Below are 288,358 nucleotides of genomic sequence, written 5' to 3'. Positions count from 1 at the left end.
ACACTAGTAAAAACAAAGCTGGAGTCCATATTAATACAAATAAAAGAGAGTTTAAAGCAGAGAATACTGCTGGGTTAAAAGAAGTCATTTTTTTTTTTTTAAGATTTTATTTATTTATTTAAAAGACAGATCACAAGTAGGCAGAGAGGCAGGCAGAGAGAGAGAGAGGGAAGAAGACTCCTTGCTGAGCAGAGATTCCCAGGACCCCGGGATCATGACTTGTGCTGAAGGCAGAGGCTTTAACCCACTGAGCCAGCCAGGCACCCCTAAAGGAAGTCATCTAATAAAGATAAAGTGGTCAGTTCATGAAGAAGATGCAACATAATCCTAAAGTTTATGCTCCTAAAATAGAGCTTTAAAATATATGAAGAAACAGCTAATAGAACTACAATAAATAAAAGATAAATCCATAATAATTGTTGGATATTTTAATATCCCTCCTAAATTAGCAAGGATGTAGAAAACTTGAATAACACCATCAACCAGCTTGACTTAATTGATATTTATAAAGCACTTTACCTGATAACAACAGAAAACACATTTTCTGTGAACAAGGGATTCTTACCAAGATAGACCACATTTGGTATATAAAACAATTCTTGATAAATACAAGAATATTAAGATGATACAAAGTATGTTCTCTGACCATGGTGGAATTAAATTAGAAATAAATTAGAATAAATTAAATTGGAAAGAATTCGGGAATATTCCCAAATGTGAGGAAATTAAAATATCATACTTTTAAATAATCACTGTGTCACAAAAATGGAAAAAAACTAGAAATTATTTTTAACTAAAAAATGAAAACATAAACTGATTAGAAATCTTTTTTAAAAATTTATTTGAGAGTGAGAGAGAGCATGAATAGGAGGAGACAGAGGTGGGAAGAAGAGAGAGAGAATCTCAAGCAGACTCTGTGACCCTGAGTTGATGACCTGAGACATGACATGGGGCAAAATTGAGAGTAAGATGCTTAACTGACTTTGCCACCCAGGTACGCCAGAATATATATAACTATGAAAACTGAAAACATAAGATGTGAACATTTATGGAATACTACTACAAAATGGAAAGCAATACAAAAAGGAAATTTATGGCACTAAAGTTCTCAAATTAATGACCTCAGTTTTCATCTTAAGATACAAACAAATACAAGAAAGGAAATAAATACTGCAGGCAGCATCAATGTAGTAGAAAACAAAACAATAGCGTAAATCAGGGAAACCATAAACTTGTTTGAGAATATCAAATATTTGAGAATATCATTTTAATTGTTAAACTTCCAGCCAGGTTAATCAGAAGAGAGAGAGAACATAAATTACACTCAATCTCTGGAATGGAGAGGTAACACACTAGAGATTCTATAGAAATTGAAGGAGTAGTAAAGGTATATTACGAATGACTTTACATCAATGGATTTGTCAAATTAGATGAACTAGGCAATTGTTCAGATGACATAATATACAAATGCTGACTCAAGAAAAGATGGATCACTTGAATAGTACCATGTCTTTTAAACATTTATTTTTTTTTAAGATTTTATTAAGTTATTTGACAGAAAGTGAGTGAGAGAAAGCACAAGCAGGGGAAGCAGGAGGAAGAGGGCAGGGGAGAAGAAGCAGACTCCCCATTGATCAGGGAGCCTGACATGAGGTTTAATGCCAGGACCCTGGGATTATGATTTGAGCCAAAGGCAGATGATTAACCAATTGAGGCACCCAGGTATCCCCAGTACTGTTTTTTAAAGAAATTAATTTCCAGGAAATTTTCAAAGCCATATGGCTTTAGAGGAGAATTCTACCAAACATTTAAGGACAAAATAATACCAACTATACATAGACTTTTCAAGATCCTTAATTCATTTAAGAAGGCCAGCATAAGCCCAATATCAACACAATGGAATACTATGCAGCCATCAAAAGAAATGAAATCTTGCCATTTGCGACAACATGGATGGAACTAGAGCGTATCATGCTTAGCGAAATAAGTCAAGCAGAGAAAGACAACTATCATATGATCTCCCTGATATGAGGAAGTGGTGATGTAACATGGGGGCTTAAGTGGGTAGGAGAAGAATAAATGAAACAAGATGGGATTGGGAGGGAGACAAACCATAAGTGACTCTTAATCTCACAAAACAAACTGAGGGTTGCTGGGGGGAGGGGGTTTGGGAGAAGGGGGTGGGATTATGGACACTGGGGAGGGTATGTGCTTTGGTGAGTGCTGTGAAGTGTGTAAACCTGGTGATTCACAGACCTGTACCCCTGGGGATAAAAACATATGTTTATAAAAAATAAAAAATTAAAAACAAAACAAAACAAAAATAGTTAAAGCAAAATCTGTAAACTGAACACCGCAAAACATCGTAGAGAGAAATTTAAATTTAATAATGGAAATGTAAACCTTGTTCATGGCTTGGAAGACTTGACATTGTTAAAATGTCAGTTTTTCCCAAATTGTTATATAGATTCAATTGCAAGCCCTATTCAAATCTTTGTAGAAATTATGATAGAATTTGATGATAGGAATGGAAATTGACAAGCTGATTGTAAAATTCATATAAGGAGTAAAATAAAATAAGGAGTAAATAAAATAAGGAGTAAAATTTTTAAAAACTCTGAAAAATAAAAAAGTTTGAGGGTTTACATTTTCTGATTTCACAACTTATAAGCTATAGAAATCATACATGTGGTGTTGACATCAAAATAGGCAATTGGATCAAAAGAACAGAATACAATCCAGAAATAGATCCATACATATCCAGATAACTGATTTTGGGCAATCTATAAGAAATTTGGTGAAGAACCAATAATATTTCCAGCAAATGAACAACTGTTTACTCATATGTAAAAGAATTCATTGTATAATAAATAAAAACCTAAAATAATATGACATTATTAGACAGAAGTCTTCATGACCTTGAGTTTGGCAATTATTTCTTAAATATGACACCAAGAGTTTGATCCATAAAAGAAAAAAAGATTCTAAGTTGTACTTTATCAAAATTAAAAACTTTTGTCCTGGCAAAGGCACTATTCCAACGTATAAAAAGACTTGCTGTAAACTGAGAGAAAATATTAATAAAGGACTCAGGCCCAGATATAAAAGATCAATAATAAGAAAACAAAAAATCTAATAAAGTAATGGGCAAAAGATCTGAAGTGACACTTTACCAAAGAAGACATATGGATGGCAACTAAGCATATGAAAAGATGGTCAACATCGTTAGCCATTAGATAAATGTAAATTAAAACCAAAATTAGTTACTACTACATCCCTGTTAGAATCAATAAAATTTAAAATTTGATCTGTACCTCCTGTTGGCAATGGCGTAGAACTACTGAATCTCTCATATAGAGAGATTTCCAGCATGCTGGTGGAAATACAAAATGGATATAAGTGCTTTGGAAAACAGTTGGACAATTTGTCACTGTGTTACACATATACTTACAAATATGCAAATACTCTAGGACATAGTCATTCCACTCTTAGTTATCTACTGAAGAATTTAAAAAGCATGCAAAGACTTATACATGGATGTTCATAGAAGCTTTGCTGGTAATGGGCAAAAAATTGGAAATAATTCAAACATCCATCAGCAGATACCTGGGTGAACACATTGTGGCATATCATATAATATGATACTACTAGCAATAAAAAGTAATAAAGAGCTGGATTATTCATGCCACAATAACAATGAACCTCAAAATAATTATACTGAATGAAGGAATCCAGACAGAAAACACAGTATATCACTAAATTGATATCAAATTCTACAACATTCAAACTAACCTAAACTAACATAAAACAGACCAGTGATTGCTCAGACATTGGTGGGAGGCCCTGGTGGGAGTGATTACAAAGGGGGAGAAGAAATTCAGGGGATGATGGATATGTTCATGATTTTGATGGTCATGTGCAGTTTATTATATGTCAGTCATATCTTTTTTTTTTAAAGATTTTATTTGTTTATTTGACAGAGATTACAAGTAGACAGAGAGGCAGGCAGAGAGAGAGAGAGGGAAGCAGGCTCCCTGCTGAGCAGAGAGCCCGACGTGGGGACTCGATCCCAGGACCCTGGGATCATGACCTGAGCCGAAGGCAGCGGCTTAACCCACTGAGCCACCCAGGCGCCCCAGTATGTCAGTCATATCTTAAGCTATTTTAAAAAACTAAGAATTCCATATTGAGATACCACTGTACACACAAAGAAATGCATGTGCACTTGCACAGACATGCACACATATCAAATTGTACACTTTGAATACGTGCAGTAGGTAGTAGTTCAGTTACCTCTTGATAAAGCTGTTAAAAAATCCATAGCTAAATGCAAACAAGGAAAGAAGATAAATCTCTGCATGTCAAAAGTATAGAGAAATTAATCCTGTCAGAATGCAATAGCCCCTCAGGGTTTCAAATCTGATAAGGCCATTGGGATGAAGGTTCTGGTAGTCATTCCACTATAGGAGACTCACTCTGGGTCTTTCTGTGGTGAGGAATTTTGGCCACCCACTAGAAAAAATTAGGAAAGCATATTGGAACTTTGGTAGTGGAAGTGTCATCTGTAAGAAATCAGTATTACAGACTTGTGTTATATGAAACTGTGGAATGACATTGTTCAACTATATGAAATCAAAACTATAAGAATTTACTATAAAATCTCTTTCTACTCCATAGAAATTCTTAAGGCTTTTGGTAAAACAAGACCCAAGTGATTTTGTAGTGATACTTTCAAGGTCCAGAGCACAATATTATTATATCTTTATACTTAAAAGAGGGAGAAAAATTGGAAACAGAAGTCTATGCCTAGTTAAGCTATCATTTAAGAGTGAGTATGATCCTCTCTAATAACACAGAAAAAGCCATTTGACAAAGTATAGCATCCTTTCTGATTAAAACTCTTCACAGTGTAGGGTTAGTGGGAACATACCTCAATATCATAAAAGCCATAAACAAAAGGTCACAGAGAATATTCTCAATGGGGAAAAAATGAGAGCTTTTCTCCTAAGGTCAGGAACATGATGTGGATGGCCATTCTCACCACTGATATTCAACATAGTACTGGAAGTCCCAGCCTCAGCAATCAGACAAAAAAAAAAAAAAAAAAAAAAAAAATTGCAAGGCATCTGAATTGGCAAAGAAGTTGTCAAACTCTTGCTCTTAGCAGATGACATGATACTCTACGTGGAAAACCCAAAAAACTCCATCCAAAAATCTTTAGAATTCATACAGGAAATCAGCAACATGGCAGGATACCAAATCAATGCACAGAAGTCAGTTGCGTTTCTCTACATTAAGAGTGAGACAGAAGAAAGAGAAATTAAGGAGTCGATCCCATTTATAATTGCACCAAAAAACCTATCCAAAGAGATAAAGGATTGGTACTCTGAAAACTGTAGAACACTCATGAAAGAAATTGAGGAAGACACAAAGAAATGGAAAAAAATTCATGCTCACAGATTGTCAGAACAAATATTGTTAAAATGTCTATGCTACCTAAAGCAGTCTATACATTCAATGCAATGTATATCAAAATACCATCAACATTTTTCACAGAGCTGGAACAAACAATTCTAAAATTTGTATGGACCCAGAAAAAACCCTGAATAGCGAAAAGAATGTTGAAAAGAAAACCAAAGCTGGAGGCATCACAATTCTGGACTTCAAGCTATATTACAAAGCCATAATCATCACAACAGTATGGTACTGGCACAAAAACAGACACATAGATCAATGGAATGGAATAGAGAGTCCAGAAGTGGACCCTTAACTCTATGGTCAAAAAATCTTTGACAAAGCAAGAAAAAATCTCCAATGGAAAACAATCTCTTCAGGTGCACCTCAGTGGCTCAAATCGGTTAAGTATCTGCCTTCAACTCAGATCACGATCTCCAGGTCCTGGTGTTGAGCCCTGCATCTGGCTCTGCTCGTGGGGAGTCTGCTTTCTCTCTATGTCCCTCCTCACTGCTTGTTTTCTCTCTCTCTTTCTCCCAAAAAACACCAGTGGTAAGAGTGGCCATCCCTGTCATGTTCCTGACCTTAGGTGAAAATCTCTCTGAGTAGGATATTTACTGTGGGTTTTTCATATATGACTTTTATGATATTGAGGTATGTTCCCTCTTTCCCTTCATAGCAAATAGTTTTTATCAAGAAAGGATGCTGTATTTTGTCAAATGCTTTTCTGAATTTATTGAGAGGATCATATGGTTCTTGTCTGTCCTTTTATCTATGTAGTATATCACGTTGATTGATTTGTGGGTATTGAACCACCCTTGCAGCCCAGGAGTAAATATCACTTGGTCATGGTGAATAATCTTCTGTTGGAGCCTATTGGCTAATATCTTGGTGAGAATTTTGGCTTCCATGTTCATCAGGGATTTTGGTCTGTAATATCCTTTTTGGTGCAGTCTTTGTCTAGTTTTGGAATCAAGGTAATGCTGGCCTCATAGAATGAGTTTGGAAGTTTTCTTTTCATTTCTATTTTTTGAAATGGTTCTGGAAGAATAGGTATCATTTCTTTAAAGTTTGGTAGAATTCTGATGGAAGGACATCTGGCCCTGGACTTCTCTTTGTTTTTAGATTTTTGATTTGTGCTTCAGTTTCTTTGCTGGTTGTGAGTCTGTTCAGTCTTTCTTTCTGTATCAGTTTCGGTAGTTTATATGTTTCTAGCAATGCATCCATTTCTTCCAGAGTGCCTAATTTGTTGGTGTATCATTGCCCATAATATGTTCTTATAATTGTATATCTTCAGTGTTGGTTGTGATCTCTCCTCTTTCATTTATGATTTTATTTATTTGTGTCCTTTCTCTTTTCTTTATGTGAAATCTAGCTACAGGTTTATTGATCTTATTAATTCTTTCAAAGAACTGCTCCTAGTCTTATTGGTCTGTTCTACTGTTTTGATTTCTGTATCACTGATTTCTACTCTAATCTTTATTAGTTTACTTCTCATGCTGGATATAAGCTTTATTTGCTGTTTTTGTTTTGTTGTTGTTGTTGTTGTTTTCCCCAGCTCCTTTAAGTGTAAACTTAGGTTGTATATTTAAGAATTTACTTGTTTCTTGAAAAAGGCCTGTATTGCTATGTACTTCCCTCTTAGGACTGGCTTTGCTACATCCCAAATGATTTTAACTGTCATGTTTTCATTTACATTTGTTTCTATGTATTTTTTAATTCTTTAATTTCCTGGTTTACCCAGTCATTCTTTAGTAGAATGCTCTTTAACCTCCATGTATTTGTGCCCCTTCCTTCCAAATTTTCTTTTATGGTTGAGGTCAAGTTTTAAAGCATTGTGGTCTGAAAATATGCCTGGTATAATCTCAGTCTTTTGATCTGGGTTGAGAAATGATTTGTGATCCAGTATGTGATCTATTCTGAAGAATATTCCATGTGTACTTGAGAAGAATGTGTATACCTTTGCTTTAAGGATGAAATACTCTGAATATATCTGTGAAGTCCATCCGGTCCAGTATGTCATACAAAGCCCTTGTTTCCTTGTTGATCTTCTGCTGAAATGACGTGTCCATTGCTGTGAGTGGGGTGGTTCTATTTGTAGAATTTGTAGAATTGCAGCAATTCTTTTCTCAGATCTCCGATTGATTTTGCAGGTGTCAGAATGATTGGATAACTCCCTAGCTGAATTCCAGGGACCAGATGAAATTAGGATCCTGTACTCCTCTGCCATCTTAACTCCTCCCTAACCCATTGTTGATATTAGTTGGAACTCAGTGTTAATGAAGATTAATTAATTATATTAGTCTCATTATTTTTGTATGTGGTTGAAATTTCCCAAAATAAAAGCATAAAAGAATTTAAAAGATCCTTTTATAATATTTTGCCTTGAATTTTTAAAATTCAAAAAACATAAACAGTAAATACAATGGTTCATAAAAAAATTCTTGTTATTTATTTATTTATTTATTTACAGAGGCACCTCCAGAAGGCACTTTACAGGTTGTTTGTAAGTAAGGAGTAAGTAAGTGGTGGGAAAATTAATTTTTGAGAAAAAAATTTTTTTTTTAGATTTTATTTATTTATTTGTCAGAGAGAGAGAGAGAGAGTGAGCGCAAGTGGAGTAAAGGCAGGCAGAGGGAGAAGCAGGCTCTCTGTTGAGCAAAGAGCCCAATGTGGGACTCAGTCCCAGGACCCTGGTATCATGACCAAAGCTGAAGGCAGTTGCTTAACTGACTGAGCTGACTGAGCTACGTTTAAAATAGACATAAAAGTAGTTGCTACTTAACAAGTAACATACAATTCAAAAAGAAAATAAATTTTATTAGTGAAATTACCTCATAGCAATGTTTTTACTTAAAAGAAAATGAAATTCTTAAAGGCATGAAATCTGCATTTTTATGATCAAAATAATTTAAGAGTAATAGGAATTTCATTAATTCCTTCATATTCATGGTTACTTGAACAATTATTGATCCTATAGATGAGAGAAAATTAAGACAACATTAGTAACTAAGCTCAGATAACAGTTATAGGTGATAAGTTTCCTTTGGTTTTTAGAGGACATAAGACATTATCTTGGTAGAGGCACTAAAGAGACTGGAGTTCAAAATGAAGGAGGCAGAGTGTCACTCTGTTGATGTTTTCTGTTTCTGTTATTTAAAGATTCCAATAGAGTGAGACAGCAATTTGACATGGTGGTTGACAGCTGTGTAGTAGGACAGACCTGGGTTTGCATTCTGAGTGCATTTGATACTGTGGCATTGTGACCTTGGACATGTTACTTAACTTCACTGACCCATAGTTTTCTTCTTTGTAAAATGGGGATAATAAATCTGCCTTACCAAATTGTGGCAACTAAATAAGAAAATAGAATATTTAGCTTTAATATTAAAATTACAATATTGTGCTGGACAAAATGAGTCTGAAAAAGTAGAAATATGAGCGTTGCTCCAAGAAGTGGTAAAACTGAATGATAAGTTTTTGTTTGTTCCTGTCAATTTTTTATTTAAAATTATTTTGGGAACAATTATGTTTACTTTGAGCTGTTTAAAGTCATGTTTTTTTTAATAGTCATGATTTTTTGAAAAAAAAAACATAAATTTCCCAAAATTGGAGAATTAACTATATAAATATGACAAATGCAGTGGGATAATCTTCAGCTTCTTTAAACCTCAGTTGTTTTATCTGAAAAATGGAGATAATACCTACTCCTTGGAGTTATTGTGAGGGTTATATAGGTTTATATAAGTAAAATATTTAGCATAGTGCCTGGGGCAAAGCAGCCCTCCATTTTGTAAGTTCACATGTATATGTATAGAAATATATTTGGAAGTATATAATACAAGTGGGTATACATTATGATTCACTTTGTAAGATCAGCTTTATAACTTATTATTTTGCTTATACATTTGCCAATTTTCTTATAATAGAACCATGATATTTTATTTATTTTTTATTTTTGTAATTGCAATGATAAGAGTAATTGAATGGAATCAATAAAAAATAAGATTAGCAAAAGGGGTCTGTTTAGGATTGTCTTATACAACACTTCCCTCATCTTCCACAATTTTTTTTCAACCTATTGTACATGTTTCAGTAATATGTTAATGTTTTTTAAATTTATAAATTTTTGTTCTACTTTATTACTATGAGTTTTTTATAATTCTTGCATATAACAAAATATTTATAAGCTAACAATATGACTAATATAAATATGGAAAGCAATATTTGAATAAAGATGAAGCTGAAAAAATCAAGCAAGTATAAAATCCATAAAAAATCTGAACTAAAAAGATAGCAGAGATTATAAAACTCCTCAATGATGGTTTGAAGTAACTAGGTTATGAGAAAAAAGTGACTTAAGATTTCTTTCTTACCAAATAATCATTTCGACAAAAACCTTATTTAACTAGTTTCTTCTAAATCTTTCAACCTAATTGTAGATCCATATTTTGTACTTGGAGAACTTAAAGAGATTTGTATCACAGAGAAAATTAGGATATGTACTTAATTTCAAATCCTGAATGCTGTCTTCATAAAAATACTGTTTTCTAAAGCAGTAGAAAGCCCTTAAGGTTTTAGTGGGCAAGAGGGTAATAGCAGAAATGTGATTTTTTACACAGAAGTACTATTGGCAATGTGGTCAGTGGGTTAGAAAAGACAGTTAATTGAGCTGAAAACCAGTATTGATGAACAAAGTCTCAATTTGTGGTTTGCTTGTTGTGTGAGGTTTGGTTTAAGGCGACAGGACATTTCTCCAGGAAAAGCTGTTTTTGTACCAGAGGGCTTTCCCAGAGGTACTTCCAGGGTCCCCAGCATCATTACAAATGGAATGATTTCCATTTGTTTGAGGAAAGGGGTTCTCTTTCCCACTGAATTGCTTCACGTATTTGGCTTTTGGCTATAGAGAGGGATAAGAGGTTTCACTTGCAAACTGGTTACTGCTGAAACTCCTTTGAAAATTTGGCACTTCCATAGACCTGCAGTGTGCCAGGAGAAAGCCTTCAGTCCCCTGATTCCATCACTTCCTTTTTTTTTTTTTTTTAAAGATTTTATTTATTTATTTGACAGAGAGATCACAAGTAGGCAGAGAGGCAGGCAGAGAGAGAGGGAGGAAGCAGGCTCCCCGCTGAGCAGAGAGCCTGACGCCAGGCTCCATCCCAGGACCCTGGGATCATGGCCTGAGCCGAAGGCAGGCTCAATCCACTGAGCCACCCGGGCATCCCTCATCACTTTTGTTCAAAGAGTCCATTATGAAGGAGCCTTTCATTCTGCTTCACATCTATCTTGGAGACACCCCAGGGACACAGCTCGTTATGGTGAGGATTCTTTTTCGCATAAGTCATTTTGATATTATCTGCTTAGATTGGGGATCTTACTCTTTGAGAATGTAAGCCCCCCTTAGAAGTTTAATGAGGGAAAGTATCTAACCTATTCATTATAATCTATTGTGAGAAAGGAAGAAAGGTGTAGTAAAATTTTGGTAAAGTTGACAGAGATCCCCCAAGCAGTACCACTCAGCATGGTCCCTTATTCAGCAGTGTGGGCAGTTCTTGGCAGTCCAGACATTCTGCCTCTGAACCTTCATGTTAACATGCTGCCCACATGATCATGTGCCCATGACCTGGTCTGATCAGCATCTTTCTAGAGAACACATGGGCACCTGAGTCCAGGGTGTAAGATTTATGGCCATGCGCAGCATTTTGGTATCAATAGGAGAAACTACACACAGCTTATTGGTGGGAAATGCCAATAAATATTGAATAATGCTTCTGTGCTGGGGAATCTGTCTGCACTCATCCTTAAGCACGAGTGCAGACACTTAAATTACTTTATCCTCCTTCCTGTCTTTTAACTGGTTAATAAAGGTAATTCTGTTAAAAGCTTGTTTCTTTTCTCAGGCTATATCTAATGACAGTAAAAAATTGGAATGTCAGTAGATTATTGTTTTTCTAAATGATATAAAATTAATTTTTTCTTTTTTTAAAAGATTCTATTTATCTGTTTGATAGAGAGAGAGAGAGAGAATGAGCAGGCAGGAGGAGCAGAGGGAGAGACAGAGAGAGAAACAGACAACTTGCTGAGCAAGGAGCCCCACGCAGGTCTCAATCCCAGGACTCTGAGGTGATAACCTAAGCCAAAGGTTGCTTAACCAACTGAGCCATCCAGGTGCCCCTAGTTTCTTCTTTTTTTAGCAAAACCACTGAGTTAGTGTGATATCATAGTATATAAACAGCTACCTTCTCTTCATGGCTTCTCTTCTTTCTCGCTGGAGAGCACTAGCTGTATCAGATTTCATAGGCCCTGTACCTGACGACCTAAGTGCCATTTTATTATTACATCCCTTCCTGTCATTGCACATAGGTTGGCCCCCTTAAGATCATAAATCAGATTTATTAGTACTTTATTTTTTATTTGTTCTCCCTATTTCCTTTCATTCCATTTCCTGGTTATTTTGGTTGTAGGGAAATAGGCACTGAGACTCTAAAGTTTATGCTATTGACCTTTCCCTATCCTTAGTAAATTCAGTCTTGGCTACTATGTCACCATTTCTTTATTATTATTTCTTAAGATTTTATTTATTTATTTGACAGACAGAGATCACAAGTAGGCAGAGAGGCAGGCAGAAGAGAGAGGGTGGGCGGGGGGGGGGGATCAGGCTCCCTGCCAAGCAGAGAGCCCGATGCAGGGCTCGATCCCAGGACCCCAGGATCATGACCTGAGCCGAAGGCAGAGGCTTTAACGCACTGAGCCACCCAGGTGCCCCTATATCTCCATTTTTTAAAGATTTATTAATTTATCTGAAAGGTAGAGCACATGTGCATGGGGGGAAGGTGGAGAAAAAAGTCTGCTTGAGGATGCTCAGCATAGCTGGGCACTGTGCTTGATGCAGGGCTTGATCTCACGACCCCAACAGAATGACCTGTGCTGAAATCAAGAGTCTGACACTTAAATTACTGAGCCACCCGGGTGACTCTCTGTATCTCCATATTTTAATTCAAATAAGAAGTGATGGTAAAGAATTTGGATGAGAAAGGCAAAGATGGACTTGGAATAGTCTTTTGTCATTTTGGACATGTCAAGTGTTTCAATCCCTACTTAATATGACCTCTCTGCTATAGCTCTGGTTTCTCAGAATATGAGTCATCCATGAGCCAACACCCTGGCCCAGAGTGCATAATAATTTTCACATGGTAACTTTCTGGCTACTGACATACCCTGTAGGTGTATTCCGTATTCTATCATGGGAAAAGTCTGAAGGCCAAGGTATGTCCATGAATCTAGTTCATATGAGGACACAGTCTCAGTGAATGCTTAGGGGTAAGTTATCATCAACATCGATAGAACCTTCATTGTTAGACACGAATGTTAAGTTTTTACACATTACAGATGGCATGAGTTAGCCAAAATGCATAAAATACAGTGCTATAAAAAATAGTCACCGCACTGAATAAATGTGAAAATCAAATGAGATAAATGTGAATGGCCTTTCAAAAGAGAATATATGCCACTGTGATATCATCATTCGAAGGTTGTTTTACTTCACACTCTCAATGGACTGTAAGATTGAGCTGTAAGGAGATGTGATTAAGTTATCTTATCTCTGTAATCATTTGATAGAGATTTGATATCTCTGTAATCATTTGATGATAATCTCTGTAATCATATATATAGCAGATATAATTGAAAGTAGGAATTATAGCATCCTGTAACACATTTAAGGCATTTTTCATTGTTTTAATTTTTTTAAAAAAGATTTTATTTATTTATTTATTTGACAGACAGAGACCACAAGCAGGCAGAGAGGCAGGCAGAGAGAGAGAGGGGGAAGCAGGGCTCCCCGCTGAGCAGAGAGCCTGATATGGGACTCGATTTTGGACCCTGGGACCACGACCGGAGAAGGCAGAGGCTTTAACCCACTGAGCCACCCAGGTGCCCCTTAAGGCATATTTTAATCGAAGAATTACTGAAGTAGAATCCCCAACCAGAGAAATTTCAAAAACTCCTTTGACAGTAGAATAGGAGCCTATATATATAAAGCAACTTTTAGTATTAGAAGAGAAACAGCCCTGGGTGTAGAAATATGAATTTTAATGGAATAGGTTTTACTCACACTATATCTGAGGCTGTAAAGAGTATGAAATAGGACATATTTTGTAAAGTCATATCCTTTAATTTTCCTGTTATCTGGGCTTGATAAATTCTGGAAAATAACAATTATATGACATTTGCTAACGCTTAGATTATGTCCACCACAATGCCACTTCTCTCCACCATTGTAACTATGTGCTAACTGCCATTGCATCGAAGTATATGAAGTAATAAATGGGCCCCAAGTGCCAAGCAAATGCAAAAGCAGGCAAAGCATTTTCCCTGCATGTGGGAACCATCTCTTATGAACTTAACTTCCACCCAGACAGCAGTTTGAATTGCTTCTATAGTTCCTTTGTTAAGAAACTACTTTTATTCTTAAAACCAAGCCCTCGATTTTAGTTCTTATATGAAAACTAAAACATTTGCAAACTGGAGAGTTTTAGTACACAGTGTTTGTTCCAAGCATATTTGAAAGAAAGTCTATGGGGACCATTATTTCTTTGGTTATTTCAAGCACTGTAAAGATTAGTCTCAAAATTAGTTCCCATGCTTTCCCCCACACTAACATGATTAGGTTTAGGCCAATGTGTACTAGTGAGGGAAATGGGCCTTGGAGAAGGGGTGAGGAAAAGGGAGGAATTTAGGCTACATTGTTGCTATCAGCACTTCCTCCCTGCTAGGCTGCATAATGATCTTAGCCTCCCCAGATTTTCAGCAGTGTTGAAATTTTGGAAGGCCTATGTTTGGAGATTCACACTGTTTGGCTATGCTGTTTCTTATAAAAGGGTAGGGAGAAGAGAATGGTAGGAATGTTTGCTATACCTCTATTGCTAGTAGTTTACAGTAGTTGAGATGTAGCACCTTGTATTTTGTTTATCTTTGCCTGTTTTTATTCCTGTGTATGCCCGTTTATCTTTGCCTGTTATACATTAACCAAGCATAAGAATATCTGTTTTCTGTGATGTGCAGAATTGTCCTTTGATGGTCATTAAAAGTTTGGAAACGAGTGGTGTTTGGTATTAACCAGCTGTGGCCTTGAGTGATGAAATTCTGAAAATATGTAGTGTGCCTTCTCAAAACGCATATACCTTAAATATGGAGAAGTAATCAAACACAGAAGACCAACCTTTAGGCAAAATTGGCTGTAGGGGGCATAAGCATCCAGTCCTTGATTCCAAGGATTGCAGTTCGAGAGTTGGAGACTTTGATATGTAAATGGAATGATCATGTTACTGACAATTCTAAAATGACCAATAAAATAAAAACGCTTTTTTTTAAAGATTTTTATCTATTTATTTACTTATTTGACAGAACAGAGATCACAAGTAGGCAGAGAGGCAGGCAGAGAGAGAGGAAGGGAAGCAGGCTCCCTACTGAGCAGAGAGCCCGATGGGGGCTCCATCCCAGGGTCCTGGGATCAAGACTGGGATCAAGACCTGAGCCGAAGGCAGAGACTTTAACCCGCTGAGCCACCCAGGTGCCCCAAATAAAAACATTTTATTTTCTATTCAGATACAATAAAAATTAGGACACATGCACACACACACAAAAGACCTAAGTTAAATCAATCAATCTTAAGAGTTTCAAAAAGAGTGATGCATGGCAGAAGAAAGGGCCAGTGACCTTTGCTACTATGTTTCCTGCCTAAATTCATTGACTACTTACTATTTCATATGATGGCTCTTTCAAATGTCTTAAGAGCATAAGATTCCAAGATAAGAAAGCTAGTCCTGACAGCCCTTAGAAAATGAGGGGTCGTTGATATTTTAGTCAATTTGAGCATTGCCACTGACACCTGAGAAGATTCATAATTTATTCTAAGAATAGAAAACGTTTTGTTGTCATAGGCAGTGTTAGTATACTCAGAAAGGCTAAGAATAGGCCAGATAAAAGTGTATGTTTCCCTAGCATTTTTTTCTGTCTGTTTATAAGCCTAAAACTTATTCCTGAAACTTCCCTTTAAATAGTATTCTGTATATCTTGTACTAATTCCAGTGATTAAGTTCTGCTTTATGCCTATGTTTACATGGGAATTTTTATTTTAATACTATGATCAAAAGTACTTACTTACTTAGTGTATTATCAGATAATGTAATAAAAAATACTTGTTAGGCACAAGTAAATGTTTTTGTTTCCTTCCTGCAGAATGTATTGGCGTGATTGGATTTTCAACTTTTACGAAATTGTCTTAAGAATATTTTCACGTACTAACTCATGGATTTCTTTTTTTTTTTTTTCTGTTTTGCAAAAGGAGGTCATTATGTCAACTCAGCAGATGTCAAGTCTAAATTTCTCTTGCCACCATTGAAGCCTGTCTCCTCTCCCACTTGAATGACTCGAAAAAATGAACAGCTGCTGGATGTCACCCCCTTACAATAATAAGTCCTTCCTTAACTTTCTCATTTTCAGTTCAATTTAAAAACCCAGTTTTTCCTCATAGGTCCTATTATTCTTGCTAAAATTGTTGGATGCAAGCCTCCAGTCATATTACCGCTGCCCCACGTGTGTGGAGCTCCAAGTTGGGAAGAGGAGTCTCACAAGACCATACTCTATTGCAAAGGTATGATTGCCAGGCTCATCTGCATAATATTTCAGTAATTATGATAAAACATGAAGTAATAGTAACCTTATAGATTCTGTGTGATCCTTTCATTCTTTTTCATGACTTAGTAATTTTGTATTGCATATGGTTAAATAGTTATTCTTTCCTGAATTAACTTAAATATTTTTCAAAGCATTCCTGCTATTTTAGATTAGGAATCTCTTTTGTAAGTAGAGGTCAGAATTATCATAAAAAATCTTGATTTTCCTTCATATAGCATAACAACACTCCTTACTGATCCATTAAACTCATGGTAGGAGTCAGTTTGTACAAAACATGGCCTTTAGAGATTAATTTGATAATGGTGACATGCAGCTACAGCATTTTCATCTATAGACACCATGAAATGCTAGTAACTTCTGAAGTAATTTCCTTTTCCTTCCTAACTCTCAAATTCTCAAACTTCAAGATTTCACTCTTATTCTATTTGTATTTACAGATGTAAATAGATAGATATAGATAGATACAGTATAGTCGTTAAGAGGACGGGTTTTGGGGGCGCCTGAGTGGCTCAGTGGGTTAAGCCACTGCCTTTGGCTCGGGTCATGATCTCAGGGTCCTGGGATCGAGTCCCGCATCGGGCTTTCTGCTCAGCAGGGAGCCTGCTTCCCTCTCTCTCTCTCTGCCTGCCTCTCTGTCTACTTGTGATTTCTCTCTGTCAAATAAATAAATAAAATCTTTAAAAAAAAAAAAAAAAAGAGGACGGGTTTTGAGTTTTACCGTTGGAGTTTATTTCCTCTCTGATCCATGTGAAAGTTCTGAATACTTTTAAACTTCAGTTTCTTCATCTATCAAATGGCCAACTATCTATGTGTCTCTCTCTATATATAATGGAACATTACTCAGCCATCAAAAAGAATGAAATCTTGCCATTTCCAACAACATGGATAGAACTAGAGGGTATTCTGCTAAGTGAAACAAGTCAGCCAGAGAAAGACAAATACCATATGATCTCACTCATATGTGGCATTTAAGAACCAAAACAGATCAACATAGAGGAAGGGAAAAACATAAAAGAGAGGGAGACAAACCATGAAACTTTGTAAAGAGAACAAACTGAAGGTTGCAGGGAGAGAGGTGAGTGGGGAGATGGGGCACTTGCTGTGAGGAGCACTGGATAGTATATGTAACTGATGAATCACTATATTCTACTTCTGAAACCAATATTATACTATATGTTAACTAACTGGAATTTAAATAAAAACTTGAAACCAAAAAACAAAACAAAACAAATACCTGACCACATCATCAGAGGGTGATTGTGAGAATTAAACAGGATGATACATTGGATATACTTTGTAAAATGGGTGACCCACAGAAGCTTACAATAAATACTATCACTAGCTCTAAAATATATATTTTTTATTATTTTCACCATATCTTAAGTGGTATCACCACCAAAATAGAGTTCTCTGGTACACACTACTTATCTCCAATTTGTAGCATATTATTAACCTTGGGAATATTTAAAAATGATTACTTTCTAATCCTATCTTCTTGTTGTTGTTGTTTATTTGCTTGTTTAATTCTCTTAATGGCTGGTTACTATTTTCCCACAAGCAATTTATTTGTACTGTATAAAGATTTGAAACATTTCTGGCTCGAGTGAACACTTTTGTGTCACATTGCATGATTTAACTTTATGTGGGTCATTTTGGATTTGTTTCCTTCTTTTTTTTCCCCTTTAAGTTTTATAATTGTGGAACATAGGGAGAGGATGATCACCATATAAAACACATAATACAGGCTCAATGAACCTTGCAGGCACAGGCTGGCAGGATGCACAGATCTCTCCACAAAATATCTACTTTGCTTCTAAATAATACACTGGGGTTACATAAAGATGGGTTCCCCACTAAGAGGGGGACCCAGTTTCCTGCCTCCTTTGATATTTATATTGGAGCTGTGAGGAGGCAGATCCTCACCCAACCAAACTGGAAAATTCTGAACTTTTAAGTTGACTTTAAGGTCTTTCTGGCATGAGAATTTCTTTCTATTTGGAAAGTGACTCCCTAAAGGAATTTTGCATCTTAACATTTATATCAGCTGGGGACTTTGAAACCCACCCTGCTAAACCGCCTTTCTCTCCTAGATCTCTGAGGAAGAGCCTGTGGGGTCATCTAGTAGATAAACTAAGTTGTCAATATGATTGCTAGTTGGGAAAATTGGAAATATTAGCCCTGCAGAAATTTTTTTTTTTAATTCCCATGTTAGTGTGCCTGGAAGTGTTCCAGGCTAATGTGCTATATGCATTTGTGATCAACTAGTTCTTAGAGCTAAGTCAATTATTTTACTTTTAATATGCAAAAATACTAATTATTAACTCTAAGTGGAAAATTGATATAAGCTCCTATAAGGAGGTTTTACAGACAGTTGTAGTACTATACAGTTACATATGATAGCAGTTTTAGTGAGGTATTCATATGTTTCAATAGTATTCCTCATATTCAAGGCCAATGTTCAATAAGAAGACACTTAGGTAGAAGTTAATTGTGAAGTGTCTACTTCTCAACTTGGTTTTGTTGTTCTTTTTTTAAATTATAAACCCTTGAACTCTGAATGAAACAGGTTTTTTTTTGTGAGGAGCAGTCTATTTGAGCCCTTTGACAGTAAAATGCAAAATGTGTTCAAGGAAAGAAAGTTTTCGATTTGGTTAAATAAACTGATGAAGGGGGTGGTAGTGTAGGTCAGCAAGGTAGATTAAGTATAAATGATGGGGAATCTGGAATGCCAAGACACTAAAATTTATTCTTTAGGGTAAGAATTTGAACATAAGGGGCGGCTGGGTGGCTCAGTCAGTTAAACATCTGCCTTGGGTTCAGGTCAGTCTGAAGGTCCTGGGATGGAGCCCTGCTTCGGGCTCTCTGCTCAGAAAGGAGTCTGCTTCCCCCTCACACTCTCCCTTTGTGTTCTTTCTCTGTCAAATAAATAAATGAAATCTTTTTAAAAATCTGAATAAAACAAATAAGTTTTATTTAATGAAGCAAATACATAAAATTAATTTATATTTATTCTAAAAACCATGAAAGACCAAACTATGGAGTCTAAATTTTAGGGTATCAGAACACTTAAAAAGTAGTATGTTAGCTTATTTCTCTTTACTCTTTTCTATAAGCATATTTAAACATGACTGAGATCATATAGATTTTTTAAATTTAAGATTAATTATTGATATTTGAAAAGATAATACATCCTTAAGGTTTGAAATTCAAAAAGTACACTGAAAATCTCCCTCTTAACTCAACTCCCTGGCACCCAGTTCTGTCTCCCAAAGTAGTCAGTCAGGATTATCAGTTTTTGAAACCTCCTGAGCTAATCAAGAGCATATGTACACACAAGTACTCAGCCACACAAAATCCACATATTTCACTTTTTTCTTCACCATATCTTTTTGAACAAATACTGTATCTTAGAGATCATTCCATATCCTACGTTGAAAGCATTCTCATTTATGTAGCATTCATGTGGGATTTTATTATGTGATTGTTTGTAACATATTTATGTATGTGTGTGTGTGTATACATATGTATATGTGTGTATATATATATATGTAGTGCATATTACATATATATGTGTATATACATGTACACACCCTGTTGATAGATTGTATTGCCCAGAAGAAGTTAGTTATTGCTGCAGTTATCACTGTAGCAACAATCCGAGGTCTCAACTTCTTATGTAACAAAAGTTTAGTTTTCACTCATGCTCTGTTTATTGTTTGTTCTCTGGGTACCTAACTCCATATAGTTCTTCCTCCAAGGCTGGGGATGAAAGGCTCCCCCATTTAAATATAAATAAGTGAAAAATGTCTAGGTCAAGTTCTTGGATATCTTCGTGGGTTTTCTGTCTACTAGCTTTATCTATTACTGAGAGAGGAGTGTTGAAGTTTTCAGCTTTCAACTACAGATTAAAGTTCCCAATTCTCCTTCCAGTTCTGTCCATTTTTGCTTTATGCCAAAGCTCTTTTGTTATGTGTTTGTAGGGGTTTTGTACTGCTGCACAACAAAGTACCGCAAACTTAGTAGCTTAAATCAGCCTCCATTTGTTACCTTGAAGTTTGTAGGTCAGGAGTCTAGGAGGTACCCCCCCCTCCCCCCGCTTGGTTCAAAAGAGAAGGAATACAATTGTAATTCACCACAGGTTTGGTGATGCCACATGTTGCTCTCTACTTTTCAGAATCCTCAAACTATGGCACATTCGATTCGTCCAGATTTTCTAGTTTTGGCCAGTGATAAAGACAGAGTGGTCTGTCTGTGCTTACTCCAACTTTACCCAGACCCAGAATTTGGATCTTAAATTTGGAGTTTTTAAATATATGCAATAGACGCTGACTTGGGCTGATAAAGAAGAAAAACAGGTTTTTTTGGTTTTGTTCTTAAAAATTATTGGGTAAGCTACAGAATTATTGAGAATATTGAATCAGGATAGAGGCCATGCTTCGGGGATAGTGCTGCTAATCCTGTCCTAGAACCTGCTTCACCAGGGAAAAGCTGCCATAACCACAAGAGTTAATACTTACCCGGAAACTCACATTTTCCATAATTGCTACCACTGTCAGGAGGGAGTCTCCAAACTGGAGCTCAAACTAACAGGTATTCATCATGGCACCCAATGCTTTCTTGTACATTACTCATCTTGAAAGCTGTCTTGCACAGGTGAATCTAATTTATGCAAATCAAACCACATGCCTGTATTTTTTTTTTTTTAAGATTTATTTATTTATTTATTTGACAGAGAGAGAGATCACAAGTAGGCAGAGAGGCAGGCAGAGAGAGAGAGGAAGGGAAGCAGGCTCCCTGCTGAGCAGAGAGCCTGACACGGGACTTGATCCCAGGACCCTGAGATCATGACTTGAGCCGAAGGCAGCAGCTTAACCCACTGAGCCACCCAGGCGCCCCCACATGCCTGTATTTTTAACACTGAAAAGCCAGAGAAGTGAGTTGTATGGGTAGTAACTTATTGAGGGAAACCACCTCCCCACCCCAAGCATGACTAGGATGTTTAAAGGGTGCTGGGCAACCAGAAAATGTGACTATGTTCATTGTATTTAGAGAAATTTGTAGAAGACAAAAGAAATATTGGTCTTGCTTTATTTACTAATAATATATAATGAATTGTGCTAGTAAAAGTACTAATTTGTTTTATATACCTAGAAGGTGTAATGAAATCAACTCCTATTTTTATGTGTTTTTACTATGGCAGTGAACAAAGGTGGATAAGGAAAATATACAGACACTGGTGTCTGTACTTGCCTTAGAATTCATAATACCATATATATTTTCTTTTTAGGATTCTGTGCTACAAACATACCAACAAGCTATAAGAACAAAATACAAACTGAATTCTTGCCCTCTGAAGTATTTATGTGTTAACATGGAGTGCATGTTAAGAATGCAAACTCTGGGGGCACCTGGGTGGCTCAGTGGTTAAAGCCTCTGCCTTCAGCTCAGGTCATGATCTCAGGGTCCTGGGATCGAGCCCCATATTGGGCTCTCTGCTCAGCAGAGAGCCTGCTTCCCTTCCTCTCTCTCTCTGCCTGCCTCTCTGCCTACTTGTGATCTCTGTCAAATGGATAAAATCTTAAAAAAAAAAAAAAAAAAGAATGCAAACTCTGAAGTAAAAAAGTCTTCTCTGTATCCTTTCTTATCACTTAAAAGCTGAGTAGCTTTGGACAAGTACTTGGCTTCTCTACGTTCAGACTTCTTGTCCATAACATGAGGGTGATGATTTGGGTTCCAAGCTCATGAATTACTGAGGATTGTACAAGGTAAAAGTAAAGCCTGGTACATAGTAAATGCTCAGTAAATTTTAGTTTTGTTTAGTATTAGTGATGTTCATTCTTTACTATGATAGTAGCATTTATTCACATTATCTTCTGAGACACTTGAAGATATCTTCAGTGTTGACTGAAATGAAACCTTCCTGTTTGCAGCTAGGGAATATTGTGTTACTCAAGATGCACTCTGGTAAGTGATTAGTAAATTTAAAGGCTTCTCATTGTTAGACATGCCCACCTTCTTGCATGTGGTGGTCTTCGCTGGTGACTAGAAACAGGAATATCTCTACTAGAAGCCTGCTTATGTCTATCTTCAAACACAAGTCACAAAACTCTTTGAAGTTAAGAAGACAGAGCAAAGGTCAATGGAAACCCTGCTTGTGATTTTTATAACCTAGTCTGTGTAAGCACATGATATACAGAAGTCCAAAGTTTTGGCAGATGATGTTTCCAAAAATTTTGAAATGTTTAACTGGTGCAGCTTTCTCAATTGGCTGCTACCCATGCAGTAGGATTTGTTTCCTTTTGGTATAAATCAAACATTTAAGATGATAGCTCAGAGAAAATAATTTGCGTTTTATTGCTTTGGAAAGAATATCTGTGTGAGTCCTTCATGCTCCGTTAGTTAGAAAATATTAAAGTAAAATGAATGAGTCCTGTTGTGCATCTATGATAATTTGTGGCCTGGTCTCCCATAATAAAAAAATAAAAACTTGAATCTTTACAAGGCTTTAACATGTAATATTAGATGCAATAACATGTAGGGGTTTTTTTTGGGTTTTTTTTCCCCCCTCTTCTTTCTTCGCATGGCAAGGAGTGAGAAAAGAGAATGTAGCTGTTTTTGCTTAAAGGTGGCCGCCCTGAGTAACTCAGGCACTTCCCAAAGTACAATAACTGATTTCTGATACTTTGAGTGGATAAAAATGTGGTTTTCCATGAAGAGGGTTAACTTATTACTGAGTACCCTGTGGGTTAATTCTTGAAAGGGGATCCTATTTCTGGCATATTGTACATTTTCAGTTAATGCTGTTTTTAGGCCTTATTTGCAAAAAGTTATTTGCATGGCTGGGTCATGTTGGTTCCATTACTTTTTAGCGTACAATTGGGACTGCAGAGTCTACGCTTGATTCAGAACCAAAACAGAGGGTTTATAAAAGTGCATTTCTATAGGGAGAAAGCTTGTGAGCTGAAAAGTTATGAGCATAGGGACTTTTTCCCCTCTGCCTCTTTATGTTGCTTTATTCTCAGAAGCTTACATTCTAGTCAAGGGAGCAGTAGTTTCTTGTGTGGTTATTGTGAAGCAAACTGTGGTCCTTCCAGTAGGTTTCAATTGTATAACTAATAATTTACCAGTTTCTCCAACTTTATAATAGGTATATTGTATTATTTTGTCTTCATAACAAAATAGACTTATAGATCAGAAAAGAAACATTTTAACAACATTCATCTATTTACCTTGAGAAATTTTAGAATAGGCTACAATGAGGACTTTTTAACAGCGATTTAGATAATCTCCTCGTGTAACTAGTTCATTTAACATGAAGAGCTTTTGCACCACAGCAGAGATTTGAGACAGATGACTTTTCAATAATGTTTTAATTCCAGTTAAAAGCCCAAGAGTCTTTCTCAACCAGAGTAAAAGGAAAGGTTTCAAACTGGCCTTGGGTGAGGAAGTAACTTCAACAGCTGTGAAGCTGTCACGTGGGGGAAGGAAGCAGATAATGTGCTAGAGAAATTACCAAGAGAGGGGGCGCCGCTTGTTTGAATACTGGAAACTCCTCCTAAATCTTATATTACCCAGTCAACTCTAATCTAACCTGTCCCTGTCCAAAATAGAAAGGAACAATCTAATTAAGAAAACGTGAGTACTTGAAAATCATCTTATGTCTACTCTGATGAATGAAAACTCATAAATTACTCAAAAGGGGTGTGTATTTTCACTTCACTGTTACACCCTTATTTTCAATAAATCCAATAACCTGACTAGAGTATATGCACTAGTATTCAGATATTACTTAAAAAGATACTTGGGCGCCTGGGTGGCTCAGTGGGTTAAGCCGCTGTCTTCGGCTCAGGTCATGATCTCAGGGTCCTGGGATCGAGTCCCGCATCGGGCTCTCTGCTCGGCGGGGAGCCTGCTTCCCTCTCTCTCTCTGCCTGCCTCTCCATCTACTTGTGATTTCTCTCTGTCAAATAAATAAATAAAATCTTTAAAAAAAAAAAAAAAAGATACTTAACTGTTTTCAAATAGCAAACCAAAGAGAGCAAAAATATTGTGAAGGCAAAATTAACATTTTCCTGTGCAATTGAGACAAATATCTATCCCTTAAGATAAATATTTAAAATATGTAGCAGGCAACTTCTAAGAAGCCCCCAATGAGTCCCATTTCTTTGTATTCACTCTGATATACCACCCCCCCCCCAGCCCCATGAGGATGTTCTGAATCTATTACCTCACTTCTAGAGAATTGCATATGGAGGAAGTGATAGATATCAATTCTTACTGTGTCATATGAAAAGACCATGGCTTTTTCTCTCTTGTTTTATCACTCTGACTCTCTCTCTCTCTTTGACACTCTTTTTCCACATCTGATCACTTAGTCAGTGAGAAGTTGCTATGTATATGGAGAGGGAGCTTGGAAGTGGATCCTTTCACTCTAGTGAAATTGTGGGATGAATTCAGGCTGGCTACAATTTGTACACATTTCATAAAAAGCCTTGAGCCACAGGTACTTAGCTAAGCCTCATCTAGATTCCTGACCCACAGAAATTATTAAATAAATGGTTGTTGTTTTAAGGTCCTGAGTTTTAAGGTAAATTGTTACTAAGCAATGTATAACAAATCAGAATACTTTAATTGGTTGGGACACCTAGGTGGCTCAGTTGGTTGAGCGTCTGCCTTGGGTTCAGGTCAGGGTCTTGGGATGGAGCTCCTGAGCAGGGACCCTGCTTTTCCCCTTCCCCTCTCTCTCTGCTGCTCCCGCAGTGTGTGTTTTCTCTCTCAGTCACATAATCAGATAAAAAATCTTTAAAAGAAATACTTAAGTTGATTGTTTAAAGATTAAACATTTTATTTTATAGACATAGTTTTAATCATATATTCACTAGTACATATATACATAATTATATATAATTTATTTTTTCTGTATATATTTGAAAAATAAGTTTCTCTCTCATCCATGCTCCCCACTGTCCTGTCCCCTTTCCCAGGGGTGACCACTGTTACTGTGTCATGTCTCTCAATAGAGACAGTCAATACATATACAAGTAGATATGATAAAATATCTTTTAAAAAACACACATAGCCATCCATGTAACTATTACACATGTTGCAGTTTTAATTTACTGACATGTTTTTGAATCAAGTTATTAGGCACCTTGTTGTTTTAATGGCTCCATGCCATCATTATCCATCAAATACCCAACTGATGAACATTTGATTTATAATATTTTGTTGTCACAAACGATGCTAAAACAAGTATCTTGTATACATACCTATAGGATAACTTTGATGGAAGTGCTGTCTCCAGATATTTTCTTTAATTTTAATTAAGATATTGCTCAGCTTTCCTCTATAAACTTTGTTTCAATTTACAGAACAAGTTAAGATAGTATTCACTTCCCCACACTTTTATTAACATGGTTTTCAAACTTTTTTTATCTTTGCTAATCTCATATGCTAATAAATAAATAGTTCATTCAGGCCTTGATATTCCTTAGGTATAATGTTACTTAGAGCTGAGGTTGACCATTTCCTAGGATATTTAAAAGCCATTTGTATTTCCTTTCCTATGAACTGTGTATATGTACCCTTCAGCCTTTTTGTTTTATTGGATCATTGATCATTTTCCTTGTGATTTATAGAAACATTTCACAGATAAAAAAATTAACATTTTGTCTACTACATATGTTCAAAAGTTTTATCCAAGTTGGTCCTTTGTTTTATATTTTATGGGCATATAGACATAGAATATTGAGGGAAATAGATCAATCATCAATAATTGGTTAATGGAAGTTAAGCTGTGCTTAGATGAGTTAACATTTATTAAGTATCTGCAAAAAGGATATACCAATGAGTAAGGATTGCTTGTTTTCTTTTGGTAATATCACTATGTACAGCCTGAGGAAAGACTTCATGCAGGTGCTGTAGTTAGTATTTAATTTTGAGAAATAATAACAACGATTACAAAGATTAAAATGTTCAGTAGAGGGTGAGGAAGGCAACCGATAGTACATTAAAAAGTAGAAAAAAGAAAAGCTAAGAGTTCGTTAAGTATACCTGGCTTTTACCCTGACTTTCTGAAACTGTGGAAACCCCTGAACTGCTGTTAATTATGTAACAAAACTTACATAACTACTTACTAAATATTTGTTAGCCATACAGGGTGTCAGGTGCATTAAAGAGATAATTCAAGTCACTAAACAATTATTTAATTGACTCTTTCCTGAACTGGGGGAGGATTTAGCCTGGATGAAAATGCTAATGGATACATTTATTTTTGAAGGAGAATTACTCTTTCCCATGCCATTGGGCACTACAATAACCATTGAAAGTAGTGAATTAAAGGAATTACTAATTTTGCAGTCCTCTGGCATGTGGTCAGAGAGTGGTATTTCTAAAATGTGAAGGAGATTAGAGGAGATTAGTAACTATTTGATCTTGCAGCTATGTTATAAATGCTACCTCTGGGGGAAATGCTTTGGTAACTCTCTGTTTAGAGGCTATTACAGGGTAATTTACTTCCCAGCTGTATTGAAGAAGGGATTATCTGGCATAAAGTGAATGAAAAATATGTCTGTGGAACTTCAGGATAATTCACTGTTACACAAGGAAATCAACATCTCAGAAAATGTGAAGAATTTAAATATACAAGTAAACTCATCAATGAAAAATTATACTTCACGTATACCTCTTGAACAGACAAAGGAAGATATGATAGATATTTGAGAGGTCTGGAAAAATCACCTATTTCTAATTTCATTTCCTTCCCTCTTCAATTACTTGACAACTACCAATTAAGCAATTACACTAGCTATTTTCTTCAGCATTCATTTTGACATCTAAGACATATGTTTCTGATTCTATCTCTGTAGAGTGGATTGGGAAAGGGGAGGGAGGGGGAGCATGCCTGCAAGTGTGGGGGTGGGGTGAGGGGGGCAGGGAAGGAGAGGAAAGGGGAAGGGAAAGGAAGGAAAGAGAGAAAGAGAGGAAATAAACTTGCTTTTCCAGCTCTTAGAGTCATGGAGACTATAACTGAAACAATATCTTGTGAAGTCATAAACTGTTTGATTTAGGAGCTGTGTCATATAATTCCATTATATTATTCATTTAACAAATAGTCATTTGTTCTTCCTTGCCTTTTTTTCCCCCTGATTTTCTCTCTCAAGGAATGACATCCCTATTCACTCAATTAAATAAGCCAAAATCTAGAATTAACCTTATTCTTTCTCACACACAACCTATATACACCACATGTGATAGATGATTTCTTCCAAATATTTTTTGTATTTGTCTACCTCATTTCTCCTGGTATCACTCAAGATCGAACTACCATTAACCTCTGCTTATTCCATTGCCTATATCCATATTCCATAGCTTGGTTATTGTGGGTAATTCTGCAATGAATATGGGAATACAAACATCTTTTCAAAATTGTGATTTATTTTCCTTTGTGTATATATCCAGAAGAGAGATCGCTGGATCATATGGCAGTTCCACTTTTAGTTTCTTGATGAAAATCCATACTTTTCTCCATAATGTCTGTGCCAATGTACCTTTCCACCAGCCGTATACAATTTCCCTTTTGTCACATCCTCTTCAATGTTTATCATTTTTCTCTTGGGTGATAATCATTCTAACAGATGTGAGGTGATGTCTTATTGTGGTTTTGATTTGCATTTCTCTGATCATTAGTGATACTGTGATTTTTCATATACCTATTGGTGCTCTATGTGTCTTGTTTGTTGAGAAATGTCTATTCAAGTCCTTTGCCCATTCTTTAGTCAAGTTGTTTTATTGCTATTGAGTCATTTAACTTCTTTGTATATTTTGGATATTAACCTCATCAGATATATGACTAACCTCCTCAGATACATATTTTCTCCTGTTTCGTTGGTTGTTTCTTAACTCTGTTGATTGTTTCCTTTGCTGTGCAAAAGTTTTTTCATTTAGTGCAATCTCCCTTGTCTATTTAGCTTTTTGTTGTCTGTGCTTCAGGGGTCATTTCCAAAAATTCATTGCCCAGACCAATGTCAAGGAAATTTTCCCCTATACTTTCCTGTAGTCGTTTTATAGTTTCAGGTCCTGCATTTAAGTCTCTAATCCATTTTGAATTGGTTTTTGTAAATGATGTGTGATAAGGATCCAATTTCATTCTTCTGCATGTGGACATTCACTTATTTGGGATTTATATGTATTAGGATAGGAATTGAAATCAAGAGCATATATGAGACTAAGAAGATTAAGAAGAATGATGTCTAGAACTGAACTAAGTAACAGCAAATTTTAAGAGGTGGCCAAAGAATAACCAGGAGAAAGTTAACTGGAGTTTAACCAGGACAGGGTGGTGTTATAGGAATAGATCGTTCTGAAAAAAAGAAATTGTAAAAAATTTCAAATGTGGTTGAGAGGTCACCTAAAATGACAACTGAGAATAATTCAATGATGTAGCAAAATTGGCTGTTGACAACTTTTTAACGAGCATATTGTGGGGTAACTATTGATAATTCTTCAAGTAGCAGATTGAGGAAAAAAACTGAGGTAACTGGAAAAAGCATTATGATATGTTTTTTCCAATATGTTAGGGTGATATTTATCAGGAAACTTGAGGTCTAGGGAGGAAATCATCTATACCCTATCTGGATCATTTATCTATTTTGACAAAAAAATATTGCAGCATATGTAAATACTGGTAGGAAGAAGCCAGTAGAAACAGACTATAAAAGAGAAGACATGAGATCCAGGGTGGTGAAGGGATTTAGCTTAGAATGAGAAATTTCTCTAGTCATAACTGGAATAAAGTGAAAAGATGCATACCTATTAAGGTAAATTGTATTGGTTTTGTGAGTAAATTGTTTCGACCTCTGATTGGGTGAATTATATTTTCTCTGATTAGTAGGAGAAAAGTGTATCAACTAACTCAATGAAATAAGTGGAAAGTAAGAATATACTGATAAAAGTATAGTAGGTTGAAAATATGTCATAAGAATTGAAAATATAGCTTATTAGGGAAATATGGAAATATCAATTAGCACAATTGATAACTCAATTTAGGCTGGAGAATGTAAATTTATAATAAACCTAATCTATGTGGTTTTGAAAATTTCCCTAAAAAGTGCTCAGCAGTTACGTGTGCAGATGGAAACATGTTGAACCATTTGATTCAAGGTTGGCATTTGCATATTGGACCAATGCAAGACCTGATTTAAGGTTATGAGGACAAGAGGAGTTGATGTGGGGGCACCTGGGTGGCTCAGTGGATTAAGCCACTGCCTGTGGCTCAGGTCATGATCTCAGTGTCCTGGGATTGAGCCCCGCATCGGGCTCTTTCCTTAGCAGGGAGCCTGCTTCTCTCTCTCTCTGCCTGACTCTCTGCCTACTTGTGATCTCTCTCTCTATCAAATAAGTAAATAAAATCTTTAAAAAAAAAAAAAAAGGAGTTGATGTGATTAGCCGTAGAGTCTGAAGTTGGTATTGCAGGAAGTGAATCCTGAGATGAGTTGATAGGAAGAAATTTGAGGTGTTAAAAACATTTGAGATCATAAAGAATTTTAAAACAAAATAATAGGAGCAAGCCAGAGGATGGGAAGTTGTGATGATCAAAATAGATGTTTAATATTTCAGAGATGGAGCTGTCCTGGGTATTTCTGAGATAATCAGTTTTGACCATAAGATTAAATAGAATATGGTCAAGACTCCTGGCAATGTGGAAGTCAGAGAACTAGGAAGCTGTGCTGTTGTTGATGTTGTTGATCATCCTCATTGACACTGAGATGATCTAATGGTGGAAGAACATTCAGCAAAGAGAAAGATATTGAACCCTGTGCTAAATTAAAGTCTTCAAGTTAATAGATGGCATCACAGCGGACACATGCTCATAGCCAACTTATTCTGTTGTGCAAAACACAATCTATATTTATAAATAACTTGAAGGTTTAACTTTAAGACTCTACTTATTTTGAATCATACAATTTAATATTATGATAATAAATTATGTGATATACATTATATAATTATTATGAAACAAACACAGTTAACCAAAAAAAAGGACTATTGAAACATTTTTCTAGTGACTATTGAAACATTTTTATTATAAACTAAGTCAATTCAAACTTCTGTCTCTTCTTTTCCTCTTCTCCTTCATAGGTTTGTGTATTGTGTGGTATTGGGGAAAGATAATTCCTAGTACTTGGTTACTAGAACTTTTTCATGTAGGATTTTGCCAAAATGTACAACCTGAGTGGGTGGCTTTATGCTGTTATGTTGTTGGCATTTGTCCTCTCTATCTTACACGGAAATGACCGACGGTAGTGCTGCCATGCTCACTATTAAGATACTGGCCATCAGGAATCTTCATGGTTGCTGGCTATCTCTGGTAATTCAATGTAATTCTTTTGAGATGTGAAAAAATCTCAAATGTTCCTTTACAGTAAGTTTTCAGGGTACTCAGCTGATACATACATATTTCTTGCTTAAGTATGTTGTGTTTCATTTCTAATTATAACCTTTGGTGCCATGTTGAAAATGGAACCTCCCTAAGAGGTCAGGTCTTCCTAATGGGCTTCCCAGATACCCACTGAGAAGGTGTGCTCTGCTCTGGGTTTCCTTCAGCTTCATTCTGATCCTACTGGGTTGCTCTGCCTATATCTGAGATTTGATATGAGGTACCTACCTTATATAGAGACCCTCAACAATGTTTATTTAATTTTAGTTTTCATCTTTCCTGACATTTTTTTCTTTCCCCAAGCTGAATCTTTATCTATTTCAGGTGTTCTGTGTTTTCGTCTTCCTGTTTTCATTACTTAAATTCCACCTTTAGAGAGAGCCCTTTGAGCTTTTCATCATTATTTGAAGATACGTTTTTTAGTAATAAGAAAAAAAAAAACTTTCCTCTCTAAAATCCAGCTCTTAAAAGTCCACACTCTTGCAAATTCCAAATTCCAAAAAGGTTGTTTCTGCTCTGGACTTAATAAAATCTATTTAAAATTCACTTGGTTTATTAAAATTCTTTGAGTTCCGTTGTTTGCTCTTATCCTACAGACCTTTAGCTTAGGGGTGTATATTGCTATACAACAAGAAAAATTCAGGGGAGAAAAATCTTTATTAGCTAAAAATTTATTTTGCCCAATAGAAATGAAGAAGCTAAGGAGTATGAGCTTTAGGAAGAGAGATTCCTTCTTTTCCTTTCCTTTCCTCTCCTTTCCTTTCTTTCTTTATTTTTCCTTCTTCCTTCTTTCCTTCTTTTCTTCTTTACTCCCTTCCTTCCTTCATTTTTTCAGACAGGAATGGAAAAGTAATAGTACAGCATGAACTTCAGAGAACAAGTTGAATATGAATGTCATTCTTTCCCCTAGAATCATGAGTTTTTCTCCACAAAAGACTTGTTGAGAAAATGGAGATTTCAGAATAAAGCCATGGTTACTTAAAGTAAGTAAGAAAGAAATAAGGAATGTGCTAGTTGGGTTTTTTTTTTTCATGTTTTTTAAATTTTTTTTTAAATTTTTTTTATTAATTTTTTATTTTTTATGATCATATATTTTTATCCCCAGGGGTACAGGTCTGTGAATCGCCAAGTTTACACACTTCACAGCACTCACCAAAGCACATACCCTCCCCAATGTCCATAACCCCACCCCCCTTCTCCCAAACCCCTCCCCCCAGCAACCCCAGTTTGTTCTGTGAGATTAAGAGTCACTTATGGTTTGTCTCCCTCCCAATCCCACCTTGTTTCATTGATTCTTCTCCTACCCACTTAAGCCCCCATGTTGCATCACCACTTCCTCATATCAGGGAGATCATATGATAGTTGTCTTTCTCCGCTTGACTTATTTCGCTAAGCATGATACACTCTAGTTCCAGCCATGTTGTTGCAAATGGCAAGATTTCATTTCTTTTGATGGCTGCATAGTATTCCATTGTGTATATATACCACATCTTCTTGATCCATTCATCTGTTGATGGACATCTAGGTTCTTTCCATAGTTTGGCTATTGTGGACATTGCTGCTATAAACATTCAGGTGCACGTGACCCTTTGGATCACTACATTTGTATCTTTAGGATAAATACCCAGAAGTGCAATTGCTGGGTCATAGGGCAGTTCTATTTTCAACATTTTGAGGAACCTCCATGCTGTTTTCCAGAGTGGTTGCACCAGCTTGCATTCCCACCAACAGTGTAGGAGGGTTCCCTTTTCTCTGCATCCTCGCCAGCATCTGTCATTTCCTGACTTGTTGATTTTAGCCATTCTGACTGGTGTGAGGTGATATCTCATTATGGTTTTGATTTGTATTTCCCTGATGCATGAACAACAATAACAAATTTGTGCGCAAATAAATGGAAGAAGCTATTTAAGAAAATAAGTGTGAGATCTGTTTTGGAATGTCATGATCCAAGATCTACTCTTAATTTTTGTTCCCATAGCCATTTGTTCATGGATATTTCCTTGTTTTTAGGATAGTTACAGAATGTTTAGGAAGACAAAGACATTCTCCACTTCCCTAAACAGGCAGGGTTTGCAGAAAAGACCGACTTGACTATAATTTCTGAAGGCCATAAGATTCCCCTGACCATCAACATCAACTCTGTGAGTTCAAATTCTGTAAGACAGAAACCATGACAGACAAACTGCAGACCATGGTCGTCCTTGACAAACCTAATTTCGGAAACACCTGCTGAACCATTCAAGATCCTTCACCGCAAAACCTTAATACCTGTTTTCTATCTGGTGAAGAACATTGTATTCTTTATTCTTATAATGGCTTATTTTCTTAAATTGTCTTTTCTTAAATTTTTTTCTGCATAATGAACTGAAGTGTCTAAATTTTGTGTAAATCTGGAATTTTTAATGTCAAGGCATTATGATTCAAAGTCAGCTTTTTTTTCACCCTCAAATGCCTACCAGGCCTCCACTGAGTTTTGACAATGATGTCCTAATACTGTATGACAACATGGAGGGCTTCTTCTCTAAAAGAGATTCCATATGAGATAGACAGAAAAAAATACAAACAATGGACATTCTGTCAGAAGCATCAGAAATCTGACTGATCAAAAATTCATGCAGATTATCTTTAAAAAAAATTCATGCAGATTGACCATCAGTTTTATATTACCTATTGTTAACCAACTCATTAAGAATACTGTATCTTTTTCCTGTTCTGATACAATTTTCTTTTCTTAAGAAAATGATAGTGGAATGCGAATGTATTTTTTGTTAAAATTACAAAAGTCATTACTTTAGTCATTGTAACAGAAATGTAATTGCAAGTGAAACAAATCCTTTTTTTCTTTTGAGAAATATCACATTTTTCCATTTGGTGGTTTTTAAGTTATAGAACTGTGCATATTTATTATACTAGGTTAAATTATTCAAAGATGTACAAAAATATATTTAGTCATATGTCCCCTTCCTCTCTAATCCCTATCCCAATTCTATTTTTTTCTCGGGTAACCAAGATTAACCACAGGGGTTATTCTATTATTTCAACCTCCTTGATTGAGAAAGCATATATAGTATGAGAATGCAAATTGTGTATACACACACACACACACACAAATATTGTATATGTATTATACACACATATATAAAATATTTTCATCATTTGTTATTATTTATAGATACTATATTTAATATATCTGCTATTCTGCCACTTGCTTTTCAGTTGTATATTGGTCCTTCCTGTATATCAATAGATCTAACTTTATTGTTTTGACATTCTAACTTATTAATGCATATAAATACACAAAAATAATTATACATAAGTGATGATACTCAAGTGCTAGCTTTAAAGACATATTGAGTTTTTCTATTTATTGTTTGCTTCCCCTCTTTCCTTCCCATCTTCTCAATAATGAAACGTACACCAGTATGTGTATAAATTTTTCATTGTTTGTTAACCAAAAGCTTCTCAAGCTTTCTTTCTCTTTAGCTTGTTTTCTGCTCAATAATATCTTATGAAAACCTCTCCAAATAAATTGGTATAGCTCTAATTTATTTTTAATGGCTTTAGGATACTTCACAATATAGATATTCTTTAATTCTTTCAACCGTTCCTCCATTAATAAGAATTCATTTATTCTTGTCTTGCTTTATAAATAGTGATATAAAGGATATAACATAAATGTTACTTCTTTAACATTACTTAACTGCACCTAAAAAAAAAAATCTTTTTTCTTTTTTTTTTTTAAGTCAGTTGGGTATCTACCTTTGACTCAGATCGTGGTCCTATGGTCCTGGGTTCATGTCCTGCATTGGGCTCTCTGCTCATTGAGAAGCCTTCTTCTGCCTCTCCTCCCTGCTCATGCTCTCTCTTGCTATTTCTGTCTCTTTCTCTCAAATAAATAAGTAAAGCCTTTTAAAAAATTGTTTAATCATAACTTTTATTCATAACTTTGTTTTTGATCATAACTTTGGATTAGGATTCCCATTATATAACCAAAAGGTAAACAAAGTGTTCTCATGGGAGTAAAATTTAAAATTATTTTATTCAATAATGTGTGTAATATATAAAATGTAAATTATGTGATATGATGTATTATTGTGAAATATATAATGCATAATACAGATATAATATACAAAAATATATATGATAAAGACTTAAAGAGTAGTATGTGCTTACCATTTGTTGACACAAATCACCAAAGCACAGGAGAGCTCTTCTCTAGTCCTGATTGTAGTTTACATCTTTCTTTCTTCCACCTCCTCACAGTATTAGTGAAAGTTATAATCTGAGTGCAAAGTTTTTCATTTTTCTTAATTAATTTATATCTATCTTTAAACAGCCCAAGATTTATGGCTTTATATACAAGAATAGTGCTCTATACACTCTTCTCTGCCTTGCTCTTTTGTTATACATTACATTTATACAACTCATGTTCATAGGCATTCAGTTTTAGTTTTTGGCATAGTATTCCATTGAGTAATATACAGTATGATAAATTGATCTACTCTCCTGCTGATGCAAATTTATATTCTTTACTACTTATATGTACCAAAGAGGGAAGCTGCCTGACTACATGGTATGAGTATCTTCAGTTTCGTGAGATACTGTGCAATGCTCCTCTTTCTTTCCTCCTGCCTCTTTCTTTTCCTTCTCTTTCTTCTCCATTGCGGGTGTTGCCATTGTTTTCCTTTAACCTGACTTAGACAACTAGAGATGGAAAACTGGAAGGAAAAATAGAGCAGGGAAAGATTTTGTGATAATCTTTAACTTCACTGAATTTGTGTTCGTAATTCCTTCAATGACTAAATCTTAAAACATTTATACCATTCTTAAAAATGAGCATGAATTCTATGGGCTTATGTGTAGAAAGCCGTAAATCTGAGTTTGAGATCTGCTCTGCCATCCTTTGCTATGTATTTTTGTATGAGTTGTTGATCCCCTTTTCCCTATCAGTAAATTAGAAAAATCTAATTGTGCCTATCTCCTCCAGCAGAACTTTAGCTCTAGAAAAAAACAAAAACAAAGAACAAAAAACAGAAATGTGAGAGTTGGTTCACCACTATATTTTTGGTGTCTGGAATACTGTGCTCTCATCTAGGAGCTACTCAATAAATATTTACAGAATGAATTAAATAATTTAACAACATAGCAACTGGAAAAATCTAAGCAAGGTGCCTGGCATAGGCAAATGCCTATTAAATGTTTGCTAGTTAGTCATTCTCCCACTGCTGGTGACGGTGGTGGTAGGAGCAGTAGTAGTAGTAGTAGTAGTAGTAGAAGTAATAGTAGTAGCAGTAGCAGTAGCAGTAGCAGTAGTAGTAGTAGTAAAAATATTATCAGTAAAGTAGAGGTGGTGGTGGTATGTTAATAATAGCGATGTTGCTATTAGTAATAATAGTAGCTAACACTTACTGAAATTGTACTATATTCACACACATGAATAATCTGATCACTGAACAACTTTTGCACTACATATAATTTCCTTTTCAGGAATAGAAAAACTGAAGCAAAGAATGTTTTAATAATTATTACTAATTAGAATTTACAGAGTGAGGGAGGCTGGTGGTGGGTATTATGGAGGGCACGTATTGCATGGAGCATTGGGTATGGTACATAAACAATGCATTTTGGGACACTGAAATGAAATGAAATAAAATAAAATAAAATGGAAATAATTAAAAAAATAAAAAGAGCAAACACTTTGAAAATCTAAAAAAAAAAAAGAATTTACAGAGTGATTACATATTAATTTAAAAAACTGGTCTATCTTTCAGGTGTTGCATATACTGTCATTCTCCACAGTCTTGGGGTGCTAGAAAACATAGATTTAACATCGCAGCTTACCTTAACAATACTTAGGACCATATGGTATAAATTTAGTGTTTATTTTGCTCCTGGCTTTGTTGCCCTGTTCCTGCTTTCCATTTATCCTAATTCCCTAAGCTATTTAATTTATCTCTTTTATTGTACATAATTTTGAAAGCTACCAAGCTACCTAAAACCAAACAAAGTCAGGGACACATCAAAATAAATTTTCCTCTTGTACTATTTCCTGTTATTTGTACAAGAACCTTTCAAGTTAGACAGACTTATCATCTACATTTTACAAATGAAGAAATAGGGTTTTCAAGATGGTAATGTGAATTTCACAAGATAGTGAAGAGTGAAAATGAAAAATCCAGAACTCAATTCACATTGAATTTTTTTTCTTTCTCATTTTGTTTTTGAGTTTATTTTTCAGTACCAAACTGCTTTTTGTCATTTAAGGTAGTTTGGGAAACCAAATATCGGTAAACTTTTTTAATATGGAAAAGTTCCTATTTGGTTATTACTTTTTGTTTCTAATTTCTAGTATCACTCTGCCCTACTCTGATGTTTTCGTCTATAGTTCTAGCAAAAAGGAAGTAAAATTATCAAGATCGCAATAATGACAAAATTATATCACTTTTAAGTATTGAGTTCTATGTTAAAGTTATATAGAACACGTTTAAGGTGTTTTATCATTTCGACTTTTGGCAGTAGTATGGATAAAACAAATTATGCTTTGCAGACTTAAGCCACTGTGTACTCTTCCCTGCATGCCTTTTCACTGACTGCCCTTTCCTTGGATTCACAAAGCCACTGTCATAACAAATGATTTAGTCCCATTTCTCTACTAGATAATTAGGTCAATTATGTTGTATATATGTGTGTGCGCATGCACATGTACACCCACATCAAATTGCACAAGAAAGCCAAGGGGACAAATGTGTCTTTTGATATTCGTTCTGAGTATTCATTATTCTAGGAAGAAGACAGGAAACTGTACGATCAAATACGGTCGCTACTCAGAGGGATGTATACTCGTTCTTTGGCTGAAGCATTTAAGTGAGTATTAACAAGGAAGCTCAGAAAATAAGAACAATTTTAAAAATATGCATATTTTAAAACGAGAATTATCTTTTTATTTTTCAATTGACTTTCTAAAAGTCAATTTTCGATGTGTTTTTGTGAGAGAAGTCATTTTATTGCCACACTTCTATCAGCTATTAGGAGCAACTGAATCAGGGTTTTAAAGTTTGTATCCTGCAGGAAACGCCTTTTATCGCTCTTCACCCCACGTGGGTCTGTCAAAAGTAAATAATGATATGAGGGACCCTTTTCAAGCCACTTGTTTTACAGAGCTTGTTCCCTTTTATTAAATTTGTGAAATAACTCATTACTTTGGTCTTTAAACTTTTTTTTCCCCTTATTGCTGTCCAGATTTTAAAATGATACTATTCTGTCTGTAATCGTAATGAGAAAAATACATGGGGGACCTGGTGTGACTGCAAGGTACCTCCTTTGTTTGAACTCTCTGGACGCATATTACTCCTGTGTTAGTTTAACACATCCCCACAGGCAACAACTCATTGCTTAAAGTTAAGAAATATGAATCCTTACACTAAGCCATAAGCTATTTAGCTTACCAGCAATTGAATTTAAAAGATTTAGGTTGTGAGTACAGCTGTAACACTGGAAACAAAGCATTTATAGTAAGAAGGACATATGGAAATATGAATGAGCTACTACTGGCACAGTCAGGACACTGGGACCCTTTGTTCTTAGTGAGAACATGTTACTGTACAGTTTACTTTTATTTGTATTATCCTTCAGAGTTCTACTAAGTTCTATCATGATTCCTATCTGGCTGTTTATGGATATCCTGAGCATAATACGCATATAATTTTTTTGACACTTCAATGTTTAAAAATGCTTAAAAGTGTTTATTTTTAATTTAAAATGTTTTCCATCTCTCTTCTCTCGCAGTCCCCCTTGAGATGATCTAGGTCTTATCAAAGTGTGAGTGGACTCTGTATAACGTCCTGAGTCACATCACTGATAATGTTGTGTTGTGAAAATGAAACAAGTGACCTAAAGGCAAGTGCTGTACTTGACCGTGAGATCTGCAGTCTCAGTGTTTCTGAGTGGAGTCGTCGTTCTGTCCAGGGGTGCAGTGCACTGTTGGAGGATGTCTGATTGCCTCCTATTAGACCTGTGTTTGCGTTAACTTGTAGACAGTGCTAGCAAACAAGCAGGGTTCCCACAGTAGCATCTGTGATCACTTCTCTTGACTGTTAGCAATTCCCCAGACTTTATCTCTACTTCTCTGGTTTTTATTAAACATCACCATTCTTTGTGTTCAGCAATGGCCAGGGTCAATAAAGCTAGGACAAATAATTTTTTTTTCAGAGTTTTTTCTGTCCTAGCCCTTGAACTCCCTTAAATCTCCCACTGCCCCATTCCTCTAGTGGTATAGTAAGGAGGAAATCCTGCTGTAGCTCCTTGGCAAAAAAAGTCAAAATGATGTACCTTTTCCCTAAACTTAAGCAAAAGTGAAAACTGACTCTCTGCAGGGATGATATCTAAGTGACAACCAGCATGCATTTTGGGAAAGAAATACATAGTCTTAGTAATTTGAGACAGTCATCAATTCAACCACAGTAAATTGAATATAATACAATACATAAAATTTAGTTCTCTGTTTTCAGCTGTATATTCCACTAAAATGAAGAGGTTTTTTTTTTTTTTTTTTTTTTTTTCCTCACCCAGGACTCTTGGCTGGGCTTAGTAACAGTCAGGTCTTCATCATCTCTAACTTGACAGTCTCTCGTTCTGTGATGTTTCAGACTAATGGATTGGCTCTACCTTGTCAACATTTCCCTTAGCTATATAATTATGTATGATTCAAAGCTAGGTCTCAGTTGTCTGTTTACTCTACTCTTAGACATGGACAGAGAGATAAATTTTACTAGAAAAAAATTACATATATGTTTCAACTTTTCTATTTTGTTGTCATGGGCATATGATTTTTTTTTTTTTTCTGTAAAGTGCTCACAGGTCTTGAGAATGACATGGAGACACATCTATTAGAATCAGATTATTTTGTCTATTCAGACAATATAGTGTTAGCTGTTTTGTCTAGGTCATTTTATTTCCACTTTGTAGGCACATCCAATTCTCCCTTAGGGAAGGTTTTGAGTTTTTATATTCAGAGGTTTGTTTACTTGGAGACTCAGGATGTGTGTGCCTTCCCAGATAATAAACTGTCTCAGTTATTTTTAGAATATTTAGAAATCCTCATCTTCAATTTGCCTATGTAGAATGCATTTTTCCACCCTCACATTAAGCAGTGTTTGATTTTATTCACAAAAGGCCCAATTAGGTGGTGAGCAAGGGAAGTAAAACATGTTCCAGGGACTAAAATTCTCCTCTGAGGACTCTTCCCTTTCCAGGATATGAATAATGTACCACATATGGATGAGTAATTTACTCAGTGTGCCATGAGGGTTCTCATTATTTCAACCAAGTAAGGTTTTAGAATTTGGGAAAGGTATCAACAGATTGATCTACTTGGAAAAGAGATGTGACGTGTTTACATTCATCATCATGGGCATTCAACTGCTGGAATGTTGGGAAGAAGCATTTTGGTCATTTTAGAAATGTCATTTATTACTTCTGGCTACATGGATTAAGATGTTCCAAATCATTTCCCCAATTCCTCCTTGTCTTAAATTCCTGCTGGGTTCACAGTAGTAATCTTAAAGGCAGAGTGCTAAAGTCAAGTAGCAAAAGCTTACTCAAACATTCTGAGGTTTCAGACGCATAGTTTCTCTTTTATGTCCCTTTCCTTTTCATTATTTCTGTTACCCTTGCTAGAGGTGGCCGAGCAGATGTTTTAGCAAACACTGTACACATAAGCACATTTTCAGTAAAGGTCTAAATTAATCAACTTGATTAATATCTGTCTCCCTACTCTCAAGTGCCGGATGACACTTTGAATCAGGGGCACCATTTGGAATCATTTCTATTCTTGACACATTTACTTTGCTTTCTATCCTTCAGATCGGGCTTTGGTGTTATTTTTAACAACAAATTCATCTTTCAGCTAATAAAGAAAGATGGTAAAAGTATGACCAAAATGTTCAAATATAATTCTTAAATAAGCATGAAAGGGTTGACAGTAATAAGATATGAGAATATAGAATTGATTTGAGTGGAATATTTGCTAAAAGACAGGCTGAAGCAGATCTTAAAATGAGACGTGTCGATATGTGCAAATTTACTCAGAAGACATTGCCAATACCTGAGGAAACTAGCTTAAACACAAAACTTTTTTTTTTTTTTCACTTTTATCCCTCCTTCTTAATATCCAGTCACCAAAGTTTTGGCTCTAATATCATTTCAATTTCTTTTTGATTTGTACATTCCTCTTCACTTCTTACTGTCCACAGCTTATTTTTCTTTTTAAGTTTTATTTTGTTTCAGATTTTATTTATTTATTTGTCAGGAAGAAAGAGATACAGAGAGAGCACAAGCAGGGGTGGGCAACAGGCAGAGGTAAAAGCAGGCTCCCCACTCCCCAATGTGGGACTTGATCCCAGGACACTGGGATCATGATCTGAGCTGAAGGCAGACACTTAACCAATTGAGCCACCCAGGCATCCTGTGTTAATTAGTCATTTCTGAGCTTCCTGAAGATTATTGCTGTTGTACATTTTTAATCTTTTTAGTCTAAAATATCATTTGCCCAAATCACTTTATCTTGCTGGAAAACCAATTATTCCCTGATGTCTACTGTATCAAGGTTGAATTTCTCACATTACCTTTAATGTGTTGTTTTTGTCTTGTTTTTGCATGCTACACTTCCTCTACATCTGAGAAACAAATGTTTTCTGATCTTATTTTCCATTTTCTTCATATATCTACTTTCTATTTGCATAATTGGTTTCTCCATTGTTCCATGAATACAGCATTCTCATTTCCATCTTTATTTCTGAATTATGCTACTTTATTTACTTGAAATGCTCTCTTTGCCTATTCAAACACACCCTTCTTCTGAGGCTACTGAACATACATCTCTTCCATGAGCAATAAATGACTAGACCGGTTTAACCGATACTGGTTTACCTCTTTTTTTGATTCCTGTAACTCAAGGGCACACTTGACCATATATTAGACCATAAGCATTTTCATATTTACATTTGTGGTTTTTACCTTTACAAGATCAAAGAAATCCATGTAATTTCTCTATGTAATTTGGTGAGGCATAACTTTGAATCACACATGCCTTGAGGCTGGTGTAGGCTAGTGAGTCATATACTAGTGAGCAAACTGACCAACACTGTTGTCTCCTGCTTTACATTCACATTTACAGTCTTTTGTAAAGTACTACAATTTTTATTTTATGTGAAGAATAACATCCACCACAAATGCAAATCCTTGCCAATAAAGTGAGTCAGACAGGATGCTAGATGTCTCTCAGACATTTCAAAAGCCTATGTGCTTTATGTTTCTTCATTGCTTTATGTATAACTTTGTGGTCTTTCCTGCTAGTCAATAACATGCACAGGAGAACTATGAATTCATTGAGATTCTCTATCCTAACAATTTTCTAGCAGAGCCCAAAGAAGACTATATTTATGCCTTTATTGAATCAAATTATATGATCACCCATTAGGCATCCTACTTGTTATTATAAATTTTTTGTGCCCCTCTCAAGAGCTCACTATCCATTAGAATATAATAGATACTATAACATAAATATGTACAAAACTCTTTTTCTCAACTGATGTGATAGATAGGTTCCTTAAAAGGTGAGTACTTCCCAAAAAGTTGAATGATATGATTTTGTTTAAAAAGTTGAAAAAACAAGAAATTCAGGTCAAATCAAAATGCATAGGCTTGCTCATTTTTTAATATTTTTATATGCAAGAATAACAAATTTTAAACTATAAGCAAATTATATATATATTAAGTGGCACATAACTTTCTATAAAATTTAAATAATTATTATTAATAATAAACTCTGTTGTACCAAAAATGTATTAAAATATGATCATTCAATGAATAAAAATGCCATACCATGCACAGATTATTTTAGCTTATTTTGGTTAGCTATATTATTCTCTCACTATCAGAATTCTTAAAAATAACTGACTAGAAGTTTATTTAGTCTGTTTTGAATTGCCAGTATATTCTATTGCTTTTACTAAGGTGAAATGTGAGGCAACTGGAAATGGTCCTCTAGGCTTTTTTTAAAAATTATTATTTTAAGTGCATCCTTTCATATTATTCTTGGCTCAAATTTGTTAGGCTTTCACTGCTTTTTTATCTGGGGGCCCTCTGGGAGGTATTGATCTATTTTACTCATGTTTTGGTTAAAAATTTTAAAAACAAACAAAACCTCAATGCTTTGGAAACACAAGAGATCATAAAGGCTAATCTCAGTGGACCTGTAGCAGATTATGATAAAATAGGTGAAGAGTATGATAAACTAGGTAAGGTTAGTAGCATACTTTTCCTTAAAGTGTCCTGCCCTTTTCCTTTGTGACTCTTCCAAGCTTCCAAATTGCACAGTCAGCATCAGACCTAACATAGGAGGGTGTGGCCTGTAAACATTATTATACCAAACTTAATTAATATATATTTTGCAATGCATTCATTTATTTTTCATGCTATAATGAGAACACATGAAACAATCCTGAAGTGAATTGTGAGGTGGTGCCTAGTAATGCTACAGTAATGGAAATCAATAAATTGGTACATTTTTGAATTTATAGAACAGTTTTTTGAGAGAGAGCGCACAAGTGGGGAGGGGCAGTGAGAGAATCTTTTTTTTTTTTAAAGATTTTATTTATTTATTTGACAGAGGGAGGTCACAAGTAGATGGAGAGGCAGGCAGAGAGAGAGAGAGAGAGAGAGAGGGAAGCAGGCTCCCTGCTGAGCAGAGAGCCCAATGCAGGACTCGATCCCAGGACCCTGAGATCATGACCTGAGCCGAAGGCAGTGGCTTAACCCACTGAGCCCCCCTGCCCCCCCCGCTTTTTTTTAAAGATTTATTTATTTATTTAGAGAGAGAGGGAGAGAGAACACGCTTGTGTGGGGGGAGGGGCAGAAGGACAGGGAGAGAGAGAATCTCAAACAGAATCCCCACTCAGTGTGGAACCGAATATGGGGCTCAATCCCATGACCTTGAAATCATGACCTCGGCCCTAGAGTTGGATGCTGAGCCAACTGAGCCATGCAGACACCCCTAAAACGATTGGTCTAACAACAGTCTCAAGTTGTAGTTTGAATCAAGGACTTAATGGGAAATGCACTATGCTGAGGTGTTGGAGAGGAGTGCATACGAAAGCAGGGTTCCCGGATCCCTGGAAGAGCACAGCTTCTGAAAGGCTGTCCTAACATCTTGATCTTTTTTTTTTTTTTTTAAGATTTTTTAAATTTCTGTATTTTATAGAAAGCACAGAGAGTGCAAGAGAGAACAAGCAGGGAAAGGCACAGAGGGAGAGGGAAAGAACCCCAAGTTGACTCACGCTGAGTCCAAGGCAGGGCTCATTCTCATGACCCTGAGATCATGACTCCAGCCAAAACCAAGAGTTGGGCACTCAACTGACTGAGCCACCCAGGCACTCTCTAATACCTTGGCTTTTGGCAGACAACCATGATCTTAGTCCTGACAACTTTATTTTTTCCTGGGGAAAATGCTCATGGTTATAGTAGTATGAATAATTCATTATGAAGTGTCTATAAATTCCATGATTCATGGAGGAATCGAATGCATGTAACTGACCAAGTGTAAATACAGATAGCTTACAGAAACCCCCACCCTTTCCATTTTGTTTTGAATTTGAAATATATGAAAAGGTATGAGAACCAGTAGCCTTATTAACTCCTCAAAGATAGAATTTACATGTTGTGTTAGAAACAAAAATCACTTTTTTGGAGATACCATTTTATAGGAAGTGTGCCTATAACACCTTTGAGCACAATCCTCTGATACTTAAATACTTTTCGTTACGAATGCTCTGTGTGATCAGCCTCATGAGATGTAAGTACAAAAGCAAGCATGGAGGTTCCTTACCAGGCCCCTCCACATGTTCTAAATGCACCCAGGATTCTTCCAGTTTCATCTTCTTGCCACAGCCCTCTCCACATCCTCCGTCCTCCTACGACACTTCGTCAGCTTGCTCTGGAGACTGCTGATGGTCTCCCTCATCCCGGAATCCGCTGTTTTCTACCATTTCCTGGAATCCATATTTCCCCCTCTTTTTGCTCTATCTTCTCTTTGGAGGAAATGTCTCATCTGGTAGTTTCCTGAGAGAAGTTGCATGGGCAGTAAAAACTTTAAAAACCTTGCACGTCTGATAATGTCATTAGCTTCTTCTCACACTTGACATAAATTCACTTGGTGTAGCATTCTAGTTAAGAATTATGTCCTGTCAGCATTTTTAAGGGGTTTAGCTTTCGGTGCTTTTTAACTTTCAGTGATCTTCAGCTTTTTAATCTCCAGTAAATTAAAAAACTACTTTAGTTACTAAAATTATGAAAAAAGTAACTAAGAAGTTACTGATTTAGCAGTTCTATAACATTCTTACTCTAGATTCTTTGCATATGAACTCTTTTTTCTTTTCCTCTCCTCTGTATTTCTACACAGTCTTTATTTCTAGAGTGGTAAGATTTCAAATTATATGCCCTATATCCATCCCTTTAAAATTATTGTACAGTAATCTGGAATATTAAGGTGCTTAACTTGTAAAAACAAATCTGATATCATTTCTTTTATAGTATATTCTCTTTTTTCTCTTCTCCCTTAAATGTGTATTGTTCATATTCAGATTTTAAGCTGATTCATATTTTGTTATCCTTTTCCTCCTATTTTTTAATCTCATTTTTTTTTATTCTGGCAGATTTTCTCAGTTTTTCATCCAGTGTTTCTATTCAGTTTTCTGTTTCTGCTCTCATATTTCAAATTTCCAATAATGTCTCCATTAAGATTCCATTTCCATAAACGGAACATTTATGGATTAAAGATTATCAACTTATTTGTCAGAGGGAAAGAGAGTACAAGCAGGGGGAGCTGCAGGCAGAGGGAGAAGCAAGGGTTCCTTGGTGAGCAAGGAGACCGATTTGGGACTGGATCCAAGGACCCAGGATCATGACTCCAGCCAAATGCTTATGCTCAATCGACTGAGCCACCCAGGTGTCCCTAGAGGAAGAGGCTGAAAATCTTAATTAGGCCCTATGCCCAGCATAGAGTCTGGTGTGATGCTCCCTCTCACAACCCTGAGAGCATGACCTGAGCCAAAATTAAGAGTCAGATATTTAACCAATTGAGCCATTCAGTGCCCCTAAAATCTTTTTAAGATTTCCCCCAAACCTAAGCTCCTCTCTACCTGTATGCAAACTTTCTAGAGGTACCAGATGCCTTACTATTTTTTGCAATCCTGCTCCAAAACTGGATTTGGATTTACTTTTCATGGTGTGGTGATCTGTATGCTTTTCAGATTTCAACACTTTTTGCTATCCTGTTCTTTCTTATTTATGTGGGCTTAACTAAATTGTAATTTTTTTAGGAGGGAGTGGAGGAGGTAAACATGGTTCTCTTTTTCTTTCTTCTTTTACAACTATGTAAAAACTAAACATTTACGTATAATCTGGTGTTAGAAAACCACCATCTGTTTCTACCAAGAGCCAATCCTAAATGAAATGTGGTCTTAGTAAATGGCAAGAAAATATCGTTCATGATTATTATTTCTTTTTTTTCATGATTATTTTTCTATTAGTAAGTTTATTCATTAGAATGCAGCATAAATTTTTCCATCTAGCATTTAATAGAGAAACTGACCATATGTGGGGATATTTATTGCTGTTGCTTAGACTGAAGTATATAGATTTTATTATAAGTATCCTGAAGGTTTGTAGTTATACTTTTAAGATTAAATGCTAAGTCTATACTTATATTTTTAAGATTAAATGCATTTATGCTTATTAATCTATAGAAATGGAAAGTAATAAAACCCACACATATTTTAGGCCAAAATGGTTTAACAACAACAACAACAATAAAAAACCCATAATCTCCAAATCTCAAATTAATCAGAAGAAGGAACTTTAACAAAATAGAAAGATTATTAGATGGCATATAATTAAAGTTAGTTCATACCATAAAATATTTTGAAATGGGGCGCCTGGGTGGCTCAGTGGGTTAAAGCCTCTGCCTTCGGCTCAGGTCATGATCCCAGGGTCCTGAGATCGAGCCCCGCATCGGGCTGTCTCCTCCGCGGAGAGCCTGCTTCCTCCTCTCTCTCTTTCTGCCTGCCTCTCTGCCTACTTGTGATCTCTGCCTATCAAATAAATAAATAAAATCTTAAAAAAAAATATATATATATATATATATTTTGAAATTATGGTGTCTTAGTCAACTTCAACAGCTGTAACAAAATAACATAGACTGGGTGTTGTAAGCAACAGACATTTATTTTTCATAGTTCTGGAGGCTGGTAAGTCCAGGATCAAGGTACTAGCAGATTTGGTGTATGGTGAAGGTAGTTTTCCTGGTTTGCAGGCCAACTGCCTTCTTGCCAGATCCTAGGCATATATCAGAAAGAAGGAAAGAGAGAGACAGAGGGGGATGGAGGGGAGGAAATATCTTATCTCTTCTTATAAGGGCACTGATAGCACCACAAAAATAATTTAAAAAATAACAAGGAGGAATGTGGATATTTGAAAAACTATGACTTATTAAGGCCATATCAATATTTATCAATACTCACTATTTGTCAGAATATATTGTTTTGTTCACTAAAACAGAAACATTAGTACTTTTTGCCATGCTTAAATACAACTTTAAGAAACAGATTTATAATACTCTAGGGTTACCACAGTGTAAATTTCAGAAATGATTTTAGGTGAGACTGGAAGGAAGACAGTTATTTTTCCTTACTTTACACAGACGCATTGAATTTTTTAAAAAATAAGAAAAGAGGCATTATCTTACCACAATGATTTTTTTTTTCTTTTTCTTTTTCTTCTTTATTTCAGTGCAATTATTTGACTGGTCTTCCTGGCTGACCTAAAATAAATTTTCTTGGGTCTGAGTTAGCTTGGAGTCCTCGTTTAAATTATTTTTCATTTTCATTACCTTTATCTGATGAATGTTGGATTCTCTAGCAGAAATGCGTAAGTGTCAGTAGGGTTTCCTTTCAGTCTAGAATGGGACAAGGGAGAAACTAAACATCCACAAACTTCTCTGGAGCCCCTGACTTATTCATCAATAAACTTAGAATTTACCTCTGACAAGGCCAGGGTGTTGACTTTCTTTGAAGATGATATATGTAACTGTACATGTAATGGTGTCCCATGAAGGAAATATTACAAGATATACTGTAAGTGTTTTGAAGGAGGATCAGAAGTTAAGTGGTAGCAGCAGATTCTAGTTGACCCAGGAAATGGTGTAGAGTAGGACGAACTCTGTAGTAATTGAAAAAACTGGGAGAATGCCAAGATTTGTATCCTCAGATGTTTACTAAAATAAATGTAAATTAATGTATACTAAGTAGGTAGAAAATGGTCTTGATGTAGCAGGAAGGGGGAATAGTATTAGCTGCTTTTAAAACAGCAAGTATTTTTTTAAATATTAGTTTTCATGTGAGTGTAGAAGTCTGAATTAGGGGGCAGAAATTAATATTTCATCTCCTAAATATTAAATGACAGAGGTAGAGCTAGATTTCAGAGACTCTTATCTCTGAAGGTTGGGTACTAAATAAAGCTGATTTTTGAGGTGGAGTTTAGAATGCAGGATATTTTTTAAGAAATGTTCTTTGGATCAACAACTGAGAAAGAAAGCAAGCATGAGTAGAAGGAAAAGTCAGGCTTAGTGACAGTTACAGCTGACCCCACAGAGAGCTCTGGTGCCAGATTGACCTTTGACATTATCCCCAAATGAGCTGAGAAGCTAGGCCTTTATACCCATCTTTCGAGATAGAAATATACATCATCCTTTTTTAGGACATTCTTTTAAAAATTCTTAGAAAAATTTGTGTAGCGATTAGTTTGTACTGTAGGGAAGATAAAATGAAGGACTGTGGGTTAGGAAGACCATGAAACACTGATTGGGTAATGGGAGAATATTGGACTGGAAGTCCAGGATACCTGGGTTTGCATCATGTCTCTGCCACTAACTGATTGTGAAAGCTCATGGCTCTTAGTTTCTTTTTATAAATATGAGGTGATCCATTACATATAGAAAATATAAAAATGACTTTTTTCTACATAACTTTAATGGGTTATTTGTCCCAATCTTGGAGATGTGTTACATGTATGAAAAAAATCACCAGGCTCTCTCATTTTTGCTCCAATTGTAGTATCTTTCAACCAAAGCTTTAATCAGAGAAATAAAGTTTATTCAGTACCTTGAATTCTAGTTTCTTATTTCCCTATTCCTTTCTTAACTTACTATGAAACCTCAGCTTTACAGAGCAATAAAATATTCAAAAAGCAGCAACAGAAGTACCTGGAAAAATGACCTTTGTACTAGATGACTGGTCCTTTAATAACCTGTACCTTTTCAATCTACCCAACAAGAAAATTATAAAATGAAGACCTGATATTATTTCATCTGTTTCAGAAAAAGTAAGCAGTAAAAAGGTATTTTGCTAGAGGAAAATTGCAAAGTACATATGATATTGATGAAAACATAATCCCAAGTTTTATATAATAGGAATGATTTATGAAAAAAATAGTACACTTGGAATGGATTTTTAAATCAGGAGCTTGGGGAAGTGATTGAGAGGATTGCTGCAGTGGGACCCCGGGGCACTCATTACTGCAGAAGCTGGCACTGTACAGAATTGATAAGGAGATCACCTGCCTTAAAAGATTTACTGTTAGAGTTGGTGGGAAGATTTACAATTAGAGAGTGATTGTGAACTTTTTTTTTTTTTTAAGATTTTATTTATTTACTTGACACAGAGAGAGAAGCAGCAAGAGAGGGAATATAAGCTGGGAGAGTGGGAAAGAGAGAAGCAGGCTTCCCGACCAGCAGGGAGCCAGATGTGGGGCTCGATCCCAGGACCCTGGGATCATGACATGAGCTGAAGGCAGATACTTAAATGACTGAACCATCCAGGCACCCCTTTTTGTGACTTTTCTAAATCAAGATGGGATAATAAGTCTGTAAGATAGAATATGAAACTGAAGCAAAATTAATGCTCAAATAAAAAATAATTCTATCCATCTGAATATGAATTTTTGCCAATACTTACACAAATGTATGTGAGGTACCTACAAAACATACCTACAAAGGATGTTTATTGAATATTATACTGAATAAACAGACATGTATATCCTAGACACAAGTGTGTTTAATTATGGTGCAGATACAGTGTTCCGTGTTCTGTTCTCTCTTGAATGAGAAGTGGATCCTGAGATGAAGCTGAGGGCATGTGATATTTATTGGTAAGTGTCCTTGCAATCAGTATCTGTGGAAGGAAAGGACCGAGTGGGCAGGGTGCAATGGAAGCCTGACAATAACCTCTGGAGCTAATATGGCCTGTCAGAGATGACCCATCTTGGATGGGATGGCTAAGTCTTTCAACAGCATCTCCACTGGCCACTGGAGATGGGCCGCCCTGGGGAGACGGGGTCAGCTCTCTCTCTCGTAGAGGCAGTTTTTGCAAACTCTGTCAGCTGAAGGCTTTCTGCCAACAGAGTTTCTAGCAGCTGAGTCTATAACTCTTCACTGGGAGAACTGGTGTGGCAGATCTCCTTGTTTACCACGAATATAGCGTTTTATGAGTTTAAATAGCAACACACCAATAGAAACAACAGTACCATCTTTGGCCAAATGACCTCCATGTGGTTTAGTTTCTTCATTTTTTAAAATGGTCACATCTATATACAGGATTGTTGAAAATTAATGCATATAAAAGTGCTTAGAATACTCAGTGTATTGTAGCACCCGCTGCATGAATATTCATGATTGTAAAATAGTCATGTTTATCCTTGCTTTTGGAGAGGGTAAAATCTTCATAGCTTGTATCATCCTAATAATTGTTCTATACATCTAGGTTTTCTGCCAGTTGGAATCTTCTTAAGGAGACTGTTTCATATATTATTAATTTTAAAACCGAAAAAAAGAAAAACCCTTAAAACTGCAAGCTTTCGATGTCAGTAGCCCTTGAAAATTTCATTGGTTTTTCATTTATGTTTTCAAGACATCCCTCGGGGATACATATTGCTATTTCTCCACTAATATTTTAAAACTTCCTTTGTCTCAATCAAAAGCTTTAGGAAATCAAATGCATAATCTTTGAAAATGTGGTTTTAAAATTACAAAATATAAACCTAGAAAACTTGAGCAACCCAAACATGAATTGAAACTGATCTAGAACTATAAATTCGATCTTAAGGCCTAAAATGTAGCTAGTTACATGTGTTTGCCCCGCACTTTGGCAGAGAAAGGAGGGGTATGTTTTGTTTCAAAATAGCTAAAGAAGTTAAAGAATGTGTATGATTTTCTTTTCCTCAAAGTAATTTATATGTAATATTTGTTTTCTGATGAATTGACTTAAAGGTTCCCATTTCAGGGCTTTCTTTGTCCTCAGAAAGTTTGGCAAAGAGCCCTACAGATCGAACATTCCCTGGGGGTGAAGTGTGCTGCCCCTGGGTTAGCCTCCTGCTGCCCTTGACTTTTTTTCTCCTTTAAAGAAAAAAGGGAAAAAGGAAAATTTTGGATGAGACCATTTTATTAATGACCTTTCTCCTCACCAAACACTCCAGACATCCAACAAACTACTTCTCTGTGGGAATAGATAGCAAACCCATGTAACTTCCGTATGCATTTACAGAATCAAATCAACTTAATTTTTTTATCAAACATTGTCACTGAGAAAACCGACTTTGATACAGGAGATGATCAGGAAGCTTCTTATGCTTCAGCTCTTCAGTTTGTTCCTATTAGGAAAAAGTAGAACATTCTTGCTGGAGAAATCATAAGCTACATAAGAAATCACTAATTTTTTTAAAAATAAATTTCAGACAAACATAAACATGCCATATAACTTGTGATTTTTTGAAGTCAAGCAAGCTCCTGTCCTAGTAACTTTCAGACTGGTTAGACATAATGAAAGACTGAGTTACTGATGGGCTGTAGAAAGGATACCACCAATTTTTCTGCAAGAAGACCTGTCATGGTGACAGATTTTACTAAGCTTGGCGGCATGGGCATTTTCTTTCCCCCAAATCATGAAATGAATGAGTCAAATACCGAGACCACTAGAAGAGTCTAATATTCAAAAACTCTACAATTCTATGTTGAGTAAACACAAGATAAAACAGCAAACTATCATACTTCTACCAAATTGAGAAATGAGAACCCCCAGTATGAATAGATATACACAGATAGCAAGAGTGCTCACAAATATCTCTTTATATCGTATTTATTTTTATTTTTTCTAAAGATTTACTTATTTATTTTAGAAAGAGAGAGAACAGGGGATGGGACAGAGGGAGAGGGAGAAGCAGATTCCCCTCTGAGCAAGGAGCCTGACTCTAGACTCCATCCCAGGACCCTGAGATCATGACCTGATCAGAAATCCAGAGTTGGCTGCTCAACCAACTGACCCACCCAGGTGTCCCTCTTTATACTGTATTTAAAAATAGAGTTTATTAGCTAAAAATAAAACCTAAAATACATTGTAACTTAAATGACCTGTAAATAAAGGAGTTCAAAGGACAGTCCAAGTATACTGTCAACTAGGAATGAGGGACATGATTTCAACACTTGATGCAGGAAAAGTGTAAACTTTTTTTAGTTATATAATCCTTAATTGCAACATTTGTCCTCAGATCAGCATGATTGATAACTAGTTTTATCAAGGTTTATCTAGAAAAATAGAACAATTTGCCCAAAGATGTGGTAGACTGGAGAGTCAAGAATAATGAGTAATTAATTTTTATACTGTTTCTTCAGTCCATCTGGAATCAGCAATTTTCAGAGTTTGGTTTCTGGATCAGCAGCATCACCATTACTTGGAAATCTGTTAAAAATGCAAATTTCAAGCATACCCCCTAATCAAAAAACTGGGGTAACACCTAGCAATCAGTGTTTCAGCAGGTTCTCCATGTGCTTCTGATTCAGGCTAAAGATTTGGAACCGTTGTTTTATAGGAAATTATATGCCTTTCTAAAGAAATGCCATTCTACTAAATTATATGCATATCTTAATTTTCATGTTTGTATTTTAGATAAAATGTACTTAGATATTAGCTGACTCATATGGTGATGCCAACCATTCATCTTTTTTCAGGATCATTTCCTAAACTATATATAAGTATTTGCTTGCTTGACCAGTTGTTGGATTTCTTTTTACTTGCTTTTATACAGAAAGAGTGCAAAACATAAACACTGAAGTACTCACACTACTTATTGAAACAGAATTCTCATAATTGTATGTGAGTGAAATAAAACCTAAAACTGAGTGCACCATAAATTGCAGATTTTTAGTCTCTGTTGGATGCTTATGGGGCCTAATCTTATTGATATTGCGTGTAATTGTGGAAGAAAATACAAACGAGCTAAGACAATGTGTGGAATGCTGGAAATGTATCATCAAAGATTGTGATTTAAAAGAAAAGGCAATTGCAAGTTGTGTAACTTTATTAATTTATTTATTTTTTGCTTTTGGGGACTGGAAGTGCTCATAAAATATATAGAAAAAGTTTTATTTTCCTTATAATTTTAGTCATTAATTATTTTTGTGTGCATGTGAATAATATTCAATCAGTTATTCTCAAACTAAATGATCTATGAAACTTTCTTGCTACCAGAGAATCAACTATAAAAGGCCAGCTTTATATTACTCTATGCTCCACATACTTACTTTATGCTAATTTCATTATTTGACAAAGGATATTCTTTTCATGTAATTTTTGTGTATTTATCTAGCAAGCCAAGACACCTAGAGACAAATGAAACACTTCTAAAGAGATGATGTATTTTATTAATAATATATTATTATTTATATTTATCCTATCTTAAAATAGAGAAACTTTCATGGAAGCCAAAAGGAAAGGTCCATAAAGGAAAAACATGAGGATTGGATTTATCTAGATTGAAAAATGTATATGGGAAAATAATTGCTAAAAGAATAACAAACATATTAAACTTAAATCATATTACTTAGGGTTTAAGACTTATTTATTTATTTTAGAAAGTGAGAGAAAGAAAGAACAAAGGTAGAGGGAGACAATGAGATTCCTGAGTGGGGATCCTGGACTAGGACCAACAAGGGGCTCAATCCCAGGCCCCTGAGATCATGACTTGAGCCGAAATCAAGAGTCAGATGCTTAACTGACTGAGCCACCCAGGTGCCCCATATTACTTACAGTGAAAATATTTATATTGTTTAATCTTTATATAAAATAAGAAATTAATAATAAAAACATCCTAGTTAAGAAATTTGGTCAAAATCAGTGATTTATAGTCGTCAATTTTCTTAAATGCTAATTTATATCCAATTCACCTATTAAATCAAGAACATCTAAAAATTAGCAAACATGCTAATTTTGCTAATTACAAAGAAAAAGAAAGTTTTTAGAGCTACACAGCTTGAATTTCTGTGTAGTAAACTTATTGCAAAAATGGCCACAATTCTCCATTTATTCCTATATTTACACCCTTTACAATATAATTCAGTAGGTTCAAGGAGTAAAGTCTATATTCTTACTCTATGAGTTCGTATTAAACTTAGGTCTTGGTTTGCCCGGTACAATGCAATAGAATCAATAATATGTCAGTAACGAGACCATGTGTTTCCACCATTTCTCTTTGAAACCTTTGCAGCTACTGAGAACAAGTCAAGGCTATGCTACAGAATGATCAGAGTCATGTGTCCCAGCCACCCCAATAGCTTCCATCAACAGTTAGCAAACCACTAATTAGAGGAATGACTGAGGCCATCCTCTAACAGCCACACCTTAGCCTTTCCATCAGCTGAATATCAATACTGAGGAAAGCCCACTTTAGATTAGCCAAGTCTGGCCAAGATCAGTAGCACCATCCAACTGACCTACAAACTCACAATTCACAACACAATTCACATTCACAAATGCACAGCACTGAGGTTTTGTTATTTATGGACATTTGGATTAATAAAAATACAAGATGGTGGGTCACCTGGGCGGCTCAATTTGTTAAGCATCTGCCTTAGGCTCAGGTCATTATCCAGCTCCACATCAGGCTCCCAGCTTAGCAGGGAGCCTGCTTCTCCCTTTCCCTCTCCCCTTCCCTGCTTGTGTATTCTGTCTTTCTCTCAAATAAATAAAATCTTTAAAAATAATGCAAGGTGCTCGGTTAAGTATTGAATTATTTCTAACCAGCTTTGAGTATTACATTGACATAAAAGAAAATTTGTGAGAGGCATATCTATACTAAAAATTATTTCTGATTTATCTGTAATAAATTATAAGTATTTGAATTGCATACTTCTTTCTTCAACTCTATTTTCCTGATGATTTGGCTTTATTTAACAGTTTCTGGTTTTGCATAATTTGCTTTTCAGATTCCATAGAAACACAGCTCCTACAATCATAAAAGCCAACTTCTTTTGTTTTTTGGTCCATTGAACATTCATTAATGGGAAAACATACTGAGCATTAGCATTATACACTGGTATACCAAACACTTGCTAGCATAAAGTTAACTCAGAGTTGATTTTCAGTTTGATTTGTTGAAGCACATACTATTTTGGGGGGGGAGTACAGTTGACACACAAAGTTACATTAGTTTCAAGTATACATAGCAATTCAGCGAGTTTATACATTGTGCTATGCTCAGCCCAAGTGTAGGTACTGTATGACATCTGATGCTCTTTCAATGAGGCAACTTGCTTTTGCCTTTTTCAGGATTGTGTTACATATCCTGATAAGCAACTTTTTAAAATGTTGCCCACTAATAAGAAAAGAGTATTGCTATTATCTTCTATTCCGTTCTTTTTCAGCACTACGCATAATGATTTCATATTCTCATGCTGGAAGAATATTTACTAACATCCATATAGAAGAATCAAATTCCTTAAGGGGTGAAGTCTATTTCAAAAAATAGGACAAGTACCTTAATAATTATACACTTCAAATCAGAATTTATTTTCCTATTATTAATGATGTCCCTCTTTTAAGAAGAGCCTTGATACCTAACAGGATACATTTTTTCATTGATTCTTTCTTTAACACGTCTGAAAATTTCCTTGAAACAAGGCAATATTTCAATAACACTGTTAACTCTTCTTTCAATTTGCATAATCCTAATGTTAAAGAGAAAGTATAAGCTTCACTCAATGTCAACATTCTTGTCAACAAGAATTTGGGGGGACTTGGGGCACCTGAGTGGCTCAGTCAGTTAAGCATCTGCCTTCAGCTCAGATCATGATCCCAAGGTCCTGGGATTGAGCCCTGCATTAGGCTTCCTGCTCAGTGGGGAGTCTGCTTCTCTGTCTCCCTCTGCACCCTCCACTTGTGCTCGCTTGTGTGCTCTCTCCCTCTCTATCTCAAATGAATAAATAACATTAAAAAAATAATTTGGGGGTCCTTTTCTTTAGAATTAGAACAGATTTCAGAGCTTCAAATAAATTGAGGATTCTCTCAACTGTGTTTGTTAAAGAGCGCCACTAGGGTTTTGAATGTGAAGGAAGTTGATACTGAATGTCAAAATCATCATAAAAATTCTTTAATCTTTCAGTTTGAATAGAACAAATGAAATAAAAGAATAATTTTATAACATTTATTTCAATAGAATGGACATCCAATGATACTTGAGGAACATTATTAGAATATGGACAAGACAGCCCCTACTTGCCATAGGACCATTGATGTTTTGCTTCAACTTCAAATAAACACTGTCTTCACGTTATACTAACATTTACCAAATTTCTGTTTGTTTGACCTCCATTAAAAGCAGTTTTTTTCTCCATTAACTACTAAATAAGAGAAACCTGCAAATAAGAGAACCTGCAAAGTTTTCTATTGTTTCTCAAGTCTCATTTTATAAGCAAGACATTTTCTCACACACAAACACACACACAGAATATTGCATGGGCTAAGGGAAATTTTTTTTCAGCATTATGATTGCGTATCTTTGGTTTATGCAAGTTATAGTTTAAAAAGTGAGACATATTTTTATCTCTGTAGTAGTAATTAGAGTTAGTACTTTAAAAAATTATTGCAATAGATTTTGTTTTGGTGCTTGACAATCTGCTTGCAATTTTGGAATCAGAAAATTCTTTTGATAGGAGTATGTCTAGTTCTTTGAGCTGAAAAAAGATTAAAAAAAAATATACAGTGGATGGCCATTTCAACTTGTTTTGTTTATCTGAATTCCTTTTCATATGAATGTTTGTTATTATCTCTTTCTTTGGTACTAGTTTGTTGGGGTTAATGAAGAGCATGAAATCATCCCTAATACCAGACTTCCTAAAATGTAACACAAAGCTTACCAGGGGCTAGGGAAGGTTTCTAAAAAGGGCGAAGGCCTTTGGAATGCCTAGGCCTGCTTGACCACTCTGCCTTAGGAATGTGGTGTGATCTAAGAGATATATACTTTTTCCCTTAGGCTATGTTTAGCAAAACTGGTAGAACATGCAGATTAGCATATCGTATCTTTCCCTTAAAGAGATCCTCTCAGTTCCCGTAAGACCCCTTGTCACACATCAGGTGCTTGAGAAACAGTGATAAAGATTTGTGATTATCCTGAAGAACCAATAAAGGCAGGAGCAAAGAAGAGCAAAGGCTCTCATCTCTGAGTATTGACCCTTGCCTTCTCTCTTTCACAGTAAAGTCTGGAGTAATCTTTCATCCGTAGGTGCAGGGATTGCTGGCCATTTCCGGCACTAGTTGAAGATCCTAACTGGAAAATATTGCTTTGTATCTGATTTTCCATCGTTATTACTATTTTTTTTTTTTAGATGTTATTTATTTATTTGACAGAGAGACAGGGGACACAGGCTGCCTGCTGAGCAGAGAGCCCAATGTGGGACTCGATTCCAGGACCTTGAGGTTCATGACCTGAGCCGAAGGCAGAGGCTTAACCCACTGAGCCACCCAGGCACCCTCATTATTAGTATTGAATTAACAAATTCATATTGCTTGAAGAGCCTCAAGTGTTCTTTTTCTTTGTTTAATAAGTGTTCACTATTCAGAAAATGTATCACAAAATTTTCTCTTTCATTTTGGGGTACAAATATATACAGATAAAAAATAGATAAGCAAGCTCTGGGCATTAGTGACATCTTCCTGGAAATCTCGGCACCATGACAGCCAAGTGGAGGCAAAAGCACTCACAGGCTGAAGTGAGAAACGATGAGGCAGAGATCCAAGGAAACCTCTAGCTTGTGCACCCACGGAAGCCACAGAAGCAGAACCACGGAAAGGTGGAGGCCAGGGATGCTGGTACAAATTGGACTGCTTGCTTACTTTCTAGAACTTGATTCAGTGGATTGCAAGGACCGCCTTTGAAAGACCCATTTGACTCACATCAAAACAATCCCTTTTGGTCCTTCGTCCTGGATGTGTGACTTTGGGATTCATTCTGTTTTCATTTGTGGCTGAGTGTACAATACATCATCACTTCTGCTGTCTTAGCTGGGGAAAAGAAGATAGATAATAGAAACCACTGCAGGAATCAAAAAGATTCCATATGATAATCTCACAGCCACACCCAATGGGTCTGTTTTTTACATGTGCAAACTCATAACCAACTAATTAGAGTTGGAATTCCTGAGAGAGTTGCAAACTAACAATATGCGTCTTTGGTATCTGATGGAAAAAAATGTTAATTTCCTGTTTGCCTGCAAGAGATAGCTGTATTTTAAGATATGAATACAAATCTAGAGTTGTGATCCTCTGTAAGGTTTAGGAAAGCCTGAGTTCAAGAACTAGTGGACTTCCAGAAGCATATATGGTTTCGATGGACTTTCAGGTGTGTTACTTCGGGTCTTAGAAGGAAGTCTGCTGTTGACTGGCTGACTGCCACATTCACCAGAATGAGGCACTGGCTGATTGGCTGTTGTCTAGACCTGTCACTGATGAGGTTGCTGACTTTCAAATGCATGGGGCTATCATTCATTTGCTCACTTTCCAAAGTGAGACTGTTGGTGAGTGGCTGATTTGAGAGCATGTGAACAGATTTGAAGTTGTTGCTACTTAATGGTGGTTACTTGTCATGACTTAGAACTCTGGCCAAAACAGCTTTTTCTTTCTTTCTTTCCTATGAGAAGAGAAAAAATAAGTACTTTTAATTCTCAGCCCTCACTCTTCATTTTCCCTTGGTTATAACTTCAGGAGAAACCATAAGGGATCATTCAGATCTTTATTAGTAAATGAAGGTATGGCTTCAACTAATCTTGGCATGTAATTTATTTAAGGACCAGTTACTGTGGCAGAAAAATAGATCTGAAATATTTTTATAGTTTTTTGACAAAAGCCAAAAGACATTAAATGTATCCTTTCAAAGTTACTCCAGGACGCAGAGCAAAATCATTCAACACAAGGACATGTTCAGTTCATATGGGACACTTGGCAACCATAATGACAGTAGATAACAGACCCTTCTCCTGCACAAGTGGGGTTTTGTTTTTGTTCTGGGGTGGTGTTTGTTTGTTTTCAGCCCTTAATTTGAACACTTCCAGTGATGACCTTACATATCCTGAATATGTAGTCTAGTTGACCACATTCTTCTTGTGGGATACCTAGCCTTCAGTACACTGAGCCTTTGTTTTCACCCACTGATCTAAATCCTAATCTTTGTAATCATGCAGAACCAGTCTAATCCTTCTTCCACAATGGATTTCCTCAAACATTTTCTTTTAGTCATCATGACCCTTTCTGAGTTTAGTCTTATTAAGGTGAAATACCCAGATACTAAGCTCCATTTCTTTATCTTACAAGGTTAAGTCTGTAAAAAAAGAAAAAAATTTAGTTTAAAATGACTTATTTTTGTGAAGTTGTGTGGACCATAATGATTAATATTTCTATTTTCTGTACTTAAAACCTGTCCTATTTATAATTTCAGCTAGCATCTCACCCGGAATTAATATTTTAAGCTCTTTATCTTGAAAATAATTACTTCATTTTACCATTACCACTGATAGTTCCTTTATGCCATTTCTCAAAGATAATGGCATAATGCAGGCAGTTTTTATTATTATTTTTTAAATTTTTTTTTAATTTCCATAGAATCCAGACATGTAATTTTCTGGACCATGAGACCTGAGCTCTTACAACTTCTTCCCTTTACAACTTCTTAATATGTCTTGTATTTCAATTCCTTCTTAACAACTTCTGTATCCTTTTCAATGGCAGCTTTGAAAATCTGGGATTAATTCTTATATAAGTACTATAGTGTTATGGAAGAAACTAGGTCTTCATAGATAAAAAGAGGCTGTAAATCATGTTTAAACATTTATTTTAATATGCCTTTAGTATTCTTGTGTTGAAAGGGAAAGTCTTATAAAGGCATTATATTTTGAACTTCATAAAAGTATGTATAATTACATTTTTTTAGAATTTCTTTATTAAAGTATTATTAACTTTATTGACATGGTGTTTCTAATGAAAGCCAAAAGTAAAAATATTTATGTTAGGTTCCAAAGAAGATCTTACCTTATTCATAACATCTGATTGCTGTAACCTGACCTTGAGATAAAACCCAAATGAAATGTGGAAAAACAAATGATACCAACATTTTGTTGCTGATCAAGAATCATTGCATTTCACACATAACATTTTACTTTTTTTATACATGACATGTTATTTTAATATATTTTTCATTTAGCTGATAGTATATAATTTAAATATTTTCCATGTTGATAAGCCAACAACTGGCTTTAGTTACAAGCCAAGTGTATTTTAGTATTTGTCATTGATTTTCAATATCTACATAGTAAATAGAATTGTTACAGTGGTTTTAAATGTTAAATGCTTAACTTGGCAGACAGTAGTTTAAAATGATGATATAAACTTTATAGCGATATAAAGTTCATGAACTAATTGCTAATAACAGATTTGAAAGAAAAATATTAAATATGTGTGTAATTTAAATACATAATGAAATGTACCTGAGATTTTACAATGCAAATCTATGAAATTTCTAAACTTTCACTGTCTTTTTATTCATACTTTTGCTAGAGACATTTTGAGTTATATCAAGTTTTCTGAACCCATGATTTTAAATAAAAATTGCACATAGGTTCTCAATATATATTCTAGTTACTATTGCCATGTAACAAGCCACCTTGAACTTAGATTTAGTTGTAAGCAACAACTATTTTATTACACTCACTGATTCTGTGGGTCAGGAATTAGGAAATGGCACGGAGGACAAATATTCCCTGTTCTACGATGTCTGGAGCCTTAGCTGGGAAGACTGAGCAATGGCTATAGCCTTAAGAAGTTGGAGCTGGGGAATTTACTTCCAAGATGGCTTCTTTTCTCACATTCTGGCAGCTGGGCTGGATCTGTTGACTGGATCACCTACACATGACCTCTCTATGTGATATGGATTCCTCAGAGATTGGAGGCTGGATTCTGAAAGGATGTGTCCCAAGAGAGGCCTCCAAAGAGTAAGTGATAGAAACAAGTGAGTGATAGAATAAGAGCTGCATGGCCTTTTCTGACCAAGTCTCAGAAGTCACAACAGTTCACTGCCATTGGGTTCTATCTTCTAAAAAAAAAAAAAAGTCAACTAAGGTTGGCTCTGAGTCAAGAGGACATAGACACCACCTCTCAGGGTAGGGTTATCAAAGAACTTATGGACAGATCTTAAAACCACTGTTTTAAGTGTGCTCATTTTTTAAAGATTTTGAAATATCTAATGTTTGCAACAAAAAAATCCTAAATTGAACCCAGTGATCCCCACCTCCTGGGGTTTACATCCTTGTGTAATACTCTTTTTGTGAGTGTGGGCAGAATTTTGAACTTGCTTTTAACTGGTAAAATAAGCTGATGGAATGTCATTCTTGCAATTATATTATATCACATGAGGTATCATCTTAGCTGACTAGAGCTAGAGATTCTGTGTGTTCAGTGAAGGATGTAGCCATGTTGGAGAAGTTCCCACATGGAAAGGAACTGTGGGTGGTCTCTAAGACATGAGAGCAGCCAGCAAAAAGCCAGGGCTTAACAATCATATAGCCTCAGAGAAATGGAGTCTATCAACAACTGAGATGAACTTGGGAGTGGATTCTTCCCCTGCTGAATCTTCTGTTGAGAATATAGTCCATCTACATTGATTGCATCCTTGTGAGACCCTGAGGAGAGTATGCTCTTAAGTTATGCCCAGATTCATATGGATCTGTGAGATAATAAATATGTATTGCTTTAAGTTGCTTAGTTTGTGGTAATTTGTTACACAGTGACAAAACACCAATACAATCTTATTATAGGTTTTAATCATATAGAGTAACCACATGAATTTATTGTCCAAACTGAGACTCTTTTAAATTTAAAAAATGCATTAAGGTAATTAAAATTATGTAAATTCTGAAATATTTATTTATTCACAGTATATTGATACACCTATAAAATGGCAATACTTTTAATTTTCTTTAAAGAATATATACCTATATAAAAAGAAAATGGATTTTATTCTAGTAATTATCTGAACATTTAAAAAAAAGCACTGCATTTATCCATGAACTTAATCCACTTGTTAGTCATATCTTTGTCTAATAGCATGTCCCTGATATTTTCTAAAATGTGTTTGGGAATATGCTTTTTCAACATGGACTTAACATCAAAGTTTTCCATAATATTTCTTTGTTCTTTCCTAAGTTATATGTTTTGTATAATAAAACTGAAATTTTATTGCTGTACTGGACTCTTTCATCCAAATTTTGTTTTCTATAATTATAATTTGCTTAAATTTTCAGAAGTTGGAGTCTTGGGCATTCCATTAATTGAACATATATATTAAAGGTTTCCAACCCATTCCAAATAAAAGGCCATCAGTTTAGAGGAATCCTTTGCAAAAAATGTTCAGTACATATTAGAAACTGAGACTGATTTGCAAAGTTGTTCACAAAGGCTCTAATATTCTAAAATAAGATCAAAGATAATCAGTGAAGAAGGTATACTTTACCATTAAGCTATGGTATTTTTTTCCAACATCAGTTCATCACAAAAGATTGTAGTTCAATGATATATTCCCTAATATGTGTAAATTTTGACATCTAGATCTTCAATTTTGATTAGTAGAATATTTCTCCAGTTTGGCTACATTTATGAATTACTGTGACATCATAGCCAATCCCAAGTACATTTTTTTTTCTTTATAGGTTTTTTGTTTGTTTTTTAAAGATTTTATTTTATTTTTATTTATTTATTTGACACAGAGAGAGAAATCACAAGTAGGCAGAGAGGCAGGCAGAGAGAGAGGGGGAAACAGGCTCCTTGCTAAGCAGAGAGCCGGATGTGGGGCTTGATCCCAGGACCCTGAGATCCCAGGACCCTTGAGCTGAAGGCAGAGGTGCAACCCACTGAGCTACCCAGATGCCCCCCACACTTTTTTTTTTTTAAGTAGGAATGGTGCTTTTATTATATTGGTATGTCACACCAAAGTTTTCATTTGTATTATCACAATCATAACAAAAATTATCTTCCATGTTAGACTTTTCACAGAACTGACAATAGCATTCACAGTCAAGTCAAATCTTTACCTTGGTGGAATACATTTCAACACCTTTGCTTTGATTCCATGAATCAGATGGGAAACAAAACTTTTGCAGTAATTAGCTAAGCTGTTCTTCCATTGAAATTTCTGAACACTAATAAACAGGTATGACTTACAAGTTCTCTTTCTCATGGATGAATATATTAACAACCCTATCTTTACTATTTACATGTACACACACACACACACACACACACACACATACACATACACACACACACAAAAATATACAGAAACAAAAGACCCAGAGTCTTAGGAAGTAAATTGGAAGATTAACTTAGGGTAGTTACTTAACTAAATGAAAAGTCATGCTTTATAGATTAATATATGCCCCACCCCTACTTGTTTATGTGTTTAGAAGTTGTCTTTGGGTGCAGTCTTCTTAAAATCTTGATGTTTCTTTTGTAGATTTATCTTTAGATTTTAATGTGATCAGTACAACTCCCAGGGTAGATGGTAAATAGTGAAATACATTTTGTTTTAATTAGAAGCGCATCATCAACTTTCTTGAGAAATGGAAATTCGGAACCTATTACTCTAAACCCACACTGCCGTTTTCTCATGAGATTACTATCAAAGATTTTATTACAAAATAAAAAGTACAAGTGTAAGTAAAAATCCAATGAACACTTGTAGATTTATGTTGTACAATTTTTTAAAACTCTGCAATATCCAGAGCATTCACTATAATCTATACTCTAGCAGGACTGCTCAGCCCCTGTTCCCTCAGCCTCTATTCATGTATGTTTAGCTTATGATTTTCAATATTTCCCGCTGGCCCAGAGGATTGGTATTCTGTCAGTCTCAGATATCTCACAAGACCAGGAAGGGGTCATGGAAAAACAAGCCAGCTGGGGAGACCAAGGGACCAGCAGGGGCTGGTGGGGAGATTTCTTTTTTGACCAACACCACCCAAGATCACATAGAATTAGCTGTCCCTAGCTGCTTCTCACAAAGCACATTTTATTTGATCAGCTGGCACCCTGCATGCTGTCCTTGAAAAGGAGATAGTAGTTACATGCTGCATCTGGAAAAGATCAAATAAAGAAAGAGTCTTGATGCTGGTCCCCTTACAGATTTAACCACGTGTTAAAGTGAGAAGTCCATTCTCAGAACAAATGTCTCACACTCTGAAAGATGAGATTATGGTTTAAGATGAGAAGCTGGAAGTCAATATAACCCATCCTAGCTTATTCTAATACAATTATTAAATAAAATTCTTTGTTAAAAATGAGAAATTCAGGAAATTCTTAATACTATATAGGTCACCAGAACAAGTATAATCTGGGACTGACCCAAGCAAACTGGAAAAGCTGTCTCACTGACAGGTGATATGAAAGACGTAGAGGACTCAGATATTTGAACTAATGAGAGGGGGAAGAAAGGAAAGAAATTAACTGTCTATATAATAGTTTACAATCATTGAATTCAGAAGCATTTTTATAATTATGAATTCATTTCTTCATAAGATGAAATTCATACCCTCTGCTGTCAAGAATTTTTTATAGATGGTACAGTTTTTAAGAGACCAAGTACATTTTCCCTACTTGTGTCAGTGCAAGATAGGTGTTCTAATTTAATTACGCTACCAAAATGATGACTAATAAAATATGTGATGATAATTCTCCCACTTTAGGAGGGTAGTATACATAAGCGATTCCATTACAGCTTTGGTGCCAAACTGCATGGATTTAACTAAACCCACCAAACTAAATTATGTGACTTTGGTCAAGTTCTTTACTCTCTCTATGGTTCTAATTCTTTGCTTCCACAATGGGGATATTAAAGATACCTACATAATGGGGTTGTTATTAAGATTAAATGAGTTAATATATAAAGAACTTAATATAGTTTGTGGCATATCGAAATCAGTCAATAAATACAAGTTAAGCTGATTGGGAGCTGGTCCCAGGAATTCAGCTAGATAGTTATCAAACCATTCTAAATACCTACAAACTCAAGAGGAGATCGAAGAATAGCAGGAATTCTATGCACAGAAATGTGACCACGTTCTAGAAGTGGTCATTCAGAGAAGTGAATCTGAGGTGATATTTGGGAAGATAGACTGCGGGGGAGGGAGCCTCCTTCAGCTGGCTACCAGCAAGTGATTTAGGAGAGGAGCACAAAATCAGAACATTTAGAAGTCTGCTCTGCTGAGGGACATAAACTGTGATCCCCGGCACAGTTGGGCCACTACTCTTTGAGCAGGGACCCAACAAGTGAGAGATATGGGGAGATTCCCCTTCCTCCCATGGAAAGAGTGACTTGGGAGCACACTGCATGAATCTGCTGGATTTGGAAACTCTAACTGGGGTCGTGTGCCAGAGACAGGAACATTCAGTCACAGGCCAGGTGAGCATGGAGTGTGGCCAGAGACCAAGAAGAGACGAGTAGTTGACTGCTTTTCTCTGAGGACTCACTGAGGAGTGGGGGCCCAAGCTCTCGATTCCTCCACACCCAGAGATTGGGAGGCCTCCATTTTCATCCTTGTCCTCTAGATCTGTACCTAAAGTTTCAAGGAACAAAAGCTGCCAAGAGCAAACCAGAGCAGATTACCTAGCCTGGCCCCTGGCGGGTGGGGTGCAATTCCACCTGGGGCAAAGACGTTTGAGAATCCCTGCAATGGACCCCACCCCCAGAAGCCAGCAAGAACACCCAGCCAGGACCACGTTTACTGATCAATGACAACAGTAAAACGTCAGCAGTAGGGGAATACAGCACATAGAATGCATGGTTTTTTCCCCATGATTCTTTAGAATTGTAAAGTTAATTTTTAAAATTTTCATTTTTTTTCTTTTTCTATTTTTTGAATTTTTCTTTGTTCCTTTTTTAACCAACATCTTATCAATTCCTTTTTAATTTTTTAAAAATTTTCTTCTAACAGACCAAAATATACCATAAATCTAGTATATGGCTTTGTATTAGTCTCATACCACCTGATCATATTCTTTTTTTTTCTTTCTTTCTTTTTTCAACCAACTTCTTATCTTATCAATTCCTTTTTTTAACATCCTTTTTATTTTTCATCTTTACAGTCATATACCATTCCTTCATCATATTTACCCTTATTATTTTTTTTTTTACATATATGAGTTTTTCTTTCTTTAAAAGTGTGTCTCTGCTCTATTTACCAGCCTGATCATATTTTTTCCCCCTTTTTTTTCCCCCTGGTTTTGCATCTCTTCTGATTTCTTCAGGGTATATTTTTCTGGGGCCATTTTTACCCTTTTAGCATTTTGTTCTCTTATGTATCTATTCTTCTCTGGACAAAATGGCAAAATGGGAAAACTCACCTCAAAAAAAATAATAATAACAAGAGGCGGTGCTGACTTCCAGGGACCTAATAATATGGACATTAGTAAAATGTCATAACTAGAGTCAGAATGACGATTATAAAGATAAGGGCTAGGGTTAAAAAAACATAGAAGATACTAGAGAATCCCTTCCTGGAGAAATAGAAGAACTGAAATCTAACCAAGTCAAAATCAAAAAGTCTATTAATGAGGTGCAATAAAAAATGGAGGCTATAACTGTTAGGATAAATGAGGCATAAGAGATAATTAGTGATATGGAAGACAAAATGATGCTAAGTAAAGAAGCTGAGAAAAAGAGATAAACAACTACTAGATCACGAGGGGAGAATCTGAGAGATAAATGATACTATTGATGAAACTATTAGAATAATTGGGATGCCAGAAGAAGAAGAGAGAGAGGAGCAGAAGGTATATTAGAGAAAATCATAGCAGAGAACTTCCCTAATTTGGGAAAGGTAACAGGCATCAAAATCCAGAGGGACAGTGGACCCCCTTCAAAATCAATAAATTAATGTCAACACCCCATCATCTAATAGTAAAGCTTACAAGTCTCAGAGACAAAGAGAAAATCCTGAAAGTAGCTCCAGCCAAGAGGTGTGTAACCTACAATGGCAGGAACATTGATTGGCAGCAGGCCCATCCACAGAGACCTGGAAGGTGAGAAAGGACTGGCATGATATACTCAAAAAGTAAAGTGGGAAACATATGCAGCCAAGATTACTGTATCCAGGAAGGCTGTCACGAAAATAGAAGGAGAAATAAAAAGCTTCCAGGACAGACAAAAACTAAAAGAAATTATGAATACCAAATGAGCCCTACAGGAAATATGCTCAGGGATCCTCTAAGCAGAGAGAACCTAAAAGTAACATAGAGCAGAAAGGAATAGAGACAATATACAGCAGCAGTCAACCTACAGGCAATACAGTGGCACTTAATTCATATCTTTCAATAGTTTCCCTGAATGTTAATGAGCTAAATGGCCTAATCAAAAGACAGAGGGGGGCGCCTGGGTGGCTCAGTGGGTTAAAGCCTCTGCCTTCGGCTCAGGTCATGATCCCAGCGTCTTAGGATCGAGCCCCGCATCTGGTTCTCTGCTCAGTGAGGAGCCTGCTTCCTCCTCTCTCTCTGCCTGCCTCTCTGCCTACTTGTGATCTCTGTCAAATAAATCAATAAAATCTTTAAAAAAAAAAAAAAGACAGAGGATATCAGATTGGATTAAAAAAAAAAAAAGACCCATTGATATGCTGTCTGCAAGAGACTCATTTTAGACCCAAAGACACCTCCAGATTTAAAGTGAGGTTGTAGAAAACAATTTACTATGCTAATGGTCATCAAAAGAAAGGTGGGGTGGCAATCCTTATATCACATAAATTAGATTTTAAACCAAAGACTGTAATAAGAGATGAGGAAAGACACTATATCATACTTAAGATGTCTATCCAACATCTTAAGAATCTAACAATTTTAATTGAAGATCTAACAATTTTAAATATCTATGCCCCTAATGTGGGAGCAGCCAATTATATATGCCAGTTAATATCAAACTCAAAGAAAAACATCAACAATAATACAATAATAGTAGGGGACTTTAACACCCACCTTCACTGAAATGGACAGGTCATCTAAGCAAAAGATCAACAAGGAAATAAAGGCTTTAAATGACACACTGGATCAGATGACTTCATAGATATACTCAGAACATTTCATCCCAAAGCCATAGAATAAATGTTCTCCTCTAGTTCACATGGAACATTCTCTAGAATAGATCATATCCTGGGTCGCAAATCAGGTCTCAACTGGTACCAAAAGATTGGGGTCATTCCCTGCATATTTTTATGACCACAATGCTTTGAAACAAGAACTCAATCACAAGAGGAAAGTTGGGAAGAACTCAAATACATGGAAGCTAAAGAGCATCTTACTAAAGAATGAATGGGTCAAACAGGAAATTAAAGAAGAATTTAAAAAAAAATCATGGAAACAAATGAAAATGAAAACACAACTGTTCAAAATCCTTGGGATGCAGCAAAGGCAATCCTAAGTGGAAAGTACATAGCAATATGAGACTTTTTCAAGAAACAAGAGAGGTCTCAAATACACAACCTAACCCTACACCTAAAGGAGCTGAAGAAAGAACAGCAAATAAAGCCTAAAACCAGTAGGAGAAGAGAAATAATAAAGAACAGAGCAGAAATCAATGAAATGGAAACCAAAATAACAGTAGAACAGATCAACAAAAGTTGGAACTGATGGTTTGAAAGAATTAATAAGATTGATAAACCCCCTGGGCCAGACTTATCAAATATAGAAGAAAAAGAACCCCAATTAATGAAATCATGAAGGAAAGAGGAGAGATCACAACCAACACCAAAGAAATACAAACAATCATAAGAACATATTACAAGCAAGCATATGCCAGCAAATCAGACAATCTGGAAGAAATGGATGCATTCCTAGAGACATAAAAACTGCAGAACTGAACCAGGAAGAAACAGAAAACCTGAACAGACCCATAACCAGTAAGCAATTGAAGCAGTAATCAAAAATCTCCCAACAAACAAGAGCCCAGTGGCAGATGGCTTCCCAGGGAAACTCTACCAAACATTTAGAAAAGAATTAATACCTGTTCTGAAACTGTTCCAAAAAATTGAAATGAAAGGAAAACTTCCAAACTCATCTTATGAGGCTAGCATTACATTGATCCCAAAACCAGACAAAGACCCCAACAAAAAGGAGAATCACTGACCAATATTCCTGATGAACATGGATGCAAAAATCTCACCAAAGTACTAGCCAATAGGATCCAACTGTACATTACAACAATTATTCACCATGACCAAGTGTGATTTATTCCTGGACTGCAAGGGTGGTTCAACATTCACAAATCAATCAGTGTGATACAATACATTAATAAAAGGAAGAACAAGAACCTTATGACAGTCTCAATAAATGCAGAAAAAGCATATGACAAAGTACAGTATCCTTTCTTGATCAAAACTCTTCACAGTGTAGGGATAGAGGGCATGTACCTCAATATTATAAAAGCCATCTATGAAAATCCCACATCAAATATTCTCAATGGAGAAAAATTGAGAGCTTTTCCCCTAAGGTCAGGAACACCCCAGAGCTGTCCACTATCACCACTGCTAGTCAACATAGTACTATAAGTCCTAGCCTCAGCAATAAAACAACAAAAAGAAATAAAAGGCATCCAAATTGGCAAAGAAGAAGTCAAACTCTCACTCTTCGCAGATGATATGATACTTTATGTGGATAAACCAAAAGATTTCAGGCCAAAACTGCTAGAACTCATACAGAAATTCAGTAAAGTGTCAGGATATAAAATCAATGCACAGAAATCAGTTGCATTTCTATACACCAACAAGAAAGAAAAAGAGAAATTAAGGAGTTGATTCCATTTACAATTGCACCCAAAACAATAAGATACCTAGGAATAAATCTAACCAAAGAAACAAAGAATCTGTACTCAGAAAACTATAGAATATTCATGAAAGAAATCAAGGAAGACAAAAAGAAAAGGAAAAATTTTCCATGCTCATGAATTGGAAGAGTAAATATTGTGAAAATGTCTATGCTACCTAGAGCAATCTACACATTTAATGCAATCCCTATCAAAATACCATCAACACTTTTCAAAGAAATGAAACAAATAATCCTAAAATTTATATGGAAACAGAAAAGACCCCAAATAGCCAGAGGAATGTTGGAAAAGAAAACCAAAGCTGGTGGCATCACAATTCCAGTCTTCAAGCTCTATTACAGTGCTGTCATCATCTAGACATTATGGTACTGGCACAAAAACAGATACCTGGAACAGAATAGAGAGCCCAGAAATGAACCCTCAAATCCATGGTTAACTAATCTTCAACAAAGCATTAAAGAATGTCCAATGGAAAAAGGGCCGTCTCTTCAACAAGTGGTATTGGGAAAATTGGACAGCCACATGCAGAAGAATGAAACTGGATAATTCCTTTATGCCACACACAAAAATAGACTCAAAATTAATGAAAGACCTCAATGTGAGACATGAATCCATCAAAATCTTTGTGGAGAACACAGGCAGCAACCTCTTTGACCTCAGCTGCAGCAACTTTTCCTAGAAACATTGACAAAGGCATGGGAAGCAAGGGCAAAAATGAACTATTGGGACTTCATCAAGATGTAAAGGTTTTGCACAGCAAAGGAAACAGTCAACAAAACCAAAGATGACTGACAGAATGGGAGGAGGTATTCACAAATGACATATCAGATAAAGGGCTAGTGTCCAAAAATATAAAGAACTTATCAAACTCAACACACAAAGAACAAATGATCCAATCAAGAAATGGGCAGGTGATATGAACAGGCATGTCTGCAGAGAGGGCATCCAAATGGCCAACAGACAAATGAAAAAGTGCTCAACATCACTTGGCATAAGGGAAATACAAATCAAAACGTCAATGAGCTACCACCTCACACCAATCAGAATGGCTAAAATTAACAAGTCAGGAAATGACAGGTGCCGGTGAGGATGTGGAGAAAGGGGAACCCTCCTACACTGTTGGTGGGAATGCAAGCTGGTGCAGCCACTCTGGATAACAGCATGCCTATTCCTCAAAAAGTTAAAAATAGAGCCACCCTATGAAGCAGCAATTGCACTACTGGGTATTCACCCTAAAGATAACAAATGTAGTAATCTGAAGGGGCATATGCACCTGAATGTTTAAAGCAGCAATGTCCACAATAGCCAAACTATAGAAAGAACTGTGATGTCCATTGGCAGATGAATAAAGAATGGTATATATATACAATGGAATATTACATTGCTATCAAAAATTGAAATCTTGCCATTTTGCAATGACATGGATGGAACGAGAGGGTATTATGCTGAGAGAAATAAGTCAATCAGAGAAAGACAATTATCACATGATCTCACTGATAGGAGGAATTTGAGAAACAAGACTGAAGATCATAGGGGAAGGGAGGGAAAAATGAAACAAGTTGAAACCAGAAAGGGAGACAAACTATAAGAGTCTCTTAATGTCAGGAAACAAACTGATGGGTGCTACAGAGAAGGCGGGTGGGAGGGATGGGGTGGCTGGGTGATGGACACTGGGGAGAGTATGTGCTATGTTGAGCACTGTGAATTGTATAAGACTGATGAATCACAGACCTGTACCCCTGAAACAAATAATACATTATATGTTAATAAAAAAATTAAAAACATAAATGAACACAAGTTAAGTTAATGTTTTCTTACTACAGTTAACTTCCTTAGAAGCTTGGAAGGAGGGAATTCTTATCAGGTATTTAATATTATATAAACTAACCGTGCTTAAAACTTCGATTATTAGACTCAACTCTTTACAACATTTTATAGTCTGCATGAAACAAAACAAGGTTTTAGATCAAGAGATATCCTATTTTTTTGAAGACATGGTACTTATAGAAGAAAAACCATTATAAGTTATGCTGTATGATAGTCTTTATTTTGTGTGAAAATGTCACATCTGCCACACACAGTTAAGATAGGTACCAAAAGACATCATATTTTTGTGGACTATTATTTAGGAGAAGATAATATTTGAATGCTAAGAGACAAAGGATTCATAAAATAATTTTAAAGATTTTTGTTTCACACTAATGCTAATAAAAATATATAGAACCTCAATATTTGAGTGATTATAAAGTAAAACACTCATAACTGTGGTTCTGTCAGGATGTAATCTCAGGAATCTAGTTCCTTGGACTGAGCTTTAAATCTCTGAATGGGAAATCTGGTCTTTTTTTGTTGTTGTTGTTTAAGATTTTATTTATTTATTTATTTGACAGAGAGAACGAGATCACAAGTAGGCAGAGAAAGGGGGAAGCAGGCTCCCCGCTGAGCAGAGAGCCCGATGCGGGGCTCAATCCCAGGACACCGGGACCATGACCTGAGCAGAAGGCAGAGGCTTTAACACACTGAGCCACCCAGCCACCCCGGAAATCTGGTCTTTGATGGAATTTCAACAACTCAATGAACAAGGCTAAGGGAATAAGAGAACCTACTTATCAGGAGAGGTTTTACATTTGTAGGAAATCTCTTTTCCATGGGTTAAATGTTTGAAATCAGGGGAAAAAAATGTAACCCTAAAATTATCCATGTTTTTGATGAATTCCATTCTTGCATAGTGTGATTCCAGCAAAGGATCTATAGCCTGATGATAAAAAAATGTAGGCTCTGACGTCAGACTGCTTGGATTTAATTCTAGCTGTTTTACTAACTAGCCATGTGTTATTATATGATTTAGTTAACTTCTCTGTGCTCAACTGTTTCACCTGGAAAATAAGAATCACAAAACCTTTCTCATCAATTAGGTAATGTGTAAAGTACTTAACATAGTTCTCGTCGCATGGTTAAGTCATTGTCATCATCATTATTACACCAGTGATTCTCAACCAGTGGTGGTTTCGGCCTCCCAGGGGACATCTGTCGGTGCTTGGAGATGATTTTAGTTGTCATGACTTAGGGAAGGCTACTAGTATCTAGCAGGTTGGAGCAAGGATTCTACTAAAATTTCCACAATGCACAGGACACCCCCCACACACGGAATTACCAGGTCTAAAATAGCAATAGTGCTGAGGTTGAGAAACAATGATTTACATTATTCTGTTGTTGGAGATGAAGTTTAAAGGCCAAAAAACATTTTCAAATGTTGCAAAGAATGCTGAAAATCCCAACATTAACTCTGTATTTTCTAAGCTTCTGCTAAGTAAACTGAGTTACCAAGAATCAGTAATCTCTATGGATCTGTAATTATGGGGTGGAAAAAGCTTCTGAAGGAATAATAAAACATATAAAGCAACAAGTATGTTCCTATAGCATAGAGTAAGAAAATGAAATAGAAGATATTGGGCCAACACTGAGGGGAACAGGTACAACAGGGACAGAGCACGAAGAGGGGCATCTCAAAAACCTGAATTTAGGGACGCCTGGGTGGCTCAGTTGGTTGGACGACTGCCTTCAGCTCAGGTCATGATCCTGGAGTCCCGGGATCGAGTTCCGCATCGGGCTCCCAGCTCCATGGGCAATCTGCTTCTCTCTCTGACCTTTTCCTCGTTCATGCTCTCTCTCACTGTCTCTCTCTCAAGTAAATAAATAAAATCTTAAAAACAAAAACAAAAACAAAAAAACCGCTGAATTTAAGGCTCCTGTTCCCCTTCGTACCCTCACTTTGGGCTCTGGTGCGTTTATAACTTTTTAGTTCATTTCAAACTTTAAATGAGTGAGTGAAAAGTTATCTAAACATCATGTATGAGTTTTTGAAAGCTGTAAAAATTAGTACTGCCTTGTACAATAACTATAGATTATTGTCTTTAAAATTCATATTTTTCATATTGAGGCATTTCCATTTGTGAATTTAGTGGAGATTTGCGGTCAGAAAAATGCAGGGCATTGTGTAATGCTACTTTTTAATGCACTCTTATGGCTTTCTGCCCTTACAGTTTTTAACTAAAATGTTCTTGGAGTAATGGCATTTTAGTTAGGAAGGGACTCCCTTATCCAATCAGTTGTTGTGAATTCTCCAGAGACTTGTACCTCCAAGAGAACACTGGGCAAGTTTTGGCACGGCAACTACTTTTTCCATGATGGAAAAACTTCCTTAAGTGGTAGAGTAGAACTTCATTAGTTCAGGAAAAAAAAAATACCATACAATATGTGGGAGAATATACTAGGTACTTCAGGGGACAGAGAAGGAAAAATAAAAAGTCACCAGAAACTGAAAAATCACAATTTCTTTGAATAGATGCTTTGATAAACTTAACAGCCAGGACATAAGTTCATGGCTTAAATAACTTCTACAAAGAGAAATACTACCAATCACCACCACATGTGTCGCGCTCTCCCTGCCCGCAGAGATGACGCAACACACACACACAGGTCGATGCACAAGCTCTTGTTTATTCCCTGGTCGATCTTTCTCCTCCCCTTTTTCCTTCTCCTTCCCCTACGGGGAAGTTCCCTTGCCTTATATAGGGCATAACAGCCAATCACAGGGGTGTTCACGTGAACAGGAGGTATCTGGGGCTCGTAGGCAGTGGTGGCATACGGTGCTCATGTGACGAGCACGAGGTCACGTCTGGCCAGGGCGGATATTTTTTAGGCTGTCCGTACTGCTCTGGCGCCATCTTAGGGGCACGTCCGGCGCCATCTTGGGGGCGTGACCCCGACAGCTCCCTCTTCTTTATTTATTTGTATGGATAAGGGACCATGCCTGTCTTAGGTTGGGACGATCAACTTGCGCCCTTACCCGTCATCAAATACTGCAGAGCATGCTGCAGCTTCTGTCTTAGGTTTGTACGCCGTTATCGTCCTCATTACCCGTCATTGACTACCGGTCCAGCATGCTAAGCCATACTTGGGGTGAGCTACCATGCTCTATGGCTACCACGGCTTGATGTACAGCCTGCCAGTCTCTGGCTAATGTGCGTTGGAGGGCCCTTATCCAACGCAGCACCAGGAGGAGGACGAGGAGCACAATACAGCCGAGTGCAATAGCCCCAAACCAGGATTTCCCAAAAGCCACCACTGCCTGCATAGTTTGTAGGAATTGGGAGGCCGTGAGAGGGTTTACTCTCATGGCATTGGTCTGCAGAATCTCCATCCGGAGGGAGGCTGTCAGATTGTGGAATTTGGCTGACCAGGTGCCGTTGAGCATCTGAGATAATTCTCGGGAGAGGTTTGCTGCTCGGGAGAGATTAGAATACAAGTTAGATGTGATGCATATGCCCGATAAGGGCTGGATACAACTGGTGGAGAGAATTTGCGACATTAGGTTCATTTGTTCCTGGAGGAGATATACCCTTTGATTGAGGATCATTACGAGTGATATACAAGAGGGTTGAAAGGAAGAAGAATAGTTAAAATGAACAAAGAAGCAAAGGCTCCCAGGAAGGAGTAAGGAAGTGATGTTGTAAGCTGCTTCGGAGATGTTGGGTAGCCCCTCAGTTCTGGATACTGGTTAGCAGCGCAATATCAAATGAGCAATGACAGACAGCAACTATCCTAATCTAGGTCAGTACAACATCCAAAATACTTTGTAAACTCTTTCTTTGGTTCTTTCTGAAGATCAAATCAACACTCTTCTGATTAAACAGCATGTGAGGAGCTTAAGAGCAACTGAAGTGTTTAACAATATTTACTTATCTAACATCTTTTACCAAAAAATTGTACTAAAAATAATGCTAATCATAACTCATAACTGAGAAAAGTACTAACATGAACTGGTACTAACATAAACTGCAAAGGCCAAGAACAGAAATTAGGAGTTGTGTGATACTGAATAGTATATGTGAACTGAAGACTCTGCTGCCTTGTATAGCACCAAGTATACTTTCCTTTAATAAACGCAAACTTAGGGACAAGAACTCAGTGTTAACAGGATTTCACCTTTTCTTACTATGTTTTATTTGTATTTGTACCTAATTTTTACTGAAACTTAATTTATTGAAATTTAATTTTTAAAAGATACTATTTAGAAAATGGTCTTACCCAGAGAAAATTATAGTGACACATATTTTAGATATTACATTATTATGTTTAATTTAAATATTAGATTAAAAGTCTATAGTATCACATATACCAATTATTTAAGCTGTCTTTCCATTTGAGATGAAAGGCTTATGCTAAGCTATACTCCTCACCTTCCCTGTGACTAAGAGCTGAATTGTGAGATATATACCTACAAGAAGTGGCAATCTGTAGCTATGAAGAGTTCTGTGTAAGTGTGTAAAGTTAAGGGACCTATAAAAGGATTGAACTCCCATCCTTAGCCACATTAGCACCATGGTCCAACTGAGTTAACTGGTTTAAAGTGTTAGATAAGACAGTGATAACTAAGGAAATAGGAACAAAGAAAGGTTCTATTTCATCATCTTAAGGTTTCACAGAAATGATGCAGGTTTACTATTCAAATTCCCACCTCCTGAAAAACAACTTCTTAAATAACTCTCAAGAGGGGTTCCGTTAGCTTTCAAAAGTGCCCGCAAGGGGCTCTCCATTCAGAGTCTAGAAATTTCCGACCCCATTATCTTTACCTTTACAGTCACGATCCGCGAACATACAGCTGCTGTCCCTTTGTGGTTGCTCTTCAGCAAACTTTTAGCCTTTCCTTTGTGGTCGCCCTAGTGACGAACGTGCAATATGACGAGCGGGAAAAAGTACTCATGTATCACCTTCTCTCTAAAACGCTAAGTTTAAAAAGCTGCGCAACTTCTATTCCATGAAATCTTCCTGTTAGAACTACCACTTCTAAAAATCAAGTAAACAAAATGGAAACATTGTATTTCACTCTGACAAAACTGTTCAATGTGAGATCAATGCACATAAAATTAAAAAGTTAAATATACCTTAATATTATCAGTAAATCAGAACATATCTCAACCAGTATCAGAATTTCTACCTTCACTGTATCTTTGCTATTTTTAAATATACTCACAGTTCCCGGGTTTCGGCACCAAATGTCGCGCTCTCCCTGCCCGCAGAGATGACGCAACACACACACAGGTCGATGCACAAGCTCTTGTTTATTCCCTGGTCGATCTTTCTCCTCCCCTTTTTCCTTCTCCTTCCCCTGCGGGGAAGTTCCTTTGCCTTATATAGGGCATAACAGCCAATCACAGGGGTGTTCACGTGAACAGGAGGTATCTGGGGCTCGTAAGCAGTGGTGGCATACGGTGCTCATATGAGGAGCACGAGGTCACGTGTGGCCAGGGCAGATATTTTTTAGGCTGTCCGTACTGCTCCGGCGCCATCTTGGGGGCGTGACTCCGACATACATGTGATTATCAAGATGAAGTACCCTCCTCTGCAAGTTTTCTTGAGGACCTAGAGCTTAGTCTTACACCCTGAAATAAGACAGAGAAGATACAGATGCTGAAGTTATGAAGAGAGTTCTTTAACCTTATGTTAACATCATGGAAAGTACTTTTAATGTCATCAAGCCTGAAAAGGCCCTCGAATTTCATACTTAAGATAAGATTGATTCCTCCATACATTGTGGCAATCTCATAGAAATCAGAATTAGAAGACTGAGCCCTACAGTAAACATTATAACCTCTCTGAGCAAAGGTTTCCTTTTCTAGAAAGGGTTATGAGCAACAAAATGACTATGTGTGTATGAAGAATGTCTGTTTATATTTATTCTTGAAAACCATGACATGAAAAAGGTAAGGCAAAGGGTTTGAGAGACACAAATTTGAACCCACTTCTCATACTTTCTTTTAAAAAAATTTTTTTTTTTTTAAATTTGAGAGAGAGCGCACGTGCGTGCATGAGAGGAGAGAGGTCAGCAGGAGAAGCAGACTCCCTGCCGAGCAGGGAGTCTTATGTGGGACTCGATCCCAGGACTCCAGGATCCTGACCTGCACAGAAGGCAGTTGCTTAACCAACTGAGCTACCCAGATGCCCTCTCATGCTTCCTTTTGATTTTGGTGAAGTTGTTCAAGATCGCTGAGCCTCAGTTTCTGCAGCAATTAAATGGAGATGAGAATTCATGCATATTATTAAAGTATCCATTGGAGTGCGTTGTAGGTCTTGTCACTTAATAAATACAGCCTTTCCTCCCCTGTTCATGAGAACAGGTATGACACACTTTAAAAATTCTAAATCTGTATATAAAAGCCTGACTTGCAAAATAAACACTTTAAAATTATTCTCCTTAACACCTCCAGTGGATGTATGTGTTTATGTTCATCTGTGGCAAAGCTGAAAAGGATCATTTTATCTATAATTTCCATCCTGAAGGAATCATGAACATAAAAATATCATTATATCAGGTTATTTTATGAAGATTTCTATTTGAAGTGATTTCCATGTCTTGATAGTTCTTGGTAGTAACGTAGCCTGTTATCAATTATCTTCCTTGTGCCATCCTGCTGCCTTCACCATGATGGGCTTGGTCTGTCCAATCCTCTCAATGTGCCCTTTTTCTTTGTGCCTACTCTTATGTTCCTAACTGAAAATGGAATGTGCTCTGCTCCAATTATCAACTTACATTTTATTTGGCACTTACCAAAGACTTTTTGTTGTAGATATTTGAGTGGCATATTTCACTAGAAAATTAGAAGTCTGTGTTAAAGACTGCTTGTTCATCATTACTCCCCACACAGGTATAGTGCCCTATACTTATGCAATTAAATACTTAATGCACACTTAATGAATATGCAAATTATACTATAATTTTTTAAAATCTAGATTCTATAACTGTGGCATTTAATGTCTTACATTCATCTAATTAAAACACATCTGTTACTATATGATATTATATATGTATACATTTTAATTTTTGTTTTCTTTGGATGTCACCACTAGAATGGGAGACCCTTAAAGCCAAGAGGATATGTCACATATGTTTGTCCAAATATGTTTTCCCACTAACTACTAAGCATCAAAAAGATCTCTTTAGTGAATTAAACTAATGTTCTATAGAAGTTGTTATATTCAGGCTTTATAGATTCCCTCCAACTGGGGCAATATCACATATTCTTAACAGTGAACTGATTTGATTTGAAAAGAGGAGAAAAGATAGAAGGCGAAGATGTATTATTGAACACATACTCTGTGTAAAGCAAAATACCAAGTGCTTTATATGTGTAATTGATATTGATTTGTTTTCTCATTCAATTCTGCTTGATAACAGATTCAAAAAATGATACTGTTCATGGGTAAGAGTTAATATAGTTTACCTGTTAAGGTCACATTTACTATGAACCATCAAAATACATCAAGTGATTGATACAAACATTTTTCAAATAGAGTCTGAGTTTGTAGGTAATGGAGTGGAAAGATACTTTATATCTATTGGCAAAAAAAATTGGCAAAAATAATGGCTGCACTGCAGCCATTAATGAACTAATAATAGTCAATGAACAGTCACTGCATGTACCTTTTATTTTACAACATAGCTGCAAAGGTAATGCTTTTGGATCTTTCTGAATTAGTGAAAGAATAAATAGACTCCTGCATCTGGAGAAATGTGGTTTGCAGCTTTGTTCCGATTTCTGTATCTGGTGCCAGGTATTCATCACCTGGGTGGGGTGTTATTTTGGTAAAATAGATCTCATTACTTACTCTCAAAAAATGCTCTATTTCAAAACAATGCTATTGTTCATGGAACTTTGATTTTAGGGACGAAATGCCAAGAATGTTTTTAAACACACTGTTATCCTTCCCATCAGTTTAGATCAGCCAGACATAACATATGTGAGAAGTTATCTAAATTTTTCAGCAATAAAACTGAGATGATGAAAGCTTTGCTTCCCCTTAGGTATCATCCAGTGTTGGTAACGAAGTTGTTTTCATTCTTTCTTTTTTATTGTTTAAGGCTGGAGCACATTAGCCTTATGATACTTGCCAAAGTTCTACAGCATCATTGTTTGAGACTCACCATATGTGTCTTTGATCCCTGCCCAGTAGGTACCTTGGCTACATGCCAGTTTGGCACTTATTACTATTACTATTTTGATTTTTTCACTTGCTTCTGATTTTATTCATGCTGTCATCATACAAACCCTTAAACAACCATCTTTGGGACCAAAGGGACTCACAGAATAACCTTTTTTAACTAGACCTTTCTCCCCCAAGAACTTACCATTCAAGAGGATTGATAGTGGTCAGTCTACCCCATTTTGGGTTGACTGGCCTCTGGAATACAAACCCATCCCCATTCTATTTTTGAGAGGATATATCCTTTGTTTAGGATACAGTCAATGTACAGCTATGTAATTTATTGTTGTTATTTTATATGGAGAAGAGATAGGGAGAGGGATGGGAGTGTGTAAAGAGAGCATATGGCTTCTGTCTAGTTTTCTTTTTTGCAGATGCATCAAAATATAGGAACTCTACCATGAGTTTTGCAGGTTCTCCAAGTTAACATTCTCAGTTCACTTCACCATCTCCTAGATTCTACTTTTGCATTCCTAGAGGGGAGAGGAATTCCAGGAACTGAAAAATATGTGCAAACAAAGTAATCATAAAGAAAAAAAAATTCCAGTTAGAATTCTGATAAGTATGGAAGACTTAGCTTATGTGAGAGATACTGGTCCCTCCCCTCAGATACTGATACCCAGGATATACCTAGGGACTAAATATTGCCAAGAAGCCCACAAAAGGGTAGAGGTCTTTATAGCCAGAGGTTGGGACTTTTATCGCATAGGAATGGAATATCCAATGACCATCTGAGAAAGGGAGCTAACTGAGCCAAGATCATGAGCCGTTGGGTCTCCAAAGTCAGTTCCATTTATATGAGATGGAAAAGGTTCACCTGAGCATGTGAGTGGGATGTGAAATCCCTGTTAAGAAAACTGAAGCTGAATTCCATTGTGCATGGTTTTTAAGTTTCAGGTTCATAATGTTCTTATGGTACCCTAAGCTAAGATTTTAACAAAAAATATATCCCAGAACTGTCACACCAAACTCATTGTAAATCCCCACCAAGCCAGAGTGAAGCCATTCTGTAGGGATGTATAAGTAACCCAGATAAGATACCCACTGAGGCGGGAAGCCTTGGGATACCTGGGTGGCTCAGTTGGTTAAGCCTCTGCCTTCTGCTCAGGTCATGATCCCAGGGTCCTGGGATTGAACCCCACATTGGGTTCCTTACTCAGCAAGAAGCCTACCTTTCCTTCTCCCTCTGCCTTTGTTTGCTGCTCCCTGTTTGTGTGCTTTCTCTCTCTGTGTGTCAAATAAATAAATAAAATCTTTTTAAAAAAGCCTTCACCAAGGATCAACTTATATTAGTAAATTTCTAACAACATGAGGAAAGGCTTATATATGAAACAAAACTTTGTTAAAAACAGAAATAGAAATTGACAGAAATAAAACCATTGTGGAAGATTTCTACCAGTGGTTTGTTTTTGGAAGATTAATTAGATAATTTTTTATATAAACATTCACATGATTGTATTCTAGTTATCTACCTCCCTTTCAAAAATAAGTAAAAGGCTATGCTTTAGAAGATTATTAAAAATGATTTTGATTATATGTGGATGTAGGAATATTGCATAGCCATTAGCATAATAGTTTGAAAGAATTTAATTCAATGTTAAATGAAAAGGACGGAATAAAAAGCGGAGACAGAAGAATGCTAATTTATTTTCTTTCTGAGAGAAAATATGTTAAAATATTTCTAGCATTAGAGCAATGGTTGAATTCATTGACATCTTCATGAATCTTTTGTGTTTCCCAAAATGTGTATAATATGGAACAAGATTCAAATGAAAGTACAGCACGGGAGAGCCCTGGAATTTTGAGAATTGCAAGTACTTTGAGATTTCTGCAGTTAGCAAGTTTGGAAATAGGAGATAGGACTGGAAAGATAACTAAGAGCATTCTCAAGAAAACTTGAGTGTCATTTTAATGAGCTTCTCAGCAAAATTATGAGAAATCTCTAAGAATTTTAAGCTTAGAAATAGTGATCATATATATATTTTCAAAAATTGCTCCAGCTATACAATGTGATTTTAGGAATGCAAAATAAAACAGAGAGCCAGAACCACCGTAGTGATAATAGCTAAAATTTATTGGGCACCTACTCTGTGCCAGAGACCATGTGTTCATAACTTTATATATTGTAGCTCATTTAATCTTTGCAATAGCTATGTCAGGTAGGAGACTTTATCATTGCCCTCCTATACATAAGGAAACAGAAACCAAAGAACTTGCTGAAGGTCACTCAGTTTATAAGTGGTGGAACCATGCTCCCATCTCTGGTGATCTAAAACCATAGTGAGGGCTCTTTCCCTCACTGTGCTCTGGTGGTGTCTTTCAAAGAGAAATGTGGCAGAGAGAAGTCAACAGGAGAATACAGAGAGACAATGGATGGGACCAAGGTGTTAATTAACATCTCTTCTTGAGAGATTGGATTTTTGGTAGCAGTTTAAGGAGTGAAGGGAGTCAAGAACAATTCAGGAAAGACAGATACATGTCAATGTTTTGAATAGGAAGTTATTTATATTCACTAGAGGAAACAGGAACTTAAACTGCTTTTAATTTGCAATGATTTTTTAGATCTTCTTACATGTGAAAGACTGAACAGCAATGAAACAGAAATAGCTTAGTTCTGATGCACAATGATCATGAAACACCACACACTTTGTGATTTTTAGGAAGTATTTCCTATACTGCTCTGAAGAGCTCAAGTTTCTTAACCTGCATATGGGGAGAAAGAGCTACATTGCCCACCACGGGGATTTTCTGTATCTACTCTCATTTCATCCAGAGCTTTCCTGATTTGCGCTAACAGGAGTACATATTGAAATTTCATTCTAATGATAAAAAGAAAGATGTACACTAATGTAACTGTAAAAGTTTATACATTTTCAGCATTCATAATTAACTTTAATATCAAACTGTATCTTCCAGCAAAAGCCCATCTATTTTCATGCTCTTTCATTTGTGAGAGTTAACATTCTTAAGATATTTGGTCCTTATTATTGCTAATGATTTTGGTAATTACAGGAATTATAGGTTACATTTTTGATATTACAGCATTTTCCATATTAAAGGCATTCAGTCTATGTCAACAAATATTTTCATATTTTAAAGGCTTTTCTGAAAACAAAACAAAACAAAACAAAACAAAACAAAAAACAAAAATAAAAACCCCAAAACCCCACTATATTACTTCGGTGAACTATTTGGGATATGGCATTTTCTGAAGACCTTCCTATTTAGAAAACTATTCAGCAGTAAAGTTTACTTCTAGGTGTTCTTCATAGCAAAGGAACATATAATTTTGGCGTCATATTCTCCAAAAATTTAAAGTTCACTATTAACTGTCAGAACTATTTCATGTTTTAAAGGATTGACTCCATTCTGAAAGTTACCTTGTTTACTGTTGCTCAAATTGGTCCTTTTAAATTCTTTCAGAAACAATGTTTCCTATTGTAGTATTACAACAGGGACAGAAAAAAAAAAAAAGATAATAGGCATTGGTGCAACCAGAATGCATTCATTAAGCTCTGCTAAAGACAACTTAGAATAGATTTAGCTCTGTGAATATACTCCTATAAAATAGTAACTTTCAGGAAAGTAATAATTGGATTTTTTTTTTTATATACTTTAAGAGTTTTAAAGTCATCCAGTAATTGGGCGACTTCATTTTAGCAGCTCAGGGCATGTTCTCCAAGTTAACCCTCTTGGTCAAAGCTGTGAGGTGTAAGATTCCCTTCTCCTCTTTGCCTTTTCCAGTGCTGTTCCACTAAGGAACTACATGGATCTACATAAATACCTCTCTTATTCTTTGACTGCTTTATTTCTATTGCCTGCGGAAGGTGGAAGTCTCACCACTCTCCCCAGTAGTAATGATTGTTTCCTTATCCTGGGTATTAAATTCCCTGTAAGTGTGTTTATATTATGTTTTACAAGACAATCTTTGGTCCTTTCATCTGGTTGTGCAACATCAGCCAGCTTCGGATTTCTATTTGCTATAGCGACAGGTAGAGCTGACTGGTATGCCTGGCCATGCACGCTTGGTTGCACAAGACTGTTCTTGACGAATGTCTGTTCAGTTGCAAGCTGCTGAAATCACTGGTTCAGAGTGGGTCCAGGTGATTTAAGTGTGCCCATGAAGGAGAGGTGGTAGGGAAATGGTCCTTTCCAGGACCAACCCCCTGCACACCAAAGATTACTGCTACTTTAATATCCTAAGGATTTATGTAGCATTTTTAGTCCCAATGAATTTAGCCTTTAGGGCTTTAACAATTTGGAGCCATGCATCTCTTAAGCAACTGGATTCCAGTTCAGTACTTAACTTGTAGTATGAGCTTAAGGACAATTTACTGACTTAACCAAGTTACCTGTGACATCTCGCCCAATGTAATACTGTTTGTATTTTCTTCTTTATTAGGTTGTGTTTTAAGCTTGCAAACGAGCTCAAAATATTTAAAAATAGAGCTTATTGTCATCAAGCATAAACTCAAGTGAGTTCAACGCTGGGCAAATCTACATTAAGCATGAAAGTCTGCTGCTGGAAAGGAGCAACTCACCAGCACAAAAACGCATGCGCCCTTCCTTTTATTTACACCCTTTCTCTTAAGAGCTGAATCAGGTGAGAAGTCGGAAAGTGGGGCGTGTGCAGAGAGCCAGGCACGCTCAGCGCAGTAAGGAAAATGCGCCACACCTGAACATCCTTGGGCTCAATTCCTTTTCTTCTCGGGTTACGAGTGCCGCGGGCCTTCGCCGCAGGTGCCTCCGGCACTCTTAGCCCCGGGCGCGGCCGGGAGTGCTGCCCGCTCCCCACCCTCCCGGCGCCGACGCAGTGAGCGGAGGAGCAGGGCTCGTGCTGGCCGCCTGTGGCCCGGAGGGGCGTGTTCTGGGCTGGCGCAGCTCGCTCGGCATCCCTCTCCTCCCGGCTCCTGGCGCCCTCCTATCGCCGTCTGCAGTCCCAGGCCCTGCCATGGGGAATGTGCCATCTGCGGTGAAGCACTGCCTCAGCTACCAGCAGCTTCTCCGGGAGCATCTCTGGATCGGGGATTCAGTGGCTGGGGCGCTCGACCCTGCGCAGGTACCACCTCGCGGCCCAGGGTGTCCCCACCCTTTTGTACACAGCCGGCTCTTTCCCTGTTATGTCACCACCGCACCCCAGGGCCCTCCCTGTTATGTCACCACCGCACCCCAGGGTCCTCCCTGCAGCAGTTCCGTCTTGTTTAGGCCTCACCTCTTAAAAGGTTCCCCATCCTCTCTGTGTTGTGAACATGCAGACCCTCCTCTATAGCTCAGACCCAGCAAAATCTCTACCTGTGGCCTTTTGCAGGACGCCTAACGGAAACTGCTTCTTTGTTTTTCCCTTGGAGGGGCTGCATTAGAGAATACGCCTATCTGTAAGCATTCCTCCAGGGACAGTGCCTTTAATTTTCAGTTCCTTCCCTGTACTGTGTAACAAAGGGGACAATGTGTGGCAGAAAGAGGAATGAAGCCAGCATGTAAGGCTAGGAAAACATCATAGGATGAAATTATCTAGCCTATTATTAATTATCCTTAATGTTTTTATGCTTCAACACACTTGAACAAGCTTGAAAAAACAGCACTTTCAAAGCCAAATTGATATCCCCGTGATTCCGGAATGCCCAGTTTAATAGGCAACTTAATTGTATCCACGTGTTTGCAGCTTACTGCACTCAAACAAATGGGAGGTAAATGGAAAAAGAAATGCGCTTTTCCTAAAGAGCTCAAAATGTAAAATTCCACCACGTAGTAACAGTGACCATTGTTATGTGAATGTTAAAGCATGGGAAAAGGGAGGGGCAGTCAGTATAAGGGTTTCACTCTTTTTTTATTTTTTGCTGGATGCAAAAATGTTTATCCCTGATTCGTCTTGTAAATAATAATGGATTAATTATAATATTTCAGTGGGTAAACATAATTTGACTATGTGGCTTTGAATCAACTCTTCCAATACTAGGTACCCATTTTTCCTATAGTTTTACATTCAGCGTATTCTCAGTTTAGCGTATCAGTATGTGAAATTGTGGTCTTCGTTCTACAAATAGTAATTCAGCATTTGTGGATTCTTTCAAAACCAATCAGAAGATACATTGCTTCTCATTACTTAAAAGATGGCCGTGGTCATCTGGCCTGAAGCCTTTTGCTGAAAATGCATGAGAGGGAAAGTTATTCTGATCATATGATCCCCTGTCTATTGAATTTTTCTACATTCTAATTTGACTTTTTGCTTTTATAATAACTTTGCTTTTATAACTTTTTTTTTTTTTAACATTCCTATTCAGTCTGTTATAGAATCAGGAATGCTCTTTTTATTCCCTAACTCTTGAGACTTTACATGATGTTTGTTGCTGTGTTAATACTGTATTTCTCTCCCTCATGTTCTGATTTCGTGGGCCGTGGGGGCAGTGATGGAAGCTTGGCTGCTACCTGAGGATGTCTGCTTTGCCCTTTTAAGATGTAGAAGCAGTGTAATCCAAAGTGACTATGAGTGTGAGAAATAGCTCTACCTTCATGAAATAGTGACTTCTTCCCCTGACTTCTTTGCCTGGGAAACTCTTACTCATTTTTCAAACACAGTTTAAATGTCACGTCCTTTAATCAACTCTTCACTCCACCCAGAGTTAATGCCCCATTTCTGTGCTTCTATGGCATTTTATGCATCATTCTTTTTCAGTCCTGCTCATTGAATTATAGTTTTTTATATGTTGTCTTATTTGACCTCTGCACCGTTGACATCTGGCACTTAACTCATTGCAACTGATCTTCGTTGGCATCTGTTTAATAACACCTGTAAGTGCTTTAAGCCAGGCGAGTCTCTGGTTCCTTGGTCTGGCACAAGTCAGACTCTGTGACCTGTTGCTGTCCGGTAAATGACCAGGTTCCTCATGACTTTGTATCCATACTCACGGTTTCAGTTACTGTTTATATATTTGTGTCCTCCAGATTTATATTCCTATCTCCCTCTTAGGCTACAGTGCTGATGTGCAGCTGCTCACTGGACATCATCACTTGGATATTTCAAAAGCAGTTCAAACTCACCATTTCCAAAACTGGATTCACGTTCTCCTTCCTTCAACCCCAGACCTTCCCCAGTACTTGCTATTGTGAGAAACCATCACAGTCTGTTCAGTTCTGTACACCACCAGGCAAGAGCTCTTCATTTTCATTTTTCCACATCCGAAGTATCCTTAAGTCCTGCAAATTTAGCTCTTCCAATTTCTCTGAAATCCATCTCTTTTTCCCAACTTTTGCTGCTACTACCAATTTTATTTTATTTTTATTTTTATTATTTTTAAAGATTTTGTTTATTTATTTGCCAGAAAGAGAGAGAGAGAGAGAGAGCACAGGCAGGCCGAATGGCAGCAGAGGCAGAGGGAGAAGCAGGCTCCCCGCCGAGCAAGGAGCCCGATGTGGGACTCGATCCTAGGACGCTGGGATCATGACCTGAGCCGAAGGCAGCTGGTTAGCCAACTGAGCCACCCAGGCGTCCCTACTACCAGTTGTAAAATGGCATTCTCTCTCACGGTCTACTAGACAATTGCAGTCCTTCTGCAACCCCCTGTTCATGTAGCTGGTTGGGAGATGTTGTCTGTTTCGAATGGAATCCTGCTGATCCCTTGTTTTATAGCTTGGTGTGCCTTTCCATTACTTTTAGGAATGAATACCAAAACTTTCAATGTGTCTCTAAAGCATTCTCTGTTATTTTCATTGCATCTCTTTGCATCATCTTAAGGTATTGTCTTGTTCTTGCCAGGTGGCCCTCTTTGAATTCTTAACAATTCTTCCTCTGGAGTCCTGGTCTTTCTGTTTTCCCCTCTGCTGGAAGGATTCTTTTTAATGAATTAACTTATGTTCACCCTTCAGATCTTAACTCAAATGTTACCTTCTCATCAGTTCTTTCCCAGACTCTTAAAGCAAGCAGCTCTTGTTATCCTATATGGCTCAGTGGACAGTTCTTTATATAGAATATGAATTACATATTTATTTTTGTGATTATTTGATGTGTAGTTCCCTACCAGAGTCTAGGCATCATAAAAGTAAGGGAAACATCCACCATTCACAGCAACTAACAGAATGTCCGGTTAGTTTTTCATGGCCAGTAAATGCTTACTGAATGAAAACATGATTGAATGTTGATCTCATGGCTTATGGGGACCATGAAATTCCTGGTAGCACTTGCCAAATCAATGATTGGTACCTTGTGGTACCCTGATAAATATTAGTTAATGCTAATGTGATGAGAATGAATACTTGATGTCAATACAGTTTGGTCTTCATGATAGAAGATGGATATTACTACTGTTTTGTCTTACCTTTTCATCTCACGGGGGCTAGTCAGGCTTTGATGGGGAGGAGAGTTGAAAATGGATTCTGGGTGGTGCTGATGAGATAGCACTGTGCTTAACAAGTCAATATAAAATCTGGCAGAGAGCATCGTGAGCAGGACCTCTGGAATTTGAAACAATTTGGAAACCGTTGAAACAGATAGAATACTACATTTTGAAAGAATCCTGTGCTAGGCAATGCAAGATTGGAAACCTAGATCTTTTTCTGCTACCAGTTCATTCTGTGACTTTGTGCAGGAAATATCCTGGCTAGGTCTTAAAATTTCAGTTTATGCATGAGAGATAATAATATATCCCTGATAAATTATGAGGATGAAAAATACCGGAGTTGTGTATGTGTAAAAATAGAAATGCATACATTTGAAGTCTAACAATTTATTATCCAATACAGAAGAGGTGAGTGAATAAAAGATTTATTTTACCACCACTCCACTAATTAAATTTTTAAGTCTCTAATTTTTTGCTAATGACACCGATTTTTCAGAAGATTCCTTTCATAGAGCAGCAGGTAGTTAAAATTGATTATCCTATCATTCAAGCTATCTCTTCAGGCCTGTTTTATTTTCTATGTTTGTCTCTTTTAAAATAGGGATAAAGAAGCTGGCTTAATTGGTATATTTCAAGATTTTGATTAAATGTAAGGTACCTGGTAAAGTAATTCCTTTTTGATTTGCAGGTGCTGCTTAAGCAGTAACTAATTTTTTTCATATAGTAATACCCTGTTGTGACAATAAAATTCTCCAGGGCCTAAATTCTAATACAAACAATATTTTAAATGCAGTAGATGTATAAAAGCAAAATTGTAGATTATGTGATATTAAACATATGGTTATTGTACATTATATCCTGAATGATTTTAAGTTACATTTGCTCTCAGCAAAAATTATGGTTCAAAGAAAGTATTTGGTGTTAAAATTTTTTGAGACTTTAACTTAAATATATTTCTGCATAAATTTAACGCGAGGATAATGTGACTATATGCTTTTTAATCTGTAGCTATGCAGTTGTTAGTACATTTGCTAAAAACCTTAGGATGACTGGGGAAGAATTTTCAGAAAAGAACCAAGGTGGCATTCCATTGTTTGTTGTTTTTTTAAATTTGTCTCAAATGTTCTTTTTTCCCTCTTTTCATTCTATTATGCTTTTTCCCCTTTTTTTCCTTTTATACCTTCTTTTGAGTGATATGCTTTTATTCATTTTTCCCCTACCATAACTTGTTAATTATATGCTGTTCTTACTATACTCTTAGTTGCTATCTATAAGATGTCAATACATGACCTGCACTTCTTAAAATATTATGTAAATTGGTACTTTTGCAACTTATTAAACATGCATAATATAGTATTTTAGCTCCATTACTGACTTCTGCTTTTTATATTGTTGTATATGTTAATTTTATATTTATTATCTGTATGTATACAGTTGATAGACATTTTATATTAGAATATTCTTCTTTCCTTTGGTCTTCATTCCTTTCTTCATCTGCATCTTTCCATCTGAAATTATTTTCCTTCAGCTAGAAGTAGTATTTTTTTCTATAGTCTTTAGTAAAAATAGGATTTAAGTTTTGTTTGAAATTACATTTATTTTGATAATGATGTACATAAATGCAAGTTAATATTGGCCATAAATATATATGCCATATAAAGAATTAAAATGCGTGACAACAGCACAAAATGTAGATAGGTACAATGGAAGCCAGACAATGAAATGAACTATTAGTCTTATTTTTGCTTCTTTAATGATAGTCTTTTCACTGTCTTTGGTTTCCAACAGTATGACTGTGATGTGTCTAGATTTAATTTTATTTGCATTTGCCAGTGGTTTGTAGCATTTTTTGGATGTATGGGTCCATGCTTTATTGGCTTTCATAGATTTTAGAGAATTTTCAACCATTTCTCCTTAAGTATTACTTCTGTTTCCTTTTTAATCCATCCACTTGGGCTTATAATTTGAAAAGTCTTTAAACTTTCCCTATTTCTTACATTCATTTTTGTATCTTTCATCCTTTTGCTCCACGTTCATTCTGAATATTTTCTTCTCACTTGTATTCTATTTCACTAATTCTCTCGAGTTGTAATTTGCTGCCAATCTAATTTATTGAGTTTATATTTTTGAGTTAATGCATTTCTGTTATTTTTTAAACCACTTCTTTGTTCTTTGCCACAATTTTCCATCTTGCCATGAATTCTTGAGTATTTATCAGGGTTATTTTAAGTTCCATGTCTGATAACTCCAATATTCAGATCTCTAGTGGGTCTGATTTATTTATCTTTTCTCCTCAAATACTTACTGACTTTGGGGTGTGTGTTAGATACCTGAAATGAAAATTACAGACCTAATTTGAGACACCTCAAATTATCCTTCCCCAGAAAGCGTTCTTTTTTCCCCCTTATTTTCCTACTTCCCCTTGTTTGTCCTCCCCACCCCAACCCCACCTCTGGCAACAATCTGTTCTCTATCTGAGTTTGCTTTTTTTAGATTCCACATATAAATGATACCTCACTGTATTTGTCTCTCTCTGCCTGACTTATTTCATTAAGCATAATGCCCTTAATGTCTACCCATCTTGTCACAAATGAAAGGAATTTTTTTTTAAATTTTTTATTTTTTATAAACATATATTTTTATCCCCAGGGGTACAGGTCTGTGAATCACCAGGTTTACACACTTCACAGCACTCACCAAAGCACACACCCTCCCCAATGTCCATAATCCCACCCCCTTCTCCCAAACCCCCTCCCCCCAGCAGGAAAGGAATTTTTTTTAAAGCTAAAAAATATGTATGTGTGTCTGTCTATACTACATCTTACTTTTCATTCGTCTGTTGATGGACACTAAAGTTGGCTATTATAAATGATGATGCAGTGAACATGGGGCTGCAGGTACCTTTTCAATATAGTGATTTCCTTTCTTCTGGATAGTTAGAAGTGGAATTACTGGATCATATGGCAGTTCTAGTTTTAATTTTTGGAAGACCCTCAATACTGTGTTCCAAGGGGCTGCACCAATTTACATTCCTACCAATAGTACAGGAGGCATCGCCCCCCAACCCTCCAACATCCTTTGCAGCGCTTACTTGAATTTTTTAAAGTAGCCATTCTAACAGTTCTGAGATGTGGAAAGGATTATTTTTAGCTTTTAGCAAATAGTAAATATAAGGATAGATTATCTTAAGCCAATGAGATGCTGAGCTGATTTGAGTTTGGACCTACTTTATTTGTGAGGCTTTGTCTTTCTCTCTTCACCCTTTTATTTTGTTGCTGTTCAGTGGTTCTAACTAAAAAGCCTAGGATGTTTACCTGGATGTCTCCCGGTTGGGACCTAACATCAAAGTATTTTCTCCTCTGCCTTTAAGGCTTCTAAAAGCTCTGATGATCTTTTCAACTGCTGATACCAAATTGGCAAATGTTTCAAGATGAAGTCATGGTCAATGTTGGTCTTACCACTTTGTCTTTCTTCTGCATGGTATATTGGCCACTTAAGTACTCACTGCCTTGGCAATTTTCTAAGGCTATCTAACAAGTGTTTTCATTAACATTTGTCTAGATTTTCTGGTTGTTCTTAGTTAGAAACTCACTCTGTACAAGCTAGTTGAAATGCTAACAATATAAGAAGGAAAATATAAAAAAAAAAACCAGACAATTATGCAATGTGATTGAAGTTGTAAAAATATATTAATTTACCATATTATAAAAATTTTGCAGTAGTTGTATTCCAGATAATATACAAACTGTTTAGAGTAACTATTTACCTTCCCAGCCTTATAAGATATAACTAACATGTAACATTGTGTAAGCTTAAGATGTACAGCTTTGACACACTTAGATACTGCAGGATGATTACCTCCTTAGCATTAGCTAACACCTGAGACCCATCACAGAATTACGATTTCTTTTTTATGTTAAGAATATATAATATCTATGTCCCTAGCAACTTTCAAGTATATAATGCAGTATTATTAACAATCACTATGCTATACATTAGATTTCCAGCACTTGCAGCCAAAAGTTTGTATAGGGTAATAATTTAAAGCTCAAGATTGGATGCTTTATGAGAAAGTAATACTTCATAGAAAAACAGGCTATTCCGATGGTTTTCACTATAAAGAAAAATTATAAAAGAGAAAGAAGATATTTTAAAAATAAGAAACATTGTGCTCAACTTCAATATCGGGCCTTTGAGAAGCAATGTGCTACTTACTTCTTCACTGTGACATAGTTCAGTAAAATTTACTAAATGAATCAATGAATGATTAAATGTGTAGTCCCTTCATGACATTTTGTGTCTATTGATAAAAGTTTATTTCAGATATTTTCTTTTTCTTTTATGGACATAGAGTTGGTGGTAAACAAATTTTATTTTCATAATCTTTTGCATTGCCTTATTTCATTACTGGTTGATTCTTTCTCTTTGTTGATTCCTAATCCTTGGGAGACATCTATATATTTTATCAGTTGATTTATAAAGTACTTTGTAGATTTGCTGATCCTCTCTTCTGTATGTGTATGTTTGTATCTTTGTGCATATGTATGACATGCTAACAACTGTTTTTATTTTTTGAAGAGAAAATCCTGTATTTGTTTTCTAAATTAACATTGTAATGTTTTTATCTGAATGTATAGCTCTTGTAATTTTTAGTTGTCTTAAAAAAAAATACCTTAGGACAGTTCACATCTATTTTTCTGTCATTTTGTTTTAAATTGTGTCTCTAATAAGCTAAGCTGCTTATCTGATTTGTCTCTATCCTTAATTAGGTGAATTTACCTTTAATTATGTGTGATTACATGTGACTCTTGATATGTTTATCCTATTTTCTGCTGTATCTATCAGCCTCACTCACCACTTTATATTTCTTATCTTTGAGGCTTTTTATACTTTTTTTGGTGTCCTTATTTTAGATTTAAGTTAATACGCTTGTTTAGAACAAAAGATATATTTCACAGAGTGAACTCATTCATCTTGAGGAAAAAGTCTGTTTTATTATTATTACACCATGAGTCCTCAGCTAGCATGTTACCAGGTGTATTGCTGTTCTCAAGACTCTTTGTTAACCTAAGGTATCTCACAGGTGGAAGTAGGTAGAAGTAGGGGCCTAATGACTTGTAGTACTGATGTAGATTATGATTTTATTCACGGGCAACAAAGTTAGAAAGTTGAAAATATTCGTGGTCAGAATCTTAGTAAGTGAGCAGTCACAAGCAATAATAAGTCCTATGTATGACTATGTGAATTAATGGCTCAACTAAAGTAAAATCCAGTAAATTTCAGTGGAAATCTAATATTGGATAGAAGGTTCACCAGGACATTGAGTACACTACCAAATAATGTCAAAACTGGGAGGTAAGAAAACTGGCAAACTAAGTTCTAATGGCTTTGGGATATAAAGGATATAAGTCCTCAAAAAGAGCTAAAGGACCATATGGCCAAATCACTTGGATCTCAAAGGAAGAGAAGTTTTTGTATAAATAAAGGGCTACAGTTTTCAGGAAGTAATAGCTGCAGATGCCATCCATACTTCTGGTCACTAAGCAAGTCCTAGAAAGATAAGCAGTCTCTATATGAGAGGGTTCCCGGGCAGATGCTTTCTGTAGGGGTGATCAGGTCTTCATTTAAGGTCAGAAGAGGTAGTGAATGTGGTGCAGCTTGTACGACAGAGCTGAGTTTCCAGATGGAAAAGGAAAGAGCTTGAGTCTTCACATAATGAGAAAGGCAGAGAACTACTTGGGGTTCTATAGAGGAAATAGATGGTTGTTGGAAGTAATAGAGGGGGAAATGACTAAAGACTATACAGGATTGCAAAATAAGGTGGGTTACCCTGTATTTGATTCCCAGTGGTCTTGGGTTGGATGTGGTTCTCTTTGGGTTCTCCACATCAGCCAAGTCCTGGCTTTATTGCCTTTCAAGAGAGTCCTCCTCTTTTGAGCATGGAGACTCCAAATCTTGGAGTCCCCTTTAATTTGAAGTGACTCATACGTACTTTTGAAAAAAGAAAAAGAAAAAAAAAAAGTAAGCTTTCTGTCAAGTTTGTTCACATGGTGATTCCCAACTCATGAATGCTGAGACCAAGAGCAGAAAGCCTGATGTTTGTGGCGTGGTCTCTGTACCGCTGGGAAGAATGCTCCCGTGCATTCTTCATCACATGCATACTGCATCTAAGATGCAGCCTTCTTACACCTTTTTCATATTTTACTTTTTAATCAATTAAGATGCATTGTTTTGTATGAGTTTTCTATTCAGAGTACTTCTATAGTTCTAGAGCTACCACTGTGGAGGTTATCAATAGGTTAGGTCCTGCCTGACTGCTTTATGTACAGTACTTCATTTCATACTCCCAACAACCCATTTTATAAACTGAATAATCGGGGTACAGAAAAGTAAAATAATTTGTGCATGGTCCAGCGCTAATGAATAACAGAGCTCAGAAGGAAATCCAGCAGCTCTAGTTTCAGAGTTCCCGATGTTCACTACTAGATCGATGTTTTCTCGGCTTTTCTGGGTGATAAGAATCACCTGAGGTGTTTACTACGTGTACCAGAAATTCTGATTCAGTAGCTCTGAGATCGAGCCAAACTATCACTTTGCTCCTTTTTTGTTTTGTCTTAATTTTGAAAACCCTGTGCTGGGTGAGACAGCCACCCCTCTCTCCCTGTATCTGCTTCCAGAGGGTCTGCTGTCCTATCCTGTTTTCCCTAATCTATCTTTCCAGAGCTCCTGGCCACTCTCCAGGAAAGACTCCAATGAGTTTCAACTTCCCTTCTGTCCTCTTTGAGGTTGAGACTAGAGTTCTGCCTGGAATAGAATTGCATTGGATACAAAAGGAAAAACAACTTGGTTTCCAATAAATTTCCTGTTCCTTTCAATCTCCAATACTTTCTGTCCTTGGATTCCTGTTGGCTCCTGTATTTCTTGCTTTCTCTTATTCCAGCTGGCTTTCACTTCCTTCCCTCCCCCCACTCGGTGTTCTTGTTTTTTTCATTAGCTGCAAACTCCTCCAAGTCTTCTGGCTTTCTTTGCTTATTCACTCTGTGCTGTAACTTTCCCTGACCCTTTCTTCTCTCCTTGTCTCTCCCTTTCCAAGTTTAGCTTTTATTTTTGTTTCTTTTTTATTTTTCCTCCTCACCTAAGGGGCTAGACCGTGCAGAACAATGACTTTATGGGTCACTCTCATGGAACAGATCATGGTAAAAGAGCTAAAGCAGAATCATGTATTTGGGGAATATTGTTTTAACAGAAATTCTGATTTGAACGTGATTGTCCAACCTGCTTGCAGCCCTACTAATGAAAGCAACATACAGAATCCCTGTTTCCTCCTGCCAGTCCCTCTATTATTAATCTAAGTGGGAGATGCAAATTGGCTGTGGCACAGGTGAGCAGAATTTAACCTCTGGAAATACTTTGGTCAAGACTATAGGTAGAAGATTACTACATAGAAAGGCCTTAAGCAGGACTTGCGGTCTTCATTTGTATGCTTCTCTGCCTCCGGCGTCCAGATTATCTTTGTGTCAGTGGATGCTTGATTTTGTTATCCTTGATGGATAGCTCCATGGTGAGGCTTTAATGAGACCATTAGGACATTTCTGAATGTTGGTATATATTCAGCCCTACAGACCCTAATCATAATTACTCAGCAGGCAGGAGTTGTCTTTAAATTACCAGAAGTTTGCCATCTTCCCCTTTGGATGATCTTCCCTTTCTGAGTGATCAGAATTCATTCCGAAGCGAACACTGAGGTGCTGTTGCATTTCTTCTACATCTGACCAATTTGGGGTCAATTTTTATGTTCTTTTCTTCAGAAAGTACTACTGGTGGGGAGATCTTGTTTCCAAAACATGCATTCTGAAATCAGACTTTATATAAAGAGAATTTTATGTGAAGATAATTTAGAACATGGTTCAAGTTTTTAGATGTTTATGCTTTTAGCATAACATGTTTTATGCCTCATTTATATGAAAGTCTAGTAATAGTGTAATGGAAAGCCAAGTAGTGGGAAGGCTCGCTGAAAAATATAAAATGTAACCAAAACTGCTTTCTACATCAGTGATTAAGGAATCAGAGCTGTGCATTACAAACATGATTTTGATAAGAGGAGCTGATGTTTCCTTCCATGGTTTAGAGAGAGGAAGGGCTGAGCTTTGGCTCTCTGATGTTGGCAAGGAGCTAAGGACCCTACTGGGCAAGAAGGGGAGATAGAACCACTAGAAATTATGTCCCAACAGCACTACTCGGGCCACATTTTCATTTTCCATTGCTGTCTCCCAAAAGCTCATTTCTTCATCCTGCTTTTAGTCTGAATCCTGCTTTTCCCCGCATTCCTTGATTGCGATTCAGTTACAAATGTAAGCCTGTAAGTATGTTCTAATGCAGGAGGGTCAGTGAGGATGATAACAGGCTTTGTGTTGGAGGTATATGGGAGATCAAATGGGATTTGGACAGATAGGAGGCATTCCTGGTCAGAGTATGATGATTGAAGATTTTTGAGCAGGATTAATACAGTAAAATTCATTTAGTTAGGAATATTTCTGTGTCTGCGTATATACATATCAACCTACATTTGTATCTTCTATCTGGTCCATTGTCTCTTACAGGGAAAAAGAATTTAAAGGCCTCAATCTTAACAATTGCCTTACTGGGGCGCCTGGGTGGCTCAGTGGATTAAGTCTCTGCCTTCGGCTCAGGTCATGGTCTCAGGATCCTGGGATGGAGCCCCACATAGGGCTCTCTGCTCAGCAGGAGCCTGTTTCCCCTTCTCTCTCTCTGCCTGCTTCTCGGCCTACTTGTGATTTCTGTCTGTCAAATAAATAAATAAAATCTTTAAAAAACAAAACAAAACAAAACAATTGCTTTACTAATTATCTTCATGTTTGATTTGAAAATGGTTGCTTAGTTTTGCAAGTGGTGAATCTTATGCCTGTTTGGCTTATGTCCCTTACCTCCCCTAACCCCAATTCCTGTATAGGGCTTAGTGGGCCCATCTTCCACTGGGAAGTAGAGTTCCCCACCAAGTATGTTTGAATGGATGGAAGTATCTCCATATTAAATATACAGTATTTTTAGTGCTAGACTGAGAGCTTCTTAAGAGAAGAAACTGTATTTTATTTATCTCTCTGTTATCCAGGAGCCCTAAAGATTCAGATCTTTTTTTTTTTTTTTTTTTAAGATTTTATTTATTTATTTGACAGAGATCACAAGTAGGCAGAGAGGCAGGCAGAGAGCCTGATGCGGGGCACGATCCCAGGACCCTGAGATGGTGACCTGAGCCGAAGGCAGAGGCTTTAACCCACTGAGCCACTCAGGCGCCCCAAGGCACAGATCTTTTAAAAATGTTTCCAGAACGAAATTGTTTCTGCATGTTAAACACAACATTAACACCCACAGGATAAACTTCAGGTGCTTTCAGCCAAATTAACAGACTTTATGATTGACCCAAGTAATATCAAAAATAGTACTTTTGTAAGCTAGAGTTAGTAGTTTTAGCTGTGCTGTATTATTTTTCACATTGGAGGATAACGTAGATTTTAAATCCACGTGCTAATTTTGTTTTGCTTTGTTTTTTCTTTCCTGGCTAAGAAGGTAGAATCTAGCTATTCATTCACTTTCCATATCTCTGTTTTTACGGAGTTAATTCACGCGGTGTATAATATGCATCTTCTCAGGACTCCGTTTTATGGGAGAGGGGGGTAGGAACACTGAGGGGTATAATGATACCCTCAGGGTGAAGCAGCTTCTCTATTGCAGTGTCTAAGCCACAGTCTCTGGTTTTGGATTCAGTGTTTGGCCTGAATATCCCACTGATAGTAAGCGCATCAAATGTCACCTTACGCTCGTTAACTTTCCAAGTCACGCTTCCTTGGATTTGTGAAGTAGGGAAATGCAGATGTCAGGAAACTTCGACTACATAAAAATGCCTTTAATACAAGTTTCACTCTATGAAATCAGCATTTCATAAAGCCTTCTTGGTGAACTTTATTAACAAGCAACGGGGTCTAGGAAGCTTGGCAAACAAGGAGGCAGGAAACCCCAACGAGAACATGTCTGTCAGACGTCTTTCCTTCTGGGGCTTCCTTCCAAATGTTTTTGGAGCTTGAAGGAAGTGGAGTGGCTTTCTGCCACCGCTTTCATACATCTGTAACCCACTGAGTGTTCGGAGTCTGGCATTCACTTTTTAAATTCTTTCCTCAATCTGTATTTATTTCACTGTGAAATCGAAGCTGATCACATAGGTTAATGTTGAAGTCCAAATACGAATCTTATTTTACTTAGACACAATTTCTACTTTCTGAGAATTGTGATTTAAGGACTGAGAATTCTCAGATTTTTAAAAATGCTAAGGCACTGTTACAAATCTTGCATTTTATAGAACACTGTGGACCTGGTCAAACCTAAAAAGCTGAGGGCAATTTGGAGTTCTGTTTGCCTAGGTTTTAGGGCTGTGTTTAAAAGACATTTGCAAGACCTGTGGAGAAACAGATGTAGTTATTCAGAGTTTCACTCATGAATGTCTGCTATCACTTAGTCCCCATTCCCTTATGACATGATTTTAATATTGAATATAATTCTGCTAAATGTATGCTCTAGAAAATATTGAAAGAAAAACTTGAGCTCAAGGAGATGGAACATAAGCCTCTGTAAGTACTCCTCTCTAGAGAGCTAGATCTCTTAAATATCTTTTTGCTCTTAAAAGAATGCATACAGATATTGACCTTTTGGTGAGAAAGGAAGAGTGATAACTTGTTAAATAGAATGTCAATCATTTGTCTCAACCAAAAATTATTATTCAGGGGCAGTGGTGTCATTTTAGCATACCTGCTCTAGATTTCCAACTGACTTACCAAATGGGACGAATGAAAGAATACAGGAGATATAAAATGCTACATAAACTGTTGATAGAGTATTATTAACAAGAGTTTGGGAAATCACACAGCATCAGTATATTCTTTTTAAGATTTTATTTATTTAGTGGACGGGGAGCTCGAGAGAGCAAGAGCGAGTGCACAAGCAGGGTGGGTGGGAGAGGGAGAAGCAGTCCCTCATGTGGGGCTGGATCCCAGGGCCCTGAGATCATGACCTCAGCCTAATGCAGATGTTTAAGAGACGGAGCCACCAAGCGCCCCTCACACAGCATCAGTACTAGCAACCACTCTTTATCAGATAGGAAACTCATCCCAATGACTTTGCTAAGGGCTGAACTCTTAGATTTGCGTAAAGCAGATCCTGTTACCTCACTTTTAATAAGAGGAAAGGGAGGCTCAGAAAGTTAATAAAAAACTCCTCGGGCCACATAACTAGTAGAGGCACTGGCCTTGAACCTATAACCGTTTCCAAAGCCAATACTTCTTATGCTACATCCTCTTAGTCTGTTGAGCAGTAAGGTCTTCAATTGTAAGAAAATTGCTGTGTACTTATTTACCGTAACTTCATTTAGCATAATTAGGAAGGTTCTAGATTAATCTATCATGTTAAGGAGGGAGATTGCAGTTGGTTACAAATGATGTGAAATGATACAGCTCACTGTCCTTCATTAGTTCATTTTGAGACCGAATATTTATTTACTTTTTTAAAGATTTTGTTTGTTTCTTTGTTTGTTTATTTGTCAGAGCACACAAGCAGGCAGAGTGGTAGGCAGAGGCGGAGAGGAAGCAGGCTTCCTGCTGAGCCAGGAGCCCAATGTGGGACTCGATCCCACGATCCTGGGATCATGACCTGAGCTGAAGGCAGAGGTTTAACTCACTGAGCCCCCCGGTGTCCCAAGACTGAACACTTAAAATCCAAGGTAGACGAATCTGAAAGGATCCTTCTTATTTCAGAGAGAAGTTATTTAGACTTTTTAAAATGATGCCATCATTCCTGAATCTTTCATTACCATCCCGTTTTGCTCTGTACCTGACAGCAGCACTTCTTTTACCCCTGTACTCAGGGAAATGGTTGTATAGGATATTTCTGAGAAATATGGCCTTTCATAGATTTTCAGTAGGTAGCTTAAACTTGGGGAAAGTACAGTTGGCTTAAGGTCCTACCAAAAAGTCGGAGTTTAGGTAAAATACATTGTATGCGTACCAAATACTATGTGTGTAGACTTCACATATCAATTGAAAGTTCCTGGTTAAGTTCTGTAGGAAAAATCTATTTCCTTTAACCACTGCATCTTTATTCTGTTTTCTAAGAGGTCATCTAAAACCATAGTGTGTAGAGTAGAACCATGCCAAGGTACGATAAATGGAACAAAAGAAAAAAATCTCAGTCACATAAAATGTGCTGAAGTGCTATTGTGAGGTTCATAAAAATTTTTATTAATAAGACCTGGATTGTTTACAAGCATAGAAAACAAGAATTTTCTGCTTGATACTGAAGGTCAGAAAGTAAAGATGATGAAACAAATTGTATATAATTGATTATTGGATAAAAAAGATAATGGGTGAGAAAGAAAAAAGAAATCACATGATCACAAGACAGTTGTTCTAGCCCTATAATGTGTTCCTAAGAGACAAACCTCAAGAGATTTCCATTTGAGAAATGAGGAGCTCAGGAATCGGTCACATTATGACTGAACATTTGAGTCGAATTTACACCGTCAGGGTGCACTTATATGGTTTTGCTGTCCTTCCATTTCTGCTCAGCATTTCTAAAAATGCCAAAGTAGGGAACATTGAGGTGGCCTGTTGCTGTCACTCCTTCTTTCTCCTCGCCACTGGGGCTGGCTTTGTTCTTTGGGAGCATTAGGTTCTAAGGCTGTAGGACTCACCTCCGAGGAAGCCACAAACCTCGTGAGTTTTGATGCCACTCTTCTTTTACTAATGGAGGCAAAAGCAAAAGGAGACCAGCAGCTTCTTTATAAACTGTTGGAAAAGGAAAATAAAAATGATTCTTGTCATTAATTTTGTATGAACTCCTGTTTAACTGGTTCTGATGAAACCACAGGCAAAACTTGGTATCAAATTAGCTAATCACTCAAACTACATGTAATAACTTTCTTTTGTTTTGTGATTCCCAATGTCATTGGAGACCTTATTTATTACCCAATAGGGATAAGAGAAGATGAATGCCAAGGGCTCTTTTAGGAAATTTGAAATGTTTAAAATGTACTGAGGCAGGGTGCCTGGGTGGTTCAGGGGTTAAAGCCTCTGCCTTCTGTTCAGGTCATGATCCCAGGGTCCTGGGATCGAGCCCCACTTTGGGCTCCCTGCTCAGTTGGGAGGCTGCTTCCCCTTCTCTCTCTGACTACTTGTGATCTCTTTCTCTGTCAAATAAATAAATAAAATCTTAAAAAAAAAAAAAAGAAAAAAGGACCAAGGCACACTAGACAGTAGATATATCCTTAATTCCTAGGCAGGAAAACTATGTGTGAAAAATTAAATTTGTGCCTAATCATTTGCAAAATATACGATTCTCCTAAGTGATAAACACCACAGGAGTTCCAAACCAGAAAAAACAGAGCATATTCTTACATAATTCTGTTACTTGTATTACTGTTGTGGCGGAGTAAATGATATTTGGCCTAGGGCATATGTTTTATTTTTCACATTTTGGCTTTCACATCCCTATCAGAACATATTAATACTTTCAGAGAACCCTAACTGATAATTTATTAGTTGTAATTAAACATTTGAATACTTTCTGAGTGCCGATACATTTCAATTGCTCTAATTTTCCTGAAGACAAATATTTATAGCTCAAGAGTTTGTTCCTGTGAGTAGGTTTATCATCATCTGCAACCACATATACCTACTTGCTGAATATCACCCAATCCATGTCCAGACATGTCTGTGAGTATATGACTGTGCATCTCCATGTATGTAGGTTTAGGTCTATGGATATATGGATGTTCGTATTTCTTACTGGTGGGTAAATGATCATATATCACATGTTTTTTGGAGTTGGAGCACTCGGGAAAATGATGAGCTGAACCAAGAGAGATTAAGAACTGGAACAATTGAGGGCATTTTGTATGGGGCTGATAGAAGAAAAACTGGGAGAGACCACTGAAAAGTGGGCATCCAGGAGAAGGCAGAAGAAGGCATCTATTGGTATGGAAGCTTCCGCAGTGCCTCTCATTTATCCCACCCACAGCCTTGTAGTTGACTGCTTGGCTTTTTCTGCTGACAACTTTGAGTGTCCTTGAGAATTGAATATATTATCTCGAACTTTCCAATAACCACTATTGGTTATTACCACTTGTATTCTGTCACTTTGGACAGTAGGACTACCTCTTGCCATACCAAATCTGTGTAAGTCAGCCATTGATGCTCCAACTTTTTCCCTCTACAAGGACTGAAACCAAGCCCTTGAGGACAGATGGCCTGCTGGTGGGGGCAGCAGATCTTGAGGCCTTTCCTGAACAAACACCTCCCATTCTCTCAAGCTAATCAGCATTAACCTAATGACTCTATGTTCCTGTCAGTGTGCTCTAATATACATAGATGTTACCAATATTGGTATTTCAAATACCACTGAAAATTTAATGAGCGGCAGAAAAATGTTTAAATGACTTGCAGACTTTATAAAGAGAGTTTGTAGAATTGTTTGTGATTCTAGTGTTACGGTTTACAACTGCATCCATTAATTACTCTAGCATATGCTGAGAAGACCGATTTGGAATGGTCCAGATGAGGCAAGAGAAATAATTTTCACTTAGACATGAAATAATGGTCTTTGAAAGGAAAGAGTTAGGAAGCTATGGAATTAGGATAGATATTAATATAATGATTGTGATTTTAATTTTTGTTATTTTTACATTATACTGGCAGAGGGATTTAACTGATTTTATAGTTGATGGTGGTGGGCTCTTAAGCATGATCATTCAGATTTTCTTTTAAGTTGGCTTGAGCTAGACCCGTGGTTCTTAAACGATGTCCTTGCATCAATAACATCACCATTATCTGTCAGCTGGTTAGAAATGCAAAATCGTGGACCCCGCCTGACCTAATGAATAATGACTTCTGGAGATGGGCCCAAGAAACTGTTTTAATAAGCTCTACAGGGGATTCACATGCACATGAAAATTTGAGAAATACTGATCTAAAGGAGTTGCCCATGACTAAAGGCCATTATGATCTCTACAGGAAACAGCTGGACTGAGGAGTCTTGAGGTTCGTCTCCGTCTTGTAAGGACCTTATTTCCAAAAAAGAATCTCCATTAACTGAGGTTGTAAAACAAATAAGATGGAAGTTTTAAAAAGGGTTTTATAAGAATATGTTTTAATTCTATTCAAAGTTATTAGTATGCAGGTTCTAACCAATAATTTTTAAAAACATTGAATACCGTTCATTTAGAATAAGCAGTTTGTTGGGATACTTGTTTCCCGAATAAACTGAATAAATAATGCTGCTGAAATGAACTATTTATGTACAGAATAAAATTAAACCTTATTGAACAACCTGATAAATTTTGATAGAGACTAGGTTTCCAAGTAGAAGCTTACTTTGCTTAGCTGGAAGGCATAAAGACTAATTAGTCATTTCATGTAACCTGTTTGTTAACAGTTCCTCTGAGGGGAAATTGAAAATAAGCCTTTATGGTTTATTTTTTAATGGAAATTGAAAAAAAGAACATTGATTTATTGCCTAAAATGGCTGATAAAGTTTGCATCCAACTTTAGCAGAAGTGTGCACTTTTTTTTCTTTGTTTTGATGTTTCAGTCTGCAGATGTTAGCTGTTTTTGTGAGGAAATAATGGTGTTAGCTATGAGTTTTCTTGGAAAGAAAGAGCTTAAAAGCTTTAGAGTGCTGGAATCAGAGTCTGCACAGCCAGATGAACATGGCTGGAATGTTAGGTGAAGCCCATGGGGAGTCATTCCACAGCAGCATCTGGAAAGAAACAATAAGTGACTGGAGGGTTTACTTTTCAGGCAAATGATTAAGAAGTGATTCAATGAAGGTGTTAGGATGTGAGGGCGGGAAGGAAGCACTGAAGGTATATATACAATATGGAACGAAGGGATTATGGAGGAGACTTAACAGAATGAATCGTGGATCACAGCTGAACTTATAAAAAAAAAAACTGGAATTGGAATTTGGACAGAATAGCTTATAGGTATCACATGAAATAGAACATGAGATTCACATAATACAGAGCATACTGGACATATATATATGTATATATATACAAATATATATGTGTATATATGTATATTTTGAATGGTAAAGGACAGTGATGATGTCTAGTTATTCAGAGCCACTGGGAACCATTTCTTGGAATTGGAAAGACATCCCGCATGATACCTTTATAGTCTTACTCTGATTATATTGGCACTACTTTAAAGTCCTAAGAAAACTCTGGAGTTTGTAAATAGAAGTCCAAGGCTTTGATCCGTAAGTGGTTGTGATTTAGCAATTTGATACCACCTTGTTCATAATACATAATGACAGTATTACTTTAAAATGGTTTCCACAGAAATTTATTTTTACTCTTCTTATAAATGATCATATCTCCCTACCTGTTTCTCTTGTTAATGACTGTTTTCCACTCCAAAGGGTGAATGAGTGAATGAATGAATTGTTGAATATATGGAATATATGGGCTGGTCTGTTAGTTAAATGAAAAAAATATTTTCATACATAAATAATTTCATACCTAAAGGAGCCTCACAAAAAGAGAAGCTTAAGGATAGTCAAGCAACTGAGGCTTATATGCCACCCCAAACCAACGAGAGAGGGAGTAAGCATCCGGGGCTTCAAAGACGAGAAAGACACTTGATAGGAAGATAGGAAGAGTGAAAAGTTTGGTAAATATTTGTCATGCCGCACAGAGATAGTGAAACACAGAGAGGAATTTGGACAAACAGGCTCTGGGGTGCTTTGCCTAACTTACCACACCTGCCCTATAATTCTTATAGTTAGAGTTCTCTCTGCTGTTAGCTCTCTTCCTGGACCAGGCTCTGAATCTAAATTATTAGAGACAGTTAATGGGGAGGTAAAAAGTCTTTTGGAGTCTTTGGGTCTTGACTGGCTTCAGCTCAAAGTAATCTGTGTGTCAAAGTGACACATTTTGGGGAGACTCATTCTGAACCCCCTTCATCCCACCTATAAAACCTCACCAGGAAGTTTGACAGTCCAGAAGCGGAGTTTTTAGATTACTCCGTCTCACTGCACCTGTCTCTTTCATCCCGGGAATAGGTATTTTCAGTTAAACAGTTGTCTCCTTTCAGGAGATGGTGATGCAGGTGGACTCCCAAAGTTAAGTTTATGGTACAATCAGGTTTTTAGTAAGGGACCTTTCTAGGGAAACAAAGGGGAAAAAATGGTTTGTGATTAGACAAACTAATTCTAGTTTCTGAGTTCTGAAGGCAGCTAGTCGAGAAAATTTCTAGATGTCTGGTTTGAAGTAGCTTCGGTTGGAGTGAGGACAGGCAGAGGAAGTCTGATAGATAATCCTGCTCTGTAGTTTGAGTGCCTCTGGTGATCTTTCCAGGTGGTCACTCGGCAACTGGCATGAAGATTGTTTAGACATGAACTGTTGTGATTTCTCCGAAGTTCATAGCAAATTGCCCAACTTTAGCTTGCATGGCTTAGGGAAAAGGGCAATTTTTGTTCTTAGTGATTCTAAGTCGGGAAATTAGGAGAAGAGTGTCAGTTTGAAGAATTGTAGCCAGCTATTGGAAAGAAAGCTGGAAGAATTCAGGATCTAGTTCAATTTATAGGTAGAAAACAAAATCTCAAAGACCATTAACAGGGCTAGAATTTGATATCCACAGCGAATCTTGGAACACTGAAAAAACTAAAAAGAAAAATTATGGCTTGAGCAATTCAATGTTTAATCTTTGCTCATATATATTTTTTACATCTTTCCTCCCTACATTATCCCTCCAGAATTTGAAAACTCTCTGGGAGTATTCTTATTTTCATGGGACTATAGTTATTTGTCTAAGTTCAGTAAGAATCTCACCTTATAGTAAGATATAATTGGAAACTTTGATCATGTTACCAAGGCTTTGATGGGACTATCCTATTTGGAGAATAACATGCATAGACTCAGGTATGATGAGACCGCTTTAAGGAGCTAAACTATGGAGCTTATAAAACCCCTTGAGAGGGGAAAAGAAAAATCAGCCTGGCAACTTGCTTACAGGGTTCCTAGTAGCCTTACCAGATAAATAAGGTCACTTAATGGCAGGAATAGAAACTTCAGTATGTTTGGGAGACCTCAAGAAGATAAGAATTAACCTCAATCTATAGGTGTTGCTGGTGAAGTCTGATGGCAAAAATCCATTGCCCTGACTTCTTGACTCAATAGGCTTTTAAAAATTCAGTCTGAGATTTTTTAAATAAAAAGTTCCAGCAAAAGTAAGGGTGCCTAGGCAGCTCAATCAGTTGAGAGACCAACTCTTGATTCCAGCTCAGATCATGATCTCAGGGTCGTGAGACCACCCTCCACACCCACCCCTGCCGCCTTGAGAGTGGAGCCTGCTTATGCATGTGCCCCTCCCTCATGTTTTCTCTCTCTGTTAAGAAAACAAAAACAAAACACAAGTTCCAGCAAAGCAGATTTAAAAGAGCCTACATGATCCATCACTATTTCTGCTATAATTACATAATCAGGCCAAATTTATTAAAACTGGACTTAATCGGTGAACAAATTAGTCTGTTTACTTTAATAAATTAAAATAGGATGATTATAGAGAAAATTATTTTTTTAAAAGATTTTATTTATTTATTTGATAGAGATCAAAAGTGGGCAGAGAGGCAGACAGAGACAGAGAGAGGGGGAAGGAGGCTCCCTGCTGAGCAGAAAGCCTGATATGGGGCTCGATCCCAGGACCCTGGGATCATGACCTGAGCCAAAGGCAGAGGCTTTAACCCACTGAGCCACCCAGGTGCCCCAAGAAAATTATTATTTTTTAAATTATTATATTATATCCCATTTAATGTATATTATTATTATTCAAATTATTTAAATTATTATTACACCCTTTTGGATATCTCATAAAGATATATTCTTCTAAATTGCTGTGAGTCACAGCTTAGGAGGAGAGTTTTTCCTGTATTTGGAAAGAATCAGTAGTATTTTTTTTTTAATTTTTATTTATTTTTTAGTTTTCAGTGTTCCAGAATTCATTGTTTCTGTACCACACCCAGTGCTCCATGCAGTATGTGCCCTCCACAATACCCACCACCAGGATCACCCAATCCCCTAGCCCGCTTGCGTCCAAAACCCTCAGTTTGTTTCTCAAGTCCACAGTCTCTCATGGTTTGTCTCCCCCTCTGATTTTAAAGATAAGGGCAGTTGCTTTAGTTCCTCAAAGAACGGGGCTGTACTTTGGATGATGAAGGTCTGACCTATCCATCCACCTACACTGGAATGTTTTCCTTTTTCTCTGGACACATTTAGCTTAGAGAAGAAGGTTTCAAATAGCCTATTAGGCTATGCATATCAGCTTCCAATAGAACCAAGATTTCTAACCACAGAGTTATTGAATTCTTTCAAATATCTTGTCATGTTTCAGCTGGGACAAACAGTAAATATTTCTGGCAGTATCCAACAACTGTGGACCCAAGAGGTGTCCTCAAGGAAGGCACAAAGGATAGCTTCACAAAATCTAGCATCACTCATAAAGATAACCAACCAAAAGAAAGAACTGACAGCCTATTCAACAGGGTCCAGGCAGATGGAAAGTCAAGCCAGATTCTCAGGACACAAAGTGAGACAAGCAAGAAAGCAATACTGGTCCCTGGGGGAGAAAGGATCAATAACCAATAAATCTGGAATTGGAAAGGAAGGGATGTCAAATTTTATTTTCCTCTCTTGACTGGGCCTTATAGACAGGCAAGAGAGCTGAATCTGGCAAGAATCTTTGCTCTTAGCTGGCTTCTGCCAGTTTTCCTAAGGTCTCCTCTGCAGACTCTAGTATCTGTCAGAATTTGGCAAGATTTTTCATAAATTTTAATTTTAATTTCCCTTAGTTATTTAAGGGAATAATGTAGCAATTTGCCAGAAAATTCTCCAGAGTCTTGTCAACCCCAGGAGGTTAGGAAAGTCTGTATAAAACATTGAACAACTCTCATTCCTGAGTGCACAATTCCACCTTAGACCAATTCACTGTGGAGTAAAAAACTTTACTATTGCTTCCATTAGCCCCCTGAACATTGGCTTCAAGCTGATCTATTTCCTGATTATTTGTAGGAGGTTTGGGAATTGAATGAGGAGATGGGGTAGTTTTTAAGAAGGGGAGTTTACATTGGGCATAGAGCTTAATTTTTGTTATAAGCCTAATTTCTGTTCTTCTATTAAGAAAATCCCTAAGGCTAGCATTATAATCCTTGTATCTTCTTTTTAATTTGGTCTTTCCATAGGTACGGATAAGACAGTTACTTAGGGTGTGCATTCTATTAAAATTTGTTCTGTCAAATATAGCCAATTCAAAGGATCTATCATGTGGCCATTAATGAGCAGGATCTTATTTTCTTAATAGGGACTCAAACCATAAGCCTTTTTCTGCAAGAGCCATCCCAAAGGAGAGTGTAAAAGGTGCAGCCCTCACAAAATCCAGAAAGTTCACTACAAAGGTTAGCCTAAGAAAGCCAAAGACCCTCATTGTCATAGCTGGTAAGAATGGTGTAGTGCAAATTGAGTCTGTTTTCTCATGCGAATGTGAGTTGCCTCCAGTCATGGACCAGCTAATCCGTGGCACTGGGCGGGTGCCCCTAGAGTAGGACTTTCCCAGCAGTAACAGCACAATGAAGATGGAGATGACCACGATCTTGTATGGACGGGGATCCTTTAATGACAAAATCCCCTAAGGGCTGCCACAGTTGGACAAAGGGAATGCCACCGCACCCTGGAACCCGTCCAGCTCAAGTTGGACCAAGTCTAGTTTTTGTTATCAGATCCACATCCTGTTTGGCTCTGCTGGATTCACACTGACACATGTATCTTTTGGTTGGTGGCGACTAGAGAGAATATTCTCCGCGGTTTTAAAGCCAAGCTCTCCGGACACAGAACAAGATGACAGAAGCAAAGTAACAACTATCTCTGGGGGAAGGAAATCAATAGGAAAATAAGAATACTCAAACCAAATCTTTGCCAGAGTTACTACACCCAAGAAACTAGTTCACCCAGTATTTTTTTTTCCTGGTAATTCAACTGTAAAAAGGAAAAAGGAATCACTACTCTTATTTCCACTGGACCCCGCAGGCAGAGATCTGGAAGACTGACATGGCAAGAATTCTTACCTTCTGCTGCTGCTTGTCTGAGGTCCTAGGATCTCTCAGCTACAAAAGTCCCAGAGTAAACAGTATCCAGCTGCGGAAGGTCCCTTCATGGTCACTAATGGAAGCACCAAAAAATTTTCCTTCTCTTCCTAGGTTTTTTTGGGGGCATTGGTGGGGAGGTCTGGTCTGTTTGTCAAATTGACCTAAGACAGATTAACAGGAGAAAAATTAATTTCAAAGACACGAGAGACTCAAAGACAGGCAAGTATGTTTATATGTCATCCTGAACCAAACAAAAGAGGGTAGGGGTCTGAAGTTTCAAAGGGAAGGAAGATAATTCACAGGAAGATGGGAAGAGCAGAAGGCTGGTACAGAAGTGTGTGTGTCAGGATCTGCGGAGACCGTGGGCCTTAGATACTTGAACATACAGGTCCTGCCAAGCTCGCCTCCGCTTACCATTCCTAGCTTTCCTCTTTATCGTTATGTCCGCTGATAGCTGTCTTCTTGGGCCAGGCCCTCTGTATGAATTCTTAGAGGCAATTAATGGGGAGGTAAAATGCTCCTTCTGAGTCTTTAAGGACCTAGATTATGTTCAGGTCAAAATAATGCGCACACTTCATGTTTGTTATTCTGAACCCTTTCTTTTTTTTTCATGGGAAACAAAAATAGTTTAATAAGCCCATAATTCAGTAGAATAGTTCAAATAAAAAAATATTTTCAAAGAGACTCAAGAAACTATTTCACACCATCATAACATGATGTTATGAAAAAAGAAAAGGTTATCAATGAAGCATAAAAGCCTTTTGGAAGTTAGAAATCTAATGGCTGTTCATATCGTCTGCCCATTTTTTGATATGATTGTCTGTTTTGTGTGTGTTGAGTTTCAGGAATTCTTTATAGAACTGAACCCCTTCTGATGGTAGGAAATGGTTTATTTTTCCACAGAATGCTCCTATTTATCATTAAAAACAAAATCAAGTCTTTCCTCTGAATAGAAATTTTTGTTCGTTTGTTTGTTCTTGATGCCAGATATTTGAACATTGGGAAAAGCCAGAGATTAGAAGGAATAGAAGCCAGCTTTAGGGAGGTTAATGCCCTGTTCTCCCACCAGGCCTCCCAGTGGTTATTTAAAGGTCCTTTAATTGTGCGGACACTCTCAAGTCTCTGGCTCGACTCCACACTCAAAATCTAAGAATTTTAGTATCCAATTATCTAATCACTATAATGCACAGTTACACATTTTCTGTAGTTTCAAATAATCACAGGTGACTTCTTACTCAAATCTGCTGTAGATGATTTGGTCATTCAGGGACCTAGGCTCCTCCGCGTGGCCCTGCTCCACACTATGTTCTTGCATTTAGCTGGTGTATGGGGAAGAAAAGATCATGGGGAAGACCCCTGTATTTCTCCTCCCGCCCCACTCTGTCAGGAACACACTTTGGCTTCACTCCGTTGTCCAGAACTCACTTGAATGGTTATACCCAAGTGTGAGGGTGACAGTGGAGTGTGCGCAGTAATCTCCACCATATGGACTTGAACTTTCCCGTTAAATCTCTAGGCAGGTTCTTTTTTTTTTTTTTTAATTATTTTAAGAGAATATAATCTGGGCACATTCAGGAACAAATGACTAGGCAAATAGTGGGCTCTGTGTACAGTATTTGGTCCCACAACAAAACTTTGTCATAGAAGGTCCTGTTTAATTCTATTTAAATATCTCCCTGGTGTCTCTTCCTTCTCTAGCATAACGGCGTTCCCTTAGGCTGATTACTTCATCAAGTGGTAGTGAGAAGTCAGAACCTAAGAGGTGTCACTGCTAAAACGTGCCTTAGCGTTGGTTCCAGTGCTAGGTGAGAGGTCTGGGAGTGTCTGCCCACCCAGAATTTATTTTGGGCTACCTCAGGGTGAGGATGGCACTTTGATAGCCAAGCCCATAGTCCCGACAGATGATGGACATGGTCAGGAAAATTTCGGTGTGATTTGAAGTTTGGATTCTTCTGAGGATGGTCGATCCTTTGCAAGACAGAAAATTTTAATAAATAAAAGCCAGGAAGCAGCTCTGGAGGAAGTAGTGCTGAAAGCAAGTCTCCTTTTTCACGTTGCCCACATCTGCCTATAGAAACACAGGCACCAGAAAAGGTTCAGTTTCTAGGGAGGCCCACGTATTAGGATTCAAGGATTCTTGGAGCGATGGCCTTGCTAGTTTGTGGTTCTTCTTGGTCATCTAGTCACATGGAGAGACTGAAAATTATAGGCAGGGTTAGAGCCAGGAATCTTATTGCCACTATGAAAAACTCTGTGTTCTGGGAGGGCTAGAAGGGATGTATAGTGAAATTAAGTCTGTATTCATTCAAAATAAGTTTATGTAGGGAATTTAGGTACGATGATCCTATAACTTATGGTCCCAACTTGGGTACCATGAGGGTAAAAGAGGGTAATGTTAATTACCCCAAGGCAACAGGTCTAAACTAGGACCACTTAAAAAGGGATGTGTGGCTGCCTCCAAGCGTGTTAGTGCAGTTATCCGTCAATGACCCTTCAAAGTATTTAACAGCCATCCTTTTCATAAAATTTTATTCTTGTACTCTATCTGCTATTTCATTTAACTCCTGCATTAAATAAAAACTGACAGGGACGCCTGGGTGGCTCAGTTGGTTAAGCAGCTGCCTTCGGCTCAGGTCATGATCCCAGCGTCCTGGGATCGAGTCCCACATCGGGCTCCTTGCTCCGCAGGGAACCTGCTTCTCCCTCTGACTCTGCCTTCCACTCTGTCTGCCTGTGCTCGCTCTCACTCTCTCTCTCTCTTACAAATAAATAAATAAAATCTTTAAAAAAAAAATACTTAAAAATAAATAAATAAATAAATAAATAAATAAATCAAAACTGACAGAGACCCCCATTCTTTGTAAGGTTGTCCTTTACCCATTAAGTTATGAAACTGCCCGTTAGTTCTCTCTCTCTCTCTACTCCAGCCTGATATTTCTAGTCCTCTACCCTCTCTCGTCTTTGCTGTGCCTGCTACTTTAATTTCTATGCAGATCTTACCTATTTTTTTTGTCTCTTTAAATGGAGTCTGAAACAGAACTGGGTTCTCTGGGTAGGTTCCAGCTGAATTCTGGAAATGCAGGGGGGGTTTTAGACTGACCCAACAGGTTAAACCTTTATCTAAGTATCCTGTTGCTCCCCTTGTTCAGCTTGAGAATAGGAGGTGGTGGAATGAAGGAGACATAGTCTTAAGTACATGGAACACTTTTAAGTAAAGTGTGCATATCAGCTGTACTGTACTTAGGGGACATAATTATTGTTTTTCCCCTGCTTCCCCTTCTATGGATAACATTTAAGCAGGGCTAGATTTCAGCTTATATGGAATGAACAAATACACACATGACGTGATTTAAGAAGGATCAGAAATTCAGCAGCCCCAGACCACCCTTTACCAGCCTGCTCACATTTCTAACATTAGAGACACCTCTGAGGTTTGCGATTCAGCGTCTCCAAAATGAAATCGGCCACCTGGAAAGGAAAGGGTAATAAAGCCGGTAGCAACCTCATCAGTTGGATTCAGAGCCCTGAGGAAGCAAAACATAAGTTTTAATTGGAATTAGGGCCAGGAGAGGTCAGTGTGTTAGAAAGTGGAGACAGGTGAGAAGTCAGAGGGAGAAACAGTCTAGAGATTAACCGAAGGCAGAGCTGGGGTTGCTGTAGGCAAGCGGCCTCAGGAAGAAGGAGGTGTGGCCAGGCCACCTAATGGAATTCTTCTGCTCCAGGCCTGCCCTGGGTTCGAAGCTCCAGACAGGGAGACAGCAGTAGTGTTCACAATGAAGGTGGAAAGGAGTTTAATGAAGAAGCAGATTTTGAATAAACTTAGCAATTTATTTTCCTCTTTATTTATTTATTTTTGTACCTCCCCTCTCGGACGTATTCTGACTTTCTCTGCATTTTACATTGTCAGACTTCAAGGGAAAATCGGGGTATAAGTTTTTCATCTGTCCTGCCTAGCCTGGGAGTCAGGAGATATTCTCTTAGGGTGAAAGGTTGTACCTTCACGATCTTGTTTTGCCTCCCCTGCTGCTCAACTGTCCTAACCCAAGCCACAGTCCTCCCTCACCTGGGTTATTGCTGCAGACTTTTGTTGGTCTCTGAGTCTCCTGTTTTCATGCTGGCCTCTTTCAGTCTGTTCTTCATACAGTAGCCAGAGAGAGCCCAGTGAAATACACCTCAGATCCTGTCATTCCTCTGTTTCAAAGTGCTCCAGTGGCTTTCCATCTGCCTGGGAATAAGTCTTTACGTAGGTGCTCTCTATACTACCAACACATTTTATTTTATTTTATTTTATTTTATTTTATTTTATTTTACTACTTTATTTTGCTTCTTGCTCACTCTTCTCCATTTGACAGTAGCCTTCTGGCTCTTCCAGTTAACACACCAGATGCATTTCCCCTAGTCAACTTGGAGAACATGGCACTAGGTTTTAGAAGGCCCTTCCTCAAGGCCTCTGTATAACTTGGTACCCAGTCCCATCACCTCCTTTTGTTCTTTTCTTGAAGTCCACCTTCTTTTGTAAACTTGCAGCGTGTCTCTTGTCCCCCAAGTTCTTCCCTTTCCTTCATTTTTTTGCTTTGTAACACTAAGAACATATTTAGTTTTATTTTTTGCTATAAAGTCTATGAAGAAGGGGTCTTTTGTCTGTTTTGTTCACTGCAGTAGGCCATGGCTTATCAAGTGAAGGGAAGAAAGAAAGTCCAGCTTATTAGTAGTCACAGAATTCCGTGGCACCCTTGGTAATTGATGCTGATAGCAATGATCACAACTCTTCCTTCTCTAACATAGGAACTCCCCTCCCCCACCCCCGCCACCCCAAAGATGCTGCATTCCTGTATACTGGCAGGTGTTTGGGCCCTCAAGGTCAAGACTTTGGATATATTTTGGTCTATCATAGCCAGTAATACCAGTAGAAAATTTCAACTCTACGCCACCCTGCCCGGGAGAATCTGTACAACAGAAACATGTATATTCCCTTAGCCTTACAATACATTCTATATTTTAGAAAAGCAGTGGTCCAGATGTTTGACCTAACTTTCTTTTGTTGAAGCTTCTTTACCACATGCAACTCCTCTTGGGTTTTTGAAAGATTCCCTTGGACAATTCATGTGCAAATAATGCTTCCAGTTGTCTTCTTCCCCTATGTTTAGTGAATCCTTGTTAGTTTTCTAAGCCATGGTGTGAACATCCGTTATTATATGATTAACTTCTATAAATTCTGATTGAATAAATCATATCCATTTATTCCATAAGTGTTTCCTGAGCATGTTCCATATGCCAGACTCTGTTCAGAGAGCCAGGATACAGCAGTGAATTTAAACAAGTCCATACGCTCATGGCTCTTAGTCTAATGGGAAGAGACAGACAATAGATAATTAAATAGACATACTCACAGCATTTTAGGGGGTGATGAGTACTAGAAGAATAATAAAGATTAAGGGTGGTAAGATTTATGTTGTTTTGTTTTCATTTTTTTTTGTTTTGTTTTGTTTTTATCATATTGGCTTTCCAAAGAACAAAGACAAGAAGAAAGTGAAGTAGTGAGCCCCAGAGATACATGAGGGAATAGCAGTCCAGTGGGGAAAGTGCAGGTACACAGGTGTTCAAGGGGCTGCAGGGAATTCAGTGTGGTTGGAGCAGGAGTCGAGTAGGAGTGGGAGAGGGACCTAGAAAACTAATAAGGTACAACATCTTGGAGGCCTCAGCAGCCATGGTAAAAACTTTGGATTTTTCTTTAAGGGAAATGGGAAGTCATGGAGGTGGTTGAACCAGAAGAATGATGTGATTGGTTTCATGTTTTGAAAGTATTATTTTTTTTTTAAATATTTGATTTATTTATTTGACAGACAGAGATCACAAGTAGACAGAGAGGCAGGCAGAGAGAGAGGGAGAAGCAGGCTCCCTGCTGAGCAGAGAGCCCGATGTGGGGCTCGATCCCAGGACCCTGAGATCATGACCTGAGCTGAAGGCAGAGGCTTAACCCACTGAGCCACCCAGGTGCCCCTTGAAAGTATTAGTAAGGTTGCTGCCTTGAAGAGGGGGTGGCAAGAGAAGACGCAGAGAAGCAGCTTACAGCGCTCTTCCAGGAATCCAGGGCACAGGTGATTATTTCAAAGCTGGGACATGGTTCACTCGTTGACCTGACTGAGGGTGCATGAAGAAGAGAGGGGTCAGGGATGAGTCTATGTGCAGGCTTTAACTGTTCCCTTAATCTATTGGGACGACTAATAGAATACTATAGACTGGACGGCTTATAGACAACTAATTTATTTCTTAGTTCTTGACAATGGGAGGTCCAACATCAAGGTGCTGGCTGATCTGCTGTCGTGAGAATTCACTTCCTCATTCAGAGCGGTCTTTCTGTCTTTTCTCTTTGTCCCCACGTGGGGGACCTGTAGTGGGGGCTCTCCAGAGTCTTTCTTATAAGGGCACTAATCCCTTTTATGAGGTCTCCACTCATGACCTAATCATCTCCCAAAGGCCTTACCTCCAAATATTATCACATTGAGGGTTGGGTTTCAACATATGAATTTGTAGGGGAAACATATGTTCAGTCTGTAGGAGCTGTTTAAAAGGAGAATATGCCACTTACGGAGATGTGGAAGCCTTTAGGAGGACAGGTTGTAGAGAGACAAAGAAGTCTAAGTGTTAGACATTACCACCTGTAGGGCCCTGCCATGGACTCCATGCCTCAAGGGGCCATGCACATTGCCATAACTTTTTCAAAATGATCTAAGACCCCACTTTGAGGGTTTCAGTATATTTTATTGCCATATATTTTCAATGTCCCAAGTGATGAGATTTCTGAAAATTCTGATGGATTTTGAGGTCAGGAACTTCTGTATTCCATTTCCTATAGTGGTAATTAGAATAATCAGTATACTCCAAGAATGGTGACAAAATGAGTAACTGGGTGGCTTTTGGGCTTTGGGAAGTGTCTCATGCTTAAGGGTGTGGGTCAGCTTAAACCTGACCCTGTGATGTCCTCCTCTGGCTCTGTGTTCCACAAAAAGAGCTACATTGTTCTTGTTGTTTTCTTCATTTTTTTTTTTTTAAATTGGATCTTCCATACCTAAAACTATTCTTTAAGGTAGAAAGGAAGCTCCTTGGGGTGAAAGAAGAAATCTAGCTTGTGGAGAGGATAGAGGCATTTTATTTTATTTTATTTCTTTTCAGGGACCTTTTTTGATACTCTTGCCTTGAGCATGTGAGGCCAATTAGAATTATTAATATATTTAATTTGCTTTTTAAATTCATTTTTTTCCCCCAGGAGAACATTTCCAACAAGTAAATAACTGTGACTCCTGTGTTCACTTATGGCATTATTCAGCCAGGTTTTGAATCTGAGCTCTTATTTACCCTCTTAATGAAGTGAGTGCCCCTCTCTTGCCTCTCAAAGGTTCAAACTGAGGTTGACATTGCCAAGTGGAACAGGATGGGTGGAGTTGATGGTGTCAGCCCTGGAGGTGGATAAAATTGTTGGCAGGCTCCAGAATAGGATCATGTCTCTGAAGAGTTTTGAGCTCTTTGCTGAAAGACCTTGAATAATTTCCATGTATTATTTTGATTATGACTAGAACTATATAAGGTAATCTGCTCTGCTATCGACAATGATTCCTTTCATTGTATATTTTAAACAGACCGGTACATTTTAAAGTGCTAATGAAATACCATTAAGCTATGTGTCTTCTAAAATATTCGCGTCTTCATGTTAACCTTAAGAAGGGCACGTGATAAACACCGTTCAAGTACCAACTCTTCACCAAGCTACATATTTTATATTCATATTCAGTCTTCACAATACACGTATAAGAGAAGGACCGCTTGGTTCAGAGGTGAGTCACATTCCCATTTGAAAAAGAGGATAATGAACAGTAATCAAATTATTTCCTCAAGTTTGTGCATCAAAGTGTATGGTAGAGCCAGGTCTTCTGTCTCCAGAGTTGTTTACTACTATACAGGATGGCCCTTGCACCATGGCATTTAAAAGACTTTCTAAGGGCGCCTGGGTGGCTCCGTCGTTAAGCGTTGGCCTTCCGCTCAGGTCATGATCCCACGGTCCTGGGATCGAGCCACTGGGCTCCCTGCTCCACAGGAAGCCTGCTTCTCCCTCTCCCATTCCCTTTGCTATGTTCTCTCTCTCGCTGTGTCTCTCTCTGTCAAATAAAGAAATAAAACCTTTAAAAAAGCCTTTCTAAGATTTGCTTTGGTAGTTGTGTTAGAAAAAAAGCTACTACAATAATTTATTTTAGGAACGTTTTAACTAGGGTAACTCCATGAAAATGGATCTTCATATCCAAACGGACTTTCTTTGACCGATTTCTAGCCTAGGGTTTTGTCTGTTAGCTACACAGATAGAATTAAGTGAATAAACAAAAACATGGCTGCCTGGGCCTGTTTGTCTGATGGCCGTTCTATGTACAGCACCACATGCGGCTTTGCTGCAACTCTTCACAGCGACTATGATCTCCATTTTATTTCAAGTGATTTTTCAAAGAGTTGTCAGTGTTTTATTTTTAATCGAACTATTGTTGACACGTTACATTAGTTTCAGGTGTACAACCTTGCGCTTCAACAAGTCTGTACGTTATGCTAGGCTCAGCACAAGGGGGGATCCCATTGGTCACCCTACAATGCTATTTTAGTACCATTGACTGTATTCCCTGTGCTGTAATTTTCCCTGTCACTTACTCATTCCATCACGGGAAGACTGGAACCTCCCATTTGCCTCCACCCATTTTGCCCATCCTCTCACCTCTTTCCCCTCTGGCAGCCGTCAGTTTGTTCTCTGTATTTAGGGGTCTGTTTCTGCTTTTTGTTTGTTTTTTAGATTCCACAGGTAGTTGAAATCCCATGATATTTCTCTTTCTTTGTCTGACTTATTTCACTTAGCAAAATACCCTCTAGGTCCATCTGTGTGGTTGTAAATGATAAGATCTCATCCTTTTTTATGGCTGAGCGGTATTTCTGTGTGTGTAAAGAACATCTTCTTTATCCATTGTCCATCGAGGGACACTTACATTGCTTCCATATCTTGGCTACTGTAAATAATGCTGCAGTAAACATGGAGATGCTTACTTCTTTTTGAGTTCGTGTTTTCATTTCCTTTGGGTTAGTACCCAGTAGTGGAATTACTGGATCCTTTGTTATTTCTAACTTTTTGAGGAACCTTCATACTGTTATCCGTGTTGGCTGTACCAATTTACATTTCCACCAGCAGTGCATGAGGATTCCTCCTTCTCCACATCCTTACCGTCACATATTATTTCTCAATTTTTTTGTTTCTAGTCATTCTAATAGGTGTAAGATGATATCTCCTTGTGGTTTTCATTTGTGCTTCCCTGATGATAGTGACATTGAGTATAGTTTCACGTATCTGTTTGATATATATGTATGTATATATGTATATAGGATTTATTGGGAGAAAAAGAACGGGCTGGGGGAGAGGGGCTGTGGGAGAAACAGACTTGCCTCTTAGCAGGGAGCCCAATGCAGGACTCGATCCCAGGACCCTAGGATCATGATCTGAGCCCAAGGCAGATGCTTAACTGACTGAGGCACCCAGGTGCCCCCATTTGTATGTGTTCTTGGGAAAAATGTCTTTTCAGGTCCTCTGTCCATTTTTAATTGTATTATTGCTATTTTTGGTGTTGAGGTGTATTAAGTTCTATATTTATTTTGGATATAATACGCTCTCATTTCATAGAGGAGTAAATAAGATACATAATAATGTGACAAGTAATGAAAGGATACTTCACTCATAAGGAGTTGGGAGGCCAGAAGGGCCAGCACTCAGTTCTAGCACTGCTTGTCAGTTGCAGACCCAACAGGATGAAACTTACCTTGCAGATTGATACTAGTTTACTAGCCCACCAGGGGGAAGAAAGGTTTTCCTTTTCTCTGCCTCTCCTGAAACAGACCAGCTAGTGAAGAGATTGTTATAGATCAGCCAGGAAAAAGCTGAACTTCTGGTTTTACAACAATGGACTTTTTGTTCATAACAGCCTCCCCAATCACCATGTTCCTTTATAAAAGAGTGTTCCTTACCTTTGTTCTCCAGACTTGCATACGGTTTTGTCATCGCTCGGCTTGTCCCAAATTGTTTTTTTCTGCTATTCCTGAATAACCCTCCTGTTTTTTCCCCTAGTAAAATAACCAGGAGTTTTATTTTATTTAAGGTTAACAGTGATGATAACACTTCCACTACCCTGAATATCACAAATAGGTTTTGGGTTTGTCTGTTAGGTTCAATTATTGGTAATAGGTAAAATGTAACTAGTGTCTACATAGATAGTGGATACTAAAGCAGATGGCTGTGCTGAGAAGACCTAGGAACCCATACCTGAGCTCATTGTGAAAGACTGCCATGTTTTATTACTTTTTTCTGTCCTTGGTCTGAAATAGAGGAGTGGTGGTACGCTTGGCATTTGGGGGAATACATGCCCTAGAGACAGGGTTTCTATTGTATTGATTGGACTGTTTGACACTTTGAATTCTATACTGAATATTCAGCATTTTTGTTTTGTTTAGATGCCCGAGTTTAAAAAAAAATAAACACTTAAGTCTTGTGAATTACTTGCATATTTTTAATATACTTTTGAGTATCCTTTCATACTGTTAGAACTTTATTCATTGATAGAATGAATCAGTGTGATGTTCTGAAGAATGTCTCTGATATTTCAGGTCCCTTGAAAAATATTATGAGAGATGGTAAGAGAGTTAGTATAGCCATGGGAGAATTCTATGAATGTTTTCTCTTTTGTCCCAGACCAGTGGGATTGTTCATGCTCTTTCTATCAGGTATCCAAAAGAGCACATTTTCTCCATCAGTGGCCACCTACATTTACCTGAGACAGTGTTGCATCACAGAGAGGAGATCAACTGTGGGTGAGGTGGCTTTCTTTAGTTGAGGGCAGTCCCTGAAGAAAAGGCTAAATGAAATGTCACCAGCTGCCAAAACTCCGGCTTCTGGAAATGTCTCAGTCCTGAAAGGTATAGCTCAGCAGCACACCAAAACACGTATTAATAATAGGAGGCAGAATTTCCAAAGACCTAGATTCTACCTAATTTCACTAGCAAGTGGTAGTATCTCTATTAGTCTCTTTTTCTGCCATCTTTAACACTCAACAGTTCATCACTCACAAATATCAAAAAGCTGTTGACCTATCATGAGATAAGACACAATAAATTATTAGTGTGCTATTTTCAAAGAACTTTCGGTGTATGTCTAGAAACTTGCAAATTCTCAGGCATTTTGATTTTTGCCCATCAAAAAATATCCACTACTGAATAGAGTGTTTTGATAAAGGGGCTTCATTAAGAGCTGAAAAATTTATTTGAAGATTGAATGGATTCTCTAGTATTACTGTGCTTAATAAAGAGTATTATAAAACTGAAGACTCAAGGCACATTTCTGATTTCATAATTTGCCATAGTTATAAAACCAACAGTGACAAAACAAAAAGTCATATAAAACAATAATTGCTTTTTGTCAATGATGATGGCAACCCAAATTTAAATAACTGTTTAGAACAGTGAGTTGTGGCTTCTTACCCCAATAATAAGCCAAGTTTCCCCAGCAAAAGCACTGCTATACTAGCTTGGGTGTATGAACTTGAAAACTCTGGCAAAATTACATATTCCAATAGTTTTCTTAAACTTTGTGGCTGTAAGGACATGCTGTTTGTATAGCTAGCTTAACATACTTATTTGCATGTTCTATTACAAGATACTATTTTCAGAAGTTTATCATCCTAAAAAAGATTTCCATGATGAAACTTGGTGTATTACATGATATACCACATTTTTTTCCCCTGGAATTTGGAGTTTTTCTAAAACTGTGTGTGTGTGTGTGTGTGTGTGTGTGTGCACGTGCATGTGTATATTTTCAATTAGTCTGACTACTTTTTTATTTGTAGGAGCCAAAAACAATTTTAGTGGCTAAAAAATATATATATATATATTAACAAAGTCACCAAGGAACAAGTAACTTTCCATACTTAAAATATCTCAAGTCAAACTTTTCTCTTGGCTTTCTAATTAACACTTTTATTACTATCTTAAACTTTAATATCATGTTAATGATTATAGTAATGGAAAAGCTATAGATGTTGGCCAATTTTTCATAGTTTATTTTATTGTTAAATTGCCATGAATGCAAGAATAAATCATTTTATTTCTTGAAACTAAGGCAGCAACCATTTACAGAAACAAGATCTCATGCTCTATCAATGCATAGCAGTTTTTCTTTTTTGAATTCTATAATCTGTCCAGTAAAAGCATTAAGATAAATTTAGAATCCTTGCATTAAAAAGCACTATTCTTGATTTCTTCACTTTGTTTCTCCTTTTAAGTTTCATTTTATTTTGTTTCTATTGATTACCATCCATGTTTCATAAACTGTTCACTGTGTTAATATTCTGTATTTTCAGTCCTCATATAATATTTAATTTATAATATAGTTATGCATTTATATTAAAACAGTGAATGACTATTAAGTACATATCTATACATTTATTGCTTAAGACATTTAAAGATTTATTTGAGAGAAAGAGAGAAAGAGCATGGGCAGGGGGAGGAGCAGAGGGAGAAGGAGAGGAATTATAGAAGCGGACTCCATGCTGAGTGCAGAGCCTGACTCAGGGCTCAATCCCAGGACCCTGAGATGATGACCTGAGCTGAAACCAAGAGTAGGCCCCTTAACTGACTGAGCCACCCAAGTGACCCACTCAAGACACTATCTTTAAAAAATTTTATTTAAATTCAATTAATTAACATATATTATTAGTTTCTGAGTTTAGTGATTCATCAGTTGCATCTAACACCCAGTGCTCATTACACCACGTGTCCTTAATGCCCATCACCCAGTTACTCCATCCCCAACCAACATCCCCTCTAGCAACCCTCAATTTGTTTCCTAGAGTTAAGAGTCTCTTATGGTTTGTCTGTCTCTCTCTGATTTTGTCTTATTTTATTTTTCCCTCCCTTCCCCTATGATCCTCTGTGTTGTTTTTTTTAAATTTTCCATATCAGTGAGATCATATGATAATTGTCTTTCTCTGACTGACTTATTCATTTAGCATAATTCCCTCTAGTTCCATTCACATCATTGCAAATGGTTAAGATTTCATCTTTTTTGATGGCAAATATTCCATTATATAGATATATCTTTATCTTCTTTATCCGTTCATCTGTGGATAGACATCGGGGCTCTTTCTGTAGTTTGGTTATTGTGGACACTGGTGCTATAAACATTGTCCCTTTGGATTACTACATTTGTTATCTTTAGGGTGAATATCCAGTAGTGTGATTTCTGGGTTATAGGGTCAAGAAATTTTTCTTATTTTTAAGATTTTATTTATTTATTTGACAGAGAGAGAGAGATCACAAGCAGACAGAGAGGCAGGAAGACGGGGAGGGGGAAGCAGGCTCCCTGTTGTGCAGAGAGCCTGATGTGGGGCTTGATTCCAGAACCCTGAGATCATGACCTGAGCTGAAGGCAGAGGCTTAACCCACTGAGCCACCCAGGGCCCCTGGGTCAAGACACTTTGAAAAGTGGAATTTATTCAACTGGGAAATGAACTTAAGTGATGCAGATGTTAAAAAATTAATATTTATTTGAGGGTGCCTGGGTGGCTCAGTTGGTTAAGTGACTGCCTTTGGCTCCGGTCATGACCCGGGAGTCCTAGCATCAAGTTCTGCATCAGGCTCCCTGCTCAGCAGGAGTCGGCTTCTTCCTCTGCCACTCCCCTATTTCCCTCTCACATAAATAAATAAAATCTTAAAAAAAAAATATTTCAAAGAGAGAGCACAAGGGGGAGTGATAAGGGAGGGGAGAGGGAGAAGCAGGCCTCCCACTAAGGAGAAGGCAGAAGCTTAACTGACTGAGCCACCGGAGCACCTCACCTTATTTAAAAAGTTTTTAATAAGTTTGATTCTTGTAGTGTCCATTATTCTGTATTTCAATCAGCTGCATATGGCCGATAATCTTATATAATATTTTTCTGCTTTTTTGGGTAACCACTCTTATTTAAGTATTCATAAAATTTATATATTCCCAGAAGGAATTCCTATTTAATTATGTTCCCTATCTACCCTGACACCCAGCCCTAATTTTCCATTTAGTGCCTATAACAAATATTAGTATGTATACACACACAGAAGAGTGTTAACATTTTTAGAGCTTGTTTTTAATCTCTGTTAAACATTGACTGTGGTTGGGAACAAGGTACTGCATAAATTCCATTTTTCCTTTGGGCTGTCAAAAATTACTAAACAGTAAGTGGATACCTTCTACCTTTTGATTTTGTAAATTAAGGTATATTGTTCATTAAGTTTGAGGTGACTTCATAGTACGTTACAAACTTATTTTTACCTTATTACAAGTAAATTCTTCTTAAACTGCTAGAGATTGCCTTTGAGTCAACAGTGGGACGTGGATATTCTGAAGGAAGGGTTTCAAATACCAGCCTTGTTGATTCAGCCCTTCATCCCGGAAAGGCACTGGAGAGAGAAATGTCTTTAGATTGCTCCAGAGCACCAAGGTTTGTGGATATCTAGCCAATCAATGATAATGCTTTATGTCTTTCTGTGTTAGGTTAAAAGGGAAATATCTAAGAAACAACAAATAGGGGAATGTGGAGGGTTTAATGTTACCAGAAAATGTACCGTGTGCATATTTCAGATGAGATGGAAAAAGTAGATTCTTTTGGAAAAGTGGACATCAAATGCTCCCTTAAAAAATTCAATTTAATTTCAAAAGAAAACCCTACAACTTCCTGATTCAAACTGTTCATCTGTGTAGTGGGAGCATTTGATTTGGCTGGTGTAGCAGTTCTCCATGGGAAGAATACCAGCTATGGAACAGGATATGTCAACATTATATAAGACTTTATTTACACATGAAATTACTCCTCAGGAAATGAAGTGAGTGGAACATATAAAATTATGTCAGGAAATTTCTACTGTGGTTGGTGGTGGTCTCTTAGCAGGGAGAAAAAGGCAGTATTTGTAGAGTGAATAGTAAGGAATCCTTTTTCACCATCAAGAGGGTTGACTGTATATATAGAAGCCTCGCATGTGTATTTTGTGTATACATATAAAAAATAAATACATGCACACACCCCATTAAGATTTCAGAGAAATCTTCATCAAAATATGCCTTCCACTTAATTTTATGTAAGATTGAAAATGTGAGTAAAGCAGCCCATTTATGTCCTGTGCTGAAGAATGGTTCATTATTTCTCAACCTTAAGCTCAATAGTTTGTGGTATATTTAATCTCATCCTAAAGAAAACTAGAAAAGGAGCCAGGGAACTTAGTTGGGTAACCTTAGAAAGTCACTTAATCTCTTACAACTCTGCCTACCTCACAGGGTAGCTTCACAGATGAAATGTAGAAAGAAAAGTGCTTTGGAATAATACAGCAACATGTAAAGGCAAGATAGTATTGCTTTTGTTATTGTTCTATGAAAGTGAACCATTAGAAATTTGATGCCAGATGTGGGCATACAGTCAGCCATATAACATCGCTTTTTGAAAGCCTTGTTCTGGATAATACAGCTTTTGTTTTTCACTGGCGTTCTCCACTAGTCCATGTTCAACAGGATACACTGAGCTCAGTAACATAGAGCTTTTAATGCTATAAAAATAAATTCAGACTATAGGCCTGTTTAAAGACTATGTTGGTAACTTGTGCAGGTTTTTTTTAAATGCAGCTCCTTGGAACATATAAGTCATTCATCAACTCTCATGTATTCGGTGTAAAAAAAAAAAAAATTGCTCCCCCCGCCCCACCCACGTTCACTTCCAGAAGGTAACCTGCAGATCCCTGTGCCACTGAAGTATAAGCTTGTTATGGGTAGTGGTGGTTTTTTTGGTTCATTTCCATGTATCCAGTAACTATAATAATGTTGGTGACATGTGAAGGGTAAGTGAAGGGTCAGTCTTACTTGTGTATATTTTAGATATAAGCTCATTTGCTTCACCCATTCATTCATTTAAAAAACAGCATTTAAGTGTTTTTATGTGTCCACTCTGATGACTCTGACGTTTTTTGTCTTGTTTTTATTTATTTACTTATTTTTTTGTTTAAAGTAGACTACACCCAGTGTGGAGCCCATCATGGGGCTTGAACTCGTGACTCTGAGATCAAGAGTCAGATGCTGAGTTGACTGAGCCACCCAGGCACCCCTGATGACCCTGAAGGTTTATAATAAAAAAATGGGAAATGGGCAAAGTGGTAATTACAGACCTATTTTACTATAGTCTCTACAGGATCATAGAAATGAAATTACTGAATTCTCTTTCAGGAGGTTAGAAGAGTCTTGAGGACAAACTGAACCTTAGATAATGAATAAGGTTTTGTTGAGAACAATAACTAAGTATTCATTGAGGTCATAAGAATGTTGAGTTGCAATCCTCCCTGGATCTCCTGCATTTCTGTATGACATATTAGCAAGGCACTGATTAACTTTCTTTGGAAATAATTTTTCAAGGTGTTTGTCTAGCAAACAACCTTGGGAAATAGAGCAAAGGGCAGGTTTGCTTAATGCCCATTACAAAATACTGAGGTTCCCAAGCTCCCGTCATGCTTAGGGAACCAGTGCAAGGAAATGTCGATGCTCTGATGCTCTACTATTAATGCAAATAATAAAGCCTTTGTCTCGGATTCAAGAGTTGCCTATCTTCTGCTGGCACCCATAAACTGTGGTAGGGTTGCTTATGAGCTAGCACGTAGGGTATAATCTTAGTCCTTCACAAGTTGTGACACTTTGTTAATGAGGATAAGATGTAGAGGAAAACATGACTTCTTGAATGAGGACTTTGCCAACGGATGAAAGGGATTTGAGGGAAGTCAATGGAAATTGGTAACAAACATACTGATCAGATTTTGTAGTCAATTGAGCAAAATATGGTCTTCCATTTTATTGTATGTTAATGATGAGAAATTAGGAAGACGGTGGCTGTCTAGTTTCCAGGAAGCAGGTTCAAGGGCTGAGTGGTGCCTTGGTTATGTTAACTTTCCTAGGAGCGGGGGAACGTCCTTGGTCACCTGGAAGTCAGTCTCAGGTACACCCATTGTAACAACTAGTAGTAAGATGAACACTTTGTGGGCTGAAGCTTCTCTTCCCTCTTTTCATCAAGAGTTGCTAGGAGTATTGAAGGAATAAATTTGGCCAGCATTAGGAAAAGAAACCAGGTGAATCATAAGTACTTTGATTCGTTCAGTTGGGAGTTGATAGGGTGGGGTAAGTAATGCTTGTGTTGGAGGAACAGCAGTAATGGACCTTCATACAGCTTGGCCTGTTCTGCACAAGGTCTCTGAGTCTGTAGGTCCTGCCTGCTATACAGAAACTTTGGCCCTCTTGGGGACACTTGGCCAGGGTAGATAAGCTCCTATGAGGAGCCATAGATGAGTCAGCCATTGACTAATATGGGGGACCCTACTGACCTAGATTGTGTTAATAGTGCTGAAAGGCAACCTGTTGGAGAGTGAGAAGGGAGCCAAAGAATTCTAGATGAATTTTATAGTCAGCCTTGCCACTTTGCAGAAGTCCCTTAGCCAATACATTGTGACTGTATGAGGAATTAAGAGATGTTATCTTGATGATGGATCATATGCAAATCAAGCGTATGTCAGCCAGAGGGAACAAACCCTATTATCCTGCTGGACACCAACACAGTTATAGATGCAGAGTCCAGGGGTTTCCCACGTTAAAAATCAATGGTGTTCGTAATGATGATTTTGATATATAATGTAGGGCTTTGTGTGCTTTCCAAACATTGCAGGTTGATTTAATCGAGCTGGTAAGGAGCTACTGTGCTACCCAAAATTGAAAGTAAATGTGTCTTACTGATTCAGAACCCATTTCTCCCTCTGTGCCCCCAGATTATTCCCAACATTCCTCCTTCATCTGCTTTAAGGAAAAATGATAATTAGAAATTGTCCATCTGAGTATGCTGGGGAACTTTGGGGAGAGGGAGGATTCAAATGTTTATGGCTGTCATATAAAGGATCAAAGTCACCATCCTGCTCAGTCCCATGAGGGTGGGGAGTCCTGTTTCAACTGATGGGGTTTGGGCAGTGTCCATAGTGGGGAAAGAGAACCAGAGTAACCTTTTGAGTGAGGCTGTTGAAGCCAATACAGTGTACTGCTGTTGATTCTATATATGAACATTTGGTGAAAATTGATGTGTGATGTGTGATGTGATATGTGCCAGAGGGGATCATCTCAGTTAGGAAGAGCTGCATGTCTCTATGACTGGTGATGATGCAAATTGGAACTTCTCATGAAGTCAGGTGCTCCATCTGGAGTTGCTGGTTAGGATTTTAGATCCCTCACTGCCCTGGCACAGCTACCAGATACCTTTTGAATATCAGGTATTACCTTGCTATTGGGTTCTTGTTGAAACTGGACACCTGAATGATGGAGACCTTGTGACTGGCCTATTTCCATTTGGGGAGATCAGCTTGGACTCAATGACTAACAAGGTAGGACAATCTCAGCAGGCCTCACTAATCAAATCGAGATGGCATATTCGAGCAAGTCGTCACCCTGTCCCCTGCACAGTCTCAGCTTTACACAAAAAAGTGACAGTTGCCCTCTTCTGCCCACCCCGCTACGTGAAGCAGACACAGTTCCATGGTACCCTTCTATTCACAGTGCTTTTCCTGATGCCGTGGCTTGGTTTGGGGTGATATGGCCGAGACCTGATGATGTCCATAGGGCTACTGCAGTTGTAAAACCCCTGCTGTAGTTGCAAAGAACTAAAAATGGTTGTGGTTATTCCACCCATTCAGGAGAACTCAAGGCTATTACCATTTTTCTGGCTTACTTTGGGGTTGTGATCAATGCCCTAACTAACTTATCTGCCATTTGGACATCCTCGGACTGACAATCAAAGATACATGTTTGGGTGCTATGAATTGTGCTGATTGAATCACCTGAGGCCCATATTCTGCTGAGGCCCCGGAATCAAGCTGCTGATCGAGTCTCCATCACTGGAGTGCCGTCATTGCTATCTGGATCCGTCCTAGAGGTGAGCGTGGCAACATGCCCACCATCAAAAGACGGGCACCAAGTAAACAGCTCTTAGTTTCTGGTGTAGAAGCCTCTACTGCGTAGGATTTATTCAGCTGATTAGGCCTAGGACACTTCAGAGGAGGGTGAGGGCCAACACTGCCAGTTGTCTTCTATTGCTTATAGTTCTGTTGAGAGTAGTCTTAATTAAATGTCTCATGAGATCAGTTGAACAAATTTGGCCCCAGCCGTTGTTTCTAATTGGAGGAGCCAACATAGTGGCCTTGTAATTGTGAAAATTTGCTACAAATCAAGACAGTGTAAAAATGAAGCATGGGTAGGATTGGGAAAATATTCTCCAGGTGTGTCTTGAATTTCTATGTCTATAAGCAGAGTTCCAAGTGCCTTGGTTCCAAACAATCTTTTCAAGATTTTTTGTGTTGGGAGCAGCTTTACATGATAGAGTGTCTCCTTCTGGAGCAAAGGCTAAGGGTGATCAAAATCTTAGAAGATGGAGATACGGTCTTCCTCTAAAGCAACATGTAGGCATGCTCAGAGTCAAGTATAATAATCATGATGTTTATCTCTGGCCATGGAGATAGGCTTACCACCCATTACCAGAGTTTCGAGTTCACTAGGCTTAGGATTCCTTTCCTGTAATGCAACGCATTGCTTGTGCAAGTGTTACCTTGTCTTCTTTGCTTCTCCCTGTGGGAATTGGGGCTTGGGGACCCAGCACAAACCCTGATCCTCTAGCTACTGCTATTGCTATAATAAGCTTTTTTTCTCTCACCCAGGAGTCTTGTGCCTTTCACCTGCATCCTTGGTAGGCTCACTAATTAGCTTTTAGGTGGGCTAAAATTTCAGACCCTTTCCCATTCTTCAGTTAGTAATTATAAAGATATACCTCTAATCTAAATGGTCTAAGAGAACATTTTTGTTCACATAAAACATAAAATAATTGCTTCTTATTGACACAGAATTCTTAAGCAGTGATCCAGAGAGATCGGCTCTTTAATTTTTTGTTTTGTTTTGTGTTTGTCAGCTTCAAGTTTGCCATACTCATTGGCATCAGGCTGACTGAAGGCGAGGGCACTTGGGGGGATGTGCATGGGATGTTTTTCATGGGCCAACCCTAAAAGTAGTCTATATCTTTCACCTTTACATTCCATTGACTGGAATTTGTTCAGAAGTAACTATGACATGGGAGAAATGCAGTCCAGTCCTTTGTCTATGAAGAAGACCAATGGGTTTGCTGAAAAGTCTTTCCCATAGATAGAAGGTATTTCCTACCAATAGAAACTTCATGTGTACAGACATTAAAGTATGGAAGACATGACTTTGGCATGGCTAAAATCAGAGGATGCCTGAAGGGCAGTGTGGTAGAAGATGAGAGGCTTGTAGTGAATCCTTTCACCTTAGTCTCTGAAGGTGACTGCTGGATGCTGAAAGATTCTAATGCTGGAAAAACAAGATTAGCAAGACTTCTTAGGGAGGCTATAACAATAGACTGAGGGGGAAAAAAATGATTTTAATGAAGCCAGTGAAAGAAGAGGTTCACTAATACAATCAACGGGTAATTATCAGGCATAGTCTAAGCATTAGGCATTGTGCTCGATGCTGGCAATCTGCCAAACTCAAACCAGTAGTAAATGGACACTTAGCTATCAGTAGCTTGTGGTGGAGAAATATCTGAGGAGAGGCATGAGGTGGGGAAAGTCACGAGATTTGTTTTGAATCACTGACTTCTATGGGCTTGTATAGCATTTAGGTGAATTTTTTCAGTAGGCCTTGCTGACATATAGCTACAGCTCCTTAGAGAGATCCATACAGATATAGTAATGCCTCGAAAAAGACCAGAGATCATCAAGGAGAACTTGTTAACTCTTTGAGCTTACTGAACACACTTGAACTTTCTTCTGATTTCTCAGATACACTGCTAGAGGGAATACAATACTCATGCCTAGAAAGACAAAAGAATAGCGTGATATTCACGAAGAAATCTAAAATAATATCAACTGAACACATACACAGCTTTTGTTACGAGTGAGAGAGAGTGTACGTGGTGGGGTGGGATGAAGGTCTCGGTCCTTGGTCCTTCCCGTGGGGAAGATTTACGAGGAGATCCGTGCCAGAATAAAGACCACCAGAAGGAACGTAGCAAGCACAAAGCAGTTTATTAAAGCAGAGGCAGACTCTCAAGGTAGGCGAGTGGTCAGTTCCATGAGGTGGAGGCAGCCCCTAGGCTGTTTATGGATTAGATATTATTGGGTCTCTCTGGTCTGGGAGGAGCAGTGAAGTGCTTTGTGGTGTTCTCTGACGGAGGCTGCTTCCAGTCACATGGGGAATTCTTCCCACAGGTTAAGAGGGAGAATTTTGGATCCTACAAGGTTTGTACTACACACTGTCATGCCAGGCTTTCTCCATCCTGCAGGGCTGTACCCACAATGCAGATGCAGTATAATGAGTATAGAAGTTTCCCTGGGGCAAAGGTGGAAGAGGAGAGGGCATGTTCCACAACCTCTTTGGTCTGTCAGGCTCAAGGGCTCAGAAGCCACAAGGTCAGGATATGGTGCTCCCCAGCTTTTAATGTGTAGCTTATTTGTCACCATCCCTGCCTCTAGTTCATGTCTCTATCATTCTCCTTCGGGGACCTGGGACTCTGCCTCAAGGTGTTCCCTCCAGCGCTCATATCTAGCTTCTACCTAACACTTTGACTGAAGTGGCTGTATTGGGTAGGGGGTTCAATTTTTTTTTTTTTCCTTCCAGATTGTTCCTTCTGCTAGCTAGCTACAGCAATGTTACAGAAGAGGGCTTTGAGTTCTTTTATTGCATTCAGCAAATTGTAATACCCTAGAAAACAGTGTTCCTTGTGGTGGTTAAAGCACTGCTGTTTAATAAAGATGTCCTCTGCAGCCATGTATGCTCCAAGCTAATTGCTGTTACAAGTGCAGTTTCAGCAAACAATCCGTGATAATGAAAAAACTCAGTTTTAGATTGGCCAGTTTTGTTTTTCGTTACTGCAATCCTAGGGCTAGAGGTGACAGCAAGGAAGAGTGAACTTCTCTTATTTACTGCCATCTATCCTTCAGTGCTGCTTGCAGTTATGACCACTGTAAATGAGACATGGTTTCTTGCTTGCCATCCCAAGCTGAGCTTAAAGCTGAGCGGCCCCCATAAGCCCATGCTTCCTCAACCCTACACCCGTCCAGCTGCATGGATTCCAACCTGCTCGGAAGGTGTAGAATTGGGAATTCTTTTTCTTTGTGGCTAATTTTTGCTTATTGGATTGCCCAATTTCATGGAAATGTGGAGCATTTGTAGCAGGGATCATCTGGGTACATCTCTTGAGTGAGCTAATGCAGAATGTCAATAAAACAACATTGGCTATGAGCCCTAAAAGTACCAGGGAGCATTTTTTGTTGTCATAGAAACAGACTGGGTTCTGCCTCCAAACCAGCCACTTCACCAGTGTATGTCGATGATTGCCACAAGGAAAGAGTGGGAAAATACACATTGGTTAGTCCACACCTATGATTCCTGTTGAAAGGCAAAATGAAAGCCACTGGGAAGTACAGGTCTTGTTGATTTTGATAGACTCTGTCAGCAATCCCTTGAAGAAATTGATGGTAGTTACCCTCACTTAACATGGCTCGGAGAGACCAGGAGATGATTCCAATATTAACTGCAATATGATGTTTAGAAAGTTTATATTTTTCCTGTTTTAAACTAATGTCTTTCTAAATATGACATGTCCGTAGTACTTGGTTTAAGGCCAGAGTTTCTAGAGTCCAGACCTCTTTCCATTCCAGATTTGACCAAAAGGTAGAACAGAGCTTTGCACTGGGCTTAGAGTTAAATGTTCCCAGTGGAATATTGAGGGTTTAGGTCCCAGTGGAGGGGCTCTGTCCTTCTGCAAGCTGTGTTCTGGTGCTGGTTGTGCCTTGTGACAAAGGAAATAAACAGCAGACCCATTTCTCCTGCCTCAGCATTCTGGGTACAGGACAGAAAACCAGGGCCGCATTCCTCATGGAGTGTGGCATCTTTGACTGTGCTCAGTAGAAGTCTGTTAATACAACAGACTTCTATTTTAATTTCATTTCTGTTTTCTAAGATTGATTTATTTTCAAGAAAGAGAGCAAGTGAGCACGAGTGGGAGGGGCAGAGGGAAAGCGATTCCCAAGCATATTCTGTGCTAAGCACGGAGCGGGACACAGGGCTTGATCTCCTGACCCTGAGATCACGACCTGAACTGAAACCAAGCCATAATGCTTAACTGACTGAGCAAACAAGACACCCCAAAAGAAAGAATTTTTAAATTAATTCTAAAAATGGTGAATTTATCATCACATGTAGTTATTTAACAGTTTGCTCTTTAGATCCTGAGTATGTTTCCACAGTTATATTTTAAAAATTAATCTTTCCAGTTGTGACCATAATTAGACTGAATATCATTGAGCTAGAAGAAAAAAATGAGTTAGTGTTGCCAATAATATAAACTTGATATTTGGGTCACAGCATTGTGTCGGTTTCTTGCTATTTTACATTTCTGGAGTGAGAATTTTACTTAACAAAGTGTAATTGATTGACTTTTCAAAAAAGCAAATTTTATGTTTTCACGATTAACCTGTTTTTCTTGCCTTGTATTTTGCATTTCAGGAAACATCCCAGTTATCTGGACTCCCTGAGTATGTTAAAATAGTGGAAGTTGGACCTAGGGATGGACTGCAGAATGAAAAGGTAGTTTGTTATTAGTTTTAGACAGTTTATTTCAAATGCTAAGTTAAAATATTTATTAAGATTCTAAACACTTTCATGCGTTTCATAGATTACATAATTATGTTTGTTCTGAATTGCTATTAAATGCATGCATATTAAATATAATTTGCTTTTGATAGGAAGTTATTTTCTGTTTATGCTTCCATAGACCTTATACAAAGTACTTAACAAAGTAATTTTTAATGCTCTTATAGGTTATAGTTCCTACAGATATAAAAATTGAATTTATCAACCAACTTTCCCAAACTGGCTTGTCTGTAATAGAAGTGACCAGCTTTGTGTCCTCCAGATGGGTACCACAGGTATGTAAATCCATAATTCCCTAACTGAATCTTTAATTCAACTTTTCCAAGATTTAGCAAATACTGTGATATAAATTGTGATATTAACCTGCTATAATGACTTATTTACTATGTTTTTACTCAATATTAGCTCATGCACTGAGACATGATTAAAGAAAAACCCCTATCACGAAACATCTTCTAAAAAAGTATTTGGAACTCTATCCTAAGCCTACCTGACTATATGTTATAATAAATTAAGGGGTAGACAAGGCACTTAAATAGCCATTTAGGAGCTTGCCATCCACTTACTATGTTACCAACCTTGTGAATAGTCTGAATATTTTCAGGTGCTTCAGTGTTTTTTTTGCCTGTTAGAATGGAATATTGATGATGGCCTGATGATACTCTCTCCATATAATCTCATATTGATTAGAAAGGTAGATGTGTATTCTTTCCTTTTTGTTTTGTGTTGTGTTGGAGAGAGAGCAGTGGAGGGGCTGAGGGAGAGAGAATTATAAGCAGGCTCCATGCTCAGCATGGGGCCAACCCAGGGCTTGATCTCAAGACCCTGAGACAAAATCAAGAGTCGTTTGCTTAGTCAACTGAGTTACCCAGGCACCCCTACACTTTGCTTTTTTTTTCTTTGCATTTAATATTTGCAGATAAGGCAAAGTAAATTGTCTAGAATCTCCTTTTTTTTAAGGTCTGTTTATTTAGAAAGAGGGGCAGAGGCAGAGGGAAAGACATTCCCAAGCTTACTCCACTCTGAATGTGGAGCTAGACACTGGGCTTGATCTCAAGAACATGAGATCATGACCTGAGCTGAAACCAAGAGTCGTATGCTTAACACACTGCACCATTCAGGCTCTCCTGGAATCTTAAAAGAGGATAGAGCCTTACCCAGAGTTGACAGGCATGTGGCAGCAATCATGACTCCTGAGACTTGGCTCTGGACTTTGAAACGTGATTAGTTTCCTTCACTATCTGATACATGTTCTCATTCCTTAGATCCTTCTATCTCTCTCTAGCACTTAACTTCACTGACTCCTTTCTCATCCCATTCCCTTGGTTCTGTTATTCTCCATAATTCTCTTTCATTTACTTTCCCAAGTTCTCTTTTTCTGCATCATTTCATTATAAGTTTAAGATTCCCCTAACATTCTGCCTTCAGCAATTTTCTCTAACTGTGCTCTCTTTCTCTCTCTCTCTCTCTTTTTTAAAAATATTTTTTATTTGACAGAGAGATCACAAGTAGGCAGAGAGGCAGGCACAGAGTAGGGGAAGCAGAATCCCCGCCAAGCAGAGAGCCTGATGCGGGGCTCAGTCCTAGGACCCCGAGATCATGACCTGAGTCGAAGGCACAGACTTAACCCATTGAGCCACCCAGGTGCTCCTAACTGTGCTCTCTTCTTTGCCTATCCTTCCAACATCAACAGTCACCTTAAAAGGATGACAGATCTGTACTTCTGGTCCTACCTTCTCCGATAAGCTTCAGCTAGATGTGTCCCTGGTACCTCAGGTTCAGCTGGGTCAAAATCAAGTTCCTTTCTAACTACCCGGCTTTATGTAAATAGCTCATCTGTTCTCTTTGGAGTCCCGGACTTCAGTACTCAAAGGTCTCTCTTACATATCTAGTCAGTTGCTGACGCAACAATTATTTTTCCTCAGCGTAGCTTACCTATATCTCTTCGCTTCAGTTCCCTTGGTAACATTAGTAATCCACACCCTTATTAGCCAATTATTGTGGTAGTCACTTAACTGATATTCATAAGCATTATTTCGCTTTTCCTTTTATATTTTGCCTATATTTTGTCTTTTGCTTCTAAAATCTCCCTGAAATAACAAGCTTCTAAGTTCTTTCTTTATTTTTTTTTAAAGATTTTATTTATTGAGAGAGCACAAGAGAGAGTGGGCTAGTGGGAGGAGGGGCAGAGGGAGAGGGATAAGACTCCCTGCTGAACACAGAGCCCGACGTGGGTCTCGATCTCAGGACCTTGAGATCATGAACTGATCCAAAGCCAGACACTTAGCCGACTGAGCCACCCACACGCCCCCTCAGAGATTGCCTTTTCCCTATTAAAAAAGTCTGGGAACTAGTCTGTTATTCTAGGTTCTCATTACTTTAGCCCCTTCTTTCATTTCCAGCCTTAACTTTATTTCCCGCCTGAGGATTCTGCCAAACCGAATTGCTGCTTGTTCCCTGATTGCAAGTCCTGCCTCTGTATCTCTATAGCACCTTATCTATACTTGCTTGTGCATCTCTCAATTTCTGCATTGCTCTGCAATTACAATAGGATGATGTAATAAGACTTAAAAGAGTGAAGCCTTTTAACTGCAAGACCTGGGAAGCACCAGAAGCCACACTAGCATTGCCAGTAATACATCACTTTTCACAGAGGCAGTTTTTCAAATATCAGGGTTACTTACACTTTTCCTGAAACAAAAATCTAACTTTTCTTTATCCCAGTTGTCACTGTTTATAATCGTATTTTTTTGGTAAATATTTTTTTAAATTATTTATATATTTATTTGTTTGACAGATCACAAGTAGGCAGAGAGGCTGGCAGGGGGGCGGGGGAAGAAGCAGGCTCCCCGCCAAGCAGAGAGCGCAATGCAGGGCTAGGTCATGACCTGAGCTGAAGGCAGAGGCTTAACCCACGGTGCCACCCAGGAGCCCTTTTGGTAAATATTTAAAAAATACTTGCTTTCTAGACTGTAGGAGTTATGGAGGTAGCGACCAAGTCTGTCTTGTTCAACACTGCACCCCCTTGCTTAATGTCTAGTAAGTAGGTGCTTAGTAAGTAGTTGTGAAATGAATAAAAAAGCCATCAGTCTGAAACAATAATAATGCATACTTTAAACTTTTTGGTATGGACAACTGACTCTTACGTTTGTTCATGTATTTGATCCTGTGTAATGGCAGGCCATAAATCTTTTCCTTAGGAAGGCATAGATAGCTTTATGAGACTAGATGCATTTCCTTGATGTTGCCATTTCACAAAATGGCTAGCCATTGTTATTTTACGAGCTGTCATTAATTTTACAGGAATGCGAGACTCTTTTATCATGTTTAAATCTTCTGTTTGATTCAGTCAGTGTTCATTTCACAAATTTGATTATTATTGGAGAGAAACTGGACACTTGAAGGTAATGAAGAAAGAAGGAGAGGTCTTGGTCATATTAATTGATGACCAACCACACTTGTAATTCAGATAATATATTTTACTAGGTTCTTTTCAAGATAGTATTTCCCAAAGGTTTTATAAAGCTGCTTACAAAATATTATTCTTTGCTAAAAAGATGCCCTTTGTCCTAGTCTATTATTACACAGCACTGGAAAATCTTTGATAGATTATTCCTGAAACTAATCTAGGACACATCCGGTGACATAGAGAAAGATTAGGCCAGGGTCCTTCCTTGAGGGCCATACTTCTTGTTTAGCTATTTAAAAGATCAAATGGTCAAAGCAAAAGGGAAGGCAGTCCATCTGTATGCAGTAATAGGGAAATGCTTTCTGGTCTCACATTAAATAGATAGGTGATGGGGCCGTAAAATAAGATGATTTATTCTGGGCTTGGTCTGGAGGTGAACTTAGGACTTAACCTATTGAGATTTAATGAACACTTCATAGTCTCAAAGTATTATTGAATAAATTATGGACTTCCTCTTGTAGCTCCTGGGGCCAGCTGTGATGAGGCAGAAGTACCTCTGGTACTATGCTACTGTCTACATTCTGCCCCAAGCTTGAGTCAGTGACTTAACCTCTTTGAACCTAGGAAATCCCAGCAGTGCTACCTAGAGCACAGGAATGCTGAGGGCAGTTAGGGCCAAGAGTGGCTCCCTGCACGTGAATGCCCAAAGTCCAAAGCACCTGGCTCCTGACCTGCGCTCAGCAGTGTTATTGGAGGGAATGCCTCACTAGCTGATGGACTGACTCACTGGACTCCACACAAGTTAACTTCCTTCTTTGTGGTCAAACACCTTTATCTTATAGACTAAAGTGTGTTTAGCTTAAATATTGAATCAGGAAGGCCTCATCTGAACAACTGAAGATACTTGTCCTTCAAATACTAAAGAGATGTTACATTTCACTTCTAATTTTCATGCGGTTACATGCATTCCAAACCAAAAATCAATCAGTCAGTCAATCAGTCAGTCACAAATCGATGGGCATCTGTGTGGCTCAGTCAGTTACATATCTGCCTTTGGCACAGGTCATGATCCCAGGGTTCTGGGATAGAACCCCATGTCAGACTCCTTGCTAAGCAGGGAGCCTGCTCCCACCCACCCCCAGCTTGTGTACACATTCACTCTCTCTGTCTGTCAAATGACTGAATAAAATCTTGAGAAAAAAATAAATCACAAATCTGTTAAAAAAACAAAACCAAAAATGGGGATAGGGGAGAGGCAGTGTGCTTAAATCAAAGATGATCAGACTGATCTTATGCTAGTCAATTACTACATAACATATCAAGGACTTTTCAAAGGGCAACATTGAGAATATCACATTTTTGCAATTTGATTTTTTCCATAGCTGTGTTTGGGTTTTAGATTTCAGTGAGCTTGCCTGAGCAGAGCAGTTTTTATTGTTGTGGGTGGAGGTCATCTCATCATGTAATTCTGCTGATTTTGTTGTCTTTATGCTAGCAAAAAAAGGCATTAAATTAGCAGAACTAATTCATAATGTTAATTTTTTTTGAAATTTTGTATCTTAATCACTTAATGTCATGCCATCATTTAACTTAATATCTGAGATGGGACAGGACAATTTTAGTCCAACAGCTTATGTGTAATGGTCTGAAGTAATTACTGTGTTTTCTAAAGACAACGAGTGTGCCTCTAAACCCGTCGTCCATTAATTCTCTACATTTTCTTCTATTTCTTTCCCCTAAACAAAGGTCATGGGAATAGTCCTCTAGTTTATGTTTAGATTGCTGCTTGTTCACTTATTCTTTTTTTAGCATTTTAAAGCATTTTTACAGTTGCCTCCCACTGTTTGGTTTGGCAGCAGCTTTCCAAGGCAGCTAGAAGAAAAGTTCCACAGTAGCAGGGTGCCATATAAAACAGGATCCCACACCTATCATCTAAATGGCCAGAGATGATAAAATACCTGCCATTAAAAAACCAAAAAAAAAAAAAAAAACCAAAAAAAAAAAAATACCAAGAAACAAAACATGTTCTTTACAACTTATCTGGAAAAAAGTTTTCCTAAGAGTGACTTATAACATAAGAGCATTTGAAATGAATCCAGATAGCCTTTCGGTTTCTATGGAATGAACAATAATAGCAGAAAGAAAACATGTTTATAAAAATAAGCTTACTGTAATTTTGGAATGTGGCTCTTAGTAGTAAGCTATTTAAATCCTTATAATAATTTCCAAAAGTGAACAAATCTTTTTACATTCATAGTATTTAGCAATTTGGTTTTAACTATTTTCATTCACATGAGTGATTAAAGTGAGTATCATTTACTGAAGAATAAGACTACAGGAGAGCATGGGTGGTTCAGTGGGTTAAGTGTCTGCCTTTGACTCAGGTCATGATCCCAGGGTCCTGGAATCAAGCCCCAAGTCAGGCTCCCTACTCGGAGGGCAGTCTTTGCTTCTCTCTCTCCGTCAGCCCCTCCCCCTGCTCACGATTGCTCTCTCTTGCTGATTCTCTCTCTCAAATAAATAAAACCTTTAAAAAAAATAAGTAAAAGAAAACTACATAAAATGTATACAACAGTCTGTGCTTCTATAGGTCATATGCAAAATCTCGGCAAATGCTCCCTCTTAAATTAATTTTGAACTATTGAAAAAGTTCATGATGTAGAAATAGATTTTCTCCATAAAATTAGAAATACACTTAAAAACCCTAACAATTACTGATGAATCAGTTGAACAATTAAAAACACTGCCAAAGTACAATGTTAAGCAAAGGTAAACTTTTCCCTGCCCTCCTCTCAGTGTGTGACAGAATTCTTTATTAGTAATGAAAACAGTTACTGGATTGAACTTTCAAATACAGCCTTACATTGGTGAGATGCGGGAGGCAGTAGCTTCTGCTTCTGAGGGTCCCCCTGTTTCTCTTTCTGGCTCTGCTCTTGCTGAAAGGATGCGTGTGTGGAGAAGCAGCAAGGAAGAGGGTAATTTAGCATAGCTGTTGAGTGTGTGAGTGTGTGCGTGTGTGTGCATGAAAGAGAACCAGCAAGCATGTGCACACACACAGAGCCCCCATATTATTTTGCTTATGAGGCACAGTTAACTGACAGGGTAATCATCATCTGGGAAGTGTTCCAGTGCAAGTCTCCTTTGTTGTACTTCAGGTGAGTCGGCCTCTGCCATCTCCCCAAAGGGGATGCAGGAGAGATTTACCGAGACCACAGTTCCCATTTCATGACTACAGGGAGTCCTTTTACCCAGCTTGTTCTGGGGGAGCAGCTGAAGGAGGAGCGGAATTTAACCCCGATTCTCTTCAAGGGGAGTTGCCTTAGTGTGCTTGATGCTCTGTTTAGGACACACTTTCCTGCTGCACACTAAGACTGACTTTCACTTAATTGCCATCCCACTGCATAGTTTTGGGCCTTCCACATACCATCTCTGTAACAGAGATGTGTCTGTGTAATTACCTCAGTCCGCATTAAGTACCTGACCATCGGATCACCAGACCAGTCATTGGTGAGCTCTCCATTTCTTTTTTTCTTATCTCCTGAATTGGCAGTCCGGGTGCACACACCAGCACTGCCTGCTTATACACAGGTTTTATTATAAACGTCTGTTTGTTTTTGAGAGAGAGAGTACACACACATGGTGGAGAGGGGGCTGCAGAGGGAGAGAGAATCCTAAGCAGCCGGCATGCATAGCCCAGAGCCTCTCACAGGGCTTGATCCCACTACCCTGAGACCCCAATCTTAGCTGAAATCAAGAGTATCACACCTAACCTACTGGGCCACCCAAGTGCCCCAAAAGAAGTTTAAGGGTCTTTTAAAAATATATATATTTTTAATTTTTTTAAGCAATAGTTTCTAGCCTTTTTCCCCCCTCCCACTTATTTGAGCACATTGAATTTCTTACATGTCAAAAAATAATTGTTCAATATTTGTTCAGTATTTGATCTCAGAAGAAATAAACAAAATTCTTTAGTAAATGAGCTCCGATAGTTATTCAGAGTAGATGGGGATAAAATTGTGCTATGAAAGCTATATCCATATAGATAAATTTCATTAGCTCCTCAAGAAAATAAAAAACAAGCATATGATATTTTCTACCTCATTGTCCCCCCGGCGTTTCATGGCCTAAAGCACAGCCTCTTCAGATTGCTTCAGTACGTCCAGTGTTGTTCCACTGATTGTGTAACATGTGGCAAATATTCTATATGTGTGTGCACATGTGTATTCACATATATGCAATTGCCACATGTCCCTGAAAGCTAGTAAAAAGAATGCTGGTCCTATTTGATTATTTGCATGAGAAGTAATCCCCAAATTCATTCTCCTGAGACATTAACAGCTATTGTTTTTGCTCGTGGTTTCTATCAAGAATTTTGATGTGACCCAGTTGGGCACCTCTGGCTAGAGGTTTTCCACAGATGGTGGTCAGAGCTGCAACAGCAGGGCCTGGGAGGCTGGGGCAGCTGGGAGCTGGCTGGATACCTCTTTCTCCATGTGTTCTTCGAACCGCTCTCTGTGGTCTCTCTGTATAGGCGAGTTTGGATATCCTTACATTATGGCAGCTAAGACATCTAAAATGGTGGCTTAGTGTTGCAAAAGTGACTGCTCCAAAAGACAGGCAAAAACGATGTACTTTTTATAACCAAGTCTTACAAATTTCATAGTGTTACTTTTCCATAATCTATTAGCTGCGGCAACTACAAAGCCATCCTGTCTCAAAGGGAGGGGGTAGATGTCACCTTTTGTTTGGAAAGTGTCCTTCTAGAAGAGTGCGTGGTATGGGAAATACCCCTGGAGCTGTTTTTATAATCTGTGACACGTTTTTAAAAAGGATACAGTAATCGGGTTCCACATTTTTTCTTACTGATAATTAAAGAATAAATATAGTTGATAGAAAAGCAGGATCTGCATTCTGAAATCCCTAAATTACAAAAACATAAGTATTTTAGCACTGTCAGAGCTGCTGCTATTTACCTCACTCCTTCCCACTCCCTTTATAAAACTCTTATGTATCCAATGGGATTCAGGTTGGTATTTGAAAAAGAGGTTGTTGACTAGACAACAGAAGAGATGAAGGGGAGAAAGCTGTTTCCACAGCGCCTTCCAGATCTTTTTCCTCCTCGCCTCTGGTTAAGGCAGAAATGAGGTAGAAGCTGGAGAAACAGAGTCCTAGGCCTTTGTCTTCATAATCCCTTCTACCTCAAAGTGAAGCCAGCTTTTCCCTGTGTCCCAATTTCTAAATATGCTCCTGAGTGGAAGAGGAGGCCACAAGAGGGGAGAATCACCTCCTTCTGGAAGATGGGATAGAAGAAAAAAGAAAAAGCCAGGAAACAAAAGAGAAAAGTTAGAGATTGCGGTTTGACTCCATATCCCCAAATCCACACCGTCCTCCTGAAGATGGTGAGCACACAGAGGTGTAGGAAATCACTATCTTCACTGTAGAATATTCTTTCGTATACCCAGAAGCTGAGCCTTTCATGTCAAGACCTGCTCAGTAGGTCCTAACTTCTGGACGGACACCTATTCAGATGGTCTCTTGGAACCTGGTTGGCATCTCTGACCTACACACATGATTCAGTTCAGTGTGCTGAATTATCTAGGCAATGTCTGCTTCCTTTTGAAAGAGCAAATTGTAGCAAGTCCTTTTTTCTCTTTTCTTTTCTTTTTTTTTTTTTTAAGATTTTATTTATTTATATGACAAACAGAGATCAGAAGTAGGCAGAAGAGGCAGGCAGAGAGAGTGAAGGAAGCAGGCTCCCTGCTGAGCAGAGAGCCTGATACGGGGCTTGATCCCAGAACCCTGAGATCATGAGCTGAACTGAAGGCAGAGGCTTAACGCACTGAGCCACCCAGGCGCCCCATCAATGTACTCTAGAAATGAGAAGTAGCAAATAGATTTTTTATTACTCTTTGTGAGCAAACATCATGCATTATTTTAAGTTACTGTATTAAAATATTTCTCTAGATTTGCAGCCAAAGTTTTCTCCATTTAAGAGTAATCAGATGTATTCTGAGTGCTATACTAGTCTCTCTACAGTATGGTGTTAATTTGATTTCTATCCTATGTAAGTTTTGTTCATATAATAGTGGGTATTACTTACTATAGCCTTACAAATAATGATGATATAAAAGCTTGCATTTCTCTGATCCAGAGTGGCTTTGCTTAATCATTTGCTATATTTTTAATCATTGACTAAACTGAATGGAATATTTTAAAGTATTTTTTTAAAATACTGCACAACTACTTCATCAGTACTATTCTCACATGAGGCAAGCAAATTGCCTAAAACATATTCACAAACTTTTATTTTATTATTAATATTTTTTAAAGATTTTATTTATTTGAGAGACAGAAATCATAAGTAAGCAGAGAGGCAGGCAGAGAGAGAGTGCAGGGGAAGCAAGCTCCCTGCTGAGCAGAGAGCCCGATGTGGGGCTTGATCCCAGGACTCTGGGATCATGACCTGAGCCAAAGGCAGAGTCTTTAACCCACTGAGCCACCCAGGAACCCCATATTCACAAACTTTTAAAACACCTTTTATCTCAGAAAAGAACATGGACTATAATAAAAAATAATAAATAAAAAAGTAAAAAACGAACATGGAAATATGAAAATGAGTGTTTTAGTTATAATAGTGTAATTTACTGTCTTTTTTTTTTCTTTTTGAACAGGTTTAAGGTCTACTTTGTAATAAAATTAGAAAAGATAGGAGTTACTAACATTATACATATTACTCCACATTCAATATCAACTTGCTCTGTAGCTAGCATGAGTTTCACTACTGTATCCAAAGCAAAACTTCTGTTTAAGAGCAATAATGTCAAAACTCTACTGGTTATACTTTCCTTTTTTTTTTCTTCATGCTAAAGGTGTAATTCAATATTTTGGGATTTTTTTTTCCCTCATGAAGCCAAAAACTATAATTATACTCAAAGATTTATTATGCTCCATGTTTACTGTTTTTATGATTACTTAATTTGATCAATCATATTTTGACCAAGAAATTGGGGGGGGAGTAGTTTGTTCTTAGATTTATAAAAGGAACCATAACCAAATGTTAAAACTCTTTATCTTACCTTTTATTCACTTATATTTAATTTACTGTGTTTATCATATTTCTCTACTATTTCCCATGAAATAAAGAAACAGTTGTTCAAAGCCAATTTCTGTATCTGATTAAACTGATCTTAAAGTCTGGTCTTTTAGGACTATTGATATGTATTGACGGTTGGAAAGTCTGCATATAGTAGAATTGCATAAAAGCTGAATAGAAGTACATTTTGGCACAGAAAAGACTTGAGTCTATCTTTTTAATGCTCTTTTCATCACTGCACTAGTTAGTTTGTTGGTAAACATTATCGATTTATTTTAGTGTAAACTATTCCATTGGTATGTCTCCTGACTAAACCACTTAAATGCAGTCCCTTGTAATAAGCAGAGTATGCCAAGGAATTGAAGTTCCTTTCAAAAATTGATGATCCTTGTATACTGAACAATGAAAGCAAAAATATTACACCAATCATTTTAAAATAGATTGATTTAAAAGATATATTTTGTTAATAAGTTCATAAAGAATTGTGATTTATAATTAATTTTTAAAAAGTGAAGTTTGGGGGGCTTTGGGGTCTAATTTTTAGGCGCACACATGTGAATACAGACACTCTTATCTAAAATGTCTGGTTAAATTTTTGGACCATTGTCTAAGAATAATAGGTAGTAAACAGATTTAGATAAATAAACATTCTAAAATTAACATTACATTCCAAAAATCACATTAAAGAATCGATTAAATTTCATACTTAAAAACTTTTCTGTTATACTTGAAACATTTTTACCCATATTCACTTCTCTTGAATACTGAATTTATAAAATTAGTCTGATTTTAATTATAGTTTAGAAGAGCATCTGTGAATTTTAAAATGTTTTCATTGTTAATATATAGAACATTCTTTGAAGAATGCTGTTCATTTTATAAAGGTCTTGGACAGCTTCTGGTTTGTAATTGCAAAAGTACATTGGTTATAGTTGTTTTAAGTATTCATGTTCATGTGTGTCTTTTTAAACTGTATTATTAAGTACTTTCTGAAATACCAACATGTCAAAGCTGGTTTGTGCCAATAACTTTAGAACACTAATACAGCTTACTCCCAACCTTCACATCCTGCTGTGATGAGACACGCTAATAAATTGTAACACTACTCTCAGTTAAGACTGATGAATTTTGTTATTGAATTCATCTTACAATATGTATTAAGAAATGCATTTCTGGGGTGCCTGGGTGGCTCAGTGGGTTAAACCCTCTGCTTTCAGCTCAGGTCATGATCCCAGCCAGGATTCTGGGATCGAGCCCCGCATCGGGCTCTCTGCTTGGCAGGGAGCCTGCTTCTTCCTCTCTCTCTCTACCTGCTTCTCTGCCTACTTGTGATCTCTGTCTGTCAAATGAATAAATAAAATATTAAAAAAAAAAGAAATGCATTTATTAGTAACTGCAAAACAGTTGTACTTTTCTTCAGGCCCTCAGGTTGCAGGTTTCCTGAGCTTTTAGTGTTACTATTACATCTACTGTTTAGATACAGTAACATCTACTTTTTCTAATGGAATGGTAGAAAATCTGGAACCTGACTTTTACTCACTTATGATGTGATTTGGCAAAGTATTTTTTAATCTCTCTATGGCTTAGATCCTTTTTATTTATTCATTCACCCACTCATTGCTTCCCTTGTATCTATCAAGAACTGTATCAGGTTCTTTGTTGAGCTCAAAATTGACTAATGTGTATTTACTAGCAATAACCATAATGTTGACACAAGGCAATTGTAAAATTAAAATGGATAATGGGAACGAAATCACTATGAACAATGAAAACTTACAGGATTTAAAATCAAATGAATATCTGTAAATTAGTTATAATAATATAGAACCTGGTAACCAGGACACATTAAGCAGTTGGCCATCTGTCACTCTGTCCAATATTTTAAAGTTCTGCATTCTCTACTGTTGACAAAAAAAGAGACCTCCAGATCCATACAGCGGCCAAATCATTGTATTTGATTATACAACTTTCACAGTGATGGCATTGCTTTTCACAGTAGTGAGACCATTTTACTATAGCCCTTAACTGCCAGTGAGCTAGTCTCCCTCTAACCACCCAGGCTTACCCTCTTCTCGGTGTGACTGTCCACTGTGAATAGAGGTGGCTTATAGAAAGACGTGTAAGTAAAGAAGGGGAACTCCATTTAGTCAGTATAGAATGAGTAAAATTAGATACAGTATTTTAAAAATGACTTCTTCCATGCATGGAGAATAACAATGTTGACAGTGTTATTATCAGACACAAAGGCATGATATATGAGAGGCAACACAGTTGACTGGAAAGAAAATTATGTACTGGGAGCTTTGAGACTTCTTGCCCCTACTTCAGAGTGATGTTGGGAACATGATTGTTTTGACACGGGAAGACCAGGAGGGTGGTCACGAAGGCATTGACCTGAACAAAGAATAACTAATGTGTATTTGTTATGTTTATCTTAGGAAACTGGGAACTGTTATTGAATAAAATGACTGGTTTCTCTGTCTGAAACTTTGGTCTTCCGGTCTATAACCCGCAAATCCATTGGGTAGATTAGGTTTATTTTGTAATTTAAAAATGAATATTTGTAGACATTAATAGATTATGATTAAAATGTCCTGTCTGCATTTGCATAAGAATAGGGGTCCTATGTTACTTGATTTGGTCACTCTTGAAAAGCATGTGTGTTCCATCCAGTACTAGGAAGTACAGAAGTCCTTAGAATACAAAGGTAATGTTGAATAAAGTAGTTCAGGAAATTATACACCAGACCAAATTAGTTTTAATGCTTCTGAACTTAAGAAGTTTTTTAAGTGTGGTGTCAGACCATTTTAGTACTGTAGCCAAAACAGGGTATTGGGTAGGGGAGGGGGGAAAAAACTAGATGTTCAATTTTCCAGAGATTTCCTGTGTTTATTATTATAAGACGGTGATTTATTAAAACTGTCTTACTTCTTCAAGCAGACCAAAATTTCCTGTGTGCTACTGAGGCTAAGATATATGGGGTTTGTGCAAAGAGTCTGTGAATGAGACAGGGTTATAGTACCCAGGCTACAATGCTGTTCATAGCTGGATAGAGTGTTTTCACCCAGAATTGTCAGGAAGAGCTCTAGTCTCATTTTTTTCTCATTACTGAAATTACAGTTGTATTACGGTTAAGAGGAGTTACTGAGTTATAGTGTCTGAAACCACGTTATTTACATTTTTATAGTAATTGATGGCATGTGTTGAAGAAATTATACATTCTGTACCCATCTTTCCTGCTACTCTGCTGCCTATGGAAAGTAATACCATCAGTTACATCTCATCTAGCTAGTAGAGATGGTAGGCAAATGCCTTCTGACATTGCTTGCTTATGTTGAAATTATGTGAATGTTGTCCTAGGTGATGGTGGTAGAGTTGAGGCAAACAAAAACAAAAAAAATCCTCCAAAACTGCTTTTAAAAATGATTCGGCAGACTATATTACTAAGCAGGGGGAAAATGAGGGTTAACAGTCCATGGGTTTAACTCTGTTTCCTGGCATAATTTACAATGGTTTATTAAGCAGAGAATTTATAAACATGCATAGACTCAGAGATATTGTGGATATACCAAGAATAAGACATTCCAGACTGATCTCATTACTTTCTCGGTAGGTTTTTGTTTTTGTTTTTGTTTTTTTCATGAAGTGGCAAGGGAAAGGAATATTATAAGACACCATGACTGTGTATTTCAAGAAGATCCTTAATTATCTTGTTGAGGCTAAGAGCATAGTAAGACATTTCACCAAGGCTGATAATTTCCAAACTTTTATTCTTTAATCCATGGAATTTTTCTCACCCTAGTTAAAAAATATTAGTACCTCAAAATGTGCTGTGAACAGGAAAAGTACCTTAAAATATTTGTACAGATCCCTCCCAAAGTCCTGGGAGGGACCCTAGGAATGTACTTGCTTGGTCAGATATTTCAGTGAAAGTTACAAAACTTAGATATTTTTGTATTTTTCTTAAAAAAGCTTCCTCTCTTTATTGTAGTCATTTTAGAGCCACATAACCTGCATTTGCCTCCAAGTAAAAATAAAATGGATCTTTATTGAAGCAGGAGTAAGAGCCTCAAATGCACTGATTGGTCTTTCCTTGAGCAGAAGCCAGCAACAACCTTTTTTTTTTTTTAATGTTACTTTAGTCACCATAGAGTACATCATTAGTTTTTGATGTAGTGTTCGAAGAGTCATTGTTTACATATAATACCTAGTGCTCCATGCAATACGTGCCCTCCTTAATACTTACCACCAGGCTCACCCATTTCCCTACACCCTGCCCCTCTAACACTGGCTTCATAGAAAGAGTCTGGAAGTTTTCCTTTTGTATCTATTTTTTTTTTTTTTTTGGAAACAGCTTCAGGAGAATAGGTATTATTTCTTCTTTGAATCTTTGGTAGAATTCTCCAGGGAATCTGTCAGGTCCTGGACTCTTGTTTTTTGGGAGGTTTTTGATCACTGCTTCAATCTCATTACTAGTTATTTGTCTATTGTCAGTTTCTTCCTGTTTCAGTCTTGGAAGTTTATAGGTTTCCAGGAATGCATCCATTTCATCTAGGCTGCTTAACATATTGGTATATAGCTGATAATTTCTGGTGATTAATTGTATTTCCTTGGTGTTAGTCATGATCTCTCCCCTTTCACTCATAATTTTATTAATTTGGGTCCTTTCTCTTTTTTTTGGATTAGTCTGGCCAATGGTTTATCAATCTTAATAATTCTTTTAAAGAACTAGCTTCTGGTTTGTTGATGTGTTTTACTGTGTCTTTGGTTTCTAATTCATTGATCTCTGCTCTAATCGTAATTATTTCCCTTCTAGTGCATGAGGTAGGCTTAATTTGTTGTTAATTTTCCAGTTCTTTAACAGGTAAAGAGAGTTTGTGTATTCAGGATTTTTCTATTTTTTTTGAGTGAGATTTGGATAGCTATGTATTTTTCCCTTAGGGCCACCTTTGCCGTATCCCATAGGTTTCGGACTGATGTGTCTTCATTCTCATTGCTTTCCATGAATTGTTTATGTTCTTCTTTGATCTCCTGGTTGATCCAAACATTCTTGAGCAGAATGGTCTTTAGCTTCCAAGTGTTTGAATGTCTTCCAAACTTTTTCTTGTGATTGAGTTCCAGTTTCAAAGCACTGTGGTCTGAGAATATGCAGGAAATAATCTCAGTCTTTTGGTATTGGTTGAGACCTGATTTGTGACCTAGTATATCTATTCTGGAGAAAGTTCCATGTGCCGTTGAGAAGAATGAGTATTCTGTTGTTTTAGGGTGGAATGAATGTTCTGTTTATATCTATGAGGTCCTTCTGGTCCAATCCAAAGGCAACAGCCTTTGTGATTGAATCTGTTGTGATTCTGTCTTATTGATGGCTAGCATCTCCTGAGAAGTTTGGGGACTAGAGATTCCTGGGTCTTACAGCAGAGCAGGATCAGAATCTGTACAGACGGGTCCAAAAAATCTTTACTTATTTAAAAAGTACCTCAGATAGTTCTGATGATGAATCTAGTTTGGGAGGCACTGGTTTAGATAATTAAACCATGCATTTCTACCCAAATTGTTTAGCTTGAGGGTAGGATCTTTCTAGGAGTTTTCCTTGATCTTTTGACACATGAAATCTTTAACAGTGACTCAAATAAAAGATATAGACAATAGATTATATAGGAGTTATATTTATCAATATACCCAGTAGCTGGGTAATCTTCCTCCTCCTTAATATCTATAGTTATCGTCTACAAAAATTGTTCCTCTCACTGGGTTATTAAAAACATTTAAATAGATTATGCAAATAAGGAATTCAACACACATAAACCTAACATACAGACTGGCATAAAGTAAGTGTTGGTTTTTATCCTTATCACTATCACTGCTAACAGTAAAATCTTAGAAGAATTAGTAGAGACAAAGAATCATGGTTCAAAGATGGGTTGAATTCAAAATAGATAAATGACAAGGAAGAGAAATTTCAGTCAATTTAAAAAACAATTTATTAAATGCCTTTTATGCAAGGTCTTTAAGGAGCTAATAATTTAAGGAGAGAAACCTATAAAACAATAAATCATACAAAATGTAATGAGTAATGTTATACAGGCACATAGCTAGGGAGATAATAGAGACACATGGATCAAGTTGATTGTTGAGAATGTCTTAGATGTTTTTAAGCTGATTATTGAATGAAATGAACTCGATGAAAATAGAAATGATTTTCAGGCAGATGTAATGGTACATGCAAAGGATCATAGAGGCAAAGTAGTTTGACATAGTATTGCAAACATTTTGCTATGGCTAGAAGATATTTGAGAGCACTAGGTGAATTATCATGAAGAACTAGATGAACTATTAAGGAAAAATAGGATTCTGGAGGTCTCAAAACTTTCAAGGGCTTAGTTTCAAACTCTTCTGAAATCTCAGCAGTGGGGAGAGGAGAATAGGGTTCTAGCCAAAGAATGAATAACTGTGATATAATGCTGTCCTCAGCTATTGTGGTCATGGATGTCTGATTTAATGTGACACCAGTTTTCTGGAGTTGGGGTGGTGTGACCTAACCACAGCACTCTGGACTCTGGTGATGCTAGTAGAAAGCAACAGAAAAATCTTATTCCATTGGGTCTATGTGAGCTGAAGGAGAAACTTACTCTAAAATTTTGATTCTTCACTCCAGGGTGGAGTTTCAGACTCCTCTAGACAGATCATATAAATCAGCCAACGAACTTCTCCACCATGCACGTTTACAATTTATGCTCTCAGAAATTTTGATTCATTGGGGCTTCCATACAATACAGAAATATGAATTTTATAAACCATCCTAGCTAATTCTGACCTAGGTAGTCTTCAGATGTTGGTGTTTGAGAAGCACTTCTCAAAGTACACTGGACCTTGTAGTAAGTGCTACAGACCATGCCCATATTCCTGCTGGTGGGAATGGGTTTTCTAGGAGATCTCCAGTCATGGTTCTCAGTATGTCTATGTCTACATAGAGCATAGCTAACAAGAGGAAGGGTCTTAATTCTTTTAGTCAGATATAATTAAAATAAAATTGAGGGTTCCACAAGATCGTGGTTTGGCCATGACTTGTGTATATACATTCGGAATGTCAAAATAATTAAGTCCTTCCAGTCTTCACTTGTGCATTATATGGAAGATTAAAAGGGACCTAATTTGTATCCTATTATGGGAGTTTGAAAATTTACTTTCCTTACCTCTCCAAATGTCCTATGCCCCACATATGTTTTAGAGTCTCTTCTTCTCTCAATGAGTCTTCTTCTTTATGCTTTTTAGGTTCTGTATATCTCTGTTTAGTCCCCTGATTGCATATCACAGTGGATGCCTGGCTCACACCAGCAAAGATAAAGCATATGGGTCAGGGTAAGGGAGGCATCCTGCTGACATTGACAAAGCTTTGTTTGAATGATGGTGGGGTCAAAGTTCTGGCCCAATTTTTACTGTTTAGGATCTTTTTTCATTTCCATGAAACTTACCAGTGTTAATCGTGCTACCCAAAGAACCCATCCTATTATAGTCTATTCTCCTTTTTCTCCTCTTCGTAACTTTATTCCTATCTGATGCTTCCTGTGGTCAAATTTTAACCTTGTTGCCTCTGTCAAGGTTGCTTATCACAAATATTTGAACTAGGGAATATGCAGTTTTCCAATGAACAAACAGGTATGTATAGCTCAATTGCCTTCCTGTTCAAGGATTGTTTTTGGTAAGGTGCAAAGTATGATCTGGAACTTGAGGTCATTCAGTTTTGAGATAGCTGACCAGCAGGTAGGTTTCATAACTCTAAATGAAGTAATTGTTGTGCTATTGCTAACTGGCAATATTTGGACCGTTCAGGGCCATCTTTCTCATTCTGAGATCTGGGAATCACTAGGGGACACAGGCTAACCACTTTGTAGGGAACGTTCAAATTTGAAGATGTCAATTGGAGGACCCTTACTAAGAAAAAAGAGTGTGTAATGTCAAATGTAAAATTAGGTAGCAAAATTAACTATTAATTTTGAATGCGCAAAAAATATCATGAAATTGTAAAGTTTTAAAAGTTATCAGTTATCAAAGTTACCTCGAAATTTAAGAAAAGTATTTTAAAAATTAAGAGTCTGAGGTTACATCATAACTTTTTTTTTTTAATGGGAAGGAAACAACATGAGATGTGCCCTCTTAAAATTTTCCAGAGTACCATACAGTATTGCTAAATACAGGCAGAATGTTGTACAACACATTCCAAAGTTAACCAGCTCTCATAGCTGAAACTCTACCCATTGAATAACAACTCCCCATTTCTCCTTCCCCCTCAGCCCCTCACAATCACTATTCTCTGCTTCTATGTGTTTGACTATATTATGGATACCTTATATAAGTGGAATTATGCAGTGTTTATCATTCTACAATTATTTCATTTAGCCTAATGTACTCAAGTTTCATCTGTGTTGTTGCATTTGGCACAAAATTACTTTTTTGGTATTTTGTTGTCAGTTTATGCCACGTTTTCTTATCCATTCACTCATCCATGGAGACTTAGACTATTTCTTCCTCTTGGATATTATGAATAATGATGCTCTGACTTGGGGATGCAAATACATGTTTGAGAGTTTGATTTTTATCCTTTTTTTTAAGAGATTTTATTTTTTTATTTGACAGATCACAAGTAGGCAGAGAGGCAGGCAGAGAAAAAGGAGGAAGCAGGCTCCCTGCTGAGCAGAGAGCCCGATGCTGGGCTCCATCCCAGGACCCTGAAATTATGACCTGAGCCAAAGGCAGAGGCTTTAACCTACTGAGCCATCCAGGTGGTCCTTGATTTTAATTCTTATGGATAAATACTTACAGTTAGGATTGCAAGAACATATAGTATTTCTATTTTTTATTTTTTGGCACTTTCACACATAGTGGCTGTACCATTTTACATTTTCACCAACAGTGTACAAGAGTGCCATTTTCTTCACATCCTTCATTGCCAACACTTGTTATCTTCCATGTTTTTCATGCTAGCCATGCTAATAGGTATAAAGTAATTATCTTATTGTGGTTTTGCTTTTTGTTTCCTGATTAATGATATTGAGCATGTTTTCATATGTCTGTTGGCCATTTGTATGTGTTCTTTGGAAATATGTCTATTCAGATTCTTTGTTCATTTTTAAATTGGGTTGTTATTTTTACTATAATGGTGGCAGCATGCCTTCTGTATTTTGGATGCTAACCTCTTAACCTATATGTGGTTTGCAAATATTTTCTCTCAATGTGTTGCCTTTCCACTCTCCAGTTTTCTTTGCTGTGCAGAAGCTTTTTAGTTTTGTGTTGTCCCACTTGTCTGTTTTTGCTTTTGTTGTCTTATCATTTTGGTGTCATATATGGTAAGTCATTGCCAAGATTAGTGCTATAAAACTTTTCTTTCTTTCTTTCCTTCCTTCCTTCCTTCCTTCCGAGTTTTACAAATCCAGGTCTTAAATTTTAGTCCATTTTGAGTTCACTTTTTGGTATGGTTTAAGATCAGGATCCGATTTCATTCTTTTACATGTTGGTATTGAATTTTTCCAGCACTATTTATTGAAGAGATTTTCTTTTCCCCATTGTGTATTTCTGGCATCTTTGTCAAAGATCAGTTGAATGTATATGCATCAGTTTATTTCTGGGCTCTCTATTCCATCGCATTAGGTTATATGTCAGTCTTCCATGCTGTTTTAGTTACTGTAGCTTTGAAATATATTTTGAAATCAGGAAGTATAATATACCCAGCTTTATTTTTCTTTCTCAAGATTAATTTGTCTATTTGGGCTTCTTTCTGACTTCATGCAAATGTTAGGATTTTTTTTTTTATTTCAGGAAAAAATGGAATTGAAATTTTGATAGGGATTTCATCTTTAATTTATAGATCACTTTGTGTAGTGTGGATATTTTCACACACTAAATCTTGGAGTCCATGAACATGGGATATTTTTCTGTTTGTTTTTAGCTTCTTTTATTTCTTTCATCAAAGTTAATGTTAATAGTTTTCATGTAAAGTTCTTCCACCTCCTTGGTTAACTTAGTTTCTAAGTATTTTGTTCTTTTTGATATTACTGTAAATGAGATTGTCTTCTTAATTTCCTCTTTGGATGATTTCTTGTTAGTGTATGGAAATGCAACTGATTTTTAAATTTTTTTTTATTTAAATTCAACTTAGTTGAAATATAGTATATTACTAGTTTCAAGGATAGAATTCAGCAGTTCATCAGTTGCATGTAACACCCAGTACTTATGATGTCAAGTACCTTCCTTAATGCCTATCACCCAGTTATCCCATCCCTCAAACAACCTCACCTCCAGGAACCCTCAATTTGTTTCCTATAGTTAAGAGTCTGTTATGGTTTTTCTCCCTCTCTGTTTTTATCTTATTTTAATTTTCCTTCCCTTTCTCTATGTTCATTTTTTTTTTCTTAAATTCCACATAGAAGTGAAATCATATGGTATTTGTCTTTCTCTCACTTATTTTGCTTAGCATAATTCCCTCTAGTTCTATCCACATTGTGGCAAATGACAAGATCTCATTCTTTTTGATGGCTGAGTATTTTCTGTGTGTGCACGCGTGCATGCCTGTGTTTGTATACACACACACATCTTTTTTATCCTTTCATCTATCAGTGGACATCTGGGTTGTTTTCATAGTTTGGCTATTGTGTACATCACTGCTACAAACATTGGAGAGCACATGCTCCTTCAAATCACTATGTTTGTATCCTTTCGATGAATACCTAGTAATGCACTTGCTGGGCCATAGGGTAGCTCTATTTTTAATTTCTTGAGGAACCTCCATATTGTTGTCCAGAGTGGCTGCACCAGTTTTCGTTCTCATCAATAGTGTAAGAGTGTTTCCCTTTCTCTACATCCTCACCAACATCTACCATTTCCTGACCTCTTAATTTTAGCCATTCTGACTTATCTGAGGTGGTATCTCATTGTGCTTTTGATTAGTATTTCCCTGATGCTGAGGGATGTTGAGCATTTTTTCATAGGTCTTTTGGCCGTTTGTATGTCTTCTTTTGGAGAAATGACTGGCCATGTCTTCTCCCCATTTCTTGACCCAATTATTTGTTTCTGTGAGTGTTGAGTTTGGTAAGTTCTTTATAGATTTTTAGATAATAACCCTTTATCTGTTAAGTCATTTGCAAATACTTTCTTCTGTTCTGCAGGTTGCCTTTTATTTGTTAACTGTCTCCTTTGCTGTGCAGAACTCTTTTTATCCTGATGAAGTCCCAGTAGTTCATTTTCACTTTTGTTTTCCTTGCCTTTGGAGATGTATCTAGCAAGAAGTTGCTGTGGCCAAGGTCAAAGAAGTTGCTGCCTGTGTTCTCATCTACAATTTTGATGGATTAATGTCTCACATTTAGGTCTTTCATCCATTTTGAGTTTATTTTTGTGTATGGTATGAGAAAATGGTCCAGTTTCATTCTTCTGCCTGTGGCTGTCTAATGTTCCCAACACCATTTGTTGAAGAGACTCTCATTTTTCCATTGGATATTCTTTCCTGCTTTGTTGAGGATTAATTGACTATAGAATTGTGGGTCCATTTCTGGGTGGTCTGTTCTGTTTCATTGATCTGTGTGTCTGTTTTTGTGCTATTGATTTTTATATGCTGATTCTGTATCCTGTAGATTTACTGAATTTGTAAATTAATTCTAAGAGGTTTTTTTGTTTATGCGGAATCTTAGCATTTTCCACATTTCAGGTCCTATTATCTATGGAGAGGCTAGGTGGTTCAGTCAGTTAAGCATCAGACTTGATATTGGCTCAGGTCATGATCTTAGGGTCATGAGATCAAGCCCCATGTTGGTCTCTGCACTCAGCTCAGAGTCTGCTTGAGATTTTTTCTTCCTTTCTCTGTCCTTTCCCTTCTTGCTTGCATGCTCTTTCTCTCTTTCTTTCAAATATTTAAAGAAATAAAATCTTAAAAAAAAAAAAAGATCATGTCACCTGTGAACAGAAAAAATTTTACTTCTTCCTTTCCTTTGCATTTCCTTTATTTTTCTTGCCTAATTGCTTTGGCTAGGACTTATAATTCTTTGTTGAATAGGAATGGGAAGAATGGGTATCCTGTTTTATTCTTGATCTTAGAGGAAAGGTTTTTCACTATTGAGTATAATGATAGTTGTGGGCTCACATATGGTACTTCTTATGTCAAAGTAGTTTTATTCTATTTCTAAAGTTTTATTTGTTTGAATTTCTATTATGAAACTGTTGAATTTTTTCAAATGCTTTTTGATGAAGCAATTTTTGGTCAAACTTTTACATATATTGAGATGATCATTTGGTTTTATCCTTGATTCTGTCATTGTGGTGTATCACATTTATTTGAGCATGCTGAATCTTTCTTGCATCCCAGGGATAAATTCCACTTGGTCATGGTTTATGATCCTTTACACATCCTATTTGGTTTGGTAGTATTTTGTGGAGGATTGTTTCCTCTGTGTTCATTAGGAATATTACCTGTAGTTTTCTTCTCTTGTAATGTCTTGTGTGGTTCTGGTATCAGGGTCTTATAAGACCAGATTCTACTGCATGTTCTTATAAAAAGAAGTATTTCTTCCACGTGGGTTTTTTTTTTTTTTTGGAAGAATTGGTAGAATGATTGGCCCTAAGATTTATTTAAATGTTTGATAGAACTCATGTAGTCTTGTTCTTTTTTTTGTTCAGTTTTACTGTTTTGGTCTCATTGCTAGTTGTAGTCCCATTGTGATTGTCCATTGCTTCATGTTTTTCTGTATTTTTTTGACTGCATACTCTTAGTTTGCCTCTTTCTCATAATAGCACTTTGTAGTGCTGTTTTCTATGGAGAAACTAGAAAGATGATTGAGTCTTTTCTCTTGTGGTGTTAAGGTTTTTTGTTTGTTTTTGTTAGGTTAGCAAAGTGTATTTCAGTTTAATAATACATTTTTGGTAATGTTTTTCTACATTGTATCTAAAACTTTGTGATGTATAACCTTATAAATAGATACACTATTTCAGAAGAATTACCATAGTTTTGTGCCCTTTACAGGGAAGATTTTTGATACATATTCTATACTATGATTTTTATAATAGATAAAAATATGAATGATGTAATTTTATATACTGCATATTGCATTTATTTAAGACAAGAAAGAACTTTCATTTAATTTGACATTGATGAAAACTGAATCCTCCATCTACAATTTTATACATAAAATGTTTAGCAGAATTTTTTATAGACTAGCTTCTGATTCTATTCATTTTGAAACTTGTTTCTCCTCAAATATTTATGTACTTCTGGTGCCAGATATTGTAGGACATGGTGAATATGGAATTTTTGCTAAACTTTAGAACAGGGATTTTAATAGGAGGTGTAACTGAGTACTATATGTTATATATTTTATGTATTTTAAATACATGATAATATTTATGCCAATATTCTTTTTTTTTTTAAGATTTATTTATTTATTTGACAGACAGAGATCATAGGCAGAGAGACAGGAAGAGAGAGGGGAGGAAACAGGCTCCCTGTTGAGCAGAGAGCCAGATGCGGGGCTTGATCCCAGGACCCTGGAATCATGACCTGAGCTGAAGGCAGAGGCTTTAACCCACTGAGCCACCCAGGCGCCCCTATGCTAATATTCTTGAAGAGCAGGAGAATCACAAGCTCTCCCTAGTGGCAAAGTTTGTGCCTGAAAATTCAGGCACATACATACATACAGAAATATAATATAGCAATGTAAAGGAACCCAATGGTGTTCCAGTCTTTATGTGTATGAGTTGAAGACCATTACAATACCCACTATATAGATTAAAGCAGCATTTTGTATAATTTCCCTTTTGTCTTCTCTTCTCATATTTGCTCACTGCTCCAGAGCAATAAAAGCATCTTGCCACCAAGACTTCTCTCTCACCCTCCATCCTATTTTCTTCCAACTTTATTGGCATTTTGATTATTTAGATTTTCTGTCTATCTTTTACTTTTCAGTTTCCCTCTTAACATACCATGAGAAGAAATCAGGTGCAGCAGTCTTATTAGAATAAAAGAGAGGACACAATTTGAGGTTTTTAGTAGGTGTTTGGAGTGAAGGGAGGGACAATGGGTAATGCACACCCTTTGAGGATGCTTGACTTGGTCATGTTGGCTGTACCAGGGCAGAGAGAAAAGGAATAAAAGTAGAGTTCCATATTTAGATTATAGGATCTAGTTGTAAGACATGGTCAAGTAATATAATTTGGCAGATACTTCTTTGCAGATAGCACCATATAGAAGGAGTCTCTAAATATTTTTTCCTTCACATTAATTTTACATTCTACTCTAAACACTTTTGTCATTTAATAATACAATGCTAAGTTGAATTCTTAATATTTCCACCCCATAACAGAATATAATTTCTTCACTTTCAGCAGAGCCACAGAGATGCATAATTTCCATGGTGATACAAAACAACTAAACTCCTCTTATGTATTTTGCAGTCTTGTTAGTGATTAAACTCTTATTGAGTTAAAATAATAATATAATGATTTTATATGTCATCAGTGTATGTGAGACTTCTGTAAAATTTTTATAATGCAGCTCTGGAACTTAAAACCCTGTACTATGTGTTATCTTTGTAATTCGATTTGTTCTGGGAAAAGGAAAAATGTTAATCAGTGGTAAGTGAATAATAGTTCTTCTAAAAAAATAGTCTCAGTCTTTTCCTGCAGTTTTATCTAGAATTAATTATAAATAATTATTCTACTTTATTGAAATCTCAGAAAACATATATTCAGTTGGAACTGAACAAAATTTACTTAGTGAGTATTCTGTTATGTCAGTTGTTACTTGGAAGAGAGATCAAGAGTAATAGGTATTTTTACTTTCATTTGATTGGATATAAAAATGGAAGAATTTTGTGATTTAAAAAAAATCTATAAAATCTTTCTCCAATTATCTGAAGAATCTTAATAAAAATTATGTTTTAAGTTTAGGCATATTAAACTCTTCCTTTTCAGTACATAGGAAGTTGAATATCATGGAAAGTAAATATATACATATATGTGAATAGTCTTGTTCTATGAATACTTTTGAATAGTTTCAAGTTCTCTGAATAGTTTTGCTTCATTAAATCCTTATGAGTAATTTGCTCTGTTAAAAAACCAGAGATTCAGTTATTTACATTTAGCGTAGACAAAGTGTAGCTTAAATATTTGTCTCATTATTCTAGTTTAGTTTACCAAGAAAAATGCTTTCTTATCTGTGCTACATAAAACTCCAGATCACATGACATTTATATTTTGTGGTGTGGTATGTACACATATACACACACATATCTTTCCCTGCTGATCTGTGGATTCTGTGTGTATAAACTGTGTCTCCTTAATTTTTCTATGCCATGTTAAATATGTAGTAAGTGCATAAAATACTGAAATGAATTTTAAAAATTATTTTTAAGGTCTTAGGACATAATGCAAATTTAATAGTTTGTCTACAAAATATAATTGAAATGTCTAATTTTTTTCTCTCATTTAGTTTATGAGAAATGCTTTGATATTGTTTACGACTTGTTCATTATCTTAAAATCCCAATGAACTCAGAAAATTTGGATGAGGACTGTATGTATTTAGGAGTGATTAGAGTATTCAGATAATGACAAAATATTAGAAAGATGTCTAAATATGTATAATGTGGAGTGTCTAAATTTACTTCATGACAGTAGCAAATAAAATCTCTATAAACTATATGACTATTATACTTTAATCTTTATGACCTTTTACATATCTTTAATACCCTTGCAAATTGTTACATGAATATTATTATTTGAATCTATATATAAATGTGGACTCCTAAGAAACTGATTAACCAAGGTATAGCCAGTTTTGTTGGCCAGATAGACCTAGGTATTGCCATTTCCAAACTGTGGTCAGATGATAGCAAAGTATGTTATCAACCAAATTATGGGGATTTTTGTGATCTTAAATGAAAAGTCACAGCAAAATCTTCAAAATAGGCTAAACCATATGTGGAAAGGTTTCATTAAAATGTCAAAATAGTGCTGCAAAGGAATAGTTCCATTATTGTTTGAATAATAGTTTAAAATTTAGACATTAAGATAACAGCAAGATTGAAATACAGCATAAGCTTCCTAAGAGTAAAAAAAGTAGTAAGGAAGAATTTTATACCTTTCATTGAAACCTGTTTTATTTTATTCATTGTAATAAAATTATATTCTATCAGAATTTTCTAAAGCTCTTTACATAACTGTCTTTATTTATCAAATTTAGACTGAATGCTACTACTTATTAAATGACCTCTTTATACTATATTTTATTATTTTTTTAAGATTTTATTTATTTATTGGATAGAGAGAGAGATCACAAGTAGGCAGAGCAGCAGGCAGAGATAGAGGGGGAAGCAGGCTTCCCACTGAACAGAGAGCCCGATGCGAGGCTCAATCCCAGGACCCTGAGATCATGACCTGGCCGAAGGCAGAGGCTTTAATCCACTGAGCCAACCAGGTGCCCCTATACTGTCACTATTTTTAAAAAGGAAAAAGTACTGATTTGTTGGAATCAAATTCATGTATTATAATTTTACTATGGTATCTTCAATGATTATCAAAGTTTAGCTTTCATGACCTGGGGATTTGGTTACTATCATCTCTTTTCATTTTTCAGTTTTACTGACTAAAACACCTATTGAAATTTTTGTTAATTTACATGTGGAATGAAATAATATCATATAGGTCAATATAACCTATATTTCTTAAAGATTAAAATGTGTTTTTTGATGCACACTTTAACCAAATCTATATATTGGTTAGAGAAGCACTTTATTCATTTCTGTTATCATGGTTATATAAATTTTTCTAATAAATATTTAAACATGCTATGTTCAGTTAGGTGTAAGGATTCGTAATTTCAACTAACATTCCTGTCCAGTAAGAATGTTGTTTTAGATTTCATTACAGTGCCCTAAGACTAGTAGTAACTCTGCTTGAAATTATGAGTGGTATTCTAATTTTTTTTACTATAATTTGTGTGTATATGATTGCATGTACATTTGTGTGTATGTATGAGAAAGACAGGCAGAGAAAGGCAGACCTCACAATCTAGCATCCGACAGAAAGGCTGAATTCATAGATACATAATGAAAGACTCTGTTGAAATATGCAGAAATGCAAAGCAATTTTAAAAGGCTATAAACTAATGGGGCTTACATTTTTGAATAAAGTCCTCTGTGTTGCAGGACTAGACAGTGTGTCCTATTAATTTTTTCCTGGAAACTTCTATTCCTAGTACCATTCCTCTAGAACTTGTTACATGATGAATTCTCAAAGCTGTCTGAGAATTGCCTCACTTGTCTCTAGACTGCCCTTTGTATCTCTCCCAGGTTGATCTTTCCAAAATACTGCACGTTTCCTAGTCTTCAGCTAATTCAATACCCACTCCCCATGGCTTTCTATTGCCTTCATGATAAATTCTGTATTTTTAGAATAACGTGAACCTAACCCAGGAACACATCATAAAGTATGGTCCCCTATCTTCATTTATAATCTATTCCCACATTATTTACCCATAATCTTCTCTAGCCAGATAATGCTTTCCTACTATGGCACCTATCACTCTCTCTTTTCCAGCCCTATTGATTTTTTGTGTTTCAGCTTTTATGGCTATGTAATGAATTACCTGAGAACTTAGTGGTGTAAATAAATATTTGCTATGTTCAAGAAATCAGAGGGTTGGAATTTGAACAGGGCACACAGAGGAGGACACCTTGTCTCTGGTCCACAGTGTCTGGGGCTTCATCTGGGTGACTTGAATGCTGGAGGCTAAAGTCATCTGATGCTCTGTCAGTCACGAATTTCGGGGGTGATGCTGGCTCTTGCCTGGGGGCTTTACTTCCTTTGCATGTGGGTCTCTCCACTTGGGCTGCTGCACATGGTGTCTCCGCAGAAGCTAATTTTTCTCACTGCATGTTAGCTGATTTCCCCATAGTGGCTCCCCGGCCACAGAGAAAGCCATGTGGAAGCTGTATCCTTTTCTATAACTTGGACTCTCAAGTCACATGTTATTATTTCTGCTATACTCTGTCATTGGAACAGTCACAAGTCTGCCTAGGTTTCAGTGGCAGGTAAACACAGTCCACCTCTTGATAGGGACTGTTGAGCTTCTAGAAGATTATGTGGGATTAAACATATTTCTGTGGCTACTTTTTAAATTTTATTTAAAAATTAAATAATTTTAATTTAATTTAAATTATTAAATTGAGAAAGAATCTCAAGCAGGCTCAATGCTGAGCATGGAGTATGACCCAGGGCTTAATCTCAAGACCCCGAGATCATGATCTGAGTGTAAATCAAGAGCTGGCCTCTTAACCAACAGAGCCACCCAGGCGCCCCTATCTTTTTAAATTTTAATAAGTCATAGTCATGTTCTACAGTTTGTATCCCATATGTCTTGTAACTTTCCTAGACTATTTTAGGTCCTACCAAGACTTCCCCTTTCTGAACTCATTTAACCTGTGCTCTCATTTATAACCAGTATATTCCTTTGAATTGTTAGTGTTTTTCCATGTGCATATGTTTTCTCTCCCCAGCTATATTACAAATTATTTAGTGCAAGGAATTGACTTACTTGTATTTATATTTACCACAGGTCTAGTATAGGGTTTTGGAGACCAGAGGTGCTCAATAAACATCTGGCTTAAAGTCAAATAAGCTCACAATGAAATTAGAGACTCAGGTTCTATGTATTGTAGATGAACACAGTGATTAGTCTTTGTACAGAATGCAGATATCAGTGACAGATAGTGAATGTGATCCCTAAGAAGTAAGCAAAAATCATATTTTAAACAGAAGTAAATGTATTTGGATTGGATGAAAGCTTAGAGGTTTAAATGTTAGTAAGTTATGATGGCAGTCAACTTTTTTTTGCCTCTTAAATATATAATTTTAAATTTAAAACTCATTTAATCCATATTATATTCATTGAAAGTATTAAATGTAATTCCACTGGCATTTCACTGAAAGACTGATCAGCTAATAGCAGTAAATATTGTAATACTTCATATATTTAGAAGCATGCAATTACATTAAAAAGCATTTGTATTTTGATTAATTTTTACTTCATTTTAAAATTAAAAATAATACTTCCTTATTGTACCAAGTCAAGATGTATAGAGAAAAAGCAAGTCTTTTTTCATCTATTCCCATATTGAAGGTACAGAATTTGGTTTTGTGCATGTTTTTATTTTATTTTATTTTATTTTATTTTTTTTTTAAATTTTATTTATTTATTTGACAGAGAGAGATCACAAGCAGGCAGAGAGGCAGGCAGAGAGAGAGAAGGAAGCAGGCTCCCCGCTGAGTGGAGAGCCCGATGCGGGGCTCGATCCCAGGACCCTGAGATCATGACCTGAGCCGAAGGCAGAGGCTTTAACCCACTGAGCCACCCAGGCGCCCCTGTGCATGTTTTTACATCTTTCTCCCTGCTCATTTTGTATACTTTTCATTGTTTATATATTATTCCATTTATTTATTGTTCCTGTCATAATTTATTATTCCCAAATATGTAAAGTTCATGATTATGTGAATGTTAATTTGTCTATGTGATGATTATGAGGTTTGATCATCACTTATTTGCTGTAAGAGGCTAAATTAAAGACTTTGTGGCAAACTAGTAGAGTTGATATTTTTATTTTAAAGTTTTTTTTTTCTAAGATTTATTTATCTGACAGAGAAATCACAAGTAGGCAGAGAGGCAGGCAGAGAGTGAGGGGGAAACAGGCTCCGTGCTGGGCAGAGAGCCCGATATGGGGCTTGATCCCAGGACTCTGAGATCATGACCTGAGCTGAGGGCAGAGCCTTAACCCACTGAGCCACCCAGTTGCCCCTAAAGTTGATTTTTAAAGACTCATAGAAAATATACAAAAATAAAGGCTTGGAAGAATGCGTTAAATTTTCTTACTATGTATTTGTTTGCATTTGTTTGCATTATGAAAACAAATAGTGATTTGATGATAATAATGCATAGAACACAATGACTATTACTAAAATATTTATGCTAGCCAAATAATATATTTGTATCTGAGCTTTGTTAAGTTATTCAGACAAATGTGCAATTTTTTGGTAAATAATGTTAAATTTCATACATTGAAAGTTATTTAGATATAAAATTTTCATATGGAAGGCAAATGCATGGCATATTTCCTTTAAAACTATCCCCAATGGAAGGGTATCTGGGTGGCTCAGTCAGTTAAACACTGGGCCCTTGGTTTCCACCCAGGTCATGATCTCAGGGTCATGGGATAGAGCTACAAGTTGGGCTCCATGCTCATTGGGAAGGTAAGTCTTTCTGAGACACTCTCTCCCTCTCCCCGCATCCCTCCCCCTGCTCTTGTGGGTGCTCTCTCTCCCCTCCTCCTCCTCATAAATAAATAAATAAAATCTTAAAAATAAAACCAAAATATCCTCTCCCTAATCTCAAGGATATTTTATTTGCAACTTGGACTGTGAAATGAAAGGAAGAGACTAAAAAAACCGTCAAATGAAAGTAGGATAGTTAAGAATTGCTGAATTCTTTGTATTCAGTCAGAATTTGGTCACTTCAGAATTCAGCTGAATTCTTTGTAATTCAGAATTATTTGTAATCAGTTGTTTAGCCAGGTCCTGTGATGTGAATAAGTTAAATTCAGATCTAGTTTTGATGTACTTATGACTTTAGGAACTATACTCATCTTTAGCTACATTGGCATAGGTTATTATTTCCAACATTAATTTATAGAGTATAAATGCATGTGTAATTATAACCTTCCTATGAAACTAAACACATGCTTGATAAAATATATAAAGCTGAATATATGTAACTACTTTGCATTTCAGATGGCTGATCACTCTGAAGTGATGAAAGGTATTCATCAATACCCAGGAGTTCGCTATCCTGTCCTTACTCCTAATCTTCAGGGTTTTCACCGTGCTGTAAGTGTGCTACTAATTATTTTTAAATCTATATGTTTCTTACTGTTTTAAGGTCTTTACATAGTTAAAATGGTATCCTATGTAGCCTCCTTGTTACCATGTATAAATGCTATTCTGATGTAGGCACATTAATACACTGTGATCTCTAACCTCAGGATATTGTTTCACATGAATGGCCCTTCCACTTTAACCATTCAGGAATCAAAACACAAAAATACAGTAATCCATTTTGATATCATTCTCTTGAAAGTATATTTTGTGCTTCCCCCTTAAATAAGGAATACAGAATTTAACTTAAGCATTTCTCAACATAAGAATTATTAATATTATTATAGTAGATCATTTTTGGCAACTTTTTTGGATCAGCTTTCCGATGTGGGTTTTTCCCTCCCTCTAGGTGAAGCTAATTTGCAGCTGCCTCTAACAACCTTCCCTGTTCCTCTTCTGGTTGGTTTCTTCAGTCCTGCGTGAATTACGAATTTATATGCAAAAAACACAAGAAGAATCAGGGCAATTTTAAGTAAAGGCTTGAGGTGTTACACTCTTAGGTTTTACTCTAAAATTTTGGCAGCAGCTATTTCTGGTGTTAATGTTTTTCACTTTTGTCTTTGGGACTGTGTTACATAAATTTGAGGCTGTGGGTCTTAGTTGATATGTCACTTGTGTAACTTGTTAAAACCACTCTTTTTGTTGTTGTTGTTTATTTTGATATAATTTTTTTAAACCATTGTAAAGAAAGCAAGAGGCATTTTAAGAAATTGCAAAAATTGCTCTCACAGGTCTTAACAGAGTAAGGCATGGCTCCACCTTGAGAAAGATACCGAGTACACACACCCTCTCATAGTTTGGAGGGGCAGGTAAGGTAATGGAGTGAAACCAGTGGCTTGGGAGTCAGGCACACCTGTGCTCAAAGCAGGACTACAGAACTTTTAGTAGCTTTAGTGATTAAGCCTCTGTGGGCCACAGTTTTGTCCTCTGTAAAATGGGCAAAATGATACTTCGTTTAAAAGATTATGTGTTAGAAAGAGGACGCACAAAGTACACAACAGTACTGGTACATAGTAAGTGTTCAAATAAATAGAATTTTAATTTTAGAACTTAAAAATTTATCTCAGGTAGAGGACTAGAAGCAAGTATTTTTTTTTAAATGGAGAAAAAAATGACCTATTTTCTTTCTTAATATATTAATAGAGCATGAGAAAGAGAGAAGATCTTGTACAATGCCAGACATACATTAATAAAAAGTCTTTAAAAATCCAGCTGGGATATGAGGAAACTTGGTATTTGAAAATAAGTCACTGGAGAAGCCTGGGACAAGAATAAAAGACGGCAAAGGGGAAAAACATGGAGGATAATATTTTGAATTTAAAGACTGGCAAGAGGATTAAGACATTAAACACACAAGAGTATGGTTGTGGCAGTCAAAGTATGAAACAGCAGAAGCTAGGTTAAGAGACAGAAAGAAAATTTCGGGCAAAGTCTAAATGATGAATTGGAAAAACATTTTTCCCTTTGGTTATCGAAAGATAAGAACAGAAAGCATTTACTATTCCCTAGTTTAATAATTGGTCTAAAAAGAATGTTTCCCATAGATATGAAAATGTTTTATTGGGGTGCTAGTATTTTCCATAATTACAGTTAAGATATTTCTGAAGCCTACACATAATTTAGGAAAGGTAAAATTGGAACTTCATCACTGTGTTTTTTGTGCCTAATATTTATGTTACGGTTCAGAGAGTTCTTGTGTTATCATCAAATATTTTTAAATTTGGAAAGAGCATATGTGGCAGGATGAGCAGACTCTAATTTTAAATTCCAAGGCAAATGTTAAAGAACACAAGTATGCCTTTACTGAGTAGATAATATTTCTTCTACTGCTTATCATTTACATTTCTGAAATTACTAGCTTTTGCCTTTAAATTCTTTTTCAGGTTGCTGCTGGAGCCACTGAGATATCAGTTTTTGGTGCTGCATCTGAATCCTTTAGCAAGAAGAATATCAACTGTTCTATTGAAGAAAGTATGCAGAAGTTTGAGGAGGTTGTTAAGTCTGCAAGGCACATGAATATTCCAGTGCGAGGGTATTTATGAAATCCCACAAATGCTATTTAGTTAATATCTATCATGTAAGCTCATTTATGAGCCATGAAGACATCATTTTACATAATATATGCAGGGTATCTTTTGTGCCTTGTATGATTGGGGCCATCACTGTATAGTGATACATCTTGTGCATGTCACTTAATTATTAGTGTCCAGCTTTGAAGTGTATAATGCAGCTAAGATCAGAGGCACACTTGTTATTGCAAAGCTGACATTGCCTGCAAACCTGACATTGTTACTCATTTTATTAATACACAAATGCACCCATCTATTCATCTCAGCCTACCGTGGGTTGATAAATTTGTGTAAACTCATAGTAGCATTTGGGAAGGAATTACCTAATGTGGTTTCCACAGCTTTAACATATTTTTAAGGAACCATGATTTTCTTCAAATATTACTTTATGCAGAGCTTCAATAGAGTATGTAAAACATGAAATTGAGCCTTTGAGCTGCCCTGAGAAATTCAGCCTGTCGTTTCCCCACTCAACCTCCCCCTCAATAGCCGACTTCCCTGTTGTCTCTCTGTGACCCGAAAGCAAAGGCAAATGGGGAAGAAGGAGAGAGAGACCAGTTTTGGTTCTTGCCTTTTTCCAGAACCAGCAGTTGCAGCATAGACTGCAAATAGGCTCAACCCCCAAGCCTATGCTCTGTGGAGTGTATAATAAATTATTGGTTACTTAGGGAAGCATTTGTTTCTAAGACATTACCTAATTTTCTCCTGGTTTTTATGAGTATTGAGGTATGATAATCATGATATTAACAAATTAAAATGCAGAGCACTTGTAAAAGAAGCCTGAGGGGGCTGTTATTGGATTTAGATGCAGGTTTACCTCCTCTGGTTGAAGTGAGCAAAATTCAGAGTGGCTAGGGAAGGTTCAGTGGTTAATGAAAAGGCAAGCAGACCTAATTTTGAGTGGCGGTACCAGAAGAGGGTTAGAAGTCACTCAAAGTCATTTGGCGAGCAAATAGAGTTAGAATACATCACAGGGAATGATCTTGTTGGTTGGCTTACTTTTGTTACTTTCTTTTTCTTCTCTCCATAGTAATAGTTTCCAGCATGAGTTTTCAAAGATGTGGATTTTTTTTCTAAGAGTTTATTTATTTATTTGACAGAGACCACAAGTAGTCAGAGAGGCAGGCAGAGAGAGGAGGAAGCAGGCTCCCCGCTGAGCAGAGAGCCTGACTCGGGGCTTGATCCCAGGACCCTGGGATCACGACCCGAGCCGAAGACAGAGGCTTTAGCCCACTGAGCCACCCAGGTGCCCCTAAAATTGTTTCTGTTATTGAAATATATACATATCATGCATATACAAGAAAAATTCAAAAACATTTAAAACACATTTAAAAAATGTGTTTCCATAGACAGAAAATAAAGGATGTGTGATTTTAAGGCAAAAGTGAATAACCACAATCAAAAAGAAGAAATGCACTGTCATTTTCTAAATTCAAACATACAGAAGTTGTTTGTCTCTTTCCTTTGAAAGAAAGGGAAAAAGAAGACACCATTCTATTTTAATGTGTTTCAATGTGGAGTGTATGTTTTACAGTGAAGTCGTCCTTATTGGAAAGTTGAAAACAATGCATAATCATAAAAGTAAACTGTGTGCAGCACTTCAAACAGAAAGTTTGCTACTTTAAAATGGCAAGGTTTTTTTTAATGTTAAAAGATGGATGTAAACCTCAATTGTATAGGGGCGCCTGGGTGGCTCAGTGGGTTAAAGCCTCTGCCTTCAGCTCAGGTCATGATCCCAGGGTCCTGGGATCGAGCCCCGCGTCAGGCTCTCTGCTCAGCAGGGAGCCTGCTTCCTCCTTCTCTCACTCTGCCTGCCTCTCAGCCTACTTGTAATCTCTGCCTGTCAAATAAATAAATAAAATCTTAAAAAAAAATAAATTGTATATTATATTTTATTATCTTAGTTTTTCTCTTCTGAGGTAGAATAGGTAATGTATTAAAGCTAATAGAAACCCTAAATTCTCTCGAATACTGATTGTTGAGCAATTAATAATAGTGTACCATCAGCAAAAAGAGTCCTAACCATGCTACAGCTTAAAAACCTTGCCAGGCTTTGATAAGAGGAGCACAGAATGCAAGATAGATACAAAATGACCCACGGTCCAATGCAGTCCGCAGAATACATTGGAGACGGGCTGGAGAGCTACACAATAGACCGGTGTATGTTTGCCAATGCAGATTTTGTTCCGTGGGAGCACAACTCGTAGACTTTCTGAAACACGTTCATTTTCAGAAAGATGGCTTTCAGTACATGAGTTTGCTCTTTGCTCAGTTGAGAATTATCTTCCTCCTCCCCAAAACTTTTATAGAGTTTAAATTAGATTTTATTTTTACTGGCAATCGAGATTCTAGATACTCATTATGATGAGTCATAGGTCATTAGTAATCATTTAAGAAAGAGTCATGCTCAACCAGTTGAAACTGAAGTAGATGCTTCAGCATGTCTTCTATGGCAACATGGCAACAGCTGCATCAACATGTACTTGATCACCATCCAGAAAATTCATGTCATCAGCTGTCAGATTTAAAGGCCATAAGGCAGCACACATTTTATAAATGCTCAGTAAAACCATTTAAATTTTTATGAAAAGAGTTAACTTTCATATGGTCTAAATAGCAGCTTTTATTAAAGTTATGAGGGCTATTGTTGGATTCCCCATGTCTCCCCCCCAACACACACATATACACATGCTTGTGTACACATATTTTATATACACTTAGGACTTCACATAACATCTGGGATACATTGGGAAAACATACCATGCCAAATCATTGACATAAAAAGCAAAGTCAGCTAACTGCCGCTGAATATACATTATATATGAATGGACAATGAAATATCTACATTTTAGACTTCATTTTTTGCTGTGTAATTCATATGCCATATGTTTAAAATATGTAGGTTATTTTTCTATTATCTAAATTTTTAAAAAGTAAAAAAGGCAAAGAAAAATAGAAATCTATGAGAAATGTAATCATTTTCTCTATTTTTATCAGTGCATTTGTTGAAATAATTATCTCTTGGCTTGTCAAGATCCTTTCAAAATTGAAATGCATCAAGATATGAAGGTAGTATTCTAATATATCAGACATTTAGTTTTATTCCTTTTTGTCTGAGTATCAACTTAACCTTAAATGAAGTCATTAGAATCACATGCTCTCTCTCTTTGTGAGAATTTTAATTTAAAAAAGGAAACTATCACTAAGGAGCCATTATTAATTTTACTATTAAAATGCTTATATATTATAAATTCACAAGGTCAGCAGTAGTACACAACAAAGAAAAGCTTTTTACATAATCACATTTTAAGCCACTCCTTTAAAATCATTTAAAATGAGTTGACCCAGGATTACTCAAAGCCTGAACCTACTGAAAGTTGAAAGAAGTATATTTGTAACAATTTCCTAGAAGTCAAACAAAATTATCCATCCATTGTTTTAAAAAAAAAACTGCAAAATGCAAAAAACATTTTTTTTATTAACATATAATGTATTATTTGTTTCAGGGGTGTGGGTCTGTGATTCATCAGTCTTACACAATTCCCTGAACTCACCATAGCACATACCTTCCCCAGTATCCATCACCAGCCACCCCATCCCTCCCATCCAGCTCCACTCCAGCAACCTTCAGTTTATTTCCTGAGATTGAGTATCTTATCGTTTGTCTCCCTCTCTGGTTTCGTCTTGCTTCACTTTTCCCTCCCTTCCCCTATGATCCTCTGTCTTGTTTCTCAAATTTCATATTAGTGAGATCATATAATCTTTATCTAATTGACTTACTTCACTTAGCATAAAAACCTCTACTTCCATCCATGTCATTGCAAATGGCAAAATTCTGTGTTTTTTTGATGGCTGGATAATATTCCATTGTATAAATACACTATATATTCTTTATTCAGTCATCTGTTGATGGACATCTAGGTTCTTTCTGTAGTTTGGCTATTGTGCACATTGCTGCTATCAACATTGGGGTGTACATGCCCCTTCGGATTACATTTGTTATCTTTAGGGTGAATACACAGTAGTGCAATTGCTGATATGTAGGGTAGCTCTTTTTTCAACTTTTTGAGGAACCTCCATTCTGTTTTCCAGAGGGACTGCACCAGTTTGCATTCCCACCAACAGTGTAGGAGGGTTCCCCTTTCTCCACATCTTTGCCAACACCTGTTGTTTCCTGACTTGTTGATTTCAGCCGTTCTGACTGGTGTGAGGTGGTATCTCATTGACGTTTTGATTTGTATTTCCCTGATGCTGAGTGATGTTGAGCAGTTCTTCATGTGTCCGTTGACCATTTGGATGTCTTCTTGCAGAAATGTCTGTTCATGTCTTCTGCCCATTTCTTGATTGGATTATTTGTTCTTTGGGTGTTGAGTTTGTTAAGTTCTTTATAGATTTTGGATACTAGCCCTTTATCTGATATGTCATTTGCAAATATCTTCTCCCATTCTGTCAGTTGTCTTTTGGTTTTGTTGACTATTTCCTTTGCTGTGCAAAACCTCTTCATCTTGATGAAGTCCCAGTAGTTATTTTTGCCCTTGTTTCCCTTGCTTTTAGTGATCTTTCTAGGAAGAAGTTGCTGTAGCTGAGGTCAAAGAGGTTGATGCCTGTTTTCTCAAGGATTTTGATGGACTCCTGTCTCACGTTGAGGTCTTTCATTCATTTTGAGCCCATTTTTGTGGGTGGAATAAGGAAATGGTCAAGATTTATTCTTCTTCATGTGGCTGTCCAATTTTCCCAATGCCACATGTTGAAGAGACTGCATTTTTTCCATTGGGCATTTTTTCCTTGCTTTGTTGAAGATTAGTTGACCATGGAGTTGAGAGTCCATTTCTGGGCTCTCTATTCTGTTCCAGATATCTGTTTTTCCAGTAACATACTGTCCTGATGATGACAACTTTGTAATAGAGCTTGAAGACTGGAATTGTGATGCCACCAGCTTTGGTTTTCTTTTCCAACATTCCTCTGGCTATTTGGGGTCTTTTCTGTTTCCATATAAATTTTAGGATTATTTGTTCCATTTCTTTGAAAAAAGTTGGTGGTATTTTGATAGGGATGGCATTAAATGTGTAGATTTCTTTAGGTAGCATAGACATTTTCACAATAGTCTTCCAATTCATGAGCATGGAACATTGTTTCCATTTCTTTGTGTCTTCCTCAATTTCTTTCATGAATATTATATAGTTTTCTGAGTATAGGTTCTTTGCCTCCTTGGTCAGATTTATTCCTAGGTATCTTCTGTTTTGGGGTGCAATTGTAAATGGAATCAACTCCTTAATTTCTCTTCTGTCTTGTCGGTGTATAGAAATGCAACAGATTTCTGTGCATTGATTTTATATCCTGACATGTACTGAATTCCTGTATGAGTTCTAGCAGTTTTGGAGTGGAGTCTTTTGGGTTTTCTACATAAAGTATATTATCTGCAAAGAGTGAGGGTTTGACTTCTTCTTTATTGATTTGGATGCCTTTTATTTATTTGTTGTTGTTGCTGTTTTCTGATTGCTGAGGCTAGGACTTCTAGTAATTGTTGAATAGCAGTGGTGATAGTGGAGAGCCCTGTGGTGTTCCTGACCTTAGGGGAAAAGCTCAGTTTTTCTCCATTGATAATGATAGTTGCTGTAGGTTTTTCCATAGATCGCTTTGATGATATTGAGGTATGTACCCTCTATCCCTACACTGTGAAGAGTTTCGATCAAGAAAGAATGCTGTACTTTGTCAAATGCTTTTTCTGCATCTATTGAGAGTATCATATGGTTCTTGTTCTTTCTTTTATTAATGTATTATATCACATTGATTGATTAGCAGATGTTGAACCAACCTTGCAGCCCTGGAATAAATCCCACTTTGTTGTGGTGAATAATCGTTTTAATGTACTTTTGGATCCTGTTGGCTAGTATTTTGGTGAAAATTTTTTCATCCATGTACATTTGAGATACTGGTCTATAATTCTCCTTTTTGATGGGGTCTTTGTCTGGTTTTGGAATCAAAGTAATGCTGACTTCATAAAATGAGTTTGGAAGTTTTCCTTCCATTTCAATTTTTTGGAACCATTTCAGGAGAATAGGTATTAATTCTTTAAAAGTTTGATAGAATTTACTTGGGAAGCCATCTGGCCCTGGGTTTTTGTTTTTTAGGAGATTTTAGATTACTGCTTCAATTCCCTTATTTGTTATGGGTCTATTCAGGTTTTCTCTTTCTTCCTGGTTCAGTTTTGGTAGTTTACACATCTCTAAGAATGTATCTATTTTTTCCAGATAGTGTCTAATTGCTGGCATATAGTTGCTCATAATATGTTCTTATAATTGTTTATATTTCTTTGGTGTAGGTTTACAATGCAAAAAATATTTAACTGTGAATTATAAGTCCTGAAATTCCTAATTCTGTAGAAAAAAGGTACAAAACAATGAGAATAAGGAGTAAAAGATGAATTAGTCATTAAGCTAATATAGATAACTACACATAACTTTTAGACACAGAAAAACAAAAAGCAGTTTTAGGATATGATTAGTGCTTTATTTTTTAAATTAGTGTTTTTGTTTTCTTTGGGTAAATAGCCATTAGCAGAATGACTGGATGGTATGGAATTACTATTTTTAATTTTTTGAGGAATCTCCACTTTGTTTTCCATAGTGCCTGCCAGTTTATATTCCCACCAGCAATGCTCAAGTATTCCTATCTTTCCACCTCGGTGCTAACACTTGCTAATTTTTTTTTAATCTTTTTGATAACTAGCTATTTTGAAAGGTGTGAGGTGATATCTTGTGGTATGATTTACATTTCCCTGATGATTGATAATGTTGAGAATCTTTCCATGTGTCCCTTGGCCATCTGTATGTCTTCTTTGGAAAAAATCTATTAAGGTTCTTTGCCCACTTTTTAATTGGATTATAGTTTTTTGATATTGATTTGCATAAGTTCTTTATATATTTTAGATATGAGCTCCTTATTGGTTATATCATTTGCAGATATTCTTCCCCATTTGGTAGGTTGCCTTTTCATTTTGTTGATGGTCTTCTTCACTATGCAAAGGCTTTTTATAGTCTGAATATATATATTTTTTTGCTTTTGTTTTCTTAGAGGGCATAATTTTTGCATCTTTGATCTACTGTCACCCTCACCACTTACTTTCTCCTCAGCCAACACCAATAAAAATCAAATCTGGCTTAAAAGTTCTGAGTAAGATTGTATTACGTGTATCAGTGACCAGTTTTTTTGATGAAACACCAATGATATTAGACAATTCTTGTACTTAATTGCTTTTTGACTCATTGTCTAGCTCTGTATAATTTCTAACCCTTAGAATGGCAATCTTTCTGTCATGAAGTAAGGGCATAGCCCTACCCCTGAAGGTGGTCAGTTTTCCCTGGTTTTCCTTTTGAGAGATAATTTATAACACCCATTTATTCAAGAATTTGCAGACTGCTTGTTTGTTAGCCAAACCATTTAGGTCATTTTGCCCATATTATATTTCTCACTCCTCCTTTCTCTGATACGACATGTCATTACCGATCTCTATCCTGAGCCTGAAGGTACTAGCAATATTATTGAGCATGACAGTGAGTGTCCTTATTTAAGTCTCAATTTTTTAAACACACAGTGACTGACAGCATTTGTCATGACTGATATAGCAGATACTTTCCATTGGATGATCTGCCCTAATGGAATTCACTTGAAGATGTGGCACCATCTTCTAAGTGGATAGTTTATTAGTCAGGTTCCTTTCCAACCTCTGCTAAACTGAGGGCTTTGTGTTGGCCTGGAAGAAAAATGAGAAAAGCAAGTCAAAGCATCGTTTACCAAAACATGGTACATAAAACTCTAAAAATGAGACATCTGTTAAAGCTATTTTGTGTCATGCATATGGTTTGAGGGTTTATACTGTATTTTTTTTTTAACCTTACATATTATTCTGGCACTGCTGTGAATCAGAATAACACATAGCTGGCAATAGTTAATACATGTAAGCTGTGTTGGTACAGTCAGGTCTAAACAGCCTTCATCTAGAGTCTTTGAGGAAAGAATGTATTTTTTCAGTTCTCATGAAGTTAGCCTTTGAGAGCCAAAAGAGCATCTTAGCAGAATTGCTCCTTGAGGCCAAGGGACAGCATTTATTTCTTATTATCTTCTACAGTGTTAACTGTTTGACAAACTATCACAACCCTCTTTTGGTTAGTTTATTAATGATGGAATGCTACTTTGAATTGTTTATTGATGGATGTATTCGGGATGACTGCATCAAAACAGCTTTCACATTTAAATGTCTTAATTATGTTTAATTGACATCACATGTCATCTCCTTGCTCTTGGCATTGCTTTTCTCTTCTGAGGATAGCAGTGGTTGATTGTTTCCATTCAAAATCTTTGCACCATTTATTCCAAGCCTTTCCTCATCGTTTCGGCCAGAATGGTGAAAGGATGTAGGATTATTGTGGGAAGGTAGGCTTAAGTAAGTCCTCACTGTAGGTACTTTTTCGTGACTGAGTTTCACCAGGAAACATTGGCAAAGACTTGAATGCCTCCGTTTCTCTTTTATCATGATTTTGCACAATACTGATAATAGGCCTTAACAAGCACAAATAAAAATAAAACAGCTTACATTTCTATCCACAGAGTTTATTGTAACACTATGCTTTTAATTTTAACACAATGAGCTTCAGTATGGTTGGCAAATCCTTTATTATTCTGTCATCGTATATAGTATTTAAAATATCCTTCTAAGTCTGAACTCATAAATATATGCTATCTTTTCTGGCTACAGGATTTAGAAATTTAATAACCTATAGGATGGGCACCTGGGTGGCTCAGTGGATTAAAACCTCTGCCTTGGGCTCAGGTCATGATCCCGGGGTCCTGGGATCGAGCCCCGCATTGGGCTCTCTGCTTAGCAGGGAGCCTGCTTCCCTTCCTCTCTCTCTGCCTGCTTCTCTGCCTACTTGTGATCTCTGTCTGTCAAATAAATAAATAAATAAATAAATAAATAAATAAATCTTAAAAAAAAAAAAAGACTATAGGAGGTTATATATTTAGAGAAAAGATTAGGAATTGCTTAGAAAAGTGTTCAAATGATGAAAATGGTACCTTAACACATTTGTGGATTAATTCATTCAAGAAATATTATATGTTTTATATAATGCACTGTCTGGTGATACTGTATGGAATATGAAAATGAAAAAGTAGCTGACTTTAGAAGAGTTTCAAGCAGACTAGAAAACAATATAGAGAGAATAATTATTGTCAAAAAAAGGCAAATACATTAAGAGACATACAGACAAATCTTATTCAAGTTTTAAGTAATACTATATTAAATTTCTGTGGGGTAATTTGGAGAAATTTAATGCAGAAGGTGTCAGTAAAATGAAGTCATTAAAGATTAGGTAAATTTATGAAAGCATAATGAGAAATGATGGCCTTTTCAGGTGGGACAGGAAATCTACAAAGAACAAAGATACAGTGAAGAGAAATATCAAGAAATGTTTAGGTGACAGGAAAAAGTTTACTTTCACTGGAATGGGAGTTTTTGAAGCTGTGTAACTGCAGAGAAGTAGAAAGTTAAGTTGAAGTTTCAAAAATTGTGGAACTTGAATACCAGGTTTATTTGGTAGACAATGGCAAGCCACTTAAAGATTTTCAAAGTATAAAACTATATAAACAGATCTATGCTGTGGTCATATTATTTTGTCAATAGACATTGGTGTACAAATGAGTGATGTGAGACCAGATGCAAGGAAAGCACTTAGGAAATGTTTGCAGCTGTCCTGGAGAAGATATTCAGGGACTGTTCTGTATACTTGGGCTGGCGCTGGCAGATGTCCTGTGCTACAGAGGTTGGAAAGGAAGAACCAGCCAACCCAGGTTATTGAATATGTTCTCAAAGATGACCTTTAAGTGATCTGGCAGTACAATTTCTGAAAACAACTGTATCATTATTATTTTCTTTAATGGCAAATGCAGGGGAAACAGAAATGAGCCCGATTTTGGATATACTGAGCTTAATATATTATGTGAATATGTCAGGAAATCAATTCATAATGTTCATGAGATTTGTAGTTGTTCCTTGGGTTATCTATCTGTGTAATGATGAAAGACAGTAACTGTGGGGGACTGAGTTGATGTTCTCTAGAGACTCCCTTTTTTATTCCCATTACAAACAAATATAACAACTTCTAAAACATATAGCCAAACTCAGAAAAGAAAGTCCTCAGATTTTATTAAAGAAAGTGTGGTAAACATGCATGTTGATGCCACTAGCACATGGGGTATCTATTTCAGATATAATCCCTAGTGGCCTAAAAATGGGATTTTAATGTCTATATGGGGAAAAGACAGGTATTCTACTAAAATATTGATTTCAAAGTGATTATTCTTAGAGCTGGGAATCACCTTTTTGTGAATGCAAAATCAGTAGAACTTGCGATGCATTCTGGAAACCCAAATTAAGAAATTCAGGTGGAAATTTGTCCAAGAACTAATAAAGTCCACAGGGCAAGGGCCAAAGGAAGTCAGATCTTGTTTATAGGGACATTTGAATAAGTAAAGACTCTCATGGAACTCCTACTGAAACTAAATCACCATGAAAAGACACAGTGAAAGTTATAAATCCCATGATGATATGAAGTATACCCTAAGGAAAAAAAAAGTAAAAAAAATCAGGAAAACTTTAACAGAAAAGATGGAAATAGAACAATTAGAATAGAAGATTATAAAAGGAAAGGAAAAGGAAGAACATAAGAGAACAGATCTTTATTTTTAAAAAAATGAAGTTTTACAAAAAGTAAAAAAAAAAAAAAAAAGTTCTGACACTCTCATGGTAAAATGTAGAATATTAGATCTAAACAGAGAATCCTAAAGACAATAGAGAAAAAATTACTATAAAATTGCTATAAAGGCATTACCTTTAGATAGCAAAATTTTCATCAGCAAAACAGAGACAGAGATAGTGAAATATGTTCAAATGGTAGAATAACTTAACCTAAAATTTTATACCTAGTCAAACTATTATACATTAATGAAGGGGAAATAAAATAATTTGCTGACAAAATGGTCTGCAAAACTCAAACACTGGTAAAAAAAAAACAAAAAACACTAAAGGACATTAAGCCAGAAGTAAGAAACTGGATAAAAAAAGAAATGGAGAGGTTGTAGTTTAGAGCTTCATCAGAGTAGAAATGATTTGAGATAGGTCTCTGAGAAATTAAACCACCAGATAATTGAAAATAGATCAGAGGTTCCATGGTGTAGTAGTGGGGAGATTCTTGAGACAAGATCTCAAAACTCTGTATTATCCCGCTTTTTTTTTTTTTTTAATACAAGGAAATCAGTCAGGCCATCCAGGGGAGGCAATATTGCTAAAGGGTTAGTGGTTTTCAATTTTGACAAAATAATGGAGCTTTATAGATGGTTTTGAAATACTAGTGGTTGAATTTCCTCTCCTAAGTTTGTGATTTAATTGTTTTGGGGTGTATCCTAACCATCAAGGTTTTGTTTTTTAAGCTCCCAGGTGATGGGTGCAGGCAAGTTTGTGAGCCCTTCTAATAGATTGCTAGAGAAGAGCAGAAATCTAGATGTCGACTCTAGCCACTAGTCAAAGCAGATGATGTAGACTATTTTTATCATGGTAGAGACTATCTCATACTCATGAAAGTATTTCATTTATTACCATCAGCAAACTTTTTCTGTAAAGGACCAGACAGTAATATTTTAGGATTTTGTGGGTCAGATAATCTATGTGCAACTAATTACCTCTGCTCTTACAGTGCAGAAATAGCCATGGCTAATAGGTAAACAGACTGGCATGGCATTGTTCCAATAAAATTTTACTTGCAGGGGCACCTGGGTGGCTCAGTGGGTTAAAGCCTCTGCCTTCAGCTCAGGCCACGATCCCAAGGTCCTGGGATTGAGCCCCACATGGGACTCTCTGCTCTGCGGGGAGCCTGCTTCCTCCTCCTCTCTCTCTGCCTGCCTCTCTGCCTGCTTGTGATCTCTGTCAAATAAATAAATAAAATCTTTAAAAAATTTTTACTTGCAGAAGACTAATGACCAGGATTTGGGCTGTGGGTCTTAGTTGTCAAGCTCTGCTTATATAATATTAAAATAAATTAATGGACATAGTCGAGAACCATCACATTTGTTTTGGAGAAAGTAGCCCCATTTATGAATAGGTTAAGGGAGTGTTCACTTGCAAGGATGGAAAAGAATATATGAAGGTGAAATGCAGTGGCATATGAAGACCCAGGCAAACCTGGGAAGGAATCAGAGGGAAAACTTTAATGAATAAAAATGCATGTGGCCAACTTAAAGTTATAGCACAAAGGAGGTAGCTATGGCCAGATAAGTTGAGAATGCAGGGGAGGTTAGTTTGCTTCTATTGTTTTGTACTTGTTTTTTCTTTCTTTTTTTTTTTCTTTTCTTTTTTCTTTTCCTTTTTCTTTTCTATTTAGAGGGATGGCATGTAAATGCATGGCTTGGATTTTCTATTTAATCACATTTAGATATTTTGGGTTTAGAGTAAAAGTGATTATACACACATGTAGAAAATGCATATTAAAAGGGATGGGGTGGGGGATGGGTTAGCCCATTGATGGATATTAAGGAGGGCAAGTGTTGCATGGAGCACTGGGTGTTAAATGCAAATAGTCGTGGAACACTACATCAAAAACTAACGATGTACTGTATGGTGACTAACATAACATTAAAAAAAATAAAAGAAATATTTACTTATCTGTAATCATTGTATCTGAATTGAAAATGTTTGTTCTTTTTCAACCTTAGCTCCCTTTCCCAAGGGTTAGGTTTCTGTAACATTTTCTTTCTACTAGTCTTGATTAAATTTATACAGATTATTCAAACAAGATTCAGTATAGTAATTATTAGGACAGAAAAATTGATTTCCTCTCCAACATAACTTTCAAATTTTAATTGAATTAACCACTGTATTCCTTCTCTGTTCTTATTAATGCTTACTGATTTAGTAAATTGTGTATTTGTTTGAATCACAAAACACAACTTTTATTCACAATTTAATACTATTGAAATTAGATTATATCTTTGGAATTAATGGGTATGGATTGAATCATTGAATATATAGCTTTTTTTCCTCCAAAATCTGTTATGAAATTCATAGTGTTTCTTACAATGGACAGCATCTTAGAAGTGTGGAAATAACGGTCTTAGAGTTTATCTTCTTTTTGCCTGCACCTTTCCTCTGGCAGCCACTTCCAGAGTTCTCAAAGAGTTAACATTTCTGGAAAACTACTCTGATCTTGTCACTACATTACCTAATAATTTTGAGTAATCTCAAAGTTCAGACTTCTTGGCATGGCATTCAAGGGCCTTATTATCTAAAGCTTGTTATATTCTGGCTCAGAAAATGGCATCTCCAGCCTCATTTCCTACCACCCCCTCTCACTCATGTGAATTGCTTCACCCCTGACAATCAAGCACATGATGCATTATTTTAATACAAGCATTGTAAAATCTCTGAGGAAAGTTTAATAAAATGGGATTGGTGTTGAGCTGAAAATAGCTAAAACAGGTTTTTCTAAAGCTTGATACTTTAAGATGGAAAAGTATCATTATCATTTCAGGAAAGGCTTGACTTTTTATATTAAATTGTTGAAGAAGCTTATAGAATATCTTTATTTGTAGTCTTTTAAACGTAGACTAGAAACTCTTCTGTTTGGAATGATTTAGGTATACCCACGGGAGATAAACAAGATGAACTTTGAGGTTGTGGCCAGGTTTAGGAGTTTTGGGGTGATTAATGACTGTATCTAAATGAGGCCAAAATATCCAGATGGGAGTAAAGAGAAATTCAGTTAGTCATCTACATGCTATCTCTCTCTGATTCCAAAGACCTGGATATTTAACAGTTGAATGTTTATCCTTACTTAAATAAAACTATGTAATTCAGTGATATTTTCATTCATACATGAATGTTCATATATTGCTATAGTATAAATAACTCCACAAGATAAACACCTTTTATCTTATTCCCATCTGCCATCGAATAACATGTATCAAATTGTGATTACTAGATGAAAATGTGAGTTAAATTGAAAATGTTCCAAAATTCTTTGTTTGTTGTAAGAATAATAATGAACTACTGTAAAATACATTTTGATGACTTTTAAGCTATTTCTTAATTTTTATAAAATGAAAATTAGGAAATGACTTATCCATCATCTATGTATTTATATGGTTCTGTATTTTAGGTATGTATCCTGTGCCCTGGGTTGTCCGTATGAAGGAACCATCACACCACAAAAAGTGACAGAAGTAAGATACTCCTGGTTTTCTGGTTCTTGGTAAAATGATATATATATTTTTTAAAAAGTGGACTGTTTTCCTTGCTGTGTGTTGATCTGCACAACAAAGTTTAAGGAGAACCATGGGATGGAAGACAAGTTTGATTACTTAACTAAGAGTTTGATTCTAACACTTAAGATGGATATACTGGGGACAAATCTTCAAAGTTAAATAACATTTGAATCTTATGATTTGGGTGCTCACAGGTGAAGGAATAAAAATACCTGTTTCATTTTTCCATGGGTAGAACTCAGTGGCCTTTCTACATTCCACCAGAATGTCAGGACAGTTTATGCACACACAGATGACCTTCACTCTGGTTGCTCGGGTAGGCTCCCTTTCTTTTTGTCCTGCATGCTTCAGCTCTTGGATCAGAGTATACACTGCTTTTGGGTACACTGCTTTGTTCCTTTGAGATCTGATAGCTCTTTCTGCTGGGATTCAAGTTGCTTTTATTAGAGAGCAATTTTGTAGCAATAGATTATAGTCATTAAAGACCTGCTTATTTTTTTTTTAAAGAATTTATTTATTTATTTGACAGGCAGAGATCACAAGTAGGCAGAGAGGCCGGCAGAGAGAGAGAGAGGGGAGGAAACAGGCTCCCTGCCGAGCAGAGAGCCCCATGCCGGGCTCCATCCCAGGACCCTGGGATCGTGACTGGGGCCAAAGGCAGAGGCTTTAACCCACTGAGCCACCCAGGGTCCCCAAAGACCTGCTTATTGAAGTTCATTTTCTACTTCCTGTTCTACTTATTGATACCAAGGAATACAAAATACTCAGTCTTTGAGACTATATTAAGCTCTCAGAAACATACTTGTATATGAACTATTCTAATGTGTCCCTGCTGTTAAGGCTGTTATTTTCATATATTTTGTAATGTGGTACCAAAGTAGTGAAGATAACATTGTTAGAAAACCAGAATTTAGGCAGACAAACATTCAATTTGGCTAAAGCCATTCCTCCTTTGTGCTTTCATTTGAACTTTGAAATGTACTGCAGATTTTTTTTTCAATGAGTGCTGTCCCACAGTCTTGTTTTTTTTAAGCAAGACCTTTGCACACCATGGCAGGTACTATAAAATTAAAAAAAAAAAAAAAAAAGCTTCAGTGTCATAGTCCTTCACCTGCATGGGACCCTTCCAAGACTTGGTTATTAATTTGCATTCACAATTACTTATTTTTTTCTTAAAACTTCAAAAATGGTCTAACTTCAGACTCCACAAGCACTAGGATCCAACTCTACCTGTACATCAAGACCCTTGCTTTTCTGCCTTTTGCCTGGTGGAATCCATGGACGGACCACACCCACATACTCTCCATGCCTGCACCAGAATGCCTGAGGAATTGCTGAGAAGAATCATGTAACAGGCAGACTGGAAGCATTAGGTGTTGATGGCCAGCTCTCATAAATGAGCGTTCTGTGCTTTTCTATTACATTTTGTGGCCACTCACTCTCTTACTCCCTGCAGTCACCATTACAAACTGTTCACTCTGTCCAAGCTTCTAGTTCTCCTCATTTACTTCCTCCTCCCTATATACTTAACTGCTTAGAATCTTTCCTGTTGTTGACTCTTGAACACGTTCTAGTCTCTTCTGCCTGAAAGCTTCCTTTCTTAATTAAGCATCTGCATGTCGTTATTGGCGACCTATTTTTTATTCTTCTACATTTAAACTTCTTCAAAGGGCTGTCTACACTGCTGGTGTTTATTTCCTCAGGTGCCACCAGCTCTTCCTCATCCTCCAAGGTGACTTTTAGACCATTCACTTCACTGAAATCCCTCTTTGTAAGACCACTACTTAGCACTTGGGTTAAAAAAAAAAAAATGCAAGATGATATTTAGTACTCATCTTGACATCTTGGCAGGATTAGAGACTACTTACCATTTGTCCTTGAGGACACCCTTGTATTCCTTAAAGTCCCTTGATACCACACTTAGGGTTTTTCCCCAACTGTGATTAGGTTTCCTCTTTTGAAATGTCATTGTCCTTTACTGGGCCATTAAAAAATTACAGCATTTAATAAGCAGTAGGGAAGACTGAGAATTATGCCTTTTTTTTTTTTTTTTTAAATTCAAGTTTCCATCCAATAGTAGTCTCCTGCTTGGACTAGGGAGACCTTCTGAGTCCCCTCTAACCTGTTTTTGATATTGTTGATAGTGCCTTTCTGAAAGATTAATATTGCCCCTACCACCACTCCCTCAGTAGTCTTTTGTAGCTTTCTATTGATCTTATGATAGAATCCTCAACCAAAATTCTCAGCTTGGCTGGTTTGCAAGGCTCTGCCTGGTTTGCCCTCAGCCTACCTCGCCAGATTCATGTAGCTTCGTTTTTGCTTTCTTGCCACACCTGCCCTTTGTATTTTTTTCCTATCTGGAATGCCCTTTGCATTTTCTATTTCAACTGTCTGAAACATGTTTCAGACAGTTCTTGTTGTGCCCTTCTTCTCACCCTCTTCAACAAGTTAATGCTTATTTTATCTTAAGCTCTCACTCAGGCCCATCCTACTTGATAGATGGGGGTCAATTTCCTTTGCTACATGCTCTTAGAATCCTGTTTCTTTGCTCCAGAACTCTTATTTTACTTGTTTTTACACATTCTTGAGTGTAATTGATTAAGTTCAATCCTGAATTGACTCCAGGCTCCACAACAGCATAACCCATCTCAACATTCGTATGCTTATTATATCTCAGCACCTAGCCAAGTGCCTGTCATAAAATGGGCACTGAAGAAATACATAATAATGAGTTACAGTATTTTGTACATGTGCCAGATATTGTACAAAATGATTTTTATAGATCCTCATTTCATTTTCATAACCAACATGTCCTTATTAATGTCATTGTTAATATAATTTTTAAAAAATTAATAAGACTTAGAAAATATGCTAATAAGAGTATTTGTGGTGTCTGTTTTACATAAGAGACACTAAGGCTTAAAGAGGTCAGTCTTCTACCAGTATCACATGACTAGCATGCCTCACCCCTGAGATGTAAATCCAGGCTTGTCTGACTCCAGAATGCCAGTCTTTGTTCACACACCATGCTGCCTTTTTGCAAATTTGTATTGCCCTTTACAGTGACATTAGTTACACAGCATAGAGGGAACTTGCAGTTTACCTTGCACACGTGCATCCATTTATGAGCCAGAAGAATTAAGTTAGAAATATTAAGTGATGCTACCAATCACAAAACTACTTACTGACAGAGCGGGAACTAGGATTGGTATCACTTGATCTCTACTTTAAGGCCTTGAGAAATACAATTTCCAAAGTAAATTTGTAATGCTTCTGCTTTGATTAAAGTGTTGCGAACGTAAGGTTCCTGTATTTGAAATTGTAGCTTATAATTTCACAACCAAACTATGTAGATAGTTAGGATTCTAAGGCAAACTTGGATGTTAGAAAAATAGAGTAATGTCTTTAAAACTTTTATATAATGCTTTGGATTTAATAAATGGGAAAAGGACCAGAAAACTAAAATAAATGTTTCCTATGGATATGTAACTGATCTCAGTTGTGACTTTTACTTCTGGATGATGTTTGCTAAGGAATAACAGGGCTTGAGTCTTTCCATTTCCATTGTTTTACGAGCTCCTCCCTTTTCCCAACAGGTGTCTAAGAGACTGTATGGCATGGGCTGTTATGAGATCTCTCTGGGAGACACCATTGGAGTGGGAACTCCAGGAAGCATGAAGAGAATGTTGGAGAGCGTCATGAAAGAAATCCCACCTAGTGCTCTTGCTGTCCACTGCCATGACACATATGGACAAGCCTTAGCAAATATCCTCACGGCCCTTCAGGTATTTTGTGTTATTTGTGTGTACATGTAAAATGGGTATCCTTACTTATAAACATTAAGAGCTTTAGTGGGATAATATTTATAAATTGCTACAAATAGAGTGATCAAACGGTGTCTGCCACCTGACTAGCACTCAGGAAATATCTCTACACATTTCTTTTTTAGGGCAATGATGTCTCCTATTACTGTCAATTTGATTTGATAAAATTTGTTCTTTTTTACTGAAGGGTAATTGACATACAGTATCAGTTTTAGGTAAAACATAGTAATTCAATAATCATATAAATGCAATGATCACCACAGCAAGTGTAGTTACTCTCTGTCACCATACAAACCTACAATAATATTGACTATGTTCTACATGCTTTTCGTGCTTATAACTGTTTTTATAACTGGAAGTTTGTACTTCTTAATACCGTTCATCTATTTCACACAATCCCCCTACCCTCCTCCCTTCAGGTAACCAAGAGTTTGTTCTCTGTATTTATGAGTCTATTTCTTCTTTTTCTTTGCTTGTTTGTTTGGGTTTTTAGATTCCACATATAAGAGAAATCATATACTATTTGTATTTTCCTGTCTGGCTTGTTTGCTGACCTATATTATTATACATGAACTATATGACTTTTCTCTCTGGTTAATTTGCAACTTTCATGTTGGTATAAATGGCAAGATTGCATTCCGTTTTGTGGCTGAGTCACTCTGCATTGTGAATGTATGTACTGCACCTTCTTTATCCTTCCGTCTGTTCATGGACACATAAATTTCTTGCATGTCTTGGTTATTGTAAATAACGCTGCCGTAAAACAGATAGGGATATATAGCTCTTTAGATTCATGTTTTTGTGTTCTTCAGGCAAATGTCCAGAAGTTGAAATACTGGGTTGTATGGCATTTCTATTCTTAATTTTTTGAGGAAATTCCACACCGTTCTCCACAGTGGCTGCATCAGTTTACATTTCCACCGACGGTGCACAAGGATTGCTTTTTCTCCACATCCTCACTAGCACTCATTGTTTCTCGTCTCTTTGATACTAGCCATTGTGACAGGAGTGAGCCAGTATCTCATTGTGGTTGTGGTTTGTATTTCTCTGATGATTACCCATACTGAGTATCTTATCATGTGTCTGTTGACCATCTGTATGTCTTCTTAAAAAAAAAAAAAATCTATTCAGAGTCTCTTCCTATTTGTAATTAGATTTTTTTTTTTTTTTGGTGTTAAAATGTGTAAATTCTTAATATATTTGGGATGTTAATCCCCTTATCAAATGCATCAGTTGCAAATATCTCCTCCCACTCAGTAGGATGCTTTTTTGTTTCATTGTTTCCTTCACTGTGACAAAGCTTTTGACATTGGTGTAGTCCCAATAGTTTAATTTTGCTTTTGTTTGCTGTGCCTGAGGAGACAAGTATAGAGAAATATTGCTAAGGCCAGGGTCTAAGAGATTACTGCCTGCATTTTATATTAAAAATTTTATGGTGTCAGGTCTCATATTCATGTTTTTAATCCAATTTGAGTTTATTTGTGTATATGGTGTAAAATAGTGGTCCAGTTTCATTCTTTTGCATGTGCCTGTTCAGCTCTCCCACACCATTTATTAAACAGATGGTCTTTTCCCTATTGGAAAAAACTTCTTTTGTATATTCTGATGTCCTCTGTCATAGATGAATTAATAAAATGATTGGTTTATTTTTGGACTGTCTGTCTTGTTCTTTTGATCTAATTTTTGATGTGTCTAGTACTAGTTTAATTACTTAAGCTTTATAGTATACTTTGGAATCTGGGATTGTGATGCCTCCAGCTTTGTTCTTCTTTCTCAAGATTGCTTGACGGTTTAGGGTGTTTTGTTGTTCCTTATAAATGTTAGCATTGTTTGTTGTAGTCAAGTGAAAAATGCTGTTGGTATTTTGATATGGATTGCATTGAATCTTTAGATTATTACCAGTTGTATGAACTTTTTAATGATACTAATTCTTCTAATCCATAACCATGATATAGCTTTCCACTTCTTTTTGCCATCTTCAATTTTTTTAATTAGAATCTTACAGATTTCAAACTGCAATATCTTTTCCTGCTTGGTTAAATTTATTCCTAGGCATTTTGTTCTTCTTGATGCAATTGTAAATGGGATTGCTTACTTTCTTTTTCTTTTTTTTTTTTTTTTTAAAGATTTTATTTATTTATTTGACAGAGAGAGAGAGATCACAAGTAGGCAGAGAGGCAGGCAGAGAGATGGGGGAAGCAGGCTCTCTGCTGAGCAGAGAGCCTGATGTGGGGCTCGATCCCATGACCCTGAGATCATGACCCGAGCTGAAGGCAGATGCTTTAAAAGCGTCTGAGCCACCCAGGCACCCCAACTTACTTCATTTTTCTTTCTTCTACTTTGTTATTATGGTATAGAAATGCAACAGAATTTTTTCTTTATCAATTTTCCATCTTGAAACATTACTTAATTTATTTTGTAACACTAACAGCATTTTGGATGTAGTCTTTAGGGTCTTATATGTAGTAACATGTCATTTACAAATAGTGACAGGTTTACTTCTTCCATAATAATTAGTACTATGTTGAATAAAACTGGCAAGATTGGATATCCTTGTCTCACTCCTGATCTTAACAGAAAAGTGTTCCAATTTTTACCATCGAATATGATATTAGCTGTGGGTTTGTCATATTTGGCCTTCAATATATAGAGGAATGTAACCTTTAAATCCAGTTTTTTGAGAGTTTTTATTGAGTCATGGTGAATTTCATCAAGTGCTTTATTTGCATCTATTGAGATGATAATAAGATTTTTATGCTTCATTATGTTAATATGATATATCTTGTATATTGATTTTTGGATATTGAAAAATCCTTGCTTCCCTGGAATAAATCCCACTTGATTATGGTGAATGATTGTTAATGTATTATTGATTTGGTTTGATAATACTTAGTTGAGGATTTTGCATCTATGTTCATCAGAGACATTAGCCTGTAATTTTCTTTTTTAATAGTATTTTTATCTTTTTGGGTTTTTTTTTTTGGTATCAGGTATGTTAAGTGGTTTTGTAGAATATTGGTATCAGGTAATGTTAAGTGGTTTTGTAGAATAAATTAGGGAGCTTTCCTTCTTTAATTTTTTTGTGCTAGTTTAGGAAGGATAGATATTAGCTCTTCTTTCTATGTATGGTAGAATTATCCTAGGAAGCCATCTGGTTCTAGACTTTTGTTTGTTGGGAATTTTTTGATTACTGATTCAATTTCATGGATAGTAATCAGTCTTTCAGATTTCCTATTTTCCTTTTTCAGTATAAGAAGAGTATATATTTCTAGGAATTTATTCATTTCTTTTACAATGTCCAAATGAGGGTGTTTAATTTTTCATAGTAGTCTCATAATTCTTCGTATTTCTGTGGTGTTGGTTATTTACCCTCTTTCATTTCTGATTTTATTTATTTGTGTCCCCTCTCTTTTCTTTTCTTGATGAATCTGGCTGTCTATTTTGCCTACTTTTTCAAAGACCCTAATCTTAATTTTGATTAACTTTTCAATTGTATTTTTAGTCTCTATTTCATTTATTTCACTCTGATTTTTATTATTTCCTTCTGCTAACTTTGGGCTTTGTTCTTTTTCTAGTTTCTTTAGGCATAAGATTAGATCGTGGTTTTTCTGAGATTTTTGTTGTTTCTTGAGATAGGCCCTTTCTTTCTAAACTTTTCTCTTAGAACTGCTTTTGGGGGTGCCTGGGTGACTCAGTCATGAAACGTCTGCCTTCAGCTCAGGTCATGATCCCAGGGTCCTGGGATGGAGCCCCACAGTGGACTCCTGGCTTGGTGGGAAGCCTTCTTCTCCTTCTCCCACTCCTCCTGCTTATGTTGCCTCTCTCGCTGTCTCTCTGTTAAATAAATAAATAAAATCTTTAAAAAAAAGAAAAGAAAAGAAAAGAAGTGCTTTTGCTATGTCCCAAAGATTTTGATACAATGTGTTTCTGTTTTCATTTGTCCCATGTAATTTTAGATTTGCTCTTTGATTTCTTTGGAGACCCACTGAATGTTCACTAGCATGTTGTTTGGCATCCACTTGTTTGTTTGTTTCTTTTTCTTTCTGTAATTTATTTCCAGTTTCATTTTTGGAAAAGATCCTCACTGTGATGTCAGTCTTCTTAAATTTATTGAGACATGTTTTGTGTCCTAACATGTGATTTCTTCTGGAGAGTGTTCCATCCATTTTTGAAAGAATGTGTATCCTACCGTTTTTGGATGGAATTTCTGTGTGTATCTGTTAAGTCCATTTGGTCTAATGTGTTGTTTAAAACCAGCATTTCCTTATTGATTTTCTGTCTGGATGATCCACCCATTGATGTAAATGGGGTGGTCAGTATCCCTACTATTATTGTATTACTGCCAATTCCTCCCTTTATGTCTGTTAATATTTGTTTTATATATTTAGTTGCGCCTATGGTTGGGTGCATAGATATTTATGATTGTTATATCCTGTTCTTGGATTGATTCCTTTATCATTATGTAATGTCCGTTTTGTTTCCTGTTACAATCTTTGTTCTAAAGTCTATTTTGTGTTATATAACATTGCTATCCTAGTTTTTTTGTTTCCATTTGCATGGTAGGTCTTTTCTATCCCTTCACTTTTAGTCCATACGTATCATTAGGTCTGAAGTTAGTCTTTTATAGACAGCTTATAGGTGGGGCTTGCTTTTTTAAAATTCATTTATCTATTAATTTTATTCATTTTTTTATTCATCCTATATCTTTTGATAGAACATTTAGGTTATTTACATTTAATTATTGATATGTTTATATCTATTGTCATTTTGTTAATTATTCTCGGTTGTTTTGTAGTTCTTTTTTGTTTCTTTCTTCTTCTCTTGCTCTCTTCCGTTTTGATAAGTGACCTTCCTCAGTGTTATGCTTGACTATCTTTGTCTTTAATTTTTGTGAATCTATTATAACTCTTTGGATAGTGTTTACCATGAAGTTCATACATAATGTTCTAAGTATAAAGAAGTTAATGTTAAGTGATGGTTGCTTAGTTAGAACACATGTAAAAGAATTACATGTGTAAAAGAACTCCCTCTCCATGTTTTATGTATATGATGTCTATTTTCTATGTTTTGATTTTGTGACTCCCTTAATAATTGAAACAGAATTGATTTTGCTTTTTTTTGGTCTTCATACTAGCTTTATCCTGGATTGATTGATTCACTAGCTTTGTATGTTTACTTTACTAGTACAGTTTTTTCCGTTAATAATTTTCTAGTTATTGCCTTTTCCATTTAAAGAAATCCCTTTAAAACTTTTTATAAGGCTGGTTTAATGGTGATGAACTTTAACTTTTGTTTGTATGGGAAGCTCGTTCTCTCTCCTTCAGTTCTGAAATAACCTTGCCATGTAGTTTAGTCTTAGTCTGCAGTCTTAGTTGTAGTGTTTGTTTTTTTTTTCTTTTTTGTTTTGTTTTGTTTTTTCTTTTTTTCTTTTCTTCTTAGTACTCTGAGTATATCATGCCACTGTCTTCTGGCCTAAACAGTTTGTGCTGAAAAATCAGCTGATAACCTTATAGAATTTCCCTTTTATGTAATTAGTTGCTTTTCTCTTAGTGCTTTTAAGATTTTCTTTAATTGTTGACACTTTAATTATTCTGTGTCTTGGTGTAGACTTTCTTGGGTTCATCCTAGTAGTGTCTCTTTGTTCTTCCTGGACCTGGCTGTCTTTTTCATTACCCAGCTTAGGAAAAGTTTCAGCTCTTATTTCTTCAGGTAAATATTTTGTACCTTTTTCTCTCACTTCTTCTGGGATCCCTATATTGTGAACATTAGTACACTGGATGTTGTTTCAGTTTCCCTAACCTACTTTTATTTTAAAAGAAATGTTTTTGTCGTTCATCTTGGGTGCTTTCCATTACCCTTTTTTCCAGATTGCTGATCCATTCTTTTGCATCTGCTAATCTACTGTTGATAGTGGATTTTTCATTTGTTATTGTATTGCTCAGCTTTAACTGGTTCCTTTAAAAAATTTTTTTGTTGAAGTTCTTACTGAGTTCATCCATTCTCCTCTCAAGTCCAGTGGGCTTCCTTATATTAATAATTTTGAACTCTTAGGTAGATTACTTATCTCTGTTTCATTTAATTCTTTTTTTTTAAAGCATCATCTTGTTCTTTTTCTTGAAGCATATTCATTGACTCCTAATTCTGTTTGACTTTCTGTGTTTGTTTCTATGAATTAGGTGGAACAGCTACCTGTCCCAGTCTTGAAGGAGTGGCGTTGTACAGAAACATCTCTTTTGTGGATTGCATGTGCCTGGAGGCTTTAGCTATCTGGCCGGAGTTGGGTAGAATTGCGTTGGGTGGTTTGTATAGGAAGTGCTCTGACAGCATGGACACAGGCAGGAGATGTTCCAGGTTGCTTTGTGCCAAGGTTGCCTTGGCAAAATGGCTAGAGCTATAGTGGGTACACGCTGAGGATGTCATATTATATGCTGTGCAGGAGCATCCTTGGTGGGACAGCTATGTTTGGGGTGGCATTGGCTGGGGAACATTATGGGGAGAACTATATCATGGGATGGCTACAGCTGGTGTGGGCTAGGGTCTTGGGGCTCAGAGTCAGCAGGCTAGCTAGAGGGCCTAGACTCTGCTCTTAGCTCAGATAAGACCTAAGTATGGAGAGAGAATGGAGACAATGGTGTTCCCCATTACCTCCAATCCCAGAGAGAGAGTTCTAGCAGATCCCCCACCATTTGACTGAATACTCTAGGGTTAGTAAATAGGCTTCCTTAACTTAAAGTCTAAGCATCCTTCAAACCACTGCTTTTTTGCTGTTCTGCAGGTCAGAGAAATCTGTGCATAGCCATAGTCCTGTCCTTCCTTGTGCATTTCATAGTATAGGGGTAGGATTTCCATTGCTACCATGCCTGCTTCTTTCCTGCCATTTGTCATATGGTCCTTCCATCCCTTGTTGTGCAGAAGCAGTTCATTCAGCCCTCAGCTCTTCTTCAGGAGGAATTGCTCCATATATGGATATAGACTCGGTGTGTCTGTGGGAGGAAACAAGCCCAGAGTCGTCTTATGCCACCTGCTTGAGTTCCTCAGTCCCGAATTTATTCTTTTTAAAGTATTAATCCTTTTAGAGACATGTTTCTTACATGCTCTCAGCTATATAATTTAGTAAAGTATAATGGCATTTTGAGGAGAACAAAATATAAAGAGTGTTCTACTGTATTCATGTAACTAATGCTCTTGTTGATAATTTGGTGTTCTGTTATGAGAAGATATGGTGCTAAAATAATTTTGTATTTTGTTTAACATATTTTTCTGATATTGCAGGCATCAGAACCCCTGGTTTTTGTCAAGTATATGCTTTTAGATAATCAAAGTGAAGAGATCTGGAAAATTAGATGATTAAAAATTACTTACTTGGGGCACCTGGGTGGCTCAGTGGGTTAAGCCTCTGCCTTCGGCTCAGGTCATGATCTCAGGGTCCTGGGATCGAGCCCCACATCGGGCTCTCTGCTCAGCGGGGAGCCTGCTTCCCCCTCTCTCTCTCTGCCTGCCTCTCTACTTGTGATCTCTCTTTCTCTGTCAAATAAATAAATAAAAATATTTAAAAAAAATTACTTACTAAATTCTAAAAACTTAACTATTTTCAATATATTTATTTAAAACAATCCATATAAAAAGTATTTAAGGGTATATCTTAAAATTAGTGTTAGTTTGTTAAACTTGGCCAAAAATAAGTTCATGTGATGTTTTCAGAACCTAAGATTTTGACAACTGGAAATAAAACTACCAGAACTTTTTTGTGAGGCTGAAAATCAACATGTAAAGCTTTATGTCATAGACCTAAAGTGTGCAGTTGTTTGGCAGAAGTTAAAAAACAAAGCGAAGATCAAGCCCTAGAAAAGGCTTATTTTGACTTTGTAGCATATGTGCACAAACCCGTATTTATCCTCTGGAAGCAGGTAAGGAATATTGTATTGAATTAGAATAGAAACTGATACCCCATGGACTTTTGGGCGTGGGAATTTTTACAATTTTCCCTTCCTAGGTATTCTAGTTTCTAAAACAATAGAGAACTAGGCATCACTTCAGGATTCTGTGTTCAGGCACAACTGTAACTTATTAAGTGTTCCTGACCAGCATGTTCCTGAAGACATCTGTCTCTCCCACCACCTCCACCCCTCTGATATGGATATTACTTTTTTTAATTTCTGTCTCTCCTCCTCCTCTTACTTCTCCCCTGCCCTTCCCTTTCTCTTTCCTTTATATATCTTCTGTATGATAACACTGTTTAGTAATTTACTTGTGGAGCATATTTACTATATAATGAACGACAGCTTAGCTATTTGGGATTCAGGGCTATAGTGCAAAATCCAGGCACCCAAATTTCTGCCTCTGGAAAATGCCAAAATGCAAAATACTGCTGATTCCCTGTTGTGATTTAATGGTTAACAAGGTATATTTGAGGAAGTAATGTTTAAAATCAGATGTAAAGTGAGGCGCCTCAGTGGCTCAGTTGTTAAGTGTCTGCCTTGGGCTCAGGTCATGATCCCAGGGTTCCCAGGGTCTTGGGATCCAGCCCTCCACAGGGCTCCCTGCTCAGCAGGGAGCCTGCTTCTCCCTCTCTCTCTGCCACTTCCCCTGCTAGTGTTGCCTTGTGCTCTCTCTCAAATGAATAAATAAAATCTTTGAAAAAAATCAAATGTAAAGCATGAAACTAACTCCTATAAGGGGTGTGTCTGTGTGCAGGCATGTGCAAGTGTGCATGCCAGTGTGTGAAAAGAGTGCTTCAAACTGATGAAACACCCCTTGCTTAAAGGACTTGGGAGAGGGGAAGATTATGTCCTAGGAACTGAAAGAAGCAAATATATTCAGAGGGAAGCGAAGCTTTATAACATATGCTGAATTAGTTGAATTGCAGAGTGTCTGGAAAGAAGTGAGGACCAAAATCCCGAGGCATTTTCTCATCCTGCAATAGCCATATAAAGGGTCAGATAACAACTCTGGGCCCAAGCACGCTATAGGGAACATGGATGGGAACCTGTATGAGATAGAGAGACTCCCTCCAAGATACCACACTCTCCAAGGATGAACCTGCAAAAATTCCACCTCACAAGGGGAGAAGGCAAAAGTATTCATTATGGCTTTGGCTTCAGGTGTCAGGAATCTTATAACTCTTCTAAAAGAAAACATCTTCAACTTAAGATGAACTATTTGGCGTATGTGCGTATGTGTATTGTGTGTGTCAAGGGAGCGAAGGGGCCAAGAAGGTGGATATTCTTTTCTTTAATTTATTTATTTGAGAGAGAGTGTGAGACCTGGAGAGAGTGAGCCCAACTGGGCAGAGGGAGGAGGGCACGCAGACTCCCCACTGAGCAGGTGACTATAACTGTATTTTCTGTTCTTGTACTATGTGCACAAGCACCAGATAACTGCGGGAGGCCGGACAGCAGAATGGAGGCTGGGGGCCAGGGAAAGCAAGACGGTGCTTCCAGCTGGTCTTATATTGCCCCATAGCTCAAGTTGTAGTCATAGTACCAGCAGGGAAAGAAGGTAACGGTGGCTTGTCTAAGCAGCAGCATGATGTAAAGCGGGGGAAGCGAGTTGAAATGAACAAGTGAGGAAATGGTCGAAAAGCAGAGATCTGCCGGAGAAGCTAAAAGTTGACGTAAAGTTCTGTTTCTTTTGTCATCCATTTCTGTACAGTTGGATAAGTCAGTGAGGGCATAAGAAAGAACCTACACTGCTGCTCTCTTTGAAACAGAGTGTGGCTGAGACCATCTTTAATGTTGTGGAGCTTGGATGTTCCTGGACGGAGCTGGACGTGGCTCTGGACTGTTCACGTAGACACATGAGTGCTGGTCCCCAGCAGCAGCAAGTAAGGCTGAGATCTCCGGGGTCCTTTTCTTGTTCCCCCCATCCCCAATAACAATAGCCATGACAGCAAAATGACCAGCTTTACCTTTAGTAGGGGAGAAAAAATATCTTGGAAAAAACTGCCAGTGTTTAAATAGAAGGGAATCAGAGAAAGTTCCGCTTCATTATGAATGGGGCTAACCTTGGCCTCAGGAAGTGGTGGCCATACTTCATTTTTTAAATGGAATCTTTGAAGTGGCTTCTAGAAAAATTGGTGGTGGATGTGGAATGGATATCATTTGTTTTAATTTAGGGCTTGAGAAACGGTTTACAGAGCTCTAAACTGGAAGTTAATATTAAGGCAAGGAGACATATAATAAGTGGAAACTTGGCCATAATGGTAGGAAACAAATGAGAGTTATAAATGGAACATCCCCCTCAGTCTGGAAAGCACATCCTAATCGTGGAGTAGAGAGATCTTTCTTGGGTTCCCAGGTCTTATTCTACTTTTTTATTACTTGAACATATGACTTCTTCAATTGTACATAATTGTAGGGATGTCAAAAATACATAGTTATCAGCTATTTAATATAGAGAAATAATTCTGAGACTAGAGTTTTAAGTGTGGGATATGTATAACCACTCAAAACTGAAAGAGCAAGAAAATGAGGTGACAAAACATACAACATTTTAGTAATGGAAGAAACGTACATGAACCAATATACTTGTCTTAATTTTTTATGTAAAAGTTGACTTTCACCCTTGTCATGGTCCCAAGTACCTGGGTAAAACATAAGTGAACAAATTATTTGATCTACTTAATACCAGACAATTGCACAATATATATTTTTTCTCATCCAAATGATTTATCTTCATAACTGGGTAAGAATGGAGTAAAACAGTACCACAAACAACAGTATGTGCTAATTGGTAGCATGGAGACAAGACATAATAGGCAATATTTAAATTTCTCCCAAAGAAATACTTTGCCTTTTTTTTTTCTTAAATGTAATAGACTCTTAGTTAATGTCTTTCTTCCTAATATTTTCCACATGTTTATTCTCCTTTAGAAAAACCTAATTATTTTCCTAATGTTCATATCAAAGCATTCATTTTTATATTGGCTCTTAGTAAACCATATTTAAATGCTACCAAAGAGCAAAATTTTTAAAGATTTTAATTATTTATTTGACAAGGGAGGGGCAGATAGAAGGAGAGGGAGAGGCAGGATCCCAGCTGAACAAGGAGCCGAATGTGGGGCTGGATTCTAGGATCTTAGGATCATAGGATCGTTACCTGAGCCGCAGGTAAATAGTGAACCAATTGAGCCACCCAAGTGCCCAACAGATATTTTGTATGTGGTTTATTTTTGAGGTTCACAAGGAAGACTTTTCAAAATTCCAAACACTGGCCATGGAAGCTTGTTTTCATTTCTGCATCGATAGAGTGCATACAATGATGTCTCCCTCTTTAAATTCTGCAGAATTGAGACGAGAGGTAGAGTCTAGAATGATTGCCTTGATAACACTACATTTAATACTATTATCATAGTCATGGCAATTAAAACTACCAATAATGGGCGCCTGGGTGGCTCAGTGGGTTAAAGCCTCCGCCTTCGGTTCAGGTCATGATCCCAGAATCCTGGGATCGAGGCCCACATCAGGCTCTCTGCTCAGCAGGGAGCTTGCTTCCTCCTCTCTCTCTGCCTGCCTCTCTGCCTACTTGTGATCTCTGTCTGTCAAATAAATAAAATCTTTAAAAAAAAAAAACTACCAATAACAATAGTAATAATAACTTATCACTCAATTTATTTGTGAGTAGACCCAGAGACAGAAAAAGTTGCATTAAAAATGTGTTGTGTAAATACATGCATTAGATGCACTTTTTTTTTTAATTAATTTTTTATTTTTGATAAACATATATTTTTATCCCCAGGGGTACAGGTCTGTGAATCACCAGGTTTACACACTTCACAGCACTCACCAAAGCACATACCCTCCCCAATGTCCATAATCCCACCCCCTTCTCCCAAACCCCCTCCCCCCAGCAACCCTCAGTTTGTTTTGTGAGATTAAGAGTCACTTATGGTTTGTCTCCCTCCCAATCCCATCTTGTTTCATTGATTCTTCTCCTACCCACTTAAGCCCCCATGTTGCATCACCACTTCCTCATATCAGGGAGATCATATTATAGTTGTCTTTCTCTGCTTGACTTATTTCGCTAAGCATGATACGCTCTAGTTCCATCCATGTTGTCGCAAATGGCAAGATTTCATTTCTTTTGATGGCTGCATAGTATTCCATTGTGTATATATACCACATCTTCTTGATCCATTCATCTGTTGATGGACATCTAGGTTCTTTCCATAGTTTATGAATAAAGATCTAAATAGATATCAATGAGCAAGAAAGAAAATAAAATGGTTAAAATCAGATGCCCCTACAGAGGTTTACTAAACGGTTTCATCAATAAATATTTATTTTATCAGACGCTCTTGTAGATGTTAGATTCAGATGCTAAAGTCCCTGAACAGTACTTCTGTAAAGAAAATTGTTTTAGTCTAACTCTGTATTTTCAAAACTTTTTGATTATATTTTTTCTACACAATTAACTTTCTCCAACATAGTATTCTGTTGGGATATATTTTCATGGAAGGTAGGATAATGTGTAAATTATTTTAAAAAAATAAATAAAAGAGGACAAGAAGTCCAGCAAAAGTTTAGCGTTGTACAACTTTCAAGTGTGTACCAGCAGGGCTCCTGAGCCACACAAGTCAGTGGGAAAAAGATGAACAAAGTACCTTCCTATTTTTTTCAAGTGTTTGGATTGCTTATATCAGTGATGAAAAATGGCTAAATATTTGAATAGTGTTGCTTTCTTTTATCACCAATATCTTTTTATTAGTATAAACTTCTCTCTGGTTTTAGCAAAAGGTGTCAATTGGTTTTTTTGTTTTCAGAGATAACAATTTCTATCTATTTCTACAAATCCACAGTTATCTTTTTAATATTTTTATTTATTTGTCAGAGAGGGTGAGAGAGAGCCCAAGCATGGGGAGCAACAAGAAGAGCAGGTAGAGGGAGAAGCGGGCTCCTGGTGGGACCGTATCACTGGCCCCTGGGATCATGACTGGGGCCAAGGGCAGACGCTTAACCGACTGAGGCACCCAGGTGTCCTTCCACAGGTATTTAAAAGAGGGGGATAAACTGTTTCTGAGCTAGATGGCATTTTAAACTGGCATGTAAAAATATAAATAAACTTATAGAAATATAAAATACATGAATTCTATACATGAATTCATGAATATATGAATAAAAGCATATAAAATACATGAATTCTCTTGTCATGTGCTAAAAATGAAAGTATTTAACCTTTATGCAATGGATTATGCTTAGATCATAAGCTTGAAGCTCACCACAAAAGAAAAATGTCCAAAAATGTTCTGTCTGTCCTACAGTAATGCATCCATGCTGATTAAATAGGCAAATGTTATAAAAATTATCAGGGTTTTTTTTTCTATTTAGGAAAGATTCTGTGAGACTATAAAGAAAAACAATTCATCAGCAGAATCTTTTTTATTTTTAATCATGGCTTAACTTTGCAAAAAAAAAAAAAAATCATTGTTTCTTCAGCTATATCAGAACCTGTCCTTGACATCTGATTGACACTCTGGGATAAAGGGATATATGCGTAGAGAACACTATTTAAACCTTGTGATCTTTCCCACCAGTCACAGCTCTCCAAGATCCAGGAAAATCCCTAACACATATTAGACCATCTTTCTTGGGACCCAGAGGCTGAGTGGGTTGGAGGGTGCAGTCCTGGAGAACAGGTGTGAACAGAAAAGTAGAATGAAGAATGATGCAGCTTGGAGTAGAAAGTGGAGAGTGGACCTACGTGATGTCTTCTCAGTCCCCATGAGCCTGAATGTGGTCTGTTGGCTTCATTTTCTTGAAATTACTTAGTGTTCTCCCAGTGGGTGTGCTTTTTTTTTTTCACTGGAGACTTGCAAACAATATTATGCTAAGGCACTGAGTTTTCCATTGCCTACAAATTATGATACTGGGAAAGTTTCATATTTTTCTAGATTCCCATTTCCTCATATGAAAAACATCTGCCACCATAGAAGATAAAGAACATGTTCATATCTCTTTCATTAAATTTTCATCAATTCATAGCAGATATGGTTAATCAAAATATCTTGTTTTCTCTTAGAAATTTTGATTTTGTTAGCACGACCATTTTATTCCAAAAATCAGATTAACGGATGTTTCTTTGTCTTTACCCTGAGTACTCCAAGTAAGACAGAAATCCTCAGCTGAAGTTGTAATTTCATTTCCTTTCCACATAATAATGCAAGTTTTGAATCAGGAGGGCATATTAATCCTGGTAAATATTTTTTTTTTTATTTCCAGCATAACAGTATTCATTATTTTTGCACCACACCCCGTGCTCCATGCAATCCGTGCCCTCTATAATACCCACCACCTGGTACCCCAACCTCCCACCCCCCGTCCCTTCAAAACCCTCAAGGATCCCACCAAAAAAGAGAGCTATAGACCGATATCCTTGATGAACACAGATGCGAAAATACTCAACAAAATACTAGCCAATAGGATTCAACAGTACATTAAAAAGATTATTCACCACGACCAAGTGGGAATCCTGGTAAATATTTTTATCGGTTTCTAAAAAATAGCCATTCTTAATTTAAAACGAATCCTTGTTGCTGTTATCACCTTCAGGGAAAAAAAATAACATCTATTCATAAAATTATTTTCTTCCCACTCTAGTCTTTCTTCTCCTTAGACTTAACTTCGGCTTTTATATTGTTGGTGGCTCTTTGGGCCAGGATATGATATGATTCTTCTCTTGGCATAAGAGATGGAAACTTCAAAACTCACTATCTTTTCAAGCACCTCTCTTATTCATTCTGTAAATGTCTCATCTCATTGTTTCAATCTTGTGTTCAAGATCTTGTTTTCAACCAAGTACTCATCACATCTCTCTCAACACATATGGTTTCAATTTGGAAATCTTGTTGTTTTGCCCTATTTGTATAAAAACACATTCAGGTTTTCATTTTCTAATTTTTTCCAAGCTTTTTTTCTTTTTCCCTCAATTTTTTTTTTTTTTTTTTGTCTCTTGGGAAGTTCATATTTACAAGGAAACTGTATATACCACATACAATTTTGCCACTAAATGTAATGTGAACACTCATTTTCCTTTAGAATATTGGTGTGAAGTTGATCAGTTTGATAATCATGTAAAGTAGTATTCTCTTGACTCGTATTTGGCTTATTGTAATGTAACTAGTTAATGGTTAGATGCCCAGCACTGCAAACAAAAACAAGAACAAACACAGAAAATTGGAACCACTGATAATTATACTAAGCCAAACTCAAGAATCCCTCAGCTTTATTGTTTGAACAACTTTCTCATAGGTTGCCAGATATTTCTAGCTCTGAGCTTGGAATAGGTGGGAGTAATATATGTTATCAATATGGTTGTTAGATCACACTAGCTCATTTTTATAAAACCATGTCTCACTGTAGCATACCAAACTTGGTTTTAGTGCTCTCAGTAAAAGTTAGATTCAGTAATAATGGAGGTAGAGAAGCTTAATAAGTTCATGTCAAATGTGAGATCTTGAATTAGAAGCTACAAAGTTTTTTCCTTATTATTGATAAATTTCTTTAATATAGAGCAGAACATAAAATGGAAATCAAAATGCATATCAATTGTGAACCTTTAGAATTATTTTATAATTTATTCTAAAATGTTCACTTAACCAAAAATTTGTCTACCTTCCATGGGACCGTGTCTCTATTAGGTATGACAGAGAAAAAAAAAAAGCAAATGAAATACCATCACTTTACTCAATAATATTTTCATCATTCAAAATAGTGAAATCATGTCAAATTGTTTAGTTAATATTATTTTCACCTAGGTGACAAATTTAGGTTCTACAGACTTATATTTTTAAAAATATGTGTAAATAATAATAACTAAAAATCAGGTTGTAGATACACATTTCTAAAGACTTCTCAAGTAAAATATATTTTGTAATTGTCTTTCTGTGGTTTTACTGAGGTAAAACTGAAATCACTGTAAGTTTCAGCTATACCACATAATCACCCTTAATTAATTGTGAAATTATTGCCATGATCAGCTTAGTTAGCATCCATCATCTCATACAGATGCAATAAAAAGAAAATGCAAGACAGGAATACAAAAATTCTCCTTGATATGTGAACTCAGAATTTAACACCATCCCTGTGTGTCGTACAACAATCGCAACTATAGTCATGTTGTACGTTACATCCCAAGTGTTTATGGATCTTATAACTGGAAACTGGTACTCTTTGGTACCCTTTGACCACTTTACTCCCAATCCCCCTCCCTCTACTAAGGTTCTGTTAACCAAAAATAGGATCTTTTTTTCTTAGTTTGGTGGGAAGTTTTGTTCTTTAGGGTCCACATACAAGTGAGATCATACAGCAGTTTTCTTACTCTGATTTATTTCACCTAGCTCAGTGCTGTCAAGGTCCAAACATGTCAGCAGAATGCGCAGGATTTCTCATTTTTTATGGCTGTATATACATACCACAGCTTCTTCCCTTCATCTGAAAGTGGACACATTATTTTCCTGTCTTAGCTATTTTAAATAATGCTGCAGTGAATATAGGATGCACATAACTTTTCAATATAGGTTTCTTTTGGATCTATTCATAGAACTGGAAATTTCTGGGCCATAGAGTAGTTTTATTTTTTATTTTTTTGAGGATTATCCATTTTGTTTTTCATAGTGGCCATGCTTGTTTACATTTCTACCAATAGTACCTAAGAGTAAAGAGATACTTTACAGACTGCACCACACAGGAATCCAGACAGTTTTTGTTTCAGTATTTGAGTATATCCTTTCATTCTCTCCTGACCTGAAAAGTATCCATCAAGAAACCAATGACAGGGGCACCTGGGTAGCTCAGTGGGTTAAGGCCTCTGTCTTCGGCTCTGGTCATGGTCCCAGGGTACTAGGATCAAGTCCCACATCTGGCTCTCTGCTCAGCGGGGAGCTTGCTTCCTCATCTCTCTGCCTGCCTCTCTGCCTATTTGTGATCTCTGTCTGTCAAATAAATAAATAAAATCTTAAAAAAAAAAAAAAAAGCTAATGATAATCTTATGTGGGTTCCTTGCAGGTACTTCTCTTTTTTTTCCTTGCTAATTTCAACCCTCTTTTTTGTCTGACTTTTTAAGATATAGTTGATACAAAATGTTCAGTTAGACGTAAAACACTACTATAACACTGTTGACAATATTCCCTATGCTGTACCTTTTGTCCCTGGGACTTATTCATTCCATAACTGGACTCTATGTCCCATTCCCTTTCATTAATTTTGCCCATCGCCCTCCCTCCCTCCCCTCCGGAAACCATCAGCTTATTATATATTTATGAGTCTGTTTCTGATTTTCCTTTGTTTGCTTTTTTAAAAAAAATTTCACATGTAAGTGAAATAATATTATATTTGACCTTTTAGACTTACTACACTTAGCATAATATCCTCCAGGGGCATCCATGTTGTTGCAAATGACAAGAGCTTCATTTTTTGTGGCTGAATGATATTCCTGTGTGTGTGTGTATGTATCACTTCTTTTTATCTCTTCATCTATTGATGAGCACCTTGGTTGCTTCCATATCTTGCTATTATGGATAACAATGCAGTGATAATAGGAGTGTATATATGCTGGTAGATACCCCGGAGTGGAATTACTGGATCACATAGTATTACTATTTTCATCTTTCTGTGGAAACCCCATACTGTTTTCCAGAGTGACTGCACCAGTTTACATCCTCAACAACAGGGCACACTGTTCCTTTCACTTCACATCCTCACCAAACGCCTGTTACTTTTTGTCTTTTGGATTCTAGTCATTCTGATTGGTCTGAAATCGTATCTCATTGTGAATTGGATTTGCATTTCCCTGATGATTGGTAATGTTGAGCATCTTTTCATGTGACTGCTGGCTATGTTTATGTCTTCCTTAGAAAAATGTCTATTCAACTGTTTTGTCCATTTTTAATGAGATTATTATTATTACTTGGTTTTGAGTTGTATATATCCTTTATTTTAGATATTTATGACTTACTAGTCATTTGTGGATATTTTCATTTTCATTGTCATTTATGGATATTTTCTCCTGTTCATGGGTTGCCTTGTTATTTTTACGATGGTTTCCTTTGCTGTGCAAAAAGCTTTGTAATTTGGTATAGTCAAAATAACTTATTTTGTCTTTTGTTTCTCTTGCTTGAGGAGACATATCTAGGAAAATGTGACAAGGTCAATGTCAGAGAAATTACTGCCAATGTTTTCTTGAGGATTTTTATGTTTTGTTGAGGATTGTTATGGTTTCAGGTCTCACATTTAGGTATTTAATCCATTTTAGTTTATTTGAGGGCATGATAGGAGAAAGTGGTCTAGTTTCATTTTTTTGCTTGTAGATATCTAGTTTTCTCAGCACCACATATCAGGAAGACTATCCTTTCCTCATTGTACATTCTTGCCTCCTTTCTTAAGGATTAATTGATCATATAAGAGTTGGTTTACTTCAGGGCTCTCTATTCAGTTTTCCTGATGTGTGTCTATTTTTGTGCCAGTACCATACTGTTTACTGTGACTTTGTGGTATATCTTGAAATCTGAGTTTGTGACATTCCAGTTTTTTTGTGCTTCTTTTCAAAATTGCTTTGGCTATTTGGGATCATGTGTGGTTCTCTATAAATTTGAGTAATACTCTAGTTCTGTGAAAAATGCCGTTGGTATTTTGATAGGGATCGCATTGAATCTGTAGATAGCTTCCGGTAGTGTGGACATTTAACAGTATTAAATTCTTCCAGTTCATAAGCATGGAAAATTTTGACATTTGTTTGTGCAGTCTTCAATTTCTTTTATCAACTTTTATAGTTTTTTTTTTAATTAATTTTTTATTTTTTATAAACATATATTTTTATCCCCAGGGGTACAGGTCTGTGAATCACCAGATTTACACACTTCACAGCACTCACCAAAGCACATACCCTCCCCAATGTCCATAATCCCACCCCCTTCTCCCAAACCGCCTCCCCCCAGCATATAGTTTTTAGAGGACTTTCACCTCCTTGCTTAAGTGTATTCCTAGGTTTTTGTATTTTTTTTTTTTTGGTGGAATTACAAATAGAATTGTCTTAATTTCTCTTTCTACTACTTCATTATTAATGTATAGAAACACAAAAACTTTGCATATTAATTTTGTATCCTACAATTTTACTGAATTCACTTATTCTAATTGTTTTTTGGTGAAGTGTTTAGGCTTTTCTGTGCATAATATCATGTCATTAGTAAATAGTAACAGTTGAACTTCCTGCCATTTGGATGTCTTTTTTACTTATGTGATTGCTGTGGCTAGAATTCAGTACTATGTTGAGAAAAGTAGAGAGCAGATATCTCTATCTTTTTACTGATCTTAGAGCAAAATAGTCATTGAGTATAATGCTAGCTGTGGGTTTTTCATGTATGGCCTTTATTATGTTGAGACATATCCCCACTCAATCCAGTTTGTTGACGGGTTTTATCATGACCTGATAAAATTTTGTGAAGTGATGTGAAATTTTGTCAAGTGCTTTTTTTCTGTATAAATTGAGATGATCATCTCATTGTTATCCTTCCTTTTGTTGTTTATCACATTGATTGATTTGCAAGTATTGAACCATCCTTGTATCCCTGGAATAAATTCCATTTGATTGTGATGGATAATACTTTTACCATATTATAGAATATGACTTGATATTTTGTTGAGGATTTTGCATCTATGTTCATCAGTAATATTGGCCAGTAGGTTTCTATTTTTGTAGTCTTTATTTGCTTTTGGTGTCAGGGTAACTCTGGCTTTGTAGAATATATATGGAAGCTTTTCTTCCTATTTCGTTTGTTGGAATAGTTAGAGGAGAACAAATATTAACTCTTCTTTAATATTTGATAAAAATTCACCCGTGAATCTATCTGGTCCTGGACTTTAGCTTGTTTGGAGTTTTTTGAGTACTGATTCAATTTTGTTGCTACTAGCTGGTCTGTTCAGATTTTTATTTCTTTCTGACTCAGTTTTGGAAGACTGCCTGTTTCTAGAAATGTATCTATTTTTCCTAGGTTATCCAATGTATTGACATATAATTTTTGGTAGTATTTTTTATAATCCTTTGTATTGCTGTGGTGTCAGTTGTTAGTTCTTTTGCATATCTGATTTTATTCATTTGAATTCTGTCTTTTTTCTTGGGTATGGCTAAAGATTAAGCAATTTTGTTTGTCTTTTCAAAGAAGCAGTTCTTGGTTACATCAGTCATTTCCATTCTTTTTTGTTTGTTTAATCTTTCATTTGTTTCTTCTCTGATCTTTATTATTTCCTTCCTTGTGCTAATCTTAGGCTTTTATGTTTCTCATTTTCTAGGTCCTTTAAGCATAAATTCAGATAGTTTATTTCAAATTTTTCTTGTTTCTTCAGGTAGGCCTGTATTGCTATAAACTTCCTTTTTGCTGCATTCCAAAGATTTGGGGCCATTGTCTTTTCATTTATTTCCATGTATTTTTTTCATTTTCTCTTTAATTTCTTCATATACCCATTAGATGTTTAGTAGCATGTTGTTTAGGCTCCATGTGTTTTTGTTTTTTCCAGCTTTTTTCTTATTGATTTCTAGTTTCACACCATCATGATCAGAAAAGATGCATATTATTTAAATCTTAAATTTATTGAGGCTTGTTTGTGGCCCAAAGTGGAGAATGTTCCATGTGCACTTGAAAAAGTGTATATTCTGCTGTTCTTGTATTGAATTTCTCTGTTAAGTCCATCTCTGCTAATGTGTCATTCAAAGACATCATTTCTTTATTGATTCTGTCTGGATGATCTATCCATTGATATAAATGGGGTATTAAAGCCCCCTACTATTATTATATTACCATCAACTTCTCCCTTTATGTCTGTTAATATTTGCTTATATATTTAGGTGCTCCATTGTTGGGTGCATAGATATTTACCGTGGATTGACCCCTTCTGTTTTTCATTACAGTCCTTATTTGAAATTGTTTTGTGTGATATGAATATTGCTACCTTGGCTCCTCCCCCCACTTTTATTTGCATGGAATGTCTCTTTTTATCCCTTAACTTTCAGTCTGTGTGTGTATGTGTATTTAGGTCTGAAGTGATTCTCTTCTTGGAAGCATATGGTTAATCTTGTTTTTGGAAACCCATTCTGCCACCTTGTATCTTTTAATTGGAGCGTTCACACTGTTTTCATGTAGAGTAAGTATTGATAGGTATGTACTTATTGCCATTTTGTTAATTGTTTTATGGTTGTTTTGTAGTTCTTTTCTGTTCTTCTGTTGATCTCTTTCCTTATGATTGATGATTTTCTGTAATTTCTGTAGTGTTAGTCCTGACTTTCTCCTTATTTTTAAATGTATCTACTATAGGTTTTCAGTTTGTGGTTATCATGAAGTTCATACATTGCACCCTAAGTTTAAAACAGTGTATATTAAATTGAAGGTCACTTAATTTTAAACATATTCTAAAAGAACAGTTTTTACTCCCCAATCCATGTTTTATGTATGTGTTGTCATATTTTGTGTCTATTTTTCATAATTTTCTTCTGATTATGGTCTTTTCTTTTCCACTTAAAGAGGTCTCTCTCATCCCTAGAAGTCTGGTTTAGAAGTGATAAATTCGTTTAACTCTTGTTTGCCTAGGAACCATATATCCCTTCAATTCTGAATGGTAACCTTGCCAGGCAGATATTTTTGGTTGTAGGTTTTTTTTCCTTTCAGCTCTTTGAATATATCATGCTACTCCCTCTGTCCTGCAAAGTTTCTATTGAAAAATCAGCTGATAACCTTATGGAGTTTCCTTTATACTTTTTGCATCTTTCTTGCTTTTAAAATTCTCTCTTTATCTTTAACCTTTGGCATTTTAATCATTATAAGTTTCATGTGGACCTCCTTGGATTAATCTTATTTGGAACTGTCTGTGCTTCCTGAACATGGATGTCTGTTTCCTCCCCCAGGTCAAGTATACCTTTTCAAATAAGTTTTCTGTCCCTTTCTCCCTCTTATCTCCTTCTGAGATCCCTATAATGTGAGTGTTTGTTTGCTTGATATTAATGGAGATCTTTAAGCTCTCTTCTTTTTTTAAATTATATTTTTCTTCTTTTTTTTTTTTTTAAGATTTTTTTCATTAAGTGGAGAGAGAGAAAGAGAGCGCACACCAGTTGGGGAGAGGGGCAGAAGGAAAGGGAGAACCAGGCTGGCTCCCCACTAAGAAGGGAGCACAATGTGGGGCTCGATCCCAGGACCCTGAGATCATGACCTGAGCCAAAGCCTGATGTTTAACTCACAAAGCCACAGAGGCACCCCTAATTAGTATTTATTTTATTCAACATGAGTGCTGTTGTCCAGCTCAACTGATTTGTTCTTCTGTATCTACTAAACTTTTGTTTTCTTTTAGTATATTTTTCATATTAGTTTTTATATTTTTGAACTCTTACTGGTTCTTTTCTATATTTGATGCCCCTTGGTTGAAGTTCTCAGTGAGTACTTCCGCTCTTCTCTCCATTCCGCTGAGCCTCTTTTTGTTATTTTAAAATCTTTATCAGATATATTGCTTATCTCCATTTTATTTACTTCCTTTTCTCAGGTTTTGTCCTGTTCTTTCATTTGGAGATTTGTCTATTTCCCTATTTTGCTTGGCTTTCTGTGTTTCTGTGAATTAGAACAAGTGCTTGACCTAAACTTGAAGGAATGGTTTTATGTATGGTCACCCCCTGAAGTATACAGTTTGCCTGGTGTCTCTAGCTGGCTAGAGCTGTATCTCTCATGAGTTCAGGCCCCCAAGGCACTCAGTGTTGGGGCTACCATTATGGGATGGCCACAGCTGAACTGGGCATGGCTTGGGGGCACTTCACCAGACTCTCTGTGGAGATGGAACCCTGACTAAATAGCTGAAGCTAAAGCCGGTGTAAGCTTATGTATCCTTGTGCTCTCTGCAGCAAGGGCATCTTGGCAGGACTGTTGAAGCTGAAGGTCAAGCTGGGATGACCTAGATTTCTCAGTACAGGGGGTGACCTGGTGGAGACCTAAAATCAAGGTGGGCACCAGCTGGGCTTCCCAGGGTACTCCATGCATGGGACACCTTTGTTGTGTGAGGAGACATGAACCTGCAGGTCTTGGAGCACTGTGCACCAGAGGTACCCTAGGAAGGTATCTGGAGCCAAGGTGGTATGAGCCTGGAGTGTGCCAGTGTGCTTTATGCCAGTATTCTCTTGGTGTGATAGATGGAGCTACAGTGAGGGCTGACCAGTGTCCCGGTGTGTGTCATGCTAGGGCCAGCTCAGTGGGATGGCTATGTCTGGTGTGGTTTAGGGGCTCAGGGCTTACTGAAGCAGTAGGCCGGCTAAGGTGCCTAGACCATGTTCCCATCCACTCTGTCATTGTGGAGAGGAATCTTAAATCACTCGTCTCTTAAATCTAGAGAGTATTCTAGTGACTTGCTGCTATTTTGAAGGATTCTAGTGCTCTTCCCCTTATATTCTGTTTGCTCTTTTAAATCACAGCTTTTGCTTTTGCTTTTGCTTTTATGGCTGCTTCTGCTTCTTTCTTCTTTCTTCTTCCTTCTTCTTCTTCTTCTTCTTCTTTTTTTTTTTTTTTTTTCCTGTGCCTCAGTATGTCCAGGGCTAGTATGGGCTAGCGGCCCAGGACTCACTGAGGGGGCTGGTCAGTTATGGCACCTGGAACCTTGCTTCCTTATGTGCTATTAAGTTGTAGAGGGAACTTGAACCATGGAGCTGTCCAGCCCTTCAGACCCAGAGAGGTTTGTAGGGTTCTAGGTCTGGTTGTTTTACATTATAGTTGTCCTTTTAAACCATGGCTTTTTTTTTTTTTCTGTGCCATGGAACAGACAGATCTACTCACTCTCTCATTACCAGCTCTCCCTACTGTAGTTTGCGGTGTTGGGGTTCAGGGTTCCCTTCACTACATGTTTCCATCTCCCTTGCTGTTCTCTATGTGGTCTCTATCTTTTGTTGTGTAGAAGCTGTTCAGTCAGCACTCCCTTCTTCCTCAGGAGGAATTACATTATAAATAGGTATAGATTTGCCATGTTCACGGAGGTGGTGAGTTCATGGTCTTCTTATCTGACCGTCTTGGACTGGGATTCCCATCTTTGACTTTTGACAATTTAATATGTATCTCCATGTAGCATTATTTGGGCTAAAAGTATTTGGATCTCATGGGCTTCTTTGACCTGGGTATGTACTTTTCTCCCCATGTTTGGGAAGTTTTCAACCAGTATTTTTTAAAATATACTTTTTGTCCTTTTGTATTATCTCCTGGAATTCCTATGAGAATATGGTTTTTTTTTTTTTTCATTGTATCTCATAAGTTCTTTCAACTTTCTTTGTTCTTTCATTTTGCTTCTCTGGATAATTTCAAACGTCCTATCTAGGAGTTGTGGATTCTTCAGTCTGCAAGGTTGAGCCTGCTTTTAGAACTCACTTTGGAATGCACTTATGGTATTTTTCAGCTTGAGTGTTTCTGTTTGTTGTTTGGTGGTTTCTATTTAACTTCTCATTTTGTTCATGTACCATTTTCCTAATTTTGTTTAGTTGTCTGTGTGTTCTTACAGTTCACTAAATTTCTTCTAGAGGACTCTTCTGAATTATCAGACAATTCATAGGTTTCCATTTCTTTACAGTTATTGAAGCTTTATTAATTTCCTTTCACAGTGTTCTATTTACCTGATTTTTTCATGGTCCTTGAGTCCTTATGCTATTATGTGCACATCGGAGTAAGCAATCTCCTCCCAACTTTGCAGGTTTGCATATGGGAGATAGTTCTTCACTATTCAGTTAAGTTTGAGTTTCTGGGTAATATTCTTGGGTAGATGGGGCTTGCCACTAGGGTCTATTTTTGGAAAAAGCAACTATTTGAGCTCAGAGGTCAGGGTTGGGGGGATGCCATTGATTGAAAACAGTTGGAAACTACTTATGTATGGTTCTATGTCCAAATGGGTTTGTAAGATGGCTCTGTGGTTACGAGGATTCTTTGCTCAGGCTTACTAAATAGTTGTGATTGACTAGTATATTTACTAGTAACTGGGGGAATGGATTAGCTTCCCTGTTGTGACAGGGTTCTTTGTGATCTTAGATGACCTGTGTTCCTTGTTCCCTGACCCAGCAGAGCCACTGGCTTTACTTTGTGGTTGATGAGCTCTGTCTCCTGTCAGCTCAAGCACTGATCAGTTACATAATATCCAGGTATTCTTATCAGACTTTCTGATCAGATAGGGTTAGGAGCTGTGCTCTGTAGTGGGTAGAGCTATGACAGCTCTCCTGCCTGGGGAGAACAGGTAGGGTGATGTCAGAAGCTACACCCAGCAGTGGGTGAGGCTATGAATTAAGTCCTCATCTGGATGTATCACGGGAACCCTCCATGCTTGGTACTGGCTTTGCTCTATAGAGGGTTAGAGAAGTATCTATAGATAGGTGTGTGTATATAGATATATAGATATAGATATGTATAGATATGTAATTTGAACAGTGAAGAGCTCTAAGTAATGGGGAGAATGCATACAAGAGTAGATTTGGTTACTGTCAGACCTTGGAGAGTTTCCTGTATGAGCAGAGGGAATTTCCAGTTTCACAGAAAACCAAGGGTGGCAATGTATGCACCAAACAAGGAAGAGCTTTTTTTTATTTTGTTATACTTTTACTGTCAATAGACAGCTATGTTTGCAAGTCAGACAAGTTGATTAATGCCTTGTTTTATTGTGGAAGATGAACAGATATGATTCTGGGTGATGCAGAGATGAGAAGACAAAGTTACAGAGACCAGAGACACAGTAGGGCAAAACCTATTACAATAGTCCCTTCTGATAAATGATTAGGGGGAAACAGAATGAAGGACACATAAGAAAAATGTTATTTCAATGCAGACTCAGTGGGACTAGGAATTGCCCATTTATTTATTTATAGGTGAGAGTTGTTCAGGAAATCAGAGTAATACCTCTAAGACTGCAAGTATAAAAAACAGGGGATTAGGATATTTAATCTTTCTAAGATATTGTCAACTTTATGAGAAAAAATGAAATGTTCTGGTAATGATAGTCATCTGTATTTTATGAATTCATATTTGACATGACCACAGCAAAATAATTCTTCAGGGCTGCCTCAATCTTTAAGGCAAATAGAATTTTAGAATGCCTGTCCACCTAATAATTTAACAGTACAGTCAAAACTAAATTTTGCATTTATTATTTTATTATTTAAAACAGGTTTAAAGGGGCATATTATTGTTTTTCTTCCCAGTTTTATTGAGATACAATTCAATGTATGAGTTTCAAGTGTAAAGAATAAACATTTGACTACCTATTTTGTGAAATTATCACAGTAACAAGTTTCCATAACATCTAACACCTCATATAGACGTGATAAGAAATGAAAAAAAAAAAAGTTAATCTTTTAACAGATTACTTTAAAGTTTCTGTGTATTTATTAGAGAGAGAGAGAGCACAAGCCACAGGAGAGGCAGAGGGAGAAGCAGACTACCTGCTGAGCAGGGTATCCAATGTGGGGCTTGATACCAGGACCCTGGGATCATGACCTGAGCCAAAAACAGACACTTAAATGACTGAGCTGCCCAGGTACCCCTAACAATTTTCATATAAAACAGTTGGTAGTATAATTATCATGTTGTGTATTCTGTCACTAGTACTTATTTATAACTAGCAGTTGACATCTTTGACCACCTTGCTCCAGTTCCTTCTCCATCCACTTCTGGTAACCAAAATTCTGATCTCTCTAGGGTTTTGTGTATATGTGTGTGGTGTGTGTGTTTTAAATTTGGAGTGTAGATTTAAATGGCATAATTCAGTATTTGCCTTTGTCTAACTTATTTTGCTTGGCATAATTTCTTCAAGGTCCATCTATGTTGTTACAAATGACGTGATTTTTTTTTTTTTTTTTTGCTGAAGAGTATTCCATGGGTGTGTGTGTGTGTGTACACACACATATGAAAACATCTTTAACCATTCATCCATCAATGGACACTTAGGTTCTTTTCACGTCTTGACTATGATAAATAATGCTTCATTGAACTTGACGTACAGATATCTATTTGAGTTATAGTGTTCCCATTTCCTTTGGATATAGCCCCAGAAGTGAAATTGCTAGATAACATAGTAGTTCTCTTTGTAGTTTTTGTTTGTTTTATGAACCTCTGTACTATTATCTTTTGTGGCTGCACCAGTTTATAATCCCACCAACAGTGTACAAGATTTCACTTTTTCCTCATTTTTACCAGGACTTTTTTCATGTCCTTTCAATTATAGCCATTTTAAGAGGCATGAGGTAATATTTCATTGTGGTTTTAATTTGTGTTTCCCTACTGATGAGTGATGTTAAAATCTTTTCATATGCTTCTTGGCCATTTGCATTGTGTCTTTGGAAAAATGCCTACTCAGATCTTTTGCCCATATTTTTTAAAGTAGGCTCCATGCCCAGTGTGGAGCCCAACAAGAGGCATGCCCTCACAACCCCAAAATCAAGGCCTGAGCTGGGATCAAGAGTCAGATGCCCAAATGACTGAGCCACCCAGATGCCCCCTTTTGCCCATTTTTTAATTGGATTTTTATTTTGTGGCTGTTGAGTTGTATGAATTCTATACATAATTAGGATATTAATCTCTTACCAGTTAATGATTTATAAATTTTTTTCTCATTCTGTAGATTTTTTTCATGTTTTTTTTTTTCTATACAGAAGCTTTTTAGTTTGATGTAGTCCTAACTTTTTGTTTATTTATGCTTTAGGTGTGATAACCAAATAATCATTGCCAGAGTCATGTCAAGGAGTTTTTACTGTTTTCTTCTGGAAGTTTCATAGTTTCAGATCTTACATTTTAGACAGTAACTCATTTCAAATGAATTTTTGTGAGTAGTATAAAAAAGGGTCTAGTTACATTTTTTATATGTAAATATCCAGTTTTATCCCCACCATTTATTGAAGATAATCTTTTCTCCATTGTCAAATATTAAACATACTACTTAAGGTTATTTTCTGAGCTTTAGATTTTGTTGCATTGATCCTTTATAATGCCAGTACCATACTGTTTTGATTACTATAGTTTTGTAGAATAGTGCGAAGTCTGATGCCTTCCACTTTGTTCTTCTTTCTCAGTTTTGAATCTTCTGTGGTTCTATATATCTATATATCTATATCTATCTATATGGATTGTTTTTTCTCTACCTATGGAAAAAGTACAATTGGAATCTTGATAGGGATTGCATCAAATTTCTAGATGGCTTTTGGTATTGTTGACATTTTAATAGTATTCTTCCAATCTATGAACACAAGATACTTTCCATTTATTTGTGGTTCCTTCAGTTTCTTTCATCAGTGTTTTCAGAGTAATTTCTTGATTTCTTGGTTAAATTTATTTGATGGTATTAAAAATGGGATCAATTTCTTTATTTCTTTTCCAGATAATTCATTGCTGTAACAGTTTTGTGGTTGAGTCTTTAGGATGATCAGTACAGAAAACTATGTCATCTGCAAGTAGAAACAATTTTACTTCTTTTTCTTCTTCTTTTATTTTATTTAATTCTTATGGCTTTCATTTTGTTGCCTGATTTATCTTGTAAGGACTTCCAGTGCTATGTTGAATAGGAGTGAGGAGAGTGGACACCTTTTGCCTTAGTCCTGATTTTAGAGGACAAGCTTTCAACCTTTCTCCCCTGAGTACAATTTTTTTTTTAAATTATGAATGAGTGTTCATTGGGTACTTTTCCTGCATCTACTGTGATGATGATTGGATTCCTTCCTTTCATTACAGTAATGTGATTTAAGTAATGTAGACGTTCAACCATCTTTGTACCCCAGAGGCAATACCCACTTGACTGTAGTGAACGATCCTGTTAATGGGCTGCTCAATTAATTTTATTTTAGTATTTTATTTTGGCATCTATATTCATCATGAATACTGGTGTGTGGTTTCCTAGTAGTGTCCTTCTCTGGCTGTGGTGTCAAGGTAATATTGGCCTTGTAAAATGAATGGGACTGTTCTCTGAAGGACTGGTATTAAATTTTTAAGTATTCATAAATATCACTATCAAAGACATCTCTTGGGCTTTCTTTTGTTGGAAGAATTTTTTACTTCTTGCTTATTTAGTCTTGGTAGGTTACGGGAGTAACTGGGCGCTGTTCTCTGAGGGCGCACTGAGGGGTGCGGCCCTGGGCTCTCGGCTCCTCCGGGCCGGAGACAAGGAGGCCGCCATTTGTATTCCCGTCCTTGGGAACTCTACGGAAAGCGCTCAGGGAACAAAAGCTCCTGAAAGCAAACCCGAGCGGATTACTCACCCCGGCTCTGGGTAAGGGCGGTATCATTCCGCCTGGGGCAGAGACACTTGAGAATCACTACAACAGGCCCCTCCCCCAGAAGATCAACCAGAAATCCAGCCGAGACCAAGTTCACCTACCAAGGAGTGCGGTTTCAATACCAAGGAGAGCAGCAGAATTCCAGAGGAGGAGAAAGCCAAGCAAGGAACTCATGGCTTTTTCCCTGTGATTTTTTTTTAGTCTTGCAGTTAATTTAATTTTTTTCTTTTTCATTTTTTGTTTTTTTTTTTTCCTCGCCTTCGGGTAAAATTTTTTTTTTTTAACTGTTACCTTTTTCTTTTTTAACGATTTTTTACTAGTTTATCTAATATATATATTTTTTCTTTTTTACATTTTTCTTAGGTGTTTTCCTTTTTTTTTTTAATTCTTTTCTTTTCTTTTCTTTTTCTTTTTTCTTTTTTTTTTCTTTCTTCCTTTTTGAACCTCTTTTTATCCCCTTTCTCCCCCCTCACGATTTTGGATCTCTTCTAATTTGGTTAAAGCAGTTTTTCCTGGGGTTGTTGCCACCCTTTTAGTATTTTATTTGCCCCTTCATATACTCTTACCTGGACAAAATGACAAGACGGAAAAATTCAACACAAAAAAAAGAACAAGAGGCAGTACCGAAGGCTAGGGACCTAATCAATACAGACATTGGTAATATGTCAGATCTAGAGTTCAGAATGACAATTCTCAAGGTTCTAGCCGGGCTCGAAAAAGGCATGGAAGATATTAGAGAAACCCTCTCGAGAGATATAAAAGCCCTTTCTGGAGAAATAAAAGAACTAAAATCTAACCAAGTTGAAATCAAAAAAGCTATTAATGAGGTGCAATCAAAAATGGAGGCTCTCACTGCTAGGATCAATGAGGCAGAAGAAAGAATTAGTGATATAGAAGACCAAATGACAGAGAATAAAGAAGCTGAGCAAAAGAGGGACAAACAGCTACTGGACCACGAGGGGAGAATTCGAGAGATAAGTGACACCATAAGACGAAACAACATTAGAATAATTGGGATTCCAGAAGAAGAAGAAAGAGAGAGGGGAGCAGAAGGTATACTGGAGAGAATTATTGGGGAGAATTTCCCCAATATGGCAAAGGGAACGAGCATCAAAATTCAGGAGGTTCAGAGAACGCCCCTCAAAATCAATAGGAATAGGCCCACACCCCGTCACCTAATAGTAAAATTTACAAGTCTCAGTGACAAAGAGAAAATCCTGAAAGCAGCCCGGGAAAAGAAGTCTGTAACATACAATGGTAAAAATATTAGATTGGCAGCTGACTTATCCACAGAGACCTGGCAGGCCAGAAAGAGCTGGCATGATATTTTCAGAGCACTAAACGAGAAAAACATGCAGCCAAGAATACTATATCCAGCTAGGCTATCATTGAAAATAGAAGGAGAGATTAAAAGCTTCCAGGACAAACAAAAACTGAAAGAATTTGCAAATACCAAACCAGCTCTACAGGAAATATTGAAAGGGGTCCTCTAAGCAAAGAGAGAGCCTACAAGTGGTAGATCAGAAAGGAACAGAGACCATATACAGTAACAGTCACCTTACAGGCAATACAATGGCACTAAATTCATATCTCTCAATAGTTACCCTGAATGTTCATGGGCTAAATGCCCCTGTCAAAAGACACAGGGTATCAGAATGGATAAAAAAACAAAACCCATCTATATGTTGCCTCCAAGAAACTCATTTTAAGCCTGAAGACACCTCCAGATTTAAAGTGAGGGGGTGGAAAAGAATTTACCATGCTAATGGACATCAGAAGAAAGCAGGAGTGGCAATCCTTATATCAGATCAATTAGATTTTAAGCCAAAGACTATAATAAGAGATGAGGAAGGACACTATATCATACTCAAAGGGTCTGTCCAACAAGAAGATTTAACAATTTTAAATATCTATGCCCCCAACGTGGGAGCAGCCATCTATATAAACCAATTAATAACAAAATCAAAGAAACACATCAACAATAATGTTTCTAAAAATTCTTCCATTGCTTCTACTTTGCCCAGTTGGCATATAGTTGATCATAGTAGCATTTTACCTTCTGTTTCTCTGGTATCAGTTGTAAGGATTTTTTAATTTTTTTCTCCTTAGTCTAGATAAAGCTTCCTCAACTTTAACTTTTCAAAGAATCCTGAATTTCCTCTCTTCTTTTTCTTTCTTCCCGTTTTCTAACTTTGGGTTCAGTTTGTTTTCTTATTGTAGTTCCTTTGCTTTGCTTGAAATACATTTTCTCTCTCTTCACTCTTAGTGTATGTGTCTTTAAGGGCTAATGGGGGGTCTCATGTAGGTGGCATATTAATATGTCTTATTTTAATCAATTCAGCTATTTTATGTCTTTACATAAAAATGGAAGAAACTCTCTGATCTAAAGTAATCACTAATAGGTAAAGATGGTGACATCTGCTTTTGAAGCTATTGTTACTGAATTCTTCAGTTCTGAGATTTTGTTTCTGTTTCTTTGTGAAACTTCTCATTGTCTTCCTAGTTATGATCACTTGTATATATGCTCTTATAGTTCACTAAACTTCTTAAAAGCATTATTCTGAAGTCTTTGACAATACTACATAGATCTCTATTTCATTAGAGTTGTTGGAGCTTTATTAGTTTCTTTTAGTGGTATCTTTGCCTGATTTTTGCATTTTTTAAAAATATTTATTCATTTGACAGAGAGAGAGATCACAAGTAGGCAGAGAGTCAGGCAGAGAGAGAGGGGGAAGCCGGCTCCCTAATGAGCAGAGAGCCCCATGTGGGACTCGATCCCAGGACCCTGAGATCATGACCTGAGCCAAAGGCAGCAGCCTAATCCACTGAGCCACCCAGGTGCCCCGTGATTTTTGCATTTTAATAAGAAGGCTGCTTTTCTAAACTTTGCAGACTTGCTTTGTTATAAATAGTATAGCACCCATCAGTTTGGGTTCTTAAAGTGTCTGCTGGTAATGTCCTTGGGTTTAGTGTTCATGTCTATTTTGCAGAGTCCATTGTTCAAGCTTGCCATCAGTGGTTGGAGTTGTACCATTGGGTAAGTGCAGTTTGATTTGGACCTTTGGCTTGGTTCCCTGCCCCAGTGAGGCTGAAGGATGGTCTCACTGGTTTGGTAGGTTCTCTGGTCAGGTTACTGGATGGTTGTGACTGGGTACTGTAATCAGCTTTAGAGGGTGCTATAACTTGTGTTTCCAGCCGCGTTGGAGCAACAGGACAACAACATGTCTAGGTTGCGCAGCTTTCAGGCACTCCCATCAGCCCTTCTGGTCAACTGGGGCCAGGCTGGGCTACAGCACGTTTGGCAGTTATTTAGCTCCCTGATCTGGGCAAACCAAGCTCAAGGATTGGTAACGCTCTTTGAGGGTTGGGATCACACAGGCATTCAACTGATCTCCCTGGTCCTAATGGACCATTGATTTGGTTCTGCCCTTAGCTAGTGGAGATGCTGCCTGTATGAACGTATTCTGCCAAGACTAGAGTGTTGACTGTTACAAGCCACTACACCTTTCTCTGTCACATGCAGGCTCTTCCCCCCCCCCCTTGGAGGCACCTCTTTTTCCCTGGGGAGACCTCTCAGCATGGTCCTATACTTACCTAGGAGAGTGGCAGTGCAGTCTCCTTGTAGCTACTTTCTAATGCAGTATGCCTTTGTCTCTTAGGTCTCATTCCCCTGTTCTAGGATTGTCTTAGGGGGTGTGTTGTTCATGAGTAGTTGTTCTTATGGGGGAAAGCAAAGTCAGGAACAATGGATATTGCCTTCTAGGTGATGTCATTCCTCCTATAGTTTGGGTTTTAACACCCCAAACCATTATTTTTAAATATTTGGAAGCTATAGCTAAGCACAGGGAAAAATTCTGTACTTATAATTTCACCATGTAGGGGAAATTATTACATATGTAAGACTTATTTTAATAATTAATCATATACACACATAATTAATGTTTTTGATCATGTATTAAGCTAAAAAACCTGTACCTCATGATCCCTACTGCACCCCTACACATGCTTAGAGGCAATTTGAGGGTTAAGAATTGATTTTGGGTGAGAGGTAAACTTGGAAGTAATTAGCTGTCGATAATATTTAAATCCAAGGGTATGCATAAGATAATAGAGAAGAAATGAGGACAAAAGCTGAACCACCAAACTATTGTATCAGTAGATCAAAGCAGATATTGAAGAAACTGAGAAATAGTGTCTCATGGGGTGGAAGAAAATCAAGTTACTCTTGATTCCTAAACTTTCAAGGAAAAAGTATTTCAAAGAGAAGAGGGAATCAATGGTCTTAAGTTCTGGATAGAGGAATACTGCATATCGATAACATTATCTTTTCTTAATGGCTTCTGCCTTTGGAATTGTGCTTAGAAGAACATTTAAATTATATAATCTGCTTACCTGTCTTTTCTTTGGCTTCATTTCTTATATTCCAATATTTTATCCAGTTGTACTATATTTTAATTTATGGTAAAAGAATTTTTAATGTAGTTATTATACAACTTCTTTCCTCACCAATAGACAATGTTAAACTATGACAAATGCTAGATTTTTATACTTTTTTCTCTCCCACCTAAGGCAACTGTGGCTTACTTACTAAGGTTAGATTAGTTGCCCAAAGGCACCAACTTGAAAGGTAATAGAATTAGGATAACAAGTTAGGTTATCTTGTCTCTTCCTGTCAGTTTTGTCTATTTATTTCATGCAAGTGTCATACCTTTAATTACTGTGACTTTTTATTAGAGATTTAATCTAATATGGCACAACCCCTGTATTTAGTCTTTTTATCAAACCTTTATTTTTAAATATTTGTCTCATTTAACTAAATTTATCTAAAACCTCATCCTTCAAATATCCATTGAAGACATAAATTTAGAGAGGAGCGACATAAGAGTATTGTCTCTCCATTCAATAAATTGGTATATTTTACTTTTTTTCATGTTATCATTTATATAAAAATGAAATAGTTTATTTCAGTAGATGGCTTACAAATTTAGATTTCTAACCCTGGATGAGAATTGTTTAAATATATGCTTATGTTTTTCTTCCTGATTTTGGGTTGCTTCTTTCTTATATTTTTTCCATCTTTTTCTCCATGAGGCTCATTTCCTCATTAATTTGGGGGGGGAAAAACTTTCCTTACAGGATATGGAAAATGTTTACAACATCCATTTCCTGAGGTAAAAAGTTGAGGTTTGAAAAGGATGCTTTCAGAATTAGATTCCCTTTACTTTGATCTCATAATAACTATAGATAACTAAATAAAGGTCATATTTCTTAGTAAAATGTTTCCAATTCAGTAAACATTCTTAAAGGAAACATTTGTTTCAATAACCAAAACCCACTGTTTTCACTCAAAGTCTAAATTAAAAGAATACTGTTTCTATTCTGTAAGGAAAGAAAATCCTATTTATTTTTCTACATAGACATTTTGGAACACTTCCCCTTGAAAATACACAAGACTTTATGGGTACCAGACCTTCAAGCGAAATATATTAGCATTCACATCAACTCTAAGAAGGCCAACAGTTATCCATAGTGTATCTATTAAAAAGAAAGGGAGATACTGAAACTAAGCAAGGTATTTTAATTAAAATATAGCTTTCTGAATTTGATCCTAGTTTATTTTTGACTCATTTTTTTTAATATAAAGGTATAGAACTTACCAAGAGTTAAGGATCACCAGAGTGTGTGAGATTATATTAATTCAAAATAATGTGATTTAGGAATGTTACTATGTTTGCCAATGTGGTTATGGTGTTTGGTTATTAAAAATCATGGTATTTACTGCAGGCTAAAGAAACAAATGGTATGTTCCCATATGAAATCCTAGGTGAGTGTGTTCTTTTGTGGCATGGGTTGGAAGATGTGACTGTATTACAAAAAAGTTAAAGTAAAAACATAGAAGTGACATTAGGGAAGAGGCAGACGAAGAGTAGCCTCTCTTGGCCATTTGGCCTGAGAAATAAATTGAAAAAAAAAAAAAAAAAAGACATTTGTAATGAAATAAGATTGAAGGGAACAACAATACACATAATATTAGATGAGCTGTTAATTATATTAACTACTTACCTTCTTAAAATTTTAGGTGCTTGAGAATCTTGCTAAGTTGCTTGTCAAAGTGACTTTATATTCTTGCCTGACAGAAATAGGCTGGACCAAAGTTACAGGTAGCCCCTGCAAAGGGGATGCCCTAAAACATGCCCTAAAATCTGGTTTGCTTCTTGTATCTCACTTACTTGTTTTTCATCCCTGCAAGAATTTGAGTTATAGTAGTTGCTGGGTTTAAGACATAAAAATACTGGGACCTCTTCCTAAGCCAGGATCCAATCAGAGTCTGTGGTCTTAGAAATTCTAGATCAGATTAATTGGAATTATAGGTTAAAATGAATCCTGTTGAACTACAGTCAGCTAAAGCAAATGAAAGTAGTAGATCTATACACATGTACGTTTATAATTATCTCTGTGTATTGTTTTAACCTTCAGACTTTTACACAAATGATTTCCTTTAGTTGAAAAAAAATATTACCTTTAAATATTTCAAGTGAGTTTCTACACTGTATGGAGATCTTGTCCTAATACAAAACTGGATGGGTGTGGGGAACCAGCATAGATATAAAGTGTAAGATTATAGGAGAATCACTTGTGGTTATATAAATGAAAAAGTTAAGATGAGAGCAACAGGGAATTTATAATTTTATATTCAATGAAAATTCAAAGGAGATTTATTAAGACTTCGTATTTCAATACATATGCTGCACTCAAATGTAATATAAGGAAAAGTGTTCTGTTTTAAGTGTTGTCAGAGGTTGTGATTAAGAACAATAGGGGTGGCAAATTGTTCTCAGCAGACAGTAGAGGCTCCCATGCAGAATGTGGAAAGGCTGGTGAAGAGCTTTATAAAAAAGCCCAAGCCTGGGGAGAATAGGACTTGATCTTTAAGATGGAAGGATGTATGGGTGATTTTGAGAGTCCCTTCATTTTGGTTTATAGTCAAAGCCACATTCAATTCCTTGTTAGAAGATAAGGAAAAAATAAGACAAATTAAGACCTGAGGACATTTTAGATCTACTATCTCCCATTAAAAAAAAAATTGTATAGGACATATTGGTGAAGAATAAATTTCTAGAGAAATATTTCTCCATCAATATGAAGTTATATATTTATCATGAAAAGAAATTGAAGTGAAATTCTCTTTCTCTCAGTATAGTTCTATGTGAGAATAACCTGGAAAAGACTTGGTTTACAGGGTTGACATCACCAAGATGTTGACATAGTGCTACTTGTGAGAAAAAGTGAAGTCAGAAGTAACAACTATTCAGGGACAAGGCACTACTCAGAGAATTGTAGAACACAGGAGTAAGTCTGAAGTACCACCTTGCACCTGAGAGACCAACACAACATGAGAAGGGTAAGATGAACAGATACATGATAAGCACATTTCCCTTTTCCTGGGCTACACAGAACCATGTAATAAGTCTCCCCTCTGCCTCTCATTCCTCCAGTGGGAAGAGAGAGCCCAGGTGTCACATCCAGCCACTGCCTTTTCTACCACTGTGGGTACATCTACTGATTTCACCTCAGAGTTTTCAAGGGATGCTGCAGGGCTCAATCTTTGGGAATCTAATTGTTCTGAGGGGAAGGAAGAAAGGGCTCCCAAAAAACAGTACTTGATTCTTGACAGGGTAATTTATATCCACACAATCCAAGTACGAATCCACACTAGTAGTTTTGTTCATCTGCAGATCCAAGTTGGTGGTGGACTCTAACCAGAGAGCTTAGTGAGGTGGAAGTCTGCCTAGTTTGCTTGCCCTGAAGGCTGGTCTGTCCCTGCCTAGCCAGAAGAGCTGAGTCATAACCCCACCAATTCCTGATTGATTTATGACCCCTCCCAACTAGAAATCATGTTCAGGAAATTTTGAGAACCTGGAGTGTGCCATCATAGACCACCTAGTGTGGAGTGTAGCCTAAGTGCCCCCTGACAGGAAGAATGAGAACACCTGAAAACTGTAGTCAGGCAGGTGGACAGACCTCCTTGCACACACAGCAAAGCCAGTGGCTCTATTCTTGCATACACATCTGCTTGTGTCAAGACCACAGACACTTCAAAAACACAAATGTAAGATACCAAAATTTGTGGGTCACAGCAAAGGCAGTTCATAATGGTAAATATCCTAATTTTACAATTCAAGCAACCAGAACAAATTAAGCCCTAATGAACAAAATAGGGAATGAAGAGACAAGTCCATAGATATTTTCTATGAAGAGCTGGTTCTTTGAAAGGTAAATGAATTGGCAGACCTTCAGAAAGGAAAGAGATGTCAACCACCAATAATGGGTTAGAAACGACTATGAACAATTATATACCAACAAATTGGACAGCCTGGAAGAAATAGATAAATTCCTAAAGACATAACCAACCAAGACTTAATCACAATGAATTATAAGATCTGAACAGACCTACTACTACTACTAAGGAAATTGAACAATAATTAGAAACCTTTCAACAAACAAAAGTCCAAGAACAGACTGCTTTGAGTAAGAAGTCATACTAGCCCTTCTCAAAATCTTCCCAAAACTATAAAAAAGGGAATGCTTCCAAACTCATGAGGCTAGCAGTCTTAGGCAGCCAAAATAAAAAACAAACAAACAAAACAACTACAGGCCATATCCCTGATAAATTTAGATGCAAAAATCCTCAACAAATATTAGCCCACATTTAACGCATGAAAAAGCTCATATAGCTATTCAAGTGGAATTTATTCCAGAGCTGCAAGGATGGTTCAGCGTTCATGAGTCCATCAACATGATATACCATGTTAACAAAAAGAATGACAAAAGTCATATGATCATCTCCATAGATGCAGAAAAGGCCTTTAACAAAACTTAAAGTCCATTTATAATACTAATTCTCAACAAAGCATGGGTAGAGGAAAGAGCACTCAACAAAGACCAGATATGACAAGTCTGCAGCTAACATTATACTTGATGAAAAGCTGAAAGTTTTTTCTCTAAAATCAGAAAAAAGACAAAGATGTTCACTCTTTCCACTTCCATTAACATAGTACTGGATGTCTTAGCCAGTGTAGTAGGGCCAGAATAAGAAATAAAAGGGATCCAAAGTGGAAAGGATGAAGGTAAAGTGTCACTGTTTGTGGATGACATACCACATATTGAAAAGCCTAGAGACTGAACCAAAAAAACCTCTTAGAAATAATAAGTTCAATAAAGTTGCAGTAAATTTATCTAAGGAAGTTAAAGGCTTATACACTGAAAACTCTAAGATACTGATCAAAGAAATTGAAGAAGATACATATAATTGGAAATATAGCCCATGTTCATGGATTAGAAAAATTAATATTGGTAAAATGTCCATATTATGCAAAGCAATCTACAGATTTACTGTAATCACTGTTAAAGTTCCAATGGCATTTTTCCATAAAACAGTTTTAAGATTTATATAGTACTACAACTGGTAAAATCATTAGATAAAAATATGGGCGTTCCTCAAAAAGTTAAAAAGAGAACTAATTATAATCCAGCAATCACACTATTATTTTCCCCAAGAATGCAAAAACACTAATTCGAAGGGATACATGCATCTCTATGTTTATAGCAACATTACCTATGATAGCCAAGATAAGGAAGCAGCCCAGTGTCCATCGATTGATGAACTGATAAAGGTGATATATATGTTGTGTGTGTTTATACATACACACAGGAATACTATTCAGCCAAAAGAATGAAATCCCACCATTTGCAATAACGTGGATGGAGACAGAGAGTAGAATGCTAAGTGAAGTTAGAGAAAGAACGGGTACCATATGATTTCACTCATCTGTGGAATTTAAGAAACAAATGAGCAAAGGGGGGAGAGAGAGAGAGAAACCAAAATACAGATTCTTAATTGTAGATAACTCATGGCTACCAGAAGGGAAGTGAGTGGGAGAATGGTTTTAATAGGTGATGGGGGTTAGGGAGTGCACGTAATAAGTCTTGATTGATAAGCATTGAGTCATTATGAAACTGTAGAAACATTAGAAACTGTAGAAACACTATTTTGTACACTTGAAACCAGTGTAATACATGCAGTTAATTGTGATTAAAATAAAAACTTTAAAAAAGACCCCAAATAGTCCAAGTAATCTTGAAAGAACAAAGGCAGAGGAATAATACTCTGTTATTTCAGAATGTATTATAAACATACAGTAATTAAAACAGTGGTATTGGCATAAAAATAAATGAATAGCTCAATGGAACAGAAGAGCAGCCAGTAATAAACCTGCAAATACAAGGTCAATTGATTTTTGGCAGAGGAGCCAGACATATGCAATAGGGAAAGGATAATCTTTATGATAAATGGTGTTGGGAAAATAAGATTGCCACATGCCACAGAATGAAACTAAACTAGAATGACACCATAAAACTTCTAGAAGAAAACATGGTGGTAATTTGGCACATCCATTATAGAAAATGGTATGGAGGTACCTCAACAAAATTAAAATTAGAGGGGCGCCTGGGTGGCTCAGTGGGTTGAACCACTGCCTTCGGCTTGGGTCATGATCTCAGGGTCCTGGGATCGAGCCCCCCATCGGGCTCTCTGCTCAGTGGGGAGCCTGCTTTCTCCTCTGCCTCTCTGCCTGCTTGTGATCTCTCTCTGTCAAGTGAATAAATAAAATCTTAAAAAAAAAAAATTAAAATTAGAACTACCATTTGATCCAGCAATTTCATTTTGAAGTGGAAGTTATTTGAATGAGATGAAAATACTAATTTAAAAAATGATACATGAACCATCATATTTACTGAATCATTATTTACAATTGCTAAATATCGAAACAAATGCCCACTGATTAATAAAGATGTTTATACAATAGAATATTATTTAGCCATAAAAAATGAAATTGTGCCATTTGCAGCAAGGGTGGATTTCAAGGGCATTTGTTAAGTGAAATAAGTCAGGTAGAGATAAATGCTGTATGATCTTTCTTATATCTAGAATGTAAAAAAAAAAAAAAAAAAAAACAAGAAAAAAAACCCTCATAGATACAGAGAATATATTGGTGGTTGTCAGGGGTTCCTGAACTATTTTTTTTAATAGAATAATTTATAATAAAAAATATGACACCTTTTATCCATTTCAAAAATATTTTTAGAAAGAAATATCAACAGAAAGCTTTAGCAGCCTTGAAGCCACTTCTTCCACTGTACCCAGGCTAGAAAATCAATTTTTGCCCCACTTATTGCTGACGGCAGCCTTCAGCCCTTCCAACCAGGGAACTGTACCAGAGTGCATAGAGCCTGCAGGGCCCATCCAACAACCCTGCCTACAGTGGCACTTAAGAAGAGAACACAGCTTGTGGCTTTCCTTAGCTGCAGAGAAAAACTGGTGGCCTCACTTGACCAGGATATTCAGTGTTCCTTTTTGTCTGATTAGAGCCCCCATACAACAACCCGTATAGGCCCTGCGTCTTCTCTTGCTTTCCTCCCATGCAGAGAAGCTAATTCATAGCCCCAAATAATATTGACTAGACTACCCAGTCATGAACATCATCTAATAAGTTTGACTAGAGAATTAAGGAAACTGATGAATGAACCAATTTATAGCCTCATTTGGGTATGGAACCAAGCCAGCAGTCCTATCCAACTGTTTTCAGCCAGTGGCATACTCACCCTGAACTTCAAGCACGACCATTTGACTCACCCTAAAATAGACATAGTAGTAGATCCCATTTGGTCAAGGACTTTACAGTTAAACATATTCAGAACCAAAACTGAACAAACTGTTGGAGAACGGTCTCTGACAAAGAGAACCTGCAAAGTTTGGAAGATGAGACCACTTAGGTGTTCAAACAACAGTATCACAAATCAAGGATCATGAAAATGGAGGTAAATTTGACACAAAGCAAATACAAAAAGCTGTAACAGCTGATCCTAAAGAAATTAAGACCTATGAATTCTCAATTCAAAATAATCATTGTAAACTTTTGTGAACTACAAGAACACTAATTAGGAAAACAATATATGAGCTAAATAAGAAGTTCAAGAAACTACCCCCACACACAAAAACCTAGAGCTAAGAAATAAAATAAATGAAAGGATATGTTCTTTAGATTCAAAAGCTGATTGGATCATACAGAAGAAAGAATAGGTGACCTGAAAGACAGGACATTTGAAATTATTCAGTCATCAGAGGAGTAAAAGGAAAAAAAAAAAAAAAAAAGAAGAAGAAGAAGAAAGCCTAGGTGCTTATGAACACAATGAAAAGAAACAATATTTGCCTTAGGAATTCTGGGAGGTGAAGAGAAAGATAAAAATGACAGAAAATATATTTAAAACAATATAGACTAAAAGCTTCTCAAACCTTGTAAGGGAAACAGGCATCCAGATTTAAGAGGCCCAAAACACTCCAAATAGAGTGACCTGAATAAGGCTATATACCAAGACATATTACAATTAACTTATCAAAAATCAAAAAATTCTAAAACAACAAGAGAAAAGGGGAGGTTACATAAAAGGGAAGCCTCATAATAAGACTGTCAATAGATTTCTCAATAAAAACTTTTCAGGCCAGAGGAGAATGAGATGATATATTCAAAATATTGAAAAAAATCAACCAATATTTCTATACATGGGAAAGCTTTCCTTCAGAGATTAAGGAGGGATAAAAGTTTTACAAACAAAACAAAACAAAGTTGAGGGACTTCTAGTCCTGCCTACAAGAAAAGTTATAGAGGGGAAATAAAAAGGGCGTTGATTAAGTCATAAAAATATCAGAGGGCTATTAAAGTTACTGGTAATAGAAATAGGTAGTCAAAGTTGGATTCTGTAGTGTGGTAATGGTGGTATATAATTCACTTACAACTTGATTTAAATAATGCTTAAAAATGTAGTTACAGTTACTTTTACTATAATAATATTGCACAATATAAAATACGTAAATTCTAACACCATTAACCTAAAAGTGTGCAGACAGGAGAAATGAAAGTGAAAAGTAAAGGAATTCCATTGCAATTAAGTTGTTAGTACTTTAAAATAGAGGGTTATAGTTTTAAGATATCTAACATAGACTCATTACAACCACATAGAAAGACTAGTAATAATAACATGTGATAAAGAAGTCAAAGTATACTGATACCACAAGGTATCAAAACACAAAAAAGGGACAGTGGGCTAAGAAAAAAGAACAATAGATTCACAAAAAAGCAGAAAACAATAAACCAAATTTTAATAATAAATCCTAAATGTATTAAATTTTTCAATCAAAGGACATAGAGTGACTAAATGGAAAACAAAATGAAAAACATGATCCAACAATATGCTGCCATTAGGAGACTCCCTTTAGCCTTAAAAACAAGCAGACTAAAAACAAAGTAATAGAAAAATCTCATTTCAGTGTTAACCACAAAAAAGCAGAGGGAGATATATTAGATAAAATCTTCAAAAATAGGAAAAAGATACAAAAAGGCCATGCGTCAATCAAGAAGATGTGACTACTAAATATTTATGTGCCCTACATCAGAGCACCTAAATATATAAAGCATAAACTAAGGGAACTAAAAGAAAAATTACATAGGAATACAATAATAGTTGGAGATTTTAATACCCCACTCTCAACAATGAGTATTGTATCCAGACAGAGAATCAATAAGGAAACAGCAGATTTGAACATTATCATCCAAATGGGCCTAATAGACTTATATAGAATATATATATCTGATAATAGGAGACTATAGACACATCTCTGACATATTTGGGGTTTTGTTCCAGGTCACCACAATAAAGTGATTATTGCAAAAATGATGATTGCATCTAATGATTTTGTTGGTTTCCCGGTACAGTGCATATGAAAGTTATGCTTACATTATATGTGTACACTATTTACACAGTATATAGCCTAAGAAATGTTCAATAGCATGATGTCTAAAAAATGTATATACCTAAACTAAATATTTTGTTGCTAAAAAAAAATGCTACGCATCATCTGAGCTTTCAGGGAGTCATAATCTAATGACAGGTCACCATAACAAAGTACTAATGAGAAAGTTGAAATATGGAGAGAATTACCAAAATTATAACACATACCAACTGAGCAAATGCTGTTGACAAAATGATGCTAGTATGTTATGTAACTCAGGGTTAACACAGACCTTTAATCTGCAAAACATATAGAGTACCTGTGAAGTAAATAAAGCTCAATAAAAGGAGGTATGCCTATATACATTTTTCTCAAATTCACATCAGACATTAACTAGGAGTGTCCATATGTCAGGCCACCAAACAAGTTTCAGCAAATTCAGGAACACTGAAATCATGCCAACTATCTTCTCTGACTAGATGATATGGAACAGGAAATCTATAAAAAGAGCAAAACTGACAGCACCAGTCATTGACTGTAACTGCAGGAGAGACCTTGAGCCAGAAGCAGCCAGGGGATGACCTTCCCAAATAATGACCCAGAGAGAATCAAATGATTGTGCTCTTCTAAGCCGTTGAAGTTTGGGATGATTTGTCACACAGCAATTAAAAAAAAAAAGCAAAACAAAATTTCAAGAATGCTTGTATATGAAGCAACTTTCCCTTAAGCAACCAATGGATAAAAGAAGAAATGAAAGGGTAAATTAAAAAGTATCTTGAGACAAAAATGGAGACACCACATACCAAAATGTATAAGATGCAACAAAGCAGTTCCAAGAGGATAGTTGATAACAATAAACACCTACAATAAGAAGCAAGAAAGATCCCAAGTAACCAACTAATCTTATCCCTTAAAAAATAGAACAAATTGAGCTCAGGATTAGCAGAAGCAGAGAAAAAAAATCGAGAATAAAGCAGATAGAAATAAAAAAGAGAACAGAAAAGCAAGAGAAAAGTTTGACCAATCCAAGAAATCAGTTCTTTGAAAATATAAACTTGACAAACTTTTATTTGGACTAACCAAAGAGAAAATAGAACACTTACCAACAAAATTATAAATGAGAAATGGGACATTACAACAGCTAACATAAAAATATAAAGGATCACAAAAGGCTACCCTTATCAACACATGCCCACAACCTGGACAACCTAGAAGGAATGGTGTAAAATTCTTAGAAACCTAGAGCTTACAAGAATGAATGAGAAATAAATTCAAAAATCTAATAAGAGACTGAGTTACTAGTAAGGAGATTGAATCAATAATTAAAAACTTCTCAACAGAGGAAAGCCCAGGACCAGATGGCTTCACTGACTGATGAATTTTGTCCAACACCTATATAATTTATACCACTTCTCAATTTTTTAAAAATGATAAGCAGGGAACATTTCTAAACTCATTTTATAAGGCCAGAATTTCCCAGATTTCAAACCCAGAAAAAGACACTGCTAAGGAAACTACAGATCAATATTTCTGATCAATATGGATATAAAAATTTTCAATAAAATACTAAAAAATTGAATTCAGTGCATTTAAAAATCACATACCATAATCAAGTGGGTATAATTCCTGGGATACAGGACAGTTCAATAACCACAAATCAATCAACAGGATACATTAATAGAATAAAAAAGAATTGCATGGTCATCACAAAAGAAACTTGAAAAGCATTGGACAGAATTCAACATCCATTCATGATTAAAGGCACTTAACAAATTAGGATATAAAGGACAAATTTCAATGTAATAAAGGTTGTGTATGATATGTCCCCAGACAGCATACTCAACAGACAAAAGTTGAAAGCTTTTCCCTAAGATTGATGTGATTCCCACTCACCACTCCTATTCAACACAGTATTGGTAGTCCTTTCCAGAGCAATTAGTTAAGACGCAACATGGGGGCTTAAGTGGGTAGGAGAAGAATCAATGAAACAAGATGGGATTGGGAGGGAGACAAACCATAAGTGACTCTTAATCTCACAAAACAAACTGAGGGTTGCTGGGGGGAGGGGGGTTGGGAGAAGGGGGTGGGATTATGGACATTGGGGAGGGTATGTGCTTTGGTGAGTGCTGTGAAGTGTGTAAACCTGGTGATTCACAGACCTGTACCCCTGGGGATAAAAATATATGTTTATAAAAAATAAATTAAAAAAATACATAATAATTACATATGAAAATTATAAAGGAAGAAGTAAAACTGTCTCTATTTGTAGGTGATATGATTTTATATGTTGAAAATCCCAAGTCTCCACAAAAATCAAATCCACTAAAGTTATAGAGTGCTGTGAAGTGTGTAAACCTGGTGATTCACAGACCTGTACCCCTGGGGATAAAAATATATGTTTATAAAAAATAAATTAAAAAAATACATAATAATTACATATGAAAATTATAAAGGAAGAAGTAAAACTGTCTCTATTTGTAGGTGATATGATTTTATATGTTGAAAATCCCAAGTCTCCACAAAAATCAAATCCACTAAAGTTATAGGATGCAAAATTAACATACAATTAACAGTAGCATTTGATAAACTAATAGCAAATTATCTGAAAAAGAGTAATGATGTACTATATGTTGGCTAATTGAACTTAAAAAAGAAGGGGAAGAAGAACAACAACAACAACAAAAAACAAGACTGAAGTCCTCACAATGCCAGATTTGAAAAAGAACTACAAAGCTGAGTAATCAAAACAATGCTGCTGGCACAATAATGGACACATAAATCAGTGGAACAAAATAGCCCAGAAATAAACCCATACTTACATGATCAATTAATCTACAGCAAAGATGTCAAGAATATACAATAGGCAAAAGACAGTCTCTGTAGTAAATTGTGATGAAGAAACCGAATACATACCAAAACAATGACAATGGACCACTTTCTTACACCATATAGAAAAATAAACTCAAAGTGAATTAAAGACCTAAATGTGAGACCTAAAGCCATACAAGTGCTAGAAAAAAACAAAGGCAGTTATGTCTTCGACATCAGCCTTAGCGACATTTTTCTAGATATGTCTCCTAAGGCAAAGGAAACAAAACCAAAAATAAACTAGTAGGACTATACCAATATAAAAACTTTTGCACAGTGAAGCAAACCTTAAAAATTGATAAGGGAACCTACGAATGGGAGAAGACATTAATAAATTATATTTGATAAAGGGATAATATCTAAAATAAACTTTTACATCTCAAAACCAAATAATAATCCACTTGAAAAGTGGGCAGAGGATCTGAATAGACCTTTTTCAAAGAAGACAAGCAGATGACCAACAGACATTAGGGAAATAGGAATCTAAACCACCATGAGATACTACTTTATGCTTGTCAGAATAGCCATCTTCAAAAAGACAACAGATAACAAGTGCTGGTGAGGATGTGGAGAAAAGGGAACTCTTTTGCCCCATTGCTGGGATTATAAACTGGTATAGTCACTATAGAAAAGAGTACTCTCAAAAAATTAAAAATAGAACCACTTTATGATCCAGCACTTTCACTTCTGGGAATACATCTAAAGAAATGAAAACAGTGATCTGAAATATGCAAACTACTCATTCAATGAGGTTTTATTTCATTTTCCATTTCTGATAATTTATTACATTCTATGAATTCTCATTTAACCTAACTTTTCAGATATGTTGGTATAACCTTTTCATCCGCAACCCCACATGCACAGCAGTGTTCACCACAGTCATGATATGGAAGCAGCTTAAGTGTTCATTGACAGATGTGTGGGCCAAGAAGTTTGTAATATATAATGTGAAATATTCAGCCACAAAAAAGAAGTTCTTCCATTTGTAACAACATGATACACTTTGAGGACATTATGTTAAGTGAAATAAGGCAGACAAAGAGAAAGGGAATACTGTATAACCTTCCTTATATATGAATCTAATAACAAAATACCTGTAGGAAAAAAACAAGCTCATAAAAAAAGGATCACTTTTGTGGTTATCAGAAGTGAGGAAAGGAGAGAAGAGAAATTGGGGAACTATCTTCAGAATGAGTAAGCTTCAAGTTAAAAAAATTAAATAGGTACTGATGATGGGTATAGCATCAGGATTTTATATCTATATCTATATCTATATTTATATCTATATATATATCTTACAGCAGTATTAAGAGTAAAAAGTTAGCAGTCTTATCACAAGAGAAGTTTATTCTTTTTTTGCTTTTCCTTTTTAATGTGTCTATATGAGATGATAGATGCTAATTAACCTTATTGTTGTAATCATTTCCAATATATGTAAATCAAGCCATTATGCTCTACACCTTAAACTTACACAGTTATGTATATTAATTATATCTCAATTTAACAAGATGTCATCTCAAATGCAAATTTTCATTCCACAAAAGACAAAGAGAATGACTGGCATTGCAATGGTGCCTCATGAGTGATTTGAGAGAAATCTAACCAAATATGTAAAATGTTTAAACATCTATGTGATTACTAACCTAGATTCATGTATGTTTTTATATTTCCTTTGAATAATATTTTCATCTTCAAGAACTGTTTGGGTTATATGAAATATTTTGGTAATGACTCTCATTTTTTAAAATAAATACATGTATTCTTTTTTTTAAAGATTTTATTTGTTAGACAGAGATCACAAGTAGGCAGAAAGGCAGGCAGAGAGAGAGGAGGAAGCAGGCTCTCCATGGAGCAGAGAGCCCGATGCGGGGCTCAATCCCAGGACCCTGGGATCATGACCTGAGCCAAGGGCAGAGGCTTTAACCCACTGAGCCACCCAGGTGCCCCATGACTCTCATTTTTAAAACATATTTGTTCTTTTATAATCCATTCACCCAAAGATGTTTCTACTCTGTAAATTTTTAAGACTTCACTCTATCATGTCTCAGATAAATCCCCAAGTTAATTCATATCTACTAGTTTTTCATTTGTTCTTTCCTTTCTCTCCTATTCTAAATTCATGTGGAAATGTTGCTATGTTTCTTCCTAAATTCTATAAATAGTTCATTACTTCTCTCTGAAACTTTGAATGGCTTCATGAGCTTCTTCACATCTCACTTCTGATGTCATAGAAGAGATGAGAAGATGGAATGTACAATGTTACAGTAAACAAAACATAGTAAGAAAAGGTTATGCCAACATATTTGAAAAATTAGATGAAAAGAAAATTCATATATGATATAAATTATCTGAAATGGAAAAAAGAAATAGATCTGCATTGAAATAGTAGTTCACATTTTTTCCACAAAGAAAACATCAGACTCAGATGCTTTTATGGGTAAATTATATCGAACACAAAGTAAGAGAGTAGTTTATGTATTACACAAACATTTTCAGACAATATTGAAATACGTAACCTACCCAATTTCTTTTTACTACTTAAGGTTTTATTTATTTATTTGACAGAGAGGGAGAGAGAGAGAGAGCACAAGCAGGGGCAATGGGAAAAAAAGCAGCAGGCTCCCTGATGAGCAGAGAGCCAAGGTGGGGCTCAGTCCCAGGACCCTGGGATCATGACCTGAGTCAAAGGCAGGCACATAACAAACTGAGCCTAACCCAGGTACCCAAAGACAGCAAAATAATAAGGCAAAGATAGGCATATGAAGCAAATGACAAAATAGAAAGCTTTTAAAAGAGAGACTCAAGTACTTGATTTGTAATAAAAGCATCAATACAATTTAGTGGGGAAAACATGATGTTTTCCGTAAATGGTGCTTGTTCAATTAGGTATCCACATAGAGAAAAAAAATCTTAACCCCTGCCTCACACTGTACACAAAATCAAGTACTGATGTCTTCTAAATCTAAATGTGGAAGTAAATAACATGAGAGAAAATGATTTGTATACACAGATTTATTACATAATAAAGAGATAAGAAGATAGAAAAATATCAATAAGCAAACAACCTTAAAATGAGAATTTTCTGTCCATAAAAAAGACAAATTATAAAACCCTGGTATCAGCTCCACATGTAAAGAGCTTGAAATCATCATCCTCATCTGTAAAATAAGAAAAAAAAACAAAATAAGTCAATTTTCTTGGACCCATTAGAGAACAGATTGCAAGGCAAGCTTCCATCCTGAAATCTGGAGATAGACAAATCCAGAGATGCACAGCTGAGATTTCTTTACTGTTAGGTGCATTTAAATGATATTTCTTGACAAACTGCTGGAGGCTAAGCATGGATAAACAGGAGGTGAGGAGCCAGTCTCAAAGGAGTCATCATAATTTCTTGAGTTTTACCTCAAGGAACCCCATCAAGTTCTAACATCTTCCTGTGGTTTAGACAAGGAGAGTGGAAGAATGTTCACTATACAATATTATCAAAGATTCTACCTTCAAAGGACTATTCTCTAGGGGAAAAGGCCTTACCAGAACCTTATCCCAGCTAGAGAAGGATACCCATCCCACTCTAGTCCCTGCCAAACTTCGTGTCTTTCTAACAGAGTAGGGGGGGAAATGATACTGCTAGAGAAATATTTGTGAAGGTCACCTCCACATAGGCTCACTAAAAGTATGAGAATCTTAAGATTATAAGATGCCTCCCTTCCCCTATACCTTATCATCAAACCAATAAGTCCTCAGTATACTAACCCTGAATTAAAGCTGAAAAGGCTACAAGATACAAACTCTCTTTAAGGGGGAATACTTATGGAATCCCTTGACAAAATCAAGGAAACTAGAGAAATTTGAAGCCTCTGATTATTACAGTTACAACAAACATTCACAACAACCTAACTCCTTGCTAGACTAACAAAGCCTCGCACTTGTTTAGCTTATTTTCCTTAGTTTCTGTCATCAGATACAACATGTCTGGCTTTCAACAACAGCAACAAAAAATCACAAGAGCAGCCAAAAGCCAGGAAGAAAACAGAAAACAAAGTCTAAAGGCACAAAACACAGAACCAGACTCAGATATAATACAGATATTAGAACATTCAGACTGGGAATTTAAAGTGACTATGATTATAGTGTTAAGCACTTTAAGGGCTAAAGTAGAAACATGAAAAAAAAAAGAGTTGTGAATATAGCAGAGAGATGGAAACTCTAAGAAGGAATTAAAAGGCAATTCAGATATGGACCCTCAACTCTATGGTCAAATAATCTTCGACAAAACAGGAAAAAATATACAGTGGAAAAAAGACAGTCTCTTCAATAAATGGTGCTGGGAAAACTGGGCAGCTATATATAGAAGAATGAAACTCGACCATTCTCTTACACCGTACACAAAGATAAACTCAAAATGGATAAAAGACCTCAATGTGAGACAGGAATCCATCAGAATCCTAGAGGAGAACATAGGCAGTAATCTCTTCGATATCAGCCACAGCAACTTCTTTCAAGGTATGTCTCCAAAGGCAAAGGAAACAAAAGCGAAAATAAACGTTTGGGACTTCATCAAAATCAAAAGCTGCACAGCAAAGGAGACAGTCAAGAAAACAAAGAGGCAGCCCACGGAATGGGAGAAAATATCTGCAAATGACAGTGCAGACAAAAGTTTGATATCCAGGATCTATAAAGAACTCCTCAAACTCAACACACACAAAACAGATAATCATATCAAAAAATGGGCAGAAGACATGAACAGACACTTCTCCAATGAAGACATACAAATGGCTATCAGACATGAAAAAATGTTCATCATCACTAGCCATCAGGGAGATTCAAATTAAAACCACATTGAGATATCACACCAGTTAGAATGGCCAAAATTAGCAAGACAGGAAACAACATGAGTTGGAGAGCATGTGAGAAAGGGGAACCCTCTTACACTGTTGATGGGAATGCAAGTTGGTGCAGCCTCTTTGGAGAACAGTGTGGAGATCCCTCAAGAAATTAAAAATAGAACTTCCCTATGACCCTGCCATTGCACTACTGGGTATTTACCCCAAAGATACAGATGGAGTGAAAAGAAGGAACATCTGTACCCCAATGTTTAGAGCAGCAATGGCCATGGTCGCCAAACTGTGGAAAGAACCAAGATGCCCTTCAACAGACGAATGGATAAGGAAGATGTGGTCCATATACACTATGGAGTATTATGCCTCCATCAGAAAGGATGAATACCCAACTTTTGTAGCAACTTGGACAGGACTGGAAGAGATGATCCTGAGTGAAATAAGTCAAGCAGAGAGAGTCAATTATCATATGGTTTCACTTATTTGTGGAGCATAACAAATAGCATGGAGGATATGGGGAGTTAGAGAGGAGAAGGGAGTTGGGGGAAATTGGAAGGGGAGATGAACCATGAGAGACTATGGACTCTGAAAAACAATCTGAGGGGTTTGAAGTGGCAGGGGGGTGGGAGGTTGGGGGAACCAGTTGGTGGGTATTAGAGAGGGCACAGAATGCATGGAGCACTGGGTGTGGTGCAAAAATAATGAATAGTGTTATGCTGAAAATAAATAAAAAATTTTAAAAAATAAAATAAAATACAAATAAAAGGAAATTCAAGGGGGAAAAGGGAACAGAAATGAAAAATGAGATGGATTCATTCATAGCCAAGGAGAGAATCAGTGAGCTTAAAAATATGTCAAAAGAAGCCTCATTATACGCTCTAGTTCCTTCCATGTTGTCGCAAATGGCAAGATTTCATTTCTTTTGATGGCTGCATAGTATTCCATTGTGTATATATACCACATCTTCTTGATCCATTCATCTGTTGATGGACATCTAGGTTCTTTCCATAGTTTGGCTATTGTGGACATTGCTGCTAGAGCGTATCATGCTTAGCGAAATAATTCAAGCAGAGAAAGACAACTATCATATGATCTCCCTGATATGAGGAAGTGGTGATGCAACATGGGGGCTTAAGTGGGTAGGAGAAGAATAAATGAAACAAGATGGGATTGGGAGGGAGACAAACCATAAGTGACTCTTAATCTCACAGAACAAACTGAGGGTTGCTGGGGGGAGGGGGTTTGGGAGAAGGGGGTGGGATTATGGACATTGGGGAGGGTATGTGCTTTGGTGAGTGCTGTGAAGTGTGTAAACCTGGTGATTCACAGACCTGTACCCCTGGGGATAAAAACATATGTTTATAAAAAATTAAAAAAAAAAAGAAGCCTCATTAAACTGAAATGCAAAGGGAAAAATCATGGGAAAAAATAAAAACTGATTATAAATCAACTGTGGGACAACTTTAAAAGGTGTAACCTGTGTTATTAGAATAGCAGAAGGAGAAGAAAAAGAGAACAGAATAGAAGGAATATCTGAAGTATCTGAGGATATTTCAAAATTAATGGCAGACACCAAAGATCCAAGAAACACAGAGAACACCAAGCAGGATAAATATAAAAGTATCTATGCCTAGGCATATCATATTCAAATTGCAGAAAACTAAAGAGAGAGAAAATCTTTTTAAAAAGCCAGAGGAAAATAAACATCTTACTTGTATAGAAACATAATAATTACATTGGATTTCTCGTTAGAAACCATGCCAGCAACAGGAAAATCAGGTGAAATATTTAAAATCTTGAAGGAAAAAACCCACAATTCTAGCATTCTGTATTCAAAAGAATTAATTCTTCAAAGGTGGTAGGGAAACAAATGCTTTTTCAGACAAAAACTGATAGATTTCATTGTCAATAAATTGCCCTACTAGAACTGTGAAAGATATTCTTCATAGATAAGGTAAATTATGTGTGTCTGAAAAATCAGATCTACATAAGAAAGAAAGAGCAGATGCAATAAATGAAAGTAAAATACAATTATTTTATTTGAAATACTCTTAATACATCTAACAGACATCCGTTTGTTCCAAGTAATAATAGTTATGAGGTATCGAGTAATTTTAACCTAAGGATAAATGAAATGAGTGACAGCAGTGTTACAAGGGATGGGAGGGAGGAATGGGGAATACTCTGTTATAAGGTACCAGCACTACACATAAATGCTACTGGATTACTTGAAGGTGAATTTAGACTTTAAAAATGTCTATGGGAAAACCTAGGGGAAATCACTAAAAACTTTTTAAAGAATTATATGCAACGAATGAATTGTTGAACACTACATCAGAAACTAATGATGTAGTATGTTGGCTAATTGAACATAATAATTTTTTTAAATACTCAAACCTATACCGATTTTTAAAAAAAAGAATTATAGGGTGCCTGGGTGGCTCAGTGGGTTAAGCTGCTGCCTTCGGCTCAGGTCATGATCTCAGGGTCCTGGGATCGAGTCCCACATCGGGCTCTCTGCTCAGCAGGGAGCCTGCTTCCTTCTCTCTCTCTCTGCTTGCCTCTCTGCCTACTTGTGATCTCTCTCTGTCAAATAAATAAATAAATAAATAATCTTTAAAAAAAATAGTTAAAAAAAAAGAATTATAATTGATATACTAAGAGATACAATAGAGTCATATAAAATGTTCAGTTAAAACAAGAGAAGACTGAAAAAGATGGGAGAAATTAAAAAATTCAATGAATTAAACACATTTACAAACATGGTGTTTATTAATCTACCCATAATCTCAGTCATTTCAAATATATTTGTGTGTGTGTGTGTGTGTGTGTGGGTATATATATATATATATATATATTCTGTATATACATTTATACCTATAACATTAATGCACCAGTGTGAAGACAGAGATTGTCAGAGTGGATAAGAAGTAAGACCTAACTATTTGTTGTATACCAGGAATCTCCTTTAAACATGAATACTCATGTATACATACCATACTAAAACCAATTAAATGAGAGGTGGGGTAGCAATATTAATTTCAGACAAAGCAGACTTAACAACAAGGAAAATTACCAGGGATAAATAAGCTTATTAATAATGACAAAAGGATAAGAATCCAAGAAGAAATAACAGTTGCAGGTGTAGATGCATCTAACAGCACAGCATCAAAATTTGAAGCAAAACTGATAGAAGTGAAACAAGAAATAGACAAGTTCCCTATTATAGTTGGAGACTTTGACATACCTGTTTCAGTAATTTATAGCTCAAGCAACAGAAAATGAGTAAGGTAGAGTTGATCTAAATAGCACTATCAACTAATTTATTTTAATTGACATTTGCAGGATATTTCACCCCAAAAGAGCAGGATACATACTAATAAAATATGTTATTAATAGGAGTAACTAGCTATGGTAATTGGAAAGTTAATATGGTAATTATAGGTACTATATTCACATTTTACAGAAAATCTAAAGCTGCCCTAAAATATTAAGTTTATTAAAACAAAAAGATGCATTATGAAAGTGATTTAAAAAAAAACAAGCCACAGTGTGGGGAAAGATATTTGTAATCATATATTTGACAAAGGAATAGTAATACTGACTACATATAGAAAATCTATGAAAAAAGAAATCCTGGCCTGTATGGCTCAGTCAGTTAAGCATCTGCCTTCAGCTCAAATCATAGGGATCAAGCCACTTATCAGTTCCCTGCTCAGCAGGAGGTTTGCTTCTCCCTCGCCCTCTGTCCCTTCTCCCCACGCATGCACTCTTGCTCTCTCTGAGATAAATAAATAAAATCTCAAAAAAAAAAAAAAGAAAGAAAGAAAAAATGAGCTGAAGAAACATTTTACAATAGAAAGTTTACTAATGGTCATTACTCAACTCAGTACTCAGAGAAACATAAATTAAAGCAACAATGAGATACCACTGGATAGCCACAAGACTTGCTAAAATTATGATGTCTGGTAGAGACTGGGAAGATGACCCTTGAACACTTGAACAGATGACACTCTTACACAGTGCTGGTGGGAGTTTAAGTTGATATCACCACTTTTTAACATACGCGTACTTTAAAACTCAGCAATGGCATTCCTAAATATATACCAGCAGATATGTATGTGTATACTCATCAAAAAAATATGTTCAAGAATTTTCACACTAATACGCTTTGTAATAGCCCAAATTGGAAGTGACTCAAATGTACGTTAGCAATAGAAGTTATATAGATGGAATCGACATCTGTCATTTATGAAAATTAACAAACACTGCTACATACAACATGTTTGAATTTTAAGAAAACTTGATGAGCAAGAGGAGTCGGACATAATAAAGTATTTATTATATTACATTTACAGAGCATTCAAAAACACATAAAACTCATCCACAGTGATAGATATTGAGATGGCAATAGCATAAAGTGGGAGGGGCAGTGTCAGGGGCATGTCTTGGACTGGTAATATTCTAGTTCCTGATATGGGTGGGCTTATGAACTATAAAATTTTTTGATTGATCTGTACACTTATGATTTGTGCTCTTCTCTATGTATGTTGTACTTAAAGAGTTTCCTTAAAAAAACAAAAACAAAACAAAACTGCCCAAATGAAAGAAACAAGTAGGAAAATGGTCAAAGGACTCCATTAGGAAGTACACATTAAAGGGAACAAAAATGCCATATAAACATAAAATATATATTCAACATGTTATTAATCAGAAAAAAGCAAATGAAAATAAGCAATTCCATGTATACTTAGTATACTTAGTATATGCTTAGTATACTGCCAAATGTCTCAAAGTCAGACATATCCAGGGTTGGATATCCAGAATATCCAGTGCTGGTAATGATGTCTACTTACAGAAAATCTCACATATTGTTAATGATAATATGTGGTGATACAACCACTTTTGAATAAGGTTGGCTCTTCATAGTAATTTTGAACATGTACATACCCTATGATCCAGGAATTCATCCTGAGATAAAAACTTAGAAAATCTCATGTACATGTACAGCAGGAGACACAGCAAAAGAGACTCTAGCAAACTGTTAATGATAAAAACTCATTCAGCCCCAATTTCCATCTCAAATGAATTGGGTAGAATAGGGCGTATTCACATAGTGAAATACGCTATAAAAATGAATATCTAGAGCTTTGAGCAATTACAAGATTCATCTCAAAAAACTAATTATGGGTGAAAAAAAGCAAATTATTGAGGAATATCTAAAGCAATATTTCAATTATGTAAAGTTCAAAAATAGACAAAATTAGCAATCACATTACCTTGTAACACTATAAAGAGAAACAGTGATTTGCAGAATTTTCTGCAAAGGAGCCTTTGCAGGGGGGTTAAAAAATATTGGTGATGCTCTGTTTCTTAAACTGTGCAGTAAAAAGTATGTTCATTTTTTTATGTTTTAAACTGTATGTCCACTTTATGCTTTTTACATTAACGATGACAAATTAAATGCTAAAGAAAGAAAGAATGAAATATGTCAGCATAACCACATTTGGACTTTTGGCCTTGAAATCCTGAACCAAAGCTAGCAATGAAAATATAAAACATTATTGTGTTCACTTCTACAGTTATTTTACAAAGTGTCATCCACTATCTTTCAGCCTGTGGTCTTTTGAGAACACAGTGGAGGGACCTATAGGGTAAATCACCAGGACTATTTACACAACAAAAAATGTGGCTGGTAAAATATTCTCTACTGATGTTCCTGAAACCAGAGACCAGAAATTCACAGTGGAAATGAGACCCTTTACTTTTCTTGTGCCAACATAAGCAACAATTATAGCGTCATGTGAGAAAAGTTATAAGAAATATTGCTTGGTTTCAGTGGTTCAACAAAGTCAGCAGATTTCTGTAATTGTGGCAGACTGGACCCAAAAACTTTACAGTCTTCAACAAGGAATGGCTCTTAGACATTAAACTGATTCCTGATAAAACAACCCCGAGGTCATGAGAAGGCTACTCTGCCAATTTCATTTCACTGTGGGACCCACTGACATCTGGTTCAGCTGCGGAAGCTGGAAAACTTCTTTAAAATTCTCTTGACAGTAAAAATGGACATGTGGAAAACATTCTAATCTGTTAATCTTTGGTGCTCCTGAAAAAGGGACATTTGGCTTTATACTTCATGATAATATATATGAAACATCCAGATCTAGTTGTAAATAACTTAATGGCGTTTGAATAAAGAATAGAATTTTCATTTCCCAAACGTGCTAAAAGATGGACATACACCTGCATCACCCCCATGAAGTAAGAAGACCCCTGCATTATTTGCTTATGCTTGGGTTAGTAATTTGCCCCCTTTACTCGGGTTCCATTTGACCAGTGACAATTGCAAACAGTAGCAAGGGTTTTTTCCTCCCCTTCTGTTTGTCCTTCCCTCTCTGCTAACTAGCTCTCAAGAGCTTCCCCTGCTCTTGCGTTGTGTATTTCAAATAATCAAAGGAGTAAGACAATACAACTATTTTCGTCTGTATATTTCCATGTTCTCGGCAAGCTTTAGGGTCACTGCATAAATGACTGGCTTTAAGATCAACGGACTGCAGAAGCTGCCTCTGTCTTGCAGTGTCTAGAAGGTATACAGAATCGTAGTAAAAAACATAACGAGGATTTGGACTTGTTATTCCTCACTTCAGCTTCCCTGTGGATTCTGCCCACTGCTCCTTCCTTCATGTAGCGTATTCCCTTGCTTCAAATTGCTGTTGGATGGTTTTGGCTTTTGTCATTTTAAGTCTTTTGAAAACTTTTTTCCCCCAGTTTTTTTTTTTTTAATTTCCACTAAGTTTCCTCATTTCAGCATTAATATCTTCCCCCCAGTTTCAAAATACTAATACTAAAATACTTAAAGTCCTGAAGTGAAACTCATAAAATGAATTAGAGAATAAAGGAAATGCACAATTAAATATAGGTCTGTAAATACGTGCTATTCAAGAGGTTTGCTTTCTCTATCCTCAAACATCTTGTGTGGTCCCTAATCAATATAAATATGCAAATACATAAATACATCATTTAAAAATAAAGCACAGCTGTTACTTCTCCTAAGCCAACTCATTTTTTTTTTTTCTGATTTTTATCTACGGTATCTTAGCTCCTGAGTGGGAGAATACAGAGCACTAGTGACCCGCAGGGCCTCTGGATTCTAAATGTTTAAGTTCTAATTGATGCTGCAGCTGAGGGAAAATTACTTAAGTTCCCCATTCCCCATGTTTCCAGACCTGTAAATTTGGGATATCAGTAGTACCTACTTATGAGCAGTTGTGAGGAATAAATGAGTGTGAGTACATATTAATAATTGATAGTGTTATCTTTTCTCACTCCTCAAATTTGCTCCATTTCTCACCTAACAGGCAGTCTAGCCTTCATACCAGAATCAGGAATATCATTCAATCATTACACCTTTCCACTGGAAGGTTGGCTTCTTTTCTAAATCTATGTCTGAGGTAGGTAGTTAACTAGGTGTGGCAACATTGCATTATAAAAGAACTTTCCTGTGTTCCTTAGAAATTCATCAAACATCTGTTGAGCATATTTTATAAGATACTGTAAGAGAAATTAAGAAAACAATTCCATTTACACATCACCAGAAAGAATAGAATACCTAATAATAAACTTAACCAAGGAGGTGAAAAAATCTCTATTATGAAAACTATAAAACATTGACTAAAGAAATTGAAAATAATGCAAATGGAAAGTTATTCTATGTTCATGGATTAGAAAAATTAATATCATTAAAATATCCTCACTGCCCAAAGCCCTCTATAGGCTTGATGCAATCTCCATCAAAATACCAACAGAATTTTTCACAGAACTAGAGCAAATAATACTAGAATTGATATGGAACTGCAGAAGAGCCCAAATAGCCAAAACCTGAAAAGGAAGAACAAAGGTAGAGGTATCACAATGCCAGATTACAGGATTTACTATAAAACTACAGTAATCAAAATAGTTTGGTCCTGGCACAGAAAAGGATGCATAGATTATTGGAACAGAACAGAGAACTCAGAAATAAACCCACACTTGGTCAATTAATTTATAATAAAGGAGGCAAGAATATGCAATAGGGACAAGACAGTCTCTACAATAAATAGTGCTGGGAAAACTGGACAGTTCCATGCAAAGGAATGAAATGGGGCCACTTTCTCATACCACACACAAATATAAATTCAAAATGGATTAGAGACCTAGTTATAAGACATGAAGTCATAAAAATCCTCAAAGAAAACTGACTGTAATCTCTTTGGCATCAACCTTAGCATCATTCTTCTAGATGTGTCTCCTCAGGTAAGGGAAACAAAAGCAAAAATAAAGTCTTTGAACTGTACCAAAATAAAAAGCTATAGCACAGTGAAGGAAACCATCAACAAAATAATACGGCTACCAACAGACACATGATAAAGTGCTCCACATCACTCAGCTCTCCACATCACTCACTCAGGGAAATACAAATCAAACCACAATGAGATCCACCTCACACCAGTTAGAATGGCTAAAATTAAGAAGTCAGGAAATAACAGATGTTGGTGAGAATATGGAGAAAGGGGAACCCTCTTATACTGTTGGTGGGAATGCAAGCTGGCATAGCCACTCTGGAAAACAGTATGGAGGTTCCTCAAAAAGTTGAAAATAGAGATACCCTACAACCCAGCAATCACACTACTGGGTATTTACACAAAAGATACAAGTGTGATGATCCAAAGAGGCACATGTATCTGAATGTTTATAGCAGCAATGTCCACAATACCCAAACTATGGAAAGAACCTAGACAGATGAATGGATAAAAGAAATTGTGGTATATATACACAATGGAATACTATATAGCCATCAAAAGAAATGAAATCTTGCCATTTGCAATGACGTGGATGGAACTAGAGGGTATTATGCTGAGCAAAATAAATCAGAGAAAGAAAATTATCATATAATCTCTCTGATATGAGGAATTTGAGAGGGGTTATTGGGGAATAGGGAAGGAAACCATGAAACAAGATGAAACCAGAGAGGGAGACAAACCATAAGAGACTCTTAATCTCATGAAACAAAACTAAGGGTTGCTGAGGGGTCGGGGGTAAAGAGAGAGTGGTTGGGTTATGAACATTGAGGAGGGTATGTGCTATGGTGAGTGCTGTGAAATGTATAAGCCTGTTGATTCACAGACCTGTACCCCTGGGGCAAATAATGTACTATATGTTAATAAAAAAATAAAAAGTGAATAATAATATGGCTATCTACTGAATGGGAGAAAATATTCACAAATGATATATTTGACAAGGAGTTAATATCCAATATACTTAGGGAATTTTACAACACCAAAAAAAAAAAAAGCAATAATCCAATTAAAAAATTGGCAAAGGACCTGAATAGACCTTTTCCAAAGACAACATACATATAGCCAGTGGACATATGAAAAGATGCTCAATGTGACCAATTAAATGCACATCAAAATGACAATAACTCATCGCTATAGAGTAAAAAAGACCCTCATATGTTGTTGGTGAGAATTCAAGTTGTTGCAACCACTGTGGAAAACAGAATGGAGATTTCCCGAAAAAAAAAAATAGTAATAATAATAATTTAAAAAAAAAGACCCAGTAATTCCACTACTGAATATTTACCCAGAGAAAACAAAAGCACTGATTTAAAATGAAATATGTAGTCCTATGTTTATTATAGAATTATTTTCAATAGCCAAGATGTGGGATCAGTCTAAGCATCCATTAACAGATGAATGGATACAGAAGATAGACTATTACTCATCCAACAAAGAGAATGAGCAGCATGGATGGGGCTTATATGGTATAAAGCTAAGTAACGTAAGTCAGAGAAATTAATACTGTAGGCAACCTAAAAAACTAACAAACCAAATAACAGTCTCTTAGATACAGAGAACTGGTATTTGCCAGAAAAAAGGTGAGTGGGGATATGAGCAAAAGAGATAAAGGAGATTGGGATACAAACTTCTCGTTATAAAATAAATAAGTCATAGAGATGAAAAGTACAGTGTAGGGAATATAGTCGATAATGTTGTAATAATGTTATATGGTGACAGAGGATGACTATACTCACTGTGATGACCCATAACAGAACTGTTAATGAGGTTCTACCCCTCAAACTAATATGATTTTGTATATTAATTATATATATAACCTATTATATGTAATATGTTAATTATACTTTAGTATGTTAATATTAATATGTTAATATGTTAATTATACTTTTATGAAAATATATTGTACTTCACTAGGTAGTAAAATCGGTTATCGCACTTAATTATGTATCTGTGAGAGGGCATTAGATCATTCATTTTCTAATAGTTTCAAAATAATATTATTCAAAATAATTAATAACTGAATCCATTGTTACCTAATAAAGACAATAAGAACTCACACTCTTAAAGTCTTTAGTGACTCCCTGCCCTTTTCAGTCCTCCAAATAGATCTCAAATCCCTCGTTAGGCTGCCTTAGGCCTGCCACCACAGCCTTACCACCGGTCACCTCCTCTTCACTCAAATCCTCTGAACTGGAGGCCTTCAAACAGGCTGTTTTTATGGAATATTTTTTCCACTATCTCTGGACAATCTCTATTGGTCTTTTAAGTCACACTTTACAAAGAGTTCCTTAACAGGTGTTTCCGGACTGTGCTCCTGTACCATATGTTAAACCCCCAGCTCTGTTGCTATTCGCACAGTATTTCCACTGCTGATTTATTTCTTTAAATTTCAGCTTGAGGTATAATTGACCAAAAATATACTTAGAGTGTACATCATAGTGCTCTTATATGTATGTATACTTTATGAAAGGATTCCCCCCATACATCCACTACCTCACATACCATTTTTAAAAAATTTTGGTGAGAACATAAATTCTACTGTCTTAGCACATTTTACTTACACAATTCAGTGTTACCAACTGTAGTCACCATGTTTTATGTTAGATCCTCAGAACTCACTCATAGCTAAAAGTTTGTGACCTTCATCTAACTTCTAAATTCTTACCTGCCCCCACCTCTGGTAACCACTTTCCTTCTCTTTATCAGCGTGGGGGCTTTTTGTTTGTTTGGTGTGTGTGTGTGTGTGTGTGTGTGTGTGTGTGTGTGTATTTTAAGATTCTACATATAAGTGATATGCAGTATTTTGCTTTCTCTTTCTGATTTGTTTCACTTAGCATAATGACCTCAAGGTCCATCCATATTATTGGGAATAAGAGGATTTCCTTCTTTCTCATGGCTGAAGAATATTTCATTGCATATATATGCCACATTTTCTTTATCCATTTATCAGTTCATGGACATTTAGATTATTTCCATATCTTTAACTATTGTTGATAATTGTTGTTCACTGTCATTAATTATCAGGAAAATACAAGTCAAACCATGATAAGATATAACCTCATACCTGTTAGAATGGCTACTGTCAAAAAACAAGAGGTCATAAATACTGGTGAGGTTATGGAACAAAGGGGAACCCTGGCACTGTTGGTGAGAATGTAAATTGGTTTAGCCTCTGTGGAAAATAGTACCTCAAAAAAATTGAAAACAGAACTACCATATGATCTGGTAATCCTACTTCTGGGTATAAATCCAAAGGAAATGAAAACAGTATTGAAGAAATATCTACACCTCCATTTGTTTGTTCATTTGTTTTCAAGATTTTATTTGTGAGAGAGAGAGAGAGAGAGAGAGAATGCACACAAGCAGGGGAAGTGGCAGGCAGAACAGAATGGGGGAGAAACAGCATCCCTGCTAAGCAAGGAACCTGACGTGGGACTCCATCCCAAGACCCCGGGATCATGTCCTGAGTTGGATTCAATCCCAGGACCTTGGGATCATAACCTGAGCTGAAGGCAGATCTTAACCAATGAAGCCACCCAGGCACCCCCACACCTCCATGTTTATTGCAGCACTATACACTGCTTACTTACATGTCAGAGTCCCACTTACCAGTGAGGAAAAAGACTGTATCATGGTTAGTCATAATTTTTAGCACAAAGACTAGCACATAATAATATGCTTAATGTTCAGTACCTATCTTCAGAGTAACTAAATATTGCTAAGTATATACAGTTTCCACAGAAACAATTTATTTCTTACATCAGTGATAAGGAATTTTTTTTACTTGATTTCTACTGAAATTTCTACTGAATTACCTGATACTCCAGTACCTAAGGATACAAGAAGAACAGAACATGTGAACTTAATGGGGGAATACTTGGGAAGTATATGAAATGATTAAAAATTCAGAAGCTGACTTTGGTTCATTTGTTTAGGTCTGCTGATTTTCCTTAAGTGAACTCTGGTTGAATTATTTAATTCACTTTTAGTTGGTGTTAGATATAAGGTAGAGCAGGAATTAGGTAATGTTCATTAAGGTAGCATGGCAACTTAATACTAGATGTCTATACAAAAGAAATCTGAAATGACTCTTGCTTGATACATTTGCAAAAAAAATTCACAAAGAGAAAATAAATTCTAAAAAAGATACTCTGTATTGAATGTAGGCTGTATATTTGAACTATAGGCATGGAAATCTATAAAATAAATGATTTCTTACATGTGTGTAAGAAATTCTTAAAATGAGATCTTTATTAGTTGAAGGCATAGTTTTATTAAAAAAATGTAGTTTTGTAAAAGAAGCAGTCTTTCAGATGAGGAAAAATTACTTCATATATAGGAAAACTTTCAGGTTGAAAAGACCTTGAGGTAAGAACAAGGAAGTTACAGTGTGAGGGAATCTACAAGAAGTTTTATGTTGTTGAAATATGAACTTCAAGACAATGGTACCATAAAGAAAATGGTGATGTAAATATAATATGAGACAATTATTAAAAAAAAAAAAGGCTGCACAACATAATATGATGCCAAAACATGAAGGTCCTCACCTGCATGGGCAAGAATCTTGGATTTCACCCAGTAGGCGATGGAGAGCCACAAAGGATTTTAAGCAGAGAAGTGATATTAGAACTTTAGGTTTGTATTTTAGAAAAATCTTTCTGGCAGATCTGTAGAGGAACAGATTAATGTAAGGAACATAGGACAAGGCAGATCATGTTATAGTCTCTTTCAGTGAACAAAGCAGGAGTTATTAATGGCGTAGTGCATAGGGCATATCCTGTACCGAGTAGAAGAGGGCTGTTGGAAATTTATTTAGAAGCTGATATTAGTAGACCTCATGATTGGCTGAAAATGGGAGGGAAGAAAGAGAAAGAAAGGGGAGGGGGAGATGCATAGCTGATTTCCATGGTTTCTGCAGGAGTGACTGGAGACTCGATGATCAAACCACTGTTCTGCAGATACATTTAAACTGCTATGTTCCTCCAGCAGGAACAGTGTGCCTAAAATATGGAAGAAGCAGTTGGTGGAAACAGAGGAGTTAAAACACAAGAGCCATTTCAGGGCTCCTGGGTGGCTTGGTCCTTAAGTGTCTGCCTTTGCCTCAGGTCATGATCCCAAGGTCCTGGAATCCAGCCCGGCATTGGGTTCCCTGCTCAGCCGGGAGCTTGCTTCTCCTTCTCCCTCTGCCTGCTGCCCCCACTACTTGTATGCTCGCCCTCTCTCTCTCTTAAAAAAACACATGAATTCTTTAAACAGAAAGAAAGAAAGAAAGAAAGAAAGAAAGAAAGAAAGAAAGAAAGAAAGAAAGAAAAAGAGAGAGAGAGAGAAAGAAAGAAAGAAAGAAAGAAAAGAACGAACCAAGCGAGCAAGAACCAGAGCCATTTCAGGTTGTCAGAATTGCTCAAGAAGTGGAACTTCATCCTTTATTTCCATGGCACTTGTGACAAAGCTCTTGTTCTTGATTTTGTGTCTCATTCCCTTGAGCTACCACTATTCTCAACATTCATCCCTCATAAGCTTCCTACAAAATTGTTTCCTTCCTGCTTGGCTAGTGATATTGACTCTTGATAAGTCAAAATAATTTAGTCCTTCAGGCATAATTTCGCTCAAATTTCTGCCCCACTAACCCTTAAGATTTATGGAGTAGGGTTCTAGGGCCCTCGATACTGAACCTCCAAAGGTCTACAAATAGATTCTGTATTCAAGAATCTTACAGTCTGGCATACTTTCATCCAGCTTTTACGTTCACCTTATTGTATCTTGGGAAAATTATTCACTTTGTTAAAAAGAAAACTACAGACCCAAGATGGCATCACTTAGGTTAAGGCCACAAGTCAGTAAATCAAGATTTAATACCTAACTTAACTGCACTTTCAACCCCTGAGGAATGTAACCTTTAACCAGTCAACATGGGAATTTCCTGGTCAGCGCTAGGAGATTTACTGATAGACCCCTTCTATTCTCCTTAGGAGGGTGACCTTGCTTCGAACAATGGGTTCTTTGCTAATAATTTCATTTTTTCTACTCCCTCTTTACGTTTAAAAACTCTTTTCTGTAGCCCTTTGAACCTCCCCTCTACTTGCTAGATGGGATACTGCCTGATTCATTAATCGAGTTAAGTAAATCCAGTTGGATCTTTAAAATTTACTTTGCTGAGTTGTTACTTAATAACTTCCATTACTGATGGCAGTACACCATAGAGATTAAGTGCCGTGGTTCTGGAGCCAGACCAACTTTAAAACATGCATGGGCATAAATGCAAATATAAAAAAAGAAAGTTTTAAGAACACAGATTTTAAACTGTTATAAAATCGAAAAACTGTTATAAAATTGTTACAAAATCAAAAAAATTAATACAACATGACCAGTTATTATGAACTCTTCCCTCTTCCCTCCCCCAGCCAAGTCACATGCTGAAATCCTAAAACCCATGTTCTATTTTTAGGAGACGGGAAACTTTGGGGGGCGGTAATTAGTTCATAAGAACTCTCATGAGTAGGACAGCGTTCTTCTGAGAAGAAATTAGTTGGTTTTTCTCTTGATCATGTAAGAATACAACTTGAAGACAGCCATATGCAAATCAAGAAAAGGGACCTCACCAGACATCAGATCTGTTGGCACCTTGATGCTGGATTTCCCAGTCCCCAGAATTGTGAGACGCAAATGGCTGTTTTGTGAGCCATGCAGTTTATAGTATTGTTATAATAGCCCAAACTGACTGCAACACCAAGGTTTATACCAGGAATGAATGAAGATTGGTTCAATATCAGGAAATTTATGTAATCATATTGTTAATAGAGGAGAAAAGAAAACCATCTCTTAAGGAATGCAGAAAACATTTGATAAATACTTGTTCTTGATAAAACCTCTTTAAAGTAGATGGGAACCTTCCTTAGCTCATGAGTATTATCTACCAAACCTTACAATGAATATTTTACTAAATGATTAATTTTTTTAATTGAGCCTTTTTCTGGAAAAAAAAAACCTGTCAATGTGTTAGCACTATAATAAATGTAATAACATAAGGAAAAGAAATAAAAAGTAATTAGAACTTAAAAATCAGGGTTATCTGTGTGGTTTAGTCAGATAAGTGTCTGCCTTCAGCTCAGGTCATGCTCGAAGGGTTCTGGGATTGAGCCCCACATCTGGCTTCCTGATTAGCTGTGAGTCCTGAGTCCGGTTCTCCCTCTCCCCCTGCTCCTTCTTTCACTTGTGTTTTATCTCATGCTCTCTCTCATACATAAGGGAAATATCTTTAAAAACTTTAAAAATCTGCTGTATTTTTAAATGGCTGGTTATAATATTATAATATATATTCTCTTGGATTTTCGTGTAGACAGTTCTATCATTTGTAATAGCTATTGTGTGGTAGTGGGGATGGGAATATATATAGTAGTAAGAGAATTCAGCAAAGTTTCAGGCTAAAAAATAGCCAAAATAACAGTGCTCCTACACAGAATAGTTACCAATCAAAATATAACAAACTAAACAAAATATTCAAGTTAGCAATAAAAGAACTATAAAGTACTAGAAGAAGCCAAATATGTATTAAAACCAAATATATACTAAACCTTTGATGTAAAAACCTATACATATTAAAAATGATACTAGGAATAACAAAGGGGTGGGAAGATGGGGGAACTGGGTGATGAGCAGTAAGGAGGGCACATGATGACCACTGGGTGCTACATGCAACTGATGAATTATTGACCTCTGCATCTGAAACCAATGATGTACTATATGTTGACTAAATGAATTTAAGTTTTAAAAATAAAAAAAAAGAAATACAAAGAAATGAGAACAAATAACTAGATATATAATGTTCACAGAGGAGAGAATTCAGTATCTTAAAAATGGTAAAACCACATTGAGATACCACATTACACCACTTAAAATGGCCAAAATTAGCAAGACAGGAAACAACATGTGTTGGAGGGGATGTGGAGAAAGGGGAACCCTCTTACACTGTTGGTGGGGATGCAAGTTGGTACAGCCACTTTAAAGAACAGTGTAGAGATTCCTCAAGAAATTAAAAATAGAACTTCCCTATGACCCTGCCATTGCACTACTGGGTATTTTCCCCAAAGATACAGATGAGTGAAAAGAAGGGCCATCTGTACCCCAATGTTTAGAGCAACAATGGCTACGGTTGCCAAACTGTGGAAAGAACCAAGATGCCCTTCAATGGATGAATGGATAAGGAAGATGTGGTCCATATACACTATGGAGTATTATGCCTCCATCAGAAAGGATGGATACCCAACTTTTGTAGCAACATGGACGGGACTGGAAGAGATGATGCTGAGTGAAATAAGTCAAGCAGAGAGAGTCAGTTATCGTATGGTTTCACTTATTTGTGGAGCATAACAAATAGCATGGAGGACATGGGGACTTAGAGTGGAGAAGGGAGTTGGGGGAAATTGGAAGGGGAGGTGAACCATGAGAGACTATGGACTCTGAAAAACAATCTGAGGGTTCTGAAGGGGCGGGGGGTGGGAGGTTGGGAGAACCAGGTGGTGGGTATTAGGGAGGGCACGTATTGCATGGAGCGCTGGGTGTGGTGCAAAAACAATGAATACTGTTACGCTGAAAATAAATTTAAAAAAATGGTAAATGTCCCAATATTGATTTCTAAAGTTTATATTTTTTGAAATGATCCTAACAGCTTTGGTCATGAAACTTAAAAACAAAATCTATGAATATTATGTGTGATATACCCAAACAACCTCAAGCTCAATGGTGAAAAGTTGCAAGTTTTTCCTCTAAGATTAGGAACAAGACAGGAGTGGCCTCCCCCGCACCCCCTTACCAGTTCTATTCAACATAGTTCTAGAAGTCCTAGCCAGAGCATTCAGACAGGAAATAAAAGACATCAAAGAAAGAAGCAAAACTGTCTTTGTTTACAGATGATACTGTCTTATATACGGAAAATCTCAATCTCCACCAAAACACTACTAGAATTAATGAATGAATTCAGTAAACTTGCATATGCAAAAATCAACAGATAATAATTGGGTTTCTATACATTAACAACCAATCATCCAAAAAATAAGGAAACCAATCCCATACAGAGTATCATCAAAACCATTAAAATACTTGGGAATAAATTTTACCCACGAGCTGGAAGATCTTGAAGACTTTGATGAAAGGAATTGAACAAAACACAACAAATGGAAAGATATCCTGTGGTCATGGATTGGAAGAATTCATATTGTTACAATGTCTATATTACCCAAATCCATCTACAAATTCAATGCAACCCCTATAAACGTTCCAGTGGCATTATTCAAGGAAATTATATGTGTGTGTGTGTGTGTGTGTGTATATATATATATATATTTTTTTTTTCTCCTAAAAAGGCCCCAAAGAACCAAAGGAGTCTTGAGAAGCAAGAACAAAGCTGGAGGCATCATGCTCCTTGATTTCAAAATCGAATACACAGCTATACTACAAAACTAAACAGAATGTTTCTGGCATAAAAATAGACATATAGACCAATGGAACAGTACTGAGAGCCCAGAAATAAGTTCTCACATATGTGTTCAACTAATATTTGCAAGAGAGCCAAGAATCCTCAATGGGGAAAAGATAGTCTCTTTCATAAATGATGTTGGGAACTGGATAACCACATACAGAAGAATGAAACTGGACTCCTATCTTATACCACTCACAAAAATTAACTTGAAATGGATGAAACTCTTAAACCTGAAACCCTAAAACCGCTGAGGAAAACATAGGGAAAATGTTCCTTTACATGGGTCTTGGAAGCAATTTCCTAGATATGACATCAAAAGCACAAGCTACAAAAGCAAAAATAAACTACAAGAGGGTAATGGGACTACATCAAACCAAAAGCCTTCTGCACATCAAAAGAAACAATCAGGAAAATAAAGAGGCAACCTGTGGAATAGGAGAAAATATTTGCAAGTCACATATCTGATAAGGTATTGATACCTAAAATGTATGAAGAACTCCTGCAACTCAAGAGCAAAACAACAAAAAAGAGGCAAAAAGGGGTGCCTGGGTGGCTCAGTTGGTTAAGATATGACTTTGGCTCAGGTCATGATCCCAGAGTCCTAGGATGGAGGCCATGTTGGGCTCCTTGCTCTGTAGGGAGCCTTCTTCTCCCTCTCCCTCTCCCACCTGTGCTCCCTCTCTCACTCTATTTTAAATAAAATCTTTTAAAACACGAGAAAAAGAACTGAGCAAATATTTTTCCAAAGAAGACATACAGATGGTCAACAGATACATAGAAAGGTGCTCAACATCACTGATCATCAGGAAAATACAAATTAAAACCACAAGATATTACCTCATACACATTAGAATGGCTGTCATCAATGCCCAGCCGGTTGGTCTGCCAGGTGGGCAAGAAACTATTCCATCTGGGCTACAGCAAGCCCTGTGGTCTCTGAGAGGCACTGCTGGATACCTATGTACAGCAGGGCAGGAGCTGCCACAGCACTGGCCGGTGGGCCCTCAACCCCAGCTTAGTGCCCAGCTTCCAGCTGACCCTCATGTCGGTGTCTGAACTATTGCCTCTGGCCTAGGAGCCAGGGGCTATTCAGCTCTACCATCACTCCTTTCATCTCTGCCTTCAGCCAGTCCCTGACCCTGAGCATGGGCTTCTGAATCATCAAGAAAAATCTGTATAGTTCCTAACAACTGTTTTTTGAGAAATATTGAACTTGGACCTGGGGACCAACCTTACCCATATGGCAGAGACAACCGAATTTTAGGGGTGGACTTTGGCAGGCAGGAACTGAGGGATTGGTGCTTGTTAGAAAATGGACGACAGCCCACCTGAGGGGAAGAAGATGGAGATAGAGGGAACGTTGTGTTTCCTAGGAAGCTCACTGGGGTGTGCAGGTAGCTTCCAGTTGGGGGCACATGCTCCCTAGTGCTATAGCATAAAGCACAGGCTTAGAGGACAACTGGGCTTCTGGCTGGATGTATATGTAGCAGGTGCCTTATTGTTACTGTCAGTAAGACAGCAGTGGTATGACAGAACCAGGAGAGTGTCTGGGCTACACTGGCCCCTGCAAGGGGTGTGTGCTTCTGGTCATGGCCCCAGAAAGATGGGGAGGTCATAGAAGTGGTTTGTGTGTCTCATGGTCTTAAGGGACCCAATGTGTTTCTTCTTTGTTTTTGTAGCTTTTGTGTTTTTTGTTTGTTTGTTTGTTTTTTTAATCAGAGCTTCACTACTGACCTGTCCTAGGCAGCTATCTTACAGAGGCATGATCTAAGAGGAGGAAGGGGAGGATGTTGCGATTACTCAGGGATCTTGGACACCTGAAGGAAAAATACAGTGGAGGGCTGCCTTGGGCTTGTTCCCTGATGTACCCAAGAGTTGAGCTGTGAGAGGATGGGGTTGATTGAGGTAGGGGCTAAACCCCTCCCCCAGACGAGTGCCATCAGGGTCTCCCACCCAGAACTGTTCACATGAACTTACTTGCTATTTGTGAATATACTTGGTATCTGAGTATTAAGACCTATGCAATATATTTTTTCTTTTCTAATAAAAAAAATTTTTTTAAGGCCTATCTGTACCCCATGTTCATTGCAGCATTATTTACAATAACCAAGATAGAGAAACAACCTAAGTGCCCTTTGGTGGATGAAGATGTGGTGTGGACACACATGTACATTCTGCCATGGGAAAGGAAATCTTGTTGTTTATGACAGCAACTTAGATGCACTTTGTATACTGAGATAAATCAGAGAAAGACAAATTCTGTATGTTATCACTTATATGTGAAAGCTAAAAAAAAAAAAAAAGGTGTACTCAGAGAAGCACAGTAAATGGGACTGGCAGGGTAGAGGAAATGGAGACATATTGGTTAAATGGTACAGACCTTCAGTTATAAAACTAATAAGTTCCTCGGATCTAATATACAGCATGGCGACTGTAGCCAACAGTACTGTATTATATACCTGAAAGTTGTTAACTGAGTACATCTTAAATATTCTCACCACTCAAAAAAGATGGTAATTATATGACCAGATGGTGGTATTAGCTAATGCCATGGTGGTAATTATTTTACAATATATAAATGTATGAAATTGACATGCCGTATACCTTAAACTTACATAATCTTACATGTCAACTGTCTTTCAATAAAGCTAATAAGAAAGAGCAAAACAAACAGGCATAGAAGGCAGAATAAAAAAGACAAGTTTTAAAATAAGAGAACCTGCCTTACCAAATTCTAATCAGGAAAACACTTCATTATGACAAAGCAGCTTCCAGTACTGATTTCATGGGGCCCTTAGGCCAGTTTACAATGCTTGGGAAAATGCTCAATACTTAATTCTAAAACGCTAGAAAGTAGGAGAGGGTGTCGGTTTTACCTGTAGAAATCCACACAGAGGAAACATTATTTTGTTGTTAGTCTTCACTAGGTTGTTAATGTGAGTGAGTTTGAGTCACAATTCAAACTGAATGTCAGACTTAGCTATTGCTATTTTATTTGTGTTGGGAGAACTTTGTTTTAGGTTATACCTATTAAAAATATCCTTTAGATGTCTATCTGGATGGATATATAGAGGCCTAGCAGTAGAGTCCTTTTGCTTTCTTAAACTCAAAAAACTTAAATCACTAAGTCACATTATCAGCGTTATGGCTGCAGAATAAGACTTATGTCTTCTTTTTTTAATTGGATTTCTGCAACTAAAGAGTCTAATATTTTTGTATATAAAACCAGTGAATCATCTTCATGAAAATCTAATGACATAGGTGTAATTTTTTCAGTGGCTATCACATGCTAGCAATTAACAATTTCTCTTGGAATTTAACTTTAATATTGGTCATAGTCATTGTTTCTAGAAACGTGTATCTTGACAGAAATCTTAATCCTAGATAATTGTACAAGAGTCTCATTACCAATATTTAAAGCATATAAAAAAAGGAATGACACTCTAATCAAAATAAGGCATTTTAGTCTGAAAAGCTTTATTTAGTTCCTGATTTCCACCTGTTTTGTATTCTCATTTTTTAAAAATGATCCTGTACCTATAGAGTATGGCCCTGGAGGTGAGACTCAAAACAATCAAAAGACTTTGGAATATTTTATACTGAAAGCATGTCCCATGTGTTCTCTCAGGAAAGCAGAAGTATGTGGAGTAGAAAAATGAACAGCTCAATCAGAAACAGAACAAAAGACAAAGCTCACTTTCTTTTAGTGATGGTTCCATCTGGAGAGGTGCCAAGGGGTTACTATATTTAGGGAACAAAAGTAGATATTTTTTTATTTGAAATATTAGAAAATCTACAGTTCACCTAGGGTTTCAAACCAAGATTTTTCTGTTTCTATTGTTATATTTTGAGATATCAGTCTCTGAGTTTATTTTATCTTATAGAAACACTTTGAAAACTATGTTCTAATATATTTTTTTCTGGAATTTTCTCTGTAAAAGTTCTAAAGCAAGGAAATTAAGGCACATCCGTAAATAAATTATAAATTATAACATTTCTTTCACATTTGCTTTAAAAGAGTTGTATTTTTTTTTTCTTACATTGCAAAGGCCATTTTTTTCCCACTTATCTTTCTCACTCTTCTGAGGTAAAGGCTGTATGGACTCAGCACCCCAACCCTAACATAATGTTTTTGTGAATATTGACACATACTGTTCCACATGGGAAGAGATTCTTTGTGTCTTCCATTTGCTTTCATAAACTGTGTTTTAATTGTGATGGAGTCATTACTTGGTGTATATGTTTTGCACTACTTCTGAGAAGCCTATTGGCTGAAATATATAGCCCCAATATGAGATCTGAGCTTCTAAGCCATGCCTATAGCAAAGGAAGTTTGTATAATTGGTTTGGTCTTAGGTGGTATTCAAAATAATCCTTAGCCCATTTTATAGGAGCTTATCCAAGTACAGCTAAAGATGACTGGCATTTTCAGTGATCATTTGCACCATCTACTTTAGATTTTTTTTTTAAGATTTTATTTGTTCACTTGACAGAGATTGCAAGTAGGCAGAGAGGCAGGCAGGAGGGGTGGGGAAGCAGGCTCCCCACTAAGCAGAGAGCCCAATGCTGGGCTTGATCCCAGAACTCTGGGATCATGACCTGAGCCTAAGGCAGAGGCTTTAACCCACTGAGCCACCCAGGTGCCCCTCCTTTAGATTTTTTAAAGAATTTTTAAGGTTCTATTGGCACAGTGTTATGGATTACATTTTGAAACATAAATCTCTAGATGAAATTAAAATCATATAGTTGTAAATCCAGATACAGAAGTTGAAGATAGATAAGTGTGGGAGAGAAGAGAGCTCTGGTAGTCATGGAGCCAGGGCAAGAGGGAGAGGAGAGGAGGAGAAAGCTATGTTGCAGTATAAGTGAGGAAGAGAAAAAGAAACCCAGAAATTTAACAGGGGAGTATACATGATTAGCACAGGAAGAATGGAAATAATTTTGGATATGGTTGCAACAGATAAAAGTGAAAATTTTGAGGACAATGTGACAAGGTCCCAAGACAGCAGATTGCCTCTTTTGAGAAAAAAAGTTAACTCATGTTTTAGAAAAAAAGCATAGAGAAGCATAACAGCCATTCTTATTCCATCTGTTTGAAAATTTCTAAGGTAAGTTTTCCTATAGTCTAATTTGTTGACTAATTTCAACAGAGGTTTCCATCAGTTATGCTCCAAAGGCCCCGTAATAATGCATATATTGCATGTCTGATAGGAGCAATGTTTGTCTTGATTTGTTGTATTTGTCATTCATATGGATCACAATGAATCACACAAACCTTCTGCCCAGTTAGTAAATAGCCATTTACATTCTTACTAATTTTGCTACTATTTAACCTTCCTTTCTCAAGTTATAAGTAGGATGGTTTCATTATTGGTGTGTTTTAGGGTAGTTTTGCCCAGCTATGTGTTTTGCAGAGGCCAGTCTGGCATTGACTATCTTGAGTACTTCCTCAATTTATTTAAGTCCAGGGTCTGATCAAGTACATATACATTTAAAATACAAAGTATTGTTTTGTAGAACATTGGTCTAATTTTATGGTAGTATTTTTTGAAGTTCTGATAAAATGATAGTTACCTTCTCTTATTCAAAGGATGGTTTTAGTTTTAAATGAAGTACCAAAATACATTGGTTTTCATTAAGTGAATTTACTAGTCAAAGTAACACAAAGGAAGAAATTGTATTCTTGTTCTTACCATGTGCCAAGTATTCTAACCAAGAGTGTACTTCAAATGTGGCAAATATTTGACTATTTGATTTCAGTCCACTTCCTACCCTACATCCCCAAACTTTGATTACCAGATGTTGACACACTAGCTAGCTAAACCTTTTCAAAAGCAGTACTATTTGGTAGATATAGTAGTATTTGGAGAATGACAGTATGATTTGTGCTTTTTTTTTTTGAAACTTTTAAAATACTGTACATGTGTCACTCACAGTTGGAGATTTTGGAAAGCCAAGGAATGTGTTCCACATGTTTCCTTTTTTGACTCTCCAAAAAACAATTTACTCTCAAAAAAAAAAAAATCTTTACTACCTTAAAGAATGTCTGGATGACTAAAAAATACAATGGGTCATTATTCTTTAAGATGTTTATACTGCTTGCCGACAAAGCACCACAGAATAATTTTACAAATTAGATTTGTGGGTTTTTTTTTTTTTTTCCCTCTTTCTTTTTCTCCATATTCAGGGCACAGAGTTAAATGATTTTGGTTCCAAGTTCTGTAGCAGCACCCTAAGGGCAAAAGTCTTAATAAAACACATTAAGTTGTTTCTCATGAAAAGAGATTACATCTTACATTTTATGTCTCATAGAAATTTCCTACTTAATGTTACTTGGTCACATAAATGTTTAAATGTTGCTAGTGTTTTACTAATACAAAAATGGTGACATTAAAACTTACCTTCATCTTAAATTTCAGAAATGTCTAGATTAAAAAATACCCAACAATGTGCAGAAACATGGGCTACACTGCTTACTCGTAACAATGGAACATTTTTCCTCCCTTGGGTAAAAGTGATAAGTGGATTCAATACATTTCTTTTAGAAAAGTGTTTTGCCCGTGGATCAGATCAATATATTCACTTTTGAATGTGTGTCTTTTTTGTGATTATATGACCTATAAAACATTTGGAACTGTGAGTTAGGAAAAGAATTGCATGTATATTGAGAAGCAGAATGATTTATAGTACATTCAGTACGCTATTCTCTTAATGTTAAATATGCCGTTTTAACTGTTATGTATCTTATCACTAGAATAATAGATTAAAAGCACGAAATATGTTCGCCGACTCACCCAACACTTACAGACTGCCTGTCTACCATGCACAAACCTGTGTTATGAATGTCTGACGTTCAGCAGGTATGAGCACCCTGAATGACATTTTATTGAAACTTTATAGGGAGGTCATAAACATCCCTCATTTCCTTTATAGTTAGGGGAGTAACCGTGAACTCTGTCCTTCCTCTTTTTTTAAAGACTCTTTGTCTGTACTCTATGAGTAGGACTTCAAAGGGGACTATTTCAACAACTCACTTTTCAAATATGGAAAGTGAGACCCAAAGAAGTAAGGTGACCTTTCCCAACTCAAATACCAGTTATTGAAGAACTAAAAGCAAAACCAAAGTCCATGTCTATTGTGTTCCCCCAAACCTTGTCTGGTGTGAAATGATGTTTATCAGTATGTGGTTGGTGAAGGGGACAAAAACTTGAGTAAAATTAAACTTGAGTGCTTCTCTGACTCTTAATTGTCATTTGTTTCTGATAAAGTGAAAGTGAGTTATTTGTGTACATAAATCATTCACCTTTGAATCAGATACCAACTTGACAGAGATATGTTTGGTTTTACATATATTGCAATAAATAACTAGCACATTTTGCATAGATAACTGTACAATGCTATGCTTCGTTTTGTATAAAGTTTTGGATTTCTCTTATCCTTTGTGAGATATGACGCCTGGAAGAGTGCCACCTCTGTAAAATTTCAAATACAGCTCTACTTTAGAGAAGCATGCACGCATTTGTTAGATGGCTTACCAACTTTGATATAAATTCCTTCTGGACATGTGAGATGATGTGAGTAATTGATACAAGATTAGACACGGGCCTGAAACACTGAGCCAGAACAGACATATTTCTATGAAGAACTGCAGCAGTACCTACAGATGTCTTTTGGACATAAATGTAAAGAAGATTCTAAGAGTTCTAAATTAAACATGAATTATGTGAGATGGCTGAAATATATACACACACATACCCACCAAAAGCAACATATAGATATCTCCTTCTATACTTATATATAGCTATCTTAACCATAGTCAATAATGTAGCATTTAGCTGAAAGTTAAAAAGTATTTGTGTGTACATATCATAATCCTCTATTTAAAAACCCATCCTACTAAGCATCCAGATTTATAATATTGCATGTAATCTTTGTTTTTGTCCCCATAGTGAGTTGTACATAGAAACCACCTAATAAATATGCTTTAATAAATAGTAAATGAATAATATTTCAGACACATCTACAAAATTTCTCTACATAGTGGGACGAATCGAGCTAATGTTAATGTCAAAAAACGAAACTGTTATTAACAAGTTTAGTCATTGGTGTTGTTTTTAGTTCTTTTTAAAGTTAATCTCACAAAACAAACTGAGGGTTGCTGGGGGGAGGGGGTTTGGGAGAAGGGGGTGGGATTATGGACATTGGGGAGGGTATGTGCTTTGGTGAGTGCTGTGAAGTGTGTAAACCTGGTGATTCACAGACCTGTGCCCCTGGGGATAAAAATATATGTTTATAAAAAATAAAAAATTAAAAAAAAAAAAAGTATTCCTAAGTCCAGGTGCCGCACTCTGTAAAATCATCCTACTCCACAAAGCCAGATTCAGACGTCATTTCCTCCGTGCAACGTGCTCTGATTAACTGGGCCTGAAATAACTTCATTCCTCCTTGAACTCTTATAATATTTTCATAATTGACCTGAATTAGTATTTCTCACAGTCTTCTTTCTATATATTCACATAGACATTGTAGCTTTTCCACTAGATCATAAGTTTTTCTATCAAGGACTGTCCCTTGAATATACTGGTATCCAAAAACTTTTCAACATTGGTTGATTGATTCTTTAGCTTTTATAAAGCTGAATATGTTCATAAGAGCTATCATTTCATACTAATCCAACAAAAGAGGAGGTCTCCCTGTGAAATCAGAACTTGTTCAACTAATAGACATTCATGAAATTCTTATTACATTGTCTAGTAAGAAACTAAATCTCCCATAGTCAATTACAGAAGACTTTTGTTCAAGTAAACATGTTTTATTTGATAGGAAAGCATTAACATGACTTTGGTTAATTTGTTAATAGCCTCATGAGCTTTGGCCTGTAACATAGTCCCTTGCCTACTGGGGTTTCCTCATCCAAAACATTGTGGCCTATCAAACAGTAAAGTGCCCCAAGATGTTTTTCATTCTGTTCCTGCCATCGAATAAAATGCTGTTTGAGGACTCCTATTTGCCACACTAATGATACTGACCTTATCAAAATATACTTTCCACAAGATCTGTCCCTGCCACACATCTGGTATTATTTTCTAACACTATCTTCCTGTTCCCACTACTGCAGTCATTGTGGTCTCTTTACTGCTCTCAAAACACCAAGTGTCATCCCTTTTCAAGGCATTTGTCCTTTGTTCATTTTGCCTTAACACAGTTATTTCACAGAAGTACTTAAGTTCAGTTTCCTACTTCAGCTGGATCCCAGCTCAAATACTCCTTTGTCAAGCAATGCTCCTTGGAGGAGTGCTATAAATTGGCATCTTTTCCCTGTCACTTGTTTCCTGAATTATTCTTACCTTGTCGTTTAACCACCTTAAATGTTTTTCTCCTCCACTGGAAAGTTGGCTCCATAAGAGCACAAATTTTGTGCATGTTCTTTCCCATGACTTGAAACCTGGCACCGAGAGCATAGGAACTCAACAAATGTTTGTGTACTGGTGGGACCAATAGTTGCCATTATAGAGCATTACGTGATGTTTTAACTTTTCTAAAAACAAAGACAAAGCGAGTTGTGTGAGTGCTAAACACTAATCTTTTTATGGTACTGAAATTTAAATGGAATATACTGAGTGACTTCTACCAAAGGAATTTGGTGAACAGTCCTTGTTTGATTTGTGAAAATAACACCTTCCTTCTTCTAAGAAACTGCTCCCCACAAGTCGAACCATGTAGTTCTTACGAAGGCATACAAATTGTAGCACTTTCCCTTTGCACACGTGCGTGCGCACGCACGCGCACACACACACACACACACACAACATATACCCAACACTCCTCCTAAGTGGATGATATGGTAGACTCATGGCTCTAGTTCAAGAAACCTTTGGCTTCAATATCCCATCCAAAGATGGACATGTGACTCAAGGTGGCTCAACAAAGATCCCTTCCCCAATAGTTTCCTGGCTGGAGCTCATGAAAAAAGGACTTACTTTTCTTATTTAAAATCCTGTGACCAGGGGCGCCTGGGTGGCTGAGTGGGTTAAGCCTCTGCTTTCAGCTCAGGTCATGATCCCAGGGTCCTGGGATCAAGCCCTGCATCAGGCTCTCTGCTCAGCAGGGAACCTGCTTCCTCCTCTCTCTCTCTCTGGCTACCTCTCTGCCTACTTGTGATCTCTCCCTCTCTGTCAAATAAATAAATAAAATCTTAAAAAATAAAATAAAATCCTGTGACCTTTGGCAAAACAGATATGAAAAAATAAAGTCAACACAGAAAAGAAATGATGAAGGGTGGGTGGTGAAGACAGAGGAAAGGAGAGAAAGGAAGATGGGAAGGTGAAGAGAGAAGGAGGAAGAGAAGGGAAGAGACAGAATGAAAGAGAAAGCTTCCAGTCTTATCCAAGATTAGCTCCAAACTCTTCCCATAATCCACTTAAGTGAGCCACTAGATTTCCTCTCTTTTTTTTTCCCCCTTAGTTCAACCCAATTTTCCACAGGACAGAATCTGGTAAAATTAATGAATGATATCTCCAACAGAAGGTTTTAAGATACATGTTGGGGGAAAATCCTGTATCACGACTTATTTTTTAGAGTTTTTTTTTAAATGACTATCAGTAAATACAAGAAAATAACCTTAAACTGGGATTCAGGGACGCTATCTCTGCCAGAGTCTGAGCTGATGAGATCCTGGTATATGTCGTTCCTGATAAACGAAATTGGTGTAAGTCTAGAATTCAGATCCTTAGAAGAGGAAGGTCTCTATACTCCTAAAAAGGTCTTCCTTTAATATTTTCTCAATTTACCTTTGGTAGGAACTTGATAGAAGCAAATTCAGACTGAACTCCATGAAAGGGATGCTTGAGACTTTCAAGGTCCAGCTGGAAAACAGGAGCCATGTAAGCAACTGAATCCAGGAAACTCTGCACAGGGGACTGGAGAACCATAAAACTAAACATTAGGCAGCAAAGCAACCCAGAAATTAGCAGTGTCTGGATTAGGGCAAGGAAACAAGGTGCCTAGGGCACATCATTTAGGGAGCACTCATTCTCAGGCGCTGATTGTACTTGTTGTACTCTGAATGTGAGTGACTCCTTATAGCTTGCCTCTCAGTGCCCTCACTTTTAACTCCTGAGATGAGCAGGAGCAGGAAACCACCTGAAGACCACAAAGAAAGAAGACATTGTTACAGGAATCACCAGGAGGAAGTTGGAACTGTGGTGGGCCTGTCCATGGTCAACATTTAGAGCCACTGAGAAAACAGGCTCTGCTAGAAATAGCACCTGAAACAGAAAGGGGGAATATTCTGGTTTTCCCTCCAACAGAGCCTTCTGATGGCTGAACCAGTTGGAATCTATCTCATTTGGGAGTTGGGACTGCACAGGCAGTCCCCTATGTTAAAAAACAGAAAAGAGACAGACAAGAATGACCTCTCACAACAATCAAACACTTGACCATCACAGGGCTATGCACTTGGGAAATCAGAGATACAGGTGGCAGCTTTCTTGTAGTTGTGAAAGTTGAGGAGTCTTACTTTATTCTTGCATGAACAGGATATTTGGCCTTATCTATCAGCTCCCCCCACCCCGTGGTTAATATTGTTATTTTCCTATATATTTCATAGGTGAGTTTTCTTTTTCTCTGAATGTTATCTAGCCAAGTGAGGGACTAGTACTTGGACTCAGATATAAGAATTCTTATCTGCTTCTCTATTTTCACTTTTAACTAAGGTGGCATTGAATTTTAGGTGCTTGGAAGTATTAAAACAAATTCTAAAATATGTTACATGTCATATGGAAGCTTTTGTAATTCTAGTGGTATTGGGCAACCTTGCCGCAAATACCAAATATGCGTGGGTTTGAGACTTTCAAGAGAATCTGCAAGAATTCTTTTTTCTATAAGCTATGTTTTATAGGTCTTTTTCTTGGTTATTAGCTCTGGACTCTGCAGTTGTATGCCATCTAGAAGATTACTGCATGTGGCCTTCCCAAGAAGTTGCTGTGTTTTTACTTAGAATTTACCTGTTGTGTTCAGATGCCAAGGAATGGACCTACCACAGGAATGTGTAACCACAAGTCACAATAGCAGCAGCACTTCATATTTTAATGTTGTCTATGTTTATAATTTTATGACAAAATTAGATGTTACTGAGTAAGCTAAGTGAAACATGCATTTATAGACAGACTTAGGATTGGATAAAATTCCTACGGGGCATCAAAGACAAGAGCTTCACTCACTGTAGAAGGGATTCTTTCTACAACTTTTAGATTGTCTTAATAGTTTCAGTGACAGAGAGATCATTATTTTGAGATCTAATCACTTAAGTTTAGGCAGCATTGAATGGCTACAGAGTTATCTCTCATAATCAAGCAAAATCGACCTCTGTCAATTTTCCTCTGGAATCATATGGAGTATGTCTACTTTCTTGACCACATAATGACCTTGAACTCTGTTAACTACAACTATTATCTACCTCTGAATCTTATCAAAGATCAATACCCACAATTGCCTCAACCACTGATTATATCATATTTCCCAAATATGTTAGTTTGCTCCAAGGCTGCTTCACCTCCTATATATGTAAATATAATTATACTTACTTTTGTTTTCCTACCTTCTTTGAGTTAACTGGCTTCAACTGGAGGAAAATCTATTTTGATTTCATGTGTACTCAGCTTACCCGCTTTTCAAGCTATGCTTACTACTTAGAAAAATTAACACATTATCATAAATACCTTGTGAGATATTCTGACCTATTGTGTGTTTAGAGTAAGCAAGGTTTCTCGTGAGTCATTTATAAATCAGATTGGGCGTACCAGGGTGGCTCACTCAGTTAAGCAACCCACTCTTAATTTTGGCTTAGGTCATGATCTCAGGGTTGTGAGATCAAGTCCTGTGCTGGGCTCTACACTCATTGTTTAAGATTCTCTTTCTCCCTTCCCCTCTCCTCCACCTCTCTTGAAGCAGAGAGACAGACAGAAAGAAAGAAGGAAAGAAGGAAAGAAAGGAAGAAAAAAGGAAAGAAAGAAAGAAAGAAAGAAAGAAAGGGAGGAAGGAAGGAAGGAAGAAAGGGAGAGAGAAAGAAAGGAAGAAAGAAAAATCAAACTGAACTTGAATTATTTGAAATGAACAATAAGGTCGGAGTGGTAATATTCTTGTAGTGATGTAATACTCTGAAATGCTTAAAACTTTCTATGTAAATGACAATGTTCAGTTAAATGAACCCTCAGTTTAAATGCCCTCTTTCCTAATTAATGGCTGAATAATATGTTAATCAGCTTAGCCATTTCCATTTAAAATTCTGTGTCTCAATTTTCCCCTGCCCCCTCTTTGCCTCTTGTTCTTATGCTTGTGCTTAGTGTGAAGGAAGTTTGAGTATCCATCTACCATTAGCCAGGGGTTACCTAGTCTGATGGCCAGGTTTAAGTGTCCTGTTGTCTTTGAGGCTGCCTTGGGTCCCACTTGCCAGGCTCCTTATTTTACCTTTGCTACCCTGGTATCTCAGCCAACTGGATGGGAGTTTTGAGTCTTGTACATTCTCCATCATACACATTTGGAATCAGGACCAGTCCCCTGTATTCTAGGGCTCCCCTAAACCTATCTGGAATTTTTATCACCCATTCCCCCAACCACACCCTTGGTACTCAGCAGAGAGGAGAAGTCTTCAACTCAGGGACCTAGGAAACACATTGTTATATCTTTATAAATTATTTCATTACCCCGTGGAGGCCAGTTCTTTGGGTTATAAGAATGCTTAACCATGAATTTGAACATTACCAAAGCTATGGATCACCCCAGATGTAAATGAGAAGAAGTAGGTATGCAATGTAAGATTAAGAATTAAAGCTAGTTTTGAATAAGCAGGGATGCTTTAAGAAACAACACGTTAAATATTCCTTTTTTTTTTTTTTTTTATCTGTAATGGTTTCCAAGAAAGCAACTTCTACCTTCCACTAGAGTTGATCCTACGTCCCATTCCAGTTAATGGATCATCTTAGTTATTAAGCTAGAAATCTCTATTTTTGTCAATGACACCTCTTTCTTCCATTATTACTCATTCAGACACAATTTTACCTCATAAATGTCAAATTTGTTCCTTAACAAAAATCTTTTCCCCCTTCTGCTTCACTTTAAATACTCATCACCAGTGACTTCATGCATTGCACCAATTTTCTAACAAGTAGTTCTACTTACAGATTTCTCAACCTTCTATCCATCTCAATTATTGCTCCCCTGATAACAAAATTTGAGTAAAACAAATGCTGATGATGTCATGATTGTTCATGAACTGTAAGTAACTCTTTATTTCTTAGGGAATAAAGTTCATCCCCCAGAGACAAGCTTTAAGGGCCTATCATGATCTGGAGCTGTACTCCTTCCACACCTCAACAGCCCCTACAATACAAGTCACATTAAAATAGTTTCAGTCCATCCTTGGCCTGTTCATCATATGTGCCTTTTCTCCAGCTGTTCCCTCTCTGTAGAATATCTTTTCCCTTACCATCCCCCACTTGTCAACATCCTTCAAGGTCCAAAGCAGAGCCAAACTATTCATCAAGCTTTTCACCCTGCCCCTCCCTCCTTGCTCTACTACAAAATATAGAAATGGTCTCACTGGTGTTTCTGAATAGCTCTGTTTGTAATTTTCATAATAGCTACCACACTCTACTTTGCATTATCGTTCTCTGTACTTATGAATCTCTTCCCTGCCAGGTCATTAACTTAATGATGTGTTAGTTACTACTCTTTGTTTCCAAGTAACAGTAGCCAAGTCAAGCTACCTTAAGCAAAAAGGAGACTTTGTTATGAGGATACAGGGATGTCCCATTCCTTCTTAGAGAAGTAGACACACAAGACAAGAGCAAAGATTTGAATTTTCCACCTGATCCTGCATCTCACCTTACATCACTTACCAAATATGTAACACCACGCATCATCATACTAAATGTTCTGTGGCTCGGTTTTCTCATTTAGAAAATGAGGATGGTAATAGTACCTACTTCCAGGTTTTATTCTGTGGTTTAAGGCACTTGGCATAGCTCTAATTAAATGTTACTTCAAAAACAAAGGGAGGAAATGAAGCTGGACCTCAGAAAGATTAAAAGTCGTCTGGAACTCAGGTGACATTTCTAATTCAGTGATGCTTCCTTTTCCCTCTTACCGCAGACTCAATTTCTCTACTTCCCATTGCTTGTGGAAAAAGTTGCTTGTCCATACCTCATATGCTGTACATCTCACTTTTTAGAAAGGTGGATTCTCTCTTTGTTTCTGTTCTAAATTCTGGCCGAGGAGACTGTGATTAGCCCAACTTAGGTCCATCAATTGCACTGAGGATTAATGAGAAATCACTGAACAAACAGGTTCCAAGAACCCATCTTTATAAGAAGGCAGTAGGAAGAGAAGGAGGTTGAGGGAGAAAACAAAGAAGGTACTGAACCACTGAACTGTTTCATTTTAGTATCCTCCTTATGCAGTTCTGTATTTCCAGTTGAATTGTATCAAGTTCCTTTATTACCATGTATTGTTATACTTGCCCACAGGCCTTGCTTTTGCATTCATTGTTCTTTTAGGTATGTTATTTGTTCAATTCTTTCAGAAATATTTGCGTGATAACTCATCATGTTCTGAGCCCTACGCCATATGTGGATCCTAGAACAGAGTGAGATAGAGGAACTCTCTTGCCCTCATGTAGTTTGTATATGTTACCTGCTATTTTGACTCCCGGCCTCCTACCAAAATTTGGTCCTCCCACTAACCCAAGCCCTCCTTGGTTTGTAATAACACTGTAACACCTAATTCTTATTAGGCATCACTGCGCTCTCATTCTGTAACTTTTCACTTAATATTTACTTGCATATTTACACTATTGCATAGCCCTCCCACTAACATTAATTTGTAATTGAAGTTATTTACCTCCTACCAGTGAAATTCCAAAAACATGAAGGTCGACATTCTAGATCCATCTATAGAATAATGGCTTCTGTGACTTTTAGTAGCCCCACTAGGAACTCGGGGGCTTAGTTCCCTTTAAATCACTTAATCAGTCATAAGGAAAATTGACTAAATTATCTAGCTGTAGAAATCTGGGACTTATAGATTCTTATTAAAATGTCATTTACTCGTGTAGAGGTACAATTTTTTAATTGTTTACATGGTGTTATTTATTGTTCTGTTCCCATTCCTTCCTCCTCATTATGCCTCTCCCTCTGTGCACACATCTAAGAGTGTGGTAAGTGGAAGGTAGGGCTGTTCCAAGAGAAGCTAGTGTCAGGGATCTAGAAATGATATAATTTCTGAACTTCCAGCAGATTAGCTCAATTACTGTGTTTCTGAGAGTATTGATCATTTATTGCCCTGAAGAGTTCATGGTCTGTGTTCCTTTAATATATCTCCATACCTCGTCCATTCTCTCCTCTCAACCTACTTCAAAGGATAGTTTTCTCCACTAATTTCTAGCTCATCCCATGTTTCTGCCCTAATCCCAAACCCATCCACATTCTCCAAGGTTTTTTTCTCTGTGAATTTTCTCTTCTGTGTACGGTATCATTCTTTACTTCCATTTACTTACCTCTATCCCTTAAAGCTTCCCAGTTACAGGTCTCAAATATCCTCCTTATGTCTCCATTCTTATACCCCCAACTGTGCCCTGGTTTTCTTCTTTATCACCATGTGTCTTCTGACCCTATACTTGACACATACTTGTTAGAGCCAACATTTGCTGAGTGTTATGTGCCAACCTATGTGATAAGCACTTTCATGGAAGATTCCACTGAGTCTTCAACAAGTCCACGATTCAGTACTATTATATTCATCTTACAGTTGGTGGGACAGAGAAGTAACATCAACATCACACAGTTAACAAGTGGCAGAACAGGTCCAAATACAAGTGTCCTGAAACTGATTTTTTAAGCATTAGGTTGTATGTCCTCGGTTTGTTTTTCAATTAATTGCCAGCTCTTCCTGTCTGATCTCTGCTGAAACCATCCAACTAAAAATTTGTCAATTTTATAAATACAGTAGACTTTTCTCAGCTACTTTCCTTAAGTGGGAGAAGTATTCATCACTGTGGTATAAGTATTTAGAGAAATCTTGCGGCACCTGGGTGGCTCAGTTGGTTAAGTGTCTGACTCTTGATCTTGGCTCAGGTCCATGATCTCAGGGTCATGAGATCTAGCCCCATGTCGGACTCTATACTGAGCATGGAGCCAGCTTGAGATTTTCTCTTACCCTCCTCTTTCTCTCTCTCTCTCTCAAAAAAAAAAGAGAAAGTTTTCCTACTCTGGCTTGTGAATTGTACCTCCTGAACTCCTTGTCTCTTTCACTAACTCACCTTCTTTCTTCTACCTCCAAAAGGTGATTGTTAACTAAATACTAGAATTCGAATCTCTGATATTCTTATTCCTGTCAAGTTTCTTCAGAGAAAAAGTGGAATAAATCAAGATAACTTTTTAAATCTTAATTGCTCTAAAAGGCAACTGCCTAAAGCAAAAAGAAGAGCAACACTTCATGGGCATGTAAATGTATTATGGGTATATAAAAGTAAAGGTAGGGAAACTATAGCACAAAGAGCAGTTGGATGGAATTGAGAATATATTGTTGTAAAGTCTTTCCATACATGTGGAATGGATACGTGAAGGTAGACCTATTTAAGTTTATGTTTTAAACCATAAAGTAACTACTGAACAATGTAAAGAGGTAGAAGTATTAAGTCAGTAGAAGAGAGAAAATGGAAGCATTAAAAAAAAAATACTCAACAAAAGATAGAAAAGAGGACAAAAAAAGAATAGAAAGTAGCTGGAAAAGGTGAATTTTAATCTGTCTCATCAGTTGGTGTATTAGTTCTAATTGACTGATAAAACTGCACACCCCAAAATGAATAACAGCTCAAACACATGTTTATTGAGGGACAAGCATCCATGTTTTTGTCAGTGGGTATCTCTCCTCCACGTAATTCATGGGCCCAGGCTCCTCCCATTTTTTGGCTCACCATTCTCTAAGGTCTTGTTGTCATCTGCATTTGACTATTGACAAAATTTCTGAGAAGAAATAATTTAAAAATGGCTTGTATCTCTCTGCTTATGCATCATTGGCTAGTTTACAGTCATGTAACCACATGTAAGTTAAAGGGCAATTTGATTATGCCACCTAGCTAAATCCCAGAAGAAGAGGAAACAATTTTTTTTTTTTTTTCTGAAGAGCCAGCACTATCTGCCGTAGATCAACAGGTAAATCAGAAGGTTATTTTCAAACTTTATTATGCATAAAAGTCATCTTGGAGTAGGAAATAATGCAAGTACTTTGACTTTATGAGAAAAAAAAATCAGTTTTGGGGATAGACAACAGAAATCTGCCTTTTTTTTTTTAAGATTTTATTTTTATTTGTCAGAGAGAGAGAGGGAGAGAGAGTGAGCACAGGCAGACAGAGTGGTAGGCAGAGACAGAGGGAGAAGCAGGCTCCCTGCCGAGCAAGGAGCCCGATGTTGGACTCGATCCCAGGACGCTGGGATCATGACATGAGGCAAAGGCAGCTGCTTAACCAACTGAGCCACCCAGGTGCCCCAGAAATCTGCGTTTTTAAACAAGGACTGAAGTAACTCTGATACTCAGGCGGTCCCATTTTGAGCAATATGGTGCAACGCAAGATGGCACCACTGCGCACTGGACCAGGATGTACCGACACCCTCGAGAACCAGTTCTTCCCTAGAAGAACCAGAGTTTCTTCCCACTCAACTATGTTCTGGGGAGTAGCAGCTTCTGCAGAATTTAGAAAGTGTTAGAAATGTAGAAATGCAGAAGCTCAGGTCCCACCTCAGACATCATAAATGCTTATTCTTTTGTTTGGGTTTCTTGTATATATATAAGTGAAATCATGGTTTTGTCTTTCTCTGTCCCATTTACTTCACTTCATGTAATACCCTCTAGTCAGACATTGTAAGTGGAATCTTATGCTCAGTCATGTTTGAGGGAGGCTGGCTTAATTATTTTGTGCCAGTGGGTTAGAGGGAATAGGTGGTTACTGAAGAAGTGCAGTTTAGGAGTAAAAGCCTCTCAAGAACAGGCAGAAGTAGAGGATTCCTAGAGGAACCATCTCTAGAATTTGGACTGAAACCAGGAAACAAGAAAGGCCGGTATGGTTCTGGGATATTGTTTTGGCAGAAGAAGGGGATGATGAGGAAACAAGAGTACACATGACATGTGTGGTATGTATTTATTAGGATAAAAAAAATTCTTAGAAACATAAACAATGCCAAGCATGGTTGGCATCCTCTCCTATCTTCCAGTTTCTTAAGATTTTATTTGACAGAGAAAAAGGAAGCACAGAGGGAGAGGGAGAATCAAGTTTCCTGCTGAGCAGGTACACTGCCGTGGGGCTCCATCTCAGGAGCATAATGTATAATTCTATACAATTACAAACTCATTAAAAATATTTAATGATTTTCGGGACGCCTGGGTGGCTCAGTTGGTTAAGCAGCTGCCTTCGGCTCAGGTCATGATCCCAGGGTCCTGGGATCGAGTCCTACATCGGGCTCCTTGCTTGGCAGGGAGCCTGCTTCTCCCTCTGCCTCTGCCTGCCTCTCTGTCTGCCTGTGCTCGCTCGCGCTCTCTCCCTCTGTCTCTGAAAAATAAATAAAATCTTTAAAAAAATATATATATATATTTAATGATTTCATAGTAGTCTATCTTATGTAATCTGTTAACTATTTCCCTATTATTGGACATTAACTTATGGCCTTTTTTCTCCAATTATAAATCATGCTACAAAGACTATCTGTCCTTGAACAATAACCTATAATTAAAGTTTCTGGCTATTTTCTTGAGATAGCTTCCTAGGAAAAAATCCTTTGGACAATCAGCATTACTTTCTCAAAAGCCTCTTATCAGTACATTGTGTAGAGACTTTTCAGAAAGTTGAAAACAGAATCTTAAGAAAAGGGAAGCCTTTTGATTGGTCAATGTTCTCTTCCTAATTCATACCTTGCCTCCTGGTGTTATTATATGGATTAAATGAAACAATGCACGTGAAGTGTTTAGTCAGGTGCCTGGCAGACAGTCAATGTTAATGAAATGTTAACAATTAACACTGGACAGTAGAGCCCAGCTATCTGCATTCTTCCTCTGTCTTACACTGTTTGAAGCAGGAGATGGTGCTTATCTTCCTGGAGCCTCAGTCTCCTCATCAGTAAAATGGGCATGGGTTCCTACGCATTTCACCCTAATTCTGCATGGCTTTATCATATGTAAGGCCTACAGCACAGGATCTGTGACAAAATAAGCATTCAATAAATTGTTCATTAATAGTCTATTATTTCCTCTTACTGAAATTAAGAATTCCTTTTTTAATCTGTTTCCTTACCCCCACGTCTATGTACACAGTCCCATTTCTATCTCCATTTGAAATATACTAAATGAGACAAAGAATATAATCTATCTCATTATGTGTACTAAGGCAGAGAAGAGTGAAACATGTAGGAAAACCTTCTCAAAGAGGAAGGAGGTTACATGACACTGTCCCATTAGCTTAGTTATCCCCCAACAGCAGTATATATGCCTGTCATTATTTAAATACCAATTTGGTATATACCTCACTTAATTTAAACCCTGGGCTTAATTCATGTATGCTAACTGTTCATTATCAGAAATTTACATAATATGTTACATCCCTAGTACCCATGAATGCAAATAGTGTTTATTTCTCAGGTGGTAGCCTAACTCCATATACAGTAACCGTTTAGAGTGGTGGGCTTAGTGGCAAGAGTGCCCTATTCCATTAGTGTTATCTGGCCTGATGACTGGAAGACCAGTAGCACCGTATGCCTGGGTAATCGCAATCCTCTGTTGGAGGGTATACTGGCTTAGAAATGGCTGAGGAGACAACTACTAGAAAAAGGAGTATATTTTTAATATTTATCCCATATGAACATTTGCCTTGTCTCCCGAGGAACTGAAATCCCAAAATGAGTACCTTACACCATCAGAAAGATCTCCTTTTAAATAAAATCTAACATTATAGATTCTTTTAAAGAAAATGTTGATCTTAGAGGGGAAAGAAAGTAGATGTCATTTCAAAACTTAACATATCAAAATTTTATGTGTTCCTTAATAGTTTAGTATCCACAATACCTAAAACTTGATATTTCATTAAACATTTTGAAATCATGAAAATATGGGACATTATAAGCTTTGCAAAATGATTTGACTTGACTTAAGGATTTCTCATTTTCTTTGGGAGATAGGTTCTTACCGCACTAAGAAAAAGCCAAGTTGTACTTTTCATTAGCATATCATCATGGTCCAGGCATCTAAGCACTACACAAGATTAATTCTACACAGAGCTCACCTAAGATTGTAGCACAGAATGATAGGCTCGTGGTTTATCTACAATTTACCATTTTCCAGAAAAAGTGGCTATTAGTATTTTATTCATTTTTCTCAGCCCCTAAATCCAAGCGTGTAAATAGAGAGCTCAAGAAGACAGAGCATATGTAACTAAACAAGTTAATCATTTCCTGGTAACTGGATTAGTAGCTTTAATCATGAGCTTGGAGGGAGGTGGGAGCCAAGGATACCACAACACTTTGAGTTCTGGGTTTGTTTTAGTTTAGGCAGGACTACCAGTTCCCTTAGCTCTGAAGAAAATGGTTTCTAGTTTAATAGCAATATGCTACTTCTCAGTGACAAAATATATAATTTTGATTTCTAATGCTAAACTCCCTGAGCTACAGGATTTTGTATGGATTCCAAGTCCCTGGTGCGAAGAATGCACTTCATAAACGTGTTCACGTCAAAGGATGACTAATAAAAAATATATTAAACCACAGTTTTTATTCTATACCATTAGTCAAAGTTTCCTCATTTGGAAAGAAAATAGTTATTTGTATAATATAAAGCTATTTATTTACATGTTTGTCATTTGGAGCAGCTGAACACAGTGGGGTCAAATGCTTGGCTTTAACTCTGATTTTGAAGCGACATTGCCACCTTGTGGTTTTTCGTCTAAAGACGTACTTTCCTTCAAAACAAGCAAGTGCTTTGTTTTTCAATCTATGGTGCAAAAAGCCTGCTCTCGTGCACACGCACGCACGCGCACACACACACGCACACCCCGGGAACACACACACACGTGCACACAGACCCATACCCCTGGGAATGTGAAAGCCTGAAAATAGTGGTTTGTGTTTGGAGACACAGAAAAAGGAGTATCTACAAAACATTTTTTAATGAAGACACTCTAGGAAGATCACTTAGTTGCAAAATAATGACGTTAATCAAGAAAATGAGTCTTGGATTCATTTATGTTCATTCTCCTTTCCATACTGTTGTTCTACTACAGGTGAAAGTTTATAGAAACTTTTTATGCTTTATATATAATTAGAATTCACTGTGAAAGAATTGGAAAATAAAGACAATTAAAATAAATTAAAATAAAATAAATTAAAATTATAATTAATTAATTAATTAATTATGTGCTATAAACACAACACCCAGTGATCACCGCTATTAACTGTTTTGGTCTACCATTAAAAAAAATTTTTTTTTTTTTTAAAATCTTGTAGGCCTTGTGTAGGTATCTTAAGTCTCAAAGGGAAATATAAAAGAATGGTTCAAAAAACACAGTCCCTTTGGTATGACAAAGAGACACAGGAACCAACTAAAAGAACTGCTAAAAACCAACCTGATCCCCAAAATATATAAAGTAATATTAGATTCTAAACCAAACTGAAAAAAATACCTTGAGTCCCTACCGATAAAAAATAATGTTTGAATAAACAGAGGAGAATATACATGTCCAAATGGGAGCATTCCAAGTGATCTCTGTAGAAACTCTCTACCTCTAACTGTGAGCACACAGTCACTTTTCTCCAGAGAGTACAGTATGGAAAGAGGGGAGTAGAGGCTTCTTTACTTCAGTACCCTGACAAACACTACCTCAGCCAGGTGATCAAGGTGCTTATCAGTCATAAATCTTGTTGACAGCATGTGCACCCTTGATATGATGTATTGAGAACAGCATTTCACCTCTGTGGCTTGCCTTGAAGTATTTCAGAATTCTAGTCTAGCCATTAGAAAAATATCAGACAAACCCAAACTGAAGGACAGACAAGAACATTAAGTTCAAAATAAGGAAATTGGAATCACGTATGGACTATAATACCATTCTGATACTGGTCCCTCAGCTGGGACAGGTTCATCATAATCATGCAAGATAATGTAACAATATGGGAAGGTAGGTGCATTGTATATGGGGATGCTCTGTTCTCCAACAATTTCCTGAAGATTTGAAGCTCTTCTATAATAAAAAGTTCATCAAAAAGAAAAACAAGGGGCTCCTGGGTGGCTCAGATGGTTAAACCTCTGCCTTTGGCTCAGGTCATGATCTCAGAGTCCTGGAATCGAGTCCCGCATCGGGCTCTCTGCTCAGCAGGAAGACTGCTTCCGGCCACCACCCCCGGCCCCCGCCTCTCTGACTGCTTGTGATCTCTCTCAATTTGTCAAATAAATAATAAAATCTTTAAAAATATATATTAAAAAGAAAAAAGAAAAACAAAAAGAAGTGGGATCCCCAGATTGGCAGTGAGCGCAGCATCTGCAATCTTGCAAAAAACTCAGATTCTCAAGACTGAGCACAGGTCTTGTGAGACTGACTCTGGAGATGTAGCCACCATGTAGGGTTCCGATCCTGTGAATGCAAACAGCTGACCTAACATGCTGCCTAAAATCTCTGCTTTCAGGGGCTTCTCATTTTAGCAGAAGTCATGTTACTTTTTTTTTCTTTAATATCCGGGAGCTGAGTGACCAGATTATGCCTCTTGGTAGCTTCTGATCATCCAACTGTCACCCTTTACAGAGATAGGACATCCCTGCCTCTCTTCTCCAGTCTTCTCCAATCCTCTGATTTTCAGGGCTCCTTTCAGGCCCCACTGTAATCATGTCCTCAAGGACATTCAAGCTCACACATATCCTCTACCTCTGATATCCCCACACACATGACCTGTAACAATCTGCATGTTTCCAGAAGCCATAAATCCCAGTGTGAATTTTCTGGAAACAGAGGTGACCTTGGGCCAATATTGTGATCCTGCTGTACTTGAGTTTCTTCATCTGTGATTTGGGATGATAGAAGGAGATCTACCTCATTGGTCTTTTTGTGAAGATTAGGAGTTACTACTCACAAGATGTTAGGAATAATCCCAGCCCTTAATGAGGACTCAGTAAATGTGAGATGGTGCTGGTAGCTCTCTGCTTCTCCCAAAGCAGCAGGGTTGGGTATGCAAAATAATGGCTCAGTAAAGAACAAGTGAATTGGAAGGATGAATTAAGCCCTCAAAAATCCTATTTCAAACACAGCGACCCTACCACTACCACCAGTCGTCCAAGGCACTTTGACTTTGAGTTAGAGTGTTGGAAGTGTTTTGTGTTTACATAACAGTATTAGGGTCCAATTGGAGAATTGGTTGGAGAATCTATACAACCTGGGAATGAATTCGTCTTACTTCAAGCTTCACCCCCTACTGTTGTGTGGTTATCAACGAATAACACCACTTCAATTTTGATCTAAGATTATTCTACTTCCTGAGATCCCTTGAGTTTCTGTTAGCCTAAAAGACAAGATTAGGTAGAAAAGAAATGAGCACCCTGGGGACTTTTCTAGCAGCAGGTGAGTAAGCGAGTATGTTTGGATAACGGGTTTAGATTTTGCTTATTTGCTCTTTGGAACAGGTTAAATAGAAATTCAACAATTTACGTGCCTTGAATAGACAAGCCCTGAGTGTTCTGGTTTGTTTTCCAGATGGGGATTAATGTGGTGGACTCAGCAGTATCCGGATTAGGTGGCTGCCCTTATGCAAAGGGTGCTTCTGGGAACGTAGCCACTGAGGATTTGATATATATGCTTAATGGCTTGGGGCTCAACACAGTAAGTCACTTAACATATTTTAATATTCATGTATGCCTTTCAGATACAAGTGGGAATGTGTCTCAGATTTGGGAAGCAATTTTGAGGTCAAAGTTTTACTACCCTTTTGCTGTTTGCTAAAATGCACAGTGGGAAAATACAGTAAAAATTCTTTAGGGGGCTTTATAAAGTAACTTATTGCTGTAGCTCCATCATCAATAATGCTACCATTTCACATTTTTATAGTGCTTCATGACCTCCGAAGTACTTTTTCATGTATCATCTGATTTGATTTCACCAACTGAGTGAGAGCCTGTGTCTCTGCCTTTAGGATTGTTGTTTTGGCGCTTTGGTTTGGGATGGATGTTTTCCTAGGAGGAAACAGAGATCTTGATTTTCTTGCAGTGACAACTAGGGCTTCTGGAAAAGAGCCCGGGGCACTATTGGAATGGTCAGAAAAGAGGAGAGTATAACACTACTTAGCATGGGAGACACTGGGCAGCAAGAACTGTCTCTTAAGTAAAAGTTCCTGGAAAGTCACATCCTCTATGGCATCCACATAATTTAGTACTTTGTTTGCCACATGCTTGTTAACATAACTTACTAGTCTTTAAGGCAGATTTGGGGAGGAAGGGAGCAAAAATACAGAAGAAAAAAGTTCACAGATGATTAGAAGTTCAAAATATTTTCTGAGATGCCAAAGCATCCTCCGGATTACAACATGAAAGCTTCTCTCTCTCTTCACTATACTTACATGAAAGCTCCTACAGTACCATTTACCTGTAGTTTCCATTTCCACACCATTTTATTTCTCACTCCTGGCTCTTGTGTCCATCACCACTCAGATGGCCTTACTCCCCACACTCAGTTTCACCTGGAGAGGGAGCTGCTCCCAACCACTGAAGTCTTCTCGCGTCTCCCTGCCTAACCCCCCGGCTCCTGCTGTTGGGTTCCTCACCTTATGACTTCCATGCCAACCTGTGTGCTTCTACCTCTGAACCTAACCTGAGGTGGTCTCCGGACCTTATTTCTGTGTTTAGCTTTCCCTGCAGCCAGGGAGCAATTACAGCAATGTGCCTTACCTAGAGATGCTCAATAACATTCACTGGGAGATGGGTGTCACTTGGGATAAACATCAAAAACTACTGCCTGGGGGCACCTGGGTGGCTCAGTGGGTTAAGCCTCTGCCTTCAGCTCAGATCATGATCTCAGGATCCTGGGATCGAGTCCCGAGTTGGGCTCTCTGCTCAGTGCTGAGCCTGCATCCCCCCCTCTCTCTGCCTGCTTCTCTGCCTACTTGTGATCTCTCTCTGTGTGTCAAATAAATAACTAAAATCTTAAAAAACAAAACAAAAAAACAAACAAACAAAAAAAACTACTGCCTGTCTTTCCTGGTTAGGAGTAACTATTATTTCATTTACAGTAGCTTAATCATTTCTGGTAGAATTGTATGGCCATGACAAAAACTGAGGCAAATTAGATTATTTCTTGGAGGTTTAGATGAGTGAATTGATCTCAGCTGATGCTTTGATGCATATTATATATCGGGTCCTGTTCTAGAACTTGAGGACTAAAATGCACATAAACCATGGCTTCATTCCTAAGAATTCAAAATTTAAGGAGAGAATGGTTACATGGGGTAGGATCTAAAATTCAACGAGCTACCTAGACTAGCAAGCCAAGATTCTCTGTAGAATCTAATGTTACTATGGCTACCATGCCAAGTCACTTACCAAGAGCCACTGATTTGACTTGCAAGATATTTTGGTTGTTTGTTCTTTAATACCTATGCTGTAGCTATGTCAGCACAATTCCCTAATTCTTTCCTGGGTATTCAGTTCTCCACCCTGGTGTGTAGAACTTCTGACTTGCCTTTAAATTCATTTTCCATGTTACCATCAGAGGATATCATCCAAAATACAAATAAGAATATGCCTTGTTTCCGCTTGAGCTGTCACCAGTGGATTCTTACTTCCTATGAGGCAAAGCTGTGTTCTCACACCTAATATGGCCTATTCATGCCTTTTCAGGTCATCTCTGCCCATCATGTACATACAGCATGGCATTTTTTTTTTTTTAAAGATATTTTGTACTGTTCTTCTGCCTGCATTGCCCCCTCTGTCCCCTTTCTTTATAACTCATACTCCCCAAGCAAGACTCAGGTCAGAATTTACCCTTACTCACACCCTTTCCAAACATACTCCTCTCTACTTTCTTTTCCTCATTGGGTTTACTGCCCCATCGTCAGCTCTCATAATCATCTGGGCATATCTCCATCAGTGATTTTAATTGTAATACAGGAACCACCCCCCCAACAGGGGTCCATATCACCTATTTGATGCTCTTACAGTCTGAGGATAGAAATCTCATTTTACATGGGGTTTTTGAAAACCCAAAACATATCATAGTACATGAGACATATTTAAGCACCTGGCAAATGATTCAATAATAAGTGCAATGTTATTATATAATGATATCTTTTAGGTAAATTGATAAAGGCAAAAGGGATTTTTTTTTTTAACATAAAATGTCTGCAAATCCCAGTGCATACTTATCAATGGAATTCTTGGAAAGCAAAGAACACTGGTGACTAATATCTTTCTAGAATCCTTTGCTGGTATAATTCAAAAATGATAGGCACATGTTGCTAATTATTCATAAAACTTAAATAGGATTCCATTTAAGATGTCAACTAAGAAGTGCTTAACATATACCTATATATTAGGTGTATATATATATATACCTATGTATATATATACAACCTATGTATACATATATATTATATAATATATATAACATATATAACAAAAACATATCTATATATATAGGTATAGCACTTCTTAGTTGTGTATATATGTGTGTGTGTATATATATATACACATAGTTGTATATATATGCGTATATATAGGTATAGCACTTCTTAGTTGTATAGCTATACATATATATAATATATACAACAAAACATATATCTATATATATAGGTATATGTTATATAGGTATATGTTAAGCATCTCTATGCTATATAGGTATATGTTAGCACTTCTTAGTTGACATCTTAAATGGATATATATATCCATTTATATATATATAACATATATTCTACCTATACCTGTCCCAGGACAGGACAATCTCAAATCAAAGCAAATGTTGAGACCTGAAGAACAACTTCTTATTGTCTCTTTTAAGAAAATGACAGACTTACATAAATATTAAGAACTACTTAATAGTAAGGAAGCCTGAGTCTGTTCAGTTTCAAGTCAACATTGTTTCTATTCCATGGTAAGACAAGACATAGGAGTTTATGAAATGCTACCTGAGGGCAAATCTCTGGCTAATCCACCTAATGCTCTACCTCCCCTATAGTGACAGCTGAAGTGCAGAGTGGAGACCTCGATGGGGATCTTTGGTTACACGGGGACCAGGAGACGAGGAGCATGCCCTGAACTTGGCCTTCATACCCAACTGCTTATCTGTCTTTCATGGATTTACCTAAGCTTTTGTTGATCCTGTTTATGCTTTCAAACAGTACAACTTCTCAGACAAACAAGTTCCAGATGTGTACTAATACTGCTCCATTTTATTTGACCTACAACTACTTCCCTCAATATCATACCGGTAGTGTTTCTGAATACCATTAAAATTATACATATACATTGCTCGTAGGCTTATCAGGTTGTTTCTTTATATAGTAAAAAGGTTCTTTCTTAAGTCATTATCTATGAACTCCTCCAAACCCTACTAATTTTAATTGCTCGCCACTGGTATTTTGTAGATTGTTTCTAGTTCTGTTATTGTCCTTCCTAGAATTCAGATACCACCCCGAATTACATGGATTTTTTTCAGGAATGGCTAGCCTATGATTTTATTTAAAAGTCAAATTCAAGATATGCTTTAATAAAGCATAAAAATCTAAAATCTGCTGATTGTGTGATTCATGAAGAAGACGACAAATGTTACTCTCAAATCAACAATGAGTAACATTTTGTTTAATAATTTCAAATTGTTAATTAACTACTAATAAAATGGAAAGAAATCTGTTTTGTCTTCTTTCTCCCTAATCCACCTGGTATCCCTTCTTTCCCTTAACAGGGTGTGAATCTTTACAAAGTGATGGAAGCTGGGGACTTTATTTGCAAAGCTGTGAATAAAACCACAAACTCTAAAGTAGCACAAGCCTCCTTCAGTACTTGACTTGGATGAACCTGTGACTCAAGGCTGAGAAGATCCATTTCAGCTACAGATACTCATCTGAAAATCATTACTGTCAACTTGTTCTGAAATGTGAAGTAATAGACAAGAGTGGGAAAAATATAATTTTAAAGAATATTACTGGATGGATTACAAAATCGGTGGAAAGCAATACCAATCATTGGTAAATTGCAAGCTGAAGCTATATAATACAATTTGTAGACCTGCTTTTGAACTTGGAGAAAAGTCTACTCTTTTGCTCTTATAGAAATAACTTTTTAATTTAGTAGATGTGAAAATTGACTTCAGATTTCCCTAAGTATCAAATACTGTGTTAATACTTAATCAAGCTGGCTTAGCACAGTATACATATTGTCAGTAGTTTATGAGCTCCTGCATAGTGTGCAAAGTGTGTGGCCTTGATATGCATTATGCCTCTGGATCTTAACTTTCCATTTGCCAAGTCAGTTAAATTATGGACCAAGCGCCAAATCTCCATCTGACCGTACATAACTTTTAGCAATAGAACTTTTATATTTCTAGTATGGTTAACATCTGTTAACTATTTCAATGACTTTATCTTGTTCCAAGAGGCTGTGGTCAATGGCAAGACGCCATATCCTGGAAACATTACGACCTCCCATGTTTGTTATATGTATCCAGTTTACCATATTTTCTCTTTCATCAGTAAAAACCAGGATGGTGTTACTCAACTATTGAAAAATATAAGGTCTGACTTTCATCTCAATGTCTCAGTTGCAGTGCTAAGAATAGACTGATACATATATTATAATCCACTTTGGTAATTTTCAGATCACATCCAAATTGCCAAAGGAAAGGTCACTGTAACCCTGAGAATATTAAGGCAGTTTTTAATTGAAAAACAAACAAAACAAAGAACAAAAACGAAAACAACTGTTTTCCATTGATTCAGGTCTACTTTGATTAAGTCACATCATTTTTTTTGGTTGATGTTATGGTTATTTTTAATGTTGAAATGACTGAGATTTTATTACAATGATGTAATAGACATCATTGTCAGAAATAACAAAAATTAATATGTCAAAGTTGAGAAGAGCAGGAAGACTACATTAAGAAAAAAAACATTTCTTTAACCTATGCAAATCACAAGGGGACAGAATTATTAAATGTGGGTCTGAACCATCAGTTCTATTATTTATGTAGACTTCTCCAGTAATACTTAATGATCTTATCTTTGAATAAATTTGAATATAACTTTAAATATGAAAGTGAGCATTGTGGACTGTCTATTAAATATTCACAACTATTGAAATAAAAAGAAATTCAAGAAAATATGAGAAGTAATGATTATAACTCAGTTAAATTTAAAGACATTCGTAATAAGAATCACAAGGAAAGCATATTGGTAATTGACAAAAGTACACTAAATTCCCACAGAAGAGGCTAACTCATCAGGTTGTGATGGGTGTTGGAGCAGGAACTTGTTATCCTGAGTACTGAGTACTCACTGCATTTGGGCTCATGTTGTCGGGGGACAGTGCAGGGAGCAAACAAAATCATCATTCTTTATGGATCTACCTGTTACATCTCCCTATGAGTCTCTCCACCAAGAACACAGCCCTGTGCACTGGGACAGTAAAGGGATACCTGCCCTAGAGTGCACAGCAAGATGCATACCCCATGTTCTGTGGAGACTGGATCTTTCTCTCTTATGGAACTGTGAGGTTCTTAGTTTTAAGCTACCTGAAAAATGATCTGTTGGTGCATACTGCTTATAGAAACAGCCAGGATTTGTTGTTTTGAAACACAAACCATGGACTCTCCAGAAGGCAGAGCAAGTGATCCAAAACCCCCGGTGCAGCTTAGCACACACTTAGCTCACAGCTCAGTCTACAGATTCATTTCCGAGAATACCTCAATGTTTCTTCTTCACACTCACCACAAGAAAGTTGATGTTTTAGTTATCGGTTACCCTTTCCCTACCCAAACCATCTAAACCTTTCTGCTAGACTGGAGTTTCATTTCTGGTTTGGGGGCGGGCGGGAGGTGGGGGAAAATCACTTAAGCACATATAACCATCCAAAGTCCACAGGCAGAATCTCCCCAAAGCCACATTTCAACTAACCAGGAAACCTTGTAATCACTGTAGGACCCACCCCAGCAACCCACACATAAACCCATACCAGAGTTAGCCTTGGGGAAAGGCTTAAGAATGGCAAAGCAATTATGACCTTTACTGAAATACTTATCAAAACAATCTTTTATGACATCTGCCCTTAGGGAAAATATCCTGTGTTCTAGAATATGTGACATATTTAATCACAAGTTTATGTTTGATGACCTATTATAGATGAAAACTAAAATGATGTCCTCTGAAAACTATAAATTTTCCAAGTTCCAGATTCATGAAATTCACCAAGCAAATAAATGGTAACGGACTAGGACCTTCTGAGAAAATGTAGGATGCCGCTTTATGTTATTCAGATTACTCTAACACTTACTTCCTTCTTAGCTGTTCTTCTATGGCTACTCAGTTCTGGATATGTGCATCCCATACTTCCAAAATGATCGACTCCAGATATGAGAGTGACAGGTTATACAACATTGAATAAGTGAGCCACAAATATCATCCCTATCAGAATGGTCAAGAGGAGATAAAATGAAGGCTTGGGCAACAGCCAGAAATCTGAATGGAAGTAACAGGCCGGTGAGGAGTTGCTGTGAATACCAATAACCATTTGCAAATTGCTTTTGTAAGCTAGAAAATATAAGTTTTGTACCATGTGGGGTAGACCCAGAAGTTAAAAGAATAGTTTAGGAGACAGGGAAAAAGGGAGGAAGATTTTGGGCAAGGAGGGAGGCAGGGAGGAAAGGTGAAGAATAGAGGGGGAGGGGGGAAATTTGGTGGGGGAAAAGGGCTGGAGAGAGGGGTGAGAAGCTGTTTGCCCTGAGCAGCCCCAAAGGAAGGCACACTCTGCTATGATGGAGTCCGTCTGTTAGCTGCTATAAATAGCAAATAAAAAGCCTTGGGGCGCCTAGGTGGCTCAGTGGGTTAAGCCTCTGCCTTCCGCTCAGGTCATGATCTCAGGATCCTGGGATCGAGTCCCGCATCGAGCTCTCTGCTCAGCAGGGAGCCTGCTTCCTCCTCTCTCTCTGCCTGCCTCTCTGCCTAATTGTGATCTCCATCTGTCAAATACGTAAATAAAATCTTAAAAAAAAAAGCCTTAAGGTGATAAGCTTTGGAAACAAAATTCTCTTCAATAGTTAAGAAATACTGCTTTTCCACCATCACTTTATTCAGAAGCTCAGTATGTTCCAAATGAGAAGTTTCTCTGCATTGTCCTCTTTGTCTCAGGGTTCTGGCTCACGGTCAGGCCCCTGCTCCCCAGTGTCACAAGATGGTGTGTACACTTCCCAGCCTCACATTCCACACAGTGCTCAGCAGCTGTGGAAGCTTTTATTCTGATTTTTTTTTTTTTAAATCAATGACGAATATTTTCCCAGCATTAGAAACTTCTCATGTTTCAATGAGAAGAACATTACATGCCCCTCCTTAAACTTTAACTTAAGACGGGAATAATACATTAAGATAGACCAACTAAGGTCATTGGTGACCTTCAACAAATCCATGAAGTGGTGGAGGAAAAAAAAACCTCATAGGAGCACATTTTATGATGAAATGGTGGGGAATTGAGGCAATTGAGTTAACTCTAAGGAAAGACCATATTTAGCTTCTCACAGATAGGGACAAAAGATGGAAACAGGAGAAGTTTTAAAGTTGAGGGGTATGCATTTTAAGGGGAAAGTACATGATCCTGCTAATTTTTGAAAGGAGAGGAGATAAGGTCTTCATGCATCAGTTGGGGTGGAGTGAGGGCTGGAGAACAATGGGAAAGCTTGAAATCCACCTAGAGCTCTGTTAGAATTTATTACTCCATCCAAGTTTTCCAGTGGCTGTTGTGCACTAAGTTCAGGAGTAAGTATCCGTCCTCATGCTAACCTTACCACTCCATTTGACATTTCACCTCCTGGAAGCACTTTTTGGCCCCTAGGGACCACTCTGCACGTCCCACCACCTCTCTGGTCCCATGTGCTCTACTTCTGATATTTTGGTCTCCTGCTTCTCTCCTTTGTGTTTAACTACATACCACAAATACAAATTTTCCGACATCCCCACCAGTCAAAATGCATTCCACAGCCAGCAGAATTACCATTGCTTGCAACCTTTAGAGAAATAGTCTCTCAGGCTCCATCCCAGGACTCCTACTCTCTCTAAAGTTCAAGAAGCAAGTGCCTGTTCAATACTTCCTCTTGGGTGTCTAATGGGCATCTGAAACTTTGTATATTCAAAGTACCTCTACCTGTTACACCTCATGCATTGTACTACAAACCAAGGTCTTTGTTCCTCAAACCAACCAGATTCAGACCCACCTCAGGTCCTGTAAGTTGGTTATTCTTTCTGCCTGGAATGCTTTTCCTGGCTCTCAGCCTGGCTCCTTCTGATCTGTCATTCAGGTTCAGCATAGATCTCCCCTCTTTAGTAAGTCTTTGTGGACAACCCAGTCTAAAGAAAGGTCTTAATAACTTTTTCTCACATTAACTTGTTTAACTTCTATTATAGAATTTTTAATCTTTTGTATATTTAGTTGTTTATGGTCTTTCTTTCCCCAACAAATAGATGTTCCATGAGAACAAGGACTTTGCTACACCTTCTTTAATTTTACTTCCTAGTGCTCAGAACATATTGCTCAGGCCTGGAACTGTAGTGTCTAGTAAAGGTTACTGAGAAGGAAAAATAATAGAAATGAGTTTATATCAGACATTTGGAAATTTAAGTAAGAAAACCATTCTACCTGAACTGTCTTAAATATATTTCTTAATTTTTTTCCTGAGCCCTTAGTCATTCGTTAGGATTTGCCTTATAATGGTTTGACAACAAAGCTTATTGAAAATCCTTAAAAATCTACATTGAATGAACTCTAAAATGGATGCATATATGTACCAAAAAGGTTAAGACATGTTACAGAAACTAATTTGTCAGAGAAATATTTTTAAAGCAGGAATTACGCCATCCAGATTGATACAAAAGTGGTAATATTAAAAACCTTCTTGGGTTGGAAGAAAAGCATAGCTACTTTAAGAATTGCTTATAGTTCCTCTCTGTATCTCCCTTTGTGTATGTGTATCCCACTATTTGTCTGTATCTCTGTGTTTGTGTCTCTATCTCTCTCCTTGTATCTGTGTCTCTGTGTGTACCTCTGTGTCTCTCTATTTCTGTGTGTGTCTCTGTATCTATGTGTATCTGTGTGTGTGTGTGTGTGTGTGTGTGTCTTTCTCTGTGTATCCGTCTCTCCATGTCTCTTTCTCTGTACCTCTTCCTCTGTGTCTGTGTGTGTCTCTGTGTGTGTTATATATAACATGGATATAGCCCTCCCTTCTCCGTGGCTGACACAAACTTACTGTCTGTGGTCTCCATTCAGGCTGTCCGTTTGATCCATCAGTGGAAGGAGGATGGAAGTGGGGGTGTAGATAATCATACAGATGCCTGGACTTCACCTCCAAAGACTTGATTTAGTTGGTGTGGACTACGATTTCAAGCACACCAGATGATTTGTTTGTATTTTCTTTTTTCCTTTTTTTTCCTCTCTCTCTCTCTTTTTAAAATGTATACAAGGCAGTTGCATGTGAAGCCAGAATTTAAATCTCTACTCTAGGACAGTGCTTTTCAAAATGTGGTTCTAGGGGGCACCTGGGTGGCTCAATTGGTTC

General features: G+C 36.9%; 1 protein-coding gene across 4 annotated transcripts; it reads left to right on the top strand.

Moving 5' to 3' along the window:
• The first annotated feature begins 84,526 nt into the window (after positions 1-84,526).
• HMGCLL1 (3-hydroxymethyl-3-methylglutaryl-CoA lyase like 1) lies at positions 84,527-283,853 on the top strand. Of its 4 annotated transcripts, none has more exons than XM_032340293.1 (9): positions 84,529-84,968; positions 133,118-133,198; positions 133,432-133,539; positions 164,583-164,678; positions 166,610-166,758; positions 181,003-181,066; positions 184,705-184,893; positions 278,315-278,440; positions 282,509-283,702. In XM_032340293.1, the coding sequence occupies exons 1-9, from the start codon at positions 84,861-84,863 to the stop codon at positions 282,608-282,610; spliced, it is 1,023 nt and encodes a 340-aa protein (XP_032196184.1). In that variant the 5' UTR covers positions 84,529-84,860; the 3' UTR covers positions 282,611-283,702. The 4 variants fall into 4 exon arrangements, with proteins under 4 accessions (XP_032196186.1, XP_032196187.1, XP_032196184.1 ...); XM_032340297.1 differs by lacking the exon at positions 84,529-84,968 and adding an exon at positions 128,378-128,477 and having other exon boundaries at positions 282,509-283,853; XM_032340295.1 differs by lacking the exons at positions 278,315-278,440; positions 282,509-283,702 and adding an exon at positions 253,427-253,888 and having other exon boundaries at positions 84,527-84,968.
• Positions 283,854-288,358: the final 4,505 nt, after the last annotated feature.

The sequence above is a fragment of the Mustela erminea genome, chromosome 4, assembly GCF_009829155.1.
Source record: "Mustela erminea isolate mMusErm1 chromosome 4, mMusErm1.Pri, whole genome shotgun sequence".
Taxonomy (NCBI): Eukaryota; Metazoa; Chordata; class Mammalia; order Carnivora; family Mustelidae; genus Mustela; species Mustela erminea.
Note: the sequence above shows the minus strand (reverse complement) of the source record. Positions and strands in the feature narration are given on the sequence as shown.

Excerpts from the sequence above, each read along its gene's own strand:
- HMGCLL1 (XM_032340293.1), top strand. The coding sequence starts at position 84,861 with ATGGGGAATGTGCCATCTGCGGTGAAGCACTGCCTCAGCTACCAGCAG. Across the intron at positions 133,199-133,431 it reads ATGGACTGCAGAATGAAAAG|GTTATAGTTCCTACAGATAT; the intron begins GTAGTTTGTTAT and ends ATGCTCTTATAG. Across the intron at positions 181,067-184,704 it reads CACCACAAAAAGTGACAGAA|GTGTCTAAGAGACTGTATGG; the intron begins GTAAGATACTCC and ends TTTTCCCAACAG.